This window comes from Centropristis striata, chromosome 3 (genome assembly GCF_030273125.1).
Source record: "Centropristis striata isolate RG_2023a ecotype Rhode Island chromosome 3, C.striata_1.0, whole genome shotgun sequence".
NCBI lineage: Eukaryota > Metazoa > Chordata > Actinopteri > Perciformes > Serranidae > Centropristis > Centropristis striata.
This window is the reverse complement of record NC_081519.1, coordinates 38,509,245-38,749,179: the sequence shown is the minus strand read 5'-3', so window position 1 is coordinate 38,749,179 and position 239,935 is coordinate 38,509,245. Positions and strand designations below refer to the sequence as shown.

General features: G+C 38.5%; 4 protein-coding genes across 4 annotated transcripts in view; 1 reads left to right on the top strand and 3 right to left on the bottom strand.

Moving 5' to 3' along the window:
* Nucleotides 1-15,145: 15,145 nt before the first annotated feature.
* Nucleotides 15,146-25,551, bottom strand: LOC131968777 (cytochrome c oxidase subunit NDUFA4). Its single transcript, XM_059329800.1, has 4 exons — nucleotides 25,432-25,551; nucleotides 20,917-21,002; nucleotides 18,323-18,386; nucleotides 15,146-15,359 (listed from the first exon to the last, which is right to left on the bottom strand). Exons 1-4 carry the CDS (start codon nucleotides 25,471-25,473, stop codon nucleotides 15,303-15,305), a joined length of 249 nt encoding a protein of 82 aa, XP_059185783.1. The 5' UTR covers nucleotides 25,474-25,551; the 3' UTR covers nucleotides 15,146-15,302.
* Nucleotides 25,552-44,979: 19,428 nt separating this feature from the next.
* Nucleotides 44,980-56,544, bottom strand: fam210b (family with sequence similarity 210 member B). The gene is made up of 3 exons (XM_059330226.1): nucleotides 55,894-56,544; nucleotides 48,323-48,510; nucleotides 44,980-46,155 (listed from the first exon to the last, which is right to left on the bottom strand). Exons 1-3 carry the CDS (start codon nucleotides 56,392-56,394, stop codon nucleotides 45,939-45,941), a joined length of 906 nt encoding a protein of 301 aa, XP_059186209.1. The 5' UTR covers nucleotides 56,395-56,544; the 3' UTR covers nucleotides 44,980-45,938.
* Nucleotides 56,545-66,992: 10,448 nt separating this feature from the next.
* ppp1r16b (protein phosphatase 1, regulatory subunit 16B) lies at nucleotides 66,993-191,055 on the bottom strand. Its single transcript, XM_059329733.1, has 11 exons — nucleotides 190,808-191,055; nucleotides 151,680-152,097; nucleotides 114,190-114,260; nucleotides 92,085-92,230; nucleotides 89,803-89,906; nucleotides 79,552-79,676; nucleotides 71,039-71,164; nucleotides 70,868-70,943; nucleotides 70,350-70,479; nucleotides 69,854-69,998; nucleotides 66,993-69,034 (listed from the first exon to the last, which is right to left on the bottom strand). The coding sequence occupies exons 2-11, from the start codon at nucleotides 151,942-151,944 to the stop codon at nucleotides 68,561-68,563; spliced, it is 1,662 nt and encodes a 553-aa protein (XP_059185716.1). The 5' UTR covers nucleotides 151,945-152,097; nucleotides 190,808-191,055; the 3' UTR covers nucleotides 66,993-68,560.
* A 31,182-nt stretch (nucleotides 191,056-222,237) lies between these two features.
* Nucleotides 222,238-239,935, top strand: part of LOC131969127 (rho GTPase-activating protein 40) — an 18,393-nt gene continuing 695 nt past the window's right edge. The window contains exons 1-14 of the mRNA XM_059330287.1: nucleotides 222,238-223,216; nucleotides 225,969-226,192; nucleotides 227,447-227,667; nucleotides 228,914-228,992; nucleotides 230,515-230,663; nucleotides 231,597-231,762; nucleotides 232,846-232,937; nucleotides 233,447-233,524; nucleotides 235,204-235,363; nucleotides 236,276-236,358; nucleotides 237,690-237,896; nucleotides 238,674-238,817; nucleotides 239,104-239,255; nucleotides 239,397-239,452. Coding sequence (XP_059186270.1) covers nucleotides 222,984-223,216; nucleotides 225,969-226,192; nucleotides 227,447-227,667; nucleotides 228,914-228,992; nucleotides 230,515-230,663; nucleotides 231,597-231,762; nucleotides 232,846-232,937; nucleotides 233,447-233,524; nucleotides 235,204-235,363; nucleotides 236,276-236,358; nucleotides 237,690-237,896; nucleotides 238,674-238,817; nucleotides 239,104-239,255; nucleotides 239,397-239,452 — 2,044 coding nt within the window. The 5' untranslated portion in view covers nucleotides 222,238-222,983. The remainder of the gene's footprint in view (nucleotides 223,217-225,968; nucleotides 226,193-227,446; nucleotides 227,668-228,913; nucleotides 228,993-230,514; nucleotides 230,664-231,596; nucleotides 231,763-232,845; nucleotides 232,938-233,446; nucleotides 233,525-235,203; nucleotides 235,364-236,275; nucleotides 236,359-237,689; nucleotides 237,897-238,673; nucleotides 238,818-239,103; nucleotides 239,256-239,396; nucleotides 239,453-239,935) is intronic.

Below are 239,935 nucleotides of genomic sequence, written 5' to 3'. Positions count from 1 at the left end.
TCCGAACAGTTGGGTAGACTGCAAGTTACAACCTGATTTTTATAAAACAAGTCATAAAATGAGCAATTATGACAATATCTAATGGTAGTAAACTATTGTTTTGGGAAAATCTGCTTTTATGTAATTTGTGTGAATATTTTAGACGTATATTAGACATTGAGTGAAATCAGAACTCAAAAAGTTGACTTTATTCTAAATATATATATATATATATATATATATATATATATATCTTCGAGAGGAAGTTGCTGCGTTTTTGTTCTCCCTCCCGAACAAAAGCAGTAGGTGTGCATAAGTTGGTCTATCTGGGTGGCAAGGCATTGGTGGTTGTCCTCTTGCTTTCCAGAGTTGCTGCAAGACACGTAAGGACTTCATTGTGTCTCCAGGTGTATCGTCCTTGAGAGAGGCTCATCTTGCACCCAGAGAGAATGTGGCAGAGTGTAGCTGGCATTGAACACAGGGGGCATGATGGATCTTCACCCAGCCACTGGTTGAGGTTTTTTGGAGTGGGAAGGACACCATAGGTGGCTCGGATGAGGAAACTTATCCTACTTGCCTCCATCACCCACGTGTCCTTCCAGGTGATCTTTCTCCACACTTTCCCACCCAGGGCCGGTTCTAGCCCATTGGCTGCCCTAGGCGATATTGAGATTTTGCGCGCCCCCCCCCCCCCCCCCCCCCCCCCCCCGAACCACATCCATTCCATGTATTCATTCTGATATAGGTACACTATGTTATATGTATTATGCTGTACACTAATATTTGATACATGAACTACAAGCAAGGTAATGGTCTCAGAACATTTTTATTTTTAGAAACTTTGGAACTTTACCAACAACAACTGAATTGAAAATACGAATAAATAAATAAGAAAACACAGATCTTCATCAAATTAAGAAAGGCAAAGACTAAAAATAAATAAAATGTAGACATACAAATGCAATAAAAATAAAAAAATGTTTCGTTAATCAATGTTGTTAAAACAAAGATGTATGCTTAAGGGCGCCCCCTTGTGGCGCCCCCTGCCAATTTGGCGCCCTAGGCAGCCGCCTTGGTGGCCTGTAGGAATAACCGGCCCTGTTCCCACCTCGTCCACTGGCCCTGCTTGGCTTGTGTTACAGCCTTGGCATGCCTAATCTCCTCCTCCTGACGACGGACTTCGGCCACTACCATCTTCTTCCGTTCTGCTGGGTTGCCTTACTCCAGAAGGGTCGTCCTTTTCCAAACCCTAATCCGCTCCGTCCGTGTTGGACTTGGCCCACAATGTCACCAAGGTGGAGTGCAGATTTTGCCTGCTGTCCTGCATTCTTAGCTTTCCACCTTCGTCCTGTTGACAGGGTTGGGGTAGCAGCTCTGATTGCACTATCCTTTGACTCAGCCAGTGTCATCTCAAGCCTCACCTTGGTGCATTTGAATCCCTCAGAGAGACTGGAGAGGGGCAGTTGGAGCAGCCCATGATATATATATATATATATATATATATATATATATATATATATATATATATATATATACAGTGGCAGTTCTAGACCAGTTTTACTGTGGGGGCCAAGCAGGGGCCAGTGTTTAATCAGAGGGGCACATTAAAAAACAGCAAAGATTATATTTAAGCATTCAAACCCTTTATTTTAGTTTATTTAAAAATCTCATTTAAGTATATTTGGATGATACAAATACATTGATTGAAACAATGACACTTAGCAACAATAATAACTATTTTTGTGCGACAATGGCATTTCTCATTTTTGTGCACAATTACTTTTTTATTTTGAAAGTGCAGTATAGTGACAATGATCTTTTTTATACATATATATACACAAGCTTTTATTGCACAATTAAACTATTATGCAATGTACACATGCTGGGTTCCTTTTGTGCACAATGAGATATTGTTTGAACAAAAAATAGGTAAAAATTTTTACGTCGTTCATCGTTATAAATTGATCATTTTATTATTAATTTGACACAGGGGCCACAGCAGGGGCCAAGGGCTTCTTCACACTGTAGGCCCCTGTGTAGAACCGCCACTGTATATATATATATATATATATATATATATATTCAATGTACACATTCTGGGTTCCTTTTGTGTACAATAAGATATTGTTTGGTAAAAAATTGTTCCGTCGTTCATCGTTGTAAATTGATCATTATTATTTATTTGACACAGGAGCCACAGCAGGGGCCAAGGGCTTCTACACAGGGGCAGTGGCTCCTGTAGGCCCCTGTGTAGAACCGCCACAGTCCTAATCCCCTTCCGTAGCGACTTCTTTATAACTAGCTGACACCTGTTTTTCGACGTCTTGAAAAATGGCCGCCATATTGAAAATTCCTCGTGCCTCTACATCTAATTTTGTTCATACCTCTTTGGCTACAAGTGTAACAAATTTGACGCTTTTATCATAAAATGCACAACCCTTCTGGTTATCTGCCCCACTATTAGATGACGATAACCTGCGATAACCTGCCAACCTGCCTAGCTTCAAAGCAGATAAAGACGTTTTGATATTTACTTACGTGTGCTAACGTTAGCTTCTGCTAGCCGTTAAACGACCGTTACTCACTAGCGGATTAAAACTGCCACTTCAGGCCGGAAAAACGATACTGGACAACTTACAGTAGAGCCACTGACTCTTCACCAAAGGATTTACTGTTTTCTAAGAAACCGGGGTTGAATAGTTCACAAAGTAAGGGTTTGCTACTTGTGCTAATATTCCTGAAGTATCCTGTTTTTGTCTTAGCTGTTTGAAACCTGCTGTGCTTGGTTTTGTCCTCTTTTAATCTTTTTGGCTGTGGATGTGTGTCTTGATCCGTAGTGGAAAAAGTATTCAGATGCCTTACTTAAGTAAAAGTACTAATACCACACTGTGAATTTACTCCACTACAAGTAAAAGTCATGCATTCAATACTTACTAGGCAGAAGTACAACATTATCAGCATCAACATGTACTTTAAGTATCAAAAGTGCAGAATGACCCCACTCAAATTGTCAAATATATTATTAGATTATTATTATTGATACAATTATGTAAGCAGCGGGTTATTTTCTCAAGCCAGGGCTCTTTTTTAACCACTAAATATACTGTTTTGTGGTTTAATATAATAAAATGTCTAGCCACTTTAAATGTGTCATGTTTTTCATGTTAAATCTCGACCTGAAAAGTAACTAAAGCTGTTGGCTAAATGCAGTGGAGTAAAAAGTACAATACTTGCCTCTAAATACACTGAAGTAGAAGTACAAAGTCACATAAAATGGAAATAAAGTAAAGTACCTTTGTACTTAAGTAGGCTACAGTACTTGAGTAAATGTACTTAGTTGCATTCCATCACTGGTCTTGATGTCTGATGGTTGCAAGGTCCATGTATTTGTCATCCATTTAGTGTAGCTAGGCTAAATGAAGTATATTTCAAGCCATTTGTAAAAATATAAAATGCCAAAAATCTGTACATCATATGGGCAAAACATGATAGTTGCCAAGGAAAAATAATCCTGTTGAGTCTACATCCTATATTGTATCTGTTTGTTATCCAACTGTCTCCATCATTTTGAAACCAGAACACAACACATGTTGAGGATTTGTCACAAATTATCCATTCAAAGACAAAAAACAGAATAATGTCTGTTTTTTTGTCGACTCAACAATAATGCTGGGGCTTCAGACATGATTTTTGCCTTGGCTCACAGATATCCTTTCACATATCTCTGTCACGTGATAACTGTTGTGTGTGTGTATGTGACTGTTTGCTGTACAGCTTTTCTTGTCATGCTTGGATGTAATGTCTGTCTTCTTGTCTGTGGTTTGCGCTGCAGCTGCATTCATCGTCAACCTTGTCAGTGTATTGTTTTCTGCTGCTTAGTGTTGCGTAACATTTTTAAGTGGTTTGTCTGCTCAATTGTTTTTAAAAATGTGTCAATGAATGCTTATCTGTTGCAGTGTTCTAATCTGCTGCTGCTTGTCAGGTGGATTGCTGTACTTTATCTACCTCAGTTCCTCAGATACTGGATTTTGAGGTGTTCACCACATGTAGAAACACATTTGTAGTATGAATCTTTAAAATGAACTGACAACATCGAATCAACATGATAACAGAAGGAGTTTTGAATGTAACAGGACTAGAAATAGTATCAATAGGAACAATACTTGGATTAGAAATAGACCTTTACTAGACTGATACTGGAAGTGTGTTGGAAAATGACACGTGCTGCTAGGTTAGTAATGGGAGATTTAAATTTTTCCATATAACAGTAGGCATTGACCTCTGTATCTAATGCATATTTGTCAGCTGATATGTTTGGCTTATTTGCAAGCTCTTCTGTAACACTGCTGCCTATTAACACCACCCAACAGTCTACTCTCTGCATACTTTGTCAAGCATTTTCAGTTGCATGTTCTGATATTTACATTCATTTAAACAAAATAAAATGGAGCATTCACACAATCCAAATTCCCAAAAAATTGGGACTTTGTGAAAAACTTAATAAAACCAGAATGCATAATTTGCACTGTTTTTTTTTTTCCCTACAATTAATTGAATACATTATATTCATGCTCAAACTGGGAAACTGTTTTTTTCCCTTATATACAGCTATTCAGAATTTGATACATTTTGTCTTTGTTTAAATTTCATACAGCCTCCAATCTTTTTTTACAATAAGGGTTGTCCACGTTGTCCAATTTGGGGGTATTGAATCAATACAGCATAATATCGCAATATTTCATGGCAATATGGTATCAATACACGGATGCCAAGTGTTTATATATTTTATTAAATGAATTGGTAATATTGAAAAAGAAAAAAAAAAAATGTTCCAGGATAATATAATCAATTGCTTGTCCAGTCCACTAGATGGTGCTAAAGTGAGAAGTTTTAGTTAATTTAATTTCCTTTAGGGACATAAATAATCGTAATAATATGGTAGTATATGTTTGCCATAACTATTAAGATAATATTGTATCGTGGGGCCTCGCGCCTACAGGACGTGTAAAATGACTAATTTAAAGTGGCTGGGTTAAGAGTTTACATGCATACCTGCCATATTTTGGTTAATTTTAAACAAAAGCGGAGAAACGCACTATTCAATGTCAATGATAATGTCTCGTCAGATTAGATCCTGTTTAAGGAGATGCTGGACATTGTGGCATGCATGCAGATTATTGCTATACACTGTATTGATTGATATTAAAGTAAGCAGATCCAGATGAGTTGGCTGATCTGTTTCTGTTGATGCATATAATGTGAAACATGCTCTATGAATATTCAGTATTTGAGACAGGCTGATGTTAAATTCAGACTGATATTATTTTTCTTTGTCTGCTACACCATACACTGTAAATGACTTGCCCTGTGTGTGTTATCCTTTGAAAGAAAAATAGGCATTTCCCCAAACACCCCTTTTCTTTTTTTAATAATAAAAACTATTAACATTACATTCCAAAAAAAACGTTTTTACTATAAAACAGGGAGACTAAATGTGATTTAAATTGGACTTTAAAGTTGAAATAAACAGGGTCAGATTGATAATAGGCCACTTGTTCCGTGTGATAGTTGAGCTTCAGTATTGGACAATTCACACTAATGGGTAAGCCACATTTCTTATCACTGAACAATATTTAATTATCAGCTATCTGCCGCACTCCTCCACTCCTTTTTTCAAGTTTGTCAACAATGCATTCTGCAACCTCTATCACCCTGTGCATCAGGACACAATACTTACACACAGTGACAATGATGCTTTCTTAAATAACCCTGCTAATGGAAACTGCTTTGAGAAGCTACAATACGGACATGAATAAACATGCGAGCAGCATTTACAGGCAGCGTCAACAAATACTTGTATTTTGTTTTTTGTTGGTCATTTTATATAATGGCGCCTTCTCTTTACCCTACGGGGGAGTTAACAACATTTTTCTATTCCTCCGAAGCAACACACAGATGAGCGATATCTTTTAGCAGCAGAACGGATCGTAAAATCACTCTGTAAAATGAATAGGTCCACCAGCAAGAAAAAGTGCTATGAGAAAGTACTCTTCAGTTGTAATTGTCATAATTGTACACAATATTACCCATCTGGTACATTTCCTCATAATGTTGGTCATATATCAAAGCCTTAAAACTCCCCTCTGATCTGCCCTCTGCTGTTGTAGAGGCACACACACACAAACGCACACACGCACACACACACTGCTTTAAATGAAAAGATGATAAAATTCAGTTCCCTTGGTAGCTGATCTGACAATAAATCATGCCTGTTTAATGAGGAGAGGGATAAATGACAATGTCAGCAATTAATTAGAAGTGTGTCTTCAGTGTGTCATATCTGTGTGTGTGCGTGTGAGTCAGAGAGTATGTGAAGCTACGGTATGCATGGTTGTACCTCTGTCACTTCAATACCTGTTATAATTAAACTTGGCAGAAGTTGATATGATAGTAAAAAAAAGATCTAAATATAACTGGGAAGAGCTGTCTGGATGTAATGATGTTCCAAGTCATATTTAGACATCCAAGCCACACTAATGCGCTGTAATTATGCCGTAATGAAACATGAGTGCTCCTCGTGGTGTTAGAGGCATCACTTCAGTGTGTGCGGGTGTTGTCTGTCTGTACAATAATCCTAATCCTGTACTAATCCTTCCATACTACTGCACCTGCTGCTACTACTCTAATAACTATCATAAACATTTGTTCCTGTCATACTTTACTGTACCTAGTGTAAACACAGTTAGGCAAGTGGTGCACAGTAAAGCATAAGGAATAAAGGAATGGGTACATTTAAGAAAATGCTAAATTTAACAGGAATAAAATGCAAAAAACAAATATTAAATGCCCCACACACACAAACATTTTTACTCCCTGGCTTTGCTGCTTTGGTAAAGGAAAAAACGGGAATTAAATCACATCGGTCCCGGGACTCTGTGTTGTAATTTGATAAAGGCGAGATTTGCTCCTACAAAGCTAATTGGAGAATAAAGGAGATTTCAATCAAGCAGAGTCTGTTCATTCCCACACAATCCTGAGAAGAGGTCGAGTCTGACAAAATTAAATGTGTTTGTTTAACTTGGGATGAGCAGTGGCTTTTCTTTTGCAAATTGGAAGTTGTTAATTTTAGATCGGTCTCACCAACTCGTGTGAAATGTCGTTGTTGTTGTTTGGAGTAAACCTGCATAACCGTTCAGTAATTATGTGAGGAATAGGCTTGGGTAGTGTCCGTTCTTTCCAACATTTTGGTATGTTTATTTGTGTTTGTGTGTAAGCACAAAATCACCACGCAAACCTCTGCATTGGAATTAGATTTTTCATGAATGTTTCATTTGGAAGAGGAAAATTGTTAGTTCAAAAGTTTCATCTTTTCACACAAACTTGTGCGTACAGAAGGGGTGTGCCATATCGTATCGTTCGCGATAATATCGGTATATCTTTTTTTATGGTTAAAAAAAAATGCATATCATGATATTGGCAACATTTCTTCTTCTTGATGTAGTGGTTAAAGTTGTTTTTATCACAAAAAGCTACTTACTCCCTCTCGCTAAACACATGCAGCTTTCAAAATAAAAGCACATTGTGTTAAGAGAATCCACCACATAATTTACAAGAAGACTGTCAAAATAAGATGCCTTAAATAAAACATACGAGAACCTTTATTCTCCTTTACAATATGTCATTAAAATATGCCCCCGAAACCCCTAAATGGTTATTTTTATTGTTTGCTCATACTCAAGAGTCAAGAGTATTTTTTTTGTATTTGGCAACTGTTGAGATTTGCACTTCACACTACATGTTAGATTTGTTTTATTCATACAGACTTAAAAAAAATCATATTTTCTGTATCTTTTTAAGTACTTCCTAATATCGTCAAATATATCGTTATCACAATAATAGCCTGAAATATCATGATATTCTTTTAGGGCCATATTGCCCACCCCTAGCGTACAGTATATTTCACGTTACACCTTTTTTACACCTTTGTTACGTTACATTACATTAATTTGGCAGATACTATTGACCAAAGTGTATACCAAGAGTTGTCATACCATCACATTCATTGGACTATCTTGTGTTAGGGACAAGAATACTTAATCAGATTTATGTTTGTTTACTGATGCAAAATAAGCGCATTTGAACACCATAGTAATGAGATGTCATCATTTTAGACAACAAACTAAACAATAGCTATAATGCATTTACTGTAGCTGCTTTGTGCTCAGGGTGTCGTGCTTTTTTTTCAAATATGAAATATTAAAATGCTTGCTGTGAAAAAGTAACAGTTTTCTAATTTCTTTAATGAAGTGAATTTTGTGGTTTTTGTGGTTAATTATTTTCTTTGTGTTCTTAATTGTTTCTCTCTTTCTATCGATTAATGACACTACCTTATTCCATCAACTAATTGTCCCGGATCTGCGAGAGGGAGCAAGATCCCACACCAGGAAGCTGTGTGTAAGTGTGTGTGTGTGTGTCTATAATATAGGCAGTGAGATTGAGCATGAGTGTCTGAAAAAGCCAGTTATACCTATTTTATACCCACATTCTCTCTCTTTTTTTTTCCTTAAGTAAACAAACATTTTGTCACACCTTCAGCAGGGAGCCAATAATTGAAAGCTGGTTTTTTTTCTCACCTCCTCTAACTTTATGGAAACTCTCTTCACTCCTGAAGCGATGAGGGATTCCAGGAACGAGACTGCCAATACAGCATTATTCTTTGTCCTGCTTTTCACACAGCGCAAGTTATTCTCATGCAGCGTATTATAGACTTGCCGCTGGCATATTTAGAAATTCATATAGGCAGGATGTTACCTTGTACATTGTGGTATTTTTAGTGGGATATGCTGTCGTCTGTTTTCTCTTTGCAGCCGTGTTCACAAGCGGCTTATTTTGTGGTTTAGTGATCTGTATTGGTCAGCTTGGTAGATGTAAATAAACTTTGAATAAAACTACTTTTCTAAAGCAACATTCTTATCGCACAGAAGGACTGTTGTATAAAACCATCTGATGATATGGCTACAGCAGCAGCTCGCCCATTAGTTTAATTACATTCATATTAAATTCCATTTTTAAGTGTTTCTTTTTAAAATTTTACAACTTCAGAATCATTTGTGTTGTTAACCTATGCTAACACTGTTAACCTAGCAGATGTCCCGCATTAAAGAAGCAGTATGTTCAGTTAATTGGAAGAAATTCTGTGTCTTTTGAGACTAACTCCAAAAATCTTTCTGTTTTAAAACTTCTGTGAAAGGACATCGTTAACAAAAGCCGACTGTGAAACATCAAATGTCAAGTTGTTTCTTACCCTTAATGGACCAAATACTTTTGTTAAAATCTGCTTGTATAAATAAAACAAGTGGTAATACTTTAATAGCAAAATTACAAAATAAAGATATAATCAGAATCAAAGAACTTCTTGACATTGTGTAGATTTGTGCAGAAATGAATGTACTCTAGCTTCTGTCACATAGTCCATAATAGGGAGCAATACAACACAATAAATATTAGTGCATGTGTGCATAAAGACAGTAAGTAGGGGTAAATTCTTCAACTTGAACCAGGAAGTAGTTCTGCACTAAAATGCACCAACTGAACAACTGCGATTTTAGGTACAAACGTGGATTTGACCTTCAAATCTTTTGTTCATTGCACCTTATCTATTTATACTTATCTATCTATCTATCTATCTATCTATCTATCTATCTATCTATCTATCTATCTATCTATCTATCTATCTATCTATCTATCTATCTATCTATCTATCTATCTATCCATCCATCCATCCATCCATCCATCCATCCATCCATCCATCCATCCATCCATCCATCCATCCATCCATCCAAATTCCTGGACCTGGTTTCAGTCTGTTCAAGGCTTCTGATCCAAGTTCCCAGTAGCATCTGTATGTCCACAGTATTGTCTTTAATCATAATGCTATCATATCTAATTACTTTAACAGTATTTCTGAAGAATGTTTTGATTGTCTGACTTGAACTGAAGCTGTTGGTTTAGTTGTAAACACAGACTGAACGCATACACAAAAAATCTTTTTAGATGTGACATTTGATCATGGTGACTACTTATAAACACATGCTTGATTTGCAGCTGAAGTGTTTTTCTAGTTAAAAGGGCCTTTGCTTTATTTTTAAATATTGGATAGGGGCCATGGCTCTATTGTGAGCTGGTTCTTTACAGCTTTACCCTCTGTTGGTGTAAACCTGTGAAAATGTCACGAGCATAATTTGTTATCATGCTCATCAAATTAACTCTTAAAGCTTTTTGAACCCTCAAACTTGCAACATCAAGGTATTTTTTCAGTTGCTCTTTCAGAACTATTGTAGAAACGTAGTAGCACTATCCATCACTAGGCCGCCACATGGACGTTGTCCTCTTAGATGTCCTCTTTCGTTTGGGAATGACGGCGAACAAGATCTAATCTAACCTTTACGGGGGTCTCTCCATTTGGAGTTGTGGACAAACTCTTTGATTTTGATGTTCCACCTCTGGGAAAAAACATTACAGGATGAAAGGCCTCACTATCTCCACTGGATCAGTGGATCTGCCCAGGGCCTTGCAACAACAGCCTCCACTACCCCGACGCTGCTGCTGCCATCACTGCCTCCTGTTTTGCGGCATGTCCTATTTACTTATTTATCTGTCCCTCCTCCACCTCACTTCTTATCTCACCCATTAAAATTAATCCTCATCTAAAAATATCTACTCAGAGACGATGTAATCGAGGATGAGATGGTCGCTCTCGATCTCTTTTGCTCTCGCTGACAAGTGCTCTTAAGTTATCTGAGGAAGTGCTCTCACTTCCACTTCTGATGCAGAAAAATGACAAACACAACCTGTGTTTGTAAAACTGAGATCTTAATCACACACTGCCATACTTTGTTTCCTACTGAGGCCTGATTGGGATTGCATGTCTGCTTTAATGTTTGGAAAAGGCGCTGCGTGGGTTTGTTGACACAGACGCTAACTGTTGAAGCCATATGAATGTAGTAATTTAGCTCCATCATGCTATTTTATCGGTAGTTGGAGTTGGAAAAATGACTAAAAGCGAGCAAGCAAAACATATTATTAGATAAAGAAACACTTCTCAGTCGATGTTTGTAAAACATTCATATTTTGAGTGTTGGAAAAGAAACAGAACGTGAACAGCATATAAAAAAAGAGCTTCTACATAAAATAAAACTAGATTACATCTTATCCTAATTGGTAAATTGTTTGATGGCGAGCTGTCGTGTCGGCCTTAAAGTTTTATACTGATACTAACACAGCGAGGCGATGCGATCTCAACGACCTGTGAAGCTGCTCAGGCTGGATAATAGCTGTCCCCCCTCTGTGTGTGTATGTGTGTGTGACCTTGTGATTATGCCTCAGTATGATGCTTTGGCCCGGCTGATTACCTGTCAGCAGGTTTTGTGCATCTGACACAAGCGCACACATACACACACACAAATCACCACCCAGCAACAGACAATACCCACTGGGCAGGTCACCACACTGCTGCAGGAAGCATATTGCTGTTTAAAAGGAGCACACACACACACACACACACACACACACACATAAATGGGCCCATGCAGGGTCTGGAACATAGATTGTCTATTAAGGAGTGTATTAGGAGAACCCAGGGGTCTGGCATTGAGACAGTTTGTGTGCCATTAGAGAGGGATTTTATGTTGTTGTCTGGTGTCCAGTGATACTGAGTGAAAGCACACACACACACACACACACACACACTCACAGCCGCACACAGACACAAACATTCATCATTCAATGAACTCGCCAACATTGGAGGATTATGCCAGCAGGAGGCATATTTGGAGAAAGTAAGGATTCTGAGTCTGTCATTTTCCTGCTCCATACCTTTAGTGAAAATAATGTTTTGGTTTTTGAGCAGCAGTGATCAAACAGTTCAGTGATTTGTCTCCTTGGACTGCAGCTTTCTGGGACTGAAGGCTGGTTTAAAAGAGCTCTATGACCCACACCAGTACTCGTCTCTCATGACTGATTTCTATTTTGGTCCTCTTCATCTGCAACTTCATATCTCAGCATGTGTGCATGTGTGACTTACTTGTCCCAGTAGTGCTGAATTTGTGATGTGATGAGCTCAGTAAATAATGTTTTTTCCCTTGGAAATTAAAAAGCAAGATTTTGGTTTTGTGGAGCACATATGAGCTCATTAACACAGTCAACCATAAATATTGGTGGTTCATGGTATGCATAGCAATGTCTCATGCTATTATCAGTGCAGCAGCAGAGTGGCATCAGTGAGCAGAAAGATTGTTATTAACCTTTTCGACCTGGATGAGGTGTCCAAGACTTCGACCTGTTATGGGTGGATTTTTGTTGAGATAATATCAGATAATCATGTTGTATGTGCTTTTGGATTCTGAGTATAATTTCATGGACACTTAAGGAGTGTAACCAGACGTCAATCTCCTGGTCTGAACAGTGAAATAAATGCGGAAGTGCCTTAAGCCTGCTTCCCTTCAATAGTCTAGCAGGGGTCAAAACAGTTGGTTGCAAAATCATTCTGGTCCTATCTATCTCAACACAAAATGAGACTATTTCTCTCTTGATTTAATATCTCAGTAAAAATGATCGTGGCAAGATTATGGACTCAATCGCTAGTTTCAAGTCTTCTTTAAGACAATACGATGGTAACTGTGTAAATTTAAAAGAAAATTGATGGATAATGACAGGTCGCTAAGCTCGCTCTTCCACAGTCCAATATGGTCTCTTTCAGTTTCAGCAAACAAAGATGGCGACGGCTGTAACGCCAAACTCAATGCTTTAAATGGGCAGTCCACAAACCAATGGGAGGCGTCAAGGTGACTCCGTTCACTATTTATATACAGTCTATGGGTGTAACGGTACACTCATGTCATGGTTTGGTTCATACCCTGGTTTAGGAATTGTGGTTTGTTGCGAGTTTGGCGTAGCAGACAACAACAAAAAATATCCAAATGCACAAGGATACATTTATTTAAAAAAGTCTGTAGCCTAGTACAAGTATAAAGAACAAAATCCTCTTGTTAGGGACTGTGGTTGCATGAAGAACATTTTAAACATGAAGAACTTTTTAAACACTTCAAACCCAAATGCTAAAAACTTTGTCCTAAAGGACAACAGATCGCACAACTGCAAAAGCATCTCTTAAGCTATTATTTTGAAAATACCAAAATATATAGAATAAAAAATAAATAAAACTTTTGCATTCCTAGGAGTGTTTCAATTAGTTCTACCTTGGCTATAAACATTCAAAGCACCAAAAACATTAATCATCCTGGGGATCGGCACATCACCACACGTTAGTATATTGGATATTTTTTCCTGACTGTCTCACGCACCAATCAGCTTGTTGTTCTTACCTCAGCATATGTTAATAACTTACTAACTTGTATTGGTGAATTTAACACATTACGTACGTCAATCTCCAAGACTGTGTCTTCTATTTTTGTCTGTCTGCACCGGACAGTTTGGCACAAATGTGCAAACCGTTACAGCCCTCATAACCTTTTATATCTTGTATATACTTTAAATAAGTTTGTATAACTTTAGGTACAATGTCTGCATTTTTTAGCCAAGGGAGGTGAGCCAGAAAGATGTCCTTGCAGGAATAAGGAGTTCAGCCAAAAATGTATGGAGCCAAAAATAGGTCCTTATGAGCTGAAGGCAGAAAGGAGACAGTTGGGAGTCATAAAAAGGCCAGTGTTTAGATGTAGGAAAGTCAGAGATAGAACATCCTCTGAAGACATGACTTTCACTTTGAACGAAAAGCCTTGTCATGGATCCACTTGTATACATCTGACTATAAAAGAGTTGTCTGCATGTTTGTGGTGCAGATTCTGGGTGTCCATCTTGTGTCAATCATCCTGGAAAAATTTGAGCAGGGATGTCCCTCACGTTTAAGTTCCCAAATTACCCTTACGAATTTCCCATACTTAAACAGTCAAAATTTAGCTCAATTGAATCTATAAGGTTAAACATTGTATGAAAAAATATTATATATATTGTAAGAGCTGTTGGAATTTATTATATTTAGGCCTTTAATACTTTTATGATAATTTCTGAAAGTTTTTGATATCCAATATATTTTAAACGTTGGAATCAATATGTCCCCAGTTTCCGCTCTGGTTGCCCGGTTAGAAATGCACCCAGTGTGTGGTGTAACATTTGATGAAAAGCCAGTCGGGACTGTGGTCTTAGAAGAGGCGTGGTTTGGCACTCTTCTACCGTTAGTATGTTAGTTTTCTAGACTGATTCATTGACTGTTCATACGAGCTGCATCACAAGCTTCAGTCTGTAGCATATGGAGTAAGCTAGTTTCAGTGTGTTCCTGAGGTGGTGGCAGGCAGTGACTTAGGAGTGAATCAGGCTGATAAGTTTCCATTAGAGCTCCACAACTGAGATAGCATATGTCAAATTATCATTTTAATAATAGCATTTCTAATGCTGATTAGCGAGGGTAACAATGTTAAGTTGACTTATCACACACATCCCTAAAATTGATATTGTGGCCTGATTGAGTAGTTTAGGTCGACAATTATGCCTTTTAAACAAGTCATGACATTTTCAGCAACCAAGGAAGACATTTTGGTAAATAAAAAGCTTTACTTAACCTGAAGTTGGCATCGTTTTAAAAAGCCTACTTACCTCCAATTCCAAGTTGCAGTCTGTCCAGGATCTCACCCAAACTCAGTGCTTTTTTTACTGCTTTTTTGGCCCTTTCATGGCAAACTGCGCTGAATGTAAACACTTGCTTCTATGTTTGCTTTGTACAAAGGCACGGGGAAACTGGCGAGCTCATGGAGTTCACCACTACAAGCAACCCCTTTCCAATAAGCAGTCATTTGAGACATTGCCAGCATAAAAAGTTGAATCCGTGCAGCTTTAAAGAAAGACTGTGTGATTCACTAACAGTTTTAAACTTGTTTCCCAGCATCAGATCCTGTCCTTTGACCTCTCAGCTCAGGGTTTCACGCAAGAAAGACAACTAACAGAACACATTAACACAGATATTCAACATTATTCTTCCTGGAGCCATTCCATTTAAATTTTCTGATATCCACGCAAAGTACGCAAAATATTTTCCGATGCATCTAAATAATAGCACACAACCACATTAATCATGCAGAACAAGCAGCCCTCTGTCTCAAGTAATCTTTAATAGTTTTTGGTCACAGTGTTAATTCAGAGCTGCTGTAGTGGAGGTGAGACTGAGGAAATATTCAGGAAGACGTTTCACATCACTGAGGCGACAGCAGGAGGTCCTGCCAAACTTGGTGCCCCTGGAGTTGCCTGGAGGACCTTTAGAAGTCAGGCCCCTCTTTCTTCAGGTTCTTGTAGTCCGTGTTGATGGCCACAAACTGTGTAAGGCAGGAGGAATACATTTAAATCTGCTTTGCTTAAATTAAATTCATCAGTGCTGTCTTTAAAGAACGCATGGGGGGACAAAAGAGGAAGGAATGACATTTTCCCCCCCCTATAGTGCAAATATAGATATACACTTATTTACTATGATGCTTTCTGGCTAATTTTTTCCCCGGATTTGAACAGTTTGCATGAGTCATGGATAATATATATATTGTGTGACTGTGTGCATGTGTTCTGCATACATTACAACCCTCCAACTGTAAAAAACACACTTTTTTTTCCACGGGCAATGATTATTTTCTCCCCCTGTATTTTTCTTGATTGGTCTGCCATTAAAAACCCTCGCCTCCCCGCTCCTCCTGCCCCACTTCCCCCTCCTCATTACGATCATTGTTTGGACTTCAGTGGAATTTCGATGCGAGACCTTTGCCTTGCTATCGAGAATTAAACATGCCGTGTCCTGACCTTTTGTCTGCAGCGACTTTCATTCCACCGGCAAGCAGCGCAGCCTTGAAACGCTCAGAAAAACGTTATTTTCTCTGAAAAACACATCAGCCAGATCTTCTCTTCTGGGACTTGTCAGTTGGTTGTTTTTCTGCTCTATTTTGGGTCAGCGTTGATAATATTTTCATTAGTTTGTCTGAGGCTCTGGCCTTGTTCACGAGGTATGGCAAATTATTACCAGACACTAAAAGCTCCCGGTTCCATCTGCCTTAATTTTTTTTTGAAAGACACTTTGTTTTCCTCTGTTTGAACAACTGTGAAGAAAGTCAGGAAGCAGCCATGTTAAGATGACATTATTTTGCCAACATTGGTAGGTCCAGATCTATTTTGGTCAGTTTCAGGCTGTTGGTGAAGAATGTGAGATTTCCAGTGACTAATGCTGGGCTTACACCAAACGATTTCCTCAGTCCCGGACTAAAAACTGAAAGTCTTTAGTAAATCTAGGAGTCTTACTGGAGTCACAGCGCGCTCCCGTCATCCCGATCGTTAAGTGTAAGGTAGTAATCGGCGCTGTTTCATATCAGTCTTTTCCTAGTCTTTGGTTTGCGATCATATCAAACGTGTTTGATATTATCGCAAGTCGCAGTGACGGAACACAATCAACAACCAATAGATGAGCAGACCGGCCAGTAAAACCACTTCGACAGGAAAAAGTTACATCACAATAATGTTAGTAAGCTCAAGCCTAAATACAAATATAGAGATGTAATATATTTACGACCACAAGCGGGATTTTGGGGGCGCTATTTCATAGTAAAAAGAATAGTAAGCAGACCCAGTTAAAATGTATAAATAAATGTATACATAAATAAGTAATAAATAATTGATGATTAATGTGTGATTAACTAAATGAAAGTTGATAGAGCTGATAAGTATAATTATTCTTATTAAACAAATAAATTAAATATAACTAAATAGGACATAAATGTATATCATGAATTCTTTTCTAAATTTTCCTTTCCTTTATTCTTCCTTATCTATTCTTCTTGTCTATTTTTACTGTAAAATAGTCAACTTTTCATGTCAGAAAAACAGAAACCCCTTTTCAGCTTTGTGAGGGGCATTTTGTGGCGTCTTCTTTTCTTTTCTTTTTTTCCAACACAAACCACTGCACACACAAACATTGCATGGTAGGTAAAAAATGCTAAAAGAATCTAGTTGTAGTCTTGTAAATAGTGACCCTGCAAGATTCACAGTCTTTGTAGGATCTCAGTCTGAGACTAGGCTGGGACTAAAAACTCTAAACACTTGTCTTTAGATGTGAGCAGGTGTGAGCTGATGGTCTTCAGGAGTCTTTTCCAAATCTTTTCAAAGTCTTCTGGTGTATAGGTAGCATTAAGGAGACAGCTTTCTGGCAGATTGTTGTGAGCAGCAGTGGTGGACGAAAAACCCAATCCAGCATATCCAGATTAAGTGTGCCGGTCAAAATGAGCTCTCGGTTTCAATTATCGGAATCAAAAGTAGGATTGAAAAATAAAGAAAAATTTGAACGTTTAAAGCAGGTATGTCCAAACTATGCCATAAAGGGCCATGCTGCTGCAGATGTTTGATCAAACCAATCAAGAGCACACCTGATTGGACTGATCAGCTGTTTGAACACTGAGATCAGTTGATTACATGACTCGTGCCTGTTGTGCTTCTGCATGGTTGGAAGGAAAACCTGCAGCCATATGGCCCTTTCTTGAATAGTTATGTCTGGTTTAAATGAAGAATTTGAAAATGTAAATAACAGTTGGCAGGTTATAAATACAATCATTTGTTTATCTTAACGTATCAAGACTCAATAATCTAACAAATTGCAGAACCTTTAGTGCAGAAAAAAGAAGTTTAAATCGAAAATTGTCTTGTGACCTTAAAATTAAAAGTCTACTCAAATCGTGGTTTGGGGATATGTGATATTTTGCATTACAACATTGTATTGATACATGGATATTTTATTATATAAATTAATATTTTATTACAAATAAAAAGATTTTTTTTCTTATACTTGGAACAAAAAATTGTATGTTGTTTTTTTCAGTCCCCTTGATAGTACTGAATTTAGATGTTTGACTTTCAAATTCCCCATTGGCTGAAGAAAGAGTATAATTCTACTTTACATGTTGTAAAATACTTGTAATGTTTGTCAGGAGCATGCAGCATTTACTGTATATTAGGTTTCCATGACCGTGTTGGTCAGCCCTTAACAATCCCATTTTGCTGCAATAAAATGACAACTTTATCTTTATAAAATAAGATATGTTGACATTTTTTTTCTTTGGGGGCATTATGTCAATGATAAAAAGGGTAATAAATCACAATATATTATCGCAATGTTTACAAATACAATACGAAGGATGTTAAAAATGGCAATAATGTCATTACAGGTTGTTAGTGTCTTATCTTGGTGCCTCCAGTGATTCCCACTCACAGTGAGCAGGCATGTGTCATACTGTGTGAGGGGACTAATTACCTTGTATTGGTAGGTTGGGTCCAGGCTGTTCCAGGGCTCTGGGTTTTTCTTCTTGTCCCACAGGCTGAAAATGTGGAAAGATTCAGGGCATGCAGAGTGAAGAGAGGAAGAGAAGAGAAAATGAGTATGAGCAAGGCATGCATGCATGATGTAGGCGACATAAAGACTTGGAGAAGAGTGTCAAGTAATCTGGAGGTTATTTGAGATCCCTATTAGCCATGCACCAACAAAATGGTATGAGACTGGAAAAAGTCAGGGTTAGGGTAAGACAAATCAAACAACAATCATTTTATTATTATAAACTTTTGAATTTGATCTGTAATCGACTATTGAAATATTATATGCTGTATGCTTGCACCTTGCTATATTATAAATAAATTCTCAATTGCATTTAAAGTGAAGTAGTGGACATTAGGTTTTTAAATCTTTTGGTATTATAAGGTTGTGTGTTTAAATAAGGTCCTAACAGGTTAACTCTAGCCAAACAAATTAAACTTGTCCTTGGAGCTTTTATTCTCAGCTACTAAACCTATCCTAGCAATTCACCAAGTGCACAGATCGTTTAGAGGAGAGCTGCCGTTAAACGGGCGCGGCCAGCGTGGTATCTGTGGTTTATGGGTTATCCCACAGGTGCTATTCCGGCTTAAGCAGGGCAGGTGCCCGCATCAGGCAGTGAGGCTAGGCGAATTGTCCTCGCCACCAGTTTATAAAGTTCCTGAAACACTTATTGTGATAATATCCATAGTGTAGGGAACAAAACCCCTTAGTGGAGAGCTGGTCCAGAAGTCCCTATTTTCAGGGCATTCTCGGGGATCAAACAAGAGAAACAGACCGAGATGTTAGCAAAAAGAAGGAAAAAGAAGACAGAGGAACCGAAGGAATGAGAGAAAATGAAATAAATGCATAGATACTGGATGGAGACACAAGTTGGAAATAAAATGAGGTGATTATGAGATGAGGTGAACTCAGCCCAGTGACTTGGCAGCGCTCCTCTGTTCATTAAAGTCTGGATTTCACAGCACTCCACTGCAACCGTCCATCCCTCCTCCTCCTCCTCCTCCTCCCCCCTCTGGCAGCACGTCACGCCACCAAAGCACAAACAAAGAGCTGGAGAGACATGTCTCCTGCTCTCTCTCCATTATCACAAACATTAGACAGTCTCTGAGAGAGAGGCAGCCACAGACCACAGCACTCATCATCAGCTGGTGATGAGGTCAGGCTTTATGGCTGACCCTCAGAACAAGTGGTTGTATGTGGACCAAAATAGGACACAAACACACATTTACTGTATGTGTGCAGTCACTGAGTTCACTGCATCCTATGAGTTATGACTGCTTTGTTTGTCAATGTAGCTCAAATAAGAATTCAGTGCACTTGTATGTGTGGCATTAGAGTTCGGGTCAATCAAGTATCCACTTATTAAATCCAATTGGTTTTCAAATCCCTCATCAAAATCCAATTGTTTCACTTTCAACATTTATAGTAGAGCCCAACCTTTAAAACAGGCTGTAATTGTCATTGAACTGGGCTCTTTCTTTCTTTTTCTTTTTTTTGCATAATCTGTCCCCTTTACTGTAAAATTTCATGTTTCCTTATATATCTTTTCACAAGTCTTAAGTAACCAAATGTAAGAAATTCATTCATTTTCCTTCACCACTTATCGGAACTCGGGTCTGGGGGACTGAATTTAGAAATCCTAATCAACATTGTTGATTGTATATGTTTATGTTAAGAAACAAACAGCCAATTGGCCAATAAAAAACATTTTTTGCTTTAATTTGCAAGTTACTGAAATTAGAACTAACTACATTACAACAACCTAAATCTCAAAGACTAAACTAAAATTTAAACATTTTTAATGTTCACAAGCTGAAGGTAACACCTGTAGAAAATTAGATGAGCATTGTAATGAATGAAACAATTATTGTATATGTACCTGACACACTGAATAAAGGTTTAGCTTCCTTGTTTTGCACACATTATATCTCCAATATCTCCACCCACAATTACTGGAGGTCCAGACTCCAGATAAATTACCTTTTCAGTTCAATAATCCTATCATAACAATATTTTATAGTCTAAAAAAAAAACATGCAGTCCTCTTCCAATCATAGATTTGTGTTAGGAAAGGCTACTTTTTATTTTTCTTGCCCCCAAAGCCCATGCACAGGCTTGAGGAACTTGCATTATTGACAAGTTTTGAGTTTCAACTTTTTGGCCTCTGGCTACTTACAATATTTATGTTAATAAGTTGGTACAACTGATTATCTACTCTGAGTGATCCTTGTCATTTCTTCTGGCTAAAGGGCGGACAGCGATAGCTAAAAATTAACATCTTGTAACGTTTTGGCTCTTTGCCAATAAAGATAAGTTAGATTTATTTGCTTTAAAGCTCACTGAATCTAGGTGTATTTCCAGGCTGAACCCAGATACAAGACAAGACCGACTGTAAGAACTCAAATCTGCTAGCAGGATTAAAAAAAGTTCAAATAGTTGCCAGTTGTATGTATCCAAGGTTTGGATTAATCTTATTGTATCAAGTAAGGTGGAAGATTAATACAATGGCTCCAAGATTAGAAAAGTGATAGTCTTACGTGACATGAGGTCCTTTTGCCAGGCGGATCAGATAGAAGGTGGCCCCTGTAAGGCCCAGAGACAGGAAGACAAACTGAGGGATTAACTGAGGAGAGGAGAGGAGAGGAGAGGAGGAATGCATTAGTCCCAGGCCACAGAGGCATATGAAGGTAAACAAACATATTCTATCAAGTGGTTGGCTGTGATTTTTTTTTTTACTGTGAACATACACTTGTGTGAAATACACACACAGACTTATACACACATACACGGGTAGTTGTTATTCCTGTTTTTCCTCTTCCTGCCCTCCTCCATATGCATGAGGCCCAGGCCATGTGTGAGGCTGCTCACTGTCAGCCTGGGTTGAACGGGCAAGGACGCGTTGGAAGAGAGAGCTGCTGCATCTCCATGTGTGCCAGCCTCTCCTCCTCAACACTACACCTGTCAGACTGAGCGACAGCAGCTCACACACACCCACACTCGCACACACACACAAATTGAAAGCAAGACTTATGCATATACACATGCACGTAAACGAGCGCGCACACACACAGTCTGAGCACTCCGAAAACGACTGTGCGTACACACACAGATACAGTTTCATTTGATGTGCTGAGCGGTGATGATGACAGGAATTAAAATAGAAAAGCACATTAGGGGGGACAGGGGGATAATGTGATATGTCATCTTAAACACCCAAAGCTTAGCCGTGTCAATCCTCTCACCGCGCAGCATCTATTCATCAACACTACACTGCCATGCATTTCCTGTCTACTTTGCTACGTGATACTCTATGTATGAGACAGAGAGAGCAAGAGAGGAAGAGAGTCACACTACTGTCGAACAGCTGTTCTCAGCCCACACAGATCTAGTCAAGCTGTAGAGAGATGACAGTTTGATCAGGTTGAACTGAAGGATGTCTCTACTCAGCTGCATCTAGACATCTGTCTTCTGTCTGATTGCACTGCCACTTTCCTTGTTGTTGATTAGGAGGATGATAAAACTTTGATATTCACTACCTTAAAGCTGCGGCAGAGAGATGAGAAAAATCTTTCTCTCCCTCTTGGCCGCATACCCGAACCACTCAGCACACAACAATTTAACAACTGTGAGTCAGTGCATGTACTTCCTGCTTCACACTTTTACTCAGATAATCAGACCCTCAAGTGTCAGTATTGTTAAAGTTGCTGAATAGGGCTGCAGCCTACTATTATTGTCATTGCCAGCTAATTTGCGGATTATTCATTCATTCATTCATTCATTCATTATCCTTTACAGCTTATCACATCTCGGGTTGTAGCGGGCAGGAGCCGATCCCAGCTAACATTGGGCAACAGGCGGGGTACACCCTGGACAGGTCGCCACTATCACACACAGGGGACACACATGGAGACAGACAACCATTCACACTAGGGCTGGGCAATAATTGAACCTCTAACCGACATAATCTTGCCCATGACAAATTATTATTTCGATTTGTTTTCAGGGCCCCATCCAATCTGTGACATGGAAGCAACATGGAGGAGAACTCAGCCAACTGAGCAACTCTAGTGGCTTGTCCCCTAGAAAAATGCCATGTCTGTCATTTGGACACATTTTGGCTTTAGGAAGACGACACAAAACAAACAAGGAGTCAGAGTAGTTGATGACGGTTGGTGGCATTTTAATTCATTGGAGTTAATTTGGAATTGGAATTGGCGTGTTTCCATGAAGTACATTTTGAGTACTTTTTGGAAAGCGGCCGTTCGGCTAACCAACAGAGTTCGATTGTGACGTAAATAGTTCTGCGACACATAAGTGATTATTCAGCGACAATTTTGACCGTGACATCAGTGACGTGACGCTGAAAACGGATTGACGCGCCAAGTCCAAACACTTTTTCCTTTGTCCATCGTCTTCTCTTCTTTGGTTTCTTGATTCTCTTGTCTCAGTCTGCTCTGCTTATTTATTTTAAAACGGTTGTGTCAAGTTCTACTTGCGTCATATCTCGCCTCAACCATATCCAATCAGTGTCGAGTTAGAAGCAGCTCAGAAAAGTACCTTCCCGAGGCTGAGGTTCGTAAAGATGAAGTAGAGCTTCTTCGGGTTGGAAAATGGAAAATGAGGATTGGATCTTGATGATGATATGGGAAAACTCCATATAATAGAGCTTTAAGCCATATTTCAAACCTGTGACCATATTGCTGTAAGGTGAAAGTGCTAACAACTACACTTTGTAGCCCGTGAAATATTATATCAATCGTTTTATCATTTTGTTGACTTAATGCCAGAAAACAAAATTCAATATAAGAAAAATATCACAATTTGTGATATCTTCAAATTATTGGTTTTGTCCAACCACCAATCTATAAGAAAATGATTTTCAGTTTAGAATCATATAAAACAGAAATATTACCCATATCTTTACATTTAAGAAAATTGGATTCCTGTTTGAAAAAATGACTTATACAGTTATTCGATTGATTAGTCAGCCAACCCTGTGTCTGCAAACATCACGCCAGGGTCATGTTTGACAGTTGTTGGCCATTGGAGCAACAGTTAAGATGGCTAGTAGCAGTAAATGTACAGTGCAGTTTACAGTTGACTCATAAATAAACACTGCAGCTCCTCATTAACCAAGAATTTCTGAGTCATATATTGTGCAATGTGCTTTAGGGTTGGGTGATTGAGTTAAACATCACACTCGATTATGATATTGTTATTATCGTTTTATGGGATACTACAATAAAGCTGCTTTATTTTAAGTGATTAATCTGATAAATATCAATTTTGGAACAAATGATCACAATTAATATTCTGGCACCGTGTGGAGAGTTATTTTTAGTTCATGTTTGTTTGGACAAGTTCTCTCTTACTTTGGATTCTTTCTAACTTGATTTTTAGAAAAAAGTGACATCTTGTGTGTCCACTTTGAGTTGCACTTGCAAAATTAATTTGTGAATCACTGATAAATCAGAATTGTTACTTTTTGAGCATGCGAATGTGGTTTCGTGCCACTCCAAACTCGTGGCCGTTAGAGGTGGGGGCTTTTACATCACCATGTTGGGCTCAGTGGTGTCAATAACTGTCAGCCACGTCCGTCTGCCCAACCCCAGTGTGCTCTCCCAGCGAGGGTTTATGTTTGCTGAATTCCTCTACAAGTTGGTTCACTGTAAACTTCTCAACTTCCCAAAGTTAACCCTTGAAATAAAGTCCAGAGTGCATACCAAGTTTTCACTGCACACACACACACACACACACACACACACACACACACAAAGTGCACGCTGACTGCAGACGCTCAGCTTCGATCGTTGGAGTAAACACAAACAGCCACGCACGCACGTACACAAACACAAACACACAGAAGCAGGTCAGCTTTGATCACACACTCTCTCTCTCACACACACACACATACACACTCGCACACACAAAGCGAATAATCAAGACAGGCCTGTGTGTTGGGAGCTGTCCACTCCCCAGTGCTGATATCTTCATATCATGCCACACAAGTGAGTGTTTCACGTTGTACCATTGAGCCTGACCGATATAGGAAGTGTTTTATACTCGCTGGGGTTCGATACTGTTGCTGCCCTTATTACTTTTCTGGTGCACTGCCAAACCAGCCCCGTCAATCCATGAATTTGGGTCACCCTCAGCATAGCTCTGAGGCAACAGGAAAAAAAAAACAAGCATATAGGCAGCTTCTGTGTCTTTCTTTTTCATTCTTTCTTCATTTTATTATGGTGGCAATAAAGCAAAGTAACAAGCCAGTGATACAAAGTAATTATGTGAAGTCACAGTACTGGTTTTTAACTACTCAGATGATCAGTAATTGTTTTAATGTTATATGTAATAACAATGATCTTTCGGTCTTGCTGATGTTAAATTACTGTCAGTATCATTGTGGCAGATATACACAGTAACGTTTATTGTGCGACCAGAGTAGCAGTGCAACTAATGATTATTTTCATGTTCCATTAATCTGTCAATATTTTTCTCAATTAATTGATTTTTCCATAAAATGTCAGAAGATGTCAGAAGAAAATGCTCATCATAAGTTCCCAGAGCCCATGGAGACTGTTTGTATGTACTAAGAAAACAAGCAGATCCTCACTTTTTGTTAACTGAAATCAGCAAATATCTCTAATATTTGCTTGACAAAAACTACACTTTGGGTTGTTTTTCAAAGTGTACTGAGGAGATAGACAGAAGATTATAAATATATCAAATATAACATGTTTTAATGTAATATATATATATATATATATATATATATATATATATATATATATATATATATATAATAGTGACACAAACTGCATTTCAATTATCTTTCTTTGAGAAAAAAAAAATACTAAGTGTTCCCTACCATTCAGTTAATTCAATACAGATGACCTTAATATATACAATTTGAAAAACCAAGACATTTCAGAAAGGCTATAAATGATTATGCTAAAGAATAAGTCAATTAAATTAAATGAAAGACCTTGTGTATAAGTCACTGTATGACAAAGAGAGCAGGATATCAGCTCAGTAAATATGAGGCAACCTACCCCAGGATGTTTCTTCGCGTGCTCAAACATAATCTTGATCATCTTTATTATTCTCCCAAAAGAATAATCAAATTAATCCACCAAATTAAAAACTAAACTAAATAAAAAGAAAACCTGACGGCTAACATCTGATGACTGTATCCACGTGAATTAAAGTCTCTATGCAGATTTATAGAAAGAGCTGTTTGTTAGCTGAAGTATGAAGTGTGCTGGCCAGTGCAGTGAAACCTGTTGCCAATCCCCTCGGCTCTGTCCTCAGCCTCCCTCCCTCCCTCCCTCCCTCCCTCCCTCCCGCCGGAGGGATGAGAGGGTCAGAGGGGAGAGGGAGGAGGGGGGAGAGAGAGAGGGAGAGCCAGTCCTAATCCTCATAATCACATCTGTTGAGGACACTGTATGTTTCCACTGAGGCTCATTGGGTACTCTGTGTCCTAAAGTGTTTTTGTTATACAACAACAAAACTGCACTACTTGAAATCAGCTTTTTACTGACACAACAGATACAGGCGGACATATTTTCCAAACATTTTCTCCTGGAGGTGCAGCAACAGTGCAGCCTGCTCCTATAATGGCTTATAATGTTTAGACTCCACACCCAGAGTACTGCTATTGTGTTGGATCGTTTCATGCTATAATGTCATTGCTAAAGCAACAAGCCACTGTTTTTTATGGACAGCCATCACTCTAAAAGTTGAAAATCATCCCCCAGCCGGCCATTGAACGGTGCAGTTCAGCGTAAAGAGGAAAGAAGTAATAGCAGCGTTCAACGCGTCCCTCGGGTCGAGACCTTTGTACCTGGCAAAATGATGGTGATTGATTAGTCAGTGATGCAGCTCCTGCTGGCCTTTCAGGTTCCTTAACAGCAATTTGCAACCTAATGTAATTAACACCAAAATGCCTCACTATGCAAAATGCACTGGTCGTTAGTGTTTCTTACTTAAGGTACATTTTGTGTTCTCGCAGTTTGTCATGCTTAAGTAGATAAAGCAAAGTGGTAGCATTTTTAGCCATGCTAGTGTCCTGGCTCTGTCGATTGGTCCACCTCTTTGATAGAATTTTAAATTAAGTATTGTGGTGTTGGAGAGTAAGAGTAAGAGAACTAATTTCTGGGAGAGATTGTTGCAAAAAAATCACACCATGATTTTTTTAAATACATTTTTCAAAGAATATAAGCATAATGATGCAAAAAATTATTATTCCATCCAATTTGTGGATTTTTTTAGACATCTCAGTTGTAATATCAGTCAAAATAACTGGATTAGTACTGTGCAATTTCAAAAAAATATATGTAATTGCGGACGGAAATATCCCAACAAGTATTGTACAATTTGGTGACCTGACAATTTTTTTGTTTCTGGATTTAGTGCCATGAATTAATTTTTTTTTTACAGAAATACATCCCAGCTATCAGGGAATATTATCACAAAATTCCCAACAATAAAGTTTAAATATTTTAACAAAATTATACTACAAAACAATTGTTTCATGTTTTTTTTCTGAACTGCCGAAAGTTTTTGAGAATATATGAGCAAGAGGGTCAAAAGTTCAAGGCGCAATTTTTTGAGGAAGGAGAAGTATCAAATGTTTGCATACTGCATGCAAAAGTACATCTACACCTATAGCTACAGTACTTACTAAACAGAAAAAGTATGTGATTTTGAATACGGTTTAAGATGGGGAATATGTTAAACATTTTACCTGATTAGCATGCAGACATGAGCATTTAGCTCAATATACATCTGGGCCTAGGTACAGCCTGACAGCTGTTTGCGTTGCTGTAAAGCACAATTTTAACTTTTAAAGTCATTACAAAGTCATTTTAAGAGATGACCTTGAACAATCTACTGAAAAACAACACATTAAAGAGGTTAAAAAAGTTTAGTCCAAACCTAATTGAACCGGCTAAATACTAAACTGTTATCTCCAGAAGCAGCCTGTGGGATGCATATTTCAGAGTATAAAGAAGATAACGAAGGCTTCGTCCATGTGTAGAGGCTTGGTTTGCACGGCCTGCATTATTCGGGAGGTGTACCTATTTCCTCCGACTTTCAACTCCTGTTGACTGTATGAAAGTCGTCCAATATTTGGTGATTTATGCTGCGGTGCCTTCATCCTGCAGTCTTGCGAGTCACCGTAAGTTGTTTTACCTGACGTTTGTCAGTGGAAAGAATGCTATTTCTGTAAACCACATGACAAAAGTAATGGGTGCCATTTTTCACCCAGCAAGGATAGAGAGATTGATGAAGGTTGATGGGGAAGGAAAGGTGTTCAACAAAAGAGGATGGGGGGGAAATGAGATGCATTAAGACGAAAGAGGAGCGAGAAAAAAGTCAATACATGCTCCCCCTCCCTCCTCAGTCTACTCCATTGTTCCCCCTAACAGATTGCAGGCCGAGTGTTTAAAAGAAGAAGCAATATCCAAATCTGTTTCCCACTGGTGATGTAGCTAAGAGGAAGAGTGGCTTTAATGAGATTTTCCCTGTAAGAATGGATACAGTCTAGTACAGCTGGTCCCACCAAAACTCAAACATTTACATACAACATCATGTTGTTCTTTGTTGCATACGTAAAGAAGCTACAATCATTGTGTTCTAATTTGATTGAAATCAATATCAAATTTAGCAATATTTCAGTTACAGTATCATTTTTTGCTTGGAAATGAAGTAGATTCTCAGAACTAATGCTGTCAGAAAGAATCCAATATTTTTTTTATTCATGGATTTATGGTATTTTCATAAATACTTCAATTTTGCCCATCTTGTTTATGGTTTTTACATTTGTACAGCTCTTCTTTGTCTTTATAGTTTTTAAATTCCAGAAGTCAGCCTTTACATTTGTTGATGCCTTCAGTGGAGCAGCAAATAAAAAAACGTGTTAAAACTCTTTTATGATCAAATGGAGACAACAGCTTTTTACCTGCACTAATCTTGTGGAAATAGTGTTCCGTATATTATTTATTGTAGATAGAGAATTAGTACTTCTCCCCTCATCTTCACTCTACAGCAACACGATGTGACTGGAGTAAGGATGCTTTCTAAGATGTTTTTTTTATTTTACCAAAATAATGTTTTGTTGGTGGTGACCAAAACGGAGATAAAAGGGAATGACTGCATTTGTGTTTCTGGCACATGATAGAACAAAGTAATGATGATATTGCTATGCTTCTAGCCGCTAGCTGCTGGAGCCGAGGGTCAGCACGCCTGGGTCCCCCCCGCCCGACTCACTATGCACCCCGACCCTTACGCCTAACGCTGCAGGTGGTGGGCCCACAAGTCGGCGGGTCCACGTGATCTTTTGAGGCTGAGCCCGCCAGACGTTTGCCTGCGCGTTCCCCTCCCGGGTCTGGCTCCAGGAGGGGGCCTCGGTTTACCCGTGCCTGGCGAGGTACTCTGGTTTTCGTTTTCCCGCTTCATAAGGGTTTTTGAATCGCTCTTAGTCTGGCCCCTCCCCTGGGACCACTTTGCCTTGGGAGACCCTACCAGGAGCTATTGCTCCTGACAACACAGCTCCCAGGATCACTGAAGCACACAAACCCCTCCACCACGTTAAGGTGGCGATTCTTGAAGGAGTAACTCCAACAGGTAGGAGGCCCCAGGGAAGACCCAGAACACGGTGGAGGGATTATATCTCTCCTGGCCTGGGAACGCCTCAGGTCCCCCAGGAGGAGCTGGACGTGGCTGGGGAGAGGGGCGCCTGAAATACCCTGCTTAGCCTGCTGCCCCCACGACCCGGCCCCAGATAAGCGGACGAGAATGGATGGGTGGCTATGCTTCTGTTGATGTGTAAAGTAAATGTTTGCTTACTAGGTAATCATTTCAACACAAAATATGTTAATACGTCAATGTTTTGTTCACAGCTTGTTTCTGCTGCCCCCAATGTTGTCAGAGAGTCAGTTGCAGGTTTAACACATTTAGAAATATACGTGTTTTTTTTCTCTCCTTTTTTCTCAGTTTCTGTCTGTGTCTCGCTCTTTCTGTCATACACACACAAATATACACACTTGGATAAAAACACACCTTACCTACAGCGAGGTCATGCAACCTGTTGTATCCCAGAAATCCACCACATGACCTGACACACACACACACACACACACACACACACACACACACACACACACGCACACACACACACGCACACACTCAGAACTCCTATACATTTCTAACTAGTTTTTTTTTGGTTCCTTAGAGAATGGTGAGTAGATGCTGTTCCCCTCAGTGAAACGACTTTAAAACATCCAGGGAATACAGCAGCGTTATCCAAACTCTGTTTGCCCCACTGTACAAATAAGTGGTGACCCCAACATGTGATCCCACCAGGACAGCTTCCAAATAATAAATGCTGTAATACTGATTCCTCTCTTTGTACAGAGATTGACTGAAACTGTGTTTATTTTGAATTTGAACCTCTATTTCCACTTCACATATTGGAGGACCAGGGATACATTATTCAATTATTAGTCCAATAAGGAGGTGAGCCAGACCACCCACTACAGGGTATACAAAATTTTAAAAAAGCTTTCTGATTTTAAAGTAAAACTTTTTTCTTTCTACTACACAGTAAAAAGTATTTACTGTAAATAAAAAATAATGTTTAAAGACAACAGCTTTTTACCTGCACTAATCTTGTGGAAAGTGTGTTTCTTATTTTATTTACAGTAGATATATAAAAATAGTATTTCTCTCCTCTTCTTCTCGCTACAGAAATATGATCTGTCTGCAGTTTTTGTTTTATTTTACCTGATATATCAGGTACACCTGATTTCAGTAACTCAAATTGAGTTGGGACTTGTTACACATGTGAGTTTCTTGTATGTTTGGACAAAACAAAGCAGAATACATACAGAATAATAAAGGATTGTCGGGTTTAGGTTGGAGCAGATACACTGTTCTATTTTTTTTAATAATAAAAGGGTCTGTAGCTGTCCGTATGGAGTATATACTACTCAATAAACCTCACGATTTGTGTATGTCGATCAAATGCAACCGAACATATTTCCCAAACTTCCGTCCTTTGGAATGAACATAGTCTGCTTTTCATGTTTTATTCAGGTTTAGTCTGAAGTCAATAACCCTACACAGAGCATGATATAGCTACTTAACAATCTCAACATCTGTGGCTGCACACTACGCTAGATACAGAAGTGTTTAAATTGCAGTATGGAACAACAATGTGATGAATGAAATGTAGAGAGCAAAGCAAAGTCCTCCAGTGGGTTTACCTCAGAAACAAAGACTGCATGGTTTATATAAGCCACACAGAAGATTGTGGCTTTGTCAGTGTTCAGAGGGAGGGCCTTTAAATACTGAATACCAGTGCAGTGTGGTGGGACCTGCTGGTTGTGATGGGCTCAGGAGCTGAACATGACAGTGACAGAACTATAGATATATAAATTATCAACAGATTTGAGCTTGTCACAGATTCTGTAGTATTGATTTATATGCCAGCTGTTAAATAATAAAACACTTGCAGTGCAGAAAGGAAAATGCAGAAAAATACAGTCGGTTTGTGGTGATACAACAACCTCACTTTATTGACTTTATTAATGTTTATCTCCAACTGTAACCTGCTGAGTACATTTTGGTCAAAAGTCTTTAATAACCACATTTAGTAAATCCTTATTAAAATTGGTTGTTTGTTTTTATTTAGCTATATTGATTTATTCATTGATCAGTCAAAATATAATTAATCAGCAGGTATTTCAACAGTTGCTTGATTGTTTAATGTTATGAATATGAATGGGTTTTGGATAAAATAAAAAATGTGAAACATGTCGTTTTAGGCTCTGGGTTAGAGGTTATAATGGCTATTTTTTTCCACAATTTTGTGACATTTATATAAAACAATTAATAGGTTACTGAGAGAATAATTTGCAAGTTCATCAATAATGGATTTTTTAATTGTTAGTTGTAGCTGGGCAATATAATATAATGTCATTTCTTATCTCAATAACGTTCTATATCACGATTTCTTTTTTTTTCTGGCATTTCAATAAATAAATTCTCAATGTGAAACAACCACATGGCAAAGCCTTCTTTTATATATATATATATATATATATATATATATAGTTTTGTGCAAATGAAATACTAGCCAAATGAAAAGTACTGATTTTCTAATTTTATTAAGAACTTTAGTGCAAATTGAACTTAAGTTTGTTTCAAGTGAAATTATCGAGAAAATATATTTTCATCTATGAACTTTCTAGGCTGAAATGCATGCACACAAACACACAGAGTAATCAGACTAAGACACAAGTTTGATTTAACTACAAAGGGTTTTCCCATAATCACACAGGAGCTGAAAAATAAAACTGAATAATTGAATTACTTTAGAACATTGCACGCTGCTGTTGGAAAACATTATTTAAAATTCATTTGACCCAACATCTGTGTTCTAAGTGGACCTTTAGAGAACCCTGCCCTGAGCTGTAAGCACTGCTCGTGACTGGATTGCATTTCCTGAGAAATTTGAGTTGGTATGTATTATCATATTGAATTATCAAACAGCTTCACTGATCAACAATCTAAACAATCTGATATCAGTGATATAAAGTGGAGATATCGATCCATATGTTACTCTCTAATAATAATAGTTATTCACTTTGTCTGTTAGAGCTCAGTAATAAAATTGTCTAATCATATTTAAGTTGCTTTTTGTAAGATTTTTTTTTAGAGGGTTTCTACAATGTCATTTAGCAGACGCTTTTATCCAAAGCGAGGTACAAATGAGAGTAAATACAACACAAGCAAGGACGAAGTCAAGAAACATGGCAAGATGAAGTGCAGAGGGTTAAGATTGAATCCATTAGGACACAAGTGCTTTTAGGTCGCGAGAGCGGTCAGTGCGATACTTGTCGTAGTCATCTGTGTAGATCAAGAGTGAAGGTGTTCGGTAAAGAGTTGGTCTTCAGTCTCTTCTTAAATATTGAGAAGGACTCAGCAGAATGGATGGAGCTTGGAAGTTGGTTCCACCACCTATAGGGGCTCTACAGAGGAGAAGAGTCTGGTTTGAGACTCAGAGGCTTTCAGCGGTGGAGGAGCCAGACGTCTTTCACTAGGAGAGCGTAGTGGGCGGGAGGGTTTGTGGACCTGAACAAAGGATTTCAGATAAGAAGGGGCTGTGCCTGTTGCTGTTTTGTAGGCAAGAGACAAGGCTTTGAATTTGATGCTGCTGTGACCAGGAGCCAGAGAGAGAGATGAGGAGCAGAGTGACGTGTGCTCTCCTGGACTGGTTGAAGATGGATCATCTGCAAAGAAAATAACACAATCCATTACCTTCTTCATTTGCAAAGACTTGAGGCTTTGACTGAATACTTTGTTGGTCAGTCTGTGGGTTTGACTTTCACTGTGGAGAAATAAAAAGACTGAAGTGAAATGAATAGTCTGAGAATTTGACAAAACAAATCTTGATTTAACTTAATTTCGTGGACACAAAATGCAGTTAAACAGTTAAATCGCAATATATTTTATCGCAATACTCACCAAATCACAAAATGCCATGTTGCAATAATATCGTATCGTTACTCAAGTATCGGGGATAAAATCATATTGTGGGGCCTCTATTATTAACACCCTGTGTTAAATGTGCATATTATATTGTCTCATATCCATCGCAGGTCACGTCATCGTGGCAGACTTTGTGATATCAGCAAATAATTGTAACATTGAACAATTGTATTATTGTTCAACAAATAAATATAACATTGCTTGAAACTTGTGATTACTTCCCTAGTTGCAGCCCTGATGCAAATAATATCACTGATGCATTACTATGGGATCAAATGTCAATATTGGTTTCTACCTGAAATATCTATTATCAATCAGACTTCACTTATCTTTATCAGAATATAATCACATTAATATGTGACTCATCTTCACAGAAACACGTGTGTGTCTCAGTCTACTTACCAGAAACAGAGCAGAAATAATGATAGTAGCTGTAGTAATAACAGCGTGAGCCTTGCTGCTTTAACCACACAGAGAGATGAACTTCTTTTTCCTTTTTAGACAAGTCTTGGCCAAGAATTACAAAGCAGAAGATGAGTGGAGAGTACGACATCTGTGGGGAATTATCCATCTGCGAGTGATCTCATTTCAATTCCTAACCATCAGCGCACATGTAAGAAAGTCATAGTTAGACTGTGGCCGTCGTTATTTGTGATTTCTCCCAGCAGAAGGTGGAGGAGAGAGTTTTTCTTTAAGCAGAAGGCATTTCAGCTAATAGCCATGTGTGAATGTAAGCATGAAAAACAACACAATCTGTTTCCAAGTTTTTCAAGAGGCATGAAAAATACCAGTCACCGCCACTGACAAATTGTTTCTGTACACAGTGGCAACACACACACACACGCACACACACACACACACACACACACACACACACATTTTACATCTAAACAAGCACATCCACAGAAATTACAGGAATCTGTGTTACTGCGGTCTGGCAGGGCACTTGCTTTCATTATTAAGTGGCACAGTAGCGCGTTTGAAACCATCCACTATAAGGAGCAGCTCCCTTCTATCCTCACCACTGAGGTTTGGATGATGGTCACGACTTTGTGTGCCCAAACCCAGTCCCACGAGTTCTGCATATGCTTTGATGCATTTTTCAAAAGGGCTGTGACATGAATGCCAAAAACACATAGCTTCCAATTCCTCCAGACAGCACACACTCTCCTCGCCATTCCTCCTTTGTCACATTTTCTCTCCGTACCGGAATTTTTTGTAACAATAATATAAGTTATGTAGCGAGCCCGAAACTGTACCTCCACACTGCCAGCTGACAGAATCGTGGCAGTGCTGAAGTTCTGTTTTGGTACACTTTGTAATAAAAATCTCTTTCTCTTACTCTCTACCTTTTTCTGTCTGTTTTTGCTACAATGTTTTGTAGGTTAGACCTGATTTTTATCCAGACCTCTGCAAAAAAACAGCTGGATATCGTCTCGTCATAATCTCCAACTTTTATTAACATTTGTGTGTTTTACTTCTCCCTTCACTGCTTTGTAACCGGATGGATTTAATTAAAGCCGCACTAATCAGTATTAATAACGATGATTAATAATGACTGTGTAATGTTAAAGGTGTTGTTGGTGTTGTTGTTGTGACAAGCCCACAGAGAATTATCGCAGCTTTTTTAGGATTTTAACTCATTATTTTGGTTTTCTTTCCCACAAACTTTGCTTAAAACAGCGTTAATTAACTCAGTGTACACTACCTGCACAAAAGTGGCCTTTTTTCAGATTTCAGATTTCAATAAATTAATTGCTGCCCACAGCTCTGACTTGTTACCACAAGCAGCAGCTCTATAGCTCACTCTGTTGGTTGTTTGGTCGGTCGCTCCACAAACATTTTTCCCTCTTGGGTCCAGTTTTCTCCGTAGGAGTCTGAAGTTTGCAGTGGAAGTGAAGTGTTTATAAGTTTGCTTGTGTGTGAATGCATGAACCTGTAGATGCATGTACAGCCATGTATGTACATGCCATCAATCTGCTCCCATCTCTTATTTCACGAGACAGTATTCCCCCTTATAAGTGTACAGGACTAGCAGGTAACCAGCACATTGGGAACCCTTGCAGGGTCAATATAAAAATATTTTTAATGCCAAATCAATGCCAAACAATCATGTCATTTGCTTTATTACTGCTTAGAAAGAAGCCAGTAACCGCTTCTGTACCAGAATTTTCTTCTTGAATAAGTGCTGTGGGGTGGAGCTCATTTATTTCAATGTGAAAAGTGGTTCATGTGGATTTGGAAAAGTAGCTGATAAATATTTGGAAAAGTGACTGCTAACTTGAATATTCAAATTTTAAGTGTTACATTTGAGAATGGAGTTTAATGTGGCAGCATGATGGCTAGCTAGTGACAAGAGAGAGCTGTTCATATCAGGGCTTGTTTATCTCAAATAATATACTCAAGGACACAGGCCGTCTTGTGTACATAGTAAATTTGGATACAGGCATGAATGCAGATTGACGTATTAAATGTACAGTTCTGGTTAGGATTCATTAAGATAACATAGTAGGGGTGAGGTAGAATAGGACACAGTCATGAGTTTAGGAATTGCTTCTGAAATAAAAAAAGATGAGTTTCTTTCACCTAAGATGGAATGAGCAGTTAGGATATGAGGCCCCAGGTCTTAAAAGGCAGGACAGTTAAAAAATGTTTGAGATTTTGCAACAAAATATGCAACAAATTATTTTGAGAAAAAACAACCAAGCCAATTGAAGCTTTCTTTTTTTATTTGAAGTGGAGATGAGAACTCCTGCAACACAATAATAGTAATGAGATGAATGCCTTGCAGAAAAAAAAACATGTATATTTTTGGAATCCATGTGAAAATTAGATTGCACCAAATGGTTGAGAGTGAATGATGTGAGAGGTAAATACTGGACTTGTAAATTGGAAATGTGACGTTAAATGCTAATGTTAATGCCCCATGCTTGCTGGATGAATAAATTAGAAATGGTTAAAAATGTGACAAGGTGATAATAGATATCAATGTTGTTGTTTTTCATTTTCCATTGTGTGCTTACAACTTAACAATAACAATAATGTATAACCATCCTGCACTGACGTAAGGTGGTTTCACGCTTTCTAAGGGAACATTTTACACCTTTTAGTTTACCAGCAGATTCAGCACCTGCATGTGTTTGTCACCTGCTTTAGGTGTCTTAAAGCAAAGCAAAAACACATGCAACAAGGTGGAGAAGAAACTAAATGAACTGATGAATTTGTTTTCTTCCGACACAGCATACTAATCTAAAAACAGTCACTTACTTATAATACAAGGTGCCAGCAAATAATGCAGTTTCTTTATTGTGTGTGAATTCTAACACCACGAGTTATTATCCCTCCACGGGTGCAGCAGGAAGCACGGTAAAAGTGTCTGGCATTGTCAGTGGGGGAAACTCTTCACAAGCATTATGGATTGACGGGAGTGTCATAAATTCTGCCAAATAGCCTAATATCATAATATTAGAGGCGACGTCATATCTGAATATGAGAGGAATAATAGCTTTTCCTCCCTCTGTCTGCGGGTCTTGATGAAAACCTCATTTTATTGCCACAATCATAATGGAATTATCTCCAGGTGTGATGAGGGCATTTAATGAAATCATTACAAAGGATTACTTGCTCTTTTTCATGGGCTTATTAAAAGGGCCTTTGTGATCGGAGGCTGAGTAAGAGAGGCTGTGTTTTTTTCTTTTTCTTTTTCCCTCTCTCCACTCTGAGTGATTGCATGTTTGTCAGTCTGGCAGTCGCACCATTTGTGGCTGGCATAAAAGCCTGCAGGGAGCCACCAGATCTGATTGGGAATCTTGGGGAAAAGAAGAAGAAGAAGAAAAAAAAATACATTGGCTGCTGCAGTCTTGTATTGATGTGTTTGAACATAGGGCTCTCATTTTCATGCCCTCAAAGCACTCATAAAAATGGTTTTTCAATAAACGCTACACTTTGATGCATAGTTTATCTGTTCGGGCTATAATAATGGAGTTTCTCTTTCTTTCTCTCTCCCTCTCCGTCTCTCCTTTTTCCTTCTCCTCCTTTTCTGTCTGTCCCACTTCCTCTTCCTCTTAATTTCTCTCACCTCCCTCTTCCTTTCCTCCCCTGCGTTGTATCCGACCATCCGGCCTCCTTTTATTAACCATCATGTGACTTCACCTCTTCCAAATATTGAACTGTATTTAACCTGCCCCAGTAAATCTTCTCCCTACATTGCCAGGGGGCAGACATACACTATGGATGTTAAGCTTAATGAGCAGCACAGGCAAATCACAGTAGTATTGCCATCCATAATTCTCTTTGATTGAGCCCTGAATTGTAAAATCAATGTCTCCCTGCCCTCTGTTCACTTGTAGTTAATATTTCTCCGTATGACAAAGCAACTTTGTTTCTTCCCTCATCAACCAGCGGTGGCCCGAGGATCCTCCATACATCAGCGTTTGATGGCAAATATACAGAATAAATTATTCATCTTTATTGTTGTTATTGGCATTGCTGTTATGTCCGTTTTTTCCGAGAGGAAAAGTGGCATCCACCAGTATTTTTTTTTTTAACGGGTTATCTCATCTCACTTTAACTAAACCTGCTCATACATGTCTAGTGGTACTTCAGCTGCTTCTGCTTTACTTGAATTCTCAATTGTACACTTTTTCTCCATGATACTTACATGGAAGCATCAGTAGACTAATACAAAATCTAATGTAACTTTAATTCTAAATGGAAAAATCGATCGAAATAAGCTTATAATTTTATTTATCCAAGTCAGTCAGTCATGTGTTAGCATGTCACTAAATAAAAATTGCTAAATTGAAATAATGTATTCTTGGTAATGATGTTATAATATGTCTTTAAGCGGAAAAGCCCAACCAGGGACAGGGCAAGCAAATTAGTCTTAATTAAAAATCCTATAAGTAATATGTCTACAGTTTCACACCTGGTATGTTATGGATAAATAAATAAATAAATAAAAACATGCCATCAGAGAAATTTGATTACCTCTGTGTGGTACATAACATTTTCTTTATAAAATGGGAGTCATATCACACTAGATAAAATGTTTGTTGTTCTTTAAAAGAATATTTGAAAATGTAAACAACAGTTGTTGGGGCTGAAAATCAATAATCTGTTGATCAATGAATCAATACTCCATGGTCTAACAATTGCATACCTGTCAGTGTTGGAAAAAAAATGTTTAACTGAGAATCAAATTTTGACCTTAAAATAGAATCAAATCATGGCAAAATGAGTACATACTTTAAGCGTTTAAAAACAGTGTTTATTATGCACTTATAGTTGTAAGTGTTTAATAATAATAATGTCAGCTATAATTCCTCCTGTCTGCACCATAAGTGGCAGCTGCTGTATAAAAAGATATTGAATGGGGATTTGGTAAAAGCTGTAATAATCCTATCTATGTATATGAATAGGATTATTACTTAAATTTTGATTAAAACATGCGGTGTGTGTGTGTATATATATATATATATATATATATATAATATTATTATTATTATTATTTTTATTTATTTATTTTTTTTATTGGAGTAATTCAGCAGGCAGCTGAGTGGAGTCTTGCTCACTCCAGCTGACACCGAGAGGTGAACGATGGTTACGTTCACAGCTGTTGTCAAGCTGTGATGAATAGCTCCGCCTAACTACTCAGGAATAATGCTTAAAACAGAAAATGAATCCAAGTCGTGAATAAATGTATTAAACATTTGTGTTGTGCCTAGTCAGCAGTGATTCCAGTTAGCTCAAGGAAGGAGGGAAGGCGAGGGTGGAGGGGGAAAAAAAGAAAAGAAGAGCGGTCGAGTGGTATAGTGGCACAAAATCAAGCACTCAGCAGCTCCACAATACCCATTAGTCTTCATTTTCAGCAGGACATGCAACAGGGCCCTTATGTCTTGAGGAACAAACTAAAATTTATTGGGCCGGCCAGTTCGGGCTAATTGAAAGAAATTGTCTGTCTGTTTGCTTTCCATTAGGTTTGTAGGGGGTGGTGGATCGGGGCGGGGTGATGATCTGGGGCCTGAGCTCGTTGCCCTCCGTTCGACACCGCGGCCTGGTTTCCTGTTAATGGTTTGATCCATGAGCACCCTCCACTGAGCAGACAGTCTGAGCTGTGGGAATCATTTAAGGAGGAATCGTTTAAGGAGGATTTATGAGATGCATTCATTATGAAGTGTGTACAGGCAAACAGACTTCGATCGGTAATGGCAGCTCATTGGTGGTTTACGGCGATGTTTCTGCACTTGCTGTAGTTTTGGCTCTCTTCTCTCCCAGAGTGCAAACATACTGATTATGATTGATCGCCTCGTCCCTGGGATTTTGAAATATTGTCTTAGAAGCCACACAAGGAACTTCGATAAATGTTGATTATAGCTGGTTTTACTGCAAGTCAGTGGTTCATTAGTACGTAAATTTCTTGTCATTGTTACAGTGTCCAAGTGATTGAGGGCATCTGTGAACTTTTTTTGTCTTGAAATCTGGAGGTCACGCGTTCCATTGCATCTTCTCTAATAGTCATCGAGCAAGTCATTATAAACATATGTGGTGCAGCAGCCAGTTCAGACCTTTGCCCTCATATCTGTGAGCAGAAACCTATTGTCCCTGAGGGAATAATTGAAGATCGAAGATAATCACATTTTCTAAACAATGTGGGTGTTAATATTTTTACTTCTGGTCATCATTTCTCTCTGTTCTAAGATTTTATTCACAAATGTCATTGCTGAGATCTTCAAACATTGTAATACAGTATTGCTTTTGGGTGCACTTTTATTTGCAAAGCTACTTTCTACACAGTTTGTGTATAAAAAACAAAGCAAAAATGGACTCTACAGCTGCAACGATTATTAAAACTAATGGATAAATCAACCCACAGAAAAATGATCTATTACTATTTTGATTATTAATTGTTTAAATAAACAATTGTCTGTCTTAATGCGAACTGTGTGTGCCCTGCCTCTCGCCCAATGTCAGCTGGAATCGGCCTAACTTGTCACCCACGTTCAGATAAGCAGTAAAGGATAATAAATGAATGAATGAATTGTTAAAATAATAATACCAAAAAAATAAATGTCATAAAATGCTGTTTACAGCTTTTTAAATGTGGATATTTCCTGCTTTTCTCTGTTTTGAATCACAGGATAAATTTGGGTTTTTGAATGACAAAACAAGACCTGAAGATATCACCTTGGACTATGAAAAACTGGGACAGACATTTTTACTTATTTATGACATTTTATAGATGAAATGATTAATTGAGGAAAGTAATCTGCAGTTTAATTGATAATTAAATTAATCGTAAGCTGCAGCCCTCATGGACACTTTTGTTGTCACATTCAAATAAGTGGATTAGAGAATTAACTTAATTTGCTTATTTGTTTTAAACTTTCCCTGTTCCTTGGAACTGTAAAGCAGTGCCAGATTTGTAGTATAGTAACAAAAACAACATACTGTAAACCAATCCTATTGTATTAAAGACTGTGTGTTGATTGATTTAGGAGGGAATGAGGGGGATGGTAAAGCTTTACACCTTCCACCAGCAATACAACACAAATCATGCTTATTAGATGCATCCTCATTGTTAACAAGAGATTTTAGTGGAACGGTTGGAGAAAATTATTTCCTGGCTCATCTTCCCCTTTGCTTAATCTCAGTGTCATGCCCTGTGTACTGTCAGCAGGAGACGGAATAAGATCAAACCCGCTGCAGAACATCTATTAAAGCTCGACCTGGATGAGAATAATTTATAGGTAAACAAATCAGATATGATACCTTGCACCTGAACTGCCAATTGTTGTGATTTTATCACATTATAATTACATTCTACTGATTTTTGGATGGAAACGTAACCATGTGAAAGCACCAGATGTAGGAGAGCTGGTTGTGATTCATTCTGCATTCAGTCTGGCATCTTAAGCTTAATTTGTTTTATGTTTGCTGTGAGTTAGTCTTCACTAGAAATCCTTTTTTTAGGAAACAAATCCCATTAGCTCTTATACCAAATCTACAGCCAATCTGTGTATATTTAAAAAGCGTTATTGTGATTCCAGTGAAGACAAGATGGACGACACGAGAGAGAGCATTAATTGGACAGAGAAAGGACGGAGGTGTCGCTGTACTCTGCCTTTAGTATTCTGAAGTATTGCATTAACAAAGGGAGAACTGAGTGACCCAGCTGCCTGCCAGACAAGCGACAGGCATTGAGCTGAGTTACAGTAACAGACAGTCAAAAACATAATCCACAACTGTCAAAAACACTTTGACAACTTATGCCTGCTGCCTCCTCTACCTTCTTTTCTCTGTCACAGGCTAGATAAACTCTCTGCCTCTCCTTCTCCAACCTCGCCTCCCTCTCTGCTCGATTATAATTGCTCACATTTAACAGCTGAGATTCTGAGTCCTGAGGAGCAATGAGAATGAGGAGGAGGCGGCACGCATTAAAAAAAAAATGCAAGCATCTCCGGTGGAAATTGACTGGCACCGGTGTTTAAAATAATAAGATGCAGCTGTTGATAGTAGCGACTGTCTCCAGGTTTACTTCCCCGTGGCCCCTGTGGCAGCAGAGGAGCCGTGATGAAGGCAGACAGCTGACAGGTGCTCCAGGATGATGCTGCCATCAGGTGCATCTGCTAAACTTAACTCGGAGACAGGAGAGGAGAGATAGTGAGAGGGAGGAAAAAAGCAGAGCGAAAAAGAAAAAGATGCTCGAACGAGAGAGCGAGTTGGGGAGAATGTAGAGGAGTGGCCAAAAAATATGAGGAAAAGAGGGTTAAAGCAAAAAAAAAAAAAAAAAAAAAAAGACGGATTCAACAGAGAGAAGGAGAATAAGTATGTGTTTGCGTATGCGGTGTGGATGATTGCGCGAACTTTGAAACTTTATGCCAGCCCTTCCTGTAAAGAAATTCACAGGATGTCTTTGAACCTGCGAAGTTGACGGAATAGGTGCCTCTCCGTCTAGACGCTGACACTCTGAAGGGCTAACAAGTTTACCGAGCAGGTCAGGAGATGGGGAGACGGTGGAGGAAAGGTAATAAGGGAGAGATAATGAGCAGGTACAGAAAATGATGGAGAGGAAATAGAAGAAAATAATAAGGAATTGAGAAATTAGATAAAAGAAGGTGCAAAGAAGAGGAAAAAAAGGCAGCTTGTCAGGCAGTGTGTGTATAAGGTCGGTGTGTGAAAAAACGGATGTGTGCTGTTGCCATATGTTTATATAGCATTGCATGCATCAGCACTTTGCAACTACTATCATGCCTCCCAACTCTTGTCAGAAATGCAGCCTGGCTCTGAATATACAGCCATAATGGATTCACTGTGTGCGCCGCTCTGACAGAGGTGACGCTGACGGTGTATCTGACTTTAATAAAAGGTGCGGCGGGCACAAGTCAGGAGCTGAGGCGGGGAGTTGAACCCCCTTGAACCCCCCCCCTCATGCTGGGGGAGGGAGTAGGGGGGCCTTCATCAAACTCGAGGCCAGCTAGATGAAGTGTTCACTCGTATCACGACTCCGTTCTGGGCCGGGCGAAAGGTGACGGGGAGTGTAACCAAGGAGCTGATCTTCCCTGTCTTCTTTTTCTCATGTGTGTCTCTCACTTCCTCTCTCCTCACACACACATACACACTAATACGCAAATGCACAGCAGTGTGGAGGGAGAGGAGCCTGACAGAGCCCAGTGCATCGCAGGTAGCCCGACAGAGTGGCTGGGAGCGCTGTCACCAATTTGTTCCTAGCCATGGGGGACATGCAGGGGATGGAGAGGCGATGGCAGCTCCCTGTCCTCATCATGGCTAATGAGGCCCAGGCTTCTCCTTCTTCCTGTGTGTGGAGATATCTGTGTGTTTGTGTGTGTGCAAGACTGGTTTGTACCACTTCGTGTCACAGGGCTGCCAAAGCTCCTATTCCTGAAAAACCGGGGTTGATATCTGGCACAGACCACCATGCACTCTCTTAGTTCTCAATACAACTCTCCTGGCTGAATTATTTACAGGGCCAAGACACACAGACACACACACACACACACACACACACACACACACACACACACGGAAAGAGAGAGGAGATCAGGTCTTGTTCAAGGCAGCTACCATTCAATACAGTAGGGCTCTTCAGGGACACCACACCAGCCGAGGTTTGCTTGCTGTGCTGGCTGACCCTTCAAATCATCAAGGAAAGAGAGACGGGGGACATCGAGGTAGAGAGAGGAGAGAAATTGCATCATGCCTGCTGCTGTGATAAAGTGCAGCCAGAAATAATGAATTCTTATAAGGACTAAGAGTGGTCAGTGTATGACATAACCACTTAGGAGCATATGGTGCACCATCATGGCGGTCCTCCATTTAAAACTTTAATAATGTCAGTTTGTTTCAGTGTTTCAAGTTGAAGTATCATCCAGTTACATGTGTCTGCGACAAAGAGAAGCTGCAAATTCTTTTATGTTTTGAGTTATCTCACAGTATTTGTAGTCTGACTTTATCGACGCTTTGTAGACAGCGATCTGTCACGCTGAACAACGCTGAAAAAGTTTGGTGAGCATTTTACTGTATCAATTCTGAGGGGACGCATGAGGAGTGATGCTCCTTCACATGATGTAATGCTGGTATCCATCTTGAAGACATTAAGAGCACAAAGGCATTTAATCTTATGAGAGATGAGAGCTGTATGGTGCAGTTTTAACAGAGGAGTGGCAAAGGACAGCACTGTATTTGTAGTTCAGGAGCTCCCCACTGTGGTAGAAAAGGAGAAGTGCAACAAAGGCTGGCACCTCTTCATGTATTAGGTTAAAATGTAATGCAATAACATTATATTTACATTTGGTAGCCTGAAAAAAAAGTATTTTCTTAACTGTTTTCCATATCTTTTGGAACTTCTTGCATTAGAATAGTTCAAAGCATCTTTGATATTCTTAATGTGTTTCCTCCAAAATAAAAAAGGGTAATTCTGAAAAATAAAATCTTCATTAAAAATATTTGATCAATTATACTACAACAACAAATCTGAAAACAACACAAACCAGTTTGCTTTGATTTAACACTTTGTGATGATGTGATGGACTTGTTGCAAACAAGTCTTTATTTACCTTCCAGCATACACAGAGAAACTGTGTCCCAAATAGGGTTAGTCATTTTACTTAACTTTTGAATGGGTGGGGTCCAGGGGGGTGAGTCATTTTTAACTCAACATTCATGTTTTTTTATTTTGAATATTTCCCAAATTCCCCAGCTTAACTTCCCATGGAAAGTTCCTGGAAATTTACCAACATTTTTCCACCCCTTTGCAACATTAGACCCAAATCATGTACTTTTTCTTTTTACTTTTAGTATCTACTGTAGTTGCTCTGAAAAAGTATGTTCTGTTGCATGATGTATGCATACAATTAGAACATCCTACTTCATCACAACATTATGTCGACTGTGCAGAGCAGCGTGGGGCTGCAAAATGTAACCGGATGCAGTAGGACATCCTGGTTCATACTATGTATTGGGACATACTAAATCTTTTTCTGGCATACAAAATAGAATGGTGGTATGAGTATTGTAGCACACCTGTTGTATTTAGAGTTGTTTCTCGCCAATATTCACTCTTATTTTAGCCTGTTTTGATCTCCACCAACTCCTAATGGAAATATCTGGCTCTTAAATTGGTAAATGCTCCACAGTGTTCACTAGAGTGTTAGCTCGCCACTAACCGTGCCTATCTGCAGTTTGATGCTGGACAGGCAGCGTACAGTGGGCTTTTAGAGCTGTTTGTCGAAAACAGCTGCCTGCTGCAGCTGGAAGCCCTGTTGGCTATAGTGAAGGTGAATTAAAGCTGTCAAATAATTGACTCATTGTGTGATTGCGATATTTAGTGCTGTGTGATGTGAAAATTTAATGTCACAACCATGTGACCAATGAGCTTGACATAGATATTGCAACAATATTTGGTTGACTATTAGTGCTTCCACAAAATATTTACAGAATAGGATTTTTGATAAATAATCATCAGTTATGTGGATATAATGGCAAAGTAGGTAAAGGTAAATGATAGAACAGCTACAACAGTCTGGTAAGTTAAGAAACCTTCATCTTTTTACTGTAATGCATTCATTAAAACCAGGGAAAGACAACACTTATGGCATATCACGATATCCAAAATCTTACATGATATCTACAGAATATTGCTCAGCCATAGTAGTATTTTGTAACAAAAGCACAAAGAATATATAAAAGAGATCTTCCCTTTTAATAGTTAAATACAATCCATTCAATCAGAAGAAACCCAGACAACCCAACATTCTTCACCCAAAGCTTGCAATGAACCACGGTCAGCTTCACTCACAGATTAATGTACTCGACATTGCTGCTTGGGCAGTGGCATTTGCAGAATTAAAGAACAAGAGTAAGAGAAAAGGGGAGGAGAGGAACAGCTAAGGGATATATGGGAAGGAAAATGGATGCCAGGAGAGGAGTTAAGAAAAATAGCAGGGAAGCAAAACAACAGCAGAAAGAGAGAGAGAGAGAGAGAGAGAGTGTGTGTGTGTGTGTGTGTGTGTGTGTGTGTGTGTGTCTGGGCTTAGTGAGGAGAGAGGTAGGAGACAGAGAGAACCTGAATTATTCTGCTGATTCACATTACACCAGAACATGGCCTAGTCAGCTAACAGGGAACAGTGGAGGAGAGATCAGCTTTTTTTCCACTCGTCCCCACAGGGAACCTTCACAGCATTAAGAGACAAACCAGCCCACTGAAAGAGCTTAAAATCCCTGATCATACCTCTGATTGTAAATAAATATTTGTGTTTTTTTTTTGGAATGCACACACACTAAGACATGACTCCAATACGCTTGTTTGTTACACTTCAGACTTACGGTAACTGCAACTGGAGCTAATGAAGGATATGTTTCACCTGAATTCACAACTGAGAAAACGAGACATTTTCTAGATGTAGTCAAATGAGTAAGGATATATACAGGCGTTTTAATTATGGCCTTTAACAGTCAGGATGTTTGTTGCTTCAGCAGAGGGTCATCAGGGTGCAGGTGTGGGTGGTTTAAAGAGACCAGTCTTTCTGAAGTAGCGCACGATGAGAGGCACGGACACCAGAGTGGTGCTGATGCGAACCGGAGCGAAGAGCTTGTGGATGGCGTAGGCCAAGACGAACGTGCTCGTCCCTGCTGCCATTTTGGACCGAACGATCTCCTCGCTGAAGCCCACTTTGCACAGCACGGCCGCCATATCGATCCCACTGACGGATGACACAGAAAAGTGGTTAGAAGCTCATTGGATTCACATGTAAGATGATCATTAAAATGTTCTTACATTTTTCTTGGTACTAAAGGATTGGTTACATATTCATAATCATGACTTTCACATAATGCAGGAGAAGAAAAATAGATAAAAAATGTAACTGTAACTGTAATGTAATATGTCAAATGTTAAAATACTCGAGATTAAATAAAGTTAAATGAACAAAAGCAAAAAAGTTTTTTAAAATTAAAAATTTAACTTAATTTGAATTGAAATGAAAAAGAATTAAAAAAAACATTTAAAAATAAATTCGCAAAAATACAAAATATTGGGAATATAAACATAATCAAATAATAATAATAACAATAATAATAATATATAATAGATTTGCAATAATAATAATAATAGACTACATTTGGACATTCTGCAATATCAGCCATGTAAACCCTTGTAAAATACAATCAACAACTCTATGGGCCATTATCTTTATTACTACAGCCCACAATGCCAAAACAAACATTTACACAAAACCTCCAAACGAAAAATAGACATTTAAAGTTGCAGATGCTTCAGATCACCCCCATCAAAACAAAATCCTAAAAGCCTCACACTGCAATTACAACAAGCTTGTGCTCCTCGCTAGTTGCATCCTGAAGGATTTTCAGAGATTAAATATCAGTAAACAAGCAGACTCTATTCTTTCTGTTTGGGTCTGCTGAGAAGTGCAAGTCACCTTCACCTCCACCAGAGGGAGCTCTGATAATAAAGAATGCTGTATAATAGTTTTACAATGTAAAATGATGACATTAGCATAAGAAGCACTGCTATCCGAGTGTGTGTGAAATCACACATATCAAAGAGGGTTTAAAAAGCTGTGACATTTTCATCTGAGCTCTTTGGGGAAGTAAATATGTAAAATAATGTGCTAAAACGAAGCCCGGAGCTGCTTCAATCAATACAGCACCTCTCTCACTCACACACTCATTCACACACTCACTCACACACATACACACACACACACACACACACACACACACACATTAACAGCTCTTTTGCGCTCTGCAGACTTCAGTCAGCTAAATACAAAGATCCGTCTGCAGCCTGACAACTGTTTACCCAGCACACAGCCCTGCATTAGCAGGCCGCATGCCTGAGCTCTGTGGCCTCATGGTGATAATTCTCTATGGATGTTACAGTGAGTTTTCGGTTCAAGGCTCATTATCAGCTATATGAGCAAATGTGTAAGCTGTCGGATAAGCCCTGCCAAGTCTCTCTGGTATTCAAGTCGCTGGTATGTGGCCACACAGACAGACAAAGGCCTGTCTGGACCGATACTCGTACCAGAGCTAAGGTGGCGCTGTGCTGCTATTTCACTGTCTGCTAACAACAGAAGATTACAAAGTGCATGAGATGGTTGAATGAGGTGTCAAATATTTTAAATTCTGCATGCAAAGAATGCTTGCAAGACGAGACAATTAACTCATGTTTTATTCAACATGATTTGGGCGTTTTGTTTCTGAGGCAGTCAGTAGGTTTATTTCAACAACAGCCGGCACAGCATAATGTGTCCGACTGAGTGGACATTCTCAAGAGCTTGTACTTTGCTTTCTCTCATGTCCCATTTTCTGCCAATGTGTGCTGGATATTTTGCATTTCTCTGTGTAAAAGCAGCCCATGGGTCAGTAATTTCCTGTGCACGTCTCTACAGGAAATGCTCTCACATTGCTAGATAATATCAAAGTACTGTCTGAGTTTTGTAATGTGCCAAGTGTGTTGTAGTTTAGCATTTTACTTGTTTTGTAGTGTCCTTTCCAGTTTAGCTTGCTTTTACTTCAGTCAGTCGTTTATCAGTTTCCTAAAATACTTGGGAGAGTTTAATAATATGTTGCCTTCAAAATATGTTCTCTCTTTGATCCTTGGGGAAATAGTTGTAAATGTATTAAATCGTTCTGTCAAATAGTAGCTGCAGCACAAATATTGTAACTTTACAGCAAATAATGTATAGCTAGATATTCAATGAGAGTTATAAAACATGTAAGATTCATCTTCTCTCATCTTTGTTTGGAAAGAAATGGCAATAAAGATTAAAAACGCTGAATCTATGCTGCTCACAGAACCTGCTATATGTGTCCCACCTGTAGAAAAAGCAATAATGTTTTTGTCACCTGGATACGAGGAGGTAGAACATTCCCAGGGACATGAGGGAGATCCCGATGTGAAAGCAAACTCCCACCGCTCCATACTCCTTGAAGACTTTCTTTAGCTGCTGGGTCTTGTTTGGTTTCGCTCCCTCTGGCTCTGTCTCCACTGTAGATGACGAGGCAGTAGAGGCCTCCTTTACATTCAGCTCACTCTGGACAAAAAAAAAAAAGAGCAGAATTTGAAGGAGTGATCAGGACAAAATAAAACAGAAGGATGAATTGAGAATCACTCCCTGGTGCTACAGGGAGCAGAGGCACAGAGCCTGTCTGCAAGAAGACAGACTATACATCTCGGAGAGGAGATATGAATGGTAAAGAGGGAGTGGATTAAAATTGTTAGATAGTTTCCACTTGGCATACAAAATCCTGAAACTTTTTATGTTGGTATTCCAAGAGCTCCCTCAAACCACAAGCTGACAAGCTTGAATATGGAGGATCACTTCTGGTCCAACTGTCACAGTTTTTGACCATTTTTTGTATTTATGCCACCGATGTATTTAAGAACTGAATATGGTGCTACTGCTCAACTTTCCAGCTACTTTTTCTTGTGGTATTGGAGCTAAAAAACCCCGTGGCCCAAAAAGGACTTTCCCCATACACCACCATTATTAATAACATCAGACGACATCTGTAAAACTGTTGACACGACACATTGAGAGGTGAATTATGACTCTTTCTATTAAAAATGTATATCCATGAAGGTTTTAAATTTGTAAAAAACTTTCCACAAGGCAAGTAAAACCATTTTAAAAATCTGTGACGTCATCACAAAAATCCATGAGCCAAGTGTTAAAAAACACCACTGTGCATATTCAGTGGGCTGCAAAACGTGGAAGTAAACCTGCAAACTAGAAACTTTTTTGTCAGGAAATTAACACTAGAGAGAATAGTCACTATCCTCACACATCTATCAGGGTTTCCCTCAAGCCCAGAGACCTACCAGGACTAAGCATTTTGGGATTTTAAAAAAATGTATTTTTAGGATGTTTACAGCTACAGTGTTGCAGGTTAGTTGGAAACAAAATGGTTGGAAAGCTAATCAGTGAGATCTGCTGGTTAAAATGTGAAAGCTGTCTAGAAAACAGCAGGTCTGTGATCAGTTTTCTTTAACCTCATGCTTCCAACTATCACAAGCTACCTACACAAACTGTCAGTAACTGATACTCTGCTATTCTGTCTGTGCTTGTGTTATCACAAAAAACTACAGGGCCCAACCTTAATGCCGTTGACAGTTTGACCCAGCACCGTCAAAAGATACTCTCCACTTAACCTAACAACTTTTCTGCAGGAAACCACACACCCATGATTTGAACACACAAGGCAGAAAAGGGTCAAACATCCAACCGTTAATTTCCTTTAATATCCACTTGATGTTAATAATTAGTTTGTTACATGTTGGTGTGAGTGGTGACACACAAGCCTGACATTAATTTGTTACTCTTAATCTTGACAAAAGACCTAATTAGGTATTAGATTCAACAACAATGTAGATTTTCTAATAACCCTTTGACCTTAAAAGTGTTTGGGTTACAACAAACTTAATAAACAAAGTTAAAAAAAATAAAATAAAAGTGTTTGGGTTACCACTGTTTGCCTTTGCATGCTCTGAGTGCCTAAACAATACCCCGTTACACAATTAATCACAACAAAAAACTGCAGCAGCATTAAGTCCAGTATTTCCTTTTCCTGGTGCTCTGCAGAACTGCCAAACAAAAAAGTATGTTGAGACATGTTCTTTAAACTAAACTACAACAAACTTCCTTTTTTCTAAAGATTGGATAGAGAAATGCATGCATCATCAAAATATAATCGAAAAACTGTGCTGTGAGTTTGTGCGTGATCTAGTTCAAAGTTGAGGTCATACAAGTAGGTCAAACAAAACCTGGACTTTTATGAGCTTCCTCTATTCATCATGCAGCTCAGTCAGCTGATTTAACATAGACTGCTGCTGTGTGCTCAAGGTAATTCACATTACTTAGCCTTTCACACACTTACACAGTCACTCTCTCTTTCTCACACACACAAAGAGCCTCTCATAAGTACACAAACACACACATTACTGTGTGATTTGACCTCCAGACACCCCACTCTCCAAGATGAACCAGCTCCAGACACAATCCAGCCGTCTGACATGTAGCAGGGAGCAGGCGGGTCACTCCAGTGTGTGCTGGCAGTGAAGCAGATTAGTGAACTACAACAGTAAGAGAGCAGACTGCAACAGAGCATTAACGCTGTAGATGTGACTCACGGAGCAGCTAGGAAAGCAGGAATTTTAAGAAAGAAAGCCTGCAGTATGTGGATAGAGCACCGTGTAAATAAACATTATTGTCCCACTGACTGAAGCCTCGGGCTGCAGTTTACAACTGTAGTCACGCTTAATGGAGCAGAACCTGTACAGGAGCTTTAATAGTGTACAAAGTGCCTTAAAAAGAACAAATTTAGGACTAGCAATGATTTCATTGACAAGATTTCATAGTAACATGACGAAAAATGTGAGTATACTGAATGTATCTCAGTACTGAGTTCACTTTGTGGTTATTTAGTCTAAAACTGTCATATGTGAAAACCTTTTTATATCACTGCCTCTAACCCTAATTATCATTTAGATTTTATATATATAATACTGATTTCTCATGCCGTTATTAGTCATCGGTCGGAGGTGGGACCAGACAACCAGACAACATTATTTTGCAAGTCACAAGGAAATTCAAGCCTTTGCACTCAAGCCCTAAAGTTTGAGTTTTGAGTCCTTCATAATTTGCACTTTAATGCAGGTACATTTTGACAGAGTAATAATATATTACATTTACAATAATCAGAATTGCTGATTAAAATCAACAAGGTTTGTGGTTTGTTAACTAGTGGGACTGAACTTAGTCATTATAAAGTAGTGCTGACATTGCACTTCAAGAGTCCTAGATGTCAAAGTCTAAGTGGAGTTACAGCTCTCTGATTCAAGCCTACACCTCTGGAAAATACTGTGTGAAACTGAACTCCCAGGCTGTCCTGGCCCTGTTTTGACAGCCTTCAGATGTAAAACCTCTTCAAACTGTGATTTTGATATGTTTTTCTGACTGAAGCAACCTTTTTGGGGTTACATTGGAATGAATAGTATTGCTTTTGGATGTGACAGATTGTCTACCGGTGGAGAAGCAGCTGATAGATTAAATGGCTGGAGCAGTTGTGTCTTGAGGGCACAGATGTTTGGCCTTTTGGGGTACTATGGTATTTTACTACTTAATGGTTTTATAACTGTCATTTTAGTATCATTACTTCTGTTGTTTCTGTGAGCACCTCATGGTATAAAAGTCAAGAGGATGTGTATGTTCAGCAGAGAACGACCATGCTGTGGCCTTCTCGCCAAGCTGCATGAAGTAAAGGTTTCTGATTCAGCACACTGAGATTTGCTAGTTTCCTGAAGAACTACAGGCCCTGACATTAACCCCTTTCATAGTGCCATTTCATGCTGGGACATTTACGGCTCTGTAAGGTCTCGCCTCCTCTATGAACACGCTAGAAGTGGGATGCCAGGATAAAATGAGTCCACCAATTGTCTGTCATGAATCACAGTTCAGCTGCACAACAGCTGCGGCCGCTGTCCCTAACTTGGCTTAGCCCGTCGCTAATTGTAAACAAAGTCGCATGACAACTGTACACGTGGTATCTGCTGCTGATCAGAAACAAGCCGTTGCTAACTGTGCACAGAGTGTCCGCTGCTTGTAGTAAACAAATGGAGGTCGCTAAGTGAACACATGCTGCTGCAGCACATACATACTGTACTGCTACAGTGCTAACTGTGTAGCCTATTAGTATTGCTCTACTGCTGCTCTGTCGCACCACACGTCTTCTCCCACCTCGTCCCACGACGCCAGACTGCTCTATGAAAGGGCAGAATATCAGGCCTTCACAGGATCACTATGAATGCCCTAAGGGGAAATGCCGGCACAGATCTTTCTGGCAATATAGCGGGACATTTGCAGGACGGCACTATGAAAGGGGCTATTCTCTCTCCAAAAAAAAATGCTAGGGCTTTCTTTTAGGATTTAAAAAAATATATTATTAGATATAGGGACACTATGTAACCAAGGGACATTTGTATAATTAGGGTCATAATGAATCATGGCTCATTAAAACACAAGATAGTGAAAGTTTAAGAAAATAAACAAAGATGCAGATTCTTGAACATTTCAAACCAACAGAGAGCAGTCTAACTGTAGCACTGTGTTTTTAATTAAAAGTATGACTTCAGTCATGAAATATTTGACCAAAGTTTAACCAAACAAGACCAAGAATGTGACCAAGCATCCACAGCCAAAACCTTCTCAGTTTGCTCTCAGTGCTCTAAACACAGATCTGTTGGTGCTCAAGGTCACCCATCAGCCCATCCTGCTGCTGTGATATGCAATTACAACAAAATGTTTTATGGAGCCCTTTTAGGTTAATCAGAGGTTTCAATTATGATTAAGCACACTGGGGGAATAATAATTTCATCTTCATTGCCGGCTATTTTTTTTCTCTTTGATGAGAAGGGCTGTTAAACTAAAATTGAAACAGTAAAAAGAGCGGCTGACGGGAGGGCATCGTGTCCAGTGCTTCCATTTGAAGCCACGTTATTTAAATATATCTTCTGCAGAGAGGAAACACGATCCTTTACTGAGAAAACAGGAAGTAGCTCAGCCCTGTGTGGAATGAATCTATTATTAGGATAAATATTGACATTATACCTACAGAGCTGAAACAACTCAGTAAGTACAAAGAATACCACAGGGACAGGGAAAATGTGTTTGTATTAGCATAGTTTGACTGCTACCTAACCCAGCTGAAATAAAGCAATTGAAAGAATACAGAAATAACTGTGAAGATAATATCCATGAAATGAGTAAGTATGTCTTTAAAAATCAGACATTTAAAGCCTGTACTGAAATGTGCAAAGTTTCATAACTAAATATGTATAAATGCAAATTTATTGTAAAATTGTTCTCTATTCAGTTCCATTGATTTTTAGTTAGGGAACCTGATGTTAAACTTCTTCCTGTTTGCCAAAGTGCTGCAGGGCCTCAAACTGCTCTCTGAACATGTACAGTAACTCCATTGACCTTTAGTATACTGCATACTTTTTTTTTTTAGAACTGGTAAACGACAGATGTAGCCGGCTGCACGTCACCATGCGCTACAGTTGGCCGAACATACAGTAACTTTCATTCACGTCTTTTTTCCCCTCGCTGCATTGACATTCTGCCTGTTTCAGACTGTCTTCGTTTTGTAGGCCTGAGTCAGACGATTTATCAAGCGTGCAGAAACAATAAAGAAAGAGAAGGGACCAGGAGAAAAACAAGCTGATCTTTTCTCTTCGCAGCCATTTGTCTTGCTAAATTTTGTCCCAAGCCCTCCTGGATGAAGCCAGTCTTGGTGACGTGTTCACTGGCCTGCCAACAATAGACAATGGAAAGGCCAGAGTGGGCGAGGGAGCAGGCCTTTGCCTTTCAGTGGCGAGTCAGGCCGAGCTAAAAGTAAAGGCAGGCAGCAGGGTGGGAGGGTCATGTGAGCGAACGGCCAAAGGGAGTTGTGCCAGAGAGGGTGTATAGGAGGGGAACAGTGGTACTGCTGTGTCTGATAACAGCTTTTCAGAGGCAGGAAAACACATGCGAAGTCACAGTGGCATACAAACACAGACAAAGACGCACACACAAACATACACAGACAGGGTGGGAGAGAAACGGTGAAGTGGTGAATCCCTCCTGTCATGCAGGAGCTAAACAGAACACAAAAAGTGTTTGGACTTTTAAAAAAAAGTCTAACTGAACAAAAAGGTCACCTATTGCAGCATCCTGCAGCAAAACTGTCCAATTTATTGTCTCAATATGGGAACTCTATTAAAGTTCTATATAACCTTTACTGGTTTGAGAGGGAGCTGTGCTGTAATTTATTTACAATGAACTAAAAAAAACGAGGGAGAGAAGTCATGTTATCAGGCCTCTGCAGCCTGCTCCTCCTCTCTGCTTGAGGCTACATTAGCTTGTTTAACACACCAGAATCACGGGCCAAGCTGTCAGTGGTTGAGTTGCATTGTGGGTCGGTGCCAGGTTTACACAAGGAAAAAGAATGTGTGGGATGGAAAAAAAAAGATATTTCTGGTGTATCAATTTTTAACCGTCCACTATGAGTCCGTAATGTTGAGAATGCACGGCTAAATTAGTGAAAAGCAGACTGCAAGAGAGAGCATAAAGCTGGCCCAAATATTTAGATTACAACTTAATTTATGACCTTCTCTTAGATCCCTTTTGAGCCTTTTCTGCTCTTGTTTTTAGTGTTTTATGGTTTGCTTTTATTTATTGTTTTTTAAATGTTGTTTTAAAAAGCAATGAATCTATTTATTTTAGTGTTTATTTCCTGTTTTTATTTATTTTATTGTCTCTTGTTCTGTTTGTTTATGTACAGCACTTTGTTGCGGCTGTGGTTGTTTTAAAGTGCTTTACAAATAAAGTTGAGTTGAGTTGTTTTGAATTCTATATTTAATCAAATAAACTCTTAAATTGTCCCCAAGCTTGAAAAAAATATACATTTTATTTCTTTGATCACAAAGCTAAATCCTAGCTCAAACATGTCTTTGGCATTTCTCTACAGCAAGTTTCTTGTCAGCCAACAAGCCGATATTGTCAATTGTACTGTACGTCGGTGTAGTCCTAAAGAAAATGTTCACTATTAACAAAAAAGAGCTGCTTCTTTTCTAGGGTTTGACCAAATATTAGTTTTGAGCAAATGCTCAAATGCTAATGGGGAACATTGCAAACATTAGAGCTTCTAAACATCAAGTGTTAGCATGCTGGTGTTAGCACTTAGCTCAGAGAAACACTGTAAATGAGTGTAGAGGCTTAGTCTTGTGTATTTATGTAACATAATTATAAAATTAATAGCATGACTCAAACTAGCCTGCACAGTAATGAAGAGTATACAGTTTAGTAGGTTTTTTAAGAACTCTTGTAGTTCAAGACACATTGTAATAGCTCTTCTACATACTTGTCATTACTCAGCACTATATGACCACATGCCAACGTGCTCACGTCACTTACTCCTTCAAATGAAATGGGTTGCACAACGTAAGTGAGTTAATATGACTCTCTAGAAAACGAGCCTGGATCAGTTCCCTGTCCAGATTGAGGAGTCATCTGTGAATAAGTGAGTCAGCATGTGCCCTCTCTATTCTGTAAATAACACATCAGATTCAAGTTGTGAAGACACATCAATTATGCATGGACTACTGTGGATTTCCTGCGAATGCAGACAGCCCACACAGCTGTGAACGTCATGCAGTGTTGTATAACAAGCCTGCCTGCCTACAGGACGGCTGGCAGGCAGGCAGCCGTGCAGCTTTTTGCATATTTCATGGTTTTGTTTTGAATCCGGGCACCGCTGGGAGACATGAGGTGCTTTCCCCCACCAGTTGAACACGATGTGCACACAGACTGGGACCTGTTGGCTCGTATTAACTGGTCACTGGGGTTAGACAAACACTTGAGCTGAATAGTTTAAATTACCTCTTTGTTGTTCGCTGTCTGCTCCTCGCCGGCGTCGCTCTTCTTCGTGGAAAATGATCTGGTCTGCATGGTCCCCGTAGAGCTGAGTGGACTGGAGAGACCTGTAAACAAACCATTACCCACAGACTCTCTGCTGCTGCTGTGGCGTCTTTTAGCAAACACGAGAGGCTGTGAGATAATATCTGTATAACTGCCTTTACTGTGCACGCGTTTGGAGACAGCTATAGTAGCCGCTCGGTCAAAGTGTCCCCAGTCCAAAGCGCACGATAAGTCCCGGTTGTGGCCGGGCTGCAGGTCCGGTTGCTGTTTCCCCAGGTGCACAAGAGTTGCATCGACGGATAAACACAAACACCGGAGTCGTTGAAACGTGTAGTCTTTACGTAATGTCAGAGTGACGTCCCTCGGTGTGTTTGCTTTGACATGCACTAGAAACGAGCCCGCCGACTTGAAAGCCTGATCCCGAGCCGCTGCAGACAGCCTCCCCGTGCGGCACAAAAACATTGTTGACGACCACCGCCGAAACGTGCTCAGTGTCTCCGAAATAAATCAAATGAAGCCAGTGAGGCGGTGAGAACAACTAATTATGGCCGTAAGTAGCTGTATACATACTGCCCTGTGCCCTCCTGCCTCCCTCGGTCCTCTGGGTGACCGATTATCACCGACAGCCAATGAGAGCTGACGCGCAATCGCAGATAGTAGAGCTTCCCGCGGAGGGAGGGGGTATTTAAAGGTGTAACCGTATTAATTCTGACAATTGGGTTATATCATAAACGCTCTCTGGAGTATGTCGTCACCCTGTTAAAATGATCGCCTAACTCAGATTTTCAAGTTTTGCAGGAAACACAAACAACTTCACCAAAAGTGTAACATATGACATTTATTCATCATTTTACTCGAAAAGGATGTAACAAAGGATGGCTATTGGCATAGTAATAGCACTGTGTCTAAACTATGTAACTTAAGAGAAATAAGTGACTTAGGCAATTTTTTGAACATGCCTTTGTGACTTAAGCAAGATATGGTAACACTTTATTTTGAAGGTGTCTACATAAGAGTCACACAAGCCTGTCAGAAACATGACATAACAAGTATCAGGAGCATTAATGTTACTTCAAAGTGTCATTAATGTTCATAACACATCCCATGTCATGTTTATGACACGCTCATGTCACTCTTATGTAGACACCTTCAAAATAAAGTGTTACCATATCTTGCTTAAGTCACAAAGGTATGTTCAAAAAATTGCCTAAGTCACATTTTATTTTGACTTAGGCATAATAAATCTGCTTAAGTCACACACTTGACATAGGCCATTATCTTAAAGGGGTAAAATCAACTGAGGATCTTGGCGATTTTACCATAGGTGGCCGGCGTCAGGAGGAGATGATTTAGGCAAAAAAAACAATTTGACAAAATATGACTTAGGCGACTGAGTCTCATGTGTGTGTCTTTAAACCAAGGCAGCTCTGATTCAATAATATTCTAATAATTATAATTCTTAGCAGGTGCAGGCTGTTAATTAACTAAAATATGTAAATTTGATCTCCATGTCAGGCAGAGAAGGAACAGTGACAATACACAGCTTCTTCACTGTACTCGACTTAGCTTTAAGCACATTTTCATCTTTATTCCTAGGGCAGAATATAAATAGGATCTCTGTTGAGAAAATTAACACTACAGTGTGAAAACACTAATACAAAAAAAAGGATTTACTGTATAACAACAACAGCTTTTCTCTTTATGCAAGACGGTTACATAATTGGATGGATTTAAGCTACGGCATTACTGTAGGAGTAAAGTTAAGAGTTGATTTGATTTCAGATCCACAGTGGAAGCTATTACTTTATTCATTAACTTATTTTATCCAATTAGATTTTATTAAAACATGCAGCAGTCAGCACCCTGTTTAATAGCTTTCCATGTCTAACCACACAACAAGAAGTTAGATTATAATTACTTTATAACATGAAAAAATTGCTGTTTTTACCTTTTAATTACAAAAGTATAAAGATATTTTACTTAGATAGAACACACAATAAAAACAGCAACAACAACAACATCCTTCAAGTTCACAAACCTTCAAAAAAAAATCACAAGTTAATATCCGTATCTGTCATAATTTCATTTGAAAGAAGTGCAAACATAAATGTGTGCCAAATGTACAGAAAGTAAGTAAAAGTACTCAGACTACAGAATAAGCTTTCAGTGTTATATTTTATTATGTGCCGATTACTGAGGTATCACTGCAGCATGCTAATGTTCAACTGTTGTGAACTGTTGAGTAGTTGAATCTATAAAAATGCATCATCATTTCTAAGATCATCCTCTGTTTTGAATGTCTTGATCTTCAAAGTAACTCGAGCTATCAAATGAATTTAGTGGAGTAAAACTGTTATAGTTCCCTTTTTAAAATATGGTAAGCAGAAGTATAAAGTATAAAGTATTAGTAGTGCAGTGTTGTACCGCAAAATTGTACAGCACTTTCATAGCGTACCTTTCTCTTTGTGTTTCTCATGTAAATTTGTATGTCTGTGCAAAAACCAGACAGAAGTGCTAACAAAAGCCCAACCTTAAAAGGAAGTTGTGGGAAAACACAAGATCAAAATCTAACTCTCAGTGGGAAAAAAAAGTCCAGCATAATTCCATAAATTTATCAGTGTTTCACATCTGTGGTCGTGGTTGCATGTGACCTGCTTTCAGATGTGAGAGAGCGATAATTTACTGTGACATTTACAGCCTTTACTTAAACACACATTAGTTACAAATGCATTGACACAGAGAAAGTAACAGGCAGAGAGAAAGCATTGAGAGTGAGTAGGAGGTGAGATAAAGAGAAGGGTGGGATGTTTGGCAGGAAGCCACGAAAAACCGGCCCACAGTTGGTAAAGAAACACACAGAGCCTCTGACCTTTACTCAGTAAAGCCACAAGATCAACATGTGAGCTGCTTTAGAATCGCTATTTATTTTTAAACACCTCTTGATATTTGTGTCCGGGGAAAATATTTTATCCGTTACTGAATGAAACCTGAATTTGCCACTAGGGCGTTTATCACTGAGTGTAAATGTTAAAAAGAGACATTAACATATAGTACAGGCCAAAAGTTTGGACACACACCTTCTCATTCAATGTGTTTTCTTTATTTTCATGACTATTTACATTGTAGATTCTCACTGAAGGCATCAAAACTATGAATGAACACATATGGAATTATGTACTTCACAAAAAAGTGTGAAATAACTGAAAACATGTCTTGTATTTTAGATTCCTCAAAGTAACCACCCTTTGCTTACTAGAATATAAGACATGTTTTCAGTTATTTCACACTTTTTTGTTAAGTACATAATTCCACATGTGTTCATTCATAGTTTTGATGAATCTACAATGTAAATAGTCATGAAAATAAAGGACATGCATTGAATGAGACGGTGTGTCCAAACTTTTGGCCTGTACTGTATGAGACAGTCAGTCAGATGTAGTGCTACAAGGAAGGGGAAGACATTCACCCAAGTTCCTTATATGTGATGACAGCTGTCAGAGATGATGAAATCTAAATGATGACAGTAATATTCCCCTGAATTATTTAGTAAGGGTTCAGATGAGACTTGCCTGAGTTCATCTCCCATATTCTGTTGGCGTGGTTCTTGGACTATATATTTTTTTTAGGTCAGAAGATTGAGGTCAAACTGGGCTAAATTAGGTTGAAAAGTGTTTTATTTTCAGATGTCAAGGTTCTATAGCAACACCATTGTTTAAATGGCGATTAAGTCAGTTTATTTATTGTCTACTGTCGTTACAAACAGAAATGAATACTGAAATACTGTTAAAACAATGATTACTGGTTCCCAATCAAGATAACTGAAGCCAAGGCATCATTTGCCTGCCCTTCCCCCAACTCAAAATCATTTAGATTCTGTGTTTTATTATTACAATAAATAGCTATAAATTATTCCCATCGGTGTTTAAGTGCACATGGTGAATATTATTTGTGACACTAGATAGGTGGACATTTGCCATTGATGGAAGGAAGTGTTGCAGCTCACACAGAAGTGACACACACACACACACACACACACACACACATACACACACAGAAAACCAGTTAATATGGTTTATTGAAACAAGTTTAACTCTACGTGGCCCAAAACATTTTGTTCTTTAGTTAACATTTTTTAGTTAACAGTTGTTTAGAGGCTTAAATACTGTAGGTGTGTAAATTAGGTTGTGTAATTCACCCAAATTCCTTAACAGTGACAGCAGCTGCAGACGGTACAGTCAGAGATGATTAAGTGGAAAAAAGTGACAGCAATATTCCAAAGAAATATTTTTTGTCAGAGTTAATGGGTGTGTAATGAATCTTTCTGTTGGATTTCTTTAGAAACTTATCTAATTCTTTTGTGTGTGTACAGTGCCTTTGTTAGAAATGTGTATTATATGACCATTATTCTCCACAAACTGCAGATATCTGCATTTAAATGCCAAATCTGTGGCAAAAAAAGTGCTCTGTTTCCTGTTTGTAGTCTGTTTAGTATTGACCAATCACAGTTTTTAACGGGTTTTGGTTGCTTGGTTGCGAGTCTTTTACCTTCACTTGAGGTGGTTTTTGTCTTTTTCAAAAAATAGTTAAGGCAGGAGATGGAAAGTTGCTTTTCCAATTAAGTTCTGATGTAGCGAGCATTTTACCCACATGACTCATCAGCTGTTTCTGTTTTGCCAGTCAAGACGAGCTGACATAATTTATACAATTATAAGTTGCTCAATCAAATCCAACTCCTGTAGACTTCTCTCCATTTTTTCTCGTGGGAGGCCAAATTGTCCGATAAGCAACGTATTATCCTACATCACACTGCCATCTTCTGACCAAAGTACGTTCATGCAGCTTTGTTTATTCACTCTAAACCAGTTGATGGAAACATCCTTATTTTGCATTTTCTTTAAAGCGACATTTCAAAATTTTGCTTTCAAATTAGCTCCGACTTTAATGGAAACACGGCTAATGTGGTCGTAGGCGTCATCTCTTATCTCAGAGGCTAAATCATCATCAGATCAATACCTAATGGATTTCCAGGGTTGTTTGAGCACAACTAAAGTACTGAACAAATTAGAAATTTGACCTGATGATGGCGCCAGCTCATCCTCATCTTGAGGTAACATAAATCTCTCTGCAGAATATCATGGCCATCCATCTAATAGTTGTTGTCAAGTCAGTCCAGCACAACAGAAATATGTCACTGTTCTCTCTGGAGCCACGCCACCAGTGTAACTTTAAATAATTATTATTGTGATAATGATTTCGGCTATATCACTCAGCATTACTGTCAGAAGCTGTGAACTGACACAGTGCCTCATGTCGGAGAGTGAGTAAATGACTTCGATCTGAGTATAAATCCCTCAGTCGATAGGCTTTTATCAGAGGCAGACAGACAAACATCGACTCACTCTACTTCAACATCTTAAATTCAGGTCAAATAGGACACTGAATCCCTGTTAAGTCCTACGGATCCTGGGAACCAGGCAAAAGTTCTGACCCACTGAGCCATCCCTCCATCCATCCATCTGTTCCTTTTATGCAGCTCTTCTATCCGTCTTCTAAAAAGCTGGCAGGAGTGTCAATAGTTGTGGCCTCCTCCCAGCGCAGGCCCACTTTCAGGCCATCCACCCTTCATTTGCATGCGCTCTTAATTTCAATCAATGCAAATGTCCCTCCTTTTCACCCGTCCCTCCATCGTGGATTGTCTCAACAACTCCTGGCTCCGGTTAATTTTCCTACTTTATCCTCCACACTCCTCTGACTGCTCCTCTGAGCCATCCATCATCATCCCTCCATTTATGTGTCCAGCAGAGTGGTCAGTATGCGTCTGTATGCTCTCTCTGGCACTGATCCACCTCGCCCTTCAGTGAAGAGGACTGAAGGACTGGGACCGGAGCCAGCTGGCCCGGACTCAGTGTAGCTCAAGCACAATAGCAAAAGCCAGGCCACGCAGAGGAGGTTAATGCAGCCTGGATCATGTGCTTTCAGCACCATTGTCCTCGTCTCTGTCTATATGCCTTAGACATACTGAGGGAGCTGTAGATTAGCATTGCTTCTAACATTTCCACAGGGACTTTAACCTGATGTAGATGTTTGACAAATTAGTTGATGTTTGTATATCCCTGAGCCTACACGTTCTATAATAGCCTAATATAATGTAAATACTGATAAGCATCACCATTAAAAGCACAGTGATGAAGCAACTATGTTATGCATACTGTGCATGCATGTATGTCTGGGTGTGTTTATGTGTTTGTCTAAACTGGGTATTTTGAATTGTACATATTTTTCTTTTTATATTTATATTTTTATAGACTCTTAAATGTTGCACTTACTGGAGAGCACTTTGAATTTCGTTGTACATGTGACAATGACAAATAAAGACCTGTTCTATTCTATTCTAAGTTAGTCAATGGCTCTTTTTTTCACCTCAACGGTCACTAAGGAGAGTCTGAATGTTGAGGAAAATGTAGGGAAAAAGGTTTAAAAATTACCCCACAATTTGGCTCACAGTGAACTTTTAGAAAGCATAAAATATACTTTCATTTTTTTCTAAACTGTCTTCTTTCATTGTCTCTTTAACCCAACTGTCTGAAAAATGACTGCTGGGTACAGCCTGTACAAATATTGACCCTGCTGACCCCACAGCCAGGGAATGAGAGGAAGTTCAGAAAGGGAAAGAGAGAGAGAGAACACAGGACATCTTTGAAGGAAGCAGTTGATGCTGGGCCAAGACCCTGACAGCTGTGTGGTGAAGGACGGTCCAGCCTCTGCCTGTTTCAGAACGGAGACGAGCTGTAGAAGTAGGGCAGAAAAGCAGAAATGTCAGGGTGAGATGAGTTGTTAGTAACCTTCATACAGCATGCAAACGTGAGCTGCACATAGTATATTCATCTGACGTCAGCAAAATACAGTGTCTGAATACAGTTTTCAAATAAATAATTGTGCTTATAATAAAAGATGAGCACCAGCAAAAGACTTAGTTTGTAGTTGATACATAGAGACAGAAAAACATTCATGCTCACATTCACAACTACAGGCAAGTTTCAAAATGTAATTTTAAAAAAACTGATAGAATAGTATGTTGTCCAAATTTAACAAAAAAAGTTATGGTGAAGTGTGACATCCAAATAAAAATAAAAAAGTAATAGTAAAGTATGTTGTCTAAATTTCACAAAAAAGTCATAATATAATATGATGTCCAAATTTCATTAAAAAAAAGTTATAGTATAATATGTCATCCAAAAAGTAAAAAAAAGTCATAGTATGGTATGTTTTCCAGATATCACGAAAATAAGTCATAGTATAGTCATTCAGACTTCACCAAAAAAGTCAAAATATAGTATGATGTCCAAATGTCATTAAAAAAAGTCATAATATAGTATGTCGTCCAAAAAGAAGAAAAAAGTCGGTGTAGCATGACGTCCAAATTTCATGAAAAAAAGTCATAGTACATTATGTCATCCAAAAAGTTAAAAACAATATAGTAAAGTGTGTCATCCAAATTTCACGAAAAAAAGTCATAGTCTAGTATTATTTCATGAAAATAAGTAATACGATAGCTAAATTTCATTAAAAAAAAAGTTATAGTATGGTGTCCAAATTTCATGAGAACAAGTTATAATATAGTATGTCATCCAAAAGTAAAAAAAAAAAAAAAGTCATAGTAAAGTATGGCATCCAAATTTAACCAAGAAAGTTATAGTATAGTATGTTGTCCAAAAAGTTAAAAAATAAAAAAAAACCTCATAGTATAGTATGTCATCCAAATTTAACAAAAAAAGTCATAGTATAGTATGTCATCCAAATTTAACAAAAAAATAATAGTAATAGTATAGTGTGACGTCCAATTTTCATGTAAAAAGCTATAGTATAGTATGTTGTCTAAATTTCATTAAAAAATGAATAGTATAGTATGATGGCCAAATTTCAGAAATTCGTAACAAGTTTGATGTCCAAATTTCACTAAAAAAGTCAGTTTAGTATATCATCCAAAAAATAAAATAAAATGTCATAATATATAGTATGTTGATCAAAATGATGTAAAAAGTCATAGAATAAGTCTTTTACATCTGAGCTTCAGCTCATTTCATACAAAAGTCACAGTATAAAATGCTGTCCAAATTTCACAAAGTAATAGTGTACTACGTCATCCAAAATTCAGAAAAAAATATCATTGTATAGTATGCTGCTATAAATGTGATAAAAATATCATATTATGCCGATAGTATAGTATTTGGACAATGTAAATAAAGAACCACCCTCTTTCTGTGAGTCCACCACGGCACCACATTTAATATTTAAACTAAAAACAGAATGCAATGATTTCCAATTAAAAATAAAATAAAAAATCAACATTCAATAGAATGACATGCAAAGACAAAATATTTGTTTAAACTGATAAACTTGTATTTTGTAAATGTACATTAAATTTGATGCAATATGTTTAATAATGTTTTCCAGAGTCCAAACTTCTTTGGAACCAGGTTGTATTATAATAGTGAGAGATCCATTGTACCTGACAACAATTAAAGAGCTTCATGAATTCAGGAGACCAAATAAAATTCTCAAAATATACAATTTATTCAAAATGTTAATGCAACCATCAATATATTCCAGTAATTACAAAATCAGTAGTTTTTCGTCTTTATAATCTTACTGTATAGACAACAAGGCTCACACAAGCTTTGATCTATATATACCATGAGAACACAGGGTACTTTTTAACAGCCGACCGTCCCTTTCTGGCTAATACTGACCAGGTCATAGTTCAAAATTACAATTAAATGTGATTTGGATTTCATTAATTAGGAAGCAGAACTGACATTTAAAGTGAATTGATTGCAGCAGCTAGGGTTAACGTGAACTGGAGTTACTCCAGTGAATTTCAGATGACTCATAACAAGATGATGTCACTGCCTCGTACAGGTCTTAAAAGGAAAAAGGAGAAAACCAAAAATAGGGGATTTAGCAATCTCTTTGACTTATTCGTACTTCCTCAAAATGAGCTGAAAACGCTGCTTCCTATGAGAACAGAACTTTAAAATAAACTGACGGCTGCAGAAAAATGCACAGAAAAAAAAATCGACCGCAGACTGTGGTCACCAGATAGATTTTAGACTGCTGAACTACTAAGGGGGTCTACATAGACTCACAGTTTCCCACTCAACAACCAAATGTCTGCTAACACTGTTAACAATGTGGGTAATTGTATTTTCCTATATGCTCCTCGACAGTAACAGCACAGACATGTAAATGCAGTTCATGGGAACAGATTAGGAGATACTAATACAAACATATTTACAAATGCATCTGTACAAATATTTGACACTGTACAGTTGATGTGGTGGTAGTGGCATTGTGGGTAATCACATGTTAAAAGGGTTGGACATCAGAAACAAAGAAATCTCTAACGGCAAAGAAAGTCTTCCCCTCCAAAGTTTTTTTAATATCCTCATGGTTTGTTTTTTAAACCACGGAAGACTCTTTGGCACTCACAAGGAGATTAGAGGAGCTGTAAGCAGCAGTTCAACTGCAGTTTATCTTGGGGAATTTGCTTTCTTGCTGAGAGTTGAATGAGGAGATTGATAATGCTCTCATATCTGTTAAATATGAAGCTGGAGCCACTTTCCGGTTAGTTTAACCGAGCACAAAAAGTGGGAATAGGGGAAAAAGCTATCCTGGCTTAAAAAACACCTGCCTACCAGTACCTTTAAAGCTCACTTTTTACAGCAGAAATTGTATGTCAACACAGGAAAAGCACAAATGTAATTAATTATATTAATGAGGCCATATTTAGGTTCAAGGTTTGCTATTCTACATGCTGGCTTACTGGAGAGGCTTCCTGGTACACTAACACTGTTAATGTTAATAGTTCTACCTGTGCTTTTCCTGCTATGATAAGTCAAATCAATATGTGCTGTGTGTGAGTCTGAGTGTGTGTGCGTGCATGACTAAATGCATTTGTGTGCATGTTTGTGTATGTATACTTACAGATGTGTATGTGGGGGAGGTCATTTTTAATGTCTGTTTTTATTCTTATTTTTTGTAAAGCTCTTTGTGTTGCATTTTTATGTATGAAAAGCGCGATATAAATAAAGTTTGATTTGATTTGAAAATATTTTCCATTAAAGAAGGTCTATGAAAGGGATAGTTAGTATTTATTGAAGTGGGGTTGTATGAGGTGGTCATCCATAGTCAGTGTATTAACTACAGTAGATGGTGGTTTGATGAAGCTGGCAGGTGTACTGACATGGAGCTAAGCAAAGTAATGCTGTGGACTGGTTTCATATGCTTTCTTTCATTTTTACCACTTCACCTTTCTCTCAGACAGTCCTTTCTGACAGGCATCTGAGCCACCAGACCTATTGGAAAAAAACAGTTATTCTACTTTGCAGAACATTTGAGTTGCTGCTCTTCCACTGCCTCTGATTGGTTTGTTTGTTTGTTTGTGTGGCTTTGGTGAAACTGGACTAATTATAAAATAGCAAAGTCATGCAATAACGCAAACAAGCTAACCAATAGAGGCAGTGCAAGACCAGCAACTCCTGTTCTGCAAGGTACAATTACTGGTTTTGTCAAAGGAGTGTGGTGTCTTAGCCCTTTCTGATGAAGAACTGAAGCTATTGTCTATTCTCTCCTGTCTGATGGCAAGATAACACAGAACACGGAAAATCCAAATATAGCATACACCTAAAGAGATTTTTTTTTTCTTGGCGTCAAAAATGTTTTGCTGCTTCCCGATCCACAGCAGTGCATTGCTTAGTTTGCCAGTAGGATCTGCTTATCCTAACTGAGGGTGACTGAGGTATACTATGACTGACCACCATCTACTGTAGTTAATATACTGACTATGGATAAGTACCTCATCCAACCCCACTTCAAAACATTTAAATTATCCCTTTAAAACCATACATCTTGTTTATTTAAACTGCACAAATAACAAACAAATAGAGTTTTAAGACAGGTTATGTGCCGTACTAAGCAAAGTATCAGGTCCAAAGAGAGTCCGTGTTGAAAGTCTCATCTAAACTCTGGCAAGAAAGCAGATTTCCCAAATGTCAAACTATTCCTTTAATTAAGCAGAGAAGCTACTTCTAGTACTTATATTTTATGTTAAATCCATGATGCATACAAGCACACCTGACATAATTTTGTGTGCTCGCTAAATACCAAATCCATGAGTGGATTAATGTTGAGGCAAGAAGACAACTCCATAAAACTCATACTAAAAAAACTCATACTATACTTACAATAATTCATTACATAACAGTTACAATTTGTTAATGAAACAAATACAGTGACTGGGAGAGAAGACAAAGCCACACAATGGCCACCAGAAAAAAATAATCAAACCAAAACATAAACAAATAACACTGTTATTTGTAGTGACACAAACCCATCCCAATAGGATGGCTTGTTGGTGCGGGACAGCATGTACATAAAGCAGACAGAAACCCTTAATTCACTCGATCCGTTGAACGTTTGATTTTTCATGTCAGAAGGTGCTTTGCTGAAAAACTCCCCAGCTCATCTCATATTGCAATCACTCTCTCCACACACCAACCAAATAATAAATACACTCAACTTTAGCAACCATAATATACTTCTTTTTTTTACACATTACATTAATTTTATAAATAAGGAAATGTACAGTAATTTTCAACCATGTTTGCTTAAATTATCTAAACGAGAGAGCACAGTGGGTTATGCATAAAACAGAGCATGACCTGTCAGTTCAGGTGTGACATGAGAGGACGGTGAGGTGAAGTATAGTTGACAGAATAATAGTGACAGTTTCAAACCCTAGTGCAGAACTATACTCTTTCCTGTAGAAGTACGCTTCCTGAATATTATAACACTGTTATATGGCATTCCTTCCCTTTTCTTATGCAGGCAGCATTTTAGCCCGACAGGATACCTCAAAAGAGACGTCACCGATCTCTTTTTGCTACGTTTCACTGTTTCTGATATGTTGTAGTAAAACATGATGTAATGCGACACATCCGAACCATTCTGTGGTGGCCTTCCTGCACAGTTAAACAGGAACATGACAGAAAAGCAGAACAATGTGAGTTTAGTCCTGCAGAAAATGTTGTTTAATCAGACAAAAACCATCTGTATGTTAGGTAGAAAACTGTATTCCATCTTCATCTCTGAAAGAAGAACATGCACCTTGTACCTTGGGGTCTTTTCCACATTTCTGACTCAAACTTCTTGACCCTTTCTCGATGAATAGTTTACCCGGTCACACTTTGATTCTTAAAGGTGCAAAGGGCCAGGACTTTTCTATCTACTTGTCTTGTAGAGAGACTCAATTAATGAGAAGGAATTTTAATCCAAGTGACACCTGGAGGGAAAAAAGGGGCACTGCTCGGTTCCTTTGCTGTCCTCTGATACGGGTGAAACATGCCTGCATTTGGGGAAAAGGTGTCTCCTGGTGTAGCAGGAGTCACATGGCGGGGAGGTACAAGTTTCTAAACCTTCTTCAGGCCTGCCGTCTCCTTTGGGAGAAGCTTAAAGGAGGGGAGGAAAAGGATGTTAAAAGACAGGAACACTCCTTTCCTTCCTTCCTTCCTCTCCTCCTACAGCGCCTTCTTCACCTCTCTGTGCAAACACTTCCTGTTGAGCCAGGGTGCTATGAGATGCAGCAGCAAGTTCGCACCTTCGGCTGCTCTTCCTCCATTGGTTGTTTCAGTTTGAGAAGAGGCGGGTCGCCGCTGGCTGGCGTGTAGAAAACCGCGTTGCCGTTGGAGGAGACCAGCGGCATGCGGGGGTCCTCGGAGTTGTTTTTGGCATCAGTGAAGGAGTCTGTGGAGCCGTTACCTAGATGACCGTTGAACAAAGGGTGATTCAACAACTTGGCGGCCGCCCTCTGTTTCTTGAGCTCAGAAAGCGTCTGGGCGCGCTCTCTCGGCCAGGCGTCCTCCTGAGCCGGCTGGGTGGAGACGACTGCGGCTTTGTCGCATGACGGCGCGCTGCCGTTGGAGGGCGACTGCGGCGGCATGGACGTCGTCGTGGCGATGAGGCCGTTCTGTTTGCCGCTGCCGTCTTTGAGGATGGTGGGTAGCTTGGGCTTGTCTGGCAGCTCCACAGCTACGACTGGCTTGACCTGCGGGACATCAATAAAGATTACTTTAATCCCTCTGTAAGGCTTCTCTTTACATGATTAAATACATGCAGCCCCGACTCTGCGAGGGAGATCAGATGTCTTTGATCTGGTGCTAAAGCTCAAATAAAATGAGATGTAAAGCCAATTCATTAGGTGCTGTAAAGTGAAAGTCTGCCTTTAGAAATTGTTGTTGCTCAACCAGGGGTTCCTTTGTGACAAAAGGCTGAATGGTGGTTTTTCTGCTTCAGTGTACTTCTCTTTCAGATTATCATTTCTAAGTTTCTCTTTAAGTCCCTGTGAAACCGAATATGCAGTTACAAAAGGTCAGCCTTGAAGTTTATGGAGCATCATAGTGCTTACAGTTAAGATTATAATTAGAGGAAGACAGATGTATCTCTTAGTCGAGAAAAAGAAACTGTAGCACTCAAATACTGTGTTGCATTCTTATCTAAAGAGTCTTTGGCTGTTGGTGGAGGATTGTATTGCATTTTTTTCCATTGTGGGTTACTTCCTGTGTGACTGTTTGATCATCAAGAGAGTTTTGAAAGAAACCTTCATAACTCAAACACACCTACACTCAAATCTGACATTTAGACTCCTGATGTGTGGGAGAGATCATTAGATTACTGCTCTGCCGGATGTGCTAAAAATATATATATGTAATTTGAGGTCGTATGTCACTGCCAAGTTGAGAGCCAGAAGTTAAAACGTACACCACCGAACAACACAACTGAGCGAAATAACTGAAAATTGGCATTTGAGAGTTCCTCTTCTAACTGTACAATGTGTTGTAGAAAGAGGAATAATGTGAAGACTCACATGAACCACCTGGTTCTCCTGGTCAGACTCCTTCTCCTTCTCATCCTCCTCCTCTCTCCCTCCCCTCCACACGATGGCCTCCGTCTCATACTCTTTACGGCACAAGTTGTGTCTGTCTGACAGGCTGGCTCGCCGCACCACTTTCCTGTAGACACGGGTCACAGGGGGTTCCAGTGAGATTGTGCAAGTAGGAATGTAACAAATACCATTCATACAATACTGATTTCTGGATTATACTGTGTGGAATTGCTTATACAGCTTAATTTTTTTTATATTTGAAGATTAAAGGAGGCTTAGGAGTTTAGAACATGCACATAAAGCATTTACTAAAAAAAAACACAGAAGGCAGAATTCAGTAAAAAATCTGTATAAGTACAGTGCACAGATTGTTTTTTTCTTATCCGCTGATCATTCCCGTCTGGGAAGAAAAGTAAATAAACAATGTTTAATATAATTTGGAGTAGCAGCAGTGTCGCCAGCAGATGTCAGCACTTACCCACGGCTGCCTGCACTGGACGTTCGCCTGCACAGTGACGTCTTGTGTTTGAGCTGTGACTTCATGATAATGTCGTGTTTGTGTTTCAGGTCCAGCAGGATGGCTCTGAACTCCTCATCCTCACACAGATCTGAAAGTAAGAGAGATGAAGGACAGGAAGTGTCAAATTAAAATGTGTTTCTTTTGCTTTGCTAGTCACTTATAAATACAAATAAATAAAAGCAGGCTTATACTGGATGTGTTTAAGTTTATTATTAGTAGTGATGCTACTAAATCTCTCATCGACATACTTAAGTTATAAAACTTTACAATTTTACAATTTACCAACCATCAAGAGAGCCAAAAAGGCTCCAGAAAAAAGGTTTAGATTTGTCTTAACAAGATTTAAATCTGCATTGAAACTGATGATGATGTGCATCGACTGAACAATCTGTAAATGAGACCCTGCAGAGATAAGACATTTGTTTTCATAACCCCCCGCCAGGTGTATTGATAAGAGCCTTGAGGTGTAAATATACCGATGGGGGTCTCATCTAGAAAGGTCTTGGCATTGAGACTGGCTCCATGAGACACCAACAGCTCTGCCACATGCATCTGAAACAACAGTAGCATAAAATTAGCATGAATGATTTCAAAGAACCTTTGTGTGTGCTTATCTGTTTTCCTCCTTCCTGTTGTGTTTACCTTACCTGACCCCAGCACGCCGCAGCGTGTAGAGGCTGCCATCCATCTGAGTCTCTCAGGTCCATGCGAGCTCCCCCCTCCAGCAGCAGCTCTGCAGCCTGAGAGTAGCCGCTTGCTGCTGCGATGTGGAGCTGCAAGGGCAGAGGAGGAACAATGATTAGATCCTTCCATTGCACAGGATTTGCTATAGATATACTCTGTGCATAAAATCCAGCGTGGGTTTTAACCCTAAAGCCACAATTTAGATTTTAAAGAATCTTTAATTACCAACTCAAAAATGCTGATCAAACGGGGAATCACATTTCACCTGAAAAAATCCAAGCTATCCAAGTTTGGGGATGTGGGTTATTTTCAGATTAGATTTAAAAAGGCTCTGCCATCATTTGAAGCTGATGTGCTGCTGAGTCCAGCTGGAACAGCTCTTCTGTTTGTAAACTGAATGGCATTAACAGCCAGAGATAAAAACTGATCCTGCTGGCCTGACACGACCCAGGCCGAAAACTCACTTGTATGTGAAAACAATTATACCAGCAGCTGAGAAGAGAGACTCACTGCACACCTTTTTATTATATCATATCTGTTATATCAGGAAGGATATTAACTCTAGTCAGTGAACGCCTGAATTGAGCGAGCATTCACAGGACTGAAATAATTCAGATTTTTGTCCACATGAGTGCTCTTATTCCAATAAACCAAAATAGAGCATATATTGTGTTTTATTGCCCTAACCAAGCATTTATATGTAGAATCAGACATTCAGCATATGGCCAGATTGAAATGACCCGATGTTTCATAATCATATTTTCCACTTCTGTGATTATTGGACTTTGAGGTTGGAAGTCGGGGCTACCCCTACAAGACTTGTGTATAAATATCGCTCTATCTTGACACATGCAATGATCATGTCATGCAACTGATGGAACAGGGAACTGGCACTTTTTTCAGTGGTTATACAGACAGAAATAGTTCAAAACCCGTAGTTCTATACTTTAAATGCTAGTCAAGAAAAATACCAAATATGTTGGGGTGGATAATTCAGTAAATAGTGACATGACCATTACAGGTAATTATTACAGGTGACATCTTATTCAGTAGTTAAAAACCAAAAGACATTCAATTTACTTTCATAGAAAACACAGAAACCCAATAAATATTCACACTCGAGAGGCTGAAAACTGTGAATCTTTGGAATTTATAGAGCTGTCTGGTAGCAGCTAACAGAAAAATTGATTATTAAAAACTGCTGCCAATTAATTTTAGAGCAATCAAGTTGTTAACCAACCCAATGTTTCAGCTCTACATCGTGTGTTTGACTAGGAGCTGTAGAGGCTGATACAAAATCTGTGCATAGGTGATGCTGACGAAGGTGATTTTAACCTTAAAGTTACTTTAAGGGAAAACAAAAGGGTACAAGCTCAACTTTAAAGTGTTTCTTGAATGCAAGGATACCTTCTAGGTGTTTAGATATTTCTAGGTTAGGGGTTAATCAAAACATTCACAATGAGAATGAAAAAATGATTTTTTGTTAAGGTTTTCGATGGACATTTTTTATTCCTAGGCTGCAAATCACTGAATCTGCCTGATAAACGTCAATGCCAACCTCCCTCTGATCCTTATTAGGCACAAAGCCTGATGATTTCTCTTGCAGGGTAATTTGGTTGCTATAGCAATAACCTTAAACCCCAGTCAAACTAAGACTAGTGAGAAGTAATGCATCGAGTGTTACTGAAGAGAGAGAGAGAGAGAGAGAAGAACACAACATAAGATGTGTTATTGATCTTTGTGCAGAGATTGTAACAATACTGTAACAGGCAAAGGTGCCAACACACATGCACTGGGCTTCTTCTAAAGAATATAATCTTGAGACTGACTGAAATACATCAAATGCTGCTGCAGTAGTAGGAGCACTAATGGCCATTAGCAACCAAGGCTTAGAGGAAAAACAAATGAATTCATGGAAATAAAAGTGAGCAGAAAAGGAGCACACTGCTAACGAAAAACTAGTTAAAGACAGCAGCACTTTGAATGTGTTGAAGTATCTTGAAAAGCAGCTTTTACTCTGTGACGTTTCAAAATGTTTATAACCTTCAGTGAATGTATCTACAGCAATTGTTGAATTCAGGGACACCAGTAAGGTCAAGGACTGTCTGATCTTTGAGACTCTGATGTGTTTATGTTTATCTAAAAGGGTATTTCCATTAGAGCCCAAAACCCAGAATGAGGCGGGTCTCACTCGCCGAAACGCACCTCAATCAATCAAACTTTATTTATATATAGCACTTTTCATGCATATAAATGCAACACAAGTGCTTTACAAAAAATAAGAATTAAAAGTTAAATTAAAAATGACAAAACCCACCCCCCCCTTCCCCACATACACATCTGTATGTACACATACACAAACATGCACACACACACACACACGCACATAGACACACAAACACACACTCACACACAGCACACCTAATTTGAATACGAGCCGTCCCTAGAGGTCTTTTGACAGGGCTTTTTTTGTCCCTGTGGAAGAGCAGGGCAGTTTTTCTCCCCTGAAAAAAGCCTGGTTGCTGATTGGATAGAACACTAAGCAGGACGTAGTTCTCGACACCACAGTAACACGCGCCATTTGTAAAAGCCGGCGAAGCAGTGTTGCAAACTTAGCGACTTTGTTCTTACTCTTCTTAATGAGCCTTGGCGGCTCATTAAGAAGAGTAAGAGCGAGTCGAAGCAGCACAGTCCTCCTGCAGCAGTCTCTCCCAGCTGCAGTCACAGAGCCAGAGGGGATGTTAACCCCTTTGCGTCCAGTCTGGAAATTGCTAATAAGCTAACAGTTAGCTCTGTAGCAGTACAGTGTGTATGTGCTGCTGCTGCAGGAGGTGTTGACTTAGCGATCTGAAGGCGGCCACAGTTGCGTCTCGCATATGTGATCATGGTCGAAACTGTTGCTAAGCGATTTAGTGTTGATCGAAAACCATACGTCACCTCCGGAGTCTCTAATTCCCTCTGGGGGACTTTTTGTAATGGAGACATGCAGAGTGGGCGGACATTTGAGAGGGCGTGGCCTGAGACTTTCCTGGTGGCCACTCTTCCCCCTAATGGAAACACAGCTTCAGAGGACATTTTTAAAGCATCTGTCTGGTTTCATTGCACTTCAAGAAGAGACTGTTTGAAGGTCTGTATCCAGGTTTTCAAACAATATCACATCCCTCCCCTCTGTGAGACAGCAGGCTGTGGCTGTTCGGATCAGGTGTAAATACTTTATGTACACTTGAGATATTTCAGTATGGACAAACGCAAAAAATCCACCACGAAAACTTTCATTATGTCTGTAAAATGTCCTTGTGTTTGCAATGATTTCCTCCGAGCATTTTAGTTTCCTCATGCAATATCACTGACAACCTGTCTGACGTGATCCCTGCCTCTTGCCCAAAGCATGCTGGGATAAACTCTGTCTGTCTTATCGAGTTTTTGGCTGACAGCCTGAAGACGTGCCGGTTAGATGAACTGGAAATTTTAAACTGCCAGAAGGTGTGATTGTGTTCTGTTCTGTCTATGTGTGTTAGTCCTGCGAGGGACTGAAGACCTGTTCTAGATGCACCATCCTGTCCAATATTAATGCAGGCTTAGGAAGTTATTGTTCATCAAATAGTCACAGAAACTGCTGACTCATTTGTATTTTCTATCATTTTTCAATTTCTTTAAAAAAAAAAGAAGTTTTTAAAGCACTTTAAAATGCCTTTGCGTATATAAAACTAAACTTTTTTCTTCTGTGAAAACCTTGAAGAATTGTTTTTTTTTTAAATATAGATTAAATCAATGCACAAACTGCAATGACAGTCTTAGGTGTAATGACTCATCTGAGTCATTAAAGGCTTCCTTTTAATTTCAACTTTTTTTCAACAGTATTTGGTTGTTGCAATTGGTTTATTTTTGGCAAGATTTTAAAAGAGACATGAAATCTTCATGTCTCTAATCCAAAGGGATTTGGATTAGTGCTGTCAAATTAATACATATATTTTTGTGATATTTTGATGTAAAATTACCACAGTTAACTCAAAATTTAAGTTTTCCAGGCAGTAGCAGGCTGAGGTGTTAAGATACTGTGAGGATACTCACAGATACTATCAGGACCTCAAAAACACAAAACAAAACAAGCTGTGAGAGGCCAGGTTTTTCTCGCCAAACTTTAAGATATTAGAATGAAAATGAGTTCTATGGGCCTATGGCCATTACACCATTATCATCCATTACTACAAGTGTAACACATAAAAGCTATTTAAACTTATTAGATATCGATATTTTGTTACTTTTCTGACAGAATCGTTCGTCACACGTGATCAGTACAGGGACCTTTGGAGCGTTGAAAACCTAACATTAATGCCTGTCTTTTACGGCTTCTGTTCATGCTAAATGGTGTCATTTTGGTGATTTTTTTTTCAAGAAAGCATGCTTTTCCAAACTTGCCAGCAGGTTCAGCGGGTTAAAACTGAGATAACTTCATAAATTGTTGAACAAATTGTTCCTCTTCTCAGAGACAGATGAATCCATGTGCCACAACAACAGATGAAAATCATTGTTCCTGTGCATCAAAACAAGGACAGACTATGTATTCCAGTGGAAAACAAAAGATTAACCTTACATAACTTCCTGCCAGTTCCAGGTCTCTTCCTCTCTTCTTTGTGAGATTTTAATAAGGCATGCTCTAGTTTGCTTCATCATGCTCGAATGAAGATTAACAGGACCCATAAAGCAAGGGGACAAGCAGCTCAATCGCACAATCTGTGGTTAGACTTTAAAGCTTAACAGGGTTATTTTGGGCTACTACCATGTAATGTCCCCTGGCTATTTTCATCCAGTGATCGGTCACATTGTTTCCCAGCAGCGTAGATAAATCTCTGATACATAATAAAGACTTCATTAAGGCATGTGATATGATACGCAGACCACCTTGTGCCCTTCTTGACTTCTCATGTTGTCTCATGTTCTCAGTTCACTGAACTTCTTATCAAAAACAAATTTAGTGACCACTTTAGTATTAGTACACCATCATCCATTCATCTTTCAGTCCAGTGGTACAGAGGCTTGAATCATGCAGATAAATTAAACAGCTGTGTCTTAACTGATAGCGGCTGCAATGCAGTCCATGAAAAAACCACACAGATGTGTCTTAGGACTGTTTTATCTCACTGTGTGCTAAATTGGCATATGATGATGTTCACAGTGGAATAATGGAAGAAGATACTGAGTTGTCTAAACTAATTAAATCATATGGGCACACTGCAGGAGGCATATCCACCATTAAGAATAAAATGATATCTCTCATCTTATCAATTATTTCACCAGACATGAGTGCATTACAGAGTCTGTAAAAATAAGTGGGGACATTTGGAACAGTCTTCCGTCCACAATAAAGGAATGTCCCACATACTCTTCTTTTAAAGGAAAACTAAAACAATGTCTCAAATCACATCAAAAGTGTGACCACTAACTGAACTTGAGACTACATGAACATTACTTTTTATTGCATTGTTATATCATGTCTGGGTCTGGTATGTATTGTGTTATGTGTGTGTGTTGTCTCCTATTCGTATTTTACCTATTTACTTGCTGTCTTTTATATTTTTTTTATCTCTTTTTATTTTTTGGGACTACGGATGCAAACTAGCAGCTTTGCAATAATCCGGCATGTTTACGGAGATGTTTTCGATGTTCAAAAATAAAGCATTAAATAAAAAGTGCTCATAATTATAGACGTCTTCACATTCTATGATTGTTTAATTCAGGGGTACATCCTAGACAGGTCGCCAGAGAACCATCCACGCTCTCATTCACTCCTACGGGCAATTTAGAGTCTCCAGTTAAACCTAAGCTGCATGTCTTTGGAGTGTGGGAGGGAGCCGGAGGGGCCGGAGAGAACGATGACACGGGGAGAACATGCAAACTCCACACAAGGAGAAGAGCCCCAAGCTGGATTTGAATCTGTGACCCTCTTGCTGTGAGGCGAAAAGTGCTAACCACTGCACCACCATGAAGCCTGATTTTCAATCAAATAACCTATTTTTGTTGCCATATTTGTTCATTCAGGAGTGATTCTGTATAAAGTAGATTTTGTTTCACTGAATTCCTCATTAATGCATCATTTTGTTTTGCAAGTGCAAATGTTTTTATTAGGTGGGGGCGCACAATTAATACAAATTGTATTGATTTGTAAAATGCACTAGTGCAATAATCCAATTGCAGGACGCACGGACACTGTCAAAGGTGTCATATCATTCTGAACTAACAAATTCTATTCTAGAGATTTAAAAAAGATAAAAACAGAACATGATCATTTTAATATTTTTTTAAGGAAAATTAGACTAATGATGTAAAAATGATAATTCCCTTCAATATTGTGAATCATAGCTTAATTGCAATATCAGTTCAAATAATCACAATTAGATATTTTTTCAAATTGTGCAGCCCTGTTATTAAGCTCATAGGGGATCGTTTTTCTTTTTTTTTTAAAGAGGTCTCAATTTTAAGAATTTCCGCACCTGATCTTGCACCACTTTATGTATTTATATTGAGAAATGTTGCTCTTATGATCCTCAGTCACTTCTCATTATGCATTTCCTTCATGCATGCATATTTATTATTAAAAGGTTTATCCTAATCTACCGTTACTTGGCTTTTAAATTATGACTGCAGGTGTATTCAGTGCTCACGAACAGATCACTTTTATACCCGCCGCAGAGCATTTTGAAATCATACAGCTGATTTGCCTTTAAGATTATAATGACTCTCTAAAATGCTTGATTAGCTTTAAAGGTTTTATAGCCTCATGAGCCACTGTTGCAGAGCGCATAATCATTAAAAGGTGAATCTGTAATAAAAGATGTGAAGATTTCCCACACCCTTTCCCTTTTTCCTCTCAGAGCGGAGCTGTGATGTTTGATAATCTGATAAGAGTTGTGCGTTTCTGCAGAAAACAGCTTGAACTCCTGACAGAATCTCAGGCTTGGAGGCAGCTGCGAAGGAGTTACTTTGCCTTATTTATAGCTCTGTAGTGTTTACACTAATATTTCTTTTTACAGCTGCAAGGTAATGATCAATGAGGCCTACAAAATTATACGTCCTAAACATCTCTAGCATCATGTCCTTTCTTATTGCCATATCATTCATATTCAAATATTGGCCAGCTTCTGTTGAAACACAAATGAGCTCATAAACTGCATTAATCTACAGATGAACCTGGTGTCTATAAACTCGGTAAATAGCAGATGTCATCACAATACAATATCATATTAATTCTTTGGACAACAATTACATATTTGCTGATATCACAAAGTCTGCCATGATACAATTTTGATTCAATTTATCACCAATTTTTTACAGTTATATCAACTCACAAAAAGGAACTCAAACATGATTTGACAAGTTTACTCCAGAGCTCTTTTAAGACATAAATTTTAAGAGAAATACATTTAAACCAATAAGTGTAAAGCAGGATTTTCAAAATAAAGGAGTATCTTATAGATGATGATAAGTATTGATTTTTTCACTCTGTATCCATCAACAAATTTATGTGCACTTCTTGAAGATTTGCAGGAGAAAAGCTCGATGGAAACACCAAAATTAGATAAAACTTTTGAAAATACACAAAAGTTTTTACGCTCGCTTGAGGTGGTTTTGTCTTTATGGAAAAAAAGTTAATGGGAGATGGAAACGCTGACGTATCGAACATTTAACCCACATGACTGATCAGCTGTTTACGCTCTGCCGGTCAATACGCACTCTCTACTTCTACTGTTTACTGACAGATTAGATTAGACAGATCTTTTGACGAAAGTATGTAAATACAGCTTTGTTTATTTGCTCTAAACCAGTTCATGGAATGGAAACACGTCTATTGATCTTTGATACAGGTTGATGTATCTTCACACCACCTGAGACTTCCAAAACACCTGCAATAACCTCATATTGCCACTGGTGCCGCCACTCTGAATGAATCAAGACCTTCAGATTGTAACTTTGATGTTTTGTCAGATTTTTTGACATTCTTTACTAGGGTTGTGAACGATAAACCGATGCGCCCGGATATTCGGTGGAACAAGTGAGAGATACTGCTGCATATATATGCATGTAGCGATACAAATTAGCCATGAATTACTAGGTTAATCGGTTGTAGAGTCATGGATCGAGAAGACAAATAAAATATAAAACTTGTGACTGACACACTTTAAAATATCTACAACAAATATTAACCGTAGAATCAAAAATCAAATTGTATCCTTCTTACACTGTATCGATTCGTATCAAATCCAAGTATATCGTTTATTAATCGAATCGTAACCTGTATATCTAGATGCCAGTCGAATTGTTTATCACAAAGAGATGTGCAACCCTGTTCTTTACACTCTGGTCCTGAGAAAGGAGACATTTTGCTTCTGCTATATTTTTTATAGTTAATGTGATGATAAAGTTGAATTAACTCTAAGTCAGCTTGTTTTAAATTGACATTGGGAGAGAAAAGTGTTACCAGCGTAGCTCCCTGAGTGTCCTGTTGGTTGACCTCCTCTCCCTGTCTCAGCAGTTCCTGAACGTCTCCCAGCATCCTCCTTTCTGTTGACGCTCGTGTCTCGTTGATCATCTCCTGGGTGATGCCTGTCAATCAAACACAGAAGCAGAGCCGCAGTGTTAATCACAAGGGTGACGAGGGTTTTTTCCCCCCTGACAGCCATTATATACAGCTGCAGCATACTGACAAAGCCAGTTCATCAGTGATCTGAAGCTCACGGAGGGACTGAAAGGCAGCTCGGGTAAAGCTGAGCAGAAACTAACTTCAAAAAGTCAGTGTTATAGAGAAAAATTCATTTTCTGGATTGACAGCAACATCTTTTTCTAAATTACACTTGAGGTTTTCTACAAGCAATGGTTCATGGGGTCCACAATAAAAGCTTCTCAGCAAGTGTTTTATTAGGGTTTTAAGGGAAGTTTTAATGGAAAGCAGAAGAGACTGATTTTTACAGAAGAAGAATTTTTACAGTATAACAGCTACGATGAGCCATGTATACCATTCTACTGTAAATAAAATAAAAAACTGTTAAAAATGTTAATGGTTAAAGGTTATAAATTCATTCTATGAAAAAAATCCAGTTCAGTAATTCAATATCAGCATGAAACTTCCCCAATTTGTTATTTTACATTAACACAATATTTTATTGCATTACAAGTTTTCTAAAATGTTTATGTTTTCAGATATGCAAATGAGGCATGCACTAATTAAATATGTACTCCTTTGCATATATTTCCAGGACATGAAACTGAATATTGGATGAAGCAAATTTCAAAGATATTATTTTTATTGTGTTGATATATTAGATTAAAAGATTTTTACAAAAGGAAACTGGGATATCACCTTTTACCATTTCATAAATCAGAAAATACTGCCAAAAGACATAAAAAAAAAAATCTATTTTCGTCATGTTTTTAGGAACAAAATGTTCTATAAATCATGGTATGAATGATATATAGACAAACCCCTCTGTAAAAACCTTCAGACTATAGTTAGGAATCAAACGAGTTGGTTTGGTAGGTGGAGCTGAAGTTCAGATTTATGGCTCAGAGCAAGAGGAAAAACTTGTTTTGAGAAAACGTCCTTAAAAGACTTCCTACATTCTTAATTGAAGACAAAATATTGAATGTAATTCATAGCAACAAAAAAATAGAACATCTAAACACATAATATTGTACAGTTTTTCTAATGAGGTTTAGACTACGTTCTCGGTACTAATCGCTACAATAGAACACTAACTTTTAGTGAATTTAGGAGAAATCTACAAAATATAGTAAAATATACACAGATATGTTAATGTTAGAGGTTCTAACTATTCTGAAAGAAGACATATTATGGGAGAAAAATAGCCCAAAGTGTCAAAATTGACCAGAGCACTCCTTAAATATTTGATAGAAACTAAAAGACATTTTTCTTGAAGCAGCAAACTGTCGTTCACTTTCATGCTGGCTTTTCTACCTTCCACTGGCAGACAGTTTTGTTGGGTTTGGCCCCGGTGAAGTTCAGGTGATTCTGTCTGTCACAGCCGCTCTAAATTCCTCCTTTAATCCATGGCCTTACTGCCAGGTAGGACTCAATACTGTGACCGCCACACTTGACTTCCTCCCATACAGCTCAGCAGTAATGTACCGTACTGTCCAGCAAATTTGAAGAAATGTCGGGTTAACAATAATGAAAGCGGCCTGTCCGTCAGAACCGTGACTCTTATATTCTCACAGTCTGTGACTGAACAAGTGAATTACTGAAACTACAATATGAAGGAGTTATTTTGATGTATTTGTCACTTGAAAAAGTCCTTCAAAGCTGGAAATAAAAGTTGGATTATTCAAAGTTAAAGATCTTTTTTAGTGAAGCATGGAGGACGATCCCCTGAAACTTTTATCTGAGATAAACAGTCGAACTAGACAGACATCATGTGACTGTGCATAATGTTACGGTCAGTATTTCAGCCCTACGACCGTTCCTGTGACACAGAGTTATAAATTGAACCTGGGCGAGTGAAGGCAAATCTATATCCACTCAGCCTCCAGCCCGTCATTTTAAACTCCTGTTTCAGTGTCTGACTCTTGTTTCGGCCACGGTCCACACTGACATGTGATGGTCAGCGATTCTGAATAATGGCGAGGAGGTGAACTGGTTTTCTCTCTGAATTCATAATCAGAATCTCAGCCTGAAGGTGTTTAAAGGCGCAGGAATCACTACGACAGTCCCCGTTGCCAGCTTAAATGGAATACATCCCTGCAGCTACTATTTTCTTCTGTTTACTGTTGTTTGTGCAGCAAGCATCCGTCTCTCTGGTTTCTGTCACATTTTGATTTAGTTACAGTGATGCCCTACAGCTTAATAATGCCCCAAAGGATTTAAGAAAAGGTACAACACAGCAAACATTCCTCACTGTCATACTATTACAAATGTAGGTAACAGAAAAACAGTCAATATATCATCACATGAATAAATAAAGGAAACAAGAGCTGTTCCTCAGACTAAAACTTTTAAATGATTTGCTCACAGATGGCTGCAAATGTGGCTAAAAGCATCACTGGATACATGACAGTTAATGTCAGAACTCCCCTTTGTATCTCTTTTGACAAACCCCCATTGCAGTAGTGATGCCAGATTTGCGGGAAAAAAACCCATCTTTTTGAATAACTCTTAAAGCATAAATGACTTTACTCGTTGGTTTGGATTGAGTCCAAACCAACAGTGAGCCATGAAAACGCTGTTACATTCAACATGTTGAATATAAAATTGGCCTATACATTTGACCTGTCTTAGTGACTCAATTGTACAAGATTTATGTGCTGCGCAGCCTTGACTTTGAGTATTATGTGAAACTGCTGTCTTGAAAGACAAGCTTGGCATTTCATGAAGACACAAGGAGGAGGGTGGGGTGTGTCAACCAAACGATTCGTTATTGAATCATTTCACTAGCGACAGGAGAACAATACAGACCAGGTTACTTAAAAGAAACGTGCTCTTCATTACTTGACCAGTTACTTAAGATGTTTGATTACAATCAAAAAGTCCAAATATCACTCTTGTCATACACATTAGAACTTTTGGGAGTTTAAGTCTTAATGAGGCATGTTATGCGATAACAAAGCATCGCTCGCCATTGACTTTGATTGAAAAAAGGAGACAATTTCATCTGCTAGCTAAAGAACAGAAACATACAACAAGTGGAACAAGTTAAAGAACCCAGTTTGCCTAGAACCCAGAACTAAGTTTTTAAAATCAAATGAACCCAAAAAACTGAACTTTTAAGAGGACAAAAGTGGATATAAGTGGACACAGAGAGCTAAAAAGAAATAAAAATCAAATGATATGTTTTAATGTAATAGTTTTTGCTAGAAACAGACATTTTGTCAGTGCTTCAGCCCATGGTTGTCTCAAAGTTAACGAGTTTCAGGCTCATTCTGTTTTCCTCATTGTAGTTGCTGATGTCTCACGTCTGGTTTTTCAGTTCGGCACTTTATAATGACTTAGTTCTGGTTCTTTACCCTGTTTGGAATATATTCTAACACACAGCAGCTTTTGACAATTTTTCTGTTTTTTGCTAGATGAAATTTACATGGAGGCTCCATCATTCAATGCAAAGTCAATGGAGACGACGGGGCTTATCCACCCATATTTGGTTATAAGATTGTAGCTCCATAAAAGGGATAAAATGTCAAAGTCCAAATCGAGTCAGGAATGCAATTTAGGATTATTTTTCTGACTGATCGATATGTTGATCATTGAATCTATACCTTCTTTGACTTCTTTGATCTTCCTTGTCCAACAGTCCAATGATATTCAATAATATATAACAGAAAAAGTGGCACTTTTTAAATATTTTTGCAGAAAAATGACTTTAGTTAGTCTTTAGTTTAGTCTTATTAACAGACAATGTTTATTGTCTTGAAGAGGTTCATATACTTTTTTACACTGTTTCTCTATACAAGGCCAATATAGCAAAATAGTTTCTTGTACCTGACAAATTTCGGCTACCTTGCCTCTGTAGCCTTCATCAGAGGTGTTTATTAATAATAAATATTCAGAAGCCTATGGGTGATAACATCAACGCTACAGTCGTGTTAATAACAGTCTATGCTGTAGTTCTTCAGGTATGAATCTGATTGGAGATACAAACTGATATGAGCTGTGTGGTTTGACTGCTCTGCATCCATCTGACTGGTTCAGCTCCTGGTAGACGCCTCTCACTTATCACTGCAGCTCATCACAGATGAACTGGGCTCAACAGGGAGGATCAAGGAAGAGTCAGATCAGTCGATGCTGCATAGCAAGTATACTGTGTGTGTCTATGTGTGTGTGTGTGTGTGTGTGTGTGTGTGTGTGTGTGGAGAGTGCCGGTGTGCCCATCCCTGCAGCGTCTCTGAAGAGAGAAGTCTAATCCAGCAGTACAGTGCTGAGAACATTACGGGGGCAATTAGCAGCGCCGTGCTCCCTTTGATCAGCTTAATAATCATTCTTCTCACCTAATGTACCGCTATCTGCATTCTGCGGCTCCAGAGATCCCATTGTAAACCTCATTTTCGGCGGTCTTTGTTTTCTCTTTCCAAACCCCCAGCCCCTCTCTCTCTCTCTCTCTCTCTCTCTCTCTCTCTCTCTCTCTCTTTAATATTGTCTCACATCCAGGATGCAACCCACGCAATGTAGTCATGTGTCCTGTTTGAACTGTTAAAATCAAAACAATTAACCCTGCACATGTTTACGACGCCGCACTTATCACAACAGAGCTGTTTTAACCTTTAAGTATCTGGGGAAATATGACTGAGGACTCATGATGCTCTTCTGCAGCACTCTGCCTCCACAGCTTTCTCCTGTTTACTAGCGAGCAGCTCCACCCAGGCGTCTGGGATTTAGTATTATGATTAAGGGCACCTTGACCGAGGAAAATTCCAGTAATTTTAAACCTTCTCTTGTTTGCTACTTCTTCTCGAACATGCACACAAAATCAACAGCAAGCCACAGCCGCACTGATGTAAACAAACAACATGAATAAGCCATAAATTTGCTTAGCCCCCAAAAGTAGATCCCTATAAAGAGCCAGAGGGAAACCAAAACTTTCAAGTCCTGTGAAGCCAATATAAAAGTGCCTTTAACCTGCATTCTTTTAATTTCCAGCAGGGGGCGACTCCACTGTTTGCAAAATAAGTCAGAAGATGATCCTATACTTCTCACTTGATTTATTACCTAAGTTAACATTTTCTCATGACTTTATGCTCTCAGTTGCTAGTTCCAAGTCTTCTTCGATACAGCATAATGTTCATTGTCGTAAATAATGGCTCCATTTAGAATAAAATAGACAGTAAAACAGGGTACGCTTCAGTACAGGACTACCTTTCCAGAGACCTTTCTATCTTCCATCTAACAATGCGTATCCATGACATTTTGTACATTTAAACAGCTGTGAATTTGTTTTTAGCTTCTGTCAATGTTTTGTCTATTAACTTTGACCTTTTCAGTTCATGGCAGTTCTTTGTAACATTTAGATCACCTAAAGCATTCGTTTGTAAGAAAAGACACTCTAAGGAGATGGCTGTTAATTGTAACTTTAACTTAATTTCTATGTTTTATATACCCTTATTGATTTTGATTTTATGATGTCTATCGGAAGCGCTTTGTGCCTCTGGCTTGAAAAGTGTTATATAAATAAATAAATGATCATGTTCATATTTTTATGAGCAAACTTAGGACTTTTTAATTTGGCTTTTACTTGAACCATTTTTAAATATTTTTCTGCTCATACTACATCTTAGTGTTACAACATCTTCTCTTATTTATTTGCTATTATTTATTAGTCTATTGTTATATATATATTTAATCATGCTTTACTTTGAAATTATTTATTTATTATTTTCATCTTTTTTATCTAGCTTTTTACTTTTTATTGTTATTATTTACTTTTGTTTTTTATTTAATTTTATCTTACCTTACTTTATTTTACGCTGAAATGGCGCTTCCTCAGTTTGTGCTTTGTTTATAATGGGATGGGTTGGATGGAGGGTCCTTTGGCACTTTGTTTTACATTTCTCTTGTATGAAAAATGCTATACAAATAAAGTCTGATTGATTGATTGATTTCATTTTTCAAAGAGGTACATTTTGTTTTAGGCCTGTTTTTCACAAGCCAAATGGTGCCACCTGCCACTATCGGGAATTCATTCATACACCGATGAACGCAGCATCGGGAGCCATTTGGGGTTCAGTATCTTGCTCGAGGATACTTCGACATGTAGGTTGCCATGGTGAGGGATCAAACCACCACCTTCCCACCAATGTGCGACCATTCTACCAGCTGAGCCACAGCCGCCTCTACTTTATGTTGTTCAGAAAAAAGAAAACCTAATTTAAAAAATAACCCAAATTACTTTGTGTCATATTGTTACCTCCACCAAGGAGGTTCTGTTTTTTTTATTCAGTTTGTTTGTGTCTTGTTTGTCAGCAGGATTTAGGAAAACTAATGGCCCAATTTTCATGTAATTTGGCGGAAGGATGAAGCATGGGCCAATGAAGAATCCATTAAAATTTGGAGTGGCTTCAAATCACTCTTGTTGCGAGATAGAGCATCTCCTTAGCGGAGGTCTTTGCTCTCTGAGTGCCCTTCTAGTTTATTTAATATTTTTGGTTTTAGAGGGATTTAACAAACAGCATTACCCATAAGCCTCAGACCTTTGTGGGTTAAATGTCACTGCTCAACTTAAGAGGTGGGTCTATGGGCAGCTGTTAGCTCAGACATGTCTGTATTTACAGGGAAACATGCTGTAAATGTTTTCAATAGCAGAGATTTTAGTAAATAACATTAGCAGAGAGCTTTAGCTAAATTTAATGGACGTTTAGCGTTTGCAGAATCTATACAACATGACGCATAGTAAGTAATTGAACACAGTTATGCAAATGAGATCTAATATATAAATATATCCGAGTTTTGTTTTAAAAAGGAGGAAATAATTTTGCTTATGTGAAGATTGACACCACTCTCATGTCTGTCAATATGAGGCTAAAGCCAGCAGCTAAGCAAATTAAAAAGGACAATACGCCATTTTACAGTAGGTTATGGGTCAGAATATTTTATAACTGGGGCAGTAACTTCCTGGAGTCTCCACTGGTTGCCTGACACCTGTTCCCTGCCAAGAAATAGACCACATAGCCCCTACAGCGAAATGCAAATTGTAGTTTTTCCACTGTGGCGTTTGAGAGTGGCAACAGTGGTCTCATATAACTCCACCGGAAAGCCAAGAGACATATTTACTACAAAAGAAGTTGAACTATTCCTTTTTACTAACCAGATCTCAGCAGCCAGCTTGTGCATTCACTCTACAGCTTAACCCTGCACTCAAAGCCCCGGCAGCCACAGATTCTGCTGCTTTTTGTCTCCAACTGTGTGCTCACTCGTCTGCCTGTAGATGTAACTGTTTACTAGAAAACAAAAACAAAACATTGACAAGAGCTTATGTTAAGAAGGCTGAGTGTGATTTAACTTCAGTGTAAATAACGCCGTCTGTCACCCCGACTCTCTCTTGGTGTCGGTCTTTCTTCGTATCGCACAAACAGAAATGCAAACACTTCTAAAACACAGCGTGAGTTTCCCCCTTTCTCTGCACACTGATGTGCATGTCGGTGCTGATCTCCTTGAACTCTCCGTCTCAGTCACGTCACTCAGACAAACTGTGCAGACTGTGTTTGTTTACCGTGATGCAGTATGAATATACAGTATCCCAATCTGCATCCCGTCGGGAGTGAGACAACTGTGAATATCTCAGGGCTCCCCGAAGTGTCAATCCGGAAACTGTGCGGGACACTAAGTGCTTTCTGAGGTCACAGACCCGCTGCTATCTTCCTCAACAATCTGTTCCTGCTGCTGACATACTTTCAACACTGCCAATAGCTACAAACACTCTCCCATCCTGCTGTTAAGGTTAAGGAAGCTTTATACTTTTTGTTACAAGTATGGAAAGTATTTGGGGGTTTATGATAACAGAATTGTGCCATATTGAACATTAGCTAAACCTCTCCTGTGAACATTGACAGTCCAATCATAGCGTAGCAATTTTCACTTGGTATAGTAGCTTTAAATGTCTCCTCAGGCCAAAAATGTGCTTATGGGGCAATAGTATGAGCAATACTCATACACTTTGGAGTTTGGACAACATTAGAGGTATAAGGACTGAATTTAACAGCGTGTTTATCTGCTCTGACACAAGCTGAAGTTGTAGCAAGCCAAGCTAATTAACTTCAGTAATAACCGAGTGCCAAAGAGCACATCATTAACCAACAGTATTAGTTTGAAAAGTAACAGTTTAAGTTTAATAAGAAGTCCAGTTCATGACTAGAAAATCCACCACTAGAAGCTGATCCTGGGTGCAAACATAAGAAGACAAAAAATTTGGTTAAAGACATAATCTCTTAACTCCAACTCCATTCTCGCGTCTAAAGGTGACAATCCGACTGTTAACAATGACTGGTGCACGGAACAGGAAGTCATGATCTTGAAATCAGTTATCTGGATACCAGAACTAAGGGTAAACAATTTGGAAAAAAAATCTAATTACATTTATTTTGACTGATTTTGCAATTGGGATATAATTCACAGGATATAAAAGCGCCAGGGACCATTCACAAAGTCTCTTAAATGCAGAATCTCAGATCTAGTGTGGGTCCTTATTTTAGTCTTAGATGTGAAATAAAGCTGCAGCTGCTCACTTTCTCTTCTCGAGCCGCGAGTGATAAAACAAGACAGGACTAGCCGGGGCTAGCTGATTAGCGCTGTCACTTGTGTACACACTGTTAATAATGTTTGTTCATTTTAGAATGTTTGAAGTTAAAAATCTTACAAATTGCACTTTTCAATATGACTTTAAGTACTACAGTACATGTGGTAAATCCACGTTCCTTATCATAAACAGTATTATGTGCTGAGCGGGAACACAGCGTGGCTGTTGTGTGGTTGCTGTTATTCTGGACCTGTCATATAACAATATGACTCTCAGCTTCACATGAACATATCAATCAAATCAAAGTTACTTTATTTATCCCCGAGGGGAAATTCAGTTAGTCTGGTAACTCTGGAAGAATGAGACAGCCTGATGGCTGTAGGAGAGAAGGATCTTTTGTATCTCTCCGTCCTGCAACAGAGAGAGAGGAGCCGTCCACTGCTGTTTCTTTGGTCCATAAAGATTTCGTGTAGTGGATGATTCAGGTATTTCAAGATGGCCTCAAACATCTTGACAGTGCCTGTCTCCACCACCTCCTCCAGTGGCTCCAACCACAGAACCAGCTCTTTGGACCAGTCTGTCCAACCACCTTCATCTCTGTGTGTGATGCTGCCTCCCCAGCAGACTGCAGCATAAAACAACACACTACCACCACAGACTGATAAAACATCTGCAGCATCTTACTACAGATGTCCAGAGATCTGAGCTTCCTTAAGAAAAAGAGGCATCTCGGCCCCTTTTTGTAGAGAGTGTCTGTGTTTAGGGACCGGTCCAACATATTATCCAGGTAAACACTAGATACGTATAACTTGGCACCACCTCGATGTCCACCCCACATATGGTACAACAACTCTAAAGGTTAAAAGGTCCATAATGGTAAAGTAGTCGGTTCAAGTTAAATCTAACCACTAAAGAAAGTAGTCATGTGAAGATTGATATCACTCTCATGTCTGTAAGTTCAATATGAAGCTAAAGCTAGCAGCTAGTTAGCTTAGCAAGTTAAAAAAAGACAATAAGCCATTTTATGTGGGTTTTGTGCCTAAATATTTTATAAGTGAGGCAGTAACTTCCTGGAGTCTCCACTGGTTGCAGGACACCTGTTCCCTGCCAAGAAATAGTCCACATAACCCCTGCAGCAAACAGCAATAGGAGTTTTTATTCTCTAGTGTGTGAGTGGCATCAGTGTTCTCATCTAACTCCTCCACCTAACTATTCCTTCCAAGAACTCTAAAGGTTAAAAGGTCCGTAATGGTAAAGTAGTCCGTACAAGATAAATCTAACTAGTATAATACTGAAGAATATAGACACAGCACACTCCCTCCAATAGTACCATTACTGTATATAGAGAAGCTACATTTTGAAATTTATTCAATCTGACTGCAGACATGGTGACGACTTCCCAAACTTGTTGCAGACAGCACAAACGTGTGCTCATCACCTGAGAGCTACAGCCTAAAGAGTCTGTCCACTAAGATGCCCCTCAAACATTTCTACTCTACCTCTGTTGGCCATGGCCGTCTCGATGATGTCCAGTGTCGGGTCGTCTTCACACAGGTCGTACGGCATGTTCCCATCAGAGTTGACCGCCAGCAAATCTGCACCGCTGTGGGGGACAAGCGGATGAATGATTAACACCTTGGGAATATAAATTTTTATAGGCTGATAAATGTTCTAAAGGTGCAACATCTTGCAGGGAGAAGATGAGGATTAAATTAGGAAACGTTGCTACATTTAAGGGCAACATTTTTATCCAAAACACAACACTGGACAACTGGCTAAATATCATTTTGTGTTATTAGTTTGTTTACAGCAGCAATGCTTTTAATCATCATCATAAAACAGGCCTGTATTTCATATTCTGCTCAGAAAATCTGATCCAGAAAATGCTGGGGGGAAAAAAGCTAGTTTATAACTCAAAGTCTTGGTCAAAATAAATCTCAGACAAATTGATGATGCTAATTAAAATCCTTCAGTCAAGAACAAGTTGGCCTGCATTATTCAGCGGTTTTTAATCAGTAACTTCACTTTGTTAATGAGTCCAAGTGTTGAATGTGAGTGGCCTGACAGGTCCTGCATGTCAACAGATGGCAGCAGCGTGTCTGAATATTTTGTGTGTGTGTGTGTGTGTGTATGTGTTAGTGTATTCATGTCCACGGGCAGAAACAATAAGAGTGTGTGCACACAGTCTTTTTCTGCATCTGTGCATGTCTCTGTGTGTGTGCTGTTATATAAGAAAAAATCTAATTAAATCCTGATTAAACATGTAACTCTACCCAGTATTTATCTCACATGTTCAGGCGTTAATGTGTCAACGACAAAAAAAGGACACACACATGAGGACGTTTCTGCCTCTGGAGAACCTGGGTCACTATTATTGAATTATGAATTTACATAACAAAGACGGTGAATAACAACTTTGTGAATGATTACACATCCTACGGCTGGGAGATAATTCAATATTACTCCTTATCGACTGAGATGATATGATATCCTGTTTTACAGAATTCTGCTGTCTGAGTTAATCACTCCAAGCTTATTTTAATTAAAAGTATAGTTCGTCTGATGCAACACTCAAGTCCAATTAATTTCAGTACTTGATGTGATTTTCACACATTTCACATTACATGTCATGATATGTAAGAAACTTTTGCTTAATTAATATGTTTTACAATGATATTAATAATATCTGACTGATTAAGACTTTTTCTATTTGCAGAAAAGAAGGAAGTCAAAACATTTTTTTGTTAATTTTTTTTTTTTTTAATACAATGCAATTTTCTCTTGCTACTAGAATAAATGGTCTCAGCATTGCCTCTACTCTCCAGCTGCATTAACATCAATTTCTGCTCCTCCAGGTTTCAGCTTCTGTTGTTTTTGGATAAGAAACACCTCATTTGTCTCGCCCGGGGCTAAATTAAAAAATAATTCAGAGATCCCTATAAATTGGCTGCAGTGGTCCACTTGGGACAGTGGTTGCAATCATACCTGAATATCTGACAGCACAGCAAAAATACGCTTGTTAGTTTCCCTTTTGTTTCTGTCTGGTCGATACCCATTTAACTAACTTCATCTTGATGCAGACTGAAAGACTAACAAGGTAATGCAGGTGTTGATTATCACACTAACATTAGCCAGGAGATATTTTTCTATATATCAGCATTTTATTGTGACTGATAGGGATTTTTTTATCTTCACTTTTCTTAACTCCTCAACAAAAATTCAGAGTTTTTCTTTTTCACTGATAATGCAACATGCTGCTCTGAATAATTACTGTAAAGTCAACGTACAATCAAATTGATCATCTATCACCTGCTGAACTGAATCAGACAGAAATGATCAATGCTGGTCGCTACATCACAATTGGAACCTCCACATTCATTTATATTTCTGCAGGTTTTCACTGACACTTTGTTGTTTGCAAGCATGTAAAGTGGGACGTGTTTGATGGCTTTTAATTAATACATTCACCTATTCTGTTTTTTAGTTAATTAATGGCTTTCCTTTTCATAAGCAGTTAAAAAACCCTTGTAGTTGCTTTAATCACACCACTGTCACTTTACATTGTAATTTTGGAATTAACAGCTCTTGTTTGAATATGAATTTTGTTCCTATTCTTATTCTTAGTTTTGTATACAGCTAATTATTACTATTTCATTTTTTTATCTGCAGTATTTCTATCCTTGTGCCCTTCTGCTGCTGCAAAACAATGCTCCTTTGTTTCCCCTTCACTATAAAGCACTGCAGCCAGAAACCCGAGGTGGAGCTTATCTGCATGACTTACTGTGCTATGAGTATCTTGACCAGTCCTGCGTGGCCGCAGGTCGCAGCGGCGTGCAGCGGCGTCCACAGCTCGTTGTCCTGAGCGTTGACAGTGGCTCCTCGGTCCAGCAGGATCTTTACCATCTCCTCATAGTTATCTATGCAACACTGTAGAGAAGGAGACAGAGAGGGGGAGTAGTTGTGTTTAATGGTTCATACTGTAAAAGAGGACATCTATAAACATAAAAAGGAGAGAATTTTACAGAAAAAAACAAAAAAAAATTTTTTTATAGTATATATAGTATATATATATATATATATACTATAGTCCTCTTTTACAACGTACTTAACTTATATTGTCTTAGATTGAGTCATCTATTGATCATTATTATTACTGTTGTTTATCTATCTATATATTTGTTTTCGCTTTCTGGGGTGGGGATTCTGTTCTGAGTGTTCCTGTATGTCTGTGTTTTATTGTGAAAAAACTTAATAAACAAAGTTTAAAAAAATAATAATAATAATAATGGTTCATACTGTAACACTTGCTGGTGTAATAATCCAGGTTGAGTAAGATGGAGGCCAGAGGTGTAACAAGGTGGGGTAAAGAGTTAGAAAGAAACTGATAAAGAGGAGAGAAGTGATATTGAGAGTTCACTTTGCACAGTTAGTGTCCCTGTCTGCTGTTTTTAAGTAAATCATAATGTGAGAATTGTAGCGACAGATGCTGGCAGAAAAAGGAGCTCCATGTTTTATTATTTTCAGTTAGACATAGCGTATAATTCATACAGTGCGTACTCAGCTGTGCTGCATTGATGCCGTATGCTTCAGCACCTTAATCATCGCAGGAAAGGGATGAAAAGAGACTCATTTGTCACCAAGTGCGCAGACGAACAAGAAGTCCATTACTCAGTCAAACCACATCCCTTAAAAAAGTCCTTTTATCACATATTGCACAGTGCAAAACTGAGAACGCATTAAGCCAATTTAGACAGAGTCATTCCGACATCTCGCCCATTGTGTGGGTTGTTCCCTGGATCTGTGACAAAGCTGGAAATGCAGCTATAACTCACACCCATCCACAGAGACACAGAGAGACAAAGACAGAGAAGGGCAGAAAGTATTTTCCTTGTTAAACTTGGGTGTGATTATAGGGTGTGGAGGAGGAAGGAGAATTTTTTCCGTGTAAACCATCCTCCGATCTCGCTGCTGTCAGCAACAGCAGTTTTCTCCATCAGAGCTAATTGGTGTGAGTGTGGCAGTGCTGCGCCGCAGAGTAAAGACAAAGACGAGCGAGGAGACGAGAGGGTAAAAAACAACACAGAGTGCAAAGAGCAGACATGAAGTCAGAGAATGGGATTACTTTGTCACAGCAGGAGGGTCAGATGTAATCAGAAAACTGACGGATTCAGAGCAAAAGTCTTGTTTCCAGAGTCTGCCAGGGCCAATGTTATCATTGGTGAAGTTGTGGGTTTGAATCTGATCTATCATACGTTTTGTGTGAACCCCCCCCCCCCCCCCCCCCCCCCACACACACACACACACACTTCAGTGTATAGCATATCAAAGAGGAAATGTCATGAAATCCTTCTTTGTTCCCAGAAACAGCTGCTTGTTTTCAACCAAAGAGCACCTTCACTTTTGTGAGAAGCCGATGGAGTGTTGTCATTTCTCGACTCTTCCGCTTTGAAATGAAAATGAGACATCTGTCATGATGAAATGTAAAATCTGCTGACTGCTGTTAATCCCATTACAATTCTACCCACTGAAAGATTTCAACAAAGAGAGGAAAATAGGAAGAAAACACAGAAACAAAATGCAGATAACAAAAACAATAGAGCCAAATAACATCAATCCATCTTGTAAACCTCTCATTCGGTTTCTGTGAAGCAGCAGCTTATCCACACATGCAGTGTGAATAGGCAGGTACACCCTGCACACAGGGCGAACACACACAAGTTCTCAAGTGTTTCCAGTTCCCAATCCCAGATTTCCAACCACCAAATGATTCCTTTCATGCAAACATTGCAGCCTATATGTGTCGGACCGTCACATAGTTATAGAAAGGCAGAATTTTGTTGTGACGTGGCCAAAATATTTCAGTTTGGGAGCAGTGGTGGAAAAAGTGTTCAGATCCCTTAGTTAATCCTCCGGGGTCTATGATCGCGCTGGCATGATCAGATAACGTGGCTTTTTTCAAAGTGGCGTAAGAAAAAACGAGGTCACGTGGAGCACTGCTGTCGACTTCACTCCAAATTACAGACTTGAAACTTTCTCCAGTTTTTTGTTTGACATTCTGAGGTCATGTAAAACCAAAGATATGATCATTTTAATTTGATAGTACAAAAATATTTATTCAAGTGTAAAAGTAGGATGGTATGAGGTGGGCGTGGCATTCTGTAAAAATGGAAAAAAGGGGTCTAATCACGCTAGTAAAAACGCTTTTCTCATAAATAAACATGTTTTATGGAATTTTTTGTGTATAGTTTTATCATGTTTGAATTTTACCTTTATATGTTCATACTTGCAACCTATGTTTTAGATGTTTCAGGTCTGAAACAGTTCATTGAGCATATTTGTGGTTTTTATTGTCATAAATAGTATAATTTTATTTCGGATTTCATGGTTTTTGTGTGTTTTTGGGCTCAATATGTCAATAAAGTGGGTTAAAGTGAAAAATAACTGTCAGATCATGTTGAAGTTGTGCTAAGAAAATACCAAATACCAATCTTGGGTATAGTTAACATTATGTGGTATATAAAGGGCAATAGGCTCAGACCCCAGAGGGTTAAGCAAAAGCAATAATACCACACTGCAGAATTATCACTGCAATTATCTTAACTTCATTCAAAACTTACTTAAGCAAAAGTACAAAAGTATCAGCATAAAAATGTACTCAAAGTATCTAAAGTAATAGAAATTATTATGCAGAATGGACCCACTTAGAATATTATTTATATTCTAAATATATTATTCGTATTATTATTTTGATGCCTTTATGATAGCAGGACTTAACTGTCATACAGGTAGGGCTACATTTTGACTACTTAATTTACTTTTATGTGGTTTAATTTATATAAAGATGCACAATAATATCAAATTGATCATATGTTTCACGACCTGAAACATTTTTACGATTTGTCAAACTTCTTAACTGCTATAAATCTACATTATAAGAGCTGAACCAATCTATCAGTCAGTCAATCAATCAATGGATGATTTACTAGTTAGACTCTTCTTTTCTTTACATTTCCTGGTTTTGGTTCAACTTCAGTATTTGCTCAACTAATGATGATACGAAGGACAACAGGATGCTGTAGTGACCAGGAAAACCATCCTTCTTTTAAACCAGACCTGGGCATTGGGCGGCCCGCGGGCCACATCCGGCCCGTTGGCTGTCCTTGTCCGGCCCGCGTGAGGTTACCCAAAATTAGAAATCAATATAACCGCGGTGCTTTTATTTTGAAAAATAGCAAACATTAGCATTAGCACTAGAGCTAACAAGCACTTTTACTATAGTTAAGACAAAAAATATAGCCACTAATATATATGACAGAAGAAAATAAACTTGAACAAACCTTGCTTCCTGTCAGCCACTATAGAAGCCTTTTAGATACTTTATATCAACTTTATATGAATTACAACGCAGTCATTATTTACCGTTCGTTTTTTCTTTTAACCGTTCTACCGGTTATTTCCTGTCACTACCTTTCAAAATTAAAGCACCTGTTTCACACTGGACGGCACCTTTTCAAAATAAAAGCATCACAACATTGTAAAACACTAAAGGTCATTTACAGTTGTGTTTAAAGTAAATGGAAAAGTGATATAGTGATTGGAGTATTTACTACTTTTTACTGCTATATTTGATTTACTCCACATTAACAGTCTCATCATAACATGTGTTCCTATCAGTAGCAGCTCAAAACCAGATAATTTACTGTATTTTATAAAGCGATTACATTAATATTGAGCAGAATTTAGTTCCGAGTTTTGGTCCGGCCCCTGCAACCTTCGTGGTATTGGTCATGAGGCCCCTTGGGAAAATTAATTGCCCACCTCTGTTTTAAACGGTTAAAAGTGTTAATAACTGACATTATTTGTATTAAAAGTGACATTAACTAACATACAGTATTCACCATCAACAAGTCTCTGCAGCAGCAGACTTGAAAAGAAAGAACCAGGACTGAGCGGAGCAGACTGACCCTGCTGCAGCAAAATGATAGATTTTCTAAAGGGAGTCTGGCAGCTGCAGATCTTTATGACACGAGCTAGTGTTCATGGTAACACTGCCGCTTTATTCCTCAGGGGCCGCCCAAATCAACACAAGATCAAAGTTCCTTGTAATAACTTTAGTAACAAACCACCAACATCTCTTTTAACACCAAGCGCCGTCCTTGGGCGGTTGATAAAATAAGGGTCAGCAAAATGTGTTTCTAAAGCAGAGAGAACTGGCTGAAAGTTGGAAAGTAACAACATCAGCATCTGGCCGAGAAGCAGCTAAAGTGGCTGATTAACGGGCAAAATTAACCTGAATAGTCTAATATGAAGTTAAAAAATAAAGTTATCCATAAGCATTAAGGCATAACACGAGTCACTGGGTTACAAAATTGTAATTAATAAGAAATAGCACGCATGGGTGAATGAATAGAGTAATTAAAGGCGATCCAATCAAGTCCTGAAGTAGCTCCTGTCTGCTGGGCTGCTCTTGAGCCAAAGTCTCGCTCTTTTCAGACATGAATTAAGTAATACTGAGCCTTTTTGTTAATCTGCAAACACAAGGCTCTCGCAGCGTTAAGTGCATATTCAGACGTGGGAGCAACATGGCAAATTTGAATTAAATAGGTGATGTCTAAAAGGGGCTCTTCACTGGTTTTCTTTCGTGACAGGTAGCAGACTGCATTCACTTTGAAGCTCAACTTATTTGCGTGGTCCTCTTCCACATTTGTGTTGACTGTGTCCCCTAAAAAATTACTTTTCACCTTTCACACTGCATCTTACAGTTTTTCTCAGTCGCTTTGGTGCATTTCTCACATCAATATTAACATTTGCACAACAGTTAGTTCAACCTCCACAACATTAAGTCAATTGTGCACATCATGGTAGCAGTTTCTCCTTAGAACAAATTACAAATGCTTTTGGACATGCATCAAGTGCTTTTCATACAACTCTCATTTCATTCCATATAAAACTAATAGTCCTCATTTCATTGCTTGACTCATTACATACAAAAATGTTGAACTAGTTGTCAAAATCTGGCAAGAAAATTTTATACATTTTTTAAATCTTTATTTTTTACTGAAATGGTCTCCAGAATTGAGTACATTTCTCTCAGGTGAACCTCAGCTTTCACTGATGAGAAGGGCTGTGTGAAGCATTAGTTGAACCAATGATAACCCACTTCTCTACAATCCCTCAGAGCTGAATCCCATAAATCCATAAACACTTTACAAGCATATATGAACCAACCAGGACATAGTGAGGACCATTTCTACAACACTGTGACACTGGACTGTCACAGCTCTACCCAAAGGAACTTTATGTTTGTTGTAAATAAGGGTGTTTTTTTCCCTATGCTGTAAACAAATTAGAATTGAAAAGAGTATATGCAGTAAAATTGTGAAACATAAATATTCAGTGTGTTGTACTCAGTTACCTCACTAAATACAGTAATGTGTAACTTTACTGTAGTTTTCAAATGGCTGCAAATAGTATATAGTGTCTGTCTTGAGCAGGTAGCGTCACCAAGATCTGACTTTTTTGCATTGGAAAACATTTACAGAGTAAACTGTCATAATGAAAACATGACCAAGCCATTTGACCATCTTGTTCATAAACATGGTGTCAGGACTTTTCATCTTTCATTGACATGAATACTTGCTTTTGAGGAATGAGCTATCCATTTTGAGCAAGTGACACACTTTTACAGGTTATTAACTAGGTTTTGCACTAATTGTTTTGAGAAATGCATTAACTGTTTTGCAAATGTAAATAGTGATGTGAGAAATGCACCAAAGCGACTGAGATAAAAAGTGTAAAATACTCCACTGTGCTGCACATGCTCACCAGAGAAACCTTGAGAAGCTGAGGTGTGCAGAGCAAGACTGTTTTCTTCTTTTTCATGGATTTACATAGAAGATGAGCTGGAGTGCAATCTCTAGAGGTTTCTAGTGTCTGAGTAGGAGCGAGAGCAAGTCACAGTAATACAGCTAGAGAGGCACAATCATGAATACAAAGCAACAGGAGGGGAAATGCCAAGAAAGAGAAGAGGAGGGCAGATTAGAAGACGGAAAGAAATGACATTGACAAATGCAAACAACACTAGCAGACTCTTCTTGGGCATCTTATTGACTGAATTTTAAACATAACAGAACATTAGACAGCTATTTATTATGCTACCAAATACAAATACAGTTTAAAGTGCAATAATGCACGACTCACAAGATGTACAGTTGAAACCAGAAGTTTACATACACTGTATAAAAAGACATGTATGCTTTTTTTCTCACTGTCTGACATGAAATCAGACAATCACTTTTCCTGTTTTAGGTCTGTTAGGATTACCAAAATTATTTCTATTTGCTAAATGCCTGAATAATGAGAGAAGGATTTTTTTAGACATTTTTTTATTACTTTCTTCAAAGTCAGAAGTTTACATACACTAACATTAATATGCCTTGAAACAATTTGGGAAAGCCCAGATGATGCTGTCATGTCTTTGGAAGCTTCTGATAGGTTCATTGACAACATTAGAGTTAATTGGAGACACACCTGTGGATGTATTTTAAGGCACACCTGAAACACACTGCTTCTTTGTGTAACATCATGGGAAAGTCAAAAGAAATCAACCAAGATATCAGGAAGAGAATTGTGGACCTGCACAAGTCTGGTTCATCCTTGGGTGCAATTTCCAGATGCCTGAAGGTGCCACATTCATCTCTTCAAATAATTATACCCAAGTATAAACACCATGGGAATGTCCAGCCATCATAGCGCTCAGGAAGGAGACGGGCTCTGTGTCCCAGAGATGAACGTGCTTTGGTCCAAAATGTGCATATCAACCCAAGAACAAAAGCAAAAGACCCTGTGAAGATGCTGGCTGAAGCTGGTAAGAGTGTGTTATTATCCACAGTGAAACGAGTCCTGAGACATGGGCTGAAAGGCCACTCTGCCGGGAAGAAGCCATTACTCCAAAAGAAACATAGAACAGCCAGATTACAGTTTGCAAATGCACACAGGGACAAAGACCTTATTTTTTGGAGACATGTCCTGTTTTCTGACAAAACTGTAATCTGGCTGTTCTATGTTTCTTTTGGAGAAATGGCTTCTTCCTGACAGAGTGGCCTTTCAGCCCATGTGAGTACAGTACTCGTTTATGGTTATTATCAAGAGAAAATGAAGAAAATGACGAAAACTAAGGTGGTATAATATTTTTTAGATCACTAAGTGTCAAACTGGCACCCTTAAACATCAATTCTGTACTTCTGGACTTGTGTTTTTTACTAAAAAAGCATTTAACAAGCAACGGGAGCCGGGCTCCCTTGTGGTTTGCCTGGGGTCTACAAATGGCCCAGATCTGAACCCTTGTACTCCCAAACACCATGTGTTTCTGGGTACTGCTGGCTAAAAAAAAACTTGTTTTACATTTATGGAAGTCTGATGTGGTGTTTTTATTTGAGATGTGGCTGAGAGAGCTGCAAGAGATCCTCCATTAGGAGAAGTTCAGATTAAAGGATGCAGAAAGGATGAGAGTGTTGTGATACTTAAGAGGTTTGAGAGGGTGAAGGTGATATACACAGCAGTGGTAGCTCTACACCGTTAGCTTTAATATATAACCTATGTAACATAATAACCGTTAGCCTTAATATATAACCTATGTAACATAATAACCGTTAGCCTTAATATATAACTTATGTAACATATGTTCATGTTGGTGTATATGTACTGTTTCACATATGTTCTGATAGATTCTTGACGTTCTAACGTCACACAGCATACAACAGTTTTTAAATAATTTCCAAAAAGTTTTCTCAAGATTTCTATTTCCACATGACCAGTGGTGTTTTCTGTTGTGTATGGTTTAATTACCTGGATTTTAACTTCCCTTGAACTGTCTTTTAATTGCACAGAATGATGTCGTTTCTAATATTATTATCTGTTGTTTAATGTCGGTTTTTAACTTGTCTTTGTGAAGCACTTTGTAACATGTGTTTTGTTAAATAAAGAGTATTATTATTATTATTATTATTATTATTATTATTATTATATAGTGTCTTAAGATTGTTTTTTTCTTTAAGCCACTGACTTAAGGCCATTTAGAATAAATTGATTTAATTTATATAAATCTGTCAATAAGTGTTTGCTTCACTTTAATAATATCTCCTATTAAATATAAGTGTATAATACAGTTAAATATTATATTAAATGCAGTAAACCTGTGCTTAAGTTTGGGGGAGTACTTCCCAATATGATTATGTTATCATGTAAAAAACAATAACAGCATTAAACTTCAAAATGAAACTACAGTTCAATAAATACAATACAATGACAGTATCATACTGTAAAACAAATATACAAGTATGCAAGTTTATTTGTTTGTTCTTTACATTATTTTTGTCCCTTTTAAGTACCTCACCCATTAATGTGTATATAATTTGCCAAATAAGTATAATTGTAAGTTATCTCATGCTGTGATAGTTATGTTATAAAGAAAAATAATTTCGGTTAAAGAGTTTCTACATACTGGCTGATCAGGTGTTACAGATATATAAAATATGATTTTGGTAATTACTAATGCTGTTAATTTAGGACAGCTGTGGCATAAACTGTATATGCCAACAAATATTACATTATAATGTCCTGACCATAACTTGTATTAATGAGAGTTTAGTGAAAATGGAGCACAGAAGCTGCTGTTGGGTGACAAGACGAGCAGATGTGACTGTGAGATGATTTAATAGTTGAGACGGTCACCTTTGCTACCACATACATCCCTGCTGGCCTGAAAACAAAACCTCAATCTGTCTTCTCAGTCGCATGTACTCCATCTCTGTCTCTGCCTGCCTACTGTCTGAGAAAAATCTTTATCTGAATGCTTAAACAACAATAAAAAAAAATTAAAAAAGAAGAGCACACTGACACGAGGAGAAAATGAGTTGTGTGCATTCTCTGGAGTTTTGTGGCTTCAACTGCCAGGGCTACTCAGATAAGGCCGCTCTGACAGGAGTGTGGGGGGGAGTACATAAATTAATATACAACACAAGAGAGGAAATGAAATTACTTCACAGATGCAGAGGAGAGATAGCAGGCAGGCAGATAAGAGGTGAAATAGACGCAGAGAAAACACAAAGGCTGACTGACTGGAAACACTGCCGGCTGACAAAAACATCCTGTCGCTAACGCTTTAGTCACGGTGAAAGGTATGTATGTCAAGATTGCCACATTTAAAGCCTTTTTATAAACATTCTCACATGACAACTGTGACAACAAACGTCATTTTCCTCAGACAGCTTGATTTTTTAGATTATTTATGTGAATCTAATTGACCATTAAGAGATAATCTATATTTAGCTACAGACTGCTGTTCACCTCATGTGACCTAAAGAAACGGAAGTCTGGGTGATGTGGGTTTTTTTTTTTTTTTTCAGGAAAAGCACAGATTATTAGATAACGTTTATTAAAATTTAGAAAAACAAAAACTCCACAGAGAGTGACACAGAAGGCTTAGGCTATTCATTTGAAATAACTAATCAGTACTATGGACAGAACACTTGCTGTTTCCGCAAAGTCAAGGATGTTTTCTAGTGAGTCGGTTCCTACAAAGGCAAGGCAAGACTTTTTCCAATTAGTGTCACACACAAATGGAACGGGCTTGCGAATGTGCAGGTCTGCCTCATTGCGTTATTGGACCGGTCGTACGTTCAATTCAGCAGTACAATTTCAAAACCAGTGCAAGACATGGATCTGGTTTTGCATCAGTGCTTTTAGAAATAGAAAAGAAATAGCTTACTATTATAAAATTGAACTCCAACTTTAAGCAAACTCCCGTGAGTCCATTGTGCGCAAAGGGTAATCTACTAGTCCACACTCCTGTCCAGTAGTTGGCAGTAACGCACCTCTACGCTGGTTTGCCACCGGTCAAAAAGCCCAATGAAGAAGAAGAAGAAGAGCTATCACAATGCATTATGGGTGCACAAGGAGAACAGAGGATACACACAAGCATCCTTGGAAATTCCCTCCCAATAGGACTCTGTCTTGGGTAGAATTTTGAGGATTCTTGACCTCGGATCAGTCCTTTGGCAGATATCGATGATGTAGTATCCTTCAAATTCAGCTGTTTGAGGATCCTTCCTTCACTTTGGGAAACAGCAACAGAGTGTCTACAGGCAGAAAGGGGCCGGCTGCATCAGAGCCAAAGTTCCAGATTATCCAACGATAATCAGACTGTGAAAATAGATCCTTTTTTGCAGAAAACAGTAGAAAATGCACCTGAACAACAGGCCTGGTTACACACATCTACATATCTGGTGTTCATTGAAAGCTGCTGCTTCATTGGATTAGGAATGTGGACTTTACATTTCTGTGCCAGAGTCAAAAAATGGCAAAATAGATTACAATGCATTTTAAAATCTTGTTGAAAATCAAGTTAAACAAATTACTTAATTTGGAAAGTTCATTATTCACCTTGTTGAGTGCTATTAGCCTGTTGGCCAAAAATATGTCATACACCGATGACAGATGATTTAATTATTTAATCAGCTGAATGTTATGTTGGTTATTGGACTCAGATAAAACAGTCCATTTAAACCTTCAATGTTTTTCATAATCACTAAAAATGAGACTTGACATAAGAAATAATACAATTAAACTCACCCTTGCTCCAGGCTTTCTTGGTCTGGTATGAACGGTTTCTTTTGATGGCTAATTTTAGCAATCTTTAAATACTAACTGACATTTCTGAGTGGATTCACTGAATGTATGTTTCTTCTTCACTTGAGCTACTGCTGCACACAATGTGTCAAATATAAACCTGCCCTTTAAAGTAGAGGATGTTAAAAGATTGTGGAGAAGAAATATGATACTAAAAACAATCAGGCAGCATTGAAGAAGAAAAGAAAAAAGAAATAAAGGTTACATTATAAAGATCCTGGTCCCAGTCATAGAGCACAAGAGGGAGTTCACTTCTCTCTTCTCTGAATCTTTTCTGAAGCAAACTGCAGCAGCAGACATAAAAGTCACATTTGCAAATTCAGTTGGACCAGGTGTAAAAGGTCAGTGATGCTCAGATTAGGAAGACGACAGACAGAGTGAGTGACAAACTGCCTGTGAGACCTTCTGAAGCTCCAAAAAGCAGAAGTGCTACTGGCTTATTTGTGTCAACTACTTCCGGTGTCAGCGAAGTCAGAAGAGCAGCAAAGAGAAAACAGATTGAAGAGGAAAAGCCGGAAGAGCGTGAGTCACAAATTTCCTTATTTTACCATGAGTGCGTCAGTGTGTGTGGCACTAAACTGGCACACGGAGATGGTAATTCAAAAGGCAAGTTATGGATTTCATTTTCAGTTCGAGTCTGTTAATTGGCAAGCTTGAAGAAATAATTCAGGGGAAATGAGCAGCCTCATAAAAACTGACAAGAACAAGACTCTTAAGAGACACACAAGCTTGTCAAAGACATCCGATACACTGATGGATTAGCTCCTGCCTGCAGCGGTGCCATGACAGATGTCGTCTGAAACGCCCGAGAGAGACTGCAACCTACACGCCAGCCAACAACTAGGCTAATCTCCTAACCTCTGAATAAACCCACATACTTCAGCCCACCTGCTTGCTGACTAAACTAATCCCCCTGAAAACATATTACACTATACTCGCACCCAGAAGATAACTAGCCACTAAACTAGACTCCTCGACTCTCCCTGGAGGTCCCAGCAGCCTTCACTCTTCTTGTCTTGGCAGCGAGACGATGAGGCAAGCAAGGAAATAATGTGCCTTTTGTGAAAACTATTCACACAAGGATGGGAGTGTGGCTGACAAAGGCTCAGATTATGTGGCTGGAAACAACAGCAACAGTCTTGGGATCCGTCAGTGGGCCGAGGAGGACAAATGACGAGGAAATAAGAAGGTTGCAAACAATGTCCAGCTGGGTAAAAACAACAGTGAACTGGGAGAGGTGGGACTGTCTGGCCTGACTTTCCCTTTAAGACTTTACATTAAAGACAAATACCTACCCCCAGTACTATGTATTATCATTTAATTGTGCAATATAAATACGTTTCTCTGTGTAATTGTTCAATTTCAACTGTTATAATTGTATAAACTGCTCCTAATTCTATATTTGTTGTGGTTTAACTGCTTTTTTTTCAGTTTAAGGAATATACTGGAGATATCTCTAGGATATAACATTCAGAGGATGTGCAGCTTTTCTTGGTATATTGACAATAACAGAAGTGCTCGTCATCCAATTGCTGAAAATACAGAAATCTCCAAAATGATCAAAGAACCCAAATCACAGCATGGACTCTTCTATGTTGTTCCAAAGGTCTTTATATATTGATATTATATTCTGGAGGGATTTTCTGAACATTTTTATCCATTCTCGGCATGAATAAAATTGCATTATTCAGCACCAAATGTGTGTAACAAATGGTTGGATGGACAAAAATTGCTGCAATAACTTATGGGACATTGTTGAACATGGAAATGGACTTTAGAAAGCGTACCGAAATGTAATGACCCTTTATACACCATCATAGGTTTCAATAAATAAATAAATAATTACGTCATTTTTATTAGATATTTTTGACAAGAACAACTTGACACACAGTGCTGAGCTGCAATTCAAAATAATCTTCAGGTTCACAGCTTTCACATGATGTTCACCACTTCTATGTGGCATTTATTGCTGACCTGTTATCTCCCCCTAAACATCCACTGACCACAACCACCAATTTAAAAAAAAAAAAGGACCTTGAACACTAAGCGGTTAAAGTGGTAATACTCTTTTTGTCTTGCTTAAATTGTTAATACTATTATATTTTAATATTACTTGTTTATATTTATTGTTATTTTTTATTGATGCTTCTTTCTATTTTTGCTGTACATTTTTTGCTGCTGTTACACTGGAAAGTTCACCATTGTGCGACTAAAAGGAATATCTTATCTTACATGAATGAATTTGACATGGATATACTCAGAGTCATCCTGAACAGGAATCTCTTTAAATTCTCAAAAAAATGCTGTACAGTCGGTCTTTTATAGGGTCGTCATGAACAGGAATCCATTGGAAATTTTAAAGGTTATTATGGCAGTCCAGATTATTTGATATTGCAAATGTAAAGCTCCCTTTTTAAATCAAACCGTGCAGAAGAATCATTTAAAATTTTTTCATAATAAAATGTCATTCTTACTTTGTATATCATATTTATTTTGGGGTCAATGCGACTGATTTATTGAGAACAAATTGCAATTCTCTGTGTCAACATCATTGTGTTAAGTACTCGGCTGCTACTTCCTAGTGTCACTCAAGCTCTGAGTGAGTTTTTTCATGCCTGGTACCTGAACGTCACATCAATAGGGCAAGAAGCAATTTGCTATTAGAGCCTGACTGATATTGGATTTTTAAGACGGATACAGATTGAATTTTAGATATAAAATGCAGATATATAAACATCAGAACTGTTGCTGATTGTCCATTGCTGATTGTTTAAATAAGAATGCATTTAAAAATAAATAGCTAACACCAATTTTAAATCATCCAGATGATAATTTACAGCATTACCTAAACACTCAATGGTTAAGAGGCACAAGCAGGCAAAGTGTCATCCAGAGAGTGTGCCATCATGTGAAACTTCCACCTCCTCACGATATCTATTTTTCTCCTGAGCCTCTCAGATATTATCCTATCCATGTCCTCATCATTATGTTGTTGTTTTCTTTATTGGTCAACACCATACCAGAACTTTTGGACTAATGACTCTTTTTACTGCCCTCCACATTTCCGGCCTGCTTTAATGAGTCATTATACTAAATATTACTATGAATTGAAGTGTGTGGATCCATATGATGGATTCAAATATTGAGTCAGACTGTGGTGTTGCAGTTGATTATTCCCACTCTAATAGTTGTATTAACTCTCATTTGTACGTCGCTTTGGATAAAAGCGTCTGCTAAATGACATTGTAGTTGTAGATTAGCCAGCAAGGTGTACCTAATAAAGTGGCGTCGTGTCCATCTGCTTCAAGGTTGGAGGTGTTGTGCGTTCAGAGAAGCTCTTCTGCAGACCTTGGTAGTAATGAGTGGTTGTTTGAGTTTCTGTTGCCTTTCTATCATCTCCAACCAGTCTGGTCATTCTCCTCTGACTTCTAGCATCAACAAGCCACCAGAGAACTGCAGCTCACTGGATATTTTCTCTTTTTCGGACTGTTCTCTGTAAACCCTAGAGATGGTTGGTGTTAGATCATGGTTAGGTCTGTGAAATACTCAGACCAACAACCATATTACATTCAAAGTTACTTAAATCAACTTTCTGGCCCATTCTGATGCTCAGTTTGACCTTCAGCAGGTCGTCTTGCATGTCTACGTCACAAAATGCATTGAGCTGCTGCCATGTGATTGGTTGATTGGATCGTTAACAAGCAGTTGAACAAGTTTGCCTAATAAAGCCATGAGTGTATATAATCAGTCAGGCTCTACTCTTTAGAAAAACACTTTAAAAAACAATACAAAAGTATGCAGCTCGACTGGAAATGTTTTAATGTTCGGCCATCTGGCTGACAGCCAACCGCTTATGGAAAACTGTGAATGCGGCTGAGACTGTGATTGAAGTGACATTTTTGTCGGGGCGAGTACCGTGAGGGCTGTGGGAGACAGAGCTGGCACTGAAACTGAAATACTGAGCAGTTAAGTGAGCAAGGCCAGGAGCAGGTGGCTGAGACTGCAGGAGGTTAAAGGATAAAAGGGCCTGAAAATTTAGCAGGGTTGATAGGACTCATGCAAATCATGAAGAGGGAATGGGGTCTGTGTGCAGAAACTTCTGCTGCTAAGAATTAGACCTAAAAAGGCAAAATGAATTGAATCCAGGCAGTGACAAGCAGCTGGGACATCAGGAGTGCGGTGGATGATTTCTGGGCTCAGGTACAGCTTTAAACCACTGTTGCAAGTGAACTCTCCTGTCACTCTCCGGCACACACTGGCTGTGTTTCCATTCAAATGTCATGCGAATTTTTTTAACACTTTTAAAATGTCACAAAAAAGAAATGTGAATGAAGAAGTGGTTTGGAGCGAATGAAAAAATCTACAGTGTAGTTTTGTTAGAAGTTAGTCCTACGCATGGCTGACGTCCACCAGTTAACTATTCATCAATTTGATTGAATTGGACAAGTTTTATTTGTTCTTTTGAAGACAAAACATTGTAATATCAAAGGAGATGTCAACAGCAGAAACGGAGCAATACCACAGCAAGCAAGTTTAAAATACTATCCTGCACTCCTGATGAACTTTATCAAATTTTGCTGTTTCTATGCAACCTTTCTCATGCAATACTTCATTAAAAAAAAATGAGAATGAACACAGCGTTAGTGTCAGGGCATCACACTGTAACAAAATCTCCAGGAAACTAAAGTGACAGCTCCGGGGTTATTACTGGATTTGGGGGGGCTGAGTATAGCTTCTGAAAGTCTGGCAGGTTTTGAGTTTAAGTTCCTCAAAGGCTGAAGTAATGAAGAGCTGAATGACTGATGAAGAGCCCGGGACCACACAGGGAGGCGGCCTTATAACTTCACAGCTTCAAATATCCTGCAGAAGATCATCACAGAACAAGTTAAAAGCCCGCCTCCGTCATCTCTGCACCCGTCTCCGTCATTCTCTGCATAAATATTTGAGTGGCTGAATCACTGAAGTCAAATGTTTTTTAAATGTGACTCCAGCAGCCTGCTGATGTTCTGGGTCATCGTGCACACTCAGACAGCCACACCGGCGGCCCGGAGCAAAACACAAGAACGCAGAGCCAGAGAACAGCGGTGAGTCAACCGAAGATCGGGCAACATGAGGCAGGTGTTGTTGGAAAGCCTCCGCTGGCAAGGAGACCATCTCCCTGCACCTTGAAGGTTGCTCAGACCAGAAATAGCCCTGTGTTAAATAAACAAACTGTAGTGTTACTACCAATAAAGGGGAGGAAATAGAAAGATGGTCAGGTAAGATAGTTTACTCTGTTCTACTTTATGTTGTGTAGCCAGATTTAATCTCACCGAGCCGTGAATCACCAGAGCAAACATGTGACGATCTCCCTCAAACCAAAGCCTTGTTTGATTGGCTCAGAAGGAGGATCTGTGCTGCTGGTTGGAGACAAAGTGCTGCTTTTAAAAGTCGATATCATCGTTGTAACTGCTGTGCTTTGGAGATTAGTTTCACTCCAACCTTCCTGATCACACTTCCAGATATCAGTCATGCTTCTGCTGTATCTGATCTGTGTCGACTTACTGCTAATAATACAATCCAAACATTTCCTGTTGCTTCACATTAAAAGCCGGCCACCAGCAAACCAGCATGGGGCTTTTTTTGAAAGTTATGTTTTCTGCCTTTTTCGGCTTTATTTGAAAGTGGCAGAGACACAGAGTGAAAAGGGGAGATGGAGGGGAAGACCTGCAGAAAAGGGCTCCGAGAAGGATTCACACTGCTTTTATTGAGAAGCAGCCATAGAATATGCATACATGAAAATTGATACAGCATAGCGTCACGATATTTTGCGCGGCAATATTATATCAATTCACGGGCACCAAGTATTAATATTTAGCATTCCAACAGCTGGCGGGCCGTCAGTATTTTCGCTGTTTTTGCCGTAGCGGGGTCTCTTTTAAGAATATACTGGTGATACTGGTATCATATGAAACTAGAAGATCTAAGGAATCTATCGTCTATCTATTGTGTCGGGAAGTTTGCAACTCAATAAAACACTTACTTTTCATAAGGTATGTACACCGTCCAGGACATACACATTGAACATTGATATTCGCTGGAAACTATTCGAATATTATTGGAAAAATCAAACCTTGTAGCGCACTTTAAAACTCCGAAAGATAGGTAGGCTAAATAGACTTACAGATGAGATGAGTCAGGGTGGAAATCCAGAGTGAAGTGGGTTACTGACCAGGTGGAGGCCTGTCACACAATGGGGCGGAAACAATGCTGCAACACGTCCTATGTAAATAATGATATTTTGAAAAATGAATTCAAAAATCTTCAAAATCGAGGATGCACACCTTTGTGCCATGCACAAGCCACATGCGAAATCTTAGGTCAGTCTGACTAACGGTCAGCGAGATATGCCCTCAACACACACACACACACAGACACAAAGACACAGACACACACACACACACACACACACACACACACACACACACACACACACACTTTTTGCTTTCATAGATAGATGTTGGTCAGTCTGTAGGTTTGACTCTCATTGTGGATAAATAAAATAGCTGAAGTGAGATGCAGTTAAATTGCAGTATATTTTATCGCAAATTTCACCATAAAATAGATTTGTTAGCATGTCTGGTCTTCAATAAAGATTGCTCTACACAGCAAGATGTGGACGTAATCTGCAATATAGGTTTGAATATTGCAGGATGTATTAGTTCAAGGAAAGTTGTTCGATCTGAAGAGCTTCTGGCTAAAGGCTAATCAGTGAAATCCCATATCTGTTGGGTCTATTTCTCTGTGGAGAAACTCAGTTTTACAGATTTATTAAATCCACTAATCGATGAGTGAATATTGTAAGTGTTAGTCGGCTAAGAATTTATTTAATTGAGGACAGCCCAACCATACACACATGCATGCCTAACATTGTCCCAGACTTAAATCTCTCCATTTATCCTTCATATCTTCCTAAAGTGATCCAGCCAGCTAACCACAGATAAATATATCTTTCTCTGTCAGAAGCTGCAAAGGTGCCACCATGAAGCATCAACCTGTCACGGACTGACATAGTAAATATTGAAATGTGTGTATAGGTATAGGGGTGTGTGTGTGTGTGTGTGTGTGTGTGTGTGTTCAGGCACATGCAATGCCCCTGCAAGCCATCTATTGATTAATGTCTGCTCTCGCTGAGGTGAGAGCGACCCTAGATAGGTATGACATCTCATTTAGAGAAACATCACCACCACTTCCCTTTATTTATCTCACCCTCTGCCACAGGACGTGACTGTGTTCGTTTTGTGTCTCTGTCTGTATGCTGTTTCCATTTGCCTGTGTGCCTGTGTGAATTGTGGTATTTTGTCAAATTGTAGCAGAAGTGAAAAGGTCTCATCTCGAAGACAGTGTGCAGGGCTGACCCGTCCAAATAGCAGATTATCAGGTTCACACACATTCAAAGCCCAAAGGTCAATCTGATCTCTTGGCAGCCGACGGCCCACAGCTTTTAAAACACCAGCCACACCGGCGGTGACTGATGGACTTCAATTTTCTCTTCCCCTTGTTCATTTTGCTGCCTCCCAGCAGGAGCCAGAGTATTAGGCTTTGAGCAGCCGAGAGGGAAAGCGAGACGACTGTGTGTGCTGAGGCAGAGCGAGGGGAGAGGACATAAACTGCAGCCAGAGAGAAATGAGAGCAGAGGGGCCAGGAAGTATGACAGGCAGAGGAGAGACTGAGGTAGCAAATGAGCAGCACATCCGTCTGAAACGCTGTGAGATGCCGTCCTTTAGGAAGTCAGATGTGTTTTTATTTGACTGTGAACTGTGGCATCAGTAGTTAAGAAAACTGGCTGTTTTATATTGTAAACATTAAGATGATTTCCAGAACTTTATGCAAGTTTAAGGAGAAAATATGCTCTCCAGCTATTGACATTTTAGTGTACAAGGGACAAAAAGAAAGGTTGAGTTATTTTCCTCCAGCCTGAAGATGAAGCATCACAGTCAGAAATTGCAGCAGTTTTGATTGAGAAGAAGTCAAGGATCTGATAAGTGCAGGGCTGGCTTCATAAAAACATGTCATACTACTCTGTAGAGTTGAATTTGCTTTTAGATGAATCTAATAGAAGTACAGACTGACTTATTTGCTCACAATTTTGTGGAGCAAGTAATGAGAAGGGGAAAAAAGGTTTTAAAGACCACAGTAACTTATAAGGAATATACAGCAGTGAAGACGTTTGTCCAAAGAAACGATCCAGAGCCTGACTGATGAGTTAGCAGAAGTGCTGCCAGTCCTGCCACATTAAGAAGACACAGTGTCTCAGCTCTGCTACAGGTCCTCTCTGCACCACAGCTCGTGCCACTCGTGCTTTTTTATGTAATGTTATTGTTGAATTTGCTGAATTTTAACAGTAAAATGTAGAATTCTTCCAGAGGGGAAAAATTACTGCTGGAGTGAACAGAGCTGAGCGGTTTGATGTAGTTGCTCAGTCAGCCATGCTATACAGTTTGAAAAATGTCTCTCTTTTTACCCAGAATTCAAAGCAAATTGGTGCCGTTTCACCTTCTGAATCCCAGAACCCACCAACAGGTTTGAAAAGCATGTTTTCTCTAAAATTACACTGTTTATCGTAGCCAGAAACTGCAGAAATTACATTGAATTTTCAACTTTTGAACTGTTTTGATTGGGTCATGTTACAGTAACCAAAGTGAAGCTTAAAATTGTGATTTTTGATCACAATCACTGTAAAAAAAAATAGTTTGCACAGCCAGATCCTGGAAAAAACATTAAATTCCTCAGACAACTGGGAAGCCATGAATTCCTCACCTGAGACTAACATTCATGTGACAAATATTCAGTGGGAAAAAAAAGAGAGAGGCCAAGAGAGGTTGTGAACAGAGAATGAAAAATGGAAATAGTTCAGGATGTAAAGCATGTGTGGATTTGATTGTTGTAGTTTGTTGTGTTGTTTGTCCTTCAGTCTAAACAAATACACTTTGCACTGAGGTGAAAGGAGATGACTGTAAGTCAGAGTAACAAAGGAAAACTTCTCCAATCAAAATAGCTAATTTGTGATTAAATGAGACATTTAATGATCCACTGTTTACACAGACAACTGAGCAGATCTGAATGAGAAGTGATTTGCACTGTAGCTTTGATTTGCATGAGGTGGAAGCTTTGATTATCACTCCAAACTGTAATGGACCTAATTAACAAGTGAAAATGGGCCTGATCTCCCATTTCCTGCATTAAAATTGAACTAATTTCCCCAATACTGAACTAATTTCCTCACTATTAAAAATCCTTTTCTCAGTGTCAGGAAAAACTCAATGCTCTGTTCTGCACAAGGCGCTTTAATTCATAACGCTGCAAACTAATCACACCAAGAAATGATTTAATTATATTCAAACAAAGACTGAGATGGCAATGGGAAAGTTGGACTTTATTAATAAAAGTTTTAAAAAGGGGGAGAGTCCCAATCTCGTTCTGCTCCACAAGAAGATTTACCAACACGATAAACTCAAGAATACAGTTTGAAAGGGCAAGTCGAGTATCTTTGACAGTATTATTATTTGTCTTCAGTATTTTATTTTATATTAAATTGTAATATTTAACATCGAGCAGTGACAGTCTTAAAGAAGAAATGTGCACAATGATACAAAACATTAGTTGAATCATCATTTTTCTTTTTAAGAGGATTATTGTAAAGCTGAAGATATAAATTATCTAAAAAACAGATGCTGAGCTTTTTTATTCACTTCAGAAACATTTCAGTAAGTCAGTAATTGAGGAAAAAGCCGGAGAGAAATGTTGTAAAAGCAGTTTTTTCATTCTGTCTTCTGGTATTTGGTGCAAGATTTATTAGGCATTTTGTACAGAGAACTTCTAAATGCCATGATCAGCTGCCTAAAGAGAATATAATTTAATTTATATTTACTTTGAGAAATGACAGTTAATTTAAAATGATGCATCATGCACCAGGCTTTCTGAAAATAGCATTGCTTTTATTTCCTTTTGCCTACAAAATAGCAGTTTGTTTGTGGTATTATGCATTTTAACCACTTGGCTACTACAACAGTACTTTAACATTCCTAAAGAAAGTCGGTCTCGCCATCAGGAGCACACTGGAGTTCACTATCTTGCTTTGGGACACTTTGGCATGAGGACAAAAGAAGCCAAACCTGTAGTTAGAGGACAACTCAGTGTTGCCTGCAGACGTCTCACTGCATTTAGATTTTTAACATGCAGCTAGTTAACATCATTTTGTATTTTTAAGTTTGAGATTAGATGTCATCAGTGCCTTTAGGCGTGTTTCCATTAAAGTACATTTTTAAGTGTTGCATTAAAGAAAAAGTGAATTCGGGACCTTTCCATCAACAGATTTAGAACAAATAAACAAAGCTGCATGAACGTACTTTCGTCAGAAGATGGTGGTGTAATGTTTTGCTGTAGGCTAATCTGTCAGTTAACAGTAGAATAAGAAGAGATTGCAAAAGAGAGAAAAAACAACAATGAAAAAGAAGTTGCTAATTGGACAACTTTGGCCAACAACGAGAGGAAATGGAGAAAAGTCTTCTAGAGTTAGATTCAGTTAGCTCAACTTATAATTGTTCTTTCACGTCAGCTCGTCTTGACCGGCAAAGCGAAAACAGCTGTTGAGTGAGTTTAATGTTTCCATCTCCCTTTTAGCACATTAATTATTTTTTGAAAAAGGCAAAACAACACATCAAGCGAGCGTAATTGCTTTTCATTTCTGAAGGTTTTATCAAATTTTGGTGTTTCCATCAAGCTTTTCTCATGCAAATCTTCAAAATGTGCATGGCAATTATTTGATGGAAACACAACTAGAGTTTCAAAGAAATAAAATGTAGCAGCTGTGGTTGCCAGAACTTCACCCTTAAAAAAGACAGTGAGTGGGATTTCTACTGTTAATTTAAATGTGAATATCAGCAAAAACTGTAATTTAGACTGAGTAGTCCCTTTATTTTTAGGGTAATTGTGTCCTTGTGACATTATGGTATTTCTCCTTTAATTCTACATGAAAAAAACTGATGTTGTTTTCTGTTGTTTTCACGTTGTTTTCTACAATTTATAAGTTTTGTACTATTCTACAGTGATATCCAAATTTTAAGCCCCATTTCTAATGTAATTTGACAGTGTTTTACAGATAGAGAAAAAAACAATGTTGGAGAAAGAGAGACATGTAAAGAGAGTAGGACATTTACCTGATGGAGGGCAGTGAGGCCGTCTTCATTGCAGAGATCTGGACTCACATTGTTCTTCAGCAGGTAGCGCACTGGAGGAAAAGAGAGACGGAGAAACACGTGAATAAAACATGGAAGTCTAAAATAAATATTTCAGGTTTTCCTTCAGTTGGCCTAAACGACTGCATTTCCTTTTACACACTGAACCAGACTTAGAGGGCTTACTTCTCTGCATGCTTCACTTGCACTAATGAAACACCAATTTGTGGCTGAGAATGGAAAAATATTGAGTTTGCAGTACCAAGTAGCAGCTTCAGAGACACACATGTTGCACAGTGATGCAATCAATATTTCAGAAAGATTACAATGTTCTGACTGCTGCAGAAACAAAACAACGGATGCAGGATGAGAGCTTGATGAGATTCCTGTTGATTGCTCACACAGCCTGCAGGAGCTCCTTTACTTAACCTTTTGTTACCCAGTGACATCACCAATCAATCCGCAATCCATTAATCCGCATCATCGGGACGCATCCCTGCAGGAACTTCAATCTCTCAAATTATCAGCCCAGCCAGGATGTTACCCAACCGACCTTGGAGATATGGATGAGTGATGGGAGGAGAGGATGATGTAATGATGCTTGGGATTACCCTGTTTGTCTGCCTCATAGTCCCAACAGATAAACTCTCCGCCCGGAACCTAATTCGCACAATATCAGCTTTCACAGTCTGCACACTGGAAAGCTGCCTGACTGCTAACACTGCTCAACCTGCTGGCCTGAGCAGGAAGTGGCCGTGGCACACAGGGCTCCTGTCCATGTCATCATTATCCCTGGTGTTGGCACAGCTGCCAGTTGTCTTTATTTCACAGAGACAAAAACTAAAAAAAAAAAAGGCAAGAGGATAGATCAGAGAGATTTGGGGTGATAATGATCACATCTGTCCCACAATCACACTCACATATACATGAAGTTGATGCAACATGTGGAAAAAGTCCAAATGTACTATTTATCATGGGACTGGGAGCAAATAGAGTGGGAATAATAACAATAACAATCAGTTTTAAATAATACACAGCACCAGTCAAAAGTTTGGACACATCTTCTCATTCAATGGTTTTTCTTTATTTTATTATTTTTAAATTGTGGATTAATACAGACATGAAAACCATGAAAGAACACATATGGAATTATGTAGTGAACTAAAAGTGTTAAACAAACCAGAATATGTTTTATATTTTAGATTCTTTAGATAGACATATTTTGCTTTGATGATCTCAAATCTAAGAATATAAAATATAAAATTTATTCTGGTTTATTAAACGCTTTTTTTTTTTTTTTTACTACATATGTGTAGATGTGTTCCATCATAGGTTTTCATGTCTTTAATATGAATCTACAATGTATAAAACATAATAAAAATAAAGAAAAACCATTGAATGCAAAGGTGCGTCCAAACCTTTGACTGGTACTGTAATAATGTGAAATATAGACTCCAGCCCTCCCAAAGTATCAGAAAGAGTGAATAGGCAGGCATTAGGAAAGTATAGGGACCCCTGGCAATGTGATTTTTATGTTTTTGTGTCCTTCAGTGAACATTTTTTGGGCCTTAACACAGCAAGAGGATGGGACAGGAGTCATTCTTCCAGGACTGAGACTGGACTGGAGCTTTTTTGTGTTTCAGTTCATGTTCAAGTGCTCGCTGCTCCCTCTCTCCCTGCAGGGAGGGACAACGCCCCCCCAGCTCCTGGCGAGACCGTCAACCGGGACGGACTGTCCTCAGTGCCACACATCCACTAAATGGTCTCAGCTGTCTGCAGTGATGTCAGCAACCAACCCGCATGAAAGTCATGCAAGTCAAATCAAAAAACCAAAACATGAACAACCAATTAGTCCACCAACAGAAAAGTTACAGTTTTGATTATAGAGTAGATCCAGTTTAACATTTGCGAGGACTTTCTGCTTTTCTCTGTTTCATCTTTTAAAGGTAATAAGTTTGGGTTTTTGGCTGAAGAAAACAAGACTGAACAAGGGCCATCATGATTTATCCAAAGGCCCTTCAAATGTGTTTTCTGACAATACATAGACCAAATGAAAACATGAAAAAAATTTTCAAGGTGCATTTTGAAGCTTTAGCAGCACTGCACAGCTGTGGTAAATTACATATTCGTATACAAAACATACATTATATTGTTTATTTCACTTGTTATCACATTAAACGGTCAATATGTAATTTTCTGCTACTGGGGTTTTTCAAGTCAAAACAAATTTAAAAAAAGTTCAGCTAGTCATTTTCAGACATTTTAATGTGGATTTTAATTTTTAATTTTTGTGAATTAAATATTATTGTGCTAAAAAACAGCACAAATGATGTTTCATCATAGCATTCTACATAAGAGTGACTAATTAAGACATTAACACATTTGCAACGTTTGTGAGGACTTTCTGCTTTTCTCTGTTTCATCTTTTAAAGGTAATAAGTTTGGCTTTTTGGCTGAAGAAAACAAAACTGAAAAAGGGCCATCATGATTTATCCAAAGGCCCTTCAAATGTGTTTTCTCACATGAACAAATAAAGAAAATAATCATAAGTTGCGGCCCTACTGCGTAGTAAAAGCTGAACTTAATCAAAGCAGCAGCTTCAGTCTTGTTTGTAGCGACACAGGATGCATTCAGGGCACCTGTGTTTTGGCAGCGCTCAGAGCCCAACCCACAAAAGTGCTACAGGTGGCGGTGGCCCGCAGGGCTCCTCTCTACGTCATTATTATCTCTTGTTTTTGGCAGTGCTGCCATCTGCCTTCATTTCACAGACACAAAAAAAACAAACTAGAGTGAGTGGATAAATCAGGTTGTGACGCTGACAGAGATTTGGGATGTTGGGTATCACATCTGTCCCTCAGACTGCCAGAAAAACAATCACACACACACAAAGTAGGTTCAACACAAACACAGGTTGCGTTCAGGCGAAGTATCGAGTGTAGGCTTCCTGCGGATATCAAAACATAAGAAAAAACTCTTCATGCCACCGCAACCTGAGGAGCATTTTCTTATGTTTTAAGTCTGTTTTGTGGCCTGAATGCGTCCTGTGTAGATACAAGCAGGACTGAATCTGCTGCTCTGTGGACATAAAGCTAAAAATGAAACACAGCAGTTTAACAGCTGCTGAATTCACTAAATTAGGAGCACATCTGTTCCATCAGACGTGTTTGAGACTGACAAATGAAAAATACGTGATTTTATAAGCTGGACAGTAAGAGGACACTGACTGTATAGAGTGACAGTAGTGAGTAATCAAACAAAAAAAAAATGCACACCAACGTCACGTATAGTATTACACTACACACCTAATATTTACACTGTAGCCTTTGGTTTTCTCTACACACACGCTAATGCACCTTTTTCAAAATGCACAACATTTTCAGGGTTCCTACATCATTTCCAAAGTCAAATTCAAGCACTTGAAAACATTTTCAAGGTGCATTTTGGAGCTTTAGCAGCACTGCACAGCTGTGGTAAATTACATATTCGTACACAAAACATACATTATATTGTTTATTTCACTTGTTATCACATTAAACGGTCAATATGTAATTTTCTGCTACTGGGGTTTTTCAAGTCAAAACAAATTTTAAAAAAGTTTAGCTAGTCATTTTCAGATATTTTAATGTGGAAATGTTCCATGCCATTTTTGTGAATTAAATGTTATTGTGCTAAAAAACAGCCGAAATTATGTTTCATCATCATTCTGCATAGAGTGACTAATTAAGACATTAACAAAAAAAAATGTATTCACGTAGGAATCCTATTTAACGTATATTTCAAGCAGTTTGAATCCAAAATCCTTCTTTTCCAATTAATATTCAAGATTTTTTAAGGATTTTCAGCACACGAAGGAGCCCTGTAGGAAAACATCAATGGCTGATTAAACAGCAGGTACTCTAAGAGAGGCTGCACCTGACATATTCTTGCAGAAATGTTTCTTAAGAACAGTTCCAGCTTCTAAAGGACGTGGCAGGTAGGTAGACAGGTCAGTATTTATGCACTTAGAGTTTCCTATGAGTGAGAGTTAGATGTTAGTGCTGTTTGAGGATAATGGCCGGTGGTGGTCATTACAGAAACACATTGTACAATCCAGAGAAAGTGGCAGGCAGAGGGAGTGCTTTTTCTCCAGTGGAGTAGATTGATGGAAGTGCAGCCGTCACCAGCCAAACTCCATTATCCCACTTCCTGAATCCTGCAGCTATAGGACCTTAATTAGGCTTCTGATAAGCATCACTGTCAACATCTTACTGTGATGTTCGTCTCAGCCCGAACATTTTCACTTCTACCACGTACACAGGAGCTCAGCAGCAGACACGTCTCCAACATTAACTGCCTTTAAAAAACCAAGGACACCAAACAAAATGATTTGCTGCAGCTGCCCGTTCACTGTTCATGCACTCCTTTAAGAGGAAAGAGAGGAAATATTACAGTGAGTGCTGAGGAAATTGGACCCAAGGTTATAAATATATACACAGCGCAAGCTCGGTGTGACTGCATCCGATAAATGTCACAGACCATTTCTGCTTTCCACTGTGTGTTCAGAGTGCCGTGTTGTACATTAACAGGTGGATTATTAACAACACATCTCAGAGGAGATACACAACAAACATCAGGTTTGCAGCCGACGCGAGCTGCATCGACGGCGATGTTCTTGTAATTACTTCAAGGTGTTTTTGTGTATTTTCAAATCTTCAGGGGACTTTGTAAATGTCATGTTTAGCCGCCTTAAGGAGATTATAATTGGATTTAAATTGGCTTGAAAACTGCATTTAAATAAAACTATTTGGGATGCATCGAGCATAAGGTTTCCCGTAAATAACTGATTTCATTACTTTTATTTCCTTATGCCCAGAGGAGGCCAGAGGAAAGTCACGTTGAGGCTCTCAGTAAGCTGTGGTACATGAATTTATTTGTATTACACGGATACGAAAAGCCTGAATCAGCACACGTATGTCGATTCAGGCACTGCCGTGTGTTTTTTAACTAAAGCCAGCTCCATTAAAATACAAAGTGCATACAAAGTGCATTCAGAAAGTATTCAGACATCTTCACTTTTTTCATATGTTATGTTGCAAAAGAAAAAAACTGAAATATTTTCCTTGAACTCTGACCTCAAGATATCTTAATGAAAATGGTTTCTACCCAACAGTCTCCCCTTCACAGTCAAGCCACTCTATGATAACCCTATGCAGTTTGGGGGAAAATAAAAAAAACATGGAGTAAAATGTATTTTTCCGCTTCTTGTATTTGAATATTTCTGCATACTGGGGTCCTTAAACAGTCTTGCATTAATTGGGTCCAACTGGAGAGCTGAGTGGATTCAATGAGCCACATTTTATTCATTTGTGTGATGATGTTAGTCCCTGTAGCAGCCATAATATTATAGAGGGAGAATTATTTTTAACTGGACCTCACCGTATAAAATGACCTGCTGTGACTTTGAGGATAATCGCAACCTCATGAAACTTTACAACCACAAACTAGAGTCCTAGAGCTTTCAGAGGATGTGTAGATTTAACCTAGGTATATTGACAAAAGTGGGGTTTCTCAGCAGTCTGGAGAACAGAAGTGCTGGTCGTCCAATCGCACATAAATGCAATAAATAGCCAAAGTGTCAACTTTATTAAACCAAGTAACACCATGACATTTTTTACGGTGTTCCTCTAGGTCTCGGTGTAATAATGTTGTATTATGGAGGTATTTTGACCCTTTTTATCATTTCTCAAGTGGTAAAAATTAGTCAAATTTTGCATCAAATCTGTGTAACAAATGGTATCAACCCAAAACTTATGGCACATAACTGAGCATGTGGTTGGCCTTCATAAACTTTGTCTATGATGTTTTAAGCCCTTACAAAATTAAACGTTTAAAACATTTAAATAGGGGCATCACCAAAACACAACTTCTATGTGATGTGTACTCTTGACCTTCTCTCCTCCTAAAGACCCAAAAAAGTCCCCAAAAAGTTAAAAATTGAGATTTTGAGTCCAATACATCTGACACATGCTTATACAAAACTAACCACAAAATGCAATCAAATTCTAGTCTGGAAAACATTACCATCAATAAAGAAATAATTCAATTTTCCAACAGACATCAAATTTCTTTTGCATTCAGCCCGAACAAAACTCTTTATGTGAGCATGACTGAAAACAATCCAGTTTCATGGTAAACAAAACAGTGCAGTGAGAGTAAAACAGAATCAGGATGAGTGACGGACTCTGCACTAGATAAACACTACTCTGTCACTGCTCACTTCCTCTGCAGGAACACCCAGCTATAAATCTCCATGAAACACTGACTGCTGGTACATACTGTACACAGAGCTGTGTGGCAGTACAGGCGACTGTACAGTCAGACATTATTGTTTCCATGTGGGAGCACCTTGTGTATCTGGAGTCAACGTGTTGACCTTCCACACAGACACATCTCACAATGCTTGCATCTTGAAAAGTAATCAGAAGGTGACAGTTGTGTGTAATGGTGTCTGTCGGAGCAAGAAGAGTCAACTCGCTCTGTGTGCTCTTCAGGCAGAAAATTATACATTCAAGAAACAAATATGAGCTGGAAACCAGAGTGAGATTAAGTGATGCACAATCACCATTTCACCACTAAAACAGCTTGATATGTGATTGGTGTTTAGGCAAGCAAGCACCAAAATATATGCATTGGTGCAGAATTGGTTTCCCTGTAGGAGAGAGAGAGCGAGCACTGATGCATTAGAGGAGATGAAATAGATTTGTGTTATAATGTGTGATGTATCTGCAGATGAGTGTGATGTGAAGAGCGAGACACAGAGTCGTGCAGACGGCTGGAGGAGAAAGACAGAGAGATGACTCTTTTATGAACATTTCTGTTGCTCCATTTACTTTCTTTTAATGCATATTTTATGCCTTGTTTTGTTGTTTGTTTGTTTCATGTCTGGGTGGAATATTTGGTTGGGGTTTTTTTTGTATTACATTTTTGGTCTGTCTCAATCAATTTGTGGAGACAACGTCCAATAAAGTGCTTATGAATTTCAAATAGTCAACCTTTTATGCAATATACTGCAGTTACTACATGAAGGTTGCATGTGTTTGCATTGTTTATCACCGTACAGGATCTCCATTTACACATATTCTATTACAGTGGCAGCTCTCTATGGTGATTCTAGTTAGGGATGGGAATAATTAATCGATGATCGATTAATGGTTGTTAAGAATTTGGTCGATCACGTGTATTTTGTGTATTTTTTAGTTTTCATTTTATCTATGACTGTGTATCAGAACTCACTGAACTTAAGTTTGCAAACTTAAAGTTGCAATATCAATTATAAAACACACAAAAATACAAGTATTAATTTGAGCAAAACTAGCTTACTGTATCAAACCTTGCTAGCATAAATTACTGAGTTTAATTTTATCCAAAACTTATGTAAACACAAAATATATTTAAATATGCAAGATTACTGTGTGAACTAATGTCATGCCTCTTCGGGGGCTAAAACATAAAACATTGACGTTATCTTTCCAGTTTAATCTCACTTGAGTTAGTTTTACAATCGACAGGAAGTCTCTTTTCGTCTTTTCAAAATAAAAGTGTCCATTATCAACACAGGCTTTTGCATAGTACTGTATATCTATATATACTTTTTTTTTATTATTATTATTTTTTTATTATTATTATTTTGCCATTGTATGCATGTTTTTATACACACTAGAGTATGTATGAAAACTTAATTAATTAATTATTAATCTTTAACGTCACAGATGCTCGAGTTGACAGGTTTTGTTCCAAACGCCCATCCCTAGCTCTGGTGGCTTCACAGCTGCATGTTTTTTCCTTCGTTACCATTCTTTATTCCTGTGTGTTTCTGTGTTTTAAGTATGTGTTGTTTAAGCTACTGGATGCCTGAACTTCCCTCAGGATCAATACAGCATCTGTTCATCTGTCTGAATGTGACAGCGTGAGAGTGTCTGTGCAATGAGAGCGGCCTCCTCCATCATGTCATGCATCGATGCACACAGCGACGCATACAAATGCATCAATTCTGAGGCAAATTCAGAATCAATTTCTCTCTGCTGAAAAACGTCAAATGTTCTCTATTGTCTCTTATGGTTTCAAAATGGGAACAGAAAAGCAGAAATTGTGACAAACTACACATCTGCTCTCTTCAGATAATAACAGTTCATGTAGTGACTTGCTTTTCATGTAGGAATATAAAATGCATTTTTAAGTTATATTTTGTGGTTGTCAAATAAAAAACAAACAAGATGTTTGATCTTAAAAACCTCCCAAGGTAAACCTCTAACATGGGATTTGTCACAAACACAAACACAAACACTACCCTCCCTGCTCAAAGACTGGTGGCTGAAACATTCGATGTTTTAAAATTAACAGAAAAACCCAAAAAGCCATAATAACAACAGAACAAAAACAACAACAAACAAACCCCCTTTTAGAAGCATTAACTAATTAACACACTGTAATTACCAGATAACTTTCTGGACACATTAACAACCACATGGGAGAGACACAATCATGTTAAAAACCTCATAAATGGGACTTTAGCTCTGTGATTACAATTATAAACACTGTTTAAAACTGTCAACTAGCAGAATGTATCGGCTATAAAAAGAGATCTGGAGTTAGCACATGAATTAACAAAACAACATGCTGTAAATAATCTGTCAATCAATATTATCATGTAGAGATAATGTAGTTTAGTGTGTGAGAAGACAAAGGACTCTGAGGAATATGTCAGTAGATGCTAATAGTTTGTCATTAAGTATTGGATGATTGATGTTCTGACCTGATAATACTGTTAGAAAAAAAGTCAGGGGATCAACAAAAACAATACAAAACACCCTGATTTGAAACAAATTAAGGTAAGGAAACCAAAGACACGGTAATATGTCATTATCGTCAAAATGATATATGTCATATTCCATATGCTTTGTAAATATATATATGGATATAGATATTTATTTATTAGATATAAATTTGGGATTTTCGCTGCCTGTACACAGGACTAATATTGACATTTTTGACAAGAGAACAGGCTGCACAGTATACAGGTTGCAGCTAAAGTAGCGGTAGAGACTTGGGACGTGACTGCAGGTGTCCACAACAATGAATGCAAGAGCCTCAACTCTCCAGAACGAGTGAACTGGATGAATTTAATGATCGGTTAACAAGGGTCAGCTAAAAAAAACGAATAATCAAAATTAGCATCCCATAAAGTTGAAGAAAGGATGAATAAAAAACCTTAAACAAAAAAAACGCATACGACTAAAGGGATTAGTGGCTCCTTGCTTGTGAACGACATAAATACTGCTATATTAAACATAAATGTCAACCTGCTGGTGGTGCCAGGGAAAAAGTCAGGGATCACTACAGACATTAGGATTAATCATCTGGGGATCACACCACACGTGTCTGTAGAAAATGTCCTGCCAATCAATCAAACAGGTGAGATATTTCAGTCTAAACAGACAGATAAGTAGATCTCCACATTCTGAGAAGCTGGAGGAATATGTGTTTTGGTTGATGGATGAATTAAATAATTAATCAAATATCAAATATGAGAATTTGTGTTTATTGGTCAAAAAGAGTTATATATGGAGCCATATTGTCAGTAGTAATTCAGCCACTTCAAAGCTTTTCATGAAGAGATTATATTTTCCAACCTGCACGTCTCATTAGCAGCCTGCAAGTAAAGGACCAATGGTGCTGGAAAATGTGCAACTTCTTTACTTTTATCTCACCAGTGTGTAGGTTTTATGATAAAAGGAAACGGGATCTTAGAGAATATATCATACAAACCCTGACAGCCAAGTGCGGGGGATAAAATGTTGTTGTACATCACACAGACAGAGACAATGGTAATAAGAGAAATGCAGAGAAAAGGAGGGGAGGAAGTAGAATAGAGCTTTGAGCTGGCAACACAAGCCATGAATGTGATTCCGATCTGTCTGTACTGTACCACCACCCTATGGGACAGCAAACACACAAACACAGAAATCTTTAAAAAGCAATCCATTACATCGAAGGGTCACCATGGTGGTTATCTACCACCACAGAAAAGCCACAACGCTGCAGAAATCTCAACTGTGTCTTCCTGGGCAGGTCCGATAAATTCCCATCGAGGGAGGAGACGGAGCTGGACGAGATGCTTCCCAAAAGATAAAAGATACATCAACAAACAGCAGCGCAGGAAGAGAAACACACCCTTCCTTCCTGGTATCTCACTGTGCCTCCACTATACTGCCTGTGTGTGTCTGTGTGTGTGTGTAACAAATCCCAAGTGAATGAACTTTAGCTATACGGGAGATATTTCGGTCATAAGTTTCCTGAACTCTGATTATTGATAAGAGCAACGTGTGCGGTGAAGTGGAGCCAGGCTAATGAATATCATGAATACTAATAAACTGATTCCATAGTTCCCTATGGCTGCTCTTATTAGAACTGTAAATCCGCGTTGGTGTAGTACATGGTATTAAAGCTAAATCGAGGCTCTGAGCAGATATTTTACACTTCAGACGGTGATTTCCAGATAAAACCTGTTCACTTGTTTTGTCACCAGCAAAGAGCTTAAGAATCTCTAGTTTATTGCATTTAGAGATGGAATAAATCAGCGTTCATGATCATTTCTTGAACTCTATGTGGCCAAAACTTTTACCGCCAGAAAATCCACTGTGCATAATGATAATAACTTAACCCTCATATTGTGCTGGGAAGGTTGTACCTTGAAATTTATTTAAAATTAATCACAAAAATCAACTATTTTTACCCAATAAAGGGCTTTACCTCACAATCTAACTTGTTTCCCATTCATAACCACAAAATAAACATTAACCTACTTTTTAATTTTGTGGTCCAAAGCCACATTTATATTGCAACTGAATCATCAAAAGTAAGGTTAAATCTAGTCTGACTCAATCAAACTCAAACCAACAATATGATAACCATTTGTTACCATAACCATTGTTTCTGTTGTATGTGTGTGTGTGTGTGTGTGTGTGTGTGTGTGTATATATGTATACAAAGAATTGATATAGAGCTATTTTTAACATTAGAAATGAAATATTTTCATTTGAAACGGGTCAACTTTGATCCCAAACACTAAAAGAAGGGTTAATGTCTTGTATAAAGGTATATTAATAAGGAAGGAAAAATATATATATATATTAGTAATGGTTGGGTACAGTTTAACCGGTGTGTTCTCACACATCTGTAATAAATACGTTTTTTTACATGTTTAACACAAATCAGGTGTTCTGGTGTGTCTGTCCTTTGTAATATCCTGTAAATTTGTACATCTTGTATTTCCTGTTTTATTTTGAAAGATTTTCATTATATATTTCAGTTCCTGTGCTCACGTGTCCCACAACCCCCCGATTATCCACACCTGCTCACATTATTCACCTGACCCTGATTCTGACATTTTCCAGCCATTTATTTACTCATTTGGTTGCTCTGTTCCCTTCACAGACTGTCTTTGTCCGTCCTTGGGTGTTCATTACTATCCAGCAGTTATCTATTGGTTTTTTTTACTCTTCCTTGTTATCTTCTATTGGATTTTTGCCTACTCCCTGCCTGGATTTGTTTGCTTTTTTCAGACTGAACACCTGTGTTTGACTGCCTGGTTCTCCAGTAAAGACTTTGCTTTTGAACGTTGCTTTGTGTCCTGTGTCTATCTCTATGCTTGATTCTCTGATCTGCCCAGAAACATCACAGAGTTAGTACACAGCAAAAATTAAACTGAAGCTTGACATGCAGTTTTGCAACAGATGTTCTCAGGAGCCTCAATTTTGTTACAAACTACTATTTTTCTCTTTGCAAAGAGCCACTTGTTCCACAAGGGTTTTATCTCATTCTGAATTTCCATTTCATTATTTTTTACTGAACATAGAAACACAAAACACAGGACTCTTCTGCATGACATAACAGCCCTGTACGTTTATAATATGGCAACCAGTTTAAATAGCTTTTTCATTACAAACTAAAGCTGGGGACAAACTACACAACTTTCAGTCTTCACAGATCTTGAAAGGACTTGGAGTGCACACTACATGGCTGTTTTCAGCAGATTTTTGAATGACGACTGAAAGACTGTCGATCACACAAAATTCAGATTCTGAACGCATCAGACTCTGAACTCATCAGACTCTGAACGCATCAGACTCTGAACGCATCAGACTCTGAACGCATCAGACTCTGAACGCATCAGACTCTGAACGCATCAGACTCTGAACGCATCAGACTCTGAACGCATGAGACTCTGAACGCATCAGACTCTGAACGCATCAGACTCTGAATGCATCAGACTCTGAACGCATCAGACAAACTTAAAGAAGAAGAAGAAGAAAAAGAGGAGAAAGAAGAAGTCAACAAACTGCTGCTGTTGGCTATCTGCTTGGAGAAAAACATCAACAAGAACACATTTTTTTCCCGCTACTTCCTGTCATCTTCTGATGCTACTTCCTGTGTCCCACCCTCTTTTTCATTGGCTGACACGTGTTTGCAGTTGGGTTGGTAATCAGTTCACACTACCTGATTGCGTCTGGATTTGGCTCAAAAAAGTTAAGCATGTTTGATTGACTGCGGCTGAAGTTGTCTCTGTTCCCCTCACATACTTGCAGATTTAGATGACTATCCCCAACTGGTGCAGACTTTGCCCAACTGGGAATCGTGGGTAAAACCTGGCAAACAATTTTTAATAGTGTGTCCTCCGCTTAAAAGAAAAAAAGGTGATTTCTTAGAAACAGACAGCATTCTTCAACAGACATCAAGTTTCTGACAAACAATGCTCAATGCACCTGAAGAGCATCTGATGCAAAAAAAACAACATGAGAGCTGCACACTACATAATCTGTGGTTATTAATAAGTATGAAACGTAATTTATTGAACATACACTATCTCAGGGGTGGCCAACCTGTGGCTCCAGAGCCTTATGTGGCTCTTTAGGCCGCCTGCAGGGGCTCCCTGTGGCTGAGACATAAAAAATTCTCAATGGTGTAGACCAAAAGCTATTTGTATTCCTCAATTGTAAAATTGTATAGCCTTTTTACAGCATATTAAAAAAGTTTTGACATTTAAGTCAACTAAAATGTGCTTCATAGCTTACAAAAGTCTTACAAAAGCACCTTAACCTTTAAGTTTTGCCAACTTTGAGTTTAGTTTTGAGTTCCCAGAGATAGACTAGTTTTCTAAATCATATTAATAAATGCTCAATATGACGATTAATAATGTTGGTAGGCTAATTTAGACTTATTAGGCTGTTTAATTTTAATTTTAGGCTCAATATAAGATTTGTGGCTCCATTCCGCGATTTTCTCTTTTTTTTGGCCAACAGCGGCTCTTTAGTTCGTAAAGGTTGCCCCCCCCTGCACTATCTGTTAATGCAGCTGTAAAGATTTTTGACAGTGAAGGGTCAGATTTTTTATATCATCTCAACATAGCTGTCACGGAAAGTCGAGTTTCAAATGAAAGAAATGGAAACACTTGGAGAACTTCAGAGGTTGAATTTGAAATAATTGTTCTTTAAGAAAGCCTGGTTTGTGCTGTCATCCATCACACCGTATAAAAGGAGTTCTCATAAATCCTCTCAGCTCGTGTACGAGTACTATAACCTTCTGTCTTTGCAGCTGCACAGATGAGGATCTTTCAGAGTTTATTTTGGGATTCACTTTTATGAGCCTACTTATTCCTGTTCAGGAAATCCCTGTCAGATAATTGATGAGGGAGCCTCACATCTCAACATGCATATAGATGTTGGGAAATTCAACAGAATACCTGCACGTCGCTCGTCATGGAGAAGAATCCCCTTTGTCAGCACGCGAACAGTACAGTTAATACCCCAGATGTTCGTATTGTCGGCGTTTAGCTCAGGATGCTGACTCATCCTGATCCCCCCTGGGCTCATATCTCACAGCCACTGATCACTGATAAGGAGGACGGCCAGTGAAGTGAGGATCAAGTAAAGATTGTGATATGAGATGGGCTGTGTGAGTTCAGACGAGTCCAAGTGGAGAATTGATTTTCTTTCCAGAGTATCTCTCTTTGCGGAATTGAAGAGGCAAATATTTGTTGTGGAGCAATAATAGCTGCCACAGAAACCCTTAAATCTCTCAGACTCACTGATACCTCTGAGAGAATGCTTTATGTAATACACCTAAATGTCACTGTGGTTTATAATCCCTCTGAAACACTGATGTGCTGGTGAGAGGTCAGATTCTAATGCACCGCAGGCAGCACTGATATTTTACAGTCCTGTGTGCACTATAAAACATTTTAAGATGGGTCAAAATTAAATACAGAGACGGGGGTGATACTCTCGAAGCTGCTCCCAGTGAGCTTGTTAAATAAAAGTTGAAGAGAAATTTGAATTCTCCTCACTTTAGTCAAATGTGTTTTTGCATTTTTCAAAGGAGGATTAAGCCATTTTTTTTTTTACATTTACTTGTAAACAGTATTTCTTATGGCATTATTGAATTAACTAAGAGCCCTTTTTAAATATACTTTCAATATTTGTGGTGTGCAACCAGCTTCATCAACCATCAGCAATTTAAAAGTATAATATGTAACATTTATGCATTAGAATATCGAGAAATAAAACCCAGAGAAATCTTTAAATTTTATCAAGGACATGCTCCGAATCCTCAGTCTATTCATCTCACTTCAGTCTTTTTATTTCTCCACAATGAGTCCAGCCCCCAGACTGACCAACCAGGTATTCAGTCAAACTGAACTGAACTGATATCAAACATGTATGGACCACAACACCTGCAGCATTTTCTCAAACTTTCCTCAACTATAATCTTCACTGCTCTGAATTTCTTTGAATGAAACATAAAAAAGTCTAACTTTGCAGTGTTATCTCCCGACACGATATCCTGAAGAACATGGTGCCTAAAGATTCCTCAAATCTTCTAGTTTCATACGATACCTGTATCTCCAGTATATTCCTAAAAATGAACAGTAGTAACAGTAACAGTAGTTATGATAACAATAATAATGCTTACTGTGTGTTGTGCATCACTGTATACATGGACAATACAGATAACACCCATGCCTAAGTGTAACATAACATAACATAACATAAAACATTCTGCAGATCATATTCTTTAAGTTGTTTTAAATTATAAAATACATTATTTAAGGTTAGTCAAAAAATATACCTCCAAAATGATTGAGTATTCCAACTGAACATAGAAAAGCATGTCCATACAGATACTGATTCATAATTCATTTCAGATACAGGAAAGCACTGAATGTCGGTTTATTTTTAGTGTCAAAGCATATTGCAAAAGGCCCCAGATGAAGATACACAGTACAGTACCTTTTTAATAGTAATATTCCGTCATAAAACATAAAAAATACTGCAGGCCATCAGAACACTAAATATCCATACTTGGCGGCCATGAATCGATATAATATTGCCACGCAAAGTATTGCAATACTATGCTGTACCTGTTTTTTCCCCCACCTTTACTTTGTGCATGCATCAGTGTTGTGTTCATGACTTCAGTCTAGGATTAAAAAGGTTTTTCTGGAGGCTTGATCCAATTGCAATACATTCAGAGTATTCAATACATGCAGAGTATTCTAAGTACTCAACATGTTTTTGTGAACGCCCTGCAACATTTTTAGTCAAGAGGCTACAGAAGAGCCAGAAGAGGCATGATTGTCCTAAGACTGAAAATAATGAAAAGAAAATTGTCACTTGGCTAAACATGAAGGGGAAAAAAGTAATATATTTTAGTGGGTTCACAGTTGTTGATTTACAACGTGATTACAGTGTTAGAATTGGGCTCCTTTTCTCATACATATAAAGACATAGAAGCCTGTCTGTCCTTTGAATATTACTAATTCTGCTCATAATACTGATGTAACAGATCAAATTATTGTTCGTATTAATTTCTGTCATCACAAGGTTTCGCCCCGACCCCATTTCATTCTTGTTTCACTAATTCACTGCAAATGGGAAAAGGCTGATGTAGCATACATATTCATCAGTGCGCATCAGCTCCCACAAATTAGATACTTTAATCTTAGAAGAGTCAAATGGCCCTAAACATATCAAACAGTGCAGCAGTTTGCAGAAAATAACATAATTGCGTTCCAAACGCTCTTCAGGCAAGGTATCCTTCTGTGCTTTCCTGTCGGCTCTGCAGAAACTAGGCCACTTGGCACGTCCATAAGTAGCAGCTGAATGACATTGGTTTTAGTAGGACGTTAGGAGAGAAGATCATTGATATAATTAGCATTCCACTGTGTGTTATAATTATCCTCCGCATGATGAGCTATTAAAGGACTTTAATTGTATGTTACACTGCTTTAACAGATGTAGTCGGATGGCGCAGCAGGAAAGGCGAGTAGAAGAGACAACAGGCTGTGAATCGGGATGCAGCAGGTGATCTCTGGGTCACCGCAGGCAAATTACTGCAGAGATAGAACAAGAATAACATAAACCAATGTTCCCAGGTTTCAATTTGGAAAGATGATTGGAACCTGCTCTAAAAGCTAGACAGAGTTATAGCACTCACTAATAATGTAATTAACAGACAAATCCTTCAGGTGGTCCGCTGACATTGTGGACAAATCCCAGACATGGCTTGTGGTTATCTGGCACTATGAATAATTATAATAAATACGAAGAAATGGAGCTCATATAAAAACAAACACTTCATCAGATTAACCCCAAGGCCATGAACTCATCTCAAAAAATGTTGCCTTTTAACAGTTTATTTCTCTATCACACTGCCAACATTGTCAGGTTCCTTTAAATGTTTAAGTCAGAGCTGTTAATGTAGATTAATTAAACGGCAATTATGCTGCAAAGTACAGTCAAATGAAGGGGTTTTATTTTCTCTTTTAAATCAGTCATTGGTGTGTTTCAGGCGTAACATGAATTTAACCAGTGTCATAACCCATTTCCTTTTAAACCAGGAGTGTCTGCACCTGGCTATTAAAATGGTGGATAAGACAAACCAGAGAAAGATTTTCCACAATCTCCCAATCCTTTGTATCCCCATCTATAGAGCAATTACTCTGTGGAATAATCTGCCTCACTACCTCTGTTGCATTGAAAGTAAACAGGTATTTAAAAAGAAACTGAAATGTTATTTTATACAAGCTGTACATTTTTAAATGTTCTTTCCTTTTCTTACCTTTTCTTACCCTTTTTAGGTTTATAGTGATTGACCATACCTGTAAATGTTTGATATATTGAGAATATGTTTTTCTGTATATTCTGTGTTGTTCCTGTGGACCCCAGGAAGACTAGCTGGTTGCTAAGGTACCAGCTAATGGGGATCCTTAATAAATAAACAAATAAACTACATTTGACTTCAAATGTGCAAAAGCACCGATAACCTATTTAACTGAGGTGAGGAGCACTGCTGCATGCCAGCATAGGTAAATCCTTCAAAATGAATAATGCACCAATTAAATAGCAGGAAAATACTGCTATTTAAAGGGCGTAGATCAGTTTTTTGTTCGTCTATAGCACATCATATTCTGCTCCAACAATGTGCTTGACCTCCCAGGGCTCCCTGTACGAACAACGCGGCCATAGAAGCACTTGCACAGAAATTTGCATTTGCTATTTCCACAACGTGGGAACTGGGCATGAAAGTAACAACTGCATCGTTCTGAAACTAGCAATGATAGTTACCGGGTGTAAGAAAGGGTAAAAAAAAAATCAACTTAGTGTGCTCACGATGGCTGACTAATACTTATGATTATCAGTTTTAACGTTTATCATCCTAGTTTAGAGAAGCAGCATGATAGTATTTAATGGTTAGCGCTAAACACATGGTACAGTTCAGCTGAGGGCGTGAAATTGTTGTTGCAGGAATCTGGACAAACAGAATTTTTTTTACACACAAAAAATGTGACCAACATCAAATGAATATCTGTACAAAATTTAGTGGGAATCTATCCAACAGTTGTTGAGATAATTCTCTCTAAAGTGGTGAACAGATGGACGGTTCAACACTCCCATCCTGAAATCCAAAATATCAACTTTTACCGAGTGTTTAATTTGACTAGCTAGCTAGAAACCAATCCACACTTCATAATCAGTCACATCGGTGCAGAGTCACATCACAGCAGGTAAAGAAACAGATGGAGACAGAAAAAAAACATACTTTTTTATTTTATTTTTTATTTTACCAAACACTATAATTAATGCTCTTTCATCTCTTGTGGTCTCAAACCTGAAGACAAGCTGCCCTAAAATACCACATTACTGTAGCTCTTATAATTGAATTGATTCAACTGCTTCTTGAATGTCTTCTTGAGAAACACAGGATTATTGGCATATTCAATAAACATTCTGTCCTTTTTGTGAGTCTTCATACAACTCAAGAGTAATGTTCCAGCCTGTACATGCTTTTGATCTACACGAGGAAGAAAAATAAAAAGAGTGCAACATAAAGTTTGGAGACATGGATCAGTATTGTTTGTCTCAGTAATACTCGGGATTATGCAGACGCTCTCCATCCAATTAGCTCCTGTATGCTTACTAAAAGGCATTAAGATAGCAAGCTGATTATATTAAAACAGGGGGAGGAATAAAAAGAGTATAACAAGAGACTGCTGGGAAGTAACTGTGAGACAAAACCGCCACCTGAAGACCTGAATAATGTAGCTCCAGTCTTGTGCAGTTCTACTGCATCGGGCTGGGTGATATAAAGATATATATTGTCAAAACTATATAAAAATATCCATTGCAAATGTTTTTCTATGTTGTTTCTAATGCAATAGAGAAAAAACAGTGGCTGAACTGTGTTACAGCAAACCTTAATTGGTTAATGGACAGAACCATAGAGCACTGGTTGTGAAGCAAACAACAAAGTTTCGTATAGACGCTAAAATCGTAAAGAAATGCCCACCACTCGTCATCATTTTAGTACTAGTGGTGCCACATATCTCCAACTCGCAGTTCACAGGCAATATACAAGATGTAGTGGTTTCTGTGCTATCTAAATTAAGGGATGTTACGACCCGGCTCGATTTTGAAAGCTGTAACATGTGAAAAGGTAGAAATGAGGTGGAACGTAACACTGGGAGGTTCTGGTTAAATCAGGTGTTTATTTAACCAGTAAGAGAATGTTATACAACAAAATTTAACAAAAAGAGGCTGTATGGGACTGACAATTAGGCAACACAATATACAAATAAAATAAAATAACCAAGCTGTTGGCTTAAAGAAAACTCTAAAGAACAAAAGGAGGTCAGCACCCATAAGCTTTCACAAAACGGGAAAAATATTTTAGCATAATCTTGACCAAAACAACCATCATAAATAATTTTACTTAATTTCTAGGGTTGGGGCAGACAAGCAATATTCAATCCAACATTCACATTTTTGTTGTTCAATGAAAGAAAAAAAAAATCAAACTTGATTAAGTTCTGTTTTTTTTATTTGGAATATTCTCAAAATTTTTCAGTTTAACTTCCCATGGAAAGTTTCTGGAAATTTACTAAAAACGTTCCATCCCTTTGCAACTATAGTGGTGGGGTGTAATGGAAAAGTAACACAACGAGTATTGCAATAAATTACTGTTGGTAGTAATAATAAATAAACATAATAATAGTACAATACAATAATAATGCCAATTGGGGCCGAAGACTACAAGTTGGAAAATTAAAACAAATTGGAGGTGTAGAAGGTAAAAAGAGCTACTAACTAGAATAACACACACAAATCTCCACCGCAACTTTCAACAGTATAATTGCATTGTGCCGGGCTTTGACGAGGAATGCGTAAAATAAAAAAATATCTCAGATTCCACTGCATCGGTTTTGAGTCCGACCAGGTTAAAAAAGTTGAGTGCTAAATCTGTGGTGTGTCTTCAGCTGCAGTTCCTTTAATGGCCACTAGATGCTGCTTCCAAAACAATCTGCTTCTGCTAAAGTGAGAGTAGAAACTTTTCTCCAGAAAAACAAAAATCAATCAGTTCCTGAGCGGGGTTCACTTCCTCTAATGTATTTTTTGGTGAATTTTGAAATTCCCCGTTCCATTAAGAGTATCTGAGGCTTAAAAACATAGCGGTATATTTGTGGCCTGTTGACTGACAGCTCCGCGTGCTGTAACCAGCTGCAGCGGTCGCCATTTGTTCATCCCAGCTCAGCTCCACTCCACTGCCCCCATTTGGATTTTATGGCTCCAGTAATAACTGATAAAGATGGCAGAGAGTGGGATTGAGGTTATTATTGGTATTTTATCAAATCTGAATCTAGCATCTAATCTGCTTTCAGGGCTTTCTGAGTTCTTTTAAATCCATTATAAAACCCATTTAGTTGTGTTTTTTTAACAAAAGTAATGCATATTTTAACTTCCTCCAAGGAAGAAAATCAGAAAACCTTTATTCATCACCATCATATTTGTTAAATCACTTAGCCTCGGGGCAGCTTCCATGTTAGCTGAAACATTTTGAAACATACTCTCTCCTTGCAATAAATCCATCCTTTGAGGCCACAGGTGTTTAAACACATGCAATTAAAAAGGTCACTGGCTGGGCCTGTGTTTAAACATTATCAATCTAAGTGTTGTTAATGAAACACGCTGCCCCGGTTTGGTTTGGTGAGGCCTAATCCTCGCTGGATAATCCAGAATCCTATTGAAGGATTTGCTGTATGGTGGAGGGCTTTTCATTCACTGTGAGAGGGGGGAGGTAGATGGGCAGGTGGAGGGACACAAAAAGATGTTACAAGGCAGTTTAGAAAGAGTGTATGTGTGGTGGGGGGGCAGCAGGGTGCTGAACAGGCAATCAGGGGATTGGCAGCTGTGGATCAAGTCCGACTGCCACTTAAATGCCTGCAGCAGGGCAGCGGGGCAGCGGGCAGGCAGGTGGGCTTCAAACAGACGCTGATAAAGATGTAGTGGACCTGTGTGAGCAAAGCTGTTTCCCTGCCTGCATAATAAACTGTGATACACACAGCTACTGGTGGGTTTTTTTCCAACTTCAACTTTATGTGATGAAAGACAGAGGCTGACAGAAATTATAGATTATACACAGTCAATAGATGTGTATAATGGTTTCATATATTGGCTTCATTTTTACAGATTTTTCCCTCTTTTTTCATTAAGTAACAAAAACAAAAGTTTTGGAAATGTATTCACATACTTCAGGAGTTTGAATGTCCAAGTGTCAGTGTGGGTTTCTCCTCCGGCTTCCTTACACAGTCCAAAGACATGCAGCTTAGGTTTAATTGGTGACTCTAAATTGCCCGTAGGAGTGAATGAGAGCATGAATGGTTGTCTGTCTCTATGTGATAGTCTGGATGTCAGCTGGGATTGGCTCCAGCCTCTCGCCACCCGAGTCCGGATAAACGGTTTAGGATAATGAGTTGATTAATTCACATATTTCCCCAATGCATACGGTCCTGTTGATGGAGTTGTCCGCAGCTCAGTTCAAATTTCATAATTTTCCATCTTGTATAATGCTTTTTTATAATCTTTTTGACTTGTTAAAACAAGTACAACTAAACTAAATAATAAAAAAAGGTAGTGCTGAAGTTGCACTTTTATAGCATACAGCATGGCAACGGGGGAAGGTATTGAGTTATTTGAAGTCAAAAGGCTCTGAGTGAAGTCAATATTCAGATTTTTTTTATTTTGGTCAAGTTAAGTCTAAACTCATCAACTTTATGACTCTGCTCTTTTCCATTTAGAACATTTCGTCAAACTTTACTAGCTGTTGCTCCTGTACGGGGGGGGGGCACTAACTTTTCCCACATTCTCATGTTTTCAACAAGTCCTCCAAAATAAGTGTCAAAACATGAAGTTTGTGTGTGACATTTAAAAGCGTTTTCTGACCCGAAGCCTGCATCAACATGCCAAGGTTATTTGTCTCTGTCTCTGTGTGTGACAACACTCAGGTTAAGGTTTGGTTAGGTTCAGGGAAACATCACCAAACACATAGTTTGGGTTGACATCTATGTGACTTGTAATAAAGAAACATCTATATCCTGAAACTGATCGATGCATGGTAACTTCATTATCTGAAAACTCCATGTTAAGCTCTTTACCGTCTTTTCTTTTCTGCAACTAATCTAATCTTTGATATGATGCCAAAATGATTCTCCTGATATCCGTTGACTGTGACTTGGATCACACATTCACTTTAAACCCATGACCGTTTTCCTTGAGGGTGAGTTCACCCTGCAGCCACAGCCTCATCCCTCAGCCTCCCTCATACCATCCCGTGCAGCAGCAGCAGCAATAATGATGCACGATTTGTGCCTTTGCAGCTGAGCAGCTCTGGGCCATGGCTGCCTGGACCTCTCTATGTCTGCCTCAGTTACCATGGAAATAGGAGTTAACTTGAGAGTCAGGGCGCTCCCAGGAGATTTGACTGATGTGGCAGAGGGGAGGAGAGGGAGGAGATCTCAGAGAGCTTGTTGGCACACTAACGCTTAATGCAGTTCACTAAAGACCACGGCGAATAATAACAATAATAGTCTTTAAGTGAGAGCAGTTTGATAAAAGGCTAATGTACCAGAAAGACGTAGACATGAAAATTAGAAAATGAGGCCTGTGCTAAAAACTAGAGAACACAATGAAGGAGAGATAGTGAGCGAAGAGCTGGAGTTCAATAAATGACCCTTTGTTGTTGTGTGACAGTTACACGGCCAAGAAACATGTTCAATTACGAAGCTAAATAAGCCAAAATCCTGATAATTCCACGGTCCGATGCATCCTGTTCTTTCGACTGACTGCAGCAACCCCTGACACAATATCACAGACTTTTACACAACACACAACATCGTACGTACTTAGTTCAACCAATCTAAATGCTTCCACCTTTGTGTTTGTTCTTATCCAGATTTTTTTTAAATCCCAAATGATGTTACATGACCAGGATGAGTCAGTCCCCTGTGCCGGGGCTGAGGCACGTGAACAGGCATGACGGGGAGGAGACGGCGGTGCCAGTGTGAGCCAGGCAGAGCAGTAACGCCCCAAGCAAGAAGAGGGGGAGAAAAGAGACCGAGGGAGAGGGAGAAAAATGAGTTTTGTTGACCTGAAGGTTGCATGATTCACCAAGGGCTGACAGGAAAGAAAAGAAAGAAGAATATCGACAGTAACGGCAGCGATTGAGAGAACGACGGCCCGTTTTCTAAAGCCCACTGATGTCAGTAGAGTGTGACTAGTCCTCCTAATCACAGAAGCATTCGATAGAAACTGCCCAAACAAGGACACGTTTATCTGTGGTTCTCAGCCCCGTCATTGTCGCGGCCCTGCTCGGGGCGTGAAGTGCCAAATCCTACTTAAGTAATCAACCGCTCGGAAATGTCACATAAAATCAACGGTGATCGCACAAGAGCAAAGAGCAGAAAATGCAAAGAGCCGATGGTGAAGGAGCCTTGATTTGGCCTTAAGTGAAGCTGTTTAATTTTGTCACCAGGGAAAGATGCAGAGGTGGTTGAAAAACGGTTGTGCTCATCAATCTTCAGTCTTCATGATTGAACGAAGAAAGAAAGCAAGCAAGAAAAAGCTGCATGGCGTTATAAAATGTCAGTATATTTAATGCAGTAAAGGCAGATTTTTTTTGCTTGACAGACTTAATTTAGATTTGAGTAATTTAAAATATCAATGCACTCTGAGCTCACAGTGCAGAAAACCACTGTGTCATCATATAGTACACCTTTATAATGAAATCATCTCGTCAGGGACAACAATGTCAAGTGGGTGGTATAATCTAGGACTGCAAACAAGTATTATTGTTTAATTTGCATTATATTTTGCACTTAATCAAGTGATTATTCAGTCTATAAAATATCTGAAATATATGACACATATTAGCACAAAGATAGTCAGTTTACTATCAGAAAACATTCATTCAGGAAGCTGTGGCCAATAAATCATTGGGATTTTTGCTTAAAAAATGGCTTCAATATTTAATCAATTATCCAGATTGTTGCTTAATTAATTTTCTATCCATCAATTACCAGAATAAAGACTAATTATTCAGCTCCAGTTTAATCTGACATGCACAAGATGACAGAAATGCACACAGAGCCTTACCGTACAAGCTTCATATGCTACAGGATTCTAACACAAACATCTTTTTAAACATAAACAGTGCATCATCTTAATCAGTGACATCTGAAAAATGAGAGATGACGGACTACAGTGTCCCTGAAAGCTCAACACACTGCAATAAATGCAAATGAGGAAAAAAAAATGCTGCAAAGTGAGCAAGCAAAACCAATCAGAGAAACTCTGCAAGGAAAACAAAACTGAAATTAGTTGTAAAACAATATCAGTTTACAGGTACATTCATTTAGTGTTCTGTGCGACCTGCAGCGTTTCTGTGGTTGCTTGTGTTGTCTGTGCATTTCTGTGGTTTTTCATTTTCTCACCTTATAGTGTTTTTCTAAATGCTGCACATGTGGCTGCAGCACATTCAGCTCCCGGCGCCACCGTAACACAACGAGACAGAGCTATATATCTTCATATCTTGGGGTCTATACACACACCTGTGTCCTAACACACTGCTCACCTTTGCTGCTGTTTGAGTAACAACACATGAGGCACTAGAGCGACCGGCCGGCTTACACCACAGTTGTCAAAGGTCGGAGGTTACAGCTTAGCTGAGCATGCAAGCAAACAACCTCCTGTTACAGATCACCAGTTAGTGCTGAGCAGAAACATCTCTTGGTTAAAACGCTTTATAAATCAGTGGCTTTTTAAAAGGCCTTGGGCTCAACAGAGGAGGAGCACTTATTTGTTTTTAGATGCTAAAATAGGTCAAGGCTCGGTTAAAAAAAATGATCAAACAATGATTCTCAGAAGTTAAAAGTTCCAGTGCAAACCAGGATACTTCAATAGACATTATTCATATTCTTATTCATAAATTGCATTAAAAACAAAGGAGTGAACAATGTGTTGTGCATTTTGCTTCTTTTAGCTTGATTGCCATCAGGTTTGTGGCTAAATAATCAGGGACGGTTAGCAGAGAATCCAACAGATCACACTACACAACACAAATACACAACAGCAAGAGTGCTTTATCTGTCAGACGATAATATCAGACGATAATATCAGACAATACTTGTCTCTCTCTCAAAAGTTTTAGAACACCCCAATTTTTCCAGTTTTTTATTGAAATTCAAGCAGTTCAAGTCCAATGAACAGCTTGAAAGGGTACAAAGGTAAGTGGTGAACTGCCAGAGGTAAAAAAAAAAAAAAGGTAAGCTTAACCAAAACTGAAAAATAATGTACATTTCAGAATTATACAAGTAGGCCTTTTTCAGGGAACAAGAAATGGTTTAACAACTTAACTCTATGGAGTCTTGGGCTATTTTGTCCATTTTTTAATTCTTTTCATGTCTTTGTAAGTCATTTTGTGTCTTTTTTTGGTAATTTTGTGTCTTTTTTTAGTCATTTTGTGTCTTTTTTTGTCATTTTGTGTCTTTTTTTGGTCTTTTTGTATCTTTTTTTAGTCCTTTAGTCCAACATAAAATGTGATTTTGAATCTTTTTTTTACTTTCAAAACACTATCATGCTCAATCAAGAATTTTAAATGTTGCAAATGTGCATTAATTTCAGAGTACACTGAGACATTAAACTGCATCATTTTCAATTAAATTCTGGAAAAGTTGGTGTGTTCTAAAACTTTTGACCAGTAGTGTATATATAAATAATGTAGAAAATTATGCTTTAGGGGATTTAGAAAATGTCTTCATCCCGTAGTTTAGCTTCACAACATCCACTATCATCTACTTTCGCTGAAAAGCAGCAGCATTTGGGCAGTAAGGTGTGGGACTACCTCTCTAAAGATGGTGATGTAATTGAGAAAGTAATGCATTGTCTGTTCAATGCATAAGAATGTATGATAATGTTAAATATCCTTTAAGAAAGTTATTTGTTTACGAAAGCAGCCTTATGGGTATCTTTGAATAGTTATTGATGCAAAATGAACATAGAAAGTCCATCTTTATCTCCAGCTCAAAATGTCACTATGTCATCTGCCATATCAGCAGTAATTTTTTCTCCTCTAAAATTGGCATAGGTACTGGCCTTAAAAATCCCACAGCCCTTAAATACACCTCAAAAAAACAAACAATGGGCAACATCAGCTACAATTTTTTTTCACAAGATTAGGATACAAATACCACATTTGCAATTCCACAAGACACAGCACAGGATAAGTAAGACATACAAGTCAAAAACTAGAGGCCTCATAATCAATAATCAATAAATAGAAAAAAAAGAAAAAGGACAAGAAGAAAAAGGACAAAGTTCACGTTAGATTCTGCATGAATTACTTCGTCATATTGCTGCACTTTGGATCAGATCAAATATTTTAGTGTCTGGAGAAAGAAGCGGTGCACAACAGGCTTCAGGCAGCTTTCATTGGCTGCAAAGTCTGGTTCAAAAGTCCATCCTCCTGCAAGTCTGCAAGTGGAAACTGTTTGAAGTTTACCAATTCTCTTTAGTCTCGGTCCAGCATTATTGTTGCAATCTACCAGAGAGAGCAGCAACACTGATCTTGATGCAGAGCGACCCACATCATGCTCACTTTTATTATTGTGATCTGTGATTAGTTTCATGTGTTGAGCTCATTACTCTCTCTAATGACCGCAGAGAACAATGGGGGGTATTTAATTGCACTTTTCATTTAGCAGACCTTTTTTTGTTCAATGGCACTTAAATGCTTTCAACCAAGAATTGTGAATGCATCCCTCCCAATCAAACAAATGTGGAAGTACTTGTAGTTGAGGGTATAATTACAGTATAATACATATATATACATTGTTCTGAAATGGGAAATTCTGCATAATGAGTACTCTAACTTTCACTATTTTAAATATGTTTTGATGTTAAAACTTTTCTATTTTTACTGAAGTAACCATTTGAATGTATTGTACTTGTGAAAGACTTTTTCTACACTGTGGTATCACTACTTTTACTTAGATACAAGATACAAACACTTCTGCCACCGTTTACCATGATGGTGTAGCAGAATGTTGCTGAAGCCCTTTAACAACCTTCTATCATTCAGAAAAATATATTTTTACACACGGACATTTGTGTCACTAGTCATGTTTCCATTAACAAATCTACAACAAATCTATGCACATTTTGAGGATTCTCATGAGAAAAGCTTCATGGAAACACCAACATTTGATAAAACTTTAGGAAATGCACAGAAAACGTATTTTTAAAACAGTTAATGCACTAAACGGGAGATGGAAATGCTTTTTACAAATAAGTTGTGACGTAGCGTTATCTCACATCACTGATCAGCTGTTTCCTCTCTGCCAGAAAACCCAAAAGAAGAAGAAGAAGAAGAAGAAGAAGAAGAAGAAGAAGACGCTGTTTCCCAAGTTGACCAATTGAATCCAATTCCTGAAGACTTCTCTCCATTTTCTCTCGTGGGTGGCCAAAGTTGTCTGATTAGCGACTTAATTTTTGTTGTTGTTTTTTCTCTCTACTTCTTCTACTGTTTACTGTCGGATTAGCCTACAGCAATGCATTACACTGCCATCTTCTGACCAAAGTACGTTCATGCACCTTTGTTTATTTACTCTAAGCCAATCGATGGAAACGTCCCTAATTCACATTATTCTTTAATGCAACATTTGAAAATTTTGCTTCAAAATTGTCTTTGACTTTAATGGAAACTACTGACACAAACGTCCTAATGACAGTGTCATGTTCGACCTAATTTCTTATCAAACTCATTGAGAAGACTCCACACTGGCATTTGAGCAAAGGTTAGCTGACATATAGTATCGTAATGTGTTTCCCACTATATATAAAAAGCTGAAGTCTGAATGAACCGAGCAGCGTGAATGAAATAAAAAGACAATACTGCCAAAGGTCAGCGTTGACAACCAGCTGCATCCGGTGTGATGTGTTTTTGTTTGTGTTGCACTTGACTTCTTTTCACTCTGCTCTTGTGTGTCTTTTTAATGCCCCTCTGTTGCTGCCATATGCCTGGGAGCAGCTAAGCCTATCTAAGGCCTCTGAGGAGAAGGCCTTACCACTCTAATAAGACAGCAGAAGAAGACAAAAGCTCCTCCGAGACCTAATTTGCACACAAATAACTAGAAAGGGGGGAAAAAGGGAGATAAAACAACACGCGAATTCTCCTTCCAAGAGGTGATACTCGCTGCTGGAGGATTTTCCTATCCTGAAATCTAGAGTTATTCCTTCTCTGTATTTATATGGTGATGATATGGCAGAAAAAAACGTGGTGAACCAAAAGGAAAAGCCACACGGCTAAAAATGGATACGGATTTAAACCGTGGCTTCTCAAACATCAAGTCACAAGTTATGATTTTAAGTGGAGAATAAGTGGTAATTAGTCAGCTGGGTGTTTCCATGTGAGTGGGTGAATAAATAGAGTTCAGGGGTGGGAATCACAAAGAGCTGCAAGACACAAGACGCAGTAAAAATACATCTGGCTTTGTTATTGCTGCCAGTGACATTATAACAATGTTTCTGTGAGACTTTTGGTGGATTCTTTAAGGTCTTCTTCACTAATAAATGATTTATGATTAAGACTCGGGGCGCAGCTTTAGAGTGACACTGTGAATCTCCAAACAGTCACAGTTTCAAAAGTAAACAAGTGGGATTCTGTATTGATGTTGTTGAATTTCATATATTTTTAACACTTGAGTTGACGAACAAAAACAACCGCTTAGATAAATGTCAGCTGCAGCTAACAAAAAAACAACTATTTTTTAAAATCTAAATTAAATAGATATTGCAATTTAATAGGATGCAAAATCTGTGATTTTTAAAAAAAAAATTGTAATTCTACACTTTAACAAACTAAAGGGTGAGAAATTTTAATCCATACTATATCTACACGGTTGCTAATAAAGTTGGAATAAACTATTTTTTACCTCTTTCCATGAAATAATGTGATTTATTCTTGACAGATATAGTGTATATTTTCTCAAAACTTTATTAATCAATCTTTTCCAAACAAAACACAATGAAATTTTACCACAATTAACCAGAGGATTGTGTCTGAAAACAAAATTATTATTCTTCACATTAACAAACGCTGCCCAAATGTGTCATATATGAATGAGAGTAGATGAATAAAATCAAATGATAAAACAATAGATAAAATACTACGTGCTGAATTTGATGCTCGCAGTAAGTATTACGGTATGAAAATGGCAAAGGATGAGTTTAAATGCAACCCACGTTTCCATATTACATTTTTGTAAGGGTAGCATAATGTTTACAGAGCAAGTGTGTCACAGAGTGATCAGCAAGATTCACATTTATCTATTAATAACAAAAATAATACAGATAAGGAACAAAGAATACACATTAAGATGATTTTCCCACATCCATTGGGTAAAGTTGGGCAGCAACAAAAATGAATGACTGTCCATCCAACAGACTCTTTCCAGGTGTCTTGTTTATTAATTTGCCTCTGTGGATACTTGATTGCTTCATCTCTTGGATTGGCTGTAAATTATTTATGCATACTATAAAATGTGCTTACTGTAACTTGCGAAATTAAATGCCTGATGAAGTATGTTGCACCGAAACATTAATATGTAATAAAAATAACTCAGAGTGTTGACAGTGGACAGGAGCTTGGCGTTGCTATTTTACCAAGAATACAAGGACAGTAAGATAAAATAACTGCATAACTACAGTTTAGTGGATTTTCTCTGTTATTTTCACTTAACTGTTTGGGACAATTGTGGGTGTCAGCTATAAAAAAAAAATGGTGGAAACAGCACTGAAAAAACCAAAGATATGACACGAATCCTTTTCAAAAAAGAAACTCAAAATATTGTGAAAACTCAAAATGAAATGAAGCGCAGTAATTCTGTCCTTTGTGGTAAAAGGAGGTTTAGTAATAAAGCAGTGTGAAGCTGTTCAAGGCGTCAGTCTATTCAATCAGAACTGTCTGTCAGCTGATCGATTGGGAGCTTCAGTGTCTTGCTCAAGGACACTTTAAAAAGCAGCTGTGATTTCTGAACAACCTTTTCATCACTTCTACTTCCACACACTTACAATCCAATGATTGTATTTAATAGCTATTTACATTGACTTGACCTGACTGTGTTGCCTCAGTTATAACTACTGAGCAGCATTACAAGTGAAGCTAGATCAGAATTTGCTAACTGCCATTACATTTTAATGGTTTTAATTCACGTGTAACACATTTTATATCTGTAGAATCCAACTTTGCAGCGCACTTGAGTTGTTCATTATTTCTCTCGGCTCTCTAAATCATATCTGAGTTGTTTGACAGCTTCATCAGATAACACAGCGGTGTTAAGAGGAAATGTCAGGTCAGTCCACACTTGGATGTGTGTGTGTACGGACTGTCCTTTCTGACCCTGATGGCTGCTCCTCTGCAGGATAGCTACTCTCTGGAGAGGAGAAAACCTATCAGTCTCAATAGCCAGAGAGCCGCACACAGAGACACGGAGGTGCTTCACAGTAATTCACTGCCATCAACCCTCATCACAGTGAGAGGGCAGAGGGGTCAGGACGTTGGCAGCCGCAGGGCAAAGAAATGGGCTCAGATTCAGGTTGCATCCCTTTCCATCCAATTGTCTCCTACCTACTGTTCCCCCCTTTCTCATCGCCTCAGATCAAAGCCTCCTCGGTGTGTCTCTGGCCAGCACGCTGGCACACATACACACACACTGAAAAGTTTATTTACATTCATGCAATCCCAAATATTCACACAAACAGTTTGCCAGTTGTTCCCTTTTTCCATCTCACGACCACAAGACATTTTCGGCTCGAGTGCACATCATGTCCACCATGGCTTTACTATATCTGTGTCTCCTCACGGCCCGATGAGTCTGCTGCCACCGCTTCCAGTCAGGAAGTTAGAATGACAGGGACGTTGTAGGAAACAAAACACCCGGTCACACTCACACTCACACACACACACAAACCAGGGTTCGTACACTTTAGCAGTGGTCAAATTCAAGCATTTTTCAAAGACTTTCAAGGTAAATTTTCAAGCTTTTCCAGTATCTTACACCTGTTGTAAATTGCATGTTTTAGAGGAGTACTTACATACTAAAAGAGGGAGATTTCACTGAACCATACCAACAGAGATGGTATTACACTTTTAGGAGGAACGGTCTTCATTTCAGATAGGCTACTCATTATTTTTACGTTGAACATGTGATTATCTATAGTCTATAGATGGATATAGTCAGATTGTAAGATAAATACAGTAAGACTTCCAAGCATTTATAAGCACTTTATCCAAAATAAAATGAATAAACCTTGAAAATACAACATTTAAATTCAAGCATTTTCAAGGATTTCAAGCACCCGTATGAACCCTGACAAAAAACACACACACACACACACACACACACACACACACACACAGCTTCAAAAACTGCAGTTCCTTGAATGGCCAAGTGAGGTCGGCACCAAAAGTGACTCAATCCCCATTGACCCCTATGTAAAAATTCCGAACTTTACAGCAGAAACAAAAATGTTTACAGCCTGGAAAAGAAAAATGGTTTCGCTTTCTTTTGTTGATTTCCCCATTCATAACTGTATGGATGTTGAAATTTCACATAACTAAAATGTATATAAATTATATTAAGACTTAAAGTTATGCATGGTTTAAAAAATGTTTTTTTTAAAGCAAAGTTAGAACCTACCTTTTCAGCCAGGACTTTGAATAACAATGGTTTATAAACATTGTGTTTATTATGTGTGTTATATTATTGACTTATTTTATTGTATTTATGTTGCAAAACTTCACTCCATTCTGTTATTTTATATTTTTATCCCTTTTATCAATTTTGTCTGTATTTTATCGAACTTTGTCATCCAGCCTATTATTATCATCATTTCTATTCTTGTTTTGTCTTTTTATCTGTTTCTTTAATCTAGTTTTTTCACTCCGTTTTATAACTATTCTCTTACAGCTCTTAAATCTATTTTATTACATTTTCATCATTTTTATTGTCTTGCGTGAATTGGTTTCGAATTGTTAAATTGCTTAAATTGTCTTTTCTGTGTTTTTTTTTTTGGCCAACCCATTTTCTGTAATGTTATTGGCTTGTCAACCATCTGTGAAGTACTTTGAAAGTGCTGAATAAAATGTGCTACAGATAACTGATTGATTGATAACTGAGGGTACGGGCACTTTGACTTTAGCAGTTGGCGTCACAGGTTGCATGTTTTTTTAAACCTGGCTGATGTCAGGGAGTCCTTGTTTTATACAGTCTATAATACATTTTCACTACTGCATTGTTCAAACAATGTAGTTTTAAATCACCATCTACTGTTCAAGATACAGCAAAGCAAACAAAGCACACAAAAAACAGTAAATACTCCATAAAACATATAATTCAATGAACACACACACACATTTGTCAGCGGGAGCTTGCACACACACCCTCCGGTCAACACAGTGCATCTCTGACTGACCACAGAGAAGAGCAGGCAGCGAAAGAATCAAAGGAAACATCTCAGTCGATCCGACCAATCGGGGATTAAAGCAGGAGTCGGTCCAGCCAATCCGACCTCTCATCTTGTTATGGCCTGGAGCCGGTGGAGTCAGCCTCGGGTCAAAGTCAATCTCAGCCTCTCTCTCAGTTGTTGTTGTTTTTTTGCTTCTCCTTCCCTCCCTTTTCTGACATGAAAAAGACGTGATGGATGGCTCCTATTATATTTCCCAACCCATTATGTAACTTTCCACTGCTCATTTAGACTTTGCAAGTCATTGTTCTTGCAGATTAGGGGTCACAATGGTGTGTTTGTGATTAATGAAAATACAGTTTTTGTAAAAAGAAAAATGCTCAAATTCCTTCCCATCACAGTCTAAACTTAATGATCTTTTCTATTTTTACACAGCCGTATGTGAGATGACTGTAGCTGACATTGTCACATAATATTTTTGTAGAGGAAGCCCACAGCCTGTGAGCAGTGTGCACTGAGCAGCATAGCGTGTGGAGTCATGATGCTTGATCGAGCATTTGGGGACCAGAGGGAATGAGAGAGGAGATTATCAGGCTCCTGAGCTAGCCAGCTGCCACTGGAGCTGTGTGGGCAACACTACAACCTGTCTCCCTCGCTTTTTATCTCTCTGCCGCTTTCATGGTCACCCTCATTAAACATCACTGATAGCAAACGTTTCCTTGCCCGGGCACTGTCAGCGGTAAGGAGAAGTGACAAAGCTTCTGGAGTTATCAGTGATCCTCAAACCAAAGCAGAGTCTGAATCTGCTCTCAATGTGTCCAATGCAGCTCACTGAGAGACAGGCCGGCCGCTGAATGTATTCACATGTGTGAGAAGGACAATGTAAACACAGTCATGGTGAAAAATCACAAGTAAAAGTATGTTTAATATTTACATTGCTGGGCTTCACAGACATGTGTTAAGACTAGCTAATAACTGATGACATCTTTAAAGCTTACTAACTCCTTATGGATACATATTGAAATAGTATATCTTATGGTAACATATATATAAAACCTGACTCCTCCTAAGTCTCAGTGTGGGTGAGCTGAGGTAACCTAATAAAGCCTGGTGGTTGAACCATGCCACCTGTGATGGCACCCACCTGTCACTCAAAACATCCATGCCATTGATTAGGCACAATTTTAAGCCTTAAGATCATTTAAACAGGTGAATTATATAAAATAATCCCCAAGGTAGCAATAGAGACCAAAAGTGTTTTTGTACCAGACTGTAAAAGTGTTTATTTGTGATGTAAAGTCAAGACAAAGTGCAGTTGAGACTAATGGGAATGTCATTAGTTTTGTGGGGAAGGAAAACTTGGGATCATCAAAGTTTAAACGATTCATCTCGAAGGGGAATATGAATGTGCGCATCAAAGTTCATGATTATCCAACCAATAGCGGTGAAGGTGTTTCAGTCAAAACTACACCGTCGCCCACAAAGTTGGAATAATTTTGTTTTCAAACACAATCCTCTGTTAATTGTGATTTCATTTCCGTTTTGATATGTTTGGAAGAGATTGACTAATAAAGTTTTAAGAAGACATACACTTTATCCGTCATGAATAAATCACATTGTCTCAATCACTTCATGAAAAGAGGAAAAAAACATTTTATTCCAACTTCATGAGCAACCGTGTATAAATACCAACCTCATGATGGCCCTAGATGAACCATAAGAAAATCACAACGTTATTAGGATTCATCCTCTAGGAACCATGAATGTCTGTACATAATTTCATTGAAAGCCATCCAATACTCCTCTGAACAGGAGGTTAGACGACCGATCCACCTTGGCAGTCAATACAACCATTAAACATATAGAATACTGTATTTTAAATAACTGCGAAGCAAGTTAACTGAAAAATATAATAAATGCACTCTCTAATATAGTTCGCTTGAGGCTATTCACTGAACACCAGCTGAGGTCTTGGCTCTTTTAATTTAGAAAAATATGTACACTCGAGGACAAGATGGCCTTTGAAAGTTTTACAAGGGATTTTTTATTGTTGTTGAAAAAGCTCAAATATCTTTTCTGTTTAAAAGAACCTCTTGCTTCCTGTGTTTTGTTTGTTTTGTCTAAACTGGATTCCCTCATGCCTCAAAGCCCGGACAATGTACACTTATCTAACCTTGAGTATATTGCCACTAATGCTTGAAAGTATTGTTAAATGCACATTTCCTGGAAGTGACAATGAAAGTGAGCTGCTGCGTGTTCCTCGTGTGGTTTTTCAAACTAAACTCTTAACATAAACACCAACAACCACAACATCCTGGTTCAAAGTCTAATTGGCTCAGCAGAATTTCTGGGAAATACACTCGGCGAAGCAGCAAACGACACAAACCTTTTAATGCTGTTCAAGCCATTTTCAATATCTCTCTCACACAACAACAACACTTCACTTTGTCTTTAATGAGGCAGCAACAGCAGCAACATAACTCAAATATGTTTTTGCTTCAAGTATGAAAAGAGCTTTTCCTTTTTTTACCCAATTAGGTGATATCCTTTTTATCGCCTGCTGGTTTTATCAGATCTTTATTTAGGTTACACTTGATAAAATCTAACAGGCCATCAAGACAACACAAATCCCCAGGCATCCTCTCACTCCAGCTGGAGCTGATACAAGCAATTCACAATCCATGTGCATGTGCATATGTGTGCACGTGCATGTGTGTGCATGCAGCGAGAGGCTGCATCTGCTCTGCGAGAATTATTGTATTTCAGCCTCGTGGCTGTTTCCATATCTGTAATGACAGCTTGCACAAGCAAAGAATGTACAGTAGTGAAGCCATGGGCTGCATTTCCTACGATAAGTTCGATCTAATTTCAAGTTAAAGTGAAGTAGAATTAGATGTCCTATCTAAATGATAAGCAGCCTGTTATCATCCCTGCATCACTGACACACTGTTAGCACTGCCACAGCATTGGGGACTGTTTGTACTGGAGGAAAACAATTATTATCTCCAAATAGTGGGGGGGCACCATCCGTAGAAATTTTAATTAAAAGACTGGCAGAGTTTCATCTCAGTGTGACAACTCCATTATTTCGCAATGATAAAACAGTCTCCTAGCAGAACAAATTCAGCTAGAATGGAGTGAGTTCCGCTGGCAGTTTAAGTGGGCAGGCCCGGCTAATCGTTTCCCTGACCTTGGCATTTTGATATCCAGCTGAAGTAGTGAGGTGAAGCTGAAATTAGAGTAATTATTCAAATGTGGCGTCACTGAGCTTTGTGCTGGGTTTGACTCTGAGCTCATGAACGAAACCCTGGCACATACTTTTTAGTGTCCTGCCTCATTAGAACAAGTATAAATCTGGTTTGACTGTCTGTGTCCATCTATCACGAGTGTTAAGAGCACTTGTGTAGTTCATTATTTTCACTACACCGTTTCCCTATAAATCTACGCTTCCATTCCTTTAACTTGAACACATAAGGCTTGGGCGGTACTGTGGTGCTTAGAGATAGCAAAGGTATGATTTTTAATACCATCAAAAACCAGACCGGGCGTCCCGGTGGCTCATACTGGTAGGGCGCTTACCATGAAGGCTGTGTGCTTGCTGCAGTGGACCCAGGTTCGAATCCGGCCTGAGGTCCCTTTGCTGCATGTCTTCCCCTCTGTCTCCCCCTTTCTATCTGTCTCTATCCAATAAAGCAATAAAATGCCCCAAAAATAATCTTAAAAAAAAAAAAAACAGACGCTCCTTTTTGACGGGGTGATGCTGTAATTAGGTTATGAATTATAATGCGCAGCACACTTCACCAGCAGTCAATCTATAGTGGTGGAACAGGCACTGTTTTCCTAAATGACTTTGTATGACGAAAGCCTTAACACTGTATTGCTAGCTGCTTGTTAGCTACCTAGTAACTTGTTCCGTCTCTATAGTTGTGGTCCGCCCTCCTCCCAGAAAAACAGCCATCTAGCAGTAAAGAGTAGAGAGACTGTTAGACTAGTCAACTAGTCGACTGCAGGCTAGTTAGCTAGCTTGCTAACTACACCATGAATTCATGCTACAGCAGCTACCGAATCAAATTTGCCACTCGACTGACCCAAGAGTGTCTGGATGAAGCATTTGTTGTTATTTTACTAATTTAGCAGCAGGCTAGTTGGATATCTAGCTTGCTATTTCCACCATGCTGCTACATTGGCTGGCAACAAGCTTCAAACTCCATTCACTCCAAGCACCTTGTAACCTTGTTTTGAAAGGTGCTATACAAATAAAAGTTATTATTATTATTCATGTACTGCCCACACTACAGTGACACACGACTGGTTTTATATCGGCAACGTTTCCTCCCAAGTACTTAAACACAGCAAGACTCGGTCCAAGTTGGCTAACTGCATATTACAGCCACAACACTGAAAGTCAAAAAAATACATTTCCATCACCAACAGCTCAGCTTTTAGGTTGTTGTTGGGTTTTTTTACACATGTGCCTTCATATACCATATACCCCAGTTAAATATCAGGGAGGTATGACAGTATGAAAGATTATATACTGCCAAAGCTCAGATCAACATGGTCTCACAGGAATCCGTGAAATAGCCACAGATTTGCTTAACTCAAAATCTGTGGAATAGCCACGGAATCACTCAAATTTCCATGAAACTGACACGGATTTCGCTACAATGCAAGTTAATGACAGTCATATCCCGTGGCTATTCCAACAAACAAAGTGATTATGTACATTCACTGAGTGAATATTTAGAAAATAAAACATATATTTCTCACTAGAAATGTGATCAAAATCCATTTTTATGCAGAAACTAAGTCAAAATATTGATTTTTTCACTAAAAATGAGAGAACTGTCCGTCATGTTTTTTGTTCTGACCGCCGGGACCTTAAAAGTCACATGACTTGGAACAAACCGATAGGAAAAAATCTTAACTTGCATTGTAGCGAAATCCGTGTCAGTTTCACGGAAATTTGAGCGATTCCGTGGCTATTCCACGTATTTTGAGTTAAGCGAATCTGTGGCTATTTCACGGATTCCTGCGAGACCAGGTTCGCCCAGATCTATCAAAAATATTCTTCACTGCTCTTACCTTCATCTGGGTCGTTCCTGGCCGAGGCCTCCAGAAGCGCCACGCTGGCTGCAAACGACACGTGCCTCTTGGACTCTTGCAGGAGGTTGTTGGCATTGCGTCCCTTCTTGTCAGCCTTCCGCTTCTTGTTTTGCATCTCCTTCTCGTACATGGCCCATCTCTTCAGCTGCTGGGTACGTCGCTTCTGGGCCGCCCGCAGCCTCTCCAGACTGGGCACTTTGTCCAGCTGCTGCAGCTCCTGGATCAGCTCCAGATGGTTGGCCATGGCGCGGGGAGGGGTGAGTGACGGCAGTCGTGGATGGATGGTGAAGGGGGGGTGAAGTTGGAGAAGAAAGTAGGATTCTAGCGAGGACTGCACCTTCGTCTGTGGCCTCCTCCCATCATCGTCATCATCATCCTTTCAGCAGCAGTAAACTTCCTGAGTGAGGAGACGGAGAGGGAGAGTCGCTGTTCATAAACATATCAGCCACAAACTTTTACTACTCTGAACTTCAATAAATAGATCAGCAAATAAAATGTGAGTACTTTGATGCAGCGTAACACTTCTAGTAAATCTTTGGAAAGATGCACTGGGGAAACACTGACATTTAAAAGTGAGAATTGATCTGATGCACCACGGCAAAGTAAACAGAGCTGCACTTTGGTGGCTTAGTTGGAGAGGGACCCAGGTTCAAAGTACCACCACACCAAGTGCTGAATGACTCCTTTAGTGCTGAATAACTGTTTCCTTCATAAGTTCCTGTTTTCCATCAGATGTCAACAAAAAATTTACATTTCTGTGTTACCAAACACTCTCTGATTAAGATCAAAGTGAAATAAAGTGTTTCACCCTCATACTCGCTCCATTTATTATTATTAATTAATAATTTAATGACATGGCAGCTTTCAAATGAGTTCCTTGACCCTGAAGATTTCTTGATGATTGATGAATGGGTTTTGTGGATACAAACGAGTCTCCCCTTTACAGACAAGCCCATTTCATGCTAATCCCAAGCAGTTTTGGGGCAAAAACCAATGCTTTGTTTATGCATGTAGAATAAATGTGTTATTTTGGCTGATTGTATTTGAATTGTTCTACATACTGGGGTCCGTAAACAGTCTTGCAATTGAATATATTAGGTATGACAGCTCTGTGGAGTTGGCAGACTCAAAAGGTCTTGAAGGCAAGTTCTGAACCCTTATAACGCAACTAACCAAAACACCTGACGCTGACCAGAATCAAATTAAACTTCCGGTTCCAGCTTTCAGATGATGTGCACCACTTCTATATGGTATCTACTGTTGACTGTTGACTAAATAACTGAGCAGGGGTTGCAGTCTCAATTTTCCATTTGCTTTGTAAGCCGTTATAAGCCTGTCTACCATCCTCCATCACGGTTAACCGCTTCCTGAAAGCTACAAGTAGACGCCAGCATGATGAGACACTGATAAGAAAACAAGTACTAGGGCAGTGAGCTGAAGCGGGGATTTTTCGTGTCATCATTACCTTGATGTAGCCTGGCTGGCTCTTACAATGAACAAAAGTCTCTTGTTCTGACAATTGAAAGCAACACTGTCAGTGAAGCAACAAAAAAAAGATATGTGAAGAAAGCAGCACACTGTATGTATGGGTATCTTCACAACTTATCATCTAGAGGGGGAAATAACTCATCAATAGAACAGGTCAAAAGCAAAACCACACACATATAAAATAAACCTAGTCGAGGTAAATAGAGTCAGAACAGACTAAATACAAACATACAGGGGTAGAAAAGACAGTGATTGACATTTTATTACCACAGCCAGAACATCCTCTAACACACATATAAAAGCAAATTATACCATTTTTACAGCTCTAAAAACAAATTTGCATGGTTTATCCATCAGACATGTTATTACCTACTATTTCACAGTTGCTGGTAAATATGTCATCATGTCTGCAGCACTTCACTAATGAAACCAGCAGCCTTGTCTGATGAAAAGCTCCACAATGCAATGAGCCACTATGTCTGCTCAGTCCACCACCAACCTTGTACTGATTTCCTTTGCAGCTCTACAACAGCTACCCAACTGCTAAAAACATGGACAGGAAACAAGCAGCACAATCACTTCCTACAGCAGCATCACTTTCAGTCCACGGTTTACAGTGCAGCATATGTATGTGTGTCTGTGTGTGTGTTCATGTAAGTGAACACAAGTTTTCTGTTGCAAGTGAAAAGGCAACTAAATAAATGACACTCTGAGCTTAACTTCACCACTCCGTCACGTTTAGATGCATTAAGAGACACATCCTTGACTTTCATCTACAGCAGAACTTATTTACCAAAGAGACAAAAGCAGAGATCAAGACGATGAGAGCTTGTGTGAAAGCTGGAAATATATTTAACGTGGAAAACTGGTTAACAGCAAATGATTCGCAGAGACTCGGTCAGGAACCGAGAGGCTGATCACAGCAGGATGAGCAGCAGGGTGTCAAATTATTACGGAGGAATTTCAAAATAAAAGCTGTCAGCAAATTTGTTTCCCCCTTTAGTCTTTCCAGGAAGATTGACGGCAGATGCAGAAGTACAGAATGCTCTATGCATCACAAATAACAATAATAATAACCTACAGATATAACAGTCAGCAATGTGAAGTGATTTGTGGATCTTTGTTGCGATGTGGGATTCGTCGTTATATGAATATTTAACCTTTTATCGATATTAAAAACGTATATCATCAACAAAGCTTGTACTTATGATTTTGCAGCTTTTCATGTGTATTTCATGTCACTGCATGTGTTCATCCACAGAGGCAATATCATATCACTTCATTATATAATAATATAATGCATATTACATTTATACACCTTTTTTTTATTGTTGTTTTTTTTATCTTTCCCAATAAGGTGAAAAGTGTACCGCATGCAGCTGTGTAGAGAAAACATGCAGCATCTAACTATTGTTTTCAATTATTTATTAAATTAATAATTTTGCCTAAACAGCAGGAAATCTCCTTATTAAAAGGGGCTAGTTAGTGAATTTTGTTTCTGCCGGCTGACTAATTATTTAAGTCTTTTTTCAAAGTGCTCCAACCTTTTTGTGCGGCTGCTCTGAGTGCTTCTTGTTTTTTTAAAAATTCAGAAAGGTGCTAGTGTTGTTAATGTCAAGCTAATGTGTGTGAGCTGAATGTGTGCTTTTATCAACAAATACATTTTTTATGCTTTTTCACAGGAGCTACAAACAACAACAACGAAACGTAGATCATTTGACTATCCATTAACATAATATCTGGGATTTGAAAAGCTCCAATGTTACATTCAAAGTAAACAGAACAATTTTTTAAACAAGCAGTAAATGCGTCAATCTGTATGGTCATCATACCACAGGGTAATAATAATAATAATAATAATAATAATAATAACAATTCTTCCAAAATGTATTGCACGTAAATATATTCTGAGAGCGGCGGTAGTTATTCTCAGAATAGTGTGATGTCATTAAAACTGGGGTCATAAATATTGAGATATTGTTTGTTCTGTCATCTGTTCCTGACACAATGTTCCTGCTGATAGAGGCACATCTATTCAAGTGATGACATGAAACAGACTCATCTTAATGCACTGTCAGTGCTGAAACAGGAAGCACACCGTGCTCGGTAGAAACAGAGAGTGCTCGCATGACGAGTGAGATAAAGATAAAGGCCACATCCAGATCAAGTCTTTACTTGGTAATCTCAGGAATTTAAAAACAAACTGCAGCCCCTAATTGTTTTGCTTATATCATTTTTTACAATATACTATGAAAAACGTTTGCGTTGCTGTGAAGTTTTTATTGATGTATTTTATAAGTGAGATTTAAGTTCACTCAGCTGAACTGCAGCCAGAGTCAGCCGCCCTACTCTGGTTTATAGGAGCCGAGTTCAGTGAAGGAGCTGATGAAATAATAAATGCTCCACAGAATCACACACACACAGACACACACACACACACAGACACACACACCAGAGGCCATCACTGCAGAGTTACAAAATAAAAAACAAACATGGCCATGGAAAAAAATTATCTTTTTTTGATTGGTGAAAAACCTAAAACAAAGAGGAGTCGACATCAGTGTTCATGGTCAGGCTGTCAGGATGATTTCCTTTGAAAAATTAATGGAGTAGAATTTGTAGGTATGTCACGAAATGTTGTTCATTGAGGAAGCAAGGTAATGTTAAAAGCCATATAAGTTGGCTGTCTGCTGGCTGGAAGGGGGCAGATCTGCAGAGTTTTTATAAGCCTAACCCTGTTCTTTTTCCTAACCTTAGGACAGTAGTTCTGGTGCCTAAAGCTAATAGCGATTGTGATATTTAAAACAGTGATCATAGGGTATAAAAGCAGTAGTCATGTGTTGGGGACAGCGTTTGTCAGATGCCACATTTTATAGGATATCACACTAATCGTTTTCGTTTTCGTAGAAAACATTTACATATAAGCAATGTAAGTAAACATCAATACACTTGAGAACAGTGATATATGTTTAGGGATAGTGTATCGATTCTCCAAAAATACCATTGATTTTTCAGCAATACTTTAAATGCAAAGATTTATAGCAGACAGATTGCAGAATAAGTAGTGCTATGATGTTGGATGTTACAGAAACTGAAACAAATGCAATAAAGATCTTACTGTTCTGATTGCAAAATTGACTGATGATAGTTTTTCAAAAATTAGATCCCTCCAAAGTTGCCGTAATTTTACATTTATCAATATGATGTGTATTTGTTTGTTCTTCTACATAGAATTCACTTTAATTGAATGTTCGAGACCATTAACAAATTGAATAATCCAGTAAAAAAATCTACAATGTCTCATGAGATTAATTTACAGATTAAAACTTTTAATATTTGTAATAAAAGCAATTCACTTTTTTTATGCCATTTGCACTTAATATAGAAAAACAAGAAAAAATCCTGTTAAATAAAACAGAACATTTCTGTAAAATAACCTTGTTTGTTTTCACAGTGTACAAGAATAAATCTAAGAATATTTGTAAATAGCATAGCACACCCTGAGGACAAATGAGAAAATAAATGAGAGTCAAGTTGGAGACTAATTTTACAGAATACAAATATCACCAATTATTTCCAGAATGATCAATTAAAGTTTTAAACAAAATCAGAATAAGAGCCAAACAGTGGAGCTGATCCAGGAGAAGGCCAACAAGCTGCTGGGTCCAAGAACAACTACGACCTTAAACCGCGGACATCTTTAAAACATTTAACATCAAATATTTTAAAACTTTCTGAGTTTAACAAGTTTCCTCTGATGCACCGTGAATGCTTCTAGGCACAGCGTAACTCTCTCTCTCTCTCTCTCTCTTACTCTCGGTGAGATGTGAACGCAGCGGACAAAGTGAATTAACTTCAGACAGGATGTGTGACAAACAAGGAACATCCAGTGTTTTCTTTAGGTGTCTTTGATGGTCAATGGCATTAGTGCCGGGAATATGAAACCCAGGAGCCACTGTTGATCAGATCAAGGGAATCAGAGCTGAGGTAATGATATTACACACACACACACACACACACACACACAAACACAGAAACATAAACAGAGACACACACACTGAAAGTATGGCCAGAGACATAAAAAGCAGCTAGTGACAAAAACAGACCCAGACAAGCTGACAACTGAGAGCCATTATATCAACATTTTACTGTTTATGTCTTTATATAAAGCACCTTGAAAGGCCTCATTGCAGTCGATTTGGTCGTCATCACACTATCTGATTGGGCGCCATCATCCCATAATGATGGGCAGGTGGGGCCTGCTCCACCTACTAGCAGGTCCGGTAGGTTGTTATCAGCTCATATAATGGGCTGCTGTATTAAGGTGTATTTCTGACAGCGCCCTCTACTGGCCGAAGTAATTATGAATGATGCCAAGGTGGAAACGGTGTGACGGAGTGTGATGTGAAGCGGAAAGTAAGGAGACGTAAAATAAAGCAAAAAAGTGGCTGCAGAACTTTTCCCCCGGAGACCGCCGTTTGCTCCCTGTGTGAAACCAAAAGCAAACAATGTTGTATGAAGTTATTTAACTTCAATGCATCATTTTAAGCAATGCAACTATGCCACTTCCAGTATTTATGTCAACTCTGTCACTATTAACTAGCGTTAACAAGCATTTATTCTGCTTTTTAAAATCTTTTATAACACTTAACCACGAACTGTTTTGCCCTAACGTTAGATACGTAGTTTTGTAGCTTAAACCTAAAGAAACGACGGCCTTTTTCAGTGCCTAAACCTAATGAAAGTAAAAGTAAAATGTCACAAAACCGTGACCAGCAATTAAATGAGCTTAGAACAACCTACTGGACCAACTAGAAGGTGGAGTAGGCTGCTACTTGCCCAGACTTATGGGATGAAAACCTCTGACATCAACATATTTTAAAGTGTGATTACCTTCAGATGTGGTGCGTATTGTTGACAGATGCTTTAAACAATAGTTGCGCTGCCCTACTTAAGTCATATAACTAAAGTCGTTATTCTCACTTGTGGAAATAATCTGAATTTTCAAAATCCATTTTTTCCCCCAACTTTTACAGTTTCTGTTTGATTGACTCATTAAAATCTCTCCAGAGTCCTCCGACTGTCCAGCTGTCGTAGACCTGATGAAAGATTCTCTGAGTTGATGAAGACATTGATATGCTCATCTAGGTCGCCTTTATACTTTTATACTTCCGTAGAGTGTTAACGCTAATGAACCTCACAAGTAGCACAGTGGAGGTTTTTGTCTCTCAGGCAATTTGAAGGTTGTGATGGAGGACGCTGATTAGTGATTGATCTGTCAAGGAAAGTTATATTTTAACTATTTTGTCTTCATTTTTTTCAAGCATAACTAAACTTTTAGGATCTCAAACTTGAAAATTAACTGTATTTTTCTCTATTACTATTGCAATTTAGAAAATGTAATATTTGAGGGATTTTGGCTCATAAATCTGTCAAAACAAGATGGTAGAAAACATAAATGTGTGTTCTAGGACATTGTGTTGGTCCCATTTTTCATCTTTACTGATGTTTTATAGATTGAATAAATAATACATTTGTAATAAAAACGTGATGAAATGTTAGTGCAATGGTTGTTAGTTGCAGTCAAAGATGTTGGTATCTTCATGTGAATAAAAACTAAATTTGACCCAGGAATATACATTTCTTCTATTCTTTTTTTAATTAACAAGATTTTGGATAACCAAACCTTTTATTAAATTGCACTAGGTCCCGACCGATATTGGGATTTTTGAGACCAATACTGATTTTAGAGGCAAAAAATTCACTGATTAAAAACATGGCAGCCAATATAATGTATTTTTAAGCTGGATAAACTATGTGATGATGACAGCATTTCTAAATCACCCCAAGCATTGTTTTCTGCATTACATGTTCTGTAAAAATAGCTTTCATATTGGTGCATATTGGACATCACCATCTACCATTGACTATAGGCCAACAAACACATTTTCAAGTGATGTTACCAAGAGTGTTGTACATTTTCAACAGCCTGGTGTCACACCCAGTTTGCCTCAGTAATATGTCTTATTTTAGTAATTATAGAGCTTAAATGTCAGGGATCACCAATTATTTGGATGGAAATGAATAACAAAGGAGTTTCACTCTAAAGCACACACTAGACTTCATTATTTTTCCCAACTTCTGAACCAAACCTTGATAATGATAATACTTTCATACAGCAGTACGAGTCCATCCTTTGTCATCCTTTTCATTTGACACTGAACTACATGATTATTGCCCACCCATGGAAAGTAAAAAAAAAAACACTGGGTGCAGCAGCTGTTACCAAATTAGCACAAATGTTAAAAAAGAACACCACAGGATTTCAGACTGATAAGCATTTTCCTACCCTCTTTCAAGCACCCAAACGCCCCCTAAAACCGCATGAGTGAAGAGGACGACGAGCTGCTGGGCGACATTGTTCTCTACTAACAGAAACGGTTCCTGAAGAAGCAGCCGGCGGTTGCACTGCTCTTCACATGTTGCCAGCTTTTGCTCTTCTCATGCATTATTCTGTGGGGGATATAACCAAAGAAGTTTCCATTGACATATCGACTGACGTCTCTCTCACACTTGAGACATATAATGAAACTGAAGAGCCCCTAATGCTCGTCTTGTTTCTAGAATATTAACAACAGGTGAAGAAAATAACATTAGCGCAGCCTTTTAAACAGCTCAAGATAGAAGAGAATAAATCATTCGTCGCCCCCGAGGGGAGATTGACTTGCACATTAAGAGCTGCAGCAGTGCATGAAAAGCAGACAATGCAAACAGTCTGTGTACTTGACATGAGCAAAGACAAACTGTTTGAAGATATGGAAAACTCGGGGAGCTGTGGGCAACCGTAAGCCCTCTGGTGATATCACAGCCGGTCCCCGGGGCCAAGGCAGCAAATCACAGATTGACCTCAATCAGCTCCCAGGCTGCAGATAAGAATGTTACACTGCACTCACACTTTGTATTTCTCATTTTTATGTTAAAAGGTACAGACGAACTTTAATACAGATTATTCAAGGCAGACAATGCACGTCAAGCAGCTGCTGCTAAACAATATTTACGCCTAAACCACCAACAGAGCAACAATTACTAACAATCTTTCCGGTTTTGTCTCCGGTTTTATTCAGGCTGATGTTTGCGTAAATTGCCAGCTGCCTACGCATCACAAAGAGCCACTGCTTTGTTGTGATTACAACATCACAAAAATGCAAAGCATGACACTCACATACTGAATAAAAATCTAAGCGGCCTGGACTTTCTGAGGCAGACCTTCTATTTATCTTTCAGCCTCGAACCAAAATTCACTTTCTTGTAAAAAGCTGTAACTGCTGCTGACCTGCCAAACCACAACATTAATAAAAGGTATATTATAAAAGCAATAAGAGACACAACATCAGAAAGGCACAATAATGTTGTAAAGCAGCCCACACTGTCCAAGGTAAACATCTTAACAATGGATTGTTACAAGCTTGGAACAGTTTACTGTGTCTCTCTGGGCTCACTGCACAGAGAAGCTCCAGGAAACAAGTTTCTACATTTTGCCTGTCATGGCCGCATGACGGTTCAGTACAAAGGCTCTGTCACTGAGCATTCAAGTCCATTATCTCCTTTTCATCATCTCTGACAACTATAACGCAGCTGTGTGTGTTCCTGAGTTTCCATTGGAGACACAAATGTCCCCTCAAGGACGGAAACCAAAACTCAAACTATGGACATTTTTGAGAGTCCATTAATTCTCCTCCAAGTTCAATGAAATAGTTGAATATTCAGGATATTAATGCTTCCGATGAAGGTCTAAAAATGATAGCATCACTAAAGTGTGTGTGTGTGTGTGTGTGTGTGTGTGTGTGTGTGTGTGTGTGTGTCTCAAGCATTGCTGACATCAGCTTTAATTCATTAATATCTCTACAACCAGCTGGATTGAGGTCATTCTGGACTTTCCATCATCATTATGAAGGTGATTTGGCACTGAGGGCGATAGACGTACAGGATAGATAATAACAGCACATAATACACCTCAGGCAGGATTTAATATAAACCTCTTATTGATATTAACTCTCCTACTGGAATGTTTTAGATTTACAATATTTTTTTCATCTGCTCTTTTCACTGTTTCCTGCATCTTTGTTGCTTATTGTCCATCTGCAGCTCATCCTATGTTTAAGCTTGTCAGCAGCCTGGAGGAATAAACGTCAATTTGACACAAACAATCTCAAGTCGACTCAACTCCACTGAGCTAACTGGGTATTTCACGAGCTGTCACACAGTCTATATCAGCAACAGTTTGCTCAGATGCTGAGCTTTTTAAAGCTGTAGGTTAACTAACAAGCTTGCAGAAAATAATTATACGTGCATAACGCAGTTGGGAGGCAAAGAATAGAAATGAAGAGAAAAAAATAACACCCGCTGGGCTTTATTGAATTGTTACTTTCAATTACGATTTCTGTCTTCCAATTTTTATAAAAACAAGAACATACAGATAAAATAATAATTGTGCCACATTTCATATCACAGTGCCCTCGTTTTGATTTGTGTTATAAATCCAGCGCTCCTCTTTCTTTCAATGCAATTCAACCATTTTCTGACTGGAATATGTTTTAATATATATATATATATATATATATATATATATATATATATATATATATATATATGTATACATATATATGTATACATATACATATATATATATATGTATACATATACATATATATATATATATATATATACACACACATGTATATATATACATATATATATACACACACACACATATATATATACATATATACATATATATATACATATACATATATATACATATATACATATATATACATATACATATATATATACATATATATATACATACATATATATATATGTATATATATATATATATATATATATATATACATATACATATATATATATATATATATATATATATATATATATATATATATATATATATATATATATACATATATATGCATATTTGATCCCATTCATTTTAGGTCAAATGTATTTTTAGGTATTATTTCATATGTTGAGTATTTATTTTATGATGTTTTCAGAAGGTTGTAAAGTTGCACTAGTTATTTATTTTGATCACTTTTTTTATTTACTTAAATGTTCATTTAGTATTATATTTTATTTTATATATATTTTTATTATATCTATTTTTATTATTTTAGTTTTTAGTGGAATTGCATTTTAAGTTCAAGAAAATCCACTGTTTTTTTTATTCAATTATATTTTTTAAAGTTCAATAATAGCATGTTTTCAAAGTCAATATGTAATAATGTTAAAAGATCATGATCTCAAGATAATCATGATGATTTTTGCCATAATTGAGAAGCCCTGACGTCTGAACTTTCACTCTTAATTACTAAACTTTTGCGGCAAAAAATAAAAAATCTTGGTTTGCACTGTTTTTTATATGTCAGACAAAGTTTGTTTGTTGTAGTAATCAACAAGGACTGAAATCTTTGAGAAAAATGACAGCTACGTAAACACCTGCAAAGTACCTCTTGCAATGACTTCAATAACTGTTAATGTCAGAACGTGCAGCCTTTTAATTATAGATTAACAAAAAATCCTTCGCCATCCAAATCCACCGATTGCAGTCATTCTGAGTTCGGTTCACGAACAGTTGAACAAGTCAACATAAAGTTAATTCCCCGTGCAAGAAGGCAATGCAAGGTAAGTAGTCTTATCTATTCATTTCTTCAAATTCAAAAAGTGTTTGAATCCATTTGAATTTCCGAGCTGAAGTCGGTCACTTGTGTTTAATGTTTTTGTCTGAGTGCCAAGAGAATCAGTGTCTCCATGCAGACTCTTTTAGAGAGAGAATACATTAAAACTAATGGAGTTGAAGCTCAAAATGAGGCACGGTGGTCGGACACCGAGAGGCTTTCACACCTTCCCCCTCATCACCTCTACCTCCTCTCAGCAACACATCAATACAACTTAAAGGAGACAGTTAAACATTAGTCTTCACTTCCTTTTACCTCACTTATTTGAACTCTCTTAACCCTGACAGTTTCAGGGAGTTTTCTGCTTCCTTCACATTATACACTGTGGACTCATTTTTACTGAAATATATATTAAGTCCTGCACATCTATGGAAACGGCACAATCGTGGCTAGAAGAAGGGAAATTTAAAAAATGTCCTTTGTGCAGTGTAACACAATTATACAGCCATAAATCATAAGATAATGAAAAAACGTCAGTTGAATTTCCTTGATTTTACAAATTTGAGGTGCAAAGAATATAATGTTATTCACAGGATCTGGTCAGTGCAAATCATTTATTTTTGGTGAGTTTTGGCAAAAGTGATTTTGATAAAATATGATTTTTAAGCTTTTATTTATAAATGTCTGTCTCTGAAGATTCTGTCCATGAGAAATAATGCAATTTTCATGATATTTTAAAAAAGAAAACTTGCTTTTCAAACCTTGGGGCGGGTTTTTGTTTGAGTGGAGAGCATAAAAAAAAAGATTCAAATTCAGCATGCATGTCTGCAGTCTGACTACAAAACAATCAATTCAAGGCTGACAATCATGAGTGTGGAAGTCAAAAGATTTCCAGTTTATATTTTTTGTTCTAATGCTTAACACCGGCACTTTTCTATTCATACGCTGACAAAAGGGTTTAATAACACCTCAAATGAAAACCATATCTTTTTAAATACTTCCCATTCTCCTTACTTTCAACCCATAATGAATGTCTAATGTCTTTATAAATGCCCTCATAACCCATTACAGATATGCTTTTTTGTAAAAACAATCTTCCTCAGGTGCCGATCGGATAATTTTCACAGCCAATTACTTCACCTGTTTAATGTCTGACAGTGACAAAGACAAGAGAGGACAAAGAGTTTCACAGCTGTCCTCTCAGCTATGACGGACAGTTAGTGGAGCAAGTTGCCAAAATAGTGAGACTCCACCCACCGAAGCTGACCCCGTCAATCAGCAAGAAGAAGACAAAGAAGAAGAAGAAGAAGAAGGTCGAATACTGGAATACAAGAGAGTGCATGTTTTTATGTTGTGTTCTGGTGCTGTTGCTAGTGAACTCTGCTGTGCTTTCCTCCTTACAGTTCATCATCTGCTGTTATGAGGGTACGAGCTAATGCTGTTATCAGTCTCTGCCTGGCTCGGGCAGATGCAAAGACACACAGCCAGGCAGCAGGAGGCAAACACATCTGGGGAAAGAGGACGCCCACAGTAAAAATAAAAATAGAGCTGAAATGATAAATCAAACAACAGGGAATCAAAAAAGGCCCAGCAATCTCAAGTGGGTTAACATTCTCTCTGTTTTGAATTATCTTCTTTTCTTTTCTAAAATATTTTTTCAGGCACTTAAAAGAAGCAATTTTAAAAAACCACTTCAAGCTCTCTGTTGTACACTTTGTGCTTTTGTTGGAAAATAATCATCATCATAATAAGCCTAAACAGCAGCAAATGATTTCAGTGTGGGAGAAATTAGTGCTGAAATAGGTTTATAGATAAATTAAATTTACTTATTAATTAGTTATTTATTGAGGAAAAAAAGATAATAGTCAGTTTCAGCACTGAAAAGAAATAATTGAAATATCCCTGCACACCACGTCTGCCACTAATGATAATTTTTTGTTATAGGATAGTCGGCTGATTATTGCCTTGATCATTTAATTAAGTGAATAAAGCCGTCTAACGCCCGCCAATGTAATAATGCCCACAAACGTAATAAACCACAAACATAATATTAAATATTATTTAAAGCAATAATCCCACAAACGTATTACATTTTCCGCAAACATAATAGCCGCTGCCTACTACAAATGTAACACGCGATTTCCAACAAATGTAACAACTATTTGTTGTTATGGTTGTTGTTTGCCTGTACACACACTACTAGGGGTCCGTCGTGTGATAGCAGAGCGGAGAGCCAACAGCTGGATTTTTCACCCACGGTCAGTATTAGTAGTGTGTGTATAGGCAAACAAACAAACAAACAAACAACAACCACCACAACAACCATTATTCTTTGCGTTATTACATTTGTGGGAATTTATTACAATATTGAAAGTTGAAGATTTTCACTTCCCCACATATGTAATAAGTCCCTGCAAACGTAATAGTTTATGAACAGTTTATGAACTTTTGTTTTGTTCTACTAGCAGAGCAAGAAAATCTGCACACCAAATGGCTCTTTTCAAAAGGTGCAATATGCAATTATGGGCCACATGCTCCAAAAAACTGGGGGCAGTGATTTAAATTGGGCAGGTAACACATGATTTACTAAATGCAGCGGTGACACTCAACATAACTGTATGCAGTTAAGACACAAAATAAACCTGAAATGACCTTCACTTTACAAACTAAAATAGAGACCTAGACACAAACTGATACATTCAAGAGACTGTTGCAACAGACGGGTCTCTGGACAGTCTAGTTCCATCCGAGAAGAGATTATTCGCTCAGTTGAGCATGCAGAGAGCAACAGCCCGGCAGAGAGGAGTCACAAGCAGATGTGATGCAGAGCTGGCTGTTGAGATAATGCACTCTGCTAGCTGCTAGTTTGTGCAGCCAACGTTGTAGCAGAGTCTTCTTCTTCTTTTCTGTGGGCAGGCTGGACGCCACTGACTCACTGTACACAAGACAGGCAGAGCCATGGCTAGCTCATTAGCATGCTAATTTCTGTAGACAACAAAATACATAGACATATTTGATAAAACTTCATAAACGACACTTCCAAATCTTCCAAATTGAACTTTAAAAAACATTTTAATTAAATGACTTGAAGTCTGAGGAAGAAATGATTGGCTCAAAACGTCACTTGCATTAATATCCTTTAAAAAAGGAGCTATTTGGTGTGCTGATTTTCCTGTTATGCTAATTATTATTTTTTTGCAGATCTAGAGTCCATCCCATTGGGCACAGGCATGTATGTGTCTATTTCAACATTACTGTTTTTTGGTTTGTTTGTTCTGCCCTACTCGCAATGCAAAACAGAAAAAAAGAAAATGCTCATTTTAAGGAAGCTGTTTTCATTACACGTTTGGTGTTATTTGTGAGAAATTAGGTCAAATTTGTTGCCTAACTGATAACTTTCGACCAATTCACTAATCTTTTGCTCAATAGTTTTGGTTCTACTGCATACACAAGTAAATGACACAAGTAAAACATACACACTTGCTGCACTTTGCATTACCAGTACTGTCGGTAACAGTGCATCATGACATTTAGCAGCGAGGAGGCGTGTGCTGTGTCAGGACACTCCGCATGGAGACACAGTGGCGGCAGTATCACACACAATGGGCCACTGTGTGTGACAGAGTGTGTATTTGTGTGTGTGTGTGTGTGTGTGTGTGTGTGTCTGCACTTTATCTATGTGTGTGTACTCATGTGAGGTGTACAAACCCTCTATGTCATGAGAGAGTGTGTGTACTCTGTGTCCGCATGCCTGCCTGCTTGTGAAACTGTGGCCTCAGCAGAAGGATGTAAAACTGTGTCCCTGCACCCCCCGACCCCCAGAGTCCCCGAGACCCCGTGTTACAGGCCAATGCTTATGTCTCCAGCTCCCGCTAATTCATTTAATCACCTACTAATACCGAAGGCGGGCCAAGCTGATTTAAAAAGCTCACAAAAACCATTCAGGCACATCGAGCAGGAGTTACAGCTGTTGTACATGTCACACACCATCATTCGCTGCTCAGATACACTGCACTTCAACTCCTGAGACCTTGTATCACTCCAAGATCCTTAAATCAATGAACTGACTTGGTTTCGGGGTCATGAAGCATAAAGGACACTTTACTATTAATTAGAGTAAAAGGACATTTGTTACAGGATTTCTTCAATGCTTGGCTGTGAAATTCAAGATTGAATGTATTTCTGTGCAAAGCCTCTCTTTCAATCTGTGTTAAGTTTTTACGCCACTTCTGGAAGAGTACGACCGGATTATTTTGTTAAGACATTTGCAATGAAAGAGCTCGATCCAATTTCATGTTTAAAATGAGCGGTGCAGCCTCTCGGAAATGAAATGACTTCTCATTTCATGATTGAGCTGAACCATAAAGGCTTTTGTAATGTGACAGCCTGTTCTGATTTCATAATTGAGCCTCACCAAAGTGTTAAGGTCATCACAGACAAAACCAAATCCATAACATCAGACTGTGCAGTAATTTTTCAGCACGCTGTGTCTGTCACTGGTGAAAGTGACGCTCTCAGCTGACACATTGCACTCCGAGAGAAATCAATGCATAGCCCACTCTGCATACCAGGGAAGGCTCCACAATGTGTGGCATTTATCACATGCTAATAGGTGCTTTAACCATGTAGAACACAGAAACATCTCAATGTTCAATGTGTTATACTCAGACTGATCAGCCGCTGACATTTACCATGGGCCCGGTTTGTAGGATTATCTTTCGGTGCTGCCATTCAAGATACAGATCTAAAATGAGAAATACAGCTATTTATTGCAAACAATAATTCTGGTTAACTACAACGTGGGTCTTATATTTCTAGTTTAGGCCACAATTTAATCAGTTACTGAGATCTAGGAACACAGACAGGTTGTAAACAACAAACGGTTTGGTCAGATTATTTAAAACCAATGATCCCCAGTGAGGGAGAAACTCCAACATGACCTCCTGCAATTGAGAATTCATTAAAAGCAGTTAGCATTCAAGCAGGGTAGGTGAAATAGATTGCTTAAAGCAATTGAAGAAAGAGTGTTTGACATCCAGCTTCTGCCATTCCAAGCAGTAAAATTGACCGAACCCACAAAACAAAAGGTAGAATATAGACGATTCAAGAGTCACGCCTTGTATTTTTAAATTGTACTCCATCTCGAACATGATGGGTGTTGATGAATGGGTACTTGAGCTTATCTGACAAGAACAGCCTGGGAGCACTGATCTAAACCAGTTCATTTGGAGGTGAAAGTGAATCTGAGTGCACCTGAAATGTTTCGAGAGGCTAGTAGAGTTTGGAATCCAGGATTGGATTCACTCCAGCAACAGTGACAGATGGACAAAAAAGTTAATTACCAACCCTGGCTGGGTCCTGGTGTTTGTCTGGGTGTGTGAAGGTGAGACACTAGTCTCTTTCATTCTCTCAACAACTATTTCTGCCACTTTTACATGACTAATTACAACATCATGAATTGCTTCAGACAGAAAAATGTGTGTTGTTAAAAGATTACCACGTCTCAGCTTCAACCTTGGGCATTCGGAGCAGCGATAAATACTTTTGTCATCCAAAGCGAAAATAGAGATGGATGACATAACAGGTGGGTGCACTATCATGTCAAATACAATTTTCACAAAAATGCTTCATTTCGATGGTAAGTTTGGTTTAAACAAGTTATCTGATGCTTTATAAAAGGGGTGTAACATCATGACGGCCAGCTGAGATTGATTTGCTGTTGGTCCAGAAGCTACAAGGGCGGGACCTGGATACTGCGGCTCCACCAGACGATCATTACTGCTCAGACTCTGGCTCAAAATGCAAAGATGGCAGTATTTTGGCTTCATTTCAGTACAGTGGGAGGAAATTGAGATGCATGGTCCATCTTAATATACAGTCTTAGTGGGATGATGCAGTCTAGTTCTTCTAACAGACTAGTTCTTTTCAAGCATTTAATTTATCACTTACTGCACAAGAAACCTGGATAGCTGTGGTATTTTTTGTTTTTTCTCCGACTAAGTTTGGCTAACCTGGTGTTTTGTTTAAAGACTTGAACAATCATCTCACAGCTTATATTTCTTCCTGGATTTTAAAAGTCACCATGATGCGAGATTCAAGATTCAAGATTTCCTTTTACTGTCATAGTATTAAAACATATGTGTTATTGTTCAGTTAGGGTGCGTATTGCAGTGAGGAAGAAACTGTTCTTTAGTCTGTTTGTCCAAGATTTGTGTGACCTGTAGTGTTTTCCTAAAGGCAGGAATTATTTCCAAACCATTAACTTGGTGATGTCATCACGACAAAACTAGAGAAAGAGACCCAACTCGTACTAAACCTGAATTAATTCCCACTGATCAGACAGTAATAGCGCCTCTTAAACTTATTTCGATGCAGACCCAAATTTGAGAACGGCAGTTTTACCCAGAGGTCCTCATTATCATACACAAGCAATTAATTTGGGCCCTGAGTCGGTGTTGAGGAAACACTGAACAAAAGGCTAATGACACACACGCACACAGCACACGGCCATTAAAACAGGAAGCAGTTGGTTTTGACTGCTGCACCGAGATTCGACATCTGACCTTTCTGACAACCGCAGCCATTAGCCGAAACACGACCCCCGGCCATGTCAGACTAAAGTTACTGAAGTCAAACTGACAGAAGGCAGATCTGTGTTTGGAGAAACACACACACTACACGTTAAACGCAGTGGTAGTCACTGTACTCCGACCCTGAGCAGAGCTTCAAGTGCTGCTGCAGTTCCTCTCAGTTAGATGAATGTTTTTTCTTTTCAATGCTGTGTATTTATTTTTTTCATTTCATGTTCTTGAATAATATACTCCAGTATTATAAATGTCCGTCATGGAAAAACACGACTAACACAATGTCTTGATGGTAAATTTTCAAATTATGCATTCTATATGTTAATTTTTTAATCAAGCTTTATGTTGATTTGCTAAATCACCTTCATGGAGGGTTTCAATTTCACAGATTTCTCCCTCACACTCTCTAATTGAAACAATGTTTGTCCTTAATTCTGCCGTCAAAGTAAAAGGGATGCTCATGAAAATGTCAACTCCATTATTTTTACATTAAGCTTTAAACAACAGGATACAGATTTAGTTATAATGAGAAATATTTAGTGACTTTTTGATTCTCTCTCCCGTTGTGTTGTGAAAAATAATGATACTGATGCCTGTCTTGGCTCCCTCGGAGCAGCGATAGCAGTAGTTTCCATTTTTCAACAAAAAAAGAAAATCAGAAGGAAACCTTCTTATTCAGTGGCAGCTGAGAGCAGAGGAGTGGAAAGAAAATCAGAGTAGCAGCTGCTGCTGTACGTAAACAGATAAACAGAAAACATGGCAGGCTTCAGTGAGCCACAGAGCTCCACACACACACACACATACACACACACACACGGTCAAGGACTCAGATCCTAAAAGAAGATGCTTTGACGCGTGTGTTTGGAGTCAAATGAGGAAACAGGTGGCCTCTTGGTTATAGTGGCTGTTTAGAGTCAGAAACTGGCTAAAGCTGTGGTGCCTTTGGTGAAGTTTCTCAGAGTAGCTGAAGATAAAAAATACTTAATTACAACACATTTCACATCAACAGGCCTGTGTAACATTAAAAAAAATGGAATTGTACTAATGCTGCAATACCAATAAAAAGGCTCCTTTTTTGATACCTTACCTTGAAAACCTGAATGTAAATGAATACAAATACAAATATTCTCTCATTTCATCTACAAAACTGTGTTCAGACTCACAGGTAATAACAAAAAAACCTACATAGGTCTACTTTTTTCCCACACAGTAATGTGATCAGGAATCAATAAGGGAATCCATAAAGAATTGAAGTGATATGCAGAATTGATAATGGTATCAATAAGATCTTATCAATTCCTATCTTTAGTTTCCGATACTCTGTATGCACTGGACAGGTTTGATGCCCAGCCCTATATATTTAGATTATTAAAATTCACTGGTAGACTAACTGAAAAGATTCCTCTGAGATTTATAAACCATTTGCTGCAAAAAAAAAGGAGGAAATCTGCAAATATAATGCAGTAGATGCAAAAACATGTTTTTCTAAAAATTGTGTTATTTACTTTGCATGGGACTGCTCACATCAGAGTCCCATGAGAGAACTTGTCTAATGTCAGAAAGTGTGTTATTGTTGCACCACTTCTCCATCTCCCCAGTCAACAATCCAGCTCGTTGTCCCACTCTCTCTGTCTTTCTTTCCTTCTTAGTCCGTCACGTCTTCACTCCTCCGTCCCTCTCTCCCTCGGCGTCGTCTAAGAGGACGTTTTTATTCTGTCTGGATTACTTGTCCTAGTTGGCGCTGGGTGTGCTGGTGGGGAGAGAATTTATTTCCTCCGGTGGAGCCTTGATTTAAAGCGCTCAGGTCAACTGGATTCTGGGTCACTGTCTCCCCTGTCGTAACGAACCAGGGCAGAGGTAGACAGCAGACTGCATGTCGACAAAAGCAAGGTGTCGGGCTGCTGCAGGACGCCGCAGCTGGCCGGCTGCATGCAGAAACCGAGCCAAGAAGCATTAACAGTTTTTTGGTGGCTTTTGGTTTCTGTGCCCAAAAGTAATGAAATATTCCACAGTGATGAAAATGCATGAGCTCAACTCAAGCTCATAAACAGCCGCACTACATTAGCTTACGTCCACATAAGCTGTTTACTTGATGTCTGTAAATACTGAGACAGCAATCTTGCAGTAAATCTAGATTCCTCTGCCAGGAATATTCCTGCAGGGCCTACTGACCAATATATTAATCAAGGCTACACAACCCTGCTGGCCCCACAGTCATGCAAAGTCCACGTTATAATTCCTGTTAACCTAATTCATGGTTGTACTTGTCCCGCCTGACACAGCCAGGTCAGCACCGCACCAGGGCCAACAGTTCCACCATTGTTATCAAAGTCCAGCGACAAATCCTGCAGGGGAGGAAATGTTCTAACCAAGACTTTAGTTCCATTTAAAAACCTTTTACTTCAATTAATAGGGACAAGAGCTAAACATGGCTTTTTATCCAACATCTGAGAGTTCATACAACACATGCAAGGATCAACATGGTCTCACAGAAATCCGTGAAATAGCCACGGATTTCGCTTAACTCAAAATCCGTGGAATAGCCACGGATTCGCTCAAATTTCCGTGAAACTGACACGGATTTCGCTGCAATGCAAGTTAATGACATAGTCATATCCCGTGGCTATTCCAACATACAAAGTGATTATGTACATTCACTGAGTGAATATTTAGAAAATAAAACATATATTTCTCGCTACAAATGTGATCAAAATCCATTTTTATGCAGAAACTAAGTCAAAATATTGATTTTTCACTAAAAATGAGAGAACTGTCCGCCATGTTTTTTGTTCTGACCGCTGGGACCTTGAAAGTCACATGACTTGGAACAAACCAATAGCCACGGGATATGACTGTCATTAACTTGCATTGTAGCGAAATCCGTGTCAGTTTCACGGAAATTTGAACGATTCCGTGGCTATTTCACGGATTTCTGTGAGACCAGGTTGGCAAGGATCTAGTCAGGAGATAACAATGGTGAGAAAGTGTCATGGGGCGGAGTTCGAGTCCGTAGGTCCTTACAGGCCGTGCAGAGAGCACATAGGATCACCTACTGGTGGATCTCAATGAATAAGAATATCATAGAAAAGTTTATTTAGGTCAGTAATTCAATGCAAAAAAGTGGAAATAACACATTATATAGATCCATTACACATAAAATGAAACATTTTATGTCTTAATTTATTTAGTTTCTTCTAATGATAATGATTATAGCTAACATTTAATGAAGCCCTAAAATTCAGTGTCTCAAAAAAATGTAATATTACAACAGAGCAATTTTAAAAAAGTATGTTTCATATGTAAATGTTGGCTTTGAAAAGTATGTCCATCTACACTCAATACTTGATTGGGCTATGTGACTTGAACTACCGGAAATGGACAAATTTTGAGATGCACCTGTATGTCCAATAAACGTGAAGGTGTTGAAAGGATAGCTGGGTCTTTTGTCTCTTTTTAAAGATTGAGAGGGAGAGCAGATCAGATGTCTTGGCTTATTTAAAAAGACAGCATTAAGCAAAGTCATACGGTCGTTTTCTCACATTGTAAGGGCTCTATCACATCACCAAGTAGCAGTTTTGTACTGCGTTCCTACATTCATCTTATTCGGCAAATCCCAATAATACTACTTAATAATTTAAAGAATCTGCTTTGACGCTAGATCTGTAACTTGTTTGACGTCAATACATTTTCCCACTTTGCTTTTCAGCATGTTCTTGTTAAAATAAAACGCTTTTCCATCTCGTATTTGTTGTTTGGAGAGAGCGGAGGAAGCAGAACACAGAAAAATGATGCTAAATATACTTACAACTAAAAAGGCCCGAGCAAGCCAAGACATTCTGGCACGCCAGTTTCATTAAGTCCCACAACGCGACTGAATGTTTGTCAGCCCTGACTAAAGACACATGCAGGTGTCACCAGTCATTACTCAGGCAGGCATCCAATACTGCAGCTAATCGACTGCTTCAGTGACTGAACAGACCTTATGGTCACATGGCAGCTGAATCATGGAGGAACAAAATGTTTTAATGGTTTTAAAACTTCAGAAAGGGAGTTAAATTAGATTGTAATTGGAAAAAAATGACATATTTAAAACATCTCCATGGACAAACAATCTGCCCTGTCTGAAATACTGAGACATGCTGCGACAGCGTCATTGTTGTGGTGTGAATGAGAATGAAGCTGTACAATGAGGGAGAGCAAACTGCAACAAAAACACTTTGTATGCTCTCTGTAGGTTCTTGTGCATTCATATTGGATTCAGAGGTTGCATTTTTCCCTCCAGTTCTTACTTCAAACGGATTCATATTCGACTCACAATATTCCATCTGCCTAAAATGAAAATGATGTCAGGAAGGACAGAAACACCACCCAGAAAGCCACACAGCTTAAGCTCAACCAGTAACATTACATGTTTACATATGAGTAAGCATGTCGGTAATTGTCTTTGTTTAGCAGTGTAGTATAGTTCAACTTTTGTACTGCTCTTCAGAAAAGGTTTGACAGAAACCATCCTAAACTACAAATGCATTTTTGTGCTGCCTGTGGGAAGACAAATGCCAATTCTGTGAGCATATAGTAGGTGGGGTTGGCTGATAGATGGTATATATCATGCTACAGTAGAAATGTTTCCACCAGTAGAGATTTGGCAATACTGTTTCTGTCACTGTAGCTATTCTCTGTACTATACGTGGCTTTAATGATCTGGTGAACCGAGCTACCTGCAAGCATGGATGTACAATAAGAACTGGATGGGGCAGTGCCACTGAGGCTTGCAGCCAATTTTGCCCAGTGGCCACTCATGGTATGGCAGCCAAAAATAGCCTTTTACCCAGAGACCACAATAGTAAAATAGACATCTGTAAAACTTTTTGGAGGACAACTCGAACTGCAAGAACCGCAAATTATGACTCTTTCTATTGTGAATTTTTGATCGTTAAAAGGTTTTATGTTTGTAAAACTTTGCAGAGCTGAGAAAAGTGATTTAAACATCGGTGACATCATGATAATGCAAAGTCCATGGGCCCAGCAGGAACTTGTGGGCGGGCCAACGGGAGAGACACTACTGCAGATATTAAGTGGGCTGCATAACGCAGAAGTACACCAAGAAAACTTTATTAGCAAATGCACAAGGCAAGCAATTCTCATTGGAGTGAGTAGGCACCATCTTTGGGTGGGGTGTCCAGTTCTTATAATACATCCTGCCTGCAAGTGATTTAATTTGGACAGAGTGAAGTTGAAAATACAGAGCAGGAGAAGGCGTATTGTTAAACACTGACACTTGAAGGAATCTTAAATCTTTCATTTCGTAAGAATTTTAGTTTGACTGTTTTCAGTCTTTTGGTTCGAACTGGAGGGTTGTTTCATGTGAGGCCGTTGCTTTTGTTTGTAGCCTAAGAAAGTTCCAAATGAGAAAATAATGGGAATAGAAAGTAAGTAGTTCCTCACCACTAATTGTAAGTCTCTAAAAGTTACAGCAACAAAAACTAAACAAAAGGTTAAAGACTTGCATACTTTTCTTTGCTTAGTATAAAGCAAAGAAAAGTATGCAAATCATTTTACCACTAGATCTTCTATTTGTAGCAGAGACACAAACTATGTCAACTGGTGCAGAAACGTTGCAACATTACATATACAGAAACATTTTCCATCCCTGCACAGGCAGCCACAGTGTCATCAGCAGGTCAGAGAGAGGCTGAAGCCTCAGATTACCCAGCAGACAGTGTGTAAACTGAAGGATTTAAAGCACTCTTTCCGTACACCTCGTAAGCTTCTTGTTTATCTTTGCCAGTGTAGACTGAGGTTTCTCGTAGAAGCCTTTAAAATTGGTTCAACTTGTATGCTGAGCAGTGCTTGCATTTTAGCATGCAACGTACCAAAAGGAGATCAAAAGGGACATGAGTCTGAGATTTCACCTCAAAAACTAGACAACAAGTAAAACGAACGCTCAAAGCCAAGATGACCAAACAGATAATCGTCCTGTTACTATCAGTAGAGGCAAACCTGTCAAGTGAGGTGACATGTTGGTGATTCTCAGCCTCTTTCCCTCTCGAACCTTAACCTACGAGTGTTTTATTTCCAGGTTTTCTTCAAACGGGAGCTGCAATTTTTTTTTATGCAAGTCGCTGTAGCAAGAACTACTGAGATTACCAGCAATCTTCCTCCACAGCTCTCTGGCGAGAGGCAAATCATGCACAAAGTGACGGTTTCCTGCATAATGGTTTGATGAAGAGCAAGCGGGCCAATAAAAAGAGATAAAAACGATTCCCTGAGGAGTTTGCTTGCTGTCTTCTATATCACAGAAGACTCAGGAAATATACACATTTGAGAGGCAGAAACAGAGAATGGTTGCTCTTTTTAACTATTTATCAATTATGAAAATAGTTGCAGATTTCTGCCAATACACATCAATTAATGGACTAATCATTAAAGTGCCAAATGCATTTTTCTTCTTCATAAAACATTTGCAAGCATTTTTATATATTATGTCATGCATTGTTTTGGTTGTCAAAAGTGTCAAAACTTTGCTACTTTTACAATATAAAAGTGTGAAATGTTATGATCTTCGCATTCAATAGTATCAAAAGCTAAAAAACAGATCAATGACAACATTTTCAACCAAAGGCTGCACAGATTAAAAGAAAATCAACTGTGTGTTTTCTGTACCAGCACTGAATCCTTTTTGTGTTCTTAGAACCTTTTTTCTTTTTGCCATGGTATCAAAAGGGCTATGGAATATGTTTTTATACTAGTGTTAAATTGAAGTTTGATAATATTGGTATTGTGTGCAAAAACCAGCCTTTTAACCACATCTTTTAACATCTTGCATTACCTTGTCTCACAAGCCACATACCATATCTTGCACACACATTACATCATCTGTTCAACACGGACATTAAGACATAACGCAGACTTTTTCCATATACAGTAGAAGACCGATGTGCGAACTCCTGAACTATTGTGAACCTCCTTTGGCAGATAATTTAGCCAGAAATGCTGCAGGTTCCCTGTGTAAGCAGCTTAAGTCTTCTCATCTCGACTCGGTCATCTGTATTCCTCTCTTACAGTCCATTAGGGTAACTTTGAAGGAATAATTATTCACCTCTTCTCACCGGCAGGCACTCTGCAGTAAAGATTCATGCCATATCCCAAAAAAAAAAAGCCTTATTCTTCTTACTCTGCTTTGTTGTAATGCGAGTCTAAAGCCTCTATTTACTTGTCATCTCCGTTATTGTGTGATGGCTCCTTTTATTCCTTGAGATGCTTCTTTTTTTATAATAAATGCACAGCTTTTATTTCACCTGCCCAACACGAGCCTATTGCTTTCTGTTACATCAGCAGCAGAGGAGGTCTGATGTGGCTGCGAGACGACTACGTTTATAGCTTTCAAAAGCGATTCAGACCCTCCGCCCAGGGTTCCCAACCCTTCCTGAAGAGACACAACACTGATCTCCTTACTGCAAGCCAGCTTTGAATTGGACAACAATGTTGTTGGCTGCTTGTTTTCTGCAGATTTTCTTGCATAGATTGTTTTGCAAAAGGCCTCAATCACAGTGCAGGAAAAAATCTGGCCTGCAGCCACCGTGCACAACAGCAGCCCGTGTTTAAGGCCTGCTGTCCTGTCCAGGTCCTGGGTGGGGTTATTCGTCCATCTGCTCCACACTGACATGACCGATTCATGTTTATTTTAGACCAATCTGTCTGTTTATTTATAAAAGGGTTTGACCACAGCACGCCCTGGCCTCCAGGTTCCAGCTACCCCCCCTCTGCTGAAGTCATCCGGTTCACTCTATCTCACGCAAATTCAGGAATATCTTTTTGTTTTTTTATGTTCTTGAATTGTTCCTCCTACTCTTTTTTTTCCCCCTCTTTAGTCTCCTCTCTCTCGCTCTCCCTGTCTGGAGCGCTGTCCCACTGTTGAGTCATTTCACTGCCTAATGATGGTTTGAGTCCAAGGCTAAGACCCAGCCAGAGTAAACAAGGCTTAGACTCAGCCAGCCTGCAGTAAGTGTCACTTCTAATCCGCTACCAGACCAAGATGGGTGCACAGCGAGCCTGCACTGTCCCAGTAACTGCGTACTGAGCAACAGCTATACACGCCGAGTCTCATTTTACTACTAAAGAACAATGATCTGTCAGTGTTTGTTTGTTCCAGAGAAGCCAAGACAGACGAGAGAACAGCTGATCGCCATTATCTGTTGTTGCTCCCAGTTCAACAAAAAAAAGGATGTTTGAATAAAAAAGTGACCGTCGTCCGTCAACAAATACAGTGATTACTGAGGGTGCTTTCATATCTAATCTGTTTAGTTCTTTAAGATTAACTCCCATAAGGCCCATCTCAATTATTCTGGGTTGGAGTGAAATCTGCCAATGGTGTGAATCAAACAACCTAAACCACTTTTTTTTTTTAAAACAGGCAGGTATCTGTGTGGTTTGTTAGAGGTGAGAAAGCAAACAAGCACAGAACTTCATGACAGCAAATATGTAATTTTAGCAACACATTAAAAAAGCTGAACTACTAATAAATCCATTTGCTGATTGTAAAATCTGTTCAGGAAGCAATCTTATAATTGATCTGTATAATGCCGTGCCCATTAATGCAAATCATTTGGTAGCACAAGATAACACACACACACACACACACACACACACACACACACACACACGTCAACATGGTTATTTTCCTTGATTGTCATGTAACAGTTAGGAGAAATTGAAAAACTTTTAAGAGGTGACTTTTATTTTGGTGACTCCTTACGGTTCGAGGAGTCCTGTTTGTTATCCGGAAGAGCAATAATCTTCATCCTTCTTTTATTGTTGTGCCATTGCAAGTGAGTATGTTTATTTGTATTTGTATATCTGTTTAGGATGATTTAACATGTTGTAAGTTATATTTGACTTATGCACATGGTTAATATTGTCTGTATTATTTGTTTATTTTCAGTTTTACCTTTTCTTCACTAAAATCCTGACAAGTACTTCACACTGCCTGATCATTGGAGGAGATTTTTGGAGAGATGAGTTTAGCTGACTGTTTCATAACTCAGATGAGAACAGTACATTGATGTATAAGTCAAAAGCTGTTATAACTGCTGTGCTATCCGCCTCTATATATTTGTCAGTTAGAAGTGTGTGACAGCAATCCCACAGTAATATTTTCTTAATCATTACCGTGTTGCTAGTTAATCATTCATTTACAGTCTAATAATACTAATAATGTTCATAATCAGTTGTTTGAACATGTACAAATCTAAAGCATCAAAGTGCTACATTAACTCCTGTCAGTCACCAGAGTTTGATTTCCTCACATGCGTCCTGATGATGCAGGATGACAATCGCAAAACCTGTCCAACTTCATGTTTACTCTTCTTTGTTTGCTTGTTGAAAGTCAGTGTGAGCAGGAAGTAGACCAGAATTAAAATTCAACAATGTATCATTCTTTTCCCCCTTGGTCTGGACCAAAGAACGGACCTACAGCTGTGAAAGCACACTAAAGTAGCACACAAACTGCTACTTTAGTTCGAATCAGGGACAGTTAGTCCTAATATATGAGCACTTTCTTCATAAAGAAACTGTATTGAAGATCAGTTAAACTGCGGTATTGTTAGTGTGTAAGCAGAATGAAATCCAAACCCCAATGGTAGAAATCATGTACAACACTGTAAGTTGTTAGCCTGGCTAACACCAGACCAAATCTCATTGGAGATTAGGTCTGGACACCTACAATGTATTTCTCCGTAGAGGAGGTGTGGTTTACGATCCTCCGGAGCCGTTTATTGGACGCTTAGAATGTCTATCAAAGCGTCTGTAGGTAGCTCTTAGCCAATCAGATCAGTTATACCAGATGACGTAGTAGAGCAACAGAGATGGATGTTTGTTGTGTGTGTGTCTGTGAGAGAGTGTTGCTGCTGCTTTGCTTCTCCAGTTCTCGCTTTCTGCAAGATTATTTATTTTCACGCTTTATTCCCCCTCATGTCATTCAGCCACACACATCCACTGATTTTATGGGCAATAAACAAGCTGCTGCGGGTCTCTGGCGGCTCCGCTGTCCCCCGATTCGGAGCGAGATCACCGGCGGTGACCGGCGGTCTCACCGGCTCGGCGCAACGAGCCGCAGAAACCGCCCGTGCGGCGCTAATAGCCCCGCTACCGGTGATCTCGCTACGAGCCGGGGGACAGCGGAGCTGCTGAGAGACCTTTCGCCTTTCAACTTTCGCTCTAAACTATTTAAAACACCATCTACAGCTAAAGAGAGTTTCGCGTCCGCAGCAGCCATGTTGGATCCGGAAAGCTTCCAAGTGCCGAGTAGTACGCGTCATCGTCTCACCGTCCCTCCCCGCTCTGTGATTGGATCCCTAAAACAGGGCTAAGATAATCGCTTGGTTTCCAGACGGCCTGGAGGTTCGAAATCAAATTCGAGCGCGCAAGGCAGTCTGGGTATACCCAGGCTAGTAAGTTGTAGCAATGTGACTAACATCTTAACGGAACACAATATTATCTCTCTTTTTTGGGGAGTTCTATGCTTGCCTCATTCATCTCGACACCGATCCGCTAACCGGCTCAATATTGTCAAAGATTGAAACAATATTAAACAAATGTAAAGCCAGACGAGCAGGATTAGTGACACTCCTGTGTATATCAACAAACCTAGTGAGAAGACAGCATTTGACATTTCCAAATTATCTCCAGTTGTTTGAATTAATCGAGGAAACAACATAAAAGGTCAAATTAAAATAGTGGTTCTCAGTCAATACTGGGATCCAGATTGTTGCTGATTTTCTGCCAGATTATCTTTTCGATGTTTATTCAAATTTGGGTTTGCATCAATACGCTGTCACTTACTGTATAAAAGAAATGTACTGCTGCTCCAAATGCACAGATTGGTACTTTGTTTTCATAAATAAGAAAAGACAGGGGGAAAAAATGTCAGGGTTTAATTAAATCTACTTCAAGAAAATGTAGATTAGGTAGATTAAATTTATAATAGCATAAATCACATTAATTGCCTGAATAAAGACTACATGTCTACACATTGCTGTTAACTGATTCTAAACAAATAACCTATAACATGTGTCACATTGTCCCTTATCAAGACAATAGTTGCACATTCTTTCCTCTCTGTAGAATGAACAGACGCTTTTTCAGTCCCAGGGGAAAATTCACATAAAGCTTGGAGTCTATAGTTCAGCATTGAAGGAGTGGGCGTTTTCACATGCTATGTCCGCTGCAGCTGATGGTGAAATGTAAACAATAACAGAGATGGTGCACAGACAAACCTTTGCTATGAGCCGACCAAAGCAGATCCTTTCTAGTCTGCTCAGCTCACGAGACCCTTTGGCCCAGCTGTTAGCCAGAAAGCTAACAACATGCTTGCAAGATTCAAAGTCAGTAACATTGCACATAGTTCATAAACAGTAAAAACATTCAGCCATAACATAGTCAATATCAAGTTAAAAAGGGAATGAGATGGGAGACAATCATTTTTAAGAACACTTTTTATACTTTCCAGTCTCGGTTTCTGAGCTGTTACACCCCTACTGGATAACCACAGGATAAATACACCAGATCTATTTAATCTGAGTTCTTGCAGTAGTTCTTGATTAAATAGAAAACATGCTCAACAAAGCCGTAGGTCACATTTTAGGAAATCCTTTTAAAAGAGAAAGTAGAGCCACATTTAAAAAAAAGTTCTTCACTGAATTCTTTGCAACCTGTCAACGTGATCTTTAAGACATCCTGCTGACAAACAAACAGGACAGGAAAAAAACTTAACTTCCTTAGTGGAAGTAATTAGAAACCTGGCCTGAAACAGCAGGGACTTGAGTAGAAAACTGATCATGTCATTATATCAGAGCTGGTGCAACAGAAAGCCACATATCTGCAGCAGATCTGAGCTACCTGCTTCGTCTTTAGATGAATGCTGATCAGTTAATACTGCAGCATCATGTCTAGACACTAATACACCTTCACTTGCATTCAGTCTCGTCCTAAAAGTAAGCTTTCAGACAAACTTGTGCTCACTCATCACTATTTAAACAGATACAGCTGTTCCCACTTCGAAGGAACCCTGCACTTTAAAAAAATCAGAGCTGAAGGAGCATCAGTTCTCACCAGTTTAAAAAGCCTTAAAACCTTAATGGCAAAAAACATTAGTGGTTAACTGAGCATGGTATGCGTGTGAGCAGGAATGTGTGTGTGTGTGTGTGTGTGTGTGTGTGTGTGTGTATTGAGGGTTTTCTAAAGCACAGTCAAAAAAGGGCAAAAAATGACACTCGTGCACACACACCGGAGGCTTACAGAGAAGACACGACATACACCAAGGGCACAAACCACAGACTATATTGACTGACACACACACACACACACACACACACACACACAGCACTCAACTGCAGCCTTGGCACTACCAGGTACAACCAAGCACCAGAGTGTGCAGTCAATTTTAGACCAATGACTGTCGAGCGCAGACAGAGATGGAAGACAGAGCAAACCAGACATTAAAGGCCCATCTCAAACAGCAGAGAGAGAATTCATAAAAACTGCCTTCAAAAAGCATACAAGCACACACACACACTCACACACACATGCAGGGACTATTTCAACAACACTTTCAATGTTGGCTGAATTTCGCCTTTGAAGTTCAACAGCTGTGTTCGTCTAATCTAAGAGGCATTTTGCTCATCAGGAGAGCAGAATGAAAGCATGAATCTGTAGGGACTATTTTTAGACCGTCTGAAAGCCCTGTGTTTTTTTTTCACAAGAGTAGAAAAAATCATTTCATATTTCGATACATTATAAAAATAACTTGGATAAGACGGTGGAAAATCCATGCAAGATTTTTCAGGAGTAACCATGTGCTGAATACAAACTAGACCGAAGAGGCGTGCTCCTGTGCTTTCCACAACAATGTGAGGAAAAAACCTTCACAATGCCCCCCTGGGTCAAACGCCTTCCTGAACACAGGGTGCAGGCCACAAACCCTCTGAGCTCACTTCCTGTTCACAACACTTCAGTGACTCCGATTGGTGGGTCTGCGGCTATACACACACAGGCTGCATGAGATGTTGGGCTCTGACACAGAAACATGCAATAAGCTACAAAGACAACACAGGGTGAGAAAAGGGATGTAAAAACACAATGAGGTATTAAAAGGACATTTTATATGCATGAGAGCCTATAAAGACATGTGATTTACTGTTGATTTAGCTAAAATAACTCTGTGTCAGAATGCAGAAACATAGATTTATACAAGAGTGAACAACAGGTTGCTCCAAAATATAAACTTTAACCGTCTAGAGTCGCTGGTCACGCCAACATGATCACATCACATGACTTTTGTCATGACATAAAAACAAAGAAACGTCGAGCCCTGTTGTCAAACTACTGGCAGTTTTTGTTCAGTGATGATAGGCCAAGAAAAAACAACATAAGGTTGAATATATTGGGTAAAAAATATAGAACTAGATGTTCTCCTCTAATACGTTATATTTGCAAGCTGTGTTCACACGTGCAACATTTAAAAATCTTCATTGAGCATGATTCTGTATTTTTGAAAGTAAAAAAACAATTTCAAAATCTGTTTTTATGTTTTTTTGTATGTTTTTTCGTGTTCATAATGTTGATCCAGTAAGTCAAAGTGAAAAAGTAATTATTAGGTCATATAGGTGCTGAAACATATGATATCAACATGGCATGGTAAAGATTTTTAAGCTGTATTTACAGGCAGAAAGAAAAGGGTTAGAAAATGGACAATAGCCTAAAACTCCAATGGGTTTAATAAGATTAAAAAAACAGCTGTATTAAGCTTAAACATTTTGTTTCTGTTATAGTGTAATGAGGTTTGCAAACACTGTATGTCAATGTGTGAGGTCAAGCCAGAAAGTGGCAAAGCAAAACCCATTCATTCATTAGGAAGAGTTCAATGAGTAATGGGACGGGTGTGAGGAGTTGTGTGTAATGAGAGTTGTTTTACGTCTAACAGAGTAGCTTTAGGGATTTGATTAAAGATTGTTGTTGATAAATCATTTGGTGAATAATGTGGGGATATTGTGAAACATTCTCCAGAAACCTGAGGTGAAGGCTGCAAATGTCTAGTTGTGTCCGACCAACAGCCCAAAACCTGAAGATATTCACTTTACGATGATATGAAACAGAAACATGAAAGAAAAATAATTCTATTGATCTATATTCTATTCATAATTGATAGTAACAATAATTGCAGATTATTTTTCTGATTATCCAGTCTGTTGAGTGATTGTATAAGCTCTAAATTTTATTACAGGGACTTGGTGATGTCCCTTATTTGCTTTATTTTATGACTGATGATCCTAGAAAGTTTTGACTTGGTTTCATGTTGCTTTTACAGTAATTGGTCAGCAGTGCTAGCCTGCAGCATCGCCAGACTAATTAAAATATGCATATTAGTCTGAAACCTCTAAGTTCATTTTTGATTTCGAGTGGGCCTCATCAACGGGTGCAGACCAAAACGCCTCTGGATACACCGAAAGCCAGTCGGCAGCCAGATGTGTGACAAATGTTAAGCGAAACAGGCAAGTTGGAGTGATGATTAATCGATGATCTGATCAGTCATTGTAGATAAACAGCTGGGATTGAAATCTGTCTGAATGGGAGAAGGATCAGACATATCTGCCAGAGCAAAATAAAACTCGCACACAGCCGATTCGTCTGGTTTCCAGGCAACAAATCTGCACATTAAAATCCACTAAGGCTGAACTCCATAATTCACTTTCCCGAGCGAGACCACTCAAATTATCTAATTTCAGTCTTATATTGACTTATCTGTTTGAGATATAACATTGTACTTCTATACACTTTAGATAAGTTATAAATGCTGGAATGATTAAGTCAAGATAACAAGAGGACTGTCTGGAGCCATTAAGGAACCGCTTAATTCTTCAATTCATCTGAAAACTTAAAAATAATCAAATGTGGAGTTAGGTGGTTTTAACTGGAGAGTGAGCGTCTGCAAATTAAGAGCCACACAAGCGAGGAGCGCTGATGGATTGGGATGACATGATGCTAAAGCTCTTCTCTACAAAACGATGATGTTTGTGGTTTTATCCTCTCAGCGAGGGGTCACACGGGGGATTCAGAATCAAATATCCCAGCATGCATCAGCAGGGGATCCGCCATTAAGTTCTCTGATCACTTAAGTTACAAAAGCCAGAAAACAAAATCTGAAGAGTAGGATTAATTTCCGTGCCCACCAGTTTCAATTTGGTGTCCCTTTGTCTGCAACTAAAACAAGATTATTTTGTGTAACCAACCAATAACTCTGAAGCCAAACATACATATTTAAAATTCAAATTCCAGGAAGGGACAGATTTAACAGGTGTGTATTTTTTGATGAGCTTGATTACTAAATGGTCTAGAGATGGGGCGGCAGACTTTAAGGCCCCCTAAGTAGCCTTGATAGCTGCCCTGAGATTTGCCTGTCTCAGTATTAAGACCGCAGATTAGCAGACAGCGCCTGGTTGGGAGCTGTAATCAGAACGTTGATCTAGTATAATCGCTTTTCGATAGTAATCAAGCTCACTGGTTTCAGGCGCAGCTCAGGGAAGACATCTTAAGCAGCAGGAGGTCAAGGAACAGATTTCCAATTCAAACATGAGACTTCCTGTGAGGACTGGAGACAAAAAAAAGGAAATTCTATTTTATTTAAGCAGAAATGTCATTAAACAACTTATGTGCTGGTTCTGCGTTGACTTGCTTTGATGTCAGTCACAGGCGGCGCCCGGCTCCGCTCCCGAGTCGTATCTAAGGATGAAGTGAAGCCGGTGTCTCTCAGTGTGCCTCCTGCGCTGCTTCTGTTTCAATATTTTATGAGCAACAGCCAAATCACCGTGTCGGAATAATTAAACATCAGTTAGGGTACAAAACTACAGAGAAAATATTACGGAGGCAGCTCATCAGTGCAGGGGAAGTACTGGAGGAGAGCAGCGGGGCTCCTCAGAGATCTGAGACGGCTCACTCAGACACTCAGAGGAATCTAATTTTGCCATTACACTATATACAGCCTAATGATTTATTGTCTGGAATATCAGAGGAACTGTCGGCTGTAATGTGGAGGGAGGCAACGCTAATGTGTCAGAACAGTAATGGAAAGGAAGCATAGCAATATTTGTTGGGTTTTTTGTGATAGGTGTTGCAAAGTATGAAACATAGATGCATCATTCTTCCAATGATCAGGTTGACAATGTGCAACTACATTTGCAAATCAGGCTGATGTCAAGTAACACAAATAGCAGAAGCAGATGAATCAGTGTGCAGATTTGGAATTAAAACAAGGGCTGTCGAACGTTTTATAACCTTGACAGACTTTAGAATAAGAAAACTTATGTGGGCCTGGGCCACCGCAGGCTACAGTTTGCAAATTACAGTTTGTGAGTTCAGCCCCGAAACTGTCCGCCATAAGCAGATTGACATGTAACACTATGGTGAGCAGAAATTAAATGGCAGAGCTGGAGGACCCGCCTACAGGTTTCTGATCAGCTACAACACAACAGAAAGAGAGGTGTGTTTATGACAGGTGTGATGGTGTGTGTGTGCTGTTCCAACACTGAATAAAAACATGTCCAACATGCAAATACCCACCTAACCTAAACCAATCTAACTCATGCGTCTGCACTTATCCTGCAACACAGAACATGTCGATCACCAGGACGAGGAAAAAACAAACCTGTGACCAACTTCTTTTCCTCGCTTGTTTCAAGCTGCCTTTTAAACAGTGATTCTAAGAGAAAGGAAGGTTTATCGTCTTTAAAATTAGTTTCAGTAGTAGACAACAGTAGACCTTTAGCCCTATTTTCTCATACTACTGTGCAATATATATGCAAAAATGCTCACAATATTACATTATATCCGCCATATCATGTGGTTTTTAAGCTCTATTTTTATTGTTGATATTGTTCTATACTTGTATTTTCTCCCCTTTGTTCATTTTATATTATAAAATATATATTTTTTACACTACCCTAGTTTATAATAATGTATTTCATTCATGGACACCTTACACATCACTCAAGGTCACCTTACAGAGACAGCAGAAAACTAAATAAAAACAAGAACAAAACTCGAACTGATGCTTTTTCTGCCTATTCACTTGAGATGCAATTTCCCCATCGTGGGGTGATAAAGGTTTATCTTTATCCATTATTTCATTTGTTTATTCAGTGGTATGTAGGTAATTAGCTCTTTCAAGAGTTATATTTATTTAAACATAAACATATCTATATAAGTAGTTACCTGCCGTTGTGTTGATTTGCCCTCTTATGCACACAAAAAAGAGCCTCTAATAGTTCGAACTAATGTGTTTTTTTTAAATATTTAAAGATCATTGTTGGCACTAACCCAAACCCATCTTGAATGTTCTTCCTCTCTGAAGGAGGTCAATTGCCTCCCTGCCAAACCAGTTTTTGTTCGGTTTTTGAAATTTCACCAAGTTTTCCTGCTACCTACGACATGTGCTGATGTAAACCTGCGCTATGCTTTGCCTCGCCTCTGCACTGTGCCCTGCAGCTCTTCCTGCTGCTTATCATGTGTAGAGACCATGAAAACCCCTGCAGCTTCAGGGTGAAGACGTCAACTATGAACAGCAACGTCCAACCTCTGAAATGACTTGTTTTCATGTGTCTTCTTTGCAGTGTCAGACTTTCACTTGTGAGCATCACATGTCAAAGCAGAAATAAACCTCTAACGGTCGATTTCAGCCCTAAGCATGGTGCATACAGCACAAGGATAATACAACTTAACATTACAGTCTGGATGCATGTTTGTGATACAGACCTGCAGGTTATTTTGCATGTTTACATGCACAGACACACCACTGTATGTACAGTACGTGTGTGTGCATGTAGGCAGATTGTACCGTCTCTCTCTCTCTCTCTCTCTCTCTCTCTCTCTTTCTCTCCGACAGGCCGTCTCTAACATGAGCTGACAGCCGGTGCAGCTGCTGAGAGGAACAGCAGGAGAAAGCGCTCAGGACGTCTCCACGCATCAAACATTTAAAAGGCCAACACTGCCAGGCAGCGATACCGTCTACCTTAACAAAGTGTACATCTGGCACAAAGTGACACTAACAAAGTGAGGATGTTTTCAGTCTTTAGTGTGCAAACATGAGGCAGTGACACGAGAGATGACTATGATGTCATCATGGTACCAAAGGACCTCATAGATGATTAATGCAGGGCTCTCTTAGTCGTAAGTCGAGTAATCGGCCCTTTTGGTCTTAGACGACTATGATTTCTTTCGTCAATTTAAAAGCTTTTTTCAGGCTAAATTAGTTATTTTTTAAGAATCTTCCACGAGCATTTCTCTAGTAATACAAGGTTTTGCGTAGGAAATTGAGATAAAGCAAACTAGTCAACAAAATCATGAGTGTTAGTCAACTAAGAAGTTTCTTTAAACGAGGACAGCCCTATTGAACTGTACAACTGATGTGATTGGTTATCAGAAAATAAAACAACAACCATTTTGATAATTATAATCATCTTAAGTCATTTACACATGAAGAATTCCTCACTCTTCTCTGTTTTATATCATCATAAATCAAACATGTTTCGGTTTTATTTACTCTTGGTCTGACAAAACAAGACTTTAAATATTTTACTTTGTGCTAAAAAATGTCACGGACAATTTTCAGCTTTTCAGCATTTATAGACTGAACGATTAATCAAGAAAATGATCAGCAGATTAATGGATAATCAAATGAATTGTTAGGTGAAGCCCTTCAAGCAAATTGCTGGTTCAAGCTCCTCAAATGGGAGGATTTTCTGTCGTTATTTAACCAGAAATCGAATATCTTGTTTGGTCAATTGGTCGAATGATAAGCAGTTATAGATGGGACCATATACGATTTTTACCCCAGATCTCAATTAAAAACAGTAAGTTGATTGTGGTGTATTGCCACATAATTGTTATATCTTCATATGAGTAATTCGAAAAGCTGTCTAGCTCACTAATGTACAGTCCTATACTGATTTATTTTTAATTACCACAGAGCGATCTCTGTCTTTCCAGCCATAAATAGCAATAAAATAGCTTGGATGTTGTACAAACATTATGCATCCCAAACTAAAAAAACAAAAAAAACTGTGTGCCCTTATCTACTATGCAATACAAATATTTGTTTCTTAACTACATGTAAGGTAACGTGACTGCTTTGGAGGCTTTTTAAGAGCATATTTCGATCATTATCGGGAAAATATCGCGAAACGCAATTCATTTGGTCCGGTTAACCATGGCATGAAATTTACAAATTGACTTATTATAATCAAAAAATGTATCGATATGCGAATCGAGAGTGAAAATAAAAGTTAGCAGCCTCCTACAAGCCTATTTCAGGTGGGCTACTTAAACCTCTGAAGTCCAGGAGATTTTGGTTCAAATTTGTCAACTTCCTATGTATTCTGTCTCTGTTTAGCATCTTCCAGTCTGTCCTTACATCACATGCATGGCTCCTTTTTCTCCACACAAACTTGGCTGTCAGTCAGATTTTTCATTTTATTTTAATTAACAAAGTATAAAGCTGCCAGGAACCAAAAATACAAACAAAAGACACAGGTATCTATGGAAATGTACCTTCTTTTTTTTTTTTTTTTACCATTTATACACACAAAAACAGCAGAAAAAATAATAAATAATAAAACTGCAAAACAGTCTATTTTGCATATGAATTAAAAATAGTAATAGTTTTCATTGTATAAAGAAAATTCACATTTTATAAATGGTCTAGAACTGGGGTAGGCAACCTGCGGCTCTGGAGCCACATGTGGCTCTTCAGGCCATCTGCAGTGGCTCCCTGTGGCTGTTACCAAAAAAAAATTATTATACCAAATGAAATTTATTTTCTATTCTCTTTACATTTAAATTTTCATTGATGTTGATGTAGGCCCAAATCAGCTGTATTCCTGAATTATAAAAATGTGTTGCTTATATACGGCATTACATTTTATGTTATTTTTACATTTTAGTCAACTAAAATGTGCACCATAGAGTAATAAAGTCTAAGGCTCGGCATCTTAACCTCTGAATTTTGCCAACATCAAGTCTAGTTTTGAGTTTTTCCTTCAATTCCAAATCTCCTGAGATATTTTTGGTGTCCAGCCTCTCATTCACACTTGGGTCCTGGCTGCCTTCTAACAAAATCATACTAATAAATGCTCATTATTGTTTATTGTTTATTGTTAAAAGGATCCCCACTAGCTGTCACTAAAATGAGACGAGCTAGTCTTCCTGGGGTCAAAAAAATAGTAATAATCTAACAATGATAATGTAAAAATAATGAAACACTGTAGACATCATTAAAAAATCATCAGAAATTATTCAAATAAGTTATTAAATTCGCAAGTATTACATTCATTATTACATTCATACAGTCCATTCCCTACTCACAAATCTAAATAGTGCATTCTTAAATGGTACTTGAAAGATATTTTGCTTCTCAGCTTATGTATATTCAGAACATTATGACCTATTAGTATTATGGGGAGGTTCATTTAGAGTTAGTAGGCTGTTTCAGTAGGCTCAAAATGAGGTATGTGGCTCGATTATGATATTTTTCTCTTTTTTTGGCCAACAATAGCACTTTAGTTAGTAGAAACATTAATGAGAATGTTAGAAACATAAATGGCACACTGTGAAAGCTCCTATGATTGCAACTGTCTTTCTCAGCTTGTCTACATCTCATATAATAATAAAGTTATTACTGTAAATAAAACATGTGTATTTTCAATAAATAGATGGACTCCAGAGGGTTAACTAAATGAATTGCAGGTGTGCACACAATCTATGTTTGCATTCAAAAGTTTACAAAACATGAACATGAAGAGCCTTTGGTGAGCTCTCCTCACTTCTGCAAAGTGAACCATAAAGTAGCAGCACTTCCATAAAGTAAACCTCTGCAGCCTTTTCAAACTGTGTCCAAACTATCCGCTGCAGAGATATCGGCAGTGTGGAAAAGCCATGTGTGTAACATTACAGCGGTGTAATGGACACATCCCGGGGAGGATGTTGAAGCCGCTCTGCTAATCTCAAACCGTGTCGCTGAAGCCACAGCGGCGGAAACGACGGTTATTCACCGGTTTAATCACACGTTACTGAGGCGTTTAGTGACCCTCGAAAGGCGGTAAAGTGAGCCAGCTAAAACTGCTCCAAGAAGAGCCAAGCAGGAGTCGGACATGCCTCTCCTCCTCCAGCCTGCCGCTTCCTCCTCCTCTACTGAGAAAAATCCCCTTCTTCTTCTTCTTCCCCCCCCCCCCTCGTTTAGTTGCGACTCAACCTAAAAATGAAAAAAGAAAAAAAAAAACTAAATGAGTGCACTCACCTCACTCTGGGTCGAGATGTTCACATGGACAGGAGGGGGAAAGCGGAGAACCGGCTGAGATATCCTGGAGGTTTAAACTTGTCCCGTTAGTAAAGACACAGCAGGGCTGAGGAGAAAAGCTCTCAGTGTGTGTGACTCTGTGTGAGTGTGTGTCTGCAGAGTCTCTCTCTCTCTCTCTCTCTCTCTCTCTCTCTCCTACACCAAGTCACTCCTGGAGGGCGGGGCTGAGAGGGAGGAGGAGACTGAAGAGCACTGTGTGTGTGTGTGTGTGAGTGTGTGTGTGTGTGTGTGTGTGTATGGCAGGAGTGCACAAAGTGGGGCCCCCCCTGAGACCGCCAGGGGCCTCCAACATCCCCACGAAGAGAAGTTTTACTTTTATTTGGATGAGATTTAATTCTTATGAGATTCATTTTTTTATTTCACTTAAAGGAACAGTTCAACATCATGGGAAGCTGGTGGCCTAGAGGTTAGAGCAGGGATGGGCAACTTAAATGCTGCAGGGGGCCACAATTTTTCATCGACACTACCACAGGGCCACATATAGGACCGTGCACTTAACCAGATATGATGAAACTGCAATTTTAAATATGTTTACAGTGCAGTTACTTAACATATTTCATGCTCAAATGTATGTTTAACAGTATAAATAGGAATAAAAAAGGTTTGAAGCAAATAAAAAAATAACCACTGACTGTGATTTTTATTTTATCAGTACCAGAACAGCAGACCAACATTAATTGCAAGAAGTAATTTTGTGCATTTCTACACTGCACTCTCATGCTCAAATGCATGTAGTTGTACTGAGGGCCACTTCAAGTCAGGGTGCGGGCCGTATGTGGCCTCCGGGCCTCCAGTTGCCCATCCCTGGGTTAGAGGATCGGGCTTATGACTGGAGGGCTGCTGGTTTTAATCTGAGGAAGGACTGAGGTGCCTTTGAGGAAGGTACCTAAGGGCTATGTTGCCCACTACAGAAGAGGATTAGAGTGGATAGCACTCTTGCCTCACAGCAAGAGGGTCGCTGGTTCAACTCCGGCCTGTGGCCCTTCTGTGTGGAGTTTCAGCATGGGTTCAAAACAGTCCAAAAACATGCTGGTTTGAAATAGAGCGTGATTGTCTGTCTCTATGTGTCAGCTCTGTGATAGTCTAGAGACCTGTCCAGGGTGGACCCCGCCTCTCGCCCAATGTCAGCTGGGACCTGAGTGCGGATAAGCGGTTAAAGATAATGAATGAATGAATAATACAATATATGTCTAAAAAATCACATAAATTACATAAAAGCTGAATTTTCCCAACACAATATGGTAGCTACTACCAAGAACAGCTCATGTATGTGTAAGGGGATTTTAGTACTACCCCCTTAAATATTGTACTTATTGCTCATTTTAGGACATTTATGAAAAATCAGGTTGTAGCTTGCAGTCTACCTAACTGTTCAGATAGACGTGCCGTTTCTCTGAAAACAATGTTCCTCTGATGACTTTTTGACATGAATCAGTGAATATCTTTCCTACTTTACCGAAAACTAAAAGGTGACTTTGTTCTCATTATTTGGACTTTTTTCTGGAACTGCATAATGAAGAAAAAAAATCCCCCTCTCATTCTTTTTTTCTCCTGCCTGGCCCCTATACTTGATGGGTTAAATGCAGCGGTCAAATTCACTCGTTCGCTGTTTCACTGTGTGCAAAAATAATCTTAATAGTAAGTAGGTACAGGCCTGTGAGCTTAACAATTAATCAATCCATAATTTTTATGTTTTACATTAAATTGTACAATTCCAGTGAAATGATATCCAATAAATTCCTTAAATTTGTGCATCATCCGTGCAGTGATCAGGACACCCCCTTCTTTTTTATTGTCGGAGGCGTTTGATCTGTCCAATTGGCACACAGAAAACCTGGGGCGTCCCATTATGTTCACTGGTCGAGCATATACCACTAAGGCTAAGTCCTTGCTGCAGTGGACCCGGGTTCAAATCCGACCCAAGGTCCCTTTGTGGCATGTCTTCCCTCTGTCTCCCCTTTCATCATCAAATAAAGCATGAAAATGGCCAAAGAATAATCTTTAAAAAAAGAAAAAGCAGTCACTTGGGTGAACAGCACCATCTAGCACTTCAGGATTCAGCCAGGCTCGGCAAAACAAAGGGCACAACAGTTCCATCTTGTTGGAAACTGATGCAGGCTCTGAGGTCCTCCAGCCCACCGTCCAACGCCTGCACACTGGCCAGCAGGATGCCCAGCAAACAAGATCCATGTGTTAATTCCTCCCGCAGCCATTGTTTAACTCCTCCAACCTGCCTTGGTGCCTCCTCTGATGTGTTATAACAACTAATTTGTTATAAGAACTGTAACTTCTAAGCTGCAATGTTGGCCTGGATCCCCTTGGAAATGAGATCATGGATCACAACGGGACTTACCTGGTGAAATACAGGTAAAATACAAATAAATAGAAGTAAAGTGGTGCCTTTTTCCTTGATGCTTACTCTGATATTTGCATTTTAAAACCTCGTCCAAGCCAGGTAGCATAGTCTGCAGGAGAAAAGTTGTTTTCTCTATCTTGATAATATTAATAATAATAATCTTCAATATCACTGCTTTACAAGAAGAAGAAAAAAACTGTGACTGATGTGGTTGCCATGGTTTGTGACTCATGAAGTACATAGAATATGAGATAATTTTAAGTTTTAAAAGTGTGTTCATCTCTTTTTAGTGTCGGAAGGAAACAGTTTCTGTTTCCTTCCAAGGCTATTTGCAGAATTTCTGTATTTAGTTGTCTTCTCTGTTTGCACCATAGAATCCGCTTTATTGGCCAAGTATGTGTAAACAAACAAGGAGTTTGGCTCCAGGTTTAATTTGCTGTCAATGCACTTACTCACAGTTCCAAGAACAATTTAGAGGAAGATAGAAATAAACAAACAGCAAAAAAAGACAAAAAAAAAAAGCTAAGCTAACATCCTCTTGGTTCAGATTTCATTCAGGAGAACTGACTTTCTCACTGTATTTCCCAAAATGCCAAACTATTATGTTTATGTGATTATATTTGTTTCATTTGTTTACCCACACAATATTTATGACCCAGCCTGACGCAGGCCCCATAAGTCTAGAAAATAATTCACTACTTTTACAGCACATTAACTCATATACATTGTTGTTGTACAGTCACTTTATGTTTGCTTACAGTTTGGCATCTCTAGTTTACCAGTTGATATTTTACCATCCTCTATTCTTTACTCAACATGCATGCCCATTTGTTTAAAAGTTTCATGTAATATTCATTATTTACTTTGATAAAAAGAAAAGAAAAGTTTTTAGGCTTTAGGTAAGGTTTTAGGACACTGAATGGATGAGGCACTTATCTGCAGTCAGTGGTTAATCATTCAGTAACTCTGGTTAGTTTTGCAGCTCTCAGCATGAGTTTACTGAATATTGGGGACACTCTTCCTGATAAAACAATATTTTTCCACAGACTTTCTATTTAATGTATTATTTAGCAGTATTTTTTTTACTCGTCTTAATGCTCATGAGGTGCCGAAAATACGCTGAAGTTGAAAATAAAATCAGCCTTTTCTGTACAGCCACTCTGGTGAAACCTTGAAGACAGTCTGTTTCTGAGTCTCTCAGATTTCTTTCACACTCTTTGGGATTTCCTCTTTTTCTTTCTGTATATTTGCCTACTTGTGTCCCCTTTCCTTTCTAATTTTCCTCTTCATGTCTTTGCTCCCATGTCTCCTGTGTCTTTCTGTGGCCATACCTCCAGCAATCACCCACCATACATGAAGTGTCATTATCTTGATTCCAGTGCAGAGATCTGCCTCTTGGCACAAGATAGAGGTGCTCTTTTTCAGAACATTTCATTTCAAAAATGTTGTGCATATTTGTATTACAGTTGACAAATAAAACATGCATGCTGCAAATGAAACATTTCAGATGAAATTATTCTTTTTCAAAGGAAGAGTACTGAAGGTTCAGATTTAAATGTTTTATTTGTCTCATGCTCATACAATATGCAAAGTGGAAAGCAGGGCGGCATCATTTCAGGCTGTACTAAAAAGGAGAGTGGAACACATAAAATAGCAATAAAAAAGATATGTAACAGGTACAGATGGGCCAAGGATTAACACATTTTTGTACCTGCAAATGTAAAGGATTCAGAGAACACTGTGCTCAACCCTGTCTCCTAAATATTGCATGTATATGCTACTAATGAGCAGAAGAAAGTGTGCTCTGAAAGTAGCTCAGCCACACCGGAGCAGCTCCCAGACCAGGTCTTGATTCCACCCCGTTAGGATGCCTTCCAGTAAAAGGTATTTAGGAGCCCCAGAGAGACTCTGAATATCTTAAGCTGTCTGAGGCTTTAAAGGTGCTGCTTCACTTTTCTTTTCCCTTTTCAATTATTAATCCTTCAACAATTCAAATATTATCATTGTCCAGGAAAGAAAAAACGCTGGCTGCTTCAAAGTGTTCGATCAAAGGTCGAAGATCTCAGTATAAAGACGTCACCAGGGCCGGTTCTAGCCCATTGGCTGCCCTAGGCGATATTGAGAAACTTTGGAACTTTACCAACAACAACTGAATTGAAAATACGAATAAATAAATAAGAAAACACAGATCTTCATCAAATTAAGAATGGCAAAGACTGAAAATAAATAAAATGTGGACATACAAATGCAATAAAAATAAACATAAAAATTAAATTTAAATGTACATTTATATTTGATACATGAACTACATACAGGCAATATAATGGTCTCAACATTTTCATTTTTAGAAACTTTGGAACTTTACCAACAACAACTAAATTGAAAATAAGAATAAATAAATGTAATTAATTAATTAATTTAATTCAATGAGGGTTTTATTGCCCATGCTTTTTAAAAAATGTTTCGTTAATCAATGTTGTTAAAACAAAGATGTAAATTTAAGGGCGCCACAAGGGGGCGCCCCCTGCCAATTTGGCGCCCTAGGCAGCCGCCTTGGTGGCCTGTAGGAATAACCGGCCCTGGACATCACAAACTTTCTGAAACACGACGGATAAGTAAGTCAAGCTGCAGTGCTCATGATAAGGATAATGAGAGCTTCAACATCATCCGGGACTCAGCTTGCCCTGTATAACATCTCTTTAAACTGACAGGCGATACAGGACAATACATGCACAAGACTTTAAAACAGCTTCTTCCACAAAGCTGAATGTAGCCTGACACCAACTAAACAAAAACACACGTTCAATCATATACACACATTTATGCATTTAACCCTTTGATGCACAACATGGGACTAAAGTGACCCGACAGAGTTTTTATGTTCTATATCTTTGTAATAATTCATCATTTAGTATTCCAGGTTTTCCTCAATTAGTTTGTTCTTGATCATCATACATCCTAATTTTTATGTTTACCTTTATTCATTTTTGAATAATATCCCTATTTGCCACTACCCTTCTAATACACAACATGGGTCAAAAATGAGCTAACTTCTTGGCTAAGTATTCAGCTAGGTAGCTTGCTAAGCTAACTACTTAGCTAACTTCTTGGCGAAGTAGTTAGCTTAGCAAGCTACTTAGCCAAGTAGTTAGCTATGTAATAATACAAAAACTTTTTTTCTTCATAAATTATGAGAGGCAAAATGAAAATAATGATCTGTCGTAAAGAATATTTTGAATATTCAATCATAAAATAAGCTGATAGCAAAAGATAGAACACAGAAACACACAGCAAGCAATAAATAACATGGGAAATGAATGCGGGTCATGTTTGACCCATGTTGTGCATCAAAGGGTTAACATCCCACACTGACTGAACTCTCTGTGCAGTATGTCCATATGCTAGATTGTAGGTCGCTATTGCTAAATATTTATTCCTTTTTATGTATTTGCACATTGTATACTGCTCCTATCTTGACTTACTTTTATATTGCATTACTTTATATTGTTTTACTTTTATAGTTTTATATGGTCAATAAAGTTGAAATAAAATATTTTTTACCTCTTTCCATGAAATTATTGTGACAATGTGATTTATTCTGGACAGATGAAGTGTATATCTCCTCAAAACTTTATTAATCAATCTCTTCCAAACATATCACAATGAACATGAAATCACAATAAACAGATGATTGTGTCTGAATACGAAATTATTCCAACTTTATGGGCGACAGTGTCTTTAAGTTCATATTTCTATTGTATATTAAGCATGGCTTCTATTTCGACTCACTTTTTATTGTCTTACTTTTACATGTGAGTTCATATTTAAAGATTTTATATTGAGTGCTGCTGAAATTGGACTTATTTTTATATTGCATTACTTTTTAATGTTCTACTCTTATATTTAAGTTCATATTTATATGTTTTATATTGGGTAGTGTTCCTGTTTTGACTTAATTTTATACTTGAGTTGATATAAGTACTGCTGCTATCTTTGCTTACTTTTGGTATGGTAATGTTTTATTATCTTACTTTTATATTTAAGTTTATGTTTGAGTTTATGATTGAGTTTCTATTTCTATTTCATATTGAGGACTGTTCCTATTTAGACTTACTTTTATATTGTGTTACTTTTTATTGATTTACTTTTATATTTAAGTTCATGTTTATGTGTTTTATATTGAGTACTGCTTCTGTCTTGGCTTACTTTTTATTATCTTAATTTTTATTGTCTTACTTTTATATTTCCTTTCATGTTACGAGTTTATATTTATAGTGTTTTTTATTATTTTTAGATTTTAGAGTGTGAGTACCATCATGTTTTCCTTGTTGTTGTCTTGAGCAGCCATATAGGGACCATAAAGTTTCTTATCTTATCTTTATGATCATAATATATTTTATAACTGCATTTGTGTGGCGACGTACAGTAGTCACTGAAATAAAACAACATCAAAACTTGGCAAAAAAAAGCATGTCTGCACACTGACAAAGGCACATGGATAAAATGGGGAAATAAGAATGTTATCAGGGAAACACGGTGTGATCTGAGAATCTGGGTCAGCAGTTATGGTTGATGGAGTAAAGTATTTGTTCATACACTCCTCCTTTCTCTTCTTAACCCTAATCTTTCTGGTCCCATGGCAGCTGGAAATGGCGGGCTTACAGTAAGACTTCACCCTTTACATATTTTATGGATTTGCACTTGCCCCACTTCTCCCAAAGAGCAGAAAGGGCTGGTTGTTTTTTTTTGTTGGGAGTGGCACGACTAAACAAAAGCCACAAAATAACAGTTTGGAATAAGGATTAGGTCTTTGCAGTCCCTCAAATCTGCACTGATTTTTATTGTGGAGCCATTTGAAAAAATTGAAGAATGTTTTGGGGGAATTATTGGTAAGAAATAGAACAGAAGATTGCTGCCACTTTCATGTTGCACATAAAAACTAGAAACAGGTTGGAACAGATAGCTTGGAAGCCCAGGAAGTACTGCCAGGAAATAGTCTTCCACCCAGTCTCACCAATTTGTGTATAAATAACACAACTTTACACTCTCAAATTACATGCAGCGCATACCCCAAAATCAAATTTAGCTTGCATATGATATGCACAGGAGCATTAGGGGCCCCTTCCAGTTGCATGATATCGTAAGTTTTCACTTTTGTAAAAAAAAAAAAAGAAAAAAAAGAACACAGATATACATATATTCCCGGGGTCCTATGTTCCCTAGCTTAAAAGTACATAATTTGTATTTAAAGTAAACACAATATGTTATATTGCTTATAGATGTTAAATACCAAATAAAAATGTATTGCTTTTAGTAAGGGGTTTAAAAAAATTAAATGGGCAGAGCATCTCTCACCAGACGTGAAAACAGTAAAAAGGTAAACGAATAGTTGTTGTTGCTGTAGTTGTTGTTGTTAAAAAAGAAAAGGACTCCATTTACTGTCATTTTAACTATTGGGTGGTTTCTCAGATTCAGTCAATTGGGATGGATAGAGAAAATAACAGATAATATTAAACAAATAGAGCCTGACCAATATGGGATTTTGAGACCAAAAGAGGTTAAAAATATCACAGATACAAAAAAAAATTTTGGGCAGCAAATTTTTTTTAATTTTTTAAGTTATATCGGTCTGCTGATATTTCTGTCAGGCTCTATAATACTGATTTATGAGTGCTGCAAGTGTAGAAATCCACCATTACAATATATTTTGTGTGTTTCATTTGATTCTGAAGGGGTGAAGGAGACTTTTCAAAATGTTTTAAGTTCTCAGCTATTTTTTTTTAACCTTTTTACCAATATGTTGAAATAACCCACATAAAGCAAGACAGTTTTCTTGATTTTATAGATTAATATCTCTACAGTAACTGAAAATTACATTGGAGAGGTCCGTATCCCTTTGAACTGCAAAGCGAGCCCTCCCAAATCTTTTACAGTGTTATTTTATATGAAGACACATGTCATCCTGGGAACATAGGACCCGGGAAGCATGGACTGACCCCACTTTGTTGCCTTTGGACAGCCTCAGGCTAGTTATTCCCCCTGTTTCTAGTGTTTATGCTAAGCTAAGCTGACCATCTTCAGGCTCCAGCTTTAAATTCAATAGAGAGATATGAGAGTATCAATCTTCTTATCCAAGTGTTGACAAGAAAGCTACTATTCCTTATCTTTGTCCCAGACGGAAGGGCCTGAAGATGCTAACTGTAATGTGTTTTAAAATGATGAATCTGATCATTAACTGTTGAATTTGAAAGCAGTAATTCAAGTCAGAAGCTTTCCATCATCAGTTTTTTATGTTTTTTTAAGGCCGACAAAGAGACGCACTGTTGGTGACTAATGAGAACGGGAACACAGACAGAAAATATCCGATGCTGCTGCAGCTCTCTTCCTGAAGAATCATTGCAGGAAAGACAATCTTTCTTTGTGTGATGCTATTAAAAACTGTATTATAAATCCACTCCAACTATACACAGCATGTCTTTCTGCCCTGCATTGATCCATGTTTCTGCTTTATCCTTCTCTTCTCTCTGTGGTAAAGACTGGATCAGTGCCAAGTAGCTGCCATGAGCAATGAGTCCGAGTTGTCAAGTCCCCCCATTAAGATATTAGCACATCAACGCAGATGGAGTATGCTCTTATTATCATCCACTTTAAACTTTTCTGAAATCAATTGTATGTCAATCAGACTGCTATTTATCACGATGTAACCCAAGTATTAATGCATTCCCCTTTTTTTAAGCAGCTTCTCTTATTGACCGGCGTCCTGTGGTTAACAGCACTGAGTGAACAGACAGGCCTGTCAATACGGTAATGGGCTCAACACCGAGGACACTCGAGGATTGGAGTGGATGTTATGTTTCACCACCTTCTATTCTTTTCTGTTTGAAGTGATGCAACTATCAGAAAATACCTCTATGAATAAATGCTATTTTGTACTCTACTATACAGTATTTCAGAGAGAAATATTATACATTTTATTATATTCATCTGGCAGTTTTATATAGGAAAAGTAAGCATTAAACCTGCATTCTTATTATTAGCCAGCAGGGGGCGACACCACTGGTTGTAAAAAAAAGTTGGGTTGCATTGCGGCCTATGAGAAAATTATTAAATTCTCACTTGATTTGTCATAATTTCCAAATTAGTTTACAGGTGCATCTCAAAAAATTAGAAATCATAGAAAAGTTGAATTATGTCAGTAATTCAATTCAAAAAGTGGAAATAACACATGATATAGATCCATTACACACAGAGTGAACATTTCATGTCTTGATTTATTTAATTTCTTCTAATTATAATGATCATGGCTTACATTTAATGAAAACCTAAAATTCAGTGTCTCAAAAAAATTTTAATATTACAAAAGATTCATTTTAATTCTAATGTATTGAGATGCACCTGTAAGTCTCAATCGCTAGTTTCAAGTCTTCTTCAACACAGCACGATATTTCTTTTGTAGTTATGATCACATTTAGAGTAAAATTGCCAAAAAAAGCAGGGTGTGCTTTATGGCGTGGCCACTTTTTTGATTGACACATTGCAATTAATGTTAATCAGGACAGAAGAAGCAAAATTAATGGCATTGTGTGCAGTGTTTGGTGTTGTTTTGTTGTTTGGTTTTTACCGAAAATTTGGTCACCAAAGATCTCTTGTTCAGTTTTAGGTTTTACTAAAGGGCACTCGTTGTGTGCTGGATTCACACTGAGCGACAACACGGTCAATCGTGGAAAGCTACATATTTGGTTACTTACTTGATTCCTTTGGTACCATCAGGTTGAATGCACTTATTGTAAGTCGCTTTGGACAAAAGCGTCTGCTAAATGACATGTAATGTAATGTAATTTGGTAAGTAACAGTTCAAGTGCTCTCGATGCAGTTGCAACTTTGATTTGTAGCTCGTCAAGCACTATTTTATACAGTCTATGGTCAAGCATTAGTGATGCTTTGTGCCATTGGCTTCCACTGAAAATTACTTGTAGCTGATTGTTCAAGTAAATTTCATTGTAAGCATGTATTTGTGAGCCAAAATTAGCCTCCCAATTTTCCAGTTAGGAAAAAACAAGATGGCAATGACGAAAAATGCCCAACTTGAGGCTTCAAAACTGTAGTCAGTAAACCAGTGGACGACCTCACGGTGGATTTATATCTTATATATATCTTTATATTTAATTTCTTTTATACAGTCTATGAGCAGAACCTATGAAGTCCTTCAGATAATGACAAAAGGTGAAACGTCCTCATTAGAGCCACTGGTTAGAAACATGGCGGTGCAACAAGGTCAACTCTGTGGAAGAGAACTCACACCTTCTAAAAGACTCATTATGTACCAGCGAAAACACAATTATTCTTAGTTTCAGGTGATTATATAATAATGAAATAGTTATGAATATTATATCCAATTTCTACCAATAGATCCCTCTACACACTGATCCTTTCAGTAAGATTTTAAATGCATGCCTTTTACTTGTCATATCATCTGTAATAGTAATACTTCAGTATTTTCATGTGCAAGTAAATGGTCTGAATACTTCTTACCTCACTGATAGAGATGAAGCTTCTGAAAACAGGTCCAAGTCCAATTTTGGTAATTTGGGCTGATTCAGAATAATGAAAAAGATTGGGCTTTTGTCTCCTCACAGACAGATTCCCACACAGCTGTCATGACTGTCTTTCTGACTGCCTGATAACATCCTTCTCGTGTCAAACTCTGCACATACATCATCCTGCACAGTGAAGGTCAAACATCCGAGGTGAAGTAACAGCAAGAAAAAGTACTTTTTTGAGTGAAGAGGGACTTTAATGTGTGTATAAATCCAGTAAAGAAATGCACTTTGAGAGCACATGAGCACATATGCATCATGCACATGACATGTTGTCTCCTCTCAGTTCATTCAGTTGCAAATAAGAACACTTTACAGGCATTGGAAATTGAAATAGTGTCTGCTGCTGAATTGCCTATAAGGGCTCCAGAGGGGGGTGAGTGTATCTCCTGGGGACAGCAGCATTTTTCAATAGGAGACAGACTTGAGAGAACTGAAGGAACTGTGAAAGCAACAACCTCAGTGCAGAGGGGGACGAATGGAAGAGGAAATAATTGTTTTAACTGCTCACTTATTTCTGGTTATTCTCACAGCCCAGTGATAGAAAATGTGTTTTAATAACAGCTCGCATATTGGAAGAATTTTTCTATATATATGAAAATAAATCACCCTATTCACTCTATACAGACTGCTCTTACTCTCTTGGCCCTGACATTCAAATGGGAAGCCTTTTCACTTCACACGTACCTCTAACACTCAAAAGAAAAATTACATCAGCGAATGACCTACAAACCTCAACACACACTAATGACATTCTCAAAAATCCAAATGTGGAAGAATTCTTTTTTGCCAAACTTCTGCTGCGCAAGCAATTCTTCTGAGAACTGAAGGGAAGGTGTCATCATTAAGGCTCAAGGAAAGAGAATCCACAAATAAGTGTGTGTCCTCAGAGCTCTTACTCTAAGGTTATTTGCATATTGCTGATGTCTCAGTTGAAGGGAGGAATCATGAATTTAGCAGGTGGAACAAAGCCATAAAAATATAAAGATGAGGGTTGACTTTGATTATAGGCTGTAAATGCAGGTGTGTTTTTGGATCTCACGTCCACTTGTTTTTTAAGTTCATTGTATTCATCGTTATTTTATTTGTTTGTCCTGCCATAGTAGCCTAATTGTTTACTCACAACAATAGCAGAGACCAGAAAATACAGTCAGCGTGTCACACAGAAGTGAGTTGAAAAGCAAGTCAGTTGTGTTGTGCTCCATCTACCCTCATCACGTGATAAGTGCTGTTTTAAAAAACATGACCGCAACAATGACACATGACTACCTCTGTTGTACCTTATGTCACAAGTGTTGCTTTAAACATCACAATCATCACTCTCAACAGATTTTAAGGACGAAAAAAGTTATGTTTAGCCCCCACGACCCCTTCCTCAAGGTTAGGAACCAAAACCACTTTCCTAAGTTTATGAAAAAAGAACAGGGTTTGTCTTTAAAAGAAAAAACACTATTTCCGGGCAAAACTTCCAACAACGGGACACAAACACCTGTATGGCTTCAACACTGGTCACAATTGCGTGGATTAACTACGAACTCCAGTAAAATCATGAGAACAGCCTGACCCTCTCTGATGGACTAACCACTGCTGGCTGCTGGAAAGCGATCGTTATAATTGTGATTGTGATTTATCCCAGGTATGTCGCCACAGACATCCAGTAATACTGTAATCTATCTATAAAAGCAAGAAGCGTCTGTGTGTGTGTGTGTGTGTGTGTGTGTGTGTCTAGGGCATCTCGCTGACCGTTAGTCAGACTGACCTCAGATTTTGTATGTGGCTTGCGCATGGCATGAAGGTGTGCATCCTCGATTTGGAAGATTTTTCAATTCATTTTTCAAAATATAATTATTATTTACGTAGAACGTGTTGCGGCATTGCACTGTTTCCGATCGGACGCCTTTTAGTGGAGCTCCACTTCCCTCTGCATTTCCACGCCTGACTCAACTCATCTGTAAGTCTATTTAGCCTACCTATTTTTCTGAGTTTTAAAGTGTGCTACAAGGTTCGATTTTCCAATAATATTCGAATAGTTTCCAACGAATATCAGTGTTCAATGTGTATATGTTTTATGGAGTTGCAGACGTTGTAGTGGTCTGCATGTAATGTGCAAATTCTGTTATTCGCGATTAGCATGCTAAGCGGAGATTTAGCTTTATTCACTTCTTATGTTGCATTACTATGTAATTCAGGGATGACATTCATGTTGCTACGCGTAATGCGCATAATCATTTGATATGAGATACTTACATGCAATATAATATATCAGCTAATTGGGTTCATGTTAATGTACTTTTAGTGCAGCATACTGCGTAATGTGCTATCTCACGATTAGCATGATAACGAATACATATTTCCTACGGGCACTGCACTAGTACTGCAAAATGCAAACACCTACATCACCATTGTGTTACCTCATTAGGCAATAGGTAGTTAGTTAACATACATTTACTTAATTATTATCATTTAAATGAAAATCATGATTATTACATATTAAGCACTTTAAATAACTTGATTTGTTTCCATCCACAAATTTATCCTGATATATTTCTATGAATGCACAGTAATGTTCTGAGATTTTTGTTTGATAGTAAAATGTCTTAACTGTGTAGGTGCAAAAAGTACTCAGATTCTTTGCTTTAGTAAGTAGTAACAAAGCAATCGTGTAAAAATGCAGTTTAACTAAAATATCACAGTGTATTATAATGTTTATATTATATAATTAAGCTGCATTTTACTGTTGTGTGTGTGGGAGCTAGTTTACACTATACAGTTAGGTAGTCCAGTGGTTACCAACTTTAGGGCTGTGAGGTCTTGAGTTTATAAGTAAAGGTGAAAAAATGAAAAAATGTTTTGCTGTCTTTTACATTTGGGACTATTTATTTATTCATTGATTTATAAAGGCCGCCCATAAAGTTAAAATAAAATATTTTTTTACCTCTTACCATGAAATTATTGTGACAATGTGATTTATTCTTGACGGATAAAGTGTATATCTTCTCAAAATTGTATTAATCAATCTCCTCCAAACATATGACAATGGAAATGAAACAACAATTATTAGAGGATTGTGCCTGAAAAAAATGATTCCAACTTCATGTGCAACCGCATGAATTCTGGACCAACTTTACCTCTTTGGAGCTCAAACAATTATTTAAATGAAACCATGTGCAGAGGGTAAACCTCTTTGGTGGAACTGAAAAAACAACTCACAGGCATCTGAAATGTCACAACTAACTACACATTTCCACTTTCATTAGAGGCAAAAAGCCAAAAAATATTGGGAACCGCTGGTTCAATCAATGCAATTTAGCGTATTCGACAGGCTTATAATGTGTTTTTTCATGTAAAAGTTTTGTCTAAAAAGTGTCATATAAATGTAGTAAGGTTGAAAGTTGTATTTCCTTCCAAATGTAATCAAGTAGAATATGGAGTAGCATAAAAACTTAAGTAGAGTACTTGAGTAAACTAACGCTCCATCACTGCTAGCAGGATATTCACTCTGTGTCAGTTTCTGCCACTCAAACAGATTATTGAGCTCCTCTCCGTCCTGTCTTAGCAGCCGATGGTTACCACTCACACGTCACGCTGGGAGGAACAATAATGCAGCTCTTAAATAAGACCTGCAGGTCTGAGTGTTCTTTTGGAGGATTTGACAGTAAACCAGATTATTCTGTGAGTCGTCTTTGGCTACATCATCCTCTTTCATCTGAACTGGCAACAATAAAAACAATTTCTCCTCTTGCCTCTCTCTCTCTCTTCTTGGCATTATATCGCTGTCACACTGCATACTGTGCCAGTGACTGTGAATGCCTAAAATGTAAATCTATGTATAGATCATATAGCCAGGAAGTCTTAACAGCTCTGGCAGTTACTGTAGAAAAGTTGCTTCTTCTATTTCAGTGTGCACAAAAAATGACACAGCAGGTTTCCAAATGTGAAAACACCCACTAACAATAACAGCAGAGCGGTAATTCAGCCTCAGCTGGAGGCATGCTGCGGTCTGACTCTGCAGCAAAGCTTCTGTGGGCGCTCCACCGAGGTTTAAGATGGAGTGCAGACACTGACAGTGCAGTTTTAGTGAAGCTTTGAAAACTTTCTTTCAACTCCGAAAGACCATTGAAATGTGAATAAGGCATACTTGACTGCAGTTCATCAGACCGTGTTCTATTGCTCATGAAAAGCAAGGACGAGTGAGAAAAAATGACATTATTCTTTGTGTAATCCACACCCAAACCAACTAACTTTTTAAAATCCCTCAAGCAAAGCAGTCACTCCCAGATACTCCAAAAAAATCCTCCATCTGGTGCAACTCTTCTTTCCTCTATTCCTGCAAGTCAGAGCTCCACCTTTAAAACCAGAAGGATGCTTTTTACCATATCTCACAGGTGCTTTATTCTACTGTTCAACTTTTTTAATAACTTTGTTTATCAGTTTGCTCCCAATGACTTCAAATAATTGCTTTATGTTTCCGTTTTAATTTGTGCTTTCTAAAAATACAAATATGTTGATGTCGGTGGGGACCCCAATAACAAATTGCAGCCAGTTATTTCTATTAAACCTTAAAATGGAAAAAATATTTGCCATGGGTCCTAATTTAAACTACCACACAGTATCAGGAGGATTTCATCATTTGCTTTATTTTAGTTCTATACAATATGCAAATGACAAGCTGTAACAAAATCTCAATAACTAATAACGCTTTGAGAAGAAATAGGTTCCCATTTTTCTAAATGACTGTCTCTTACAATTATTTCCTCTTCTTCAATATGTATTGTCTTAAATAATTTGGTAGGATGAAGCTTAAACGTGAAGTCAAGTGCCTCTAGTATGATAAATAAAAAGGCTAATTCTCAAATGAGTCTGTTATTTTTTATTCACTTTTTAAACAGCTGCACTTATTGAAACATTTAATCAAAATCAGTTTGAATGCTTAAATCCTTCAGGATAAATCATGTGACAGCACTCTGTTTGAAATAAATGTACTGAAAATCACTAGACACTAGATGATGAGAGTTAATGCTGGAATATATTATTGCAAAACCGTCAGCTGTGAGTAATAACAAAAGGATGCTGTTCACACTCTTATTATTTCCCCTCTTATTGCTCTCTGCAGCTTTGCATACTGAAAGATAAGAGCTCTCTCTAGTGGCTTCAGCAAGTAGTTACATATAAAAACATTTTTGAATGATGATAGAAATGCTGCAGACAGTTATTTATGTTGCCAGAATAATGTAGAGAGCTATGACCTGCACTTACAGTCACTGTCTGTGTGCCTTTATGTCTCTTTATGTCTTGCAGAATTTTTTTTATTGCCCAAAGGATGACAAAGTGTTTCTGAGCTGACTCTTCTGTAGTACCCACATTACGACACACAGGGGCGTCGGTGTGGTGTTACACCCCTGCACACATGAACAACAAAGTGGCACTGAGGGCAGTAATGCCTTCTCATACAATTTCTACTGACCTCAGCAAATGAGCAACAGCCATTATAGACTGCTGAATAAGAGAGAGGAAGGTTTAACTGCAGCACTGCTTCTGACTACACCATGCTGATTTACTGCGCAGCATTACTGCTGAATATAATCTGAAACATCAGGGGCACTTACTATGTTCACTGAGAACATTTAATAAATGAGAATATTTATGTAGAGTTTAAGTTGACATAAAGATTTAATTAAACAATTATTGACCTACTTTTTAGCATATATAAACAGCTGGAGTCAAATAGGTGCCCAAGAATAAATAAAAAATCATGTTTGTTGACTTAGTGGCATTCAAGTATTGCTTTTACAGTCACAACTGGGACTCGACAAAACATGAAGAAGCATGACCAGAGCTGCACAAACTAAAAGCTGATATATAAACTGCAAATATCTGAATTGCAGTCAATATAGGCTGACTAAAAGTGGCAACCATATTTTAAATCTGAAGCCTTAAAACTACTTTAAAAAGTTAGTGTTGAGCACTGCTTAATAAATATGAACCATATATGTATATATATATATTGTTCTTCTAGTGTTACAGGTATTGTTTTATTTATTTTTAATACTTAGATTAGATTACAAAGAAAATTTAACAACAAAGTGCCCATATCTTCAGCAATAACAAAAAATTATTAATAATAAAAAATAATAATAATAGGTTAATTCTAAGTTAATAATAATAATAATAATAATAATAATAATAAAACCACCATCCATATAATTTTAGTTTTTAGTTTTAATACATGATTTGTCACATATTATAATGTATTATCGTTATCTTAAGTATTTGTTATTTGTTCTGCAACGGTCGCAGTGGACAATTTATTAATTTATTATTACTATAATAGGATTTGTGTTCGAATGAAATTAAATAAAACATGCAAAAACACATATGGTTCTTTGCATTTGGTTGCACATACATACTCATTACTCACTATACTAGTGATACATTTATGAAAAATTAAGTGTTCATCAATGGGAGCAGAGAGAAACGAGTGGCCACATGCAGGTGGTCACTTTTTATATATTCTACAATAAAAAATGTTTTAATCTGAGTGTAAAGTTAATTCTAAATTCTGAGAAATGGGTTATAATTCTGTTGCATTCTGTTAAAAGAAAAAGTGCAATAATTACGCAATGGTCATTATCTTTTTTTTTCTATCTTTGCACCTTCCTCATCATCTAACCCCCAAATCAGACGTCATCACACCCCGTGCTGCTGAGCTCACATCCCTCAACAAATACTTTCAGTGCAAATCAGGGTTAATCCCAAGCAGGATATTACAGTGACTGAAAGTGGTTAAATATAGCAAGAGATTTTAGCCCTTGCATGAATAACGTCCATTGTCTGTAAATTTATGTAATGGCCCCACTCATGTTAAAACTATTCTTTGTAAACTAAAAGGAGGGGAAAAAATCCACAATTTCAAGAAAATAAGAGCAGCTGTGACACATCTGAATGCATTAACCTTTTAATACAAAGAGGCGGTGTTGTATTAATGACATTTGTTAACAATTTATTTTTGCTATTTTACTGCGTGTCATTTTTCAGCTTAGTGAAATTTCTTTTGTCCTGATTTTTGCAACTAGAAAAGTTTTGCAGAAAAGATGCTATTTGCCTTCTTGCTTCTTTATTATGTTTAACATTAATTTGTGACTGGAGATACTATATAAACTTGTGATGCAACAAACTGTTGAGTCAGTGCTTACACAGAAACAAAGACAAGCTTTCACTCAGTATAATCCACTGGACCACATACTGGGCAGCTTTCACGTGCTGTTGTGACGTGAGACAGTGAGTAAGACAGCAGATGTCTGGCCCTATTCCCAGCTACAGTGCTACACTACACAGCAAAGCAGCTGAGGGCCTTAAAGAATTTAGCAATCCAGCTTAATGCACACATGTCCGTCTTAATAGACATCAGTATGTAAGCCAAGGCAAAAACCAGAGAATCAACTTTTTTTCTGATCAGTGCAAACAAGTTTCTCTCTGGTAAAAACTTAGTGTCAACAGGAAGAGTTCATGTGTGATGGAGGAAGCTAACCTGATCATGCACACAGATAAGGTTCCTTGCTGCAGGTAGGGTTTCAATCAATCATTTGTCAAGCTTGTTATGAGGTCATCCATGCAGGCACAAAGACGCTGCTATGTGAAGGTGGAAATATGCCTGCAAGTGCCAAAGACTCGTATAAGCAGTTGTGGCATGCAAATGAGATCACTCACATGTTTTGCACTTTTCCCTAACTCACATGTTGTCGCAGTGCAGTGCATTGTCTCCATAGTTGGTGCTTTTCAGGTTAAACTTAAGGATTTAATGCTTGATGGTGAGTTCAGACAATTATCATATGACTAAGGTTCAGTTCAGTTCAGTTCAGCTTAGCTTTTATTTCGAACATGTGCGAGTAACACAACTAAGTAAACACAAAAACAAATACATCCAATGAGAATAATCAAAACAAAAAAAACAAAAAACACAAAAAAATAGCAATAGTCAAAACAAACGATGTAATGTGAACGCAACATATCCGAAAAAAGACAAAAAAAAGGTTAAATATAGTCTAACCAGGATAAGGTCCTGCAGCCATGCTACAGCTCTGTGAGGCTGTGCTTAGACACAGTGGTGCTTCGTCAGCATGTAATAATGTTGTATCTCTGTTTGTGTTCTTTCATACATCGGTGGTTGTTTAAATGCATAAGTCCGACAGTTATGGCAAAATGCAGTGCATCCATACCCAAAATGCATCTATATGGTGTGAAACCCTGGACATTTCTGACCCTCAGGTAGAGATCTTGGGTATGAAGCAGAAGGGACAGGACCATAAAACTTGTGAAAATAGCTGCTGTGTGGTGAAATGAACTACAAACAGGGTAAAAAAAAAAACAGAATAGAGGACAAAAGTGAATATAAGCTGATGCTTGCTAATATATAGCTATCTTTGGCTTCCTAACAGCCAACTTGTCCTTTCTGGTAGCCATAGAGTGCTAAAAAATTATGATATGTTTAAATCTAAACGTTGTACATAGAAACAGACATTTTGTTAGCACTAGAGCCCATGGTTGTCTCAACGTTAACGTTAATATACCGAGTTTCAGGATCACACAGTTTTACTCATTGTAATTGCTGATGTCTCGTCTGTCTGCGTCAGTTCAGTTTTTTGTTTGTCAGATTTTAAAAACCTAATTCTGGGTTCTTTACCCTGCTGATAGTGTGTTTCACTACAAAAGCAGCTTTTAGACATTTTTCTGTTGTTTGCTAACAGACAAAATTGTCAACGATGCTCCTTCATTAAATACAAAGTTAATGGAGAGCGATGATTGTTTTCCCCTCCAATTCCCAAAACTGCACCTCATGGCGGTCAGGAATCACCAAAATCAGTAGGGTTGATTGCAATTTCATGAAAAGACCTTTTGTAGATGTACGGCAGATATTTGGAAAGAAGCAATAATATATGAAATCAGAAAAGAAAACACATCTTTAACATTTCTTTGGTGACAGCAGACATGCATTGTATCCTTTTTTCTCTGTAACAGTCAGAAATCCAGGTTGTTCTGTGTTATTACCTCCATGAATGCCTTTCAGCAGGGGAGGCAATCATCTGCAGGCATATTCTCTGTCTCCATGGAAACGCAGAGCAGCCGTAGGAGGAGCGGGAGGGGGAGCACGCTGATGTCCAGGAGGCGTAGCCTCCCAGAGCCTCATGTGGGTCCCTGAGATGAAACAATAGCAGGAAGAGAGTGGGCTGCTTTACAGGCCCTCTGCGCTCTCTATCGCTGTGTCTCTCTTGTCTTTTGTTTTTTCTGTCTTATTCTGTCTGTGTGTGTTTCCTCAACACATTCTCTCTCTCTTTCTCGCCCACACAAACACACACACATATCCACACAACCTTAGAATGAACTGGACCGTCTGCAAGAAAGCTGAGAGGACAATGAAAACAAAAACAGGATGCCAGAGAGAATTTATCTGTCCAGGAGGAATGATCTTTCCAACTAAAAGCTGCAACTAGACACACTGCAGGGGTGGATTGAATGAGTCAGGCTGCGTTTACAGTATGTTAGGAATGGGATATCTACAAATAAATAACTCCCGCTGCAGCACTCTGTAGACACGAGAGTGATTTATTTCTGCAAGTAATTTAAGAGCTGTGAGAAGAAGTGAACTGATGGGTTGATTACGTCTGTATCCAATACATGCTGATTATGGGCACAACTCATGTTAACATCTTAGATGAAGTCATCAGACATTTCATTTAGTTATGTGAAGTTTATTTATGCAATTTAGTAAACCAATTCAAAGCCAAATCCTTCATCAATATGAGCATTTCACCCACAAACCAACACTAAGAAAACAAGACTAACTTGAGCAAGTCTGTGAGACTGTATGTAAGACAGACTGTTCTCATTTATCAGTCATAGTTTTTCATAACCTATGAAAAGTAATGCACTCTAAATCATGGATAATCCAGGAGGATCACAATTACGTGATCCAGGTCACTGTAGTAATTATGACGGGACGGATAGGAAGCAGAAAATGAGGCGATGCAGCATAAAGACAGAAAAAGGCTGTTCAGGACAGGTGGGGGAGGTGGTGGATGGGTCAAAAAAAAAACTGGACTGTGGCCCAGTAGGCCGCTGTTTTTGTCTTATTTTGGTATTTTAAGTTAAATTGTAAATTAACTTCCAATATGTCATATCATATGTCGTCTTCTATGCCACATACATCATCTACATAACTGTCTCCAGTTGATATGTAGGGAACTTGTTATTTTAGCCCCTAACATTGATCAATTTTGCTAACCTTAACCAAGTACTTTTGTTTCCTTTAACTTAACCAAATAGTTCAGTTTCACAACATTATTACGTGTTAAAGCAGTGAGGTTGGCACAGGAATTTGCTCAAAAACCAAAGTGTTGGACAATTTAAAATTTTGACCTGGTGAATTCTGGGAAAGGTTGGATGATAAGAGGGTCATTAAAGAAATTACAGTTCATCTTGAGGGGAACATGAATGCCTGCACCAACATCATGACAATCCAAGCAAGCGAACAGAAAATAGTGCCAAGCCGTCCACAGGACTTGCAGGATAAGTGAACCTTTTGAGCAGCTGGTAGCACTGCAGAAAAAGTCACGGGAATATTAATGTCAGTGGGATTTATCCTCTGGGGACCATGAATGTCGGTATAAAACTTGATCTCAATCCCTCCAGCAGGTGTTGCGATATTTCAGTCCAGACCAACTGACCGGCTGCCATCCCCGGAGCCCTGCTGCTAGCACGGCTAAAAATAACCAATAATGTTGCATTCCCTTCACACAGCTGTGACTGTGTTTAGGGAAACTTGAGTCATCCTGGGCTTTGCATGGGCACGTGTCATTTCAAACACTTGATCTATTGTTGATTGCGAGCTTGATGATTCCTTATTGACCTTGGAAACAGAAGAGAGACAAAGAATTCTCAGTACAAGAAGCACTTACTGGAATTTATTTGACTTTTGAATGCATTGCCTGGCCTTCCCTTAAGTGGACCGTGTGCCAGAATTTTGTAACATCTGCGTTGACTCACTCAGATTCAAGCGATACTCGTATTTCAGAGTTGTGACATTTGCTCATGTGTCCTTGGGTCTCTCCGCTACTGACACTTAAACACCTGAGCACAGGTCCTAACGGCCTGATGAGTAATCCATCCTGTTTTTCTTCACATTCGGACAGTTCTTTATGTACTATGTATTCCTTCTTTGTGGATTAACCTTTGGACTAATGCAATTAGAAGCTCGACTGCTGTCCAACTGTGCCTTTATATCATCAGGACTATTCAAAATGTTTTATGTTTACAGTAAAATGCTTTAGCTTAGCAGTCAGAGAGGTGGTTTTATGAATGCTGTCCTTTTTCTTAGCAATTAAATCCCTTCATAAGGGCATTGGACTTGCTCAGCAGCCATATAAAATCTCACTTTATCTGAGTAGTCCATGCTGAAGCTCAAGCTTTTATTCGGTAATGAATGTCAGTTAAGCTTGGACAATGCAAATATAATCTATTGAGGCTATCATACAGAACCAAGACACCCATTATGTCTTTAACAAGTGTTTTAAAGACAAACTAAATTAACACTGCTTTGAATTAGAATTACATTTCAAATAGATCTGGATTGATTAACAATATCGACCAATAACTGAATAAGGGGAGTGAAAATACTTTCAAAACTATTTAAATAATTTATTAAGATGATTCATTATTCAGCATGAACACATTTCTTATGATTGATCAGCTTAAGAGACTCAGTGTAGTTTCCAAGTTCAGTGATGAATAATTCAAAAGATGGGAGAGACTTTGAAAAATGTATTATTACTACAGTATACTTTATGGTTCTCCTTAGTATCAAATAATATTTGTGACTTCTTAAAGATGATTTGTCTGATGAGCAAAACAATCCTTTGATTTCTTCCAGAATGCAATCATGGAAAAACTCAAAAATCGCAAAAGAGACATTTTTGTCTCATTTAAAAAAAACACAAAAACAATCAAGGACAAATCAAGCTTAACTAAATAAAACAAAAATAAATTAATGAATAAAAACAGTTCTCTAGGTCACATTAGAACTGACAGATGACATGCTTTTAAAAAAGAGATTATGGGTTGCAGATGGGGGAAGAGTTTTTCTGAGGATCCTCCTAATCCCAAATAATAATTATTTTATTATGAGTTTTGGGAATTTCAAGGGATTTGCAAGGATTTGCATGCAGGTGGAGTTGGTGATTTTTATGGAAGCATTATTTACCTGCAGAATTGATAATATTATAGTATTATAGTATTATATAGCCTACTTGTACTTATTAACACACTAAATAGCACACTATCTACTCTATTTCCTGTACAGCATACCTGATATAAATATCCTCTGTATACTTTCTATATTATACAGTATATCTGTTTTATATCCATTTGGACTATACTGTGTATATCTGTGTATACTGTGTAGTCCTGTGTATGTATATAATATATGTTTTTAATGCAAATTTGCTTGAGCATTCTTTGTCATTTTCCCGTCAGTATCTTAAACTGTTCTGCAGGTACATACATAGCCTTTAGAAACCATATTGTCACACTGTTAAAATAATTGCCTAAGTCATTTTTTGTCAAAATTGTTTTGTTTTTTTGCCTAAATCATCTCCTCATGATGCCGGCCACCTATGGTAAAATCGATCAGATCATGTGACTTTACCCCTTTAAGATAACGGCCTATGTCAAGTGTGTGACTTAAATGGATTTATTATGCTTAAATCAAAATAAAATGTGACTTAGACAATTTTTTTGAACATGCCTTTGTGACTTATGGTAACACTTTATTTTGAAGGTATCTACATAAGAGTGACATCAGCGTGTCACAAACATGACATGGGATGTGTCATGAACATTAATGACACTTTGAAGTAACATTAATCCTCATGATACTTGTCATGTCATGTTTCTGACAGGCTTGTGTGACTCTTATGTAGACACCTTCAAAATAAAGTGTTACCATATCTTGCTTAAGTCACAAAGGCATGTTCAAAAAAATTGCCTAAGTCATTTATTTCTCTCAAGTTACATGATTTACACACAGTGTTATTACTATGCCAATAGCCATCCTTTGTTACATCCTTTTTGAGTGAAATCAATAAATCAATATCAATAAATGTCATATGTTACACTCTTGGTGAAGTTTTTTGTGTTTCCTGCAAAACTTGAAAAAAATGAGTTAGGCGATTATTTTAACAGGGTAACGATGTGGCAATGTTGTTGTTGTTGTTGTTGTTGTTGATGATGATGATGATGATGAGGGTGTGGCGTGGTGACGTTGGCCGCAAGGTGCAAAGGATAACGTGGCCGGGTAGCGGAGGAGAGCTTTCTCTCTCCGCTCATCTCTGCTTCTTCTCACCATCAGTTTGTTGTCACCATTCACAGCAGGACACATCCCAGCTGAACCACATGGAAAAATCCTCTTTTCACGCCCAGCCGAGCCTTGTCACGCCGGGGCAGTCGGCGGTGTTTTCCCAGGTAAGTAAGCTGGACCAGTTAGTGTCTCTTTGTCTTCCGCTGGCTAGCTCACCTTTTATAGTTAGTTAAAAACCGCCATTTATCTGATGAAAAACTCAGGTGTTATCTTGCACAAGAGGTTGAAGGTAAGATAATTTACTTATATTTGGTTTGATGTGTTTTCCTGCTTGTTCTTTGTGTTTCTGGAGCGTGTCTGGTTGCTAAGGGGTACCCGGAGTTGTTGCTATGGGCGTTTTTTTTCTTCCTGCTAGAGTTGAGCAGGGGGATGTCTGCTAAAAATTAACAGAAATATAGTTGGAAATAAGTGTTTAGATGCATTTAATAACCGGTAATTGCTGTAATATTATGTATTATGGATTGTAAATATATACTCCCAAATACTCTACTCTACCATACTCTCAAATCCCACATTCACACCCCTTACTTCAGTAAAAGTAGTAATACCACTCTGTAGAAATACTCCACTCCAAGTAGAAGTCCTGCATTCAAAACTAACTTTAGAAAAAACACAAAGTATCAGCATCAAAACGTAGGCCTACTTAAAGTATTAAAAGTAAAAGTAGGCTACTCTTTATGCAGAATACCCCCACTTAATTTTATATATTCAAATATATTATTGTATTATCATTTTTGATGCATATATATATACATATATATATATATATAAGCAGCATTTAATATATTGAAGTTAGGGTTAATTTGAAATTTGAACTACTTTTTTCATGTTAAATCTTGACCTGAGACGTAGCTAGTAAAAAGTACAATATTTGCCTCTAAAATGTAGTGAAGTAGAAGTACAGTTACATATGTGGGTATTCAGGTAAAGTAGAAGCACCTCAAAATTGCACTTAAGTACAGTACTTGAGTAAATGTACTTAGTTACTGAGTATCAGAGTGTGGAAAAAGATGATTTAAGTGACTTTGAACGTGGCATGGTTGTTGGTGCCAATTTCTAAAAGTTTTTCATGCTGTCTGACATCACTGCAATACTGTGTGAGGAGCCTGCATATTTCTTTGAAATAATTATTATGTTATTTATTTTATATATTTATTATATTATTGGAAGTATTACCTAACTCAGAATAGTATTACGTTACAATGCTCGAGAAAGGGTAGAGGGTGTGTGCTTCCAGGTGTAAATAGTAAGAGCAAGTGCAAAGTACTGCAGCTCTTGTAATCCACTTTTGCTCCATATGGCGAGAGAAGAGAAGGTATTCCAGCTGTCACTACTGGTTGCTTAAGCCGTGCACAGCTAAGGCGGGCAGCTGCGGTGAGCCACTTTGTTTGTTTTGATTGACATAATATGAAATCAGCTTCCAAAAAGGAGAATTTGGCTTCACACAAACAACATTTGATAAAATAACCTAAAGAAAATAATCGAGTTTAACCTAATGATAGGAGGGATATGGCTACATGCTACCGATCATGTTTCAATCATCATTTTATTATGGTTTTTATGATCATGTAAGCTGAAGTCAGCCACTTATAGCTTCTCTAAAGAGAACCTGTTCACCAGCTGCTTTATTGCCTGCTTTTCATTGCCAGTTAGTAATAAAATTATAAGGTAGTGATAATAGAAAGGAAGGCGTGATAGTGATGCACTGCACGAGTGCTGGGTGGAAAGGAAAGAGCGAGGAGTTCATTGTAGTAGTAAAGTCACTACGTCTTTTTATAGAATTGTTATCAGACCAAAGGGTGTTATTATGTTTCTAAACTCATCAGGCCTGTTTATCTCCCATGCATTAATAGTCTCTTAAACTACTCTCAAATATAGAAGCTGAATCTGTGGAGGTTTTCAGTTTTGTTTTGTGTTTTTTTCTCACAGAATTACATTAACACTTTCCACAGGCATTATTAAACTCATTTTATATTAATTTCAAACAGAAACGATTTCAGGGACCGTGCTTCAGGTGCCATGAAATCATTTCTGACAGAAAGAAAACACACAGTTGCACGGTTCTGGCATGGCCACTTTGTCCGGTGCACAGTGACATATTTTGAAAGATGCATCAGTATGTTTTTATATGACAAGTTAATCAAAACTTTCTCCGACTCGCTTCCCATCTGTGCTTTCAGAACGAGTTCAGCCACTCCGCCCAGATGAATTAATGTGCCAAACTTTTCAGCCATAAACAATGATGAGTGGAAACACCCACACCGCTGTGGGTGCAATGCAGCAACCTGGTCACTACAGCACTGTCCTACCTTTGTGTATGTATAGGATGAAAATCGCACGTGCATGATTTGTTTTTTCGTCCCATGAACATGTTTTGTCCTCATGATTAAACTATTCACCACAGATTTGCTATATTTTCACCGGTTTGTGTCAGATAGTGTTGTGGTCATTGGATTGCAAATTGCATCAGCTGCATGAAAAGGAACTTCAGCATTGGATGACAGAGTTTATTAGAGTTCATTTTCCTCTCACTTTCCTATGCGTTTGCATTTGATTGAGCGTTGACAGCAAGCTGGCATGCAACCATATTTTTGATTGTGTGTGTTGTGAGTGACAGGCTGCATCATTCTGGCTGTGTTTCACCATTTGCATGTTAGTCAAACCATCTGGAAGTGTCAGTGAGTCTGCCTCAGCCTGGAACACATTTTCTCCTTTTCCTAGATTCACATTTTAGCATAAGCCAACAGGACTCATGTAATAAATCATGGTGTTGAGGTTTTTGTGCATGTTTCTTCCTCCCCTGTAACCTCCTTCCCCGTTTTATCTTTCTCTGTCAGCATTTGCCCTCTTTTTGCAAGTTTTCTGTCTCCTGCTTTCTACTCTGCTCCACTTTCCTTTGCTCCCCTCCCCTTCACTCTCACTGCTCTACTTGCCAAGAAGTGGATGAGCGGGCCATGAGGCTGAGCTGGCTGTCACATGCCATCTGTAAGGTCAGAAGGTGACATGCCGTCACGTTCTCCACTCTCCTTTTCCTCCAGGCGTATCTGTGAGCACAGGAAGATTGTCAGTGAAGGTGAAAAAAGGACTTGACCTGCCAGGAACAACAGTCAGAGATGATTCTAGAGAAAGGAGAGAAACATTTTAAAGAAGGATGTCGCAAGAGGGACATTAGGGAAGCAGAAATAGTGGTTTTACTGGATTTAAATCAAGGTGAGATTGCAGAGATACAAGACGCAACAATGGGGATAGCACAGAGACTTCTCCATTGTTTTAAACTAAGGAGAAGTCCCTGAGAGGAGTGGGGAATATGTTATTATGAGTTGAGAGAGAGAGCAGGTGAGGAAGGCGAGATCTCAGGAGGGATCCCTGAGGTCGCCCTAATCTGTGTTGATCTGGTTAGAGACAAACTGAGTGTAAGACGTGACTGGGCAGACTGCCAGAGAGCTGAGACAGACTCTACTGATCCCACCAGATATCTAACACTGTACAACAGAGGGAAGCCACATTTGATTCCAGCCACGCCAAATGAAAATGTATATTGATTTCTGTATCTACTCCACTAGTTTTAAACTGTACAACTGGATTTGTTATCTAGTTATTGTTTTTACTTAAGGAACCCTTTTGTGTAGAAAATGTTATCGAGGCGTGGATTAGATTGACTTTAACACTGACTGATGGCCACAAAGGAGGTTTTCCTTTTAGTGGGAATGCTTGTTAAAATCCAATTAAGTGGGCTTGTTTGTTTATCACTGATGTGAACTGTAGTGATGCTTCACTGGGTCAGTGCAGTATTAAATACTCTATAAACCAGAGGCACACTATCAGGGCTTCTGCACTGGAAAGAACAATACTGGTTTGGAGATGGTTTCCAAAGGACTTCTGAATATATATTGTGAATATATTATTCACTAAAATCTATAAGTCTGTGCAACAACAAAAAAACGCAACTAACTTAGAGGTTCTTTAAAAGCGCAGCATTAAGGAGGAGGCCTTGCACCACCAACTTGTTTTTGTGGATGCAGTGTGTAAGGGTAGCAATCTTCTCAATGTCCCAGTTTTAAAAAAAATGTTTGATCTGAACAAAGTCTGAAATGTCACATTATCAGAGTTGCAACATTGATTAGCTCACAAACAATACGTTCCTAGAAACACCGTATAGATTTCTTATAATCTTATAAGATTACTCAACGCTGCTGTGGTACAGAGTCTAATCCAGTCCAGTGCTGGGCTCTGAGGGCTTTCTCCTAATGAGACAAATTTAGTAAATCTCATTGAAATTTTACTTAATTATGCTTCTGTAAAAAAAAGAAAAGAAAAGAAACCTAACATCTGTCTCCACTCAGTGTAGCACTACGTAACCTTTAGTGTATGAACCCTTCAGTTCAGATAACCAGCTAAAGGACAGTCAGAGTCACCAAATTTCACCAAAGGGCATCCCGGAGCGGATGACCTTCTCTGCCTTGATCATTTTCAGTGTAAAAGTGCCCTTTTCAAAAACAAGTCAAAATCAGAAGACTAGACAATGCAACACTATTTTTTTGTATTGCACATTTCATGCACAAAGGCAGCTTGATAAGTTTTTCTTAAGGAATGTAAAGGCATTCATTGAAAAATACAGAATTAAATAAATATATTTATAGTAAAGTTAAGTTAAATGTTCAATTTTAAGTTGGCTACCATTTAAATAAATGCTTACAATTTAATTTTAATAAATGTAGTCTCAGTTGGAAGATTGTTTGTTTTAATCTATAAACAATATAATATCTACTTTTTTTTTTTTTTTACCACATTTTAGCTCTTAAAACAGTGTGCAGATGGGTGCGAACTGGACTGTGTTATCTGGAGGCTTCATATAAAGCAAGTTATATTTACATTTTGGTCTAAAAACCATGTTCTGTCCAAAAGATGGAGGTATTGTGAGTTGTTTGTGCCTCGCCTACTCTGCCATGTGTTCCTCCCTCTTTTAGGCCTTGTCCAAAGTTCAAGAGGCACTGTTATTTAATTCCTGCCTCTAAAATAATCTGTGGACAAGCTGAGACCTTCCTGTTATTGATATCCAGCCCTGCTGTAAATAAGTGACAGTGGAATTGGATCATGGCCTCCAGTGACTGAAACATCAAGCGTCAAGACAAAAGACCAGAGGTCAAGCAGATTCCTGCGTTTGAGTAAATCAGTAAATGAATGAGTGAGCATGTTGCCACCAACACAAAAGATATTTCTGACTTTTCTTTGTTCCACTGGTAGAAATGATGTAGCCCGGGCATTAAAGTCAGTAAAGTCTTTTACTGACTTTACTGACTCACGTCTTTACTGACTAACAGTCAGTAAAGACGTGCAGCCAGCTGGCCACTCAGTCGGGCATGCAGCTGTTGCGTCCTCTGCCCAATCCATTCAGCCCCAGCCCCGTCCGTCCAACCAGCCATTCACACAGTCTCTTCCCTCTGTCTGAGTCCCAGCCCCAGTCAGCGTTTCAACCACTCAGCTCCTCTCCTTCCCGGCCCCCCACCCCTCATGCAGACCTCCTTTCCTGCCCCAGGATGCGATGTAGTGACGTGCCTACCAGTGTAGTGAGACCGTCCTTGTTCTAATGTGTTTGTGCACTGAAGAGATTGCAAGGAAACAGCTTGCCAGGGGCAGGCAGCTGCTGTTTCCTACAGCTCACAGCGGTTTGGGGGGACAACAGCAGGATGCCGTGGGGGAGAAGTGGCTCGGCGGCCCTGCTGCTGCTGCTCTCGGGCAGAGCCATCGCCAAGGCCAGGTAGGATCATCAGGCCTCTGCTGGGTTGAGACTTGAGGCTGATGTATGGATTAGGCTTCTCTACTACTAGTAAGATAAACTGGGCTGAACAAGGTATGGCTTGACATTTTGGTTTCAGCCAGTGCAACATTCTAATTTTGTAGTTGGTAGACCTTTTTTGTATTTAGGATTTTCTGTATCACTGGACAGATCCTACATGCTGTGACGTGGTTTGACAACACTTTCTCAAGGCTGTATGAGCAAACTGTTGCATTCTCTGCAAGCTAAGAGGCTTGCAATGGAATTCATCCACCAGGATTAACACTGTGTTGCTTTCCACAACAGCCGCTTTTTTAAGTGGATTACCGTATGACCGGAGATTGTTGGTTGGGGTTACTCTGTGTTGTTTCCCACCGTGCTGAGTATAAACGTAAGACAATGGTTTGACATTTTGTTCATTCTTCTCTCAGAGTGGAGGGATTCCTGTTGATTATTAGTATTAGTTTGGCGCCCATTCAACAAGTAACAATCCTAGCACTCTGACATTTTTAGTAGCTCCTGTTTTCATTAGTCTATTTACACAGTAGCGTGGAGCATGTGCTTTGTTGTGCGTATGAGCTCTATAACTTGCTGGCGTGGCGAGGAGTATTATTAGCAGGTTTGAAATAAGACAATGGTGCTTTTGCTCATGGTTCTCGAGGCGAAACAAGGAAGCTTTCTTCTTTTTCCTTCTCCTCTTCATAGTCTGTCCTCTCAGGGTACTCCACACGGCTGCTGGCATACTTGGTTTGACGTCATTTTTGTTTTGGGTCTGACTCTGAGTCAGAATGAATATTTTATCTCTTTAATGGCAAAGCTTGAAACCTACATTCCAAATAATGTTTACTTGCAAAGATGAGTCTTATGATAAACTATGAAAGGGGGAAGAAACTGGTTGGGCTCTTCTGCACAACAGGTTTCCGTTGAAGTTTCATAGAAATGCAGTCCTTAAGTTTTAATCAAGCAGAGAAAACAGTCATGCACGAGCAGTTTTTTGAAAAGGGTGAATTAGCTTACACCAAACTGTCTTTACCTCTTGGATGTTTTCCTTTCCTCAGCATGACAAGAGAGAATTAAAAAATGATGATGAGTCAGTGATATGCAGAGGGGCTGTGGGGTAACAGTGCTGCACAGACAATGTTGACAGACCTGTTACACTTGACATGTTCTCATACACATACATCACGTCCACACTCCACAATCCACACTCCTGACAGTAATTTATGTCAACTGTTTAGTCAAGAGCTCAGGTATGAGGTTGGACTTGGCTGCTAGTTATGACTGTTGCAATAAGTTACTATCTTGTGCATATAAGGCATGATTTGATTTTAACATACCAGGCAGCGTCATGAGCTGTCAGAACATAAGTATGTGCTTTCTGATTTGAGATTGACCTGTTTCGCATTGCAAACTCAACCAGAGAGTTTAAAAAAAAAAGAAGAAAGCATCCTTTGAATAGTTTGATTAATTTAATTCTTACAGGAGCGGCCAAAAGATGATGAAATGACCCATCTTTCAACAAAGAACCCCTGATTAATTAGCTCAGTTAGAGTTGTGTCACTTTCATTAAAAGGACAATAAAGTGCCTGAAGTATCCAAAAGATTAGCCAGCTTTCACTTGTGTGGTTAAAGACTTCATCTTTTCTGTCCATTAGACCTTTACCTGGACTAGAACCAGTCAATATGATGTTACAGCCCAAAGTGTTTAACTAGTTGTTTTTTTTAAATGTAAACCATTCTCGTTTGAACCAGATTTGATGCATGCTGGGCGTGTCACCTCAGGGTTGTGAGGGAGGGGACAGGTGTGAATGATGTGTTGATGTTCAGGGAGTCGTCACTCCCTCCTGCATTCCAGCTCCCGCTCCACTCAGCTCACAAACCCGTCACACAGCCCCAAGCTTCAGTGCAGTCTTACAACAACACTTCCTGTCACCGCTACAGAGAAACTGGAGCAGCGGACAGATTTACACCACACTCACATGGTGTCTAACCAAGGGAACGGACTGGATAAAGCTAGGTTTTGTGCCGAACCGCAATTCCTGGATTCCTTTAGCATTGTGGATATGGGAGGCAGAGAGGAGGTATTGGTGGGCAGGCTCGGGTCCAACATGCAGTTTCCACGCACCAGGTTGAACCGTTTCAGGCTCCGTACCAACCACAGCCCAGCAAGGATCAAGCGTGTAAAGCCATCCTCCCAAAAGAAGAAAGCCAGGTATGTTTGATGAGTTGGAGCTGGAGCAGCTGGATTTAATTGAAAAATGTCTTTTGAAGAAGAAGAAGTTTGGGTGATGTCTGTGCTTGAGGGGAAGTTGTGTAGATGGCACACTGTGTGGTCCAAAAACTCAGGGACAGGGAACATCATAACATAAACAGTTGTGGTACGTGCAGTTTATGCTGTGGAGTCTGTGTTTCCCAACTTTTTAACATGGTGACTCTATTTAGACATTTGTTCTAACATTTAAAGCACATCAAAATTGTGAGGTAATTTGCAGAAAACCTTTCCTTTGTGGGACAAATAAAAGCTCCTCTTGAGAACATTTGAGTCCTTTTAATGTAAAAATAACTTTATCATAATTGTATCCTTGACATTAAACTTTAATTTGAACTGCTGTTGCGTTCCTTAAAGTTAAAGTGGATCCAGACTGCACTGCTGTGAGGCAGCTGTCTGAAGACTTGTGATCTCTGAAGTTTGATGTGTTTAATCCATAAAAAAAGCAGGTTGTGAGCACATGTATCAGTGTTGGACAGCTGTGTGTGGGCGATGTAAAGTGAGCCATATGTTGCATGAAAAAAAACATTTATTATGTCTATTTTGCTACATTAGGAATACATTAATATTGCATTTTTCTCTCTCCATACTGATTCCCACATCTAAACTCAAGTTATTGGATTATGTTGTGTACTGATCAGATATTAGATACTATTTTTTCCGTCTTTAAATCTGTGTGGATCTGACTGAGATCATTCTTCTCTTCGTCTGTAGTTCCATAACACCTCTTATTTATATAGGTTTGTTGGCTGAATTTGAGTTGCTACAGGTGCTAAGTGAAGGTCCATCTCTGGAGGTGTCTTTCGCACCCCTACAAAGTCTCCTAGTGATGCTGAGTGAGGCAGAGGGACCGAGGCGACCTAACTTATTCTTGCCTAAATTGTGGTCAGATAAACAGAGAGAGGCAAGGATGGGATTAGCGAATTAAGTCAGTATGCACAGCTCTACAATGATATAAGATTTTACCAGTGGTGGAAGAAGTATTCAGATCCCTTACTTAAGTAAAAGTACTAATACCACATTGTTAAATTACTCCACTCCAAGTAAAAGGCCTGCTTTCAAAACTTACTTAAGTAAAAGTACAAAAGTATCAACATCATAGTGTACTTAAAGTATCAAAAGTAAAAGTGCTTGTTATGCAGAATGGACCCACTCCGGTTGTATTATATATTCCAAATTAAAAAAAGTAAAAAACACCACATTTGATTGATTAATCATAAAAATAACTGGTTAAAACCGATGTCTTCAGTAAATCAGTACCATCTCTGATACCGATCCAACATGTTTGATCTAGGCATTATTTAAAAAAATATTCTATAAACATTAAATGTCTGGTTTAGCTATGCAAATTCATTCACTTGATATGCTGAGGAAAGATTGCATGCATGCTGGAAGTTCTGACTCAACTGCACTGTCACATTACATTACATACTGCCGTATGCTGGAATGTAACCATACTGGTTTAGAGACCAGTGAAACAAAAACAAAAACCCATTTTTACCTATTTACTTATGAGTAATGTAAAGGCTTTAATGCAATTAATTAAGATATTAGGGACAGTGACACATCTGGATATCGGTCTAAAGACAGTGATGTATTCAACTACAGAACCAGATTTTTCTCAAATCACATTAACTGGCATTGTTTCTTGGCTTATATTCTTGCTATTCTTCTGTTTAGCCTATTCCTGGGTCTTTACAAAGGGGCTTTCACTGAATTAAGTATCTATTGAAACTCACAACTCCTAACATCAGAGCCCCCCCCCACACACACACTTCCTTCTCCACTCTGAGACGCCATCAAACTGGTTCAACACACCTAAGCATTGATCTGGAACAAATCTGATCTGACTTTAACTGACATGCAGTCGTTGTGTGCATTTATTAGGAACTTTAGAGGAGCTCTTCACAATCACAGCTGAAAGTATGATGGGTATTTTTAGCTGTGACACATCTTGCAAGTATCTGATTCATTGTCTCTCTCCGCTCACATTGGCATGATAAACAGTCTGGCATCCCACAGATATGGACGACTGTGGTTTGGTATGTCTCCTGAGATATGCTGACTAGAAGAATGTGACTGGACCGCACACCGATGGAGTGAGTCAGCTGACCACTTCCTGTCTCTGTGATCTCCAAGTCACATTTCAGTGCCTGAGGGTGCGAGCGTGTGTGCAGCTGAGTGTGTCCCATTGTTGTCAGAGAACAGTACCCTCTGTTGTTGAGCCCCACACAGGAAACACTGGCTGCACTTCTCCTGTTTGTTTTTGGAAAATAATCTGACATGATTTATTTTTCCTGATCTGCTCATTGAATGTTTTATCTTTCATTGTTGGGGGTTACATTCATATAGCTGTGTCAGTATATATGAAGGGGTGTGACCCAAAGGGAAACAGATCTCATATGATACAGTGACATCTAGTGGATCTAGTGGGTACTATGCCTCCAGGCCACATTTTGCAAGAACAATAGAGACCCCCCTTTGTGTCCGCTCTCGCCATCGCTCTCCTCACTCCGGCCCTCCCTCCATCCCGCTCCTTTTGTCTCTCCATCTCTCTGGGCTCTCCCGGCTGATTCATCCACCCCGCACCGCTCCAGCCTTCATTCCTCCTGTGTTTGTATGCGTCTTTGTGTCTCTGCTCGTTTGTTTGCATGCATGCCTGCGATTTCTTATCGTGTGTGTATGTCTGTACCAGAAACCCCAGCCCCACCGAGATGAGCGTGGAGCCCTGGGCCAGCCCGCAGGACCAGGCAGCCGCTGAGCACTCACACAGCACGCACACGCCATCCTCCCAGGATCAGGAGCAGCACCCCGACAAACTCTGCCTGGACTCGTTCTGGAGTGAGGTGGAGACCATCAGACAGGGGAGTGGCTACACAGACCTCGACTGCACCAGGAGAGACTCCAGACAGTCAGAAGGTAAATACAACAAATCCTTCGCTGATAGATTAAGGATGGATAGAAAGAGCTTAGCCAGGAGTAATCACGAGTGTATTTGGTGGATTTACAAGCCATCGGTGTTTAACACAGCTGCTCCTGAGATATCCTCCATGGCAGCGTATCAGGTTTCCCTTATGCAGCAAAGAAGCTCTCATCACCATGACAACACAATAAAACACTTTGTGGCAGGGAGTGTTTCATGTGCATAAGACAAACTGCCATTCATGATGGGAATGCTCATTTATGGTGTCCATCATTCTGATTGTATTAATTCCACCTTTCAACAGATAATTCTGATGGTATTTTAAACGAAAAAAAAACTCTCAATACTAATTAATTAACCCTCTGAAGGCTGGATTTTGGTGTGTATAAATGTGTCGAATCCCTCAATGTTATTTATAGAGATTAAACAATTTATGTTCTTCTTAACTGAATTTGAACAAATTAATGACTACTGTATTTTGTGCACCAGCTCTTCATAAATTCAGACTTATTATTATATTATTATTGTTATAACATGAGTGTTTACAAAGTGTAGATTTACATGTCACTAAATAGAGATTAGTTTACATTCATTAACTTGTGACATGCACAAAATCCTACCCAAATTAGCCTTTGCTAGAAGTCATATTTGCATTGTATCTGCAGCGTGTTATTGTAACCTATTATAATGTTGTTTTTTTAATTGTCCTTGCCAAAATTAATAAATAAACCCAGAGAGATCCATAGTTGGGCTGTTTTGCTAACATGGATTATTGAGTTAATAAAAACGTGGTTATTTCACATAGACAGTTTTTTAAAAACTCATTACGAAAATACATGCTGCACTGTGATATATAATGTTATCGGATATGAAATTACCTCTATCTGGATTGAAGATTTTGGCCATATAGCCATATTTCAATCAGTTTGCAAAAAAAACACAGCATACCTCAACTTATGTTAGCGTAATCATTTGTTTTCCACTCACTGGCAGTGAAGTAAGCAACTTAACAACTTATTTGCACTTTTCAAAATCTTAATTAGCTTATACAAGTTATATTTTGTAAAGACTGATACCAGCTGGAAGTCACTGCACACTGAGGATGGACTCTATGCACCAAGCCTCTAGTCAAGGTTTTATACATTACATATTAATCAAAATGATAATTTGTTATTAATAAAATTCTGCATTTTTTAATTTCATCACAAGTTGTTGCTGCTCTCACCTTGAGTTGTATGTTTGTGTCTCAGAAGGTGAACAGGAGGAGCAGTGGCTGGCTGACGCTGGTTTGTCGACCCTCATCAGTGACGACAGTGAGGATGTAGACAACGCAGTTCTGCTGTCCACTCTGACCCGGACCCAGGCCGAGGCCGTCCAGCGCCGACTGGATTCCTACACGCTGTCACTCCGCAAGAGGAACAAACCGGCACCGCGTGACGTTCGTGACATCTTCCACTCCCCCATCACTCAGGTAAGAACTTGAAAAAAGCTTTTTGAACAATTTAAACTTAAAGAAATGTTCTGCAATTCACCATGTCCTCTGACATCCTGCTGGAGGAGGAAAAGCAAGGAAAAGCTTCATGTCTTCAAATGATCTACAAATATAGAAGAAAAATATTACACATTACAAATGAATGTGGTTCTAAATGTAAATGCAGTTCATAATGTAGAGTAGCATGCATACAAATGCATTTTAACCCGATATGTAGCAGACCTGTACAGTACAGGCCAAAAGTTTGGACACACCTTCTCATTCAATGCGTTTCCTTTATTTTCATGACTATTGACATTGTAGATTCATCAAAACTATTAATGAACACATGTGGAATTATGTACTTAACAAAAAAGTGTGAAATAACTGAAAACATGTCTTATATTCTAGTAAGCAAAGGGTGGCTACTTTGAGGAATCTAAAATACAAGACATGTTTTCAGTTATTTCACACTTTTTTGTTAAGTACATAATTCCATATGTGTTCATTCATAGTTTTGATGCCTTCAGTGAGAATCTACAATGTAAATAGTCATGAAAATAAAGAAAACGCATTGAATGAGAAGGTGTGTGTCCAAACTTTTGGCCTGTACTGTAGATTTTTTTGATATGTACAAATGAATCTGTTCACTGTATTTCCAGTCGTGGGATTACTGTTATTCTTTTACACAACTTTACAACAAGCAGAGGTTGTTTGAGTCAAAGCTGCATGCAGTGAAATATAAAATACCCATTTCCCCGGTGGCTGTCAGGCTCAGTGCTCCAGTGTGTTGTGCTGTCTTGTTCCATGCAGAGGGGCTGACCTGTGACAATGAAGGCAAATCACATGTAAAGGCCATCCTTTGTCGTCCCTGTCGGGAAGAGCAGGCCTGAGAGGGGAATAGAGACACTGTTCCTCTGATCCCTATCAGTTCTTTATCAAAAGAAACACTCTCCATCTGATCAGTGGACAATATAAAACACTACACCTATTCCCAGTGGTGAAGAAAGTATTACAGAGCTGATATTTTTAGCTGAAGTTGTTCCTTCGGGAAAACGCTGTATATGTGTTACACATTCACATCCTGGGAGAGGGATGCCTCCTCAGTCCCTCTTCATGGGTTTTATCCTGAATTGAGTTTGTTTGTTGCTGTACAGATTGTAAATTTGCTTGATGAACATTTTGGGATCTTGACTTGACTGTGGTATGTGTTTGTAACGTGTACATAAATGTTTTCTTTCACCAGAACCTTCTGCCTGAGTCCCAACATAGTGAAGACCCGGCCCAAAACAGCATGGCATCGGTTGGCAAATCACCACTATCAGGTAAGAGCTTCATACAGGTGTACTTCCTACAGTCAAACTAAGTAACTAAAGGGAATAACAAAGAAGTGAAAGTACCCTTGTTGCCTGGAGTTATTTCAATAATCTAATGAGTCAAAACAAGACTTCGCCTCATAACAGTTAGATTTAAACAAAGAAACCACTCTTGTACTTCCATCTCTGTTTCATCATACAAATTCATCACAAGTTTAACTACAAATTAACTATATACACTTTACTAAATCAGCAACTCACTTTAAGCAGCATGACGCATTATAAATAAATCATTTTCTGAAATATCCTTGGAATATTTATAAAGAGGAATAAAAGGGTGGGTCTGTACAACCAATTATTAGTATTGAGGGAAGCATTGAACATTATAAGACAGATAAATTCTGAAGTAACTTTGATTTTGATGAAATACTATGAAACTGATATTGATGAAATTCTGAAACTGCTATTTGTTTTATTTATTTATTTATTTTGTTCTTATGTCCTTCCTGGTACCTAATATGATGACCCACAGAAATTAATAAAATAAAATTCTAAAAAAAATAAAAAATAAAGAGGAATAAAAATACAGGCAATAGAATGAATAGAACCTCCACCCAAATGTTTAAATCACCCTGTTGACCAGTGTGTCAATTTTTAGTGCCAGTCCTGAGAACGGGTGTTATACTAAGGTCTAGGCACAGGAGTTGAATAGATAAGCGTGCTGACCTCACCAGCCCCCCTTCTGATAAAAGACACAATGACAGGTGTCGTATGTGTTGTCAGTAATAAATCTAAGAGTCATAAACAGCCTCTAGATGTTTGAGGTTAGAGATCATGTCCATAAATAACATCACCCTAATCCAACACTTACACAGGCACATGAGACACCACTGCCTTTAAACAGACAAACCTGCAGAAGAAGTCAGGTGAGCAGCAGATTTGTGAGGTCTTGATGAGGGATTGTGTGTCAGGATCAGGCCGCTGCTCTGTCACCTATCTTCTAATTGGTTCAGATTAATCCCCGTGTAATTCTTCTTCTCTACGTGCAGCCGCTGGGGAAAGTCCCTGTCATCTCAGAGCTGAGTTCACTTGAAAAATGTTTTAGAATAGTATTTAGATTTTTGTGCTGAGAATAAATAAATGCTCCTTAAAAAAACTGCCTCATGTGGTTTTATAAACAGGCCACTCTTTGTTATTCAGTTGCTGATCTTTTTAACAGTGAAGCAAGTTTGCAGCAAAGTGAAAAACATACAAGAAACAGTAAAGACAGCACTGTACTAATACAGATCAAAATAGTGACAACAGTTCTGAGTATTGCCTCTCTATCAGATACTTCCAAAATGTTTTGTGAGATAAAAGATAGAGAAATATGCGGAACATTTCCTTATATCTGTGGACTTTTTTTTTGTTGTCATTTTTCTTCCTCTTCCTTGTGCAGTGTTTACATTTCATATGTCGTGCTATCTCTACAGTGGACTTCCTCATCTAATAGATTGGACTTTGTGTGTGTTTATGTGTGTTTTTCACTCAGCTGTGACACCGGAGCATCAGCGAGGTGCTCCCAAAGAGGAATTCTTCATCACCGACGTGGCTTACTGCGAACAGGCCGTCATCTTCCTCAAACAGGCCAAACTGCCGCAGAACAACAGCCAGCGCCGAAAAGAGGATGGCACCCTGCCTGTAAGCACAAAAACACTTCCCCCCCTCTCCTACTTATGACTGTGTGTCCAGCTGCTTTCAGGGAAATTGTAAAAAAAGTTTTATAAGTGCTTTCTCAAATGGGGAACTTTGTAAATATCTGAGAATTTACAGTAAATGAGAAGGTAATTTGCAAATAGGGCATGAAAGGGAAATACTGGTGTGTGTATTTCCTTCATTTATTTATGTTGGTGGGTGTGAAAGTACATCTGAAATGTATTTACAGAAAACAGGACACAATAATCACGTCATTTTTGGGAAGGCAATGTGCATACTGTACATGATGTTAATAACCCCTATTACAGTTTGTCTTGTGTACCTGAAAGGAATTACATATATGGTAATGAAGGAGCAAATGATTCGGGGCTTTAGGGCTCGTGAGATTTTCACGACACTAAAATATTTTGGGGTTTGGGGTAATTTTCATGGAAACTGTTAATACACACACTCACACAGAAATGTTATTGTAAGCCATTTCTAATCGGCCCTGCCGTTGGTTAGATAACAGGGTTAAGCAGAATAAAAGAATGAGGGAATTAGCTGCAAACAAAAGAGGAGTTGTTGTGTCACAGCAGATTTATGTTTCTATTCCAGGCTAAATAAGTTTCCTCAGCAACAGGAAAAAATTAGTGTTTCTTTAAACGTGTTAATTATACATGCATGGATACTGTTGCAAGATTTACTTAGAGACACTGCTATTATATGAGTATTAATTAAGAGAATGACTAATGCACATTATGTTACAATGAGTATTATGCAGATGATTTGACACGTCCGCCCTTTTCTTCTTTATCCAATTCTCTCTTCCTCTGCTACGTTTCTTTGTCTTTCTTGCCCTCTTCACCTTCTCTTCCCATCTCTTCTCTCCGATCCCCCTCTCCTCACTTCTCTCTGCCTTCGCTCTCACCTTCTCAGCGGGTGATCTGCCCCAAGTGCCGTCTTGGAGTGACTCGTATTCAGGATCTCTCCCACAGTGACATGAAGAAGGTGCGTCAGTTGGCTCTCATCGACATGACGGCACTCTGTGACCTCTTAGAGCTGGAGGTCAAAAGGCACAAAACCGGCAAGAGGAAAATCCCAGGTATGGCAGCCGTCACACAGAAAGAGAGCACTCTACAAACACACAAGAAAATATACATATACATATACATATATATACAAATATACATACTATACTAATATAAAGGAGCATTGACACAAAGTGCAAAAGAAACATTATAAAAGATGTTTGAATACAATTAAAAACAGTCATTAAAGAGGTAAGAGAATAAAAAAGAAAAACAACTTAAGCTTGAATATAAAAAATAATATAAAAAAGATACAAGTTAAAGTGCAGTGTAAGACATGTTTAATTATTTGATTTAATAAAAGGCAGCTGCAAGCAGAAAAGTTAAAGCCTTGATTTAAGAGAACTGAGAGTTTCAGTTTGCCTGCAGTTTGTTCCAGATATATGGTGAATAAAAACTAAGCGATGCTTCTCCATGTTTAGTTTTGACTCTCCTGGACGACTGAGAGTTCTTAATGGTTCATAATGCAGCAGAAAATCCTCAAAGTATTTTGGCTCTAAATCATTCAGTGTTTTATAACCAACAGTATTGTTTTAGAGGGGTGGTACCTTTTTTTTCCCAGACAGGAACATCGTAACTATGTGCAGTGTTTATTCTCTCGTCTGTTCTCACACTTTGTCTCTGATTGCGAGCCAATCAAATCAAAAGAAAACAATGACAAAAAAATGGCACTTGACTGGTTGTCTGCATCTCCACTGCTGCACAGACACAGACTGTCAGCTTTCTAATGTCTGCAGAGCCTTCCTCCTGTTCCCCTGCAGTCTGGAATATACATCTAAATATTCTCCTGCCTCTTTACAATATATTTTATATAGTACCTGTACCTTTCTGTTCACATAACAGCACAGAAAATATGTCTAAACTATCCTGACATTTTCTTTAGCCATGCATTAATCAGCCTTAACTAATCCTTTTTTTGACACAATGCAGTTTCTGCATGTCAGCCTGCTCAGATACACAGAATTACTGAAGCTATGATGCATCAGTATGAATATAAACACACACGTACACACACCGAACGCAATGTTCCCTAATGCACCATTGGCTGAATGTCAACATGACGCCGAGAATAATTGAATGACACTTGTGTTTGACAGAGAGCCCGCTGTACGGGGTGCCGCTGGCCACGCTGCTGGAGAACGATCAGAAAATCAAACCCAACACCTCGACTCCTCTCTACCTTCAGGCGGTAGGAACCTGAAATACTTCTGTGTTTATATGACCTTACAAGTTAATATAAAAGAAGTGTGTGAAGATCATTCCCAATGCTTTTTATATGAACTTAGTCGAGTCAAATTCTATCTGTCCTTTATGTGGGCTTCAGGTGTTAATTCAGCCCATAATCTGAACAGCCTCTGAAGTCATTAGAATTTCTGAATGAGCCTAGAATATATCAGATCTGCTATTCTACCCTGGTCTGGCACAACATCACTGTCTTTTCGACCATATTGTGCACAGCGTGCGTTCGGCACATTTTTGCCTTTGTTGAACCTACAAACCACGTCGTCACATGGAAGCACATAAAACAACCTCAGTGTCCTCTGAATGTGAAAAGCTTTGACCACACCCTGTATGTAGCAGCAGTTACTAAGAATAACCAGCAGAGGTGAGCGTGAGATTCCTATCTTCTGATGCATGACTCCCTGCTAATGTCCCTCTCTCCTCTCCTCTCCTCTGTCTCTCTCTCTTTCTCTGCAGTTGTTATCGTTTTTGGAGAAGAAAGGTGTCGATTCGGAGGGGATCCTGCGGGTTCCAGGATCTCAGTCCAGAATCAAGGTACAATATTTGGATCCACACATTGTTTCTGTCACACAAAGCTGGCACTGCACCAAATGATTTTACCACAGCGTTTCTTGCATCTTATGTGTGAGCATTGAAATAAATATATATACATATAATATATGAATATATTGTAATAAATAAAAATACTTCATGCCCCAGAGATCAGCCAGAATATTGACACTGTTAAATGTCAGAAGTGCCTGAACAGAAGTGAAGAAAATCAAACAGCATCGCTGAGTTTAACTACAGTTGATATTTAGAAAAGTTCAATGAGACAAAATCAATAATGTGTTTTTTGCAACTATTGCTGCCACATCCACCTTCTGATACTGTATTTAATTCAGCCCATGCACAATAGATGGAGAATAATCTGAACTAAAGCAGACAGAAGAGGGCGCCATTTAACAAATAGGCAGATAGGTATAATTTACAGACCCCATTGGGACATCTTGCTGTTACAGCAGCTTAGAGAATGATGAGACATGATAAAAAAGCAAAGAAATATACAAAACTCAGCCACTATATTCAATACGTATACAGTACAGTAACTCAAATTAAAAATGGGGGATTTTTGTGTGTATATGTGTATGTATACATGTGAGGTTGTCATGATTTGACTCTAAGGTTATAGTGCAGTCACAGATGGATTAGATCATTTGATTTTAAAGAGAAAGAATGGTGCATGAGTCTAAGAGTCTTTGCTCTTAATCAACAGCTCACAATCTTGCCTAAACCATTTAAGTATTTGGTAACACTTTATATTAAGGTCCTTGTAATAACCATTAATTAACAAGTAATAAGGCACTTGTAAGTCCTTACAAGATGCTTATTAACATTATTGTGTGTTTATAAGCTTATATAAGTGTTAATAATGGCATTACAAACACCCATGACCCACCCATTATGTCTTTGCCATGCCTTTATTAATCTTATTTTGTTTGCTTATTGATATTAAAATATACTTTATTGCTCATCTATTATAAGTTAACTATGCTTTTTGCAACTACTGGATCTAAAGCGAGAACAATGCCTTATTACTTGTTAATTATTGGTTATTAAGGACCTTATTATAAAGCGTTACCAAGTATTTTTATAAAGTTAAAAAGCTATGGCCCCCTCTGCTAGCAAAATGCTGTAAAATAACAGTAACACAAGATAATAGTGGTTATAACCTGGTTATATATGCCTATGGCAGAAATAGAGACTGATAACTCTGACAGGTAATAAGTTAGGTCACAAGTTATTACCTGTCAGAGTTATAAGTCTCTATTTCTGCCTTAGGCATATATAACCAGGTTATAACCACTATTATCTTGTGTTACTGTTATTAGGCAGAAATAGAGACTGATAACTCTGACAGGTAATTAGTTGGGACCTCATGCTCGTTTTTGTAACATCCACAGTCATGGAATGTTAATTTGGTACTAATGAATTTTAAATAGCTGCTCCAGAGCCACGTCAGCTCTGAGTCACAAACATCTCTCTGTGTCTTTATGTGACATTTATGAACGCTGGAAACTCACGAAAGCCAAAATAATTCAAACAAATACGGTTTCTGTATAATAAAGTACAGAAATACATTTGATGACAATATTTTAATGTGTGGGAAGTGAAACTTAACTTCATCCACGGTCACGCCGTTCTGAAAGTTTCTCATGGTTTTCTACCTGCAGCAGCTGCAACAGAACTTGGAGACCAACTTCTACTCAGGGCAGGTCAGCTGGGAGGAAGTGAGTCCGAACGACGCCGCCGCGCTGCTCAAGAAGTTCATCAGGGAACTGCCCGCTCCGCTGCTCACCGCTGAGTACCTCAACACCTTCAGCGCCGTCAGAGGTCAGTGTGCAACATTTTGAGCCATGTTTTCACAGTTTCATTCTACAATAAAAGGTGCGTTTTTGGCGAGCTTATAAAGAAAACTTAAGTTTCAATCCAGCGGGTCGGAGGGTAAATGCAGAAATGTTACATATTATACGTTTAGAGTACTGTGTAAGCACTGAATAGAAAGTGGAAACAGAGTTATGTCACATTTACACACCCACTGTATTTTAGAAGAGCAAATGTCTGATCTTTCAGTTTCAGGACACATCACACAGCACACTGCTCACCGCTCGCTGAGTTTCATAATGAACAGATTTGGGATTATACAATACATCAGTATGCAGATGGGTGTGTTTCAGAAGTGACTGACTGTAGAGTGTTTTCTTATCTGACAACATGCATAGTTATGGTATAAGTCAGGCATGCACAACAGTTCCTCTTCTCTTCCTCGACATGACTTCCACAATCTGCTGCCCACTTTTCCAGACAGCTCAGCAGGGTTCACATCATAATTACTTGACGCGATGCCTCTTACCTTTCCTGCTGCGGCTCAGAAACCAACATTATGATGAACAAGTTGATAGCCTTTTAAGAGGCGTCCCTGCACTGTGACAAAGCAGCTGTATAAAGATCTGCTCTTTTCACATTAGTCCCACCTTAATAAAAGAAGGGACTGATATTAATATGATCTGATTGATGACTCACCGATGTTTAGTTTGTGAGCAGAATCAGTGCAAAGTGATAAATGACGTGTGACCACAGAGACATAAGCTAACAAACCTAATGGCCACCTGTCACAATGTCATTAATCTTTAGATATCCCATTACTCTTAGCCAAACACAGAGGAAATGAAGAGGGTGTGTGTGCGTGTGTGTGTGTGTGTGTGTGTGTGAAACCTGTCTTACCTTTGCTCCCTCCTCCTCCAGACATCACAGAACTGAGGCAGAAACTCCACATGTTGAACCTGCTCATCCTGCTGCTGCCGGAGCCCAACAGGAACACACTGAAGGTACACAAACACAAGCGCGCGCACACACACACACACACACACACACACACACACACACACACACACAATCCACAACACTTCAACAATGCCCTTATGAAGTAGAAACAAAAATAGTAATCATGCTCTAAGAAGAAGCAAACACTCGTTTTTTCATTTCCACAGTAATCCTCCCTGGCTCTTACATTGTGGTGAAATCTAATTAAACACAAGAACTGTCAGAACAACTTTGAGGTAGTTGTACTTTACTTGAGTACTTTCATTTTACGTTGAACTCCAAATTAAGATTCTACACTCAAAACAGATCATGAGCTTGAAATATGATGCTTTGTTGTAGATTTAACTACCAAACAGTATATTAAAGGTCCCATGTTGTAAAAAGTAATCATAAAGCAGGTCTAGGTGCTCTATAAATACTGTAAAGGCAGGAATTTTGCCTTTAAAAGAGCCTTCAGGAATTCTGTCAGGTTTTGATTACACAACTATATTATATATTGGCAAAAAGTGCAGCTGCAGTGTTGTTACAGTCATTCTGCAGCTGCAATAATGGTGCAGAGGCCGAAGACCCAGAAACACTGACCAATCAGAGCAGACTGGGCTTTTATGGGAGGGAAGCTTAAAGAGACACTCACAGAGCCTATTTTTCTGAGTAATTTTACTTTTAGTACTTAAAGTACATTTTGTTACCAATTTTAAATATGTAAGCTGACTAAAGTAACATTTTTTATTTGTATTTTTACAGTATTGTAATGCTGGTTTACTTTAGTTTACTATTTAATCTGTGTCAAAAATCATCTCAGAATCCTAAATGACCCCAAAGTCTCCACATCCTATGTGCTTTTTCTTAAGATTGTCAGAAATCCATCCCAATTTTTACTTTTGTTGAAACTCAACATGCACTGTTTCATAATGCATTACTATATTGTTCTGCTCCTAATCCAAATTTTAAACACTCTGCTCGGTTATATAACAGCTTGCATTAACCATGACTCACTTTCACCGACACGAGTGTGCAGTCAGATCCGCTTATAGCATCCAGGAGCATAAAACCCACCTGAACTAATTACTTTGAGTCCGGTGGAGGCAGCTCAAACTTACTGTGCATTAGCATACTTCTCAGTGGAGGTGTAACTGATGATTCAGTCACTGTGATAATTCACTTTACTTCGTTTTGTGCATCAGTGAAAGTGGCTTCTCAACATTTACACATTGTTTAGTAGAAAGTGAGCATTTCAACTCTGTAAAAACTGGAATGTTCAACCTCCGCATTACGTCTAATATAGATTTAAAAAATCACCTTTGATTTCACGTATCTGTACACGTGTCTCCTTCAGGTGCTCCTCGAGTTCCTCAGTAAGGTGGTTTCCAGAGAAAAGAGGAACAGGATGAACCTGTGGGCCGTAGCAACCATCATGGCTCCCAACCTCTTCCTCCATAAGGCCGTCCCCAGCAGACTGACGGAGGGGGCGGAGAAAGGTCATGCGGAGAAGGCAGCTGATGTCATGAGGCTCCTCATCCGCTACCAGGACCTGCTCTGGACGGTAGGACCACCCACATATTTAACCTTTTACAGCAGAAACATTAGATAGCATCGTGACATTATTAAGAGGCCTTTATTCCTTTAATAAATGTGTTCATAACACTGTTTCCAAATGGGAAATGTTACACTATCATAATAGCAGCTTAATGTCTTTTGCTATCCTGAGCACGTCAGGAAATGGATTAAAATGAGACTGAAACCAACTATTAATTCTAAGCGTCAATGAACGGTCGTATATATTGGCACTTTTTAATTAATCCTACATCATAAAGAGGGCAAATGATTGTACAAATATGAGTATCATCGTACATCTGGCAACGCTGGCTCAATTTGTCTGTGAAGTCCTCACCTTTAACCTCTTAATCCAGAGAGTCCCAGCTGGCGGGAGTAATGCATTATGTACTTAGGAAAAAAGAATATTTCGTAATTATCTATTTGTAGAAGATATGACTTTTAAACTGTTTTGAAAACATGAGTTCTTCAGCTTTCAGAATCTGTGAACCAATTGCATGATGTCCAAACTATGTCTTATAAGGAAGAAGTTTAAAAATTATTTTTTTCCAAAGAAGAAGGAAGTTTCCTTAGTGATAAAGAGTCATGAAGCAACACTTTGGCATTTCATATCCCTGTTGTCCTCTAGCAAGTCTTAAAAAATTAAATATCAGCAAAAACTGTAATTAAATTTAGCTTGAAAGGTTTTTTTTCTGGTTAAAAAAGTCAAGCAAGTTGTAATTGTGTAGATATGAAAATACATTTATCACATTCCCTCTCTTTTCAGATCCCTAATTTCCTCATGAGCCAGGTGCGTAGGCTGAATGAAAACAGTAACCGGCGTTACCAGTTCTACGACCGCCGCATCAAGAACCTGCTGAGGAAGATCCACACTGACAGCCGCGACAAGCCTGATAAAAACGCGTCAGAGGTGAGCTGTTTCCTTCTGCTTACAGTACACCTGAGCAACAGCAATGTCCAATACGATATCCAATAATTACATTACATACATTATTGTGGTATGGTTGTCTGTGAAACAAATACTAATGTTGATATATCTGTGAATTGCAAATATTGGCAATATATTTTCCACTCTGGAGTTGTACTTAAGCTCACTGTACACACTTAATACATGCTCAGTGCTTCTGAGGCGTCATACTGATTACTCGGTTAATATTGATCATATCATTAATACTGTGATTTCCTTTGCCCTGCAGCTGTGTCGTACGGTGAAGATCCAGGTCGGGGATGCGGTGAGCGGCACCATGGATTTCCAGCTCAACGCCAACTGCCGAGCCTCAGACCTGCTCGCCCAGTTTCACCGCCAATCCCTCCGCAGCCCCGAGAACGGAAAGGGCAAAATGCGAAGGTACGATACTGCAGAGTTTAACTTTGTTGCATAAGGTATAGAGCTTTTTCTCTCCTAGTAGTGTCACCTGATGCTGTATCCACCTTTATGAAAAGGAAGGATGCTTCAAAGGTTTTATATACGTTTTATGTCTCTCAACAGAAACGGCACTGTGCTATATCCGGACTGCGCCCTGTACGAAGTGGGAGGGAATATCGGTAAGTTGGAAGTGTCTGCAGCGTTTTCTCTGGTCGGAGTGGCGATGACATTTGCATGTCTTTCTGCTCATTGAGCTGATGAGGGTAGCGAGGTCTTACGTAATGAACTGTGCAAGCGCCAAAGAGACACGAGCGGTGCATCTGCAGTTATCAGAGCAGACAAATGCTTATTACACACATGTCTGCGCGCTCACAGGAGAGCTGACACCGTGAGCAGTAAAGAAAAAAAAACTTGTTCAGCTAATGTTAAACTTCTGAATCTGCACGTCAGTACCCAAAATCATTGACTTATTATCACTGTTTTGATTCTAGAGCTGAAAACAAATTGGATTATAAATTGAATAGTTAATTGAAATATGTGGAAAATCTTTTTTAGGTATTTTTTTTTTAATCCCATGTTTTAGCTTTTTTGTTGGAAATTTAGCTTCTTTTCCCTGTTTTATTTAACTGTAAACTGAATATATTTGATATATATTTGGTCAT

Coding starts and splice junctions, on each gene's coding strand:
- LOC131968777 (XM_059329800.1), bottom strand. CDS start 25,473: ATGATCAAGATTATGTTTGAGCACGCGAAGAAACATCCTGGG. Junction 21,003..25,431: donor ACGCGAAGAAACATCCTGGG/GTAGGTTGCCTC, acceptor TCCTCTCCTCAG/TTAATCCCTCAGTTTGTCTT. Junction 18,387..20,916: donor GCAAAAGGACCTCATGTCAC/GTAAGACTATCA, acceptor CCACATTTTCAG/CCTGTGGGACAAGAAGAAAA.
- fam210b (XM_059330226.1), bottom strand. CDS start 56,394: ATGTTTTTGTGCCGCACGGGGAGGCTGTCTGCAGCGGCTCGGGATCAG. Junction 48,511..55,893: donor AGACAGCGAACAACAAAGAG/GTAATTTAAACT, acceptor TTTTTTGTCCAG/AGTGAGCTGAATGTAAAGGA. Junction 46,156..48,322: donor TTCTACCTCCTCGTATCCAG/GTGACAAAAACA, acceptor GTCATCCGTCAG/TGGGATCGATATGGCGGCCG.
- ppp1r16b (XM_059329733.1), bottom strand. CDS start 151,944: ATGGCCAACCATCTGGAGCTGATCCAGGAGCTGCAGCAGCTGGACAAA. Junction 92,231..114,189: donor GCCTCACTGCCCTCCATCAG/GTAAATGTCCTA, acceptor CCTTCTCTACAG/TGTTGCATAGATAACTATGA. Junction 79,677..89,802: donor GACGGCCATGGCCAACAGAG/GTAGAGTAGAAA, acceptor TTTGATTGACAG/GCATCACCCAGGAGATGATC.